This window comes from Cyrtonyx montezumae, unplaced genomic scaffold (assembly GCF_038088225.1).
Source record: "Cyrtonyx montezumae isolate F1298 unplaced genomic scaffold, pur_monq_1.0 scaffold_5, whole genome shotgun sequence".
Classification (NCBI taxonomy): Eukaryota; Metazoa; Chordata; class Aves; order Galliformes; family Odontophoridae; genus Cyrtonyx; species Cyrtonyx montezumae.
Window position 1 is genome coordinate 18,445,640 of NW_027072056.1, and position 254,568 is coordinate 18,700,207.

Consider the following 254,568-nt stretch of genomic DNA (forward strand, 5'->3'; position numbering starts at 1 on the left):
AAATTTTTGTGGCAATCGCTTAAGAAGTGTAGTTAATAATTATTTTAATAAAATGCTTCTATTCTCACCAAAGTTTAGATCAGACCTGATGACAAAATAATTACTATTCCTTCTACATCTGACATTTAGAAATCTCACTGCTTTTCTTATAAAAGGCTCTAAAATACAAGCACCTATTATTTTTTTGTCACATAGAATGTAGCTAGCAGCTGAAACTTGCTGTTCCTTCCAGTTATCTAGACATCAATAACCCATGAATGTAACATTTATTCAGTAGTTAAACAGTCTCCCTGTGCAGTAACACCCACAGGAAGAAAATTCCAGGGGATTAAATCACTCACTGAGCCCAATCACATAATCTCCATGGGAGCAGTGATGTAACACCTTTTGGAAGGAGCAGTGCAGCCACATGAGAAAAGCTGTTGTAACCCCAAGAGGCCTAAAGGGAACATCGGTGCCCTGTTCTGTCTGCGAGCTGAGTGTGCTGCAATTGTTTGGCTTTCTTGATGAGGTCTTGCTGGTTCTTGGTTGGCTTCAGGGTGTGAGTTTATGCAGGCAGACTGCCCATCCGCTACAAGAATTGCAAGCCTTTGGATTGAGATTTATCTGATTTTTTGCTGTTGCTTTTAAAGAACAGAATCTCTCTCAAACCAACGTGTTTTATGTTTTCAACTAACTCCCATGAGCATAGATTCCTCTGGACATATTTTTTCCACCTAGTAAAAGCAATAGCTTGCAGAAGGTGGGAGAGGAGGGAGATGTGGGACCACTTGGAGCATGTGAAAAGCTAAAACCTATTTTCTAATACGTAAGAAGACAAGCAAGGAGTAGGATGAGACCCAGTTTTGCAAGCCATGATTTCTATTGAAAAAGGCAGCTCCTCGGGGATCCTGGATGCTGAGGGGACAGATGTCCTGAAAAGAAAAGGAATGGGAGCATGCAAAGCAGGGGAGGAGAACACGAGACAGAAGTATGAGTATGGCACAGTGCTGAAAAGAACAGCTCAGAGCCTTGAGACCTCAGGAATCTCACCTTAACACTGCTTTCTGGGCACTCCTGTTTTCCTAACAGCACTTTCATATCTGTGTTTTACTTAAAATTGTCGGTGAACATTATAGAAGCTCAGTCTGCTGTTGTTGAAGGTGAAGGATGCTTGAGATTCTCACTCCCTCACAAATTCCAGCACCTTTCTTCTGCTGCATTTACAATCGGTGAGGCTTTACTTCAATTCCAGTAAAGCTGGCCTAGAAGCTGACCTCTTACTTCTTTGGAACATCATTTTCCTTTTTTGCCACTTCTTGTCAATTTTAAAAGGAAGTCTGTCCTTTCCTGGACCCTACTCAATTTCTAAGTGGCTTTTTTGTACTATGAATTAGTTTTTAAAAGCAATGTTACTGTTTAAACTGATGCTCGTTCTTTGGATTACATTCACAATGCGTATGACTTAGGTTATTTAAATTAATATTTAAATTTAGTCACTTAATTCGTGCCCGGACTGAATTCTGTAGCATTTGCTTCCTGCATGGTGCAAGGAGGATGTCTAGCTGACACGAAAGCACTTAGCGGGGTGAGAAGGACCTGTTCAGAACTTCCTGTCTTCGTACAAACAGTTCTGCGTTAAACCAGAATCTGTTACTGACCTCGGGAAGAAGAAATCCCAGTCTAAAATAAAATGACAGAATAAATCATACCTAAAAAAGAATTAAAAAATGCGTCTCCTCTTAAAAAACCAGGCACCGTTTCGCTTGCCTAAAATGCAGGTGTCCCCCAGCCGCAGCCCGCCCGTCTCGTCCCCAGCCTGCCCAGCAGCACCCCGCCCCGACTCCCGGCCGGGGGGAGCCGAGCATCTTCGGGGTTAACCCCGACAAAGACGGGACCACAGCGGCCAGGCCCGCCCCGCTCCCTCGGAGCACGGCCGGAGCTCGGGGCGGGGATGCGGCCGCGCGGAGGAGCGGGGCGGCCCCGAGCAGCGGAGCTCCGCGGAGCGGCCTCCCCGCAGGGCGGGCGGGACTCGGGCGGGGCGGCGGCTGCGCGGGCGCGGAGAAGGCCGCTGCCGCCACCCCGCGCTCCCGCACACGCAGCCGGCGGCTCGGGGCGCCGGGCACGGAAGCGCCGGGACTTCCTCCGGGGGAGGCCGCTCCCCGCGGGGCGATGCGGGCCGCCTGGGTGCTGCTGGCGGGGCTGACCGCTCTGGCCGCCTATTATATCTACCTGCCGCTGCCCGGCACCGTGTCCGATTCGTGGAAGCTGATGCTGCTGGATGCCACCTTCCGAGCGGTGCAGCAGGCGGTAAGGAAACGCCGTCGGACCCGAGCGCCGCGGGTTGGGGGTGTCCGGCGGTGCCCGGCCTGCCCGGGAGGAGAGCTCGGTGCCGCGTCCCCCGGGCCGGGCAGGGGGCGAGGCCGTGCCCCAGGCTGCTCCTGGTTTTGTCCTCATCGGGGAATCGGGCGACCGTGCTTTGCTCAGCGCTGGCATCCAGCCGCCCTACTGCCTTTGTGATGGAGGTCTTCGGATGTTCTGCGGGCTGGTTTACAACCTGGGGGCTTTAGGTCAAAAGAATTAATGGCTTGTACTTGCATATGCTAACTAATGCCATAAGGAAAGAAGACACAGGGAGTCTTCTTCAAATGTCAAAATCAAGTGGCCTGTATTTGAAGCTGTATTAGTCAACAAAACCCTTCCAGAATAGCCGTTTTTGCTATAAGATACGTGATTGTTTTGTTGCCTTATGATCTTTCCCTCACTTTCTCTCACTATGTGTGCACTGGTATGAAAAAAGAGATCATGAACTTCTGATGATGGCTTCAGCTATAAGCTTGGTTTTCTGCCAACTGGTCTGATCTTTGACAAGGAATCACCAGCTGTGGTCATGCCTAATTTAGGGTACTATCTCTGCCTCTTTTTTCATAGCAGCATTTTTATTCATTATGTTGTCCCTAACACCTTCAACAACTTGCATGTTGAGAGCATCATCAGATTCAGAAGGGATGAATTCATGGGCAGAGGACTCATAAACGGATACCAGAAGGAGTAGGTGGGAAAGTATCTTCTATGTTCCTAACAGTAAGTGCGGAAGCAGGAGGACAGTGTCCAGGCTTGTATACTCTTCCTGAAAAGCTTCTCTGGCTGCCACTTTTCCAGACAGAGCTGGAACTAGATGTAGATCGAACTGTAGGTGTCCCTGTTGATCACAGGGGAGTTGGACTAGATGACCTTTAAACTCAAGTGATTATTTGATTCTCAATACACCACTCAGCTGAGCTACTGGAATAAAGTTTCTTGCTTATATACTCTCCCTTAAAGAAGTGATACCACTGTGACAGGAAATTATGTAGACAGAGCCTACAGTAGTATGAGTTTTCCATTAAAAAGCTGTGGCTTGACATGAACTTGCTTGTTCCGGTAACTACAATGACAACATGTGCCTTTACAGTGGAGCTAGAAGTTTAATAACTGGAAGAGCTACGATGGTCACAGTGTCCTGCCTGCAGAACACATGGCAACCTTTCATCCAGAAACACCCAAATCAAGTCCATAACCTCTAGCTGAAGGAGACCTATCTTTAGAAAATCATGTGACTAACTCTCTATATGTGTACTGCTGTTGGCTTACGTACACATTCTGTTCGTTTGTGGTTTGTGAGGCATAGCCAGATGAGTCCCCATGTCTCTGGTTGGAGGCCGGAGGCGATCCCATCCCTTCTGGGGGATCCTGGAGGTCATCCTCCCAGAGGAGCTGGCAGAACACAGCCTGCCCTGGTGGCAGCTGGAGCAAACTGAACAGCACTAAGGTGCCCACATCTGTCTCCATTTCTGTTAGGAAAAGGTGGTAATGTGTTAGACAGTTGTTCCCATCTGTGGCCTTGGAAATAGGATTATATATGGCAAGGAAAATGTATTAAATATCAGCCACAGGCAGCTTACAAAGCACAAGAAGGAACAAGTAGCTTATAGACAAAAGCATAAAGCAGCAGTGAGGCATTAGCGGTGCCCTGGACCACAGAACAGGTAAACTTTGGGGTTTTCTTTCCAGAGAGAGTGAAGTGAGGTGCTATCCAAGTGTTTAGAAATCTTTCCAGCACTGAGAGGTTGCACAAAGTCAGAAATAAGTGACTGCCATAAAGAATGAACTATGTGAACTGAAGCTAAGATTGTAGAAGTTAAGCCTGAGTACTTACTGTGTCAGACAGCTTTAGTATGTGTATATAAAATCAAGTGTATGTCCTTCTGTAGAGCTGAGCTTCCCTTTTCTTTGTCTATCTGAGGTTGAGACCAAATGATTTAACGATGCTCTGAATGTAACCATTGAACTTTCACCTGCTTCTGAATGTATTTCCAGCTTGCTATTTATTACTTTCCTTTGTAGGTTTGATAGCACTCAGAAGTACACTACTAAGTGGTTTTTGTTTTCAAACCTCCGAAGTACACTAAAATCCATTTTTTTCCAGAAGCATGAAACAAACTTTATGTGCTCTAAATGCAGTTGTTTCCCTATTCTGAAATAGATTTGTGCTGACTTTGACAATTGAGCGTGACAACTTCTTGTCAGGGATGATGTGCTTGTTTTCACACTCCCTTTATAAACACTACCAATAAAACATACTGAAACTGGCACTGCTGTTCAGTGTACTAATAATAAGGTGTTGCATTTCTGCATAGAGTTTTGTCCCAGGCAGTTAATGAAATTCCTTTACAGCCTGGGACTGGCTCAGTGCCCTGGATCACAGCAAAACCCTTCAAGCATTTATGTATTATCATGTGGCTAAAAATGCATAATGCTTATAGGGCAGTTTTCATCAACAGGTTTCAAAACATACTACAAAGAGGAGCCAGTGCCATTGTCATAATCTTACTTTGGGGGAAATGCAGATAGAGCACCTTATTTGAGGTCACTGAAAGTAGCAGTGGTTCAGAGCCCTGCTCCTGTGCTGTGTGTAGCATACTGTGCTGCCTTCATAACGAGATCAGAATCTTCAGCTTAATATTACTAAAGAATTGGTGCACAAGTGTTTAATTTAGAATGAGAGTAATGTCCTCAGCTGTCTCAAAATGGGACTTGGATGCAGTTTTAGAGAAAACTGCAGCATTACACAGAAGTTTTAGGTCCGAAAGGAACTGTAGTGTACATACGTGTGTATATGAGACTGTCAGAACTCAGCTTTACTGAAATTGCAACAGCAACAGAAAAGTACACGGGGTAACAGGGCTGAGCAATAAATTAAACTATGAGAATTGTTTTACACAGTATCTGTCAAGAAGTGCCTAAAGCAGCATTTCATAATTCTGCTGTTAACAGCAGGATTGATAGAGGCATTTCTCACTTCTTTTCATTACCATTCTCCCTTCTTGGAGGTAAAGAGAGCAGCATATGTTTATTAAATAAGCCCTTTGAACTAAGTTGTTTCTGAACAATGCTATCAAGGTACTTGCTATTCTGATGCACAGAAAGGAAGAAAGGATTGTTTATTCATTTATTTAGGAACTGGCACAGCTGTTTGGAAGGACAAGCAGGTTGGCACCCAGGCTGTCAGGCAGGCATATATGGAGGAAGTTAGACAGCTGTACAGGGAAGAAAAGCATCCTTGTACTTCTCATCAGCTGAGAAATGCCTTCATGCTGCTCTGCCACTTGCTTCTTTTTAGAATAAAATCTAGGGCATGGGACATCAGCATTCAGGAGTAGAGAAAACAGTAATTAGTTCCATCTAACATACCCACTCATATGTGGAGAGATGTAAATCATCGCTGTGGGCATCCAAGTAAGCTGATTTTTTTGCATGTAAGGACACAGTGTTGCAAGTCGGTGTACAGTAACCCTTCATGGCTGTTAGATGTAGCATGTGAGTAGAAACAGATACACCGCGAGTCCTGTTTGCTGTAGAGACAAAAGTTATTGGTTATCTAGTCCAAAAGCAGTTCATCGTGGATGAATAGGTGTAAACATGAAACTTTACAATGAAAAAATAATAGAGCTTCTCCTAGTCGATAAACGGTAAAAATGTCTTTTTGGTTCCTTTCCAATTCTGAAGGAAATTAGAGCACTTATCTTTGAGTCCTTGAGGACTCTTTGTATAACAGTTTTCAAAAGTACATGTTAGGTACTGTGCAGTAATGCACCTGTTCTAAGAAATGGCTCTGTAAAATGAAAGAAAATAGAGGTTAACCTTTAGAAGGGATAAACTTCCTGAAATGCAGTCAGACCGATATGTTCTGCACACAGTAAAATGGGGAAATGAGCCTGTTTATTTTTTCTGCTAGTCTCTCACAGTCTGCAGATTCTGTAGCTGGCATTTTGGACTGTAATGTTACAGCAGCGTGTTTTGCAAAATGATGCCTGAACTGAGGGTAATGTAATTCAGGAGCAGCAGCATCTTCTAAAGGTAGGAAATTATGTCTTAAGAGGTTCAGCCGCCCAGTGTCAGCATCGTTACTCGATGAGTCACACATGAGGCTTGGCTCAGCCCTGAGCAGTGTCTCATGTAAAAAGGCAAACAGCTCAGGCAAACTCCCAGTTCCTGATCTCAGCTAAGGTCAGAGCAGAACCTGGCATCTCACCACTGTGAAGGCAGTGAAGGAAGCAGCTGATGTATTCAGCTTGGCGCTCTGCCTTTGTGTGCCACCCGAATGCAACCTGTTGCAGTCATTTTAAGGCTAAAGGTCAGAGATTCGTGAAGCTGGATAGTTCACGTTGCCCTTAGGACAGTGTCACCCTGTGGAAGTCACAGGAAGGCAGGCAATCCTGATGTGCTGAGTGTTAAAGATTATTCTAAATTGGAAACAGAGGTAAAACTTTTCTTTTTTTTCTTTCTTTTTTTTTTTTTTTGTAAAGAGAGTACATAACTGATGCAGAGTACAAGTCTGTGAAAGAGGGGTAAGCGTAATCTCAGTGATTAATCCCTTTGGGATTCTTCATAAAGGGATCATAAAGAATCCCAAGAGACCCTGAGGAAGCACAGGAGGAATCCTACCAGTTTAGGGGCAGATACTGGTTATTAAAGGTGAGGTAACGGTGCCTTTCCTAAAAACTCTTCTCTGCTCTTTTTGTTTGTTTGCTTTAATCATAACCCTAACTCCTCCTTCACTTCTTGACAGTTTTCTCCTGCATCAAGTTACAACATCTCTCAGTATCTGGTACCCCTCATCAGAGAATTTATCAGAAATTATCATCAGGAGGAAGATGATGATCTTAAACAGCTTAGTCTTTAGGGAGTGTGTGGGTTGTCCCTTCCTCCTGAGCCTCGGTGAGAAGATATCCTGGTAAAAGAGAAGATGGTGGCTGTGGAGGTTACTTTCTCTTATTTGTTGGAGAGCTGGTGTGTATAAGCGAGTGTAAATCACACCACTACCAAAGCAGCCACAGGTCAGAGTGCCAACAACCCTGAAATGAAAAGCTGCTATCAGAACTGGGTGATGGATTGCCAGTAGGTGTGCTGCAATCTGTGCACAGTGGTTTACTGAACTGCACATAACACCAGCATGGTATTCATATTGGCCCTGCTCATCCTCCTGCTTGTGCAGGTCTGCTCTGTCCTGCTCTGTAGCAGCTGAGCTCGCTGGGTGCGTCAGCTCCATTAGTCATTCTCATGAAGCTTACCAGCCACATTTCATCAAGTTACCTGCTTAGACAATGAAAGTGTTTATATGGTTAGAATTTTGGGTGATCCTGTGTAGATCCAGGAGTTGGAGTCCCTTCCAACTCAAGATATTCTGTGATTCTATGACTCTGTGACTAAAACACAGCCCTAGATGAGATTTAGCCAACTGTTAAATACAAACATTTGCACAGAAGATATTACGGATATTTTCTTACATAAGAATTTTGTTTGTAGGAACTCTGGACAAGGCTAGCTCTTTGCCAGCAAAAAGCACAATCCCGACTGTTGTAAATAACCAAACGGACTGATTAGATACACTTTCAAAGAATGTGCTTGTAAGTGCTGGGCAGAGAAACCTGACAAGGTAAACATGAAAGAACTATTGCTGTTCCTTTTGTGCCTTGGTGTACGAGGCATCTCTTCCACGTTATTCGATTTATTTTTTGGTTCTTGGAAAGGGCAGTCTATTGCAGGGAAAAAGGCATGAAAGCATCTGATAAACCTGCAGAGGGCCATGGTGTTCTGTGGTTTAAATAAAACAGGGCAAAACACTTCTTGGTAAACAGCTGCAACTAGCCTTGAAAAGAAAACATTTCTGATTCCAGGGAACATGTGGTAATCATGTCTACAAAGAATGTGAATAATTAGCCTTTTGCAGCACAGTTGGCCTGAAAAAAACCCATAAAAGTGATTTTTTTGCCTGGCAGTATTTCCCAGTACTTACCTTCACTTGGAATCTCTGTAGGGCTCATGGAAGAGCATTTTGTTTGTGAATCAGTGGCAGCCCAATAAACTGAACGCCAAATTATTAAGTGTATTGCTTTTCAGATTACAAGCTTGAATGGTGTTTTCCTATGGAAATTTAAAGTAACAGTGTGAGAAAAGAAGGATCAGAGATTCTAAGATACAGTCTTGTGAAATCAACATTTCTGCCCACTGAGTGGATACTCGTGCTTTTTACTCCAGAGAAAAGACCTTAAGAATGCAGAAATGATAATCCATCCACAAAGCAGCAAACATGCCAAGATTTGGATTCTCACCAAACTATTTCAGCAGGCTAGCCTTACCACGAGCCAAGCAGGAAAAGAAAATAATTTCTATAAATCTCTGTTTTTGGAAGTGGATTCCTCTCTCCCCACTCATAGACCAGTCCATTGTACTTGGCTGTCAGAGACCCTTTTGGGAAAAATCTCAGTCTGTTGCTTTCCACAGAAAACTACCAGTGAAATGGGGGCTGTCTCAGGGTCTTTTGCACAGCATCTACTGAAAGCTGAGTCACATGCATTTGTTTGTTTACAATTCAACCAACCATAGTGGATTTAAAAGTAACAGGTAAGGACAATGACTATAGACCCAAGGGAGCAGATCCTTTTTGGTTGCTAGGAGGTTCCTCAAAATTTGCTTTTCCTCTGGAGGCTGTGTTGACAGCAGTGGTGTTCCTCTGTTAACTGTCCCTTCTCTTTGAGAAGACCTCCCTAACAGAAACACCAAGACATCGCAACTGTGGGAAATGGTAGTGCAGAAGGACAGTGAAGAAAACCGAAACAAGAAGCTGAAATCTCTCTCCATGTAAACACATAAGCCAGAAAGAGCCTGTAAAACCCTTACTTGGAAAATCACATCAATCACAAGGAATCTGAGTTGGCTTCCACTTAGTTTTTGTACAGGTTAAGCTACAGCAGCTATCCATTCTTTGCAATATTAATGTGGTTAAGACTGGTACCTGAATGACTCATCTCTCCCTTTCCCTGGAACTGGACTTCTTTGATTTATACTAGCAGGTTTGCACTGTACTGGTGACAACAGCAGAATTAAAACACAAAAGTAGTTACAGGTTGACAAGATATACGTGGAGAGCAGGTCTTGAGCACTTAGGCTGAAAGAGTGCCTTAGATCCCAGGATTATTTGTTCAGGGGAAAGTTAAAAAGAAAATCCTGGATTTTCAGAAGGGATAAAATCTGTCCTTCTACCCTAAGGGGACAGACAGGTGAGATCTTTCTTTATTTTCTTACCGTTTTACACACCCACACAGAAGTAACACACTTGAATCCCTGGGGAAGAAATGACAAATCTGCCCCAGCAATTCAGTAGCGCTTCAGATCCTTTCCAATTCAGCAGGCAAATACAGGACGAGCCAGTAAATAAGCACTGTATTCCTTTGAGGCTGTTCCTGTTTTCAGATGCCTTTGCAATCACTGAGAACTTAATTTGGAAATGGAAACACGCTTTGGGGTGGAATAAGAGAAATAGTTTGCATATTTCATACCTTACCACCACAAAAATGTTGTCTGTGTGGTATTGCCCTCTACTGGCACTTGCCTGAGGAGCTTTGCAAGCGCACCCATGGAATCTGCTGGTCAGTCAGGTTTGTCCTTTTGAACTTGGCATTCAGAAGGAAGAATGTCTTATTGCTAGGGTTTTGTTCTAATACAGCTTTAAAAGCATTACAGGTCTTGATAATCATTCATTTTGTGATGAATATTCTAAGAACTTATGTATGTTTTCATACAGAAGCTGCCTTTTAAAGATGGTTGCATCAATGCAGCATCATGATATGTTCTGAAGTAACAAATCTTTTTCTTTTTTTCTCCCTCAAAGTGTCACTTGGTTCACTACCTGAGGCTCAGTCATCACTTGATTGTTCTGAATTATTTGATTTGTACGTTCGACAAGCTGAAGTCTGTCTCTTCTGAACCCATTAACATAACGGATGTTGTTTTTGATGGTGTGGAAGTGAGAGTGTTTGAACCACCTGCAAAGCAAGATGAACCACTCAAGCGCAGTGTTGTTTACATCCATGGAGGTGGCTGGGCCTTGGCAAGTGCAAGTATGTGTCTGTTAGTAACTAAATAGGATTTTGGGCTGGCTTCCTCTTGGCAGGAGAAACAAAAGTCTGTTTTTCCTGCCAGGAGATAACAGTTTTGTAAAGATATACCTGAATTCAGTAGTAAGCATCTCTATTCTGGAGAACCAGATGTGAGGAACCAGGATAAAAATATGCAGTGGACACACTGGAAAAATATGTATCTTGTCAGGATGTAAACTGGATAAGAACCAAAAGATTAATTTTGTAACATCATGACAGGACAAATTGCACAATATACAAAGCAAACAATTACACAAAGAGTGGACTGAACAAAATCGCATGCAAGAGCATTGCTAATGGTTGGCTCCCAATAGCATGTATTTGGGAATTACTGCTGATTCCTGAAAACAGGCAGTGTGACCAAGGATATGGGTAGAATTGGGTTCCATACTCCCACCCTTATGGAATCTACTGTGATGATGAGCAGAACCTACCTTGAAAATTAACAGAATTGACTTTCTCTGATGTTTGTGGCTTATGAGTTAACTGTAGTAAGGTGTAGCTGTAGGCTATAAGCTAAGCTGGTCCTTCCATATCTCACAGCAGGAGAAAAGCCTCGGAAAAAGTAGGGGCCTGTGGTTCTCATGGCTGCACTGAGGCAAAGATCAAGAATGTGTAGGAGTCTTTGTCCTTCCCCATTTGCTTCTGAGACAACATGAAGGCCTTGCAACCCTGATGCATTCTGAAGCATACACAGACTCATCTGTAGAAGGGGAAAAAAAATCAGTGTGCTTTTCTGAAATGTTCTAAAACATGCAGAAGACTGTTCTGATTGCATTTAGACAATGAATGTATAAGCCACTTATGCCACGACTTAAGTGAGATTTAGAGTCCTAAATAACTTCAGAATCGGGTCTTCACCTTTGGAAATGGCAGTCTCTTTGTCCTGTAGCAATTTAAAAAATTTGCTCCCCCTCTCACAGAGAAACTGAGCTTTGAGATGGGTTTTCTTAGGCCTACATAAGATATGTTTGTTAGAGTCCTGCCCATATCATTTGTTCTGTAACAGTTCGCATAAGACTTGCTGTACAGAAGGTTTATATTAAATTACAGTGCTTTGTTTGGATGGCTGTAACTCAGCTATCCTCAAGTCCAAGATGCAGAGATTAATAGCACAAATGTTACAGCTAAATACTAAATTCTAAGACTAAATACTTTAGAAAACATTTAGTGTCACAGTATATTTTATGGTACCAGGAATCAGTGATTAAGTAATTGGAAAGGAATAAAATTAAGGAAAATCAGTCCACTGATAAACGGGATAGCCTTGATTAATCCTCTGTTAAATAAGTAGTTCACTTGATGTTAATAGGGCAGCTCATTTGAATCAGAGCAATACATGCTATAATAAAATGAACAAAAATCAGTGACTCACATGGTAATAATTATTTCTGAATGCAGTGGCCCCAGGCCACTGGGTACCTTGAATTTTGTCCTGTTGTGAGAACTGTGATAGGTGGCTGAGATGGCAAGCCCCAAGTCACCAAGTAACAGATGAGGGGAAAAAAACATCAGACTGCAGGACTTCTCACAGAGTGAACTGCGTTCCTTCTGCTAAAATATAAATCTGGAAATTAATCTGGTTTAAGCTGATTTCATTAACGTCTGTTTGTATTAAGTCTTTATGTTTCCTGAGAAGCCTTTCTGTTGGGGTTTTACCCGGCAGGTGCCTGAACACCACACAGTCCTTTGCTCATACTCTCTACCCAGTGGGATGAGGGAGAGAATTAAAAGAATAATATGAAAAGAAAAAGGTAGAACTCATGGGTTAAGATAAAGCTATTTACTAAGACAGATGAAAGGATAATAATTATTATATGTATATAAATATATATTTATAAATGTATATAACAAATGATGCATAAGCAATTGCTCATCAGTGATGGACCAATGCCCATCTGGGCCCCTGAGCAGCAGAGGAGAGGTGAACTCCAAACCATTCAAAACTCCTTCATCACATATAGTATGGAATGTCCCTTTGGCCAGTTTAAGTCAGCTGTCCTAATTCTGTTCCCTCCCAGCTCCTTGGGCCCTTTGCTGAGAATGGCCTTGGCTCCGTAGAGCACCATTAGATGCAACTATAAACATGAGTGTGTTATCAACATTGTTTATCCTCCTAGAACCAGAAATGTAGCATCATACCATGCACTCTGAAGGAAACAATTCCATCCCAGCAGAAACTAAGACACCTAGATATGGCTTTGTGAAATACTGCCATAAATGAACTTACGTGCACCTAACGCTATGTCCTTTTGTTCCAGGAACGAGCCTTTATAACAACCTCTGCAGAATCATGGCTGAATCTCTCAATGCTGTAGTTGTGTCAGTTGAGTGAGTAATCTAAAATTGATTACATAAATTCAAGGTATTAGAAATATGTAACGTAGTTCTTCTAGCTTTGCCCTTTTCCCTTGTTACTGACTTGTATACAAGGCTTTAAACTTGGACAATAATTGTCTACCAGTCTGATATTCCTTATAGAATAACAAATTAGAATGGAATCAAAAGTTCACTTGGATTTCTGTATATTTCAGAAGTCATTTCAGAGGGCAGAAATGTGGGAGAAGAGTAGAATTTTTAATCACTTGGACTAAACATTGAAATGCATATTTTATACATTTTAGTGCATCTCACAAATGTATCTGCAAGTAAGGAGTGCAACTAAAACCTGAGATCACTCAATTGAGTTACTTAAGTTATAATTCTGTTAATGCTTGTCAAACACAATTTTGTTATATACCCATAGGAAGGCTGAACCACAGCTCTCTGACTTCCTGTGGAGCAAAAGAGAATTTTTCATCCTTAACTGAAGATATATTATACATAAAAAACAATCATCTAAAGTCTGTCTAAAAACCACCATTTCTAAGGCACACTGAGCAAGTACCTGCAACCTAAAAATTAGCTACTCATTTTTTACTGCTCATTAACCAAAATACACAGTGAAGCATGGTGTTCTGCTGTTCTCTCAAGCACCCACTGTTGAAGTCATCTCAGTTAAGCCCTGTACTCTACTCAAGAGCAGGAGGCTGCTGGGGTGCTAGACAACAGAGAAGCAGCACTGCTTTTTTCACTAGCTGAACAATTACGAAGTAAACAAAGCTCTCAGCTAGCTAACTAAATTACTGAGATGACTCCAACCTGAGTGGTACTTTTCCCACCCTTACTGTCAACTCCAATATTTTCTTTTGCAAAACCAATCACTTGATATAACTACTCAAGGCTCTGACTCGCAGTTGATTACATATCAAGCTCTGTGATCTAATTACAATTTAATTATATGGAGTTGGTGCTAGTAATTCTCAATAGGTATTGTAGTGTACTTTACGAGTTTGGTTTTTTACTTGTTTATTATTAGAAAAATAAGTAAAAAAACAGACAAGTATCAATCATGGTATTGGAAGCTTCCTAGTTACTCATTTTCTGGTTTAAGGTGTTGTAATACTGGCTGTTTCTCAGTTGTTTTTCTTCCCTCCTTAGCCATTATATCTTTCAATCAAGGCATTTATCCTCAGTTAGTGAAGTCTGATTAGATTTTCTTCATTGGTTGAATTGCACATCTCAATTTCGTGATCTATACACATTACCTAGTTCTGCAAGGCCTAGTTTGCTCAGGCCCCTCTCATATTCCTTTGTAGCTGATGTAATATAGATTGTTTACTGAAAGCAGGGCAGATTTGATCTTTGAAACACTTCATTAAGCGTAAAATCTATTTTGCATATACTATATTTTATAGCTTAGATTACAAGGAAAACATATTGAACAAGGAAACAGTATTTTGTTTTGTTTCAGAAGTAATGCCAAGACCACTTTTTGCTTTCAGCTGAAAGACATCTCTGTAATGACATTAGTCATTTTGTCATGCTGACAATAGAAATACATCCTCAAAACATTATGAATCAGCTCTGCTGAGAATATGTAATGCCTGTTAAGGATAGGAAAACCGCAGCCAGAAAGATGTGCTTTGCACCATGAGGCCCAGTAACAACTCTTACATTTAAAATGATTCAGTAAACATGAACTGACTTCTCCTACACTGTTATTAAAGGACTGAGAAAATGCAGTAAACAGGTTTCAGCTGCTGCCTCTCCACCTGGATATTGCATGTATCCTGCTTCTGTCCTTGATAAAGGAGAATAATTATTGAGTCTGTTGGATTAGTGCAAGTCATAATTACTTCACTTCCTGGCTACTGTTCATTTCCTGGTACAGAGGTACATCAACATTCACCCTCTCCTGAGCATAGATAAACGTTTGGGAAACAGAACTACTGTTTGTCTCAGCTGAGTCTATTGGGCGTCACTCTTTCACAGCAGTTAAGGTGGGGAACAGACCAACAGGAATAACTCCCTTGCCAAGCATGTTTTTAGTATTAATTTATTTTTATAATGTATGATGAAATCCTCCATTGGGAAAGCGCTGCACAACATTATACCATCTTGGAGTTATTCATATCTAATAGGTCCTTATAAACCTTTTAGAGTAAGAGTGTTAATTATAAGGTAAAGGACTACACGCCTCATTTTTTTCCATGGTATTTATCCTAATAAAATAGTTATTTGCCACTAAGATGTACCCGATAGTATTTATTGATCATGAGAGAGAAGTATAATTAGCTAATAATCGTCTCTTACCTCCCTTCTTCTTTTGTAGATACAGGCTGGTACCAGAGGTGTGCTTCCCTGAGCAATTCCATGACGCTCTTCGTGCTACAAAGCATTTTTTGCAACCTGATGTCTTAGCTGAGTATTCAGTTGACCCAAATCGAATTGCAATTTCTGGTGATAGTGCAGGAGGAAATTTGGCTGCCGCTGTTTGTCAGCAGGTAACATCCAGTATCTGTTAATGTATTACACTATAACAATCCCTGATTCAGTGATGCATATAGTTTGACAGGTTCTTTGTGCTGCATCATCACAAGGTGATGTGCCAGCACCAGAGACAGAGTAGAAGCTCTTTCTATTGAAAGCCAGCATCTTGTCATGTTACAGAAGAAAAATGAGTCAATTGCACGAGTCAAGAAGCTTGCCATATCTTAGTGCAGTTATGAGTTCTTATGAGCCAAATTTTAAGCACAAGTAGCTAAGCGATTTCTTTTAACCCATTTTGCTGAGAAATTCTTTGTTTGCCTAAGTAGGTAACTAGCTACATTCATAACTTTTCCTTTACCTTTTCCAATTTTCCTTTACCTTTCCAATTTACCTTTTCCAATTTTCAAGTGCTTATCACAGAGAAATATGTTCTTATTTCCTCCAAATACAAACGAAGGACAACAAAGATATAATATATGAAGCTTTAAATTGTCTTCCTGCAGCATTTTACAATTAAGAAATTTTCTTTTGTGTACCTCTAGTTTAAACATAATCTGAGTTTAATCTACTAAAGACTTTAAAGGCTGCCTGGAGCAAATAATAGTATCATTCACGGTTGAGTGAAATATTACAATTTTTTTTGTATTGCCATTAACCATTGGTGATAAGAAGGTATATAGCCTGCTCAGGCAACTAATTATCATGACAACCTTGCTCAGACAACTAATTATCATGACAATCTTGCAGTATTGAATTAGTGAGGAAAAATTAGTAAGGCATTGAAAGTCTTTGTCTTGAGGACTGCTAAACAGGATAGAGCCCTGTTTGGAAACAGCATTCATAATTCATTTCCATGATGCTGTGTTCTTTTTAAATCAGTGATGTAAGACTGTTCAGCACAGGTTATATACACTAAGATTCTTCAGCCTGAAAGAGACAAAAGGAGATACAATACAGATTTATGTATCTTGGGCAGAAGGTGAAGCAAAAAAAGCATCTGCTGATTCTTCCACAAAAAGAATTTAGGGAGTACCAAAAGTATACTTTGTGGGCTCAAATCAAATGCAGGTGGAAGATTCTAGTCCAACACAGAGGTGCTTCTGCACGCAGTAAGCCTTTGCTAGAGAAAATCAACAGTTTGCAAAAGCTCAAAAAAAAAAATTAAGATACATTAATGGAAGAAAAATCCTTTAAAAACTATTAAACGTTTAGATAGCTCCTTTGACTCAGTAAGTCCCTCAATTGCAAATAGTTCAACTGGGAAAGTGTGTCAGAAGAAGAATCTAACTTTTTTTTTTTTTTTTAATATCTGCTACTGATTTCTGTTGGAAGCAGGATACTGGAACTGTCCTGAGTAATCATCGTTACAAGAATAGAAAAAGATCAGGCTGCTAGAATTTCAGACAAAACAAGAGCACTGTCTGCCAATGGAATTGCATAAGAACAGAATATTGCCTAAAAATTATCAAATGGTTGTTTGTGTGAAGTTCAAGGTTGATATTGTAATGTTTATGTTCTTTATAATCACAGTTCTATCCTGTTTTTCCCACAGCTTAGTAAAGATGAGCATTTGATCATCAGACCAAAACTGCAGGCATTAATTTACCCAGTCCTTCAGGCATTTGACTTCAATACACCTTCATATCAGCAGAATATGAATATGCCCGTTCTTCCTCGTTATGTCATGATTAACTACTGGATAGACTATTTCAATGGCAATTACGACTTGGCTCACTCACTGCTGATTAACAACCACACTGCTCTTGATGTACATCAAGCTCTGACTTTCAGAGGACGTCTGAATTGGACATCTCTACTGCCCTCATCATTCAAAAAGGACTACAAGCCTGTAGTGCAAACCACAGGCAATGCTGAAATAATCCAGGAGATACCAGCGCTGCTTGATGTGCGAGCAGTCCCACTGCTTGCAGAAAATGAGACTTTGCAGCTGCAGCCAAAGACTTACATCCTGACTTGTGAGAATGACGTCCTGAGAGATGACGGGGTGATGTATGCCAAGCGGCTGGAGAACGCCGGGGTGGAAGTCACACTCGATCACTTCGATGACTGCTTTCATGGTTGTATGATATTCACAATTTGGCCTACTGATTTCTCTGCAGGAATTCAGACCAGAAACAGCTATATAAAGTGGCTGGATGAAAACCTCTGAAGAGGAAGCTTCTCTAGAAGATGCTGTGCTCATCTCTGGTGTCTGTTCTTGCGTAAGAACAGTCAGTGAAAAAGTGCACTTTTCCAAATTATGATTTCATCCATTCAGTGCAACTGGGGGGAGGCTGCAGACCACAGACCATGAACTGTAGTGTTTGCCTGCTCAATTGGCCTTGCCCAGCTAAATATCGTGACGTATTTTTCAGACTTCAGGTTATTTTTTTTTCCTTTCTTGCCAGACATAAACAAATGTTGAGCGAGGAGATCAGCATTCCTGTCACATTCTTAACTAGCTAAAACTTTCAAGCTTTCTCTCAATTAGGCAAAAGGGCCACAGCTGTAGGTAGGGGCCAGTTAAAGCCAGGCATCTACATCTACATCCAAATATGTATAAAAAGGGAGAACTAATTTTCAACAGTGTTGAGCACTTGTTGATGGAGAAGAAAAGCATGAGCCCTCTCACTTTTGACAGCAGCGATGCACATTTGAATATCAGGAATGGATTTAGGTGTTGGCTTTTAGGCTCATAGAGAAATTGTTCTTAAATTAAAAATAATAAAAAGTGCTTTTCTAGGCAGTAAAGATTATGCTAAGCAAGTCTCTTGGCCAGAAACATAATTCAGCTTAGGAATTCGATCTTTATGGACTTTTAGTAGCTTATATTTTATAAAAGCACAGAACAAAATATATTTTCAATGTTTTAAATTAAAAAATAGTTATAGCATATATAGAAATACGAAGGATGAAATGTATAGCTGCAGAATCTAGGTTGGTTATGTGAGCTTCAAAGCCGACTACTTGGCTCATAGTATGACACTGACAGGTTTTAAAGCCTCAGTTTTGTGACCTCCTTACAGAAAATACTGAGTGTGCTAAAAATAACACTCATTGCTGTGTGGTTTGCACTAATGTTTGTAATTAACAGTATAAGTTTTTGTTTGTTGACTTTTTTTGTGCTAGTAGCATTTATTGTATTTCATGCTTCCCAGAAGGGGGGAAACGGCAAACAGAAGTGGGCTCTAATCTGTACTGGAGACTTAAATTGGAACTTTGCTGCTATACTTCTCTGTCTATTAGACCAAACCTGAAGTGCTAGGTATGATCTGTGTAGCACATCTCTACGGTTTGAACCTCTCTTTAATATTCAAAGATGCAGAATAGCAAGTGAAACCACTTACAACTGTGTCTGTCTTCCAGAATGTTTACTGCTTGCAAAAATGAAGGCTGTATCAAAACGTTGCTCCCGATGCATCTAGGCAGAGAATGGCTGTCCCGTGACTAAACGAGGGGATTAAATTCATTGTTGGCTTTAATGCTGACTTCCTGTAGGAACCCAGGAGAACAACTTAATCTCCTTGTTGCCTCACTTTCTTCCTCTGCGACACAGGGAGTAGTCATTTCCTACCTCACAAAGGAGTTGTGAAGCCGAATTCACAGACATTAGTGAAGCACAGGGATATGTCACAGAACAGCAGGCACTGAACAGACCCCTCAGCTTTTGACTGTCCATCACTCCTTAACAGCTGGCTGGGAGCGGTCTGCCCCACTGCGGGCAGCACTGCTGGACTGCCTGTCCTCCTAGGAAGGTAACTGATTTCTGTCCTGCTTTGTGTGAAAGACCAGGAGGCAAAGGGCTCTTGCTTGTTGGGAAATCAGAGCAAAAACAATTTCATGAGATTATTTCTGAAAAGATCTTTTACGGAACAAAAAAAACAGCAAACCTGGTAAATCAAGCTGCCTTCTGTAATTTAAAAGATATACAGAACAGTCTGCTTTCACTGATATATAACTTAAATAGGAGAATGGCTTTATGCAGTCACTGCTTCCTAAAAACACCAGGTTGTTATCGTTGCTGTGTGTATTAAGCTGCTAATGAGACAAGGCCTCAGTGTAGACTCAGTTACGCAGGCTGCACTAATTTCTGAGCATAGGTTCATGTGGAGGTCACAAGCCAAAGCTTTTCCAACAGTGGCCCAGATTCTTTTGTCAAATTAGATTGTTACAAGACTGGGTGGAATTAGAGCAACCAAGTGACAATTCAAATCAGAAGAAACTTTGGCCTGCTTATCCCCTTAACACTGTAGAAGAATTCAAACTATATATATATTTTTAAACAGATCTAAGTCATCTGTCTTCCCTTCCTCCCCCAAAGATACAACTTCAGTAGATATAATTTACACTTAAAAGAGATACCAAAGTTCTGTCCAGTCACAAAGACAAATTACTAAGCTTGAAAAGGAGACTGTACCAGTGTCCATTTCACTGTATGCAAACAGCTCCACTTACATGGCTTCAGACCATGACTTAGAGTCAAAGTAGATTTTTACACTGAGTTGTTACAATAAGGTTCTCCTGGCTTTCTCACTTGGAGGAAACCTATGTCAGAAGAGGTGTAATTTATATTAACTTAACAGACATTAAAAGATAGTTGCAGTACTGGAAAAAAAGTGGTTGATATTCTTACCAATTCTGTGGAAACTACGTTACCTGAGGGCTGGCTGTGGAGCCTTAGATCAGTGCCTGTTTAGAGCTAAGTTATAAATATCTGCTATGAAGTTATAATGTAATCACTACTGTATTTTTTTTAACTGAAATGGAGAGCTGGAATATATATTTCTGGAGTTGGTTGTATATTTCCTTCATGCACTGAAGCACATTAAGTCTTGGCACAAGAAGTGGTAGTAAGTGTGTAACTGGATTGAACGTATTTACTAAGTCATCACTGGTTTGACGTGACATCCAAGATGGCAGCACAGCTTGGATGAGATGATGCAGTGTTAACTAGTTCTGTCAGAGTACCCTGACTACTTTTATCATGCAGCTGTATGGCGAAGCACATAATGGCTGCAATAATGCATTGTCTTTCCTATTGCATACAAAAAGAGGTTAAGTTACAGCTGTAAAAAAACCTTTTGTTATGTAGATGCACAGAACACTTGATTAAAATTCAGCATAAACCTTGAAGCGTTAGTTGCATTCTCACCTTTCCTCCTGCTTTGTTCTCCCATGCAGGCAGTCGTAGAGTTGAAAGTTCAGCATTACTTCCAGCTGAACTGCTGCACAGTCACCTAAGCAGAGCACTAACAGCATTTTTACAGAGGTCTGGTGCCTGTGAGGAAGAGAGTTATGTCAATGCCTGTTAGAAAAGCTTTATTTGTTCATGTGGTGCTTTATTTTTTTTAACAATCCTTATCTGAAAAGAGTCTTACAGTCTCCTGAAGCGTTTTCATGGGTGTAAGTAGCACCTTCATTCCTCTAGTTTCACAAAGCAGTTTAGGGCACCTTGCATGATTTAGGATCAGATGCATAAATACTTCTAACACTATTTCTCAAATTTAGTGAAAAGTCTGACTTCTAAAAGAAGTTACTTAATAAATCTGACTCGTTATCTTTTCATTAAACAAGCATGGGTAACTAATTTCTGAAGATGATTTTTTCTCCCCCCTCCTACAGTTAACAGTGTAGATTTTAAAGACAAAGCCTGCATGACAAGAACCTATAGTCACTGGAATCTTACATCATGGATGTGGGAGCTGTATTAGCAGACCCCCAGCGGTTTTGGCCAATATTCACAGAAGCAAATGAAGTTTTTGTTTGTCCAGCTTAGAACTTCTTAAAGAATGGGAGTTGAGCATTTCTCAGAACCCAAACCAAAATGAAAATGTGTAATGGTGGATAAAAATAACTAATGATATAAATTTCCCAACCTTCATGAAAATCATAGCAAAACTGCATCCCCAGCCAAAGCAGAAAGGCCACCGTGGGTGTGAAGTCCTACAAACTAAAAAGACATTACTTACTTCTAAGATAATGTTTTGTAGTGGTTGGGCCTCTATTTTTTAATGAGGTGCAGCATGGGTATATTTCTCATCTCTGAATAAACTTTATGAGAAAGTTTTTCAAATGAAGCTGTTAGATTGACCTGCCGTGCCTCTCAAGCTGCTCTGATCTGTAAGCTGGTGTGTTTAGTTCTCTTATTTATCATGTTCAGAGACCCAAAGTGCAACATACCTGATGTAAATGTGTTCAGTAATGTACGTGTGTTTATTTGCTTCTTTCCCTGTGCAGGGCAGAGATCTTCTAAGATCTTGTTAGTAAGCGCGATTCAAACGTGCTATGAAATGAAGAACAAATAAAGTGAAATGTATCTGCTGGTTTTCTCTAGACCACTGCTTTTTCTTTCTTCTTCATGTGCAACACTTCTCATTTCAGTTTCCACTTAGGAGAGGTCAGTGAGAGTTCCTGCCCAAAATGGTCAGTTCAAACCAGGGCAGTTGTTTACAGAGCAGGAAGCCTTGCCTGTGTGTCCGTGGGCTGTGAGCATGACCTTCTCTTCCTTGATATCTGTCAAACAGTGAATGCTGACTACATCTGCTTGCGTTGGATAAGGCACAACACCTGCCCTAGTGCTGTTGCTCTCTCCTTCAGGATAGGTAGCTGAGCTGCTGTTCCTCATTTTGCTCTACAGACACATTTTATGTGCTAATAGTTTATATGTTTGAAGTCAGTTTTATCCAGTGTACGTCCTGGTTCCATTTTCATACCTATTTACCTTCACCTCGCACTGAGAAGCCTCCTTGGAGTAGGACCACACATTATTTTCTTCATCTCCAGGAACAGCATGTGTTTTCTGCTTGGTCTTATTATTACTATTAGTTTTCTGGCTGCATATAAACAAGCCAACACTAAATATTTCCATCACAACAATTTTTTAAGGGAGAAATTATTCTAAAGCACAGCAGTCCGTATTATAGGACAACCTAGGGATGCAGGAGAGGCAGAGCTCCATAAGGGGGCAATGTACCGAGAGATTTAAGCCACCAGTAACGGTTGGTGTAAATGGTCCCTCCCACAAGCACTGTGTAGGTGCGGTATGCCCGGTGCAATTGAGACGCGGCATTCAGAGCGTGGCAGAGAGAGAAAGAAAAAGATTTTTTGCTATTAACCCAGAACTTCTTTGCAGTTGAAATAATAATCTGAGGTTTTGAATTTGCATACAGTACTTCACACAACAGCCAGCAGAGGGAGCGTTTAAAACAAACACGTGAAAACGTGCAGCACGTTTTGAAAACGGGAAACGCAGCGTTACAGCGGGAGCTGCACCAAGACTTGTGGCAGCCCTGAGTCAGAACTGACACACGGACGGGGCACAAAGTTCACGCTAATCTCAGCTTGCTCTGAGGTTTCTTTCAGAAAAAACAAAAACAAACCAGTGCCATTGTTCTGTTGGAGCCTGATTTACTTTCAGAGCTTGGCACATCATGAGGAATTTTTCAGCTCTCGTTGCTATTAATTCAAGCCCCAGTAAGGGTGTGTGCAGCCACCTGGGTCTCATGTTTGCTGTCTGTAGGTGCCCATGTGTGTTCTGATCCTGCAGAACCAAAGAGGTGGGTGCACCAAGGGGGGAGAGGCTGCCTCACTGCTCCAAGGATAGAGCCGCCTGGTTGTGTTGCGCTGCAGTTTCAGGGCCTTAGTTGCCTTCACATGCAATGATATAAGCATGGGTGCATGGAAAGAAGGCATAGCAGCGTCTCCCAAACCTATAGAAAGAGGTGAGTGGCCCTGGAAATAGTTGCATTTCAACCCCCAAAGGTAACCTAGGGAAACTTCTCTTCCCTGAGACCAGTGAGACAGCTGACTACAAGTACAAGAGCCTTTCCAAGAGTCCCACAACCAAAGTGGCCCATGGCAGCCAGCATCACCTGGTGCTGTCAGCAGTGGGGCTTGGAGTCACACAGGCAGGGCAACCTGTACAGAAAGACCCTCTCTGGGCACTGACCCAGCCCCGCTGTGTGCTGACCAACTCTGCAGAGCAGTGAAAGTCAGTGACAGAGTTACAAAGGTGAATGTGGCCATGCAAGCACATGGCTCACCCTGAGCAACGCAGCCCCTGGTGAAACAGAGGCTTCCAGACAGCACCTATCTTTAAGCAGGCTCTAAAGAAGCACTTATTATAAAAGTATTCATTTATACATGCATGTAAGAGTAATAAACCTAGAACCACTTTCTTAAGGATTATAGACTGACTCATGGTTTATAACACTCCTCTTACCCCAAATAAGGTGAGGCTGTTGGCATGAATTTGGCCTCACCTCACCCATTTCAGTGAGTGCCATCAGCCTGGTTTCTCAGGCTGGTAATCTTCTTACCTGACTGCATTTCCAAGGGAGTTTCTGAGTTTGAGCAAGAACTGAAAGACATAGCATCTTGAGGCAGATGCACGTTCATACTTATATCAGCCCCCCATCCCAGTTTTTGGGGCCTGCCAAGTGTACATTCTAATTGTAACTTACTTCTTGGTGTCGCTCTGAAATACATCTTCATCCTCAGCATAGGCCTCTCTGCTCTCTTCTGCCTGCTCAGAACAGTATCAGCTGAACTGCGTAGAGCAGGGAACCTGCTATTTGCATGTTAACCCACCAAAGCAAACTCAGCTGCATGCTTTTCCTCCTAATACTTCCTCAGCAGGCTTGTTTACTTGCTCTGTAACCAGCGAAGGGCAGCTTGGTTAACTTAACTCCAATCTGTCGCTCTACTTGCAGGTGTCCACCTCAGCCTGACCCTGTGTGATTCTATATCCAGAGCTGGCAGGAAAACCAGCTGGCTTTCAAAGCAAGTCAGGACACAGAAATCATTAAAAGTTAATACCAGTACCAGGATTGGTAATGAAATTTCTGTTTTCCAGATGAAAAACAAGTTAAGGTAAAAGGTGCTTTTCCTGTTAATGCTTAACCCCTTCTGTGAACAGCATCGCTGTCGGTCTCGGGATCCTGGGGACTGTCACTGTGGGATAAGATTTAAAAATCAACATCAGAAGCAACAGTGGGAGTGAGCTGAGCTGAGCTGAGCTGAGCTCTCCCACCAGCAGCACTGGGCCTGGTGCAGAGGGATGCTGAGGATGTTTATCACAGGTTGGAGAGGAGAATTCCACCTCCCAATATCACTGTTTCTCAGCAGCACTTGTGCAAGTGCCAAATCTCTGTGAGCTCTGAGGCGGATCTGTGAGGGTGTTGGCTTGCTCTCTGCTGGATCTGCGAGCTGAGGCTGGTTCAGGAGCAGTTCTTGCACTCCACTGCTTGTGCCCACTTGGGCCCCTCCTCACATGGGACAGCTCACCTCAGTGTCAGCAGTCTGCTTGAGCAAGGTTTTAATGCATAAATACATATTTGTCAGCTGCCAGGTTCCTGATTCCTGCTGTTTTCCTCCTCGACTGTTCGCAAAGCACTGAAAGTGCTCCAAGGTTAGCAGCGCTGGAAGCCCTCTGAAAATACCCTGCTCCTCACAGCAGCTGGGGAGACTTCACTAATTTATAAGGAAGAAATTAGGTGACCAAATTCTCAGCACATTGAGACCTTAGCTACAGCCTGCTGCAGCCAAGAGAAAGCCTGTTTTCTTTAGGAGCTGTGGGTCTGCAGCTGATGGCTGTCCCCAGCTGCAGGGCAGGTGGGGGCCTGTGGTCTCCTCAGCTTTGTCGTGGTGAGGGCACAGCAGAAACACGAGGAACTCAGGCAGGCTTCTGCCTGCATATGGATAATTACCTCACTAATCTGCCTGTGAAGGAGACTCTGGCACCAGCACAAGGAGATCGGTACTTAGAACAATAAAACCAGAGAGGGATTTTACCATAACCCTTCCCAGCAGGCAAAACTGCAGCGCAGGCAGGTATGTTCGAAGCAGTCTGACCTGGTGTTTTCCCAGAGACCAATAAACCAATCAGGAAAACTCAGAAGAACACAGGGCTCTTATTTGCTCAGCCCTATTTCTAGGCTTGCTTCCCTGAAATGCTCATATAGAGACAAGCCCTCAGTGAAGGAGGAGTGCTTTGCAGGTGACACGAGGCTTGTGGCCATGCATGGGGAGCTGGCCACGTGCATGCACATCCAGCCATGCAGCCAGGCCCTCCTGGAGCCGCATTTCTCCTCCAGATTAAGAGCAAATCATAGAATCATAGGATCACAGAATGTTCTGGGTTGAAAAGGACATCAAAGATCAACCAGTTTCAACCCTCCTGCCGTGGGCAGGGTCGCCAACCACTGGAGCAGGCTGCCCAGAGCCACATCCAGCCTTGCTTTGAATGCCTCCAGGGATGGGGCATCCACAGCCTCTCTGGGCAACCTGTTCCTGTGCATCACCACCCTCTGAGTGAAAAACTTCCTCCTAACATCTAACCTAAATCTCCCCTGTCTTAGTTTAAAACCATTCTCCCTTGTCATGTCACAATCAACCCATGTAAATGGTCGTCCCCTCTCCTGTTGATATGTTCCCTTCAAGTACTGGAAGGCCACAATGAGGCCTTCTCTTCTCCAAGCTAAACAAGCCCAGTTCCCTCAACCTTTCTTCACAGGAGAGATGCTCCAGCCCTCTGATCATTTTAGTGGCCCTCTTCTGGACCCATTCTAAGAGCAAATAAACCTTGGGAAATTGTATCAGCTCAGGCAAGTTTTGTTTCCAATGAGTGAAGAAAGCTTCATTTACATTTTTGCTCTCATCTATATTGATCAATAATCATTAAGTGAAATGAGTCCAGCAGGGCAAAGTCGCCAGGCTTATCCAACCCTTTACACTTCTCACCCAGACTAACAGAAACAGGTGAAGTTTTGCAATCCAACAGCATGCAGTCCAAGATATCACCACTCCTGGCAGACAAAAAGTTGTCTTTTTTCCAGCTTGATCTGTTTTACTGTAGCAGAGATGCTGGTCTTCCTGTCTGTCACCACACAGTGAGGCATAGCATGTCACCGCTGAGCTGGGCTTATCTAGATTCCTCTTTGTTCTCTCTTCCCCACGTACCTTAGACATCTGTTTTCTGTGGAACTCCTCCTTGCACAGCTAGAGAGAAGGTTTAAGCTTAAGGTGAGCAGAACTTCTGTCAGGTCTCTGCAATGAAGAAGTAGCAACTCTCTCCTGCAGTAGTGTTTCTATCAGAGATCGAGAGATGTCTTTCAAAAGTGTTTTGCATGCAACTTACATGACTCATGTATATTCTCGCCATAAGGAAGGCCATGCAGCTTAGTGTTACGAGCATCAGGTGCTTTTGGATACTCACTGGCAAAGCCAGTAACCTGACATTGCAGGGTTAATATCATCTCAGCCTTATTTTATCTTTACTGTTTTTCTCCTCAGACTTTATCACAGGGAAATAACCACAGGAATTTGGCAGCTGCATTCAACACTGGTGCATTCCTGGCTTTTCAACTTACTGTAACTACACGCTGAGTCAGAATTTTGCTTATTTATGATGGTCAATTTTATCCTGGGAATGAAGAGCAAAGGAAGTTTGTCTTCCATCTAAGTTTGCTCCTTGAAGGACAACACCAGTGTGTCTTACAAGCACATGCTCCCCACACAGGTGCCTTTGTGTGTGGTAGGATGGGTCCACTCGGATCTGCTGAGCTTCACCTGGGAGGATTGGGGAAGGGCCCCAGCATTCAGCCTTGGCATGCACTGCCAGCCTTGCTCATTGCCTCACCCCAAGCACTTTTCATCTCACTAAAGACTTCATTTGTACACAATAATTTCCAAGGTGTGCCATGCCAAGTATAACACTGTCTGGGTACCCACAAGCATTTTGAAGCTCGACTATTGTTTGCTCTCCAACTCAAGTTGAGACTCTGTTTACCAACAGGTTTTGCAATATGGTGACATCTTCCTTTTATTTTCTTACACAATTAGGTGCACAACTTGCTCATCCCAATTATTTTAGTCTTTTGAGAAAAATAAAATCCATAGATGAAATCTAATAGCACAGGTAGATCTGCAAGGATTAACAATATGAAGGAGAACGTTGTCAAGCATATAATGATATTTTGTGGTATGTTTGCTGCAGCTAATGCTTTTAATTGCATTTTCCAGTTTAATTCTAGTAGCCAAAGGCTCAATGCACAAGGCAAATAAAAGACAGGATAATTGGTATGCCCAAGTGCCTCTTTTCAACATAAATCAGGCAGACAGCAAATATGAATTGAGCATGGAGATCACTCTGTTGCAGTTTAATTCTCTTGAGATTTTGCCAAAATTAATTTCACACAGCAGGATGAAAAAACAAGCTTGGGAAGTGCATCCTGAGTGTCAAGAGTGTGAGAAAGGAGGAATGGGAATCAGGCCGAGCCATCTTGCTGGGTGTACTTTTCTATTCCCAACACTGGTCAGAACTCACTGGGGAGTTTGCATTACAATGCTTCTTCTTTGATTACAGGTGAAATTGGTGTGAGGTTTTTGAACCAAAGGCCTTCCTACAAACCCAACAGCAGCAACAGATTTGCTCATCTGCACTCAGCTGTTTTCTTAGGACATCAGCCCTGCATCTCCTGCAGAAGTGAACCATCACACAATTTCCACTGTTACTGTACATCCAGTGCTGTTCTGTACATACCCAGGTACTGCAAGGTAACAATTTGGAGTGTTAACTCTCTATGGCTAAGATTATCTTTATGGATTTAAACATACCTATGCATTACCACAGCTTTGTTTCTAAACCCATCCAAGCTGCAAGGTGAAAAAAAGATACATATTTTTCCTTGAGCCTCGGTGGTTTTTTTTTCCTCCTACCAGATCTGCACTTAGAACCAGAGTAAATAACTTTGAAACTGCTAAGGTTCATGGAGACAGAGCAATTTGCTCATCTACCTGAGTCCTGTGTATGAAGATAGAATAACTGTTTACCAACACAGCAAAGCTTCCAGAGTTACTTTGGGGAAAGCCTGATTCCTCAGAGCTCTGCACTGCAGCAGCTGCAGCACAGCTGGTCACCTTTTCTGCTGGCATTATCTCACGCGCTTCTATTAATTCTGAGAGAGTTTCACCTTCAGTGCTGGTAGACAGCTGACCCTATCATCTGTGCATCATATTTGGAGTTCCAAAAACCTGGAGGCTGTTCAGCAGGTTTTTAAGCATTTTTGCTGACCATAAAGAAAACCTGTCTGTATTTGGCTCCTCCACAGACTATCTGGCCATCCAGCCTAACAAGTGGTGTTGTCAGTCACATCCAGTGTTGGAAAGCCACACTGTTTAGTAGTGTTTCCAGGCTGTCAGCCATAAAACAAGCTTGTTCCTGTGAATTTGGCTATTAACCGGAATAAGGGCAGGATTGAATCCAACGCATGGTCCCAAAGATACTTGCACACATTTCAAACCCCCAAATCATCAGCTGGACAACAAAACTTTTGTGGAAATTCCAGGCAGGGAGAAAACCCCCAAATGAATTATCTGTTCCATGCGTGTGTAATGCTGGCACAGGGTAAAGACAGGCAGTTCAAAGGGAAACAGTGGGAGAGACACAGCAGTCCCCTGTCAGCATCAACGAGCCCTTCTTTTGACAGTGCTTCTCCGACCAGCTCCCCAAGGGGGTGATGCTAATCCTAATCAGAGACACCCCAAGCTGGGCGTGTCTCTGAGCACAAAGCACACCTCTGCATTGCTTCTGTCACTTTGCAGGGGCTGTCTGTGTCGCTGCGTCCTTCTGCATGTCCCTGCTGATGCCTTGAGCAGACATCTTTACTCACTCATACATTTAGCTTACAATTTTCAATTCCAATTTGCGTTACCATGAGCTCTATTTTACAGTAAAAAGCTGGTGTTGTAAGGGATGAAATCCAGCTGTTCCATGTTTATCCAGTATCAGTGATTTCACAACACTTGGTGTAAAAGTTACGACTCGATTTTTTCAGCTGCCAGGAGCACAGCCCGAGCACCAGGCTGTGTTCCCTCTGCTCAGAGCACTCACAGCACGGAGCAGAGTTGCAGGGAAGTGCATTGCCATGACTGGGAATAAAAGCTTCAGACATAAATATTTTGCTTTCGGAAAAGTGGATCTCACAGGCAGATAACGCATACCTTAAAAATGCTCCTCATGGCATACAAATGTTCATTTCCTGGAAACATTCAGCTGTGCTGATGACCCAGCGAGGCACAATGCTGACCACCAGCTGACCTTTCACTGCTGCTGTCTGCGTCAGGATAAAGCACAGATACTTCTTCAGCTACACAAAACTGGTGACACTGCTACATTAATATGGTGCCTTAAGCAGAACCCAACCTATGGCCTTTATCTCGAGATAATGCTTTCTTGTATTTGACATTTCTGTCCAGAAAGCACATCTCCAGATCCAGATCACCTGGCACTTAAACCCTGCTCACTTCTCTTACCTTCACCAGACTCGTGCTCTGCAGTAACTGCTGAGACCTCACCAAAGAGCAGAAGCTAGGGAGAAACTAAGCTTGGACATGGTGCTTTCTATCTGCGTGAATGTGAGAAAAAAAGATAAAAGTGAGTGCAATAGATATTGCAAAGACAGCTAAGTCTACAGGTCAGTGTAAGCCCATGCTGAACATACATCAAGTCTCTGCACCAGCAAAGTAACCTGATGGCAATTTTTGAGAGCTGTGTGCTTACCAAACACTGAGCTGCCTTTATCTGAAATGTATTGTCTGTTTCAAGAAACTTAAATACCAGATGTCTTATGTGCACAACAGCTGGTTCAACTACATAAATACTCCATCAGGGCTGAATATCATCCAGGGTATGTAAAGCACATTAAGCAAAACTTTGCTAAATGCAGCAAAACTCGGGGTTACTGTACTACTGTATACAGGCATTCAGATACATGTATGTTTTTAACGGTAGTGTGCATTCATCCATACACATTCACACCTATGCACACATGGAGGCTTGAAGTCTGGAGCAGTGCATGTGCAAGCGTTACCTGATTAGTCAAGGTATTAAGTAATCTGATTCTCACAACATCTCTTAGTTTGCCAAAGCATCAGTAATTCAGTCTTAAAACTCAGTTCTCGCAAAGTGCTCTTCAGGCGTGAATTATTCATAAATCTGCCTGTGGGGGAGAGGGGTGCTGAGATCATTTCTGCCTGGTGGTCCCCTGGCAGAGACACACTGTGGTAGCAAGGCTGAATGGTGTGACTGAAGTGAGAGAAAACCACCCAGGAAGGAGCCCACGGTGGTACTCAGGAGTGAGGAGCTTGCAGATCTGTCCCCAGAGCATGCACCTGGATGTCGTTTGCTGTCTAAAGAAACAACAGCATTCACTGGAATGACTTTTTATCTTTCCATGCATTCAATCATGAGAAGTGACAGGAGCTGTAGGGCTTGAGAATCTCCACCCACATGACATCTTACACACCTGGGCTGTCCCTAAGGAGGGAAGGGACAGGCACACACTTGAGTGGAGGTAGAGCACTGCTAATCTACATCAGGACTTGCATCAGGGCTCCTATCTGCCTTGGTCCTGCTCTGTAAAGAGCCTGAATTCTGCAGCAGGCAAAGAGACACTCGTTTGGTGTGAGCTCCACCAGATGAAAACCCATTGCAACTCAGCTCAGGAACTGCACTGGGAGTTGAAACAGTTCTTTCAAAACAAGCACAGTGCCGAATCTCCAGGCAGGAAGCCATGCTTGAAAGAGGATTTTATTAACGATGTGCTCTCATCTGCCTTTTCCTCTTACCAAAATTTCCCTGCTTGTCAGTTTATATCTCCCGCTGCCATAGCTCCCCTCCGGGTTCAGCTCTCAGCTCCTGCCCTACTCTCTGAGCACGTTTATATGTTGAATGCTTTGCAGAAAACTTCAAAGGACTGCATTGTCCTGCTCATCGATTGTAAGCATGTTATCTGCAATCTGCTGACCCCGCCCGGCTATTGTGCTCCCTTGGGAATAAAACACATTATTTATTTGGAATAAGAGCATGTTACACTTATAACAAGATAAGCACACAAAAACACCCTAGAAATTAGAAACGTCATCTTCCTCTTCACAGCGTTCAAGCTACGAATACAAGAACTTGTACAATATATGCATTCATATGCTGAAGGTGTATATGCAGGATCCATCTGATTTGCCAAACCTGTATACCTCAGTTTTGAGGACTACACGTGCAAATCCCAAATAATTTGACTGCTGCTGAACGTGGGCACGGTGTAAAGCTGAGATTTTGGCAGCTGCCAAAGGATGCTCTGCACGTTATCACAGCCTCAGATGACCCTGAAGAAAACTTCTGAGTGAGGAAAGAGGCTATGCCTGGAAAAAACAAACAAACAGGCTATGAGTGGAATATTTATAAAACATTTCTAGCTTCTGCTCTCTGGATATCTTGAGAGATGAGGCTGCTTGAAAGTAGGTTCTGTAGGCAGGCTGCAATAAAGGGTGCTCAAAATGTGCATCCATTACTTCTGGGTGGTTTATCAGTTTTGAATGATTCAAAATTAAAACCAGTACCCTTTCCTTGTCAGCAATGGTAGCTGTGTCGTAAAAAGACACAGTGAGGAAAAGGAAATACAATTGTGTGGAGATCTGTAGAGTACACTGGGGGCCTCCACTCCCAGCAAGGGTCCCAGGTGTGACCTCTCTTCTTCGGCAATCCCAAAGGAAGAACCCTGATCTTCATATCTAGATCTGTAAGGACAACTCATTGTCTTCTGCTATCCTGTAATTTAAATAGCGCATGTAGAGCCATCAGCAGCCAGCAGAAGCAGTTGGCAAACATATTGTGCTGTATAGTTGTCCCACTGTTCAAATTAATATAATTACACGCCCAGTTCTCCTATTTCAGTTGTAACAGTGAAAACAGTGAACTTGGTGATAACAGTGAGTTCAAAGGCTCTGTTTCCTAGTTGAGGAGCTGAGCTCTTGTCTCAAAAGAGCAATTTAAAATTCATAGCCCGCTCTCGGCATTCACACTTCAGCCACAAAGTGCACTTACCCAGCTCCGCTTTCCACCTTTCCCTCCAAAATGTGTTATGGGGAAGATAGGGCTGTATATCCCTAAATAAGGCAAATGTCCTTTATACAGCTGAGCACTGGCATGTAGTAACATCAGTGTGGTTTAAATACGGCTCAAAATTGCTGGTTGAGAAGCTGTGGTGGAAGGAGGCGCGTGAATTTCTTCGCTCAGCACTTCTTTCATGAAAAGGGAGCTGAGGAGCCTTGGATGAAGGCTCCTTGTGCAGCCCTGTACCACCTCACCTTTATATGCATCACATAAACTCTTGGTGCTACCCCGCTATAAGCGTACTGTGGGAACTGAAGAAGACTGCAGACACCTTCCCAAAGGTGCTGTCCTGGTGCCTGGCTGCTGAAACAAAACATGGGTGTATCAGGTTTGTATTTATTACTTCCTTTCCTGAGAAGCACTACTAACATGGAAACTGCTAGTAACAACACAAAAGCAAAACTGAAACAGAAAAAACAATCCTCAAGAAATGTTCTTGTAAATAGTAGCCCTTTCCCATAAATAGCCGTTGCCTTCCAAAATTAATTTCATTATGGATACTCATTAAGCAGATCTTCCCCTCCAACTGTTTGGGCTGCATGAAAGCACAGGCTCCCCTCCTCTCCTTGAGCTCTTTCTCAAGCCAGTGTCTCCTTGCTGGCTCACAAGTGTCCAGCTCTTGGCTGTGTTAATGAACCAGTTTGCACCAGAGCTGATCCAAAGCCCATAGCAAGAGCACAGGGCCGGGTGCTGTGTGCTTCACCGTGGCTTCACCCATTTGCAGCCTCCTCACTGCTGAGCTGAGCCCCACCACAGCCTTACACCAGCACACCTTTGGGGCTTGTCAGCTCTTGCCAGTGTCAGCTTCGAGCTGTGCTTCTCCAGATCCATCTCTGTATGTCCACGAACCTTTAAAAGGACACAAATGTCCTCTGCAGCCCTCTCCGTGGCAATCTCATCTACAGAATCTGCCAACACAAGTTTTCAATGCTCATCTGGAAATAGCTCTGAAATGGTTTTACTATTGCAGAACATTTTACAGGGAAGTCTGGATCCCTTTAATATGAGTTGATGGTTGAACCTCCAGGACATGCCTTTGCTGCATTTCCAATCTTTCCTCCTCCACCACAAAAGTTCAGCAAACTTTTCCTCTCACAATCTAAGATCCTTGATCAACTGTAGGAGATGGGGTTTAAAGAAGGTCAAGTTTATCTATATGAGTCATCACAAGATCACGTCCACACACAGAAAAACTGTTCTAAGCGTCTCCTCCCATGTTTTGCTGCACTGTGCAGCCTGTCATGCTCTCAGCTGTGCCCCAGCAGTCTGGTGTCTCTGCTGCAAAACAGGTCCCATAAAACAGAGTCAGTACAAACTTTTTATAAGTGCTTTTTCACCTTCTTCTGTGATCTACCTTTGCATTGTGGCCCAAGTTGTCCTCCTGGTCAGCTCCAGCACAACATGGGAGGGAATGGCCAGGCACTGCCTCCGCCCCAGCTCCAAAGGAAGTGAAGTAAAAGAAGCAACTCCACGGTGGTCCAAGGGGCTTACAAGGCTTGCCTGGCTCCTCTGCAGAGGTGAGGGCAGTGGAGACTTTCAAGGCCTCCCCACCCTACCCACTGCAGGACTCTTACACACACCCTATGCATTACCTCTTGCAGCCTTTCCCTCTTGTCAAATGATCCCGTCATCCTTCCCAGTCCAGAAATCCTGCCTATGCTGAATTCCAGTTAAAGTGAGACCCAACAACTCTACCATCCACTTGGAAACACCATATGAAATGATGTGGAACCCTAAACACTGTGCACTCAGGTCTGAGAAGAAATACGAGTCTTCAACAGACTCAAAGCATCTTTGTGAAGGCCCTTTCTAACTGTTGACAGTTTATGTTTTGTTTTCAAATGGACTGTATTTGCATTACCTGAATAACCTTCCAGTTAATAAGTTACCTACTCTGAGTGACCAGAATTGTAGTTAACCTGCTGATAATGTTGATATTCTGGCAAACAAGAGTAGTGGCTGAACAAAGTCAAACACAGGTTGGGAATGTTTTGCTTTGCTGAGAGAAGTCTCCGTGGTTTGCTTGTGTATTAATTCACATCTCAACTAATGAGAAAAAAAAAACACAAAAAAAACAAGTATTATGAGTTATTCAAAATGAAGTACTGGGCTGTGTGTAGCAAACACACAGCTCTGAAGCAGACTGTTAAAAATACTTTGTTTTCTACCTTAGGAATTTAGGAATTAGCTGTTCATTATCGGGAATCTTTCTGAACATCCTTCCTGAGTAAATAAGGAAATCCTTCTTTAAAGAGGATGAAGAAGTGTTTGTTATACTTCTTCATTCCCAGACACTCAAGTTCTCGTCTCAAACACTGATGCCAGCTTGAGTTTAACTTGGAAAAATTGAGCATGGAAAAGTGAAAACCTTAATCCTGAGAGTAAACACACTGCAGCTCAGTGAAGTACGCAGAAGTTTACTTTTAGTTAAATATTGCTATACTTCTGTTTGTCAGATAACTGTTATGCAACTCTGGAGTAGAAATGGTGAAAATAAAAGCATGCTAAGCCAGGAGACAACTCCCCTTCCAGTGCTCCCTCCTGCCCTTTCTGTGTTTCAGTGAGTGATAGCCCAGCCATGTGCAGCAGTAATTCAGCTTCCCCTCCCTTTCTGCACCATCCTGCACTTCACCACTACACCCTGCCCTGTCCCTGACCTCTGAAGGTTCCCTCTAAAGCTCTGGGAGCTCTTGTCCAGCACAGGCCAACCTGCATCGTCCCTGAGCTCTCACAGCCCCAAATTCACAGGCGGTAACCTGGGAAGAACTGCATCTGGGATGGGGCAGATAGCAACACACAGAAGGACGTCAAAGAGTATTTCCTGAGGGATCTCTATACCCCACTCCCATAGGTCCTCCATGTCCCAGGGCTAAAGAGCTGGAACATCCATGGCCAGGTTTCCTTCATGTCATTGCTTCTCTTTGAGCTATGCATCATGAAAGACTGAACAGATCAAACTTTCTAGCTAGTGGCATGAAGTCTCTCAGTAGATATAAAACAAGTGGTATAAGAATATTTGTACCTTAATGAGTATCTAGATCAGAATAGGTAGCATTCAGCAACCAGCCAGTGCCTGCTTCCCCTGAAGAAAGCAGCCACCAAGCAGCCCAGCACCTCTGTGGCAGTGAAGTGGTCATTTCCTCAGAGTGAAAACAAACCAAAGAGAATACCCACAGCAATCAGTACCACCACGTGTGACAGATCCTCTTCCTACACATGCAGAGTTGTTGGCAGTGCAAAATACAAACAGGGCTATTCCCTGCGCTCATTAGCACGTCTTCAAAATGGTTGTGCTGATACTAGCACAGAACCAAATCCACATGTACTCAGGATGGATCTGTCCTGGCAGGAAACTAGCCAGGCAGAGCCAGACAGGCACGTGACAGATGCTTCATCATGAAGAAGCCTCTGAAAAAGTCCTTTCTTTGCATAGAGATCTAGCATCTTAAAGGGAAATATTTGCCTTTTATTTTCAAGGGAGGTTAAAGGCACTAATATGTGATGAAGATAATCAAAGTTCATGCTTCAAGGCTTAACCTGATCTCTCAGTAGGACTTTGCTATGTGCAAAGGACAGTTCCCCTTTCTGAAACACAACAGAGGCAGCTCAGTGTGTAATGGCTTTCCCGCCAGCTACCTCCAGAGCTGAGGCTGCAATTAGCCTGTTTTACTGCTTTCACTTAGTTCATGTAATGCAGAGACGGGCTTACCCATGGCTGCAACATGCTTTTTGCTCTCCCAGGCCTTGGCAGCACCTAATGCTTTGCAGCCCAGCTGTGTAACAGCAGCCACTGCATGACACCGAGGGGTCTGCTCCTGCAGGAGGTCCACCTCTGTGGTCTCAAGGGACAATAGGAAAGTATGTTCTTATAGCACTAAACATGGATATAAATGTTACTGACATTTCAGTTATTCCAAATGAAGTTTTTAGATTTACAAGGAGAATGAGATTTACAAAAATCTCATTCTGAGACAGACAAAAATTTTGAAATGCACGACTGTGGCCCCAGACCACAGCTTGCAATTTGTGTGCATTTTGGGGATGCTAGCCCACTGTTGTTGTGTAATGCCATAGGTAAAGAGGGCATTACCCTGATGAATTCATCCTCATTCCATTCTGCGACAGTGCAAGTGATGATTAACTCATGAATCTGCAGTGGTTCACAGCAAAACATGAGGTCTAAACCTGGCACAGGGATCAGGAAGGAACCACAGGAGCCAAGATGTGACCTGTCCCACACGTGCAAATGAGGGGACCACAGTGCAAGGTTAATTCTGCGCTGCCCAGCATGGACCATGACTTGTGCCATTTGATGCCTGTGATGAAAAGCACAGCCTCATTTGCTGCTAGGCAGAGAAACCAGTGTTGAGAACTGCTGCTTACCCAAAAGTCACCTCCACTTTCCCAGCCTTGGAAAATGAGCACAGGCTTGCTGTGCTGGGGCTCGTGGGATGACAGCGCTGATAACAATAACTTGGGAAAGTACAGAAAGAAATACACACTAACCTCTGTCCTGCTCTGGAGACATCACTGCTGGAAAGGAGTGGTTGGTTCCCAGGCATCATGGCTCCAGGGCCAGGTGCTTCCCTGCCAGGCCAGTAACACAGCTCCCGAGTCTGTAGCACAGATTAAGGCTTATCCCTAGTTAAAGGCTTCCCTGGGCAAGCTTTAATTGGATGGAAGACCCAGGAAGGATCAGAGGTTTTGCTAGCGAGCTGCTTCCATTCAGGGCTATGCACAGAAGAGAAATTATTCGTTTAAAAAGGTGCTGACAGCATTCCTTCCAAGTGGTGTCACGACCGTGAGGTTTTGCTGCAGTAGAATTTCATCAAAACAGTAATTTTATACTCTCAGAACCTCTGAAACAAAGTATTTTCAGTGTAAGTTTACATCTGTCAAAGACAAAAGTTGACTGCGGGAAGATAAGCACTGAAAATAGCAGAGATTCCCTACAAGAAAGACACTGGGGTGCTGAAGTGTGTCCAGAGGGCAGCGGGGCTGCAGGGCTCTGAGCACAGCACCTGTAGGGAGCAGCTCAGGAATGGGGTGCTTCGGTCTGGAGCAGAGGAAGCTCAGGGGGGACATCGTGGCTCTGTACTGCTCCCTGAGAGGAGGCTGTGGTGAGGTGGGGGTCGGCCTCTGCTCACAGGTAACAGTGATAGGATGAGAAGAGATGGCCTCAAGCTGTGCCAGGGGAGGTTCAGGATTTTAGAAACCATTGCTTCTGATAAAGAGCGGTGGTGCACTGCCACAGCTGCGCAGGGAGTGGTGGAGTCACCGTCCCTGGAGGTGCTCAGAGCCGTGGGGATGTGGCACTGAGGGATGCGGGCAGTGGGCATGGGGGCACGCGGTGGCGATGGACCTGGGGATGCGAGAGATCTCCAACATTAATGACTCCTGGTTCTCTACGTGAAGCAGCAGCGTCCAGCAGATGTTTTCACTTTTGCTTCTTCAGCGCTTTCGTTCATTTTGAATGTAAACACCGCAAGAAAAGTTTTGCTTCCGTCAATTGCGGGCTGCGGACGGAAAGCGGCACAGCCCCTCAAAGCGGCCCGGGCTCCTCCTCCACGTTAGCACAGCACTTTCCAATCGACTCCGGGCGCAGCAGCAGCACCAAGCAAGGCGGGACGAAGGCCGTTTTTTACGAGCGTTTCTCTCGGACCACCTCCATCCCGCGCGTTCCGGCTCCGGGAGCGTTACCGCGGGGCGGGAGCGCGCAGGGGGCGGTCCGGCCCCCACCTCACCCCCCCTTATAAAGACCGCGGAGCCGTTCCACGCGGCCCCGCCGTCACGATGGTGCCCGCGGGTGGGCCGAGCCCCGTGTACACGTGCGGGGCCGTGCTGCTGGCCGCCGTGCTGCTGCAGTCCGTCTGCGTGGCCGTCACCTACATCTACTTCACCAACGAGCTGCAGCAGGTGGGAGCCGCGGGGGCGGGGAGCTTTTGCTTTTTGCTTCTCTGTTTGCTTGTTTTTCCTAACAGTTACGTTTTTCTTGTTCTTTGCTCTTGCACGGAGCTTGCAAACGCGCGTCACGTGCAGAGCTGCGGCCGCTGCCCCCTCTCCCCACCAGATATCCCGCAGACAATGGGAACACGCCCTACAAAAGTTTGGGGGGGGCGGCGCCTTTAAGAGCCTCCTGCAGCATCGGTAGGGCCGGCGGTCGCAGCCCGCGCTGCGTTCCTCGCGTTGAGCCGTATCCCCATCCCGCCCGCCCCGTCCTGCACGGCTCGATGTGTTCCCCGGGAGGGAGCCGGCACGTACACGCGTGCTGTCCCCAGAGGAACCCTGGACGCGCACCTGGTGCACAACCTCCGTGTGGAAGGCTTACCTGGAGCACGGGCTGCTACCCCTCCTCCATGCTGTGCACGTGGAATAAAGCTCTGCAGATGCGTTATGACTCGGTCTGCCTGTTTGTCTTGTTCCTAAGTCTGGCCTTCCTGCACCTTCCCCAGGCTCCTGAGGCTGTGGATATTGTTATTGCTAGCCAGTAATGTATGACAGTGGCTTTTCCCTCCGCAGCCACCTGAGCGCTCGGATGCACGCATTAAACACTTTAGCTATGGAAGGAAGTGAGGGGCTGTGAGCACAATGAAGTTCACGGTGCCTTAGGATGTGGGCTGCGGAGAAAACAGCCGCGTTTCCTTGTTTTGAAAACGGTCCTGGGGCAGGAGGGGACAGCAGGGTGCTCGTACAGGATGCGTCCTCGCATTCTGCTGCAGTTACGCCCCTTCTGGGCAGTTCTTGCAAACACCTCCTTGCTTTCTCCGCCCCTGAGGCAAAGAGCAGCCCTGCCGTGCTGAGGTTGGGTGCCCTGAGGATTTCCAAGTGGAGGGAAAATGGCGTTGCGGTGACAGAGAGGTGCTGGGGGGTCAGAAGAGGTGATGGAGACGCAGAGGTGCAGTGCTTTTTGCCTGCGGGTGGGAGGGAGAAGCCTGGAGCTGAGCATTACCCCATCTGGTGTGAGAACAACAGCAGTACTCCATCTGCACACGTTGTTTCTTCTTTAAACTCATCCAACTAGAGCAGTGTGGCTAAATCCATCAGAGCCCTTAGCTCTGAGGGCTTCTTTTCCTTAAAATTACACGATTTAAACTGTTTCAGGTGACTTTTTGAAACAATACTGACTTTAAAATACCGCTGCATTCCTCAGCAATGACCCAGGAACCTTCCCCAGTGGTCGTGGGGGGAGGGGGCACTTTCTCAGCACTGCCTGCAGAGCACAGAGGTGTTCCAGGGGTCAGGATAAGCTCAGCTGAGTGCTGCTGCAGCCTGGAGGGGCTGAGCAAGGCAATAGGAATTGCAGGGGAATTTTCCTAAGCCTGGTGGAAGGGGGACACTTCCTGAGTGTGAGGCAGGGCTGACCTTGTGTTGCTTTCAGGCCTTAAAGGGCACTGAAACCACTGCACACTGAATAAACGCCTCTGTGTAGCACACTAAGCAGAACTTTTTAACAGAAGAAAACTGGCATTTAAACTGGACAAGAAGTCCAGGTGAATGCATGCTGACACGAGGCTCTAGAGCTGATGCAGGATGCAGCTGTGCAGGATGTGGGTGTGCAGCAGGTGCTTACACTGAGCAGCAGTGGCAGCTGGTGCCTGACCTCACCCCTGCATGGGCAGAGCTCTGCTCCAAATGGGGCTCCTCCTGCAGGGTGCCCCAGAAATCAGCACTTTTTCTACTCTTTCCTCTTTATCAAGAGGATTCAGTTACCCTCTGTAACTGGAGGGTACAGACATAAGCCCGTGCCGCAAGCAGTCAATGTTATATTTTTATTTGGACCCAGATGTTATCTCTGTTGTCTGAACTTTGTTCTGGCCTTTAGGTCAAACACAGACCCTGGGCAGGATATGGGCAGCATGCATGACAGATAACCCTGAGAGAAAGCCTGGGTTGTAAGTGGCACTGGCTATAAAAACAGGATGGAAAATGCCTTTATTGTTTGGTACTTGATTTCATCCTCAATAATCTGAAAAGAAAAATCCCATGTGCAAAAGGAACGCTTTGAATGCAGGACTACAGAAAGTGAGAAATTCGCAACATTAATCTGAGTATTGAATTTTCACCAAGTTTGTCTGAGCGCTGGATGCTCACATAAATCCTGGTCACCCAGATACTTTACATCCATGGAGATTATACAAATGTATTTCTGTGTATTAGCTATCTCATCATAATTAAATGAATATGTAAACTCAAGCTTAGTTACTCATTCTGTCTCTATAATCGTAACTTGTACCATACTAGCAAATATTGGTAAGAAGGGGAAGTGTGTTCCTGCACATAGAGAGCTCAGTGGCATAGCCCAGCTGGAGGGCTGTGAGGAGACCCCAGGTGACAAATGGTGGCTGTTCTCCTGCTGCAGCTCCGGGACACGTACTCCAAGAGTGGCACTGCTTGTCTGACTGGGGAGGAGCTGGGAGACTTCATGCAGAACTTGGATGTGATGGAAAGCAAAGACAGACTGACTGACCCCTGCTGGCAAGTGAAGTGGCACCTGGGAAAGTTAATTAAAAAGGTATTTGGGAAATGATGTGCTGGAGTGGCAGTGGAGCTTGGTGCTGGTAGAATTTAGATCCTAAAGCGTGTAAGGAATGCTAATAGCAGGATGAAGTGGGAAATGAAAATGAGCCTGGCTGAAAAATCAGAAAGGCTGAAATTGAACCATTTTCAGATTCCCTTCTCCAGCACGTGAGGAGCTCCTCTCGTGTATTAAGTACTCGCTTCAGGCTGAAGCTTACCTGTGTGCAAATCTTGCATCCCAGAATGGATCCTCTGTTTGCATTCTGAAATCTTGGCTCCTTTGGGGGAAGTTCTGCCAGTGAAGTCCCTGAAACCCAGCAAGAGCAAAACATCGTGTTCGCAGATCTAACCTGTCCAGCAGCTCCTGCTTGCTTGCAAAAAGCTCACCTGGATGCTGCTAAAGGTTGAATGGGTGGATGAATGGGTAGTGAGAAATGTGTCAGAGCAGAGCAGGCAGCTGGCTGCAACCCAGGAGCAGTGTCTGTCAGCCAGTATAAATCGTCCCAGAGCATCAGTAGGGCCACAGGTAACCAGCAGCCAGCAAATGGAAAGGAGGGAGCTGCACAAAGTAAGGTATGCTGGGTTTAAAGCTTAGGTAGGTGGGGGTATTAAATGAAACGTCATTTCCCAGAGCCAGGATCCCACAGATGTGCAGTGAATGGAAGCTGGTCCTTGTTCACCATCTCTTCTTATTTAAGAAAAGTACTAGGGTCTGATTTTGCAAGAGACTTAAACCCATATGTCTGAGCTCTCTCTTGAAAACAATTTCCCCAGGGGTTAGCTGCATAAAAGATACAAAATGCTTCATTACGACAAATTAATAGGCTTTTTTTCATTAGCTTGTTGATCAAATTCAGAATAGCATGCGTTTGTGAGTGGGAGAAGGAGAGTTTTTTCTGCATCTTTCTGCTGACAAGCTAACCAGTTTTCTCCATGTTTGTTGGCAGATGATGTCAAGAATCCTTCAGGAAAACATGTCTGCAATCAACGGTACTGTACTAATTTTATTAATCGTGGTGGTGTCTGAAATGGGTAGTGACTTGAGTAATTCTGTGAAACTCAGAAAACAGGGACTTGGGTGTGGTGTGCTTACGCAAGGTGTGGTGCTTACCTGCTCGGGAGGGCAGATTTCCAGGAGCCAGAAGCATGGCCCAAGGGGCAGTGAGGTGCCTGGGTGGGGGACGAGCTGCGCTGTGGCTGTGTTGGTTGACAAACCAACAGTGTTCGGTCTGTGATTCAGCCAGTTAAAAAACCTAAAGCCAGACAGCACAGCCACATTCAGCAGGGGGACTGACACGTCTTCTTATGTCCCTGCTTCTCATTGGTGACCCTGTTTCTCGTCCCCACGTAGGTGACAGGACTCAGGCACTGCCGCGCAGGGATGAGCCGCCGCAGGGCCCCACGCTCAGGATAGCAGCACACCTGACAGGCAGCAGCAAGAGGAGCTCCTCGTCCCCGCACAGTAAGGGACAGCCTTCACACAGAGGTCACAGAGCTGCTCTCTCCCTTGTAGCTGCAGTTAACATAGTCTTTTTTATGCTCTCATGGAGTTAATAGCTGGGAAGACATCACGAGTCTCCTTGTCCTGCACTGTGTTTTTCAGCTCACTGCAGGTGGAGACTGCTCACAAGTAGTGAGGGCCCTAAGGGCCAACCTTGGTGCTCTTCAACATCTTCATCAGCTGAGAAGGCCAACTGTATGCTGGGCTGCCAGCAGGGAGAAGGAGGGAGTTGTCCCCTCTGCTCTGCACTCCTGAGGCCCCATCTAGACTGCTTGGGTCCAGGCCTTGGGGCCCCCAGCATAAGAAGGATGTGGAGCTGTCAGAGCGAGTGCAGAGGTGGGACACGAAGATGATCAGGGGGCTGGAGCGCCTCGCTTATGAAGAAAGTCTGGGGGAGATGGGCTTGTTCAGCTTGGAGAAGAGCGACCCTGCCCAAGGCAGGGAGTTGGAATTAGATGATTTTTGATATCCCCTCCACACTAGCCATCCTGTGATTCTCACGAGATGGGAAGAAAGCTTGTTCTCTTTGGTACCTTGCTGACTTCTCCTTGGGAACATTCATTAGGTAAAACACAAATCCTCTTCCTAATGTTAAGCTTTCCTCTTCTCTTTCCTTTGATTTCCTTCTGTTGCGAGCCCCAGCTGCTATGGAGACAGACCTATTAGAGCCATGGCAAGGAGATGTGACATTCAGGCCCTGATAATGAAAGTCTTGGTGGGGTTTCATCAGCTCGGAGGGTACCAGCCACAAATTGATGTTCTAACTTTGTTACCAAGTAACAACACGTTGGCTTTTCTCATTTGAGAGCACACAAAAATAAAAAATAGTTTGTGTGAATTCTCACATAGCACATAGCTTAATTGTGGGCTTTCTAATTGTTTTGAGAGATGGAGCTAACAAACTGCTCTGGGAAGGGCAGGTTTCCTTACCTGGCTGCTCACAGCAGGTGCCATGAAAGCTTTTAACTTCACATCTCTCTTCTTTCCCAAGCAGGTTACTTGTCCCACAGAGGCATTGGGCAGAAAATCCACAGCTGGGAGTCGTCGAGGAGAGGCCACTCCTTCCTCTACAATGTGGAGCTGTGGAACGGTGAGCTGGTGGTGCCCCAGACAGGCTTCTATTACATCTACTCACAGACTTACTTTCGCTTCCGCGAAAATGAGAACGAGGACTCGGGTTTGTTGGAACGAGTAAGGAATCCCAAGCAGCTCGTCCAGTACATTTACAGACTGACAAATTACCCAGACCCCATTCTGCTCATGAAAAGCGCAAGAACAAGCTGCTGGTCCAAAAAGGCTGAGTATGGACTTTACTCCATCTACCAGGGCGGGGTGTTCCAGCTGAAAAGGGAGGACAGGATTTTTGTCTCAGTCAGTAACAGTGACATAGTTGACATGGACAAGGAAGCAAGCTTTTTTGGAGCCTTTATGATTGGTTAAAAGACAAAAACCATGCTCTGGAGGAAGCAAAGCCGGGACCAACGCCAAATTCTGTAAAGCAGGATACAAAGCACATAGCAAAGCCATAGCAAAACCAGGCTCCCCGTTTTCCACTTACTCCCTCACTGCCATGTCCAGGAAGGAGCCCGGCAGCAGGAGGTTGGCAATGCTTTGTGTGGCACGAGCTGGGGACGTGGGAGGTGGCCCAGTGCCCTGCTGTGTCCTGCAGGTACCATGGAGCTGCTCCGGGTGCTGATGGGGCTGGAGGAAAGCTCCACCTGTCATCTGTATCTCTCATGCAAGGTGCCCTCCTAGTCCCCAGTGGAATTATTCTGGAAGTTTTTGTTGGAACCCAAGTCCTACAAAAGGGAAGAGCCATCGGAAGCTCACACTGCACATCTTCATCTCATCTCCCCGAGCACTTAAGCACCTAATTAATTTTAAGTGCACACAGTCTGACTAAACCTGGCGTATTTACATGCTTGAAATTAAATATGTGCTTAAGCGATTTCCAGGATCATGGCTTGAGTAAGCACACTACTCTGTCTTAATCAGAATATCACACGTAAAAACAGCTGCTCAAAGGGCACAGGAGAGGTTTTGAAATCAATCAGTATTTTGGGATCAGCGCATTACGGCAGCGCCTATTTACCTAATTGCTGTACTGCAAAGATTTCACCGTGCCTCCAACAGCCTCTGTAATGCAGTTACACTTGTTGACAGCAAGTACTTGATGAAAAAAACCCGTGTTTTTCTCTAGATGCCGAATTCTATGAGACATTTGCCACAAATTGAGCATGACACAGTTATTCCATGCTTATTTCCACTGGCCTGGATTTTGTAAAGGTGAAAGGCAGAATGACAGCCTGATGACTAACGTTTTAGGGAAAACATATGCAATCTGTGCCTAACCAGCACTTACGGTTCAGATAATGCTGTTCTGATGCTTATTTTGTTTGTAGGAATGGTTGAGAAGTTCACAGTGCAGTGACAGAGCACTGGAACAGGCTGCACAGAGAGGTGGGGGAGTCTCCTCTGGAGACATTCAAGACCTGCTTGGACACCTACCTGTGCAACCTGGTCTGGGGAGCTGCTTTGGCAGGGGGGTTGGACTTGATCTCTAGAGGTCCCTTCCAACCCCTACAATTCTGTGATTCTGTTTTCATAACTTCTTTGACATTTAAACTGACCACTAATTCTACGAGCGGGACTGTGGTTGGATGTAAGTTGGATGGGCATAGATGAGCACATTTGCAGTGGTGTTCCTATAAATCCATCTACACCATGGATGTATTTTGCCAAGTTCAGGAAAAAACAGTGGGAAACAGAAGGTGAAAGCAGAAAACAAAAAGGAGGAAAAAGGTAGTTGCTTTGCAAATGCTACTTGTGGTCAACATAACATTGCCAGGAGAAAACCTGTTTGTCTGTTTTTTAAATATATTAAGGTTGCCGTGGGAACCTTCCCATTCACCTCCCATTGTGGTAATTAAATCAACTGTGCAGCCCTTGTGCACAGATAGATGTGCATTGCTCGTCTCCGCTTTGTCAACGAGAGGAACCAAAGGGGCACAAGGCCCAGTGCTCACCTTGGCTCCTATGGTTGGACACTTCAACAGCAGAGACCTTCAGCAGCACCTCCCGTTGTTTGTAGGACAAAGAAACACGGGTGTGAGCCTGAAACAACAAGTCAAACTTTAGCTTGCTGTTTTCAACTCTGCATCGCATGTACCGATTTCAGCGGTAATCAGATACGTGAATTTCTCTGTTGTTTACTAGAATACATGGCTTGGATCAAACTCAAATCTGTTTTGACATAGAACAGAAAACATACCTGAAGTTGTCTTCCCAATTTCAAGAGTTAATTAATTCAGAAAGGTTTTGTCTGACAGAGAAGGATGGGGAGAACAGAGCCATTCCTGACATAACTGGATGCTGCTGCATTGGAAAACTGACTTGTGGCCGCTTATCTTTTCTAACGGGCCAGAGCATTTTTTGGTTGGTTGTTTTTCTATCAGCTTAGCCTATGTTAAAAGATGTTTTTTAAAGTTATTTGAAAGAGATTTATTTGAACTGTGAAAAAGCATTTCCAGTGCTTCCTTAAGAGTCAGAAGCCCTCCATGTGGGTAAGAACCAGTCTGTAATGGAGCGGTTGTGGGCCGACTGAAGAGGATCTGTGGGGGCCTTCACATGCTTGCATCTGACATTAAGACAAACTATGACACTTTGTGCTTTATTCAGTGTTCTCTCTCTGGCTCCCACTATATAACACGATGGGGAATTCTTTGCTTAGGGAACTCTCCTGGGCATTATCTTTTTTAATCTAAATGTATCTGTTCGTGGGCCCTGCATGCAGAGCAGAGGATCAGACCAACTAATCGCATTTTATTTCTCAATAATCCAAAGGCACGCTTGCCAGATATTATCCTGGGGGGAGACTGTCAAGCGGTATCTGACAGGACATGGTTGAAGATTAATGGAAAGATGCATCAACTTCTGATTGTGTGTTTGCACCGAGTCATACTTCTCATCTCAGTTTATGGTGAATGTAGCAATTTTTTATATGTGGGTGTGGGTTGTGGGAAACATGTAAGTATTGTATTTTTTCTACATCTGTTTTCTATAAAATGTTTTTAGTAAATACTTTATTGAGCTTTGTGGTTATTGGCCTCCATAACAGCACCTCCGCCCTACAAATGCACCCCATATCACAGGGGTGCCCACAGGGGTAGAGGAGAAATCATCCCTTTTGTTGAAGACTGCTTTTATTTCAGCTCTCTTTTCTGGTGTTTCCATGGGAAAGAGAACTTAGCAGCTAACTGCCTGTTATTTTACCTTCCATTGCTTCATTACTGCTATTTTTCTGCTTCTCTTTGCCTCAGTAAATGTAGTTATTATTGCTTGCGGTGCAGCAAGATTCACTTGGCCAGGAAGGATCAGGATGCAACTAGATAAGAATCGTGGATCAGGCACTGGGTTTTTGAGATTTATAATAATTACACTTTTCATAGGACATGTACATTTTGGAGGCTAAGGAAAGACTGAGTGCGGTGATCAGAATAACACAGCTAACATATTGAGATGAAAACTTGCTCGTTGCTCCAAGATTCCTTGTTCCGTTCAGTTGCAGAAATAGAAGATGGATGAGGATTTGGGGTCTGACCCAATTTTCACAGACTGAACTTTTTTATGTATAGGTACCATGGACATTTGTAGCCGTGTCCCTTTCTCTCTGCCACAGCTTGTCTCGTTCCATTCATACTATCTCGACAGAAATTGCACGTTATGTTGCATGAACAAAAACCACTCATTCTCTGCTTGGCAGTACATCCATCCCTGTGAAGTGCTGGAGCACCACACCTCCAGTAACAGCACTGCCCTTCCTGCAGCACTGTAAGCCATACAGCCATCTCCATCAGCTGATGCTCCTTTGCCGTGCAGGTAGCAGCAGACAGAACATGTAGCACTTATGGAATGAGCAAACACTGAGCGAATCCAAGGTTCAAACTGCCCTTTAGAATTAATCATGTGATCACAACAGAATCCAAGGAGCAGATGCCTCTTCGAGGCACTTGCTTTTGTCTGACTGAATTCTTTAGCCTGGATAATCCTCAGTTGGTATAAAATCCTCCTTATTATCCCTTACAGAGGGCGAAGTGGTTTCAGGCAGGTTATTGCTCCCCATTTCACAAAGAAACCCAAGTACCATCAGGACAGCATGACCAAGAATGAACAAGTGCACAGTCCCATCCTGTGCGCTCTAGCACTAACACGAGTCATAGGGCAGTGCTGCAAGTAGTACAAACGTGTGAGTCAGGTGAGATCCCTCGACTACAAGGCTTCTGTTACAGAGCTGTTTGTCCTCTGGAACCAGAAAGTTGTCAGCTGCCTCCAGGAGCAAAGCCAGAATGGCCTTGTATCAAAACCTGAGATTGAACGTACAGTGACATTCCAAACAGGCAGGACACATCCCCTCCTACTCTCATACTGTTTAGTAAACCCTCTGTACTTCTGATGCAGAATAAACATAGCTGTGGCTGGGGAACCTTCTCTGCACTCGGTGGCCCAAGAGGAACATCCCCATGCTGAGTGTGACCTAATGACACATGGAGCCAAAGCACATTGAAGAGATGAGCCTAAAATGGACGGCTCCAAGTTAGTGCACTAGGGCACATCTTTGCTAACCCATTAACTAACAGCCTTTCAAAGTCAGCTTGCAGCTGTTAACCTCCATACAAACAGCTGTAAAGTCATTTCAGCACTCTGTGGTTCTTCTGCTGCTATTCCAATGGCACTGCTCACTGCTGATGGGTGCTAAACCATAACCTTTGAGAGCACTCATCAGCTGCTACCTCCTGCTCTTAAAATACAACGCTTATAATAAAAGTCAAAGCACCTCCTGCCCCTAGGTGTAATAAAAAGAAATGCTTTTCTGCAGATTGTAGGAGAAGCATCATTTTTAAATGGGAGATCTCCCCCTTGGAGTCTGTTTTGCATGGAAAGCCATAATAAATCTATATCCAAAGCCCTCAGATATTTCCATGACAACAAACCATAACATAAACTGGAATTAGACCCTTAATGGACGAAGAATGGAACATAGGAGAGATTTCAAAGCACCGTCAACAGAAACTCTACCTCCAGCACTCGGTACAGCTCTAACACTGCAGAAGGGATGCAGCAGTATATCAGAGTCCCCTGAAAGGTAAGTGTCCCCTGTAATGCTGTTTTGTTTTGCTTTGAAGTGCCAGCTCTGGCCGTTCATCTGGTTAGCGGATAAAACGGCGCATAAGATGTCCTCATCTTCTGCCTCTTCCTCTCATCGCAGCTATATTAGTGACTTCAGTCTTTCCTGTGCTTGGTAGGGCAACGTGAAGTACTGTTCCTGCAGCTGAGGGCAGGTAGGTGAGTGCATGGAGCCACCTTCTCCCACCACTGTCCTTCAGTGTGTGTGAAGCAGATGCAGGAACCCATCATCACACCAACTTGGGGGCACGTTTCACGAAAGAACAGGATTTGTCTGAAGGACTGAAGCTCTCCTCTCCCTACGAAAAGGGAAATGGCCATTTTTGATAAGATACAATTCAGCAAAAGCGGGAGGAATTTCACGAGAACAAAGGCTGCTCACTGCAAGGTCACATCCGCAGCCTCAGGCCGTCCTGTCAGCCAAACACCCAGCTCCTGCAGCTAATGCTGCTGCTCTGAGAGCGTATGGGGTTGCGAAGAATGAAGGCATTATTTAGGATATTGGGAACAATTTGGCAGCTTTCCACGAGCCTCGATGATCCTTACGGGTCCCTTCCAACTCAGGGTATTCTATACAGGGACAGCTGCTTGCTGCTCCATCGTACGATACATCGGCGTTTAAATTGGGTTGGACTCAACACTGTAAGATTGAAATAGATAGATTTTGGTGGCCTGCAGCCCACGATTCTTCTTCAGAAATAAGAAAAGCAGCCACAAAGGCAGCTGGATAAGCAAAGTGAGAGGCGTGGTAGGCTCTTCCTTTCCCCCCCCCCCCCCCCCCAAATGAATTGATTTGTGGTTATACTCCATAAAATTTAGCAGCCCTTGAGTAACTTGCTACGAAACTGTCTCACAGAGCAAGAGCAGGAACGACGAATACTGACTCCAAAGCGTGTCAGATTTAGGATACAGACAGGATGCTGGGGCTAATGCATCGCTGCGGGAAGTGCTGCAAAGTGCTCAGCTGCCGGCAGGCACGGCCAGAGCAGCGGGCACAGGAACTGTCGTGTCACCCCGCGCTCACACTCTGCTCTTCAGTGAAGCCTGGCAGTTGTGAAATAGCAACAGCAGATGGTGGGCACGCATATGTGAGCGTGCACGTGAAAAGCAGCACCAAGCTCTGTTTCCGAGCTGCATTAAGCCAGGGTGCACTCAGAGCACAGGTCGGGGGGGGGGGGGGGGGTGTCCCTGTGCTGCCCCTGAGCTCACCTTGAGCTGCTTCCCTCAGCCGGGGCTTGCGGGCACAGCATCAGCCCCAGTCTCGGAGGGATGCGGGATGCCGCAGCTGGGGAGCCCAGCGGCTCCGAGGGGTGTGTGCCTGCGGAGCGCGGGACCGCAGAGCCACGCTGAATGAGAACGGAACTGCGGCTGAATCAGAGAGAGCGGGCGACGGCTGCAGCTTCACCCAACCGCAGCCTTACCGTGCTCCCGCCAGCAAGCAAGGGCAGCGAAACGAGGGACGGCGACCACAGCCGTCGCTATCCCCGCGCGCCCGTCAGCCCGCGCATCTCGGAGCCCGAATCCGACACGCGTGGGCAGCGCCGCAGAGACCCGTCGCAAAAACTGCTCCGAGAGCGCACCCCATCGCCCTACACCGCCCCGACGGCGGCAAGCAGAAAACAAGCTCGTGGGGACGGAGCTCAGCGGCCAGCTCTGCACCGCGGCCGGGGAGTGGGAGCCCGCGGAGACCGTCCGGGCAGTGGAGCCGTCCCGCGTGGGGGTGGGGGGAGGGGCGGTGAGGAGCGGAGCGGAGCGTACGTCGGGTTAAACTCGCCGCAGAGCCGCTCCGCGCCCGCGGAGGCAGCGCCCACGCCCGCTGTGACGCGCTGCGGGACCGGCCCACGGCCCGGAGGGGGGGAGGGGGGAAAGGGGAGGGGGGCGGAGCGGGGCCGCATCCCTCCCCGCCTCCCGCACCTGCCCCCAGCCCCGGTCCGGGCACGGAGCGGCTCCGCGCGGGGATGCGCATCCCGCGGCGGCACGATGCGGGAGGGGAGCGCGGAGAACAGGACGGGCTCCGAGTCCCCGCTGCGCCTCTTCCCCGCGCCCGTGCTCACCGGCATCACCGTCGCCTGCGTCCTCCTCTTCGTCGTCGGGGTCGTCGGCAACCTGATGACCGTGCTGGTGGTGTCACGGTTCCGGGACATGAGGACCACCACCAACTTCTACCTGTCCAGCATGGCCTTCTCCGACCTGCTCATTTTCCTCTGCATGCCCCTGGACCTCTTCCGCCTCTGGCAGTACCGGCCCTGGAACTTCGGGGACCTCCTCTGCAAGCTCTTCCAGTTCATCAGCGAGAGCTGCACCTACTCCACCATCCTCAACATCACCGCGCTCAGCGTGGAGCGGTACGTCGCCATCTGCTTCCCCCTGCGAGCGAAGGTGATCATCACCAAGAGGAAGGTCAAGCTGGTCATCCTCATCCTCTGGGCCGTCTCCTTCATTAGCGCCGGCCCCATCTTCGTCCTGGTGGGCGTTGAGCACGAGAACGGCACCAACCCGCTGAGCACCAACGAGTGCCGCGCCACAGAGTACGCCATCCGCTCGGGGCTGCTCACCATCATGGTGTGGATCTCCAGCATCTTCTTTTTCCTGCCCGTGTTCTGCCTCACGGTGCTGTACAGCCTCATCGGGAGGAAGCTCTGGAGAAGGAAGAGGAAGAACATTGGTCCGAGCGCTGTCATCAGGGACAAGAACAACAAGCAGACTGTGAAGATGCTAGGTACGGCTGCCTGGGCTCTGTGTTTGCAAGTGTGTGTGCTTGTGTGTGCAAGAAAAGGGGCTGAGCACTGCCAGGTCACTGTCATTGCTTCTAAAGGAAAGCAATGATTTAAAACCCTTCCTACACAGGGCTCCGCTTTAAGGTATTCGCAGAACAACTCTCCTCTTTCCTTAGATTTATTTCTAACCGCTTGGTGCTGGGGACTCTAAAACAGTTAAGGAGATTTTAATAACAACCTCTGACAAAGACGAATACCACAGTTACAATCAGCTCTCGCCCTGGAGATTTTTAGAACATCTTTGGTTGTGGATACCAACGTTATTTACAGAGGATAGTTTATTTGATTTTCAAACTAACCTCTTCTAAACCCACAAAGTTAGCTGCAGAATAAGCGAGCAGAGTGTGATGTGCTTCGTCTCACAAACGAAAAGGTATTTTTAGCAGATTGGGGTAATTCAGCAGCACGGCAGAGTAAGACCACAGAAAGTGATCTTACTTCTGTATTAGAAAAGCATCAGCCTTTGCTGAACAGGCTCCTCTGGGGTCTGTAATCCCCTAAATTCCCACTGACTTCAGGGCAACAGGATGGAGACAACAGACACTATCAGTCCTGACTGTATATGTACAGCACCTGATGGCTTAAACAGCAGTTCCTGCTGGCACACAGGAACGTGTGTTTCAGCACAGGGATGCTGCCAGCTCCTGCCCAGCATGTGCTGGGAGCTGGCTGCACAGAGCCCAAAGTTGCTGCACAGCTCTGTGCCTGGCTGCTGAGCACCGCTGCGTGCTTTTGCTCCGGCAGAGCCCGGCGTCAGCTCCTGCAGATGGGATGCTTCAGGTGAAGGTGTCACAGCAAGGCAGAGGTGAAGGGATGATGAGCCCGATGGAGAGGTGGCAGCGTGCCCTAAGGGGCTTTGTTACTGTGTGGGAGCCTACCTGATCTCTTGTGTGTGCCCTGATTTATAACTACTACTACAGAGCAGCAAAAATGATCAAACCTGCAGCTTTCTCTGAGCCCTCTCAGCCACGTTTTATGATCAAGAGAATTAGTTCAGGTGGGTAAGCGTGACCTTGGAAGTAATTCTTCACTTACTCTTCTAGAGCTTCAGGATTATGGATCTCTATTTACAATAAGTAAATTGCCAGCACATACTACTGCCATGTTTATCTATCTGCATACTTACTTAACCGTAAGGAATGTCAGAACAGTAAGTGCTTATTTCTGCCCCAAAGCATTGCCGCCAGCACCATGGTACTTCAGACACCTTTTCTTCTTCTGCAAGGGCTGGGAACAGCAAGGCAGGGGTGAGCCTGTCCTCAGGCAGAGCCGGCGTTCTCTAGATGAAAACAGGCCAAGGCTGGGTAGAAAGAAAAGAAGTTAGTGAGGGCTCAATAGCAGCAGATGCTCAATGCAGTCTGCTGTCATCGCTTCCAGCATTCTGCCTGAGATGCAGCAGACACTTCCAGCAAGTCCTGGAACATTGACTAAATGGGATTAGCACCAATGCTTCTCTTAAGCTGCACAAAGGTTATATGCACTAGGACCACAATTAAATGCCCAAATGTATGGCCTGACTTTGAAAGGAGCTACCATGATCCATTCCTCTTGAAATCAATGCAATTCTGCACGAGTGAGGATCAAACTGCATCCTCAAGTCCCCAGCTAGGAGGGATATGCACACTTACCTGTAAAAATATTGGCTGTGCTCAATATTCTGCATAAAGTGACCACAGTGGTAGCATTCAACGCAGGGATTAAACTCCAGAGCATGCCTGTGAGCGATGGAAACTTTATGTGAACTTCCCAGGTGGAGAAACTGTGCAAAAAACCCCCCCAAGTGTTGGGCTCAAGAAAGAAAACTCTGAGTTTCAGCCGTATGCTGCAGCGTATGCCATAAGTTCCTGTAGCTTTCCTTCCCTTGGAGCAGTCATGTTCCACCACACAGGCAGCCAGGCAGGGAGCAACACTGCCCGATGTTACCCTGTAGGATGTGCCCTACAGATCCAGCTGTGTGCTGTTGGTTGTTTTTGTCTTTGGGCCTTTGTCTTTAAACCACCCTGCTTCCCAGTGACTAAACACCATTATATACCACAGTGTTCAGTCTATTGTGTTGTGTATAATTTGCCTTTGTAGGTGCAGACGGTGGATTGTAATTTCTGTCACTGCTCTGACTCTTTAACTCTGTTCTTTTATGGAAAAGATGATTTGATGGCTCAGTGCTACAGCAGAGTAGCTGTGCAGTATACAGGCAGGCTGCTTAGGTACAATCGATTTGTTGGAAGTATTGCTAATCTATCCTGCCAGAAAATGTACTTGAGAGAAACTTGAAAAGTTACGGGGCGCCTTTTCCCACTTGGAAATTAATTGGCTGAAAAGAGAGAATGCGATTTCATTTAAATCAGCCTTTCTTTTTTTTCTCCCTTCCTCGCAGTTAACACGCTTTCTTCTGCTGTTTTTATTTTAGTTGTGGTGGTATTTGCTTTCATACTCTGCTGGTTGCCTTTTCACGTAGGACGATATTTATTTTCCAAATCCTTTGAAGCTGGATCCTTGGAGATAGCAGTGATCAGCCAGTACTGCAACTTGGTGTCCTTTGTCCTCTTCTACCTGAGCGCGGCCATCAACCCCATCCTCTACAACATCATGTCCAAGAAGTACCGCGTCGCTGCCTGCCGGCTCTTCGGACTCAAAGCCCCGCCAAAGAAAAGACTTTCCAGCACCAAGCAGGACAGCTCGCGCGTGTGGACAGAGCCCGCCGCTGCCACATGACACGGGGTGCAGTGCCAGAGCATCACACCCAGCCGCTGTTACCGGAGAGCCATCACGGAGGGGACGTGGGGCAAGACACAAATCGACGAGGAAAGCTGTCCTTGTGGCGTCACCTGGATTTGCTGGGAGGTGTCACACGGGCAGCAAAAGATTTTTTAGAACCGCCTATACCTTGAGAATATAAAAGGAGACGCGTGGCTACAGCATTTGGCAACAATCAAGTGATGTTTGTCTGCTGCTTTTGTCCATCTGACATTTAAAGGGAGATTATAGAGACCGACTTCTGTTGTGGTGTGAGAGTGACAGGACAAGGGGGAGCGGCTTTAGACTGAAAGATGGCAGATTCGGGTTAGATGTTAGGAGGAAATTCTTTACTCAGTTTGGTGAGGCCCTGGCACTGCTGCACAGCTGTGGGCGCCCCATCCCTGGAGGTGCTCGAGGCCATGGATGGGCCCTGGGCAGCCTGAGCTGGTGGAGGCATCCAGCCTAGGCAGGGGTTGGGACCGGAAGGACCTTAGTGTCCCTTCCAACCCAAACCATTCTATGATCCTATGGCATGATTTTCTAACACAGGGGAGCCAGGCTTTCCCATTTCTAACAGGCAAACATAGCTCAGCTCACCTGAGAGCCCATGAGACTCCGGCAGCTGCTAAACACGAGCTGAGGATTTCCAGAGTTAACTTTAGTTTTGCTAAGAATTTTGCTAGCACAATACCAGACCCTAAAGACAGAAAATGCAATTTTGCCTTTTTGAAGCAGAAAACATAGAATTTGATACACGCTTTTCATAACCTCGATTTTTAAACACGAGTTCCAAAAAGAGAAATAAAAATGGGTAGTTTTTCAAACGTGCTCAAATTAATGACCCTCACATCACATGGGAATAGAAATAAAATATATCTCCAGTGAAGTGGCTCAAAACACGGCTGTACTAAAACATTTTGGGAACGTGTATCAGTGGGACAAGGACGGTGCTGCCTTCAGGACTGCAGTGATGCTGTGAGGTTGGGAATGCTGTCTCCCACAGTCACCTTTTTGTTTCTCCAGCTGTCCCTCCTGCACTTGTTCTGCTCAGCTTGACCGTGAGCCACTCACTGTACCTGAACCTGGGAGCTGTGGGCTGTCCTAGCACTGGTGCCTGTGTCTGCCACACCACAGCCCGAGGACAGTCTGCTCCTGTAAGACACCCTGGGTTGGGATCAGTGGGTCTGGAGCACCTCGTCCCCCCGCAGAGCCCATGCTGCAGCAGTGCTGGTTTGCTGCAGTGCCATAGTCACTTTTAGGATATTTTTAAATGGCGTGAGCCGAAATAGTGGTAGAAAATATACATTAAGACCCACAGGTACGCATGTTCTCATAGTTGATTCACAAAAATCTTCAATTCAATTGATTTTTGTAATTCAAGTATGCCATTAAAAACCAAATCAACACCAGAAAACCTTCCACACCTTATGCTAATCTGTATGCCTTATATCACATCTGTTGCCACTCATATACATAGATGTTGTGGTCCAGCTAATAGAGCTTGGGGGCGTGCATGTGAAATAGCAGCTTTTGTTTATTTGGTTCTCCTATTTATTACCAGCTGGTCCACAACTGCTCCTATGTAACAGATTGGTCACAGGATTCCTATTGCTTTTAGGCTCCCATTGCTGCCTGCGGGCCGCATTCTGTCTGTAATGTCTTTGCTGGTGGTGCTGCTCAGGTATAAGTGAAAAGAGAATTTAGCTCCTTCTGAACCTTCTTTGCCCATTGGTGGGGCTGCAGCCTGTCCCAGCAGGGGCAAACCACAGGAGCAGCAGCAGAAGGGAGCTGCAGAGGGTCAGCCTGGTGAGGCTCACCTCCTTGGAGCCCCTGCTGTGGGCTGAGCCCGTTAAAAGAGCAGCACCCGTGGCATCCTCTCCCCTTTTGTCTCTGACCACTTCTGCCTTTCTGTTCATTTTGTTTTCACTCGCTGCCTGCTGACAAGCAGATCTGGTGGCAGACATCATGCAACTCAGGGAAACAAGAAATCGAGGAGTCTTGAAAATATTGTGAAGATGTGAGCTCACGAATTACATGTCCGTGTAAACGAACCGATCGCGCACCTAACGTCACGTAAGCGTTTCGAGTTTCAGCTGTGTCTGTGGTATTAAATGTGAGCAGAAAAAGAAATAAAGTGCTGAGAGCCTCTGTAGAGCTGCGGGTGGGTGGTGAGGGAGGGGGCAGCTCGGCCATTCCCAGCAATTCCCTGCTGTCCTCAGGCCGCTCCTGCAGCCCCTCGTTTTCCTGGCATCACCTCCCCTCAAAGCCTTCTCTGAAAGAGCACAGTTCTCTCCCCAGCACAATTTTAACCTGAACGTGGCTTTTGGGGTCTGCTTTACCTGCAGTGAAGGCGGGAGCCTTGCAGGCGCTGTGCTGCTCAGGACAACCACCTGCAGCTGCTGATCCACCTGCTGCACTCCTGCGAACTCCCTCCTGTAGGAGCACACTGTGCCACCTCCAGCTGAAACAGGAAACCACAGAGGGGCTTTATGAATCAAGATGTCACTGTGTTCTCACTGCCCTGCGAGTAAGGAACCCACATAGGAAGTAACTGGAGGCTCACTCATTGAGCAGCTCCAGTTTTAAGAGCTTTTCCAACTCTACATTTCATATCGCAGCTTTGCAGATAAACATAACCTGCATCTTATTTATTGGTCACGCCTTAAATTGCTGATAAAATAGGTCAAAAGCACTTTACCAGAAAGCTCCATTCATTTTAGAAAAGTACCTTTGATGGAAGCACCCACAGGTAGAAAATCACATCCTATTGTATTGCTTGCCAGAAATAAGATACTCTGGACAAGCAGCACTTATGTGTCAAATCTGGAGCTGCTAGATGCTCAGAATGACACATGACATCACCTAAGCACTATTTAAAGCAGCAGCTTCACCTAAACACCCTGAAAGCCAGCGTGGGGCAGCAGCTGGTGCCCCAGACCCACTGCAGCACAGTGACAGCGCTGTGCCACGCTGCCTTCCAGCTCAGCTGTGTTCCTCACTGGGCACCCAGCTGCAGGTCTGAGCCCACAGCATGGCTGCCAGGAGGGAAGAGGGTGAGCAGAACAGCTTCTGGGCCAGGCCCTGCCTGAGCATCCCTGGCTTAACCCCAAGATACCAACAGCACTTCAGCTCTCGGCAGTGGTTTCACCTAGGAAGCCATTTGGCAGGAGGAGAGCTTGCAACCCTGGTGTTGGCATCTCACAGAAAGAAAAACTATCTATCTGTGCTATGGAGGAATGAATGCAATGTTTGCACGGCATTAGGGCTGAATTTCTCCATTCACATGCTCACAACATTTCTCCCTCCCGACTGCTTGCTCTGGTTTATTTGTAGAGAATAATGGCTTTTGTGTGACTGAAATTGAGAGACGAGCGAATGAAATCACCAAATGACATCCACTCAGCACATCGACCCAAGAAGGCATTTCTTACCGTGCTAGTAAACCTAAAAATAGGTTTGACTGCATGCCTTGCCACCCATGCTGGCAATTAGTATAACAAATGTAACTACTCCAGCTAATAACAGCATCCAGCCAGCCAACCTGCTGTGCCTGGAAGCCCCTCCTGAATCCTTCTGTTTGCTTTTTATTTCACCCAGCAAAGATCATGTGTGTTTGAGAGCACAGTTGTCAGGGGCAGGAACAGAAGCCATCGGTTACATCTTATTAAACGCACTACCAATAGAACTGCCTTTTCCAGGGATCTCAGCTGGCTTTCTCCTCAGATGTAAAAATATTGAAACAAGATGCCCCCGCCTCCCCCTCTGCTTACCTGTGGGTCTGAGAGGAATAGATGACATTTATGTCTTCACTCCCAGGCTGGTGAATATCAAGGATGGAGAATTTCAGTGAATCGTAATACATCACGAATTCTGCAAGCGCTGTAATTCCAGAAAAGGATTTGCACAGGAAATGTAATTCATACAGAAGATGTCTGCAGCAGGCCAGGCCGGGCCGGGCAGGAATGCTCTGCAGGGCGGACACGGCCTCCAGGTCCTGCTCCTCTGCACTGAGCTCACAGCAGCAGCTGGAGCCAAAAGCACAGCACACGTCCCTCAGGGAGCAAATACAAACCTCCCTCCATTGGAAAGCTCCGACTGTTCTCCACCTGCAGACTCTCACCCAAGCGTGGCAAACCCGGCGTGCTTCACGCCGGGGAGCAGTTCAGGTAACAAAGTGGTGGTTATTAGTCCATAGGCAGCATTAGAAGATCTTGTGAAAGAGATTGTTTTGGCAAGCACTGTTAGAACAAACAAAAAAGCTGAGGAAAAAAGGGGAAAATAAACACGTTTCCATAGGAGAAACACTCATGTTGCAAATTGCAGTAATTAAGCAAGTAGAAATGCTGTATTTATGCAGTGATTTGAAGAAGAAAAGCTGTGTGAAAAACAAACACTGGTATGCTTGCCAAGAATAAGGTATACAGCTAGATTAATGATGTGTGGTGAGCAACTGAACTGAGCCTACATAATCAGCGAGTAACTGAAAACTGGTATTCCAAGTGTTTAGCTCCAAAGAGACAAACCCAGCAGCAATAAAAGACCTCAGAAACTCATCCCAAAGATTAACTCCACCAAAGTGTTCCCAGTACAAACCAGAAGCATCCCAGGTTCAGTCTGGGCTTCCCAGTTCAGCTGCAGTAACGCTGCTGATGGAGCACAAAGGGGCCAGGCACGGACTGCAAGCACAAAGAAAACCCCTGGTGATATCAGAAAGAATTAAAACATTTATTGGGCATAAATATATTACATATACACTACAGATACAGTTAAGTCTTACATACATAGTGTAGTATTTGCAAAATCTATACATTAAAATTGATATGGCAGTTTTAATACAATGCATATGAAATAGTCTAAAATTTACAATACGAGAAAACTTATGATTATTTATTTTTTTTTAAGTCGAAAAGCTTGGAATGTACGTTCCCATAGTGAGGTAAAAACTTTGTTTTCATTTTTCAATTTAATGAACTGTGCAAGGATAAGGTTCATACACATTCAGTTAGGGCACTTCTCAATCTGAATACTGAACTACCGTAGCCAACGAACAGGGTTAGAAAACATTTCAAGTTCGTAAGGAAAAAGGCAGAACAATATAAAATATAAAATCCCTCTCCGTCCCGAAGGGCTGTGAATGTTTAGTGTTTCATTCTACCTTTTGTGTCCATCGTTGCTTTGAGAGCACAGAGCTCTCGGATGCTATTGGCTCGGAGCAGCACAAGGCCGCACGGGGAAGCCAAGGCATCAGCAAGCTGCACTGATGGAAACCCACACACAAATGGTTTATGACCCACAATGTTCTTCTTTTTTTTTTGTTATGAATCCCAGTCAGATCGCTATGGCAGAAGATACAAGTTAAAATCACGCCTAATGCACCTCACCAGGGGCTGTGGCACTCCTGGAGAGCACCTCGACCCAGGGCTGGGCACGGCTGCGAGGCGCCCAGCTGCAGCCTCACAGATCTCCTTTATCCACACTCCCACTCTCTGCTTTTGCTCTCATTATATCTCAAACTTTCATCACTGATCAAACAATACCCAGGTTTATTTTTAAAATATATAGATTAAAGCAGCTGTTTGAGGCGGCAGGTTTGGATTTCATAGCAATGCTGCTGAAATAATGCTCCAAAAATAACAGTGAGAGTCCCTCCCAATGGTCAGGCTCCCAGGTTAGTGGGATCCTCATCACTTTTTTTTTTTTTTTTTACACACTCTTTCCCCCCCCTCCATTGACAACAGCTCCACGTGCTTTGCTCACGGAAAAAAAAAACCAAAAAAAAAAAACAGATGCAAGGTCACAAAGTTCCGTATCACAAATAAATTTAAATAAGATGTACATAAATTTGACAAGCCACGACTTTGGCAAAAATAAAAAATATATATATATATATTTAGCTCAATGCCATTAGTTCGCAAGGCTAAATTAAACTAATTATAGTCAATAACAAAATACAGAAGGTCTCTAATATTTGCTACATCTAGAGAGGCACACTGAACAGTTCGTTATCTCAGCACTCGTTTTCCAGAGATGATTATGTTTTTGGATACATGTAAACGTTGGAATCACTGATAATGGTTTGGTTTCTTTTTTGGCATTCAATGTACTAGATGCTCCCATCTTCAAAAATGCAAGAAAATGTCAGAAGATTAATAATAACTAGGAATGCTGCCAGGTAAAAAGTTGACTTAAAGGACAACAGTATAAAACAGACAAAAATGTAACATGCTGCAGGGGGGCGGGGAGGGGAATTAGTACATAAGTACACTTTTATTTTTTATTTTTTTATTCTTTTTTTTTTTTTTACAATAAATAAAAGATTGCACTGTAATTGGTATTTAAAGTACTGTATGCAGTATATAGTATAAATAAACCTACAACAAAAATAATGTTGTTTTTTCCCCCATTACTTTGGTTAAGGGAATATTATGCTAGTACATGAATCTGAATCCTAGACAATGGAGACAGAGCACAAAATAGCTAGGACAAAAGCAAAACCGAGTAGCAAAAATATACAGAACCAATAGGTGGGGAAATACACTGTGTCTGTTGCACCCTTTTGGAATCTATTTGCACCTCCAGCTCACTTATGTCCCTGAGGTACTCGCACAATGTTGACTTAATATAAATAATCCAATGACTCAAGAGTTAAAAATCTATCTCGGTGGATTAAGATGTGTGCCAGGGAAGAGGAAGGCAGGAGGAGAGGGAAGGCTGCTCTACGAGCAAGGACTATACCTGTGTAGGACTCCAGACCCAGTTCTGCAATGTACCAAGTATTTCCATTAGCCCTGTGTTAAGAACAACATAGGCACCCACTTAAGGGACTTAAAATAAACAGATCCCAATTCTGATAGCTCCAAGAAAGTTCTATAAAATCGATACCCCTCCAAAAACAAAAAGATCAACTGACAGTGAAGTCTGCTTACATTTAGTGTAAATCTCACCTAAATCAGTAGAGACAGTAAGCTATCACCAGCTCTTATATAAATCAGACTGAACGTAATAGAATAATATCTACTATTAGATTAGGAATAGTTACATACAGTGACAAACAGACAAGTTAAAGCAGCTTTTAAATAGCTGAACATGGGAATAGCTAACTATTGCACAATGCCCTCTTACTTAAAATTACTGCAAGAAATCAAAATGGTAAAAAAAATAATCTATAATGCTTCATAATTTATATGCAGTTTGGTTACTTGATTTCTTATATAGGCAGTTTATAGTGTTGTAACTGTAAAAATAGCAAGTTTTTTAGGCTGCAGGATATTGTTCCAATTTAAATGCACTGAACGGTTAAAATAACAATTTACTTTTTATCTTGAAAAAACATGGGGCGAATGGAGTGAATAATTCATAGGCAACATTGCTAATACTGTTCAATGGAAACCTGGTACTGTTGACTAACACTGCACTCTAATCTTACTGCTATACATATTTGTGACTAACGTTCAGGAGGAAAAGAAGAAACACAGAAGTGACTTGATTAAAATTTCCTAAATAATAACATATAATAGGAGACTGTGTAAGAACTTCAGTGAAAAAAAAATACAACAAACCAAACCACGATGACAAGGCAAATTGGTGACAGTTTTGAAACTGTGAAGGGAACAATCTTGCTTTTAGTATCTGGTTTGCTTGTTTCTCCAGTTTGACCACTTCCTAGTTCTGAATTTCAAAAAGGTGCATCAAAACACTGATTTATCTTTCTTCAAGCTAGAACTGTAAAAACAAGAGAAGTATATAAAATGTATGGTAGAACAAAAGGATTTCAAGAAGGAATATCTGAATAAATGTGTGGATTATAATGCGTAGCATTAGTTAAACTTGTATCTCAAACTTCCATTGAATTCTCTACTTCATAAAGAAGTATTGTAATATACAGGCGAATATAATTGACAAACTTGCAAAGCCAAGTACAATGAGGGCTGCAAACTGTTCATCAGTAGGAATCATGCTCTTTATCTTCGGGTCGTCTATGCTTCCCGTTTCTCCCGCGAGCATGATCTCATTTTGCTGAAGCATAAAGGCAACGGATGGGCTGAAAGGTCCACTAAGTTCCTGTGAGGTATCTGAGCACCGGCGGCACACACAGACGCGAAACCGATAGTCCGTGTTGACTTGAAGGCCTGAGATTTGGAATGTGGTCTCATCTCCCTTGTACACCTACAAGAGAAAAGGGTCAAACGTAACACGCAGAAGGAAGTCCACTTTTTGTTTTGTTCATAGCATGAGGGTAACTTTCAGAAGCATCCTATGAAATATTTGTTGAGCGAAGACTGGAGTGTAAATAGCCCACTCTAATAGGGCTTCAAAAGGACTTTGCGTTCCACATAAAGCCACGGGTAGCGACAAAGTGGAATGCAGCAAGGATTTGGGCCTGGAAGGTAGGTCAGGTGTGGCAGGGCCTCAAGGGAAGGCCCTCCTTAGGTTGAGGCAAACACAGCGGCCTGCAGACGCTGAGAGATGCCCAGCTACAGCAAGTCTCTGTACGCAGCGCTCAGCAGACTGAGCACTCGCTAGGGTAGGCAAGACCAGACAAGATGCCACACACAAGAGGTGCACATCTCTCGTGGGCGTGATAAGCAGCACAAATGTATTTCTGTACTGTTAAGGCGTGACTATACGTCCAACACGTCTCAGGAATGAGGAGTGTACGTAGCCCCAAAACGAAGAAAATCTGCAAACTAAGGTTATTGCAAGACATTCACTGCACAGTCAGGAAATCAGAAACAAGCATTATTTTAACGTTCTCTCTTCACACTTCTCTCAAGAGTCAGCAATTATGCCAGAAACTGCACTCTCTGAATTCTGGAAATAATAAAATCTTAGTAAGATATAAAAAGCTCCTCTTGGTTGCATTGCTTTTGGTTCTTCAATAACCCAAATCCGCCATGTGTTTGCGCTAATTGAATGGAGGTAACATATGACTCACAGCATGAATCACAATGTGAGAAAGAGAATTAACCGAACCGCTAAGGGACCGTTCCACGACTTAAATGGAAAGAGACCACTGGAAACATTTATGAACTCCAAAAACAACCAACCCGTCAATGATTTATATAAGGCAGGGCTGTCGGAATCAAAAGCAATGTGTCACAGAGTGCTTGTACCTCCTGGAAGAGAAACCTGAACTTCAGATGCACATTCCTTTGCTCATTTAACTCCTCGCAGCGGGAGGGGAGGAGAGCGCATCTCTGCCTCCTGAGAGGCAGCTCAGCTCTGGCTGAGAGCAGTGGAAGGAGTGAAATTAAAGCTCAGCTGACAAATCACTTCCTGGGTGTAACCCCAGAGAAAGGAGAAAAGATAAATACAATCAAAATAGGAGATTGGTAGCTCAGCTAAACATCACCTTAAGGACGCAACCTCCCTGCCCATGCTTACTCCCGAGAGTCATCCCTCAGTCAGGAAGGCAGCCTGATTGCTTAAGAAGAAACGGGACAAAAGATTAAAGTTTTCCTTACATTCATTTTCTCCCCTCTAAAACTTTCACAGTTTTTCCAAGTACAGATTGAATGACGGTGACTGAGTTTTCAGACTAAGCACAGCTCTGCTAACACTGCTGCCTTGGAACAAAGCCACTGAAAAGCAAGCCATTAAGTTGCAGCAGTTCATCACTGAAAATAAAAAAACAATTACCAGCCCACAGACATAAAGTGAAGGCTGAAACACCTGTTTGCAAAGCACACCTCTCACCATGGCAGTGCCTGCATCTATCTTCCAACAGCAATGCCATTTCCAGTAGCACCAGTTGTGGTAACTGTCCTCCACCTGCTCCATCATCAATGCCACATCTTGTAAAGACCATTTAGGATTCTTCTATTTCAGGGACACATCTCACTCCCTTCTCATTACACTCTGAGATGTCATGACCCAAGGCATCTATCCTACAGCAAAGCTACAAGCAATGTGTATTTTTGGGTAACGTTGTCACCCATTTCAAAATGGATAATCACAGACCTCTGCCACCAATATCACCACTTCTAAACCAAAACAAAAGCAAAATCCAAATGATTTTAATAGAAAATTAACCACCCAAACTTCATACATTACATTTCATCTATGCTAAAGAGAGGATACATGCAACCTGTCTTTGCACTGAAAACAACCGGTTCACTGTTGCTGTTACTTGCTCTGCTGGGGTGGTGAACACTGGTGTGACTGAAGGCAGCTACGGTTAGCTAATCAAAGCCCTACATCTTCATTACAGCCTAATAGAGATGGCCACTCAAGGCAACAGCTCTTTGAAAAAAGCCAGACAGACCAATGAGAGAACAGTGTATCGCTAAAGAAAGTCTGAACAGCAGTGAGAAGTACACTAAATATGTGAGTGAATACTCCATGATGATAAAGACAACATTTCCCGTGCCAGAGCTAGGAAGGTGGCAGCAATTGCTCTGCTGTTGGTGCTCTGAGGATGAGTTAGCACCACTGGAGCTTTGTCCCTTCTCAGCAGCAGGCAAACAATCCTTGGGCTTAAATACCATCCACTTCTGAGAGCAGCCTGAGCCCTCCACATCTGGCTGCAGGAGCACCCTCAGGGCCCCGTGGCTGCAGTCGCTGCCTGCTGTGCTGCCTCTGCTCCATTTGCCCACCTTGGTTTCTGCAGGAGCGCAGGAAGGCAAGGATGCCCTCAGCACAAAGCACACACTTGGCTGTAAGCAGTTAGACTTTGTGAACAGGCTTCACATACACAACAGCAAAAAAAACAAAACAAACCCGATAACTAGGCATAAAGCTTTTGCATTTCCTAAACAAATATTAAACCAAATACAACTGTATAAAATAAGACATATTTAAATGTAGCACAGTATGCTTCGGTGGCCAACAAGTTAAAGAATCCATCCAATTTATCCCTTTCACTCCTAGAAATAGCTTTTCTGTTTAGGCACCTGAGAATATAATAAAAACATGATGAGTTTTTTGGCTTGCTCCCTCAGTGAAAATATCATCAGAAGTAATAAACCGCCGCCAAAACTCCTTTTGGCATTTGATACTACTGATCAAAACAGGCAGCTCAGAGAATTCCTGTAGGCAAGTATTTCTCAGTTTCACAGATGTCATTATATAATTCCCCAAAGCTTCAATCTTTTCTCAGTAATAAAAAAAAACAAAACGTTGGCCACAACTGCTCCATAAGCAACACACCAGCAAGTGTAAGATGACCACACCTGGCTGTTGTGTTCCATTGCAATGCATTTCACAATGAAAAAATCCTACTTTGTACGGTCAAAGAGAGGGAGGCAGGTTTCAACCCATTTATCAACACGCCCACATGACAACTTTAATTTTTTCTACGTCATCTGACAGATTTCTCTTTAAGGAACTGCCTGAGTAATTTCTCCAAACTCAATCTGCATCACTGACTCCACTGCTGAGATGGTTATAAACCCGTGGTAATTGTGTGCACAGTCTTGTCTCCCCTCAACAAAGCAAAGCAGAGACCCTCGTTCCAGACAACCTTCCAGGAGGTGGGATGCACTTGAAATCTCTTAACTAAAATACATTATTTATTCTGTGTCGCTGCACAGAACTGGCATCAGGAAGCTGAGCACTAAGAACGACACCCTGAGCTTCTCCTGCAAGCCAGCACAACCTCCCAGCCCCTCACGCTAACTCAGGAGTACACCTATGGAAAGCTGGAGACAATTCTGACACAATGGAATACAAACTTCTAACTGAATCAACTCTGTTCGGTAAAACTGCAGGAGACAGAAACACAAACCTCAGCCAGCAGCTCCTGGAGTTTGCAGTGGTTTCCTTCCTCAGTTGTAAACAAGGAAGATCTGATTTCCTTAAAGGGAACTGCAATGCCCTATGGCATTGCTATTTGATGTACCCAAATAGATAAAAGGTACAAAGGGACCAAAAGGAACACATCACTCAGGAAATAGGGAATATTTACATTTTTAACGTGCTTTAAGGTAGCCAAATTACTATCTGTTCAGCTCCTGCACATGAAATTCTCCTGACAGTACTCAGTAGAGAAATATTTGCAATGTGCTTACCCAGAAGAGGGCAGGAACTGCTACAGCCCCAGGCCAAAAGCAATGGCATTTAGGCACTTTCATATAACCCTTGCTAGGTCAAACGGAGGAGAAGCGTGGTTGGTGGGATGCAGAGAGCTCCATGGGGCTACAGGCAGAGGGAGGCAGCTCAGGGGAGATTATCTAGAGAGAAATTGCAGCTTTACCCAAAAGCATGTCAGTGGCAAAAGCTGCAGCAGGGGAAAGTGAAACTGCTTTAGCATTTCCTATTTTATATGTGAACGGAAATTATTATTTCATGTAGTTTCAATGCTTTTCTACAACACAAATGAAGCACAAGTACAATACAGTGGGTTCCTCCTAGGTATTCTTAGCTCTCTCAAGAGCATCCCTTCCATAAATGAAATTAATGCAGAAGAACATTGCATTCTGCATCTTCTGAAGGGCTTCAGAGCAAACAACTGGATCAAGATCTGTAACATAAAATTATTCCAGAAACAGTAATCGAGTGTCTCAACCTCAGCTTGGGTGATGAGCTGTAGGAGCTTCCTATCGAGTCCAAGCAGATGCTATGGTTGACACCACTGCACTGTGTGCACAACTGCTCCCCAAGCAGTCATGTTTTCAAATGTCAGGCACAACTGCCATGAAAAAGTTCCAGCTCAGTTTTCTCGATGACAGGATCCTTCTTTTCAAAGAAATTATTTGAATGAGAAGACACAGATCCGCTATGTCAAACACATTCTTGTCATAAAACACAATCGCACTAGTTTAAAATACATAAGAACAGTATGAATGCAAAGCCAGTATTGCAAGAGGCATACTGACATTTTCCTACTATGTCTGTTGAAATAACAACATCTTTGTAAAATTTCCTGGGGGAACAGACATATATCAAACAGTCTCACATCTCATAACAAAAAATAGATTCATGTATATCATCATCTTGATTTCCATTCTGCACAGCCACTGTTACAGATGGTAATGCTTTGTAAATGCTTCAGAGTTTAATTGGTTTGTTCTACTCAAGGAGATACCTGCACATGAACTCACACTCATCAGCTTTTACTCATTACAATGCTGAAACAACAATTTGGGAATTGAGATAAGATGGAGACTTCTTTTTTCAGCTGTTAGCTACATTGAACTCAAGTAAACAAACAGGAAGCAGACACAGAGATGCAGCTCAGTGGATTTTTAACACATTTTCCTAGTTAAATCTTTTTAAAGTCTTAGCTTAAATAGTTGCCTTTAAATTGCCACAAATAAAGCTCTCTGACTGTGGGCAGGATTACACACTTGTAACAGTGAAAAGCCTTTATGTGTTCATTACTTCAAATACTTCAATTTTCACGTAATTTCTGGAGTGAATTTTTCTTCTGTGAAACCCTTCTCACCTATGTTTGATCTGGTGTAAAACACATCACAGAACACAAGAGCCATAACTGCATCCTAGAGGATGAATGAAAATGAATGAGACTGAGGATGAGCAGCCCTAAACATGAAATGAAGTGCTGCACAGCTGCTCAACAGCTCAACAAAGCTATTCACAGTATTTATGTATTTTATATATATTTTTCATACCACCATTTCTTGACTGCAAAGATTTAAGCCATCATCAAACTTAAAAGGAACATGGAGCCACGCTCAGTTCTCCCCAAACATGACCACAGTGTAGTAAGCACTGCAGCTCCCTAAAGCTGCACACAGAGATTATGCTGAGCCTATTCTGTCAATTGAGCAACAGCAGAATGGGTCCATGTAATCCACTTAACATGGACATTAAGAAGCCACCAGAGTAAACAAAGGTCATATTAACAACACAGAGACAATAATGTTTCCCCAAAACGAACAGGTTTATGAATCTTCAGCACCCACATGAATTATCCTGCATTTAGGTTTAAGTTATTTTAGATAATTCATTAAAATTTGCAGTACCACTTGAAAATAGACTGAAGTAGAGGTATAGTTGCAAAGAAACTAACACCTTACTTGTACTTCTAAGAATTTAATCTGATTGGGTCACATGAATGCATATGACAATGAAAGAAAAGATGGGGAGAAGGCAGGGCACAGATGAAGCGCACTGTAAACAGCAAAGCTAGAGGTGTGAAAGGTGAAAAAAAAAGATTTAGCTATGATTGAGCTCCATTTCAGAAGCGCTGGGGACACATCCATTTGTGATCTGTAATCAATACAGACAAATGAAGAAGGATCAACCATATTTTGGGTACAATAAAGCCCACAACTCCTGCAGGGCACTAGATATGCAGCAGTATGCATGAATGATGCATACTCATGCATCTAAATCCCAGGCAAGAATGGGAAGGCTGAACAAACCAATTCAAAGTTGTCTGAGCAAAATCTGTGATACAAGGTCTGGAAAGCTACCCTGAGAATCCAGGAGCTGATCTAGTGCATCAGGAAGATAACCCACCTAGTTCGTCCCCTCTTCGGACAACTAGGGCCAACCAGTTCAGAAGTAAACATGGATGGACAGGATGGTAACTTCCTTAAGGTTAGCTCAGTTGGAAATAGTAACCAACTCTGGAGAAAGCATAAATCGCTCCACTGAAATAACAATGTTCTATATATTCCCCTGGGGTGAAAACAACCTACTACAGCTCTTGATTTTGACTCAGACTCTACCAAAGCTCACCTGACACATCACCATGGGGTGTAATTCAATACAGGGAAAGAAACAACACAGAATGTTCCAAAACATTTCCACTGTATCATCAACTGAGCACTATAACCGAGGCCATTCTCCTACCTGCTTATATTCCGACTCTCTTCCAACCAGTACTTGCAGAACATAACCAACAGGATCTCCCTTCATGGGTGGGACCATTTCCCAGGTAATTTCACAGGCATTTCCTTCCAACTGCGTTACCCGAGGAGCTGTAATAAAAATGAATATGCTGGCATTTAATATAAGGTCTGCATTGAAATGTCACTTTTATTTAATAAAACGCTTACGAAATAAGAACATTTTCAAAAGAGAACTTCAGGACATGACAGGATTTAACAGCACAATCTGTATCATATTTATGTGGCCAAAAATCAAATTACCATCACAAGGAGATGAAAGTAAAACTGGGACTGGATTTATAAGTCTCTCAAAAGTCCAATTCATTTCAAGATGGTCTTGCCTGATTTAAGCTGTTCTAGATTCTTGTAGAACAGTAACACTGAGACAGAAAATTGAGTGAAATTCAGAGATGATTAACATGATCCTAATAAGTTTATTGTAGAACGAAAGTGAGCTGTTAGAGGTACCTCTCATCTGTCATCCATGAACCCCTATTTAGGGGGAGTGGATATGATGAAAACTTTGAACTTTTAATATCTCATTGCAATGTCATGCACTGAACTTTCCAAAGCAGAAAGCCAACTCACAAATTACATTGGTATTAATAAAAGCATCAGTTTCATGAAGTACTGAGCAAACACTGCAGCAGTGGAGATGTCTGCGTATTCCTCCCGTGCTCAAAGGCAGCTGGTTATGTGGCATCGAAAGAGAGCACTGTATCAAACATTTCATTCAGGAAAATGAGAGGAGGAATGTCAGAAGAGAAATTAAATAATCCGATATTATAGATTCATTCAAGCCTGGGAAGCAAACGTACAAGGATTATTTTAAATACTTGGACTCAAAGTAATTCCGAGCCTGGAACTGTGATGATCAGACCTGGTATTCTTATAGGGCTTAGACTGCAAGTCTAAGAAATTAATTCATTATCTGCTAAAATGCCCTCTCTGTGAACAGATCTCTCACCAGCAGAAAGCCACAAGATGCCCTACAATGCCTGACAGCGTTGCTCACAGGAAAGCTGAGCATGTGTATGTATAGAAATCAGCATCTGCCACTGGAAGGGATCAAAACAGCCACGACAGCCATCAGGCTCTGCCACTGCACTCATCAGGCAGAACAAGAAAGCACCTGACCAAAACGTGAAACTGGGAGAAATGCTGGTGGTTGAGCACTTTACCAAGTGGTTAATGAGTGCACGTGCAAAGACATGAGCTTGTTAAAGGAGATACAGATTCCCAAGCCATGAAAACAGATAACAGGAGATTATCAAGGAAACAACTGCTGCTGTGGCTGCACACATTACATGAATTTTAGACTAATTTGCCACCACCCAAGAGGAACACATGAATCATATGCAGACCCAGATGTAATCAATATCCATTTGCTTCTCTCCGTACATCTGCTTGTGTTGAGGGACTGCTAACAGATGCCTCCATCACAGCTGACAACAACGGTCTCAATTATTTTCCTCCCTCCTTCCACTCTGTCACATTTAGATTTTTCTCTGACACACACCTGCCATTATTTTAGGGTCAGCATTACTGAGTAATTAGGACGCTTTGCAGGAGAATAAACATGCACTTCTGATGGAGAATAAAGTTCACGATGCATATTTCTTTGTATAGCATGGAAAGGAATCAACACATTTATGTTGGCTAACCGCCTCAACAGATCTCTTCTCCCCATAGCATCACCTTCTCGCAGCAGTATTCCCTAACACAGCTTTCGTTGTGCCCTTTCTTCTGTTACAGCCAGTGTTTTGCCAAAACAAAATCCTAAGTGTAATCTGAACTTAGTAAAATGGATTTCTATCCATCAGAATGGCAACGTGACTGCAGCTGCCTTTACCCAGGTGGTGCAGCTACGAGTGATGGCAGCAGTAACTGTGGCTCAGCACATCCTAGCGAGCCTGCTTCATCCTGCATGAGCTTCCTTTGCTGGGTGGGATCCTCACGAATGAAGACTTCAGCATAGTGAAGCCAGACTGCTGATGCTCTCCCTGCACTTGAGGGCACAGTCCTTCCTGAGAGCAACTCAGAGCAGCCAGTCTACAGACCAGAGGCACTGCAGCCCGCCTGTGTTTTTCCCACTCTAAATCTTGAATGGCATCAAAATCACCAAAGCCAGATTTCAAATAGAGCGGAACAAATGATACCTCTCTGGCAGACTAAGCAGTGTTATTTCTCATAGGAAGCAGTACTGCTTGACATATGAGTGCAAGCTCACAGGAAAAGAAGGTCAGCACGGCATCTGATTTCAGCTCATCTGACAACAAATACATCAAATCCGCTCCCTTCATAATATTTCTTCTTGGAAGAAGGAGCAGAATTACTTAGGGCAGAATTCACACATTATAAAGCTTTATTTAATTAGCCCTTTTGTTCTTCTAGCAGAACACATGCTAAGCGAGGTAACGAATCTGATGTTTTACACAAGTGAAATATTGTTATTAATTTCATAAATTAAAGGAAAAATAAACTCTGAACTGCTTAGCTGATCATCACCTACGCAGCTTGAAACAGCACACAGCTTTACTAACACTGAAGTTGGTATGTACACATACATAGTGCACCTGTTATTTCCTCCTCACATCATTCAGAAAACTCAGTAACAGTTGCTGCATAACAACACTGGCAGGTATAACATTTATGTTATTTATCTGAACATTTTGGTGATAACTTCTCTTTCCACCATCATGTCATTTAACTATTCACAGACACAGAGAAAAGACACATTTTTTTGCATTACTGCATACCTATGTTAATATTTACAAACTGACTGCACTTATCAAAAACTTAAGTAATTATGTTACTTATAAGAAGAAATGCTACATACCTTTGATTGCAGGTGGGACTGACTTAGTTGTGCAGAAGGTACATATTTCTGAGAAGGGTCCCTCCCCAGCATCATTGACAGCCTGTATTCTGAATGAGTAACAGGTGGACTCTGTCAGCCTTTGTACCTTGTACGTATGACTTGGTCCCCTGTAAATTGGAATAAACCTGGAAACAATGAAAATGGGAAAACAGCGTTACATGGGAACATTTCAGTCTACTACATTTATCAGTTCAACACACAGATGTGAACACTGGCAGAACACACTTTGCAAAGCATTGAACGAACACTGTCCCTTCTGCAACTAATACTTATCTTGCAAAACAATTACATGAATTATCCAGAAATACTTCTGTCAATGCACTTCTTGCTACCTAGTAATCAAAATGGGTTCAAATCACATTCTGCTACAATGCACTGAGTGCACTGCTAGTACAAGAAGTATGTTAAGAATAGGATCAATCTGGGTTTTTTACTGCTTGATTCAGACTTCATTCACACACCGAGACCCACAGATGAGATCCTACTAGCATCTGTGCCATCTTTATCCAGAGTAACTATTTAAATCAGAACACAAGGACTGTATTCAATGTATTAGACACTTCTCAGCTCTGAGGGCTTTATGGCCTCAAGTCAGCCCAACAGCAGAGACAGAGAGAGATTCAGAGAGCATGCATCATGGAACATGAGTGAAATGGAAGAGAGAAAGCATGGTTACAGGGAGGGGGACACTGAGGATTGAAAGAAGATAGGGCCTTAGGGGTGGTGGGGACATCTGTAATGACAAAGGTCTGCTTGAAAGCATGCTGAGAAGAAGAAAAAGACATGACAAACATATGACTACCAAAATATTCCCATTGACAAGACCCAATGTCAACACACACAATCATGTCCAACAATATAATGCAGAATAAAATCAACTGAAAGTAAAAAAAGAGGAAAATAAGTACAGATTGTAAGAGAGAATCCGACTTCCATACTCAATTGCTCTGTGCAGATAAATGCATTATTCAATGTATTATTCAAATACTTGAGCTATTTCAGCTAATTTGAAATCCCCAGGAAGCCAACGAAGTGATGTGTTTTTGACCTCCTGATCTAGATGCTAGCTCTACTCTGGGTAATAACTCCTGATCCTCAAATTCAAATTCAAATTCAAATCCAATTCAGCAGCATCTTCCTTTGAAATAGACTGGTTGCTTTTATTTTATTTTATTTTTTATTTTCTCCTCAGCCAGAGTAGCATCTAAATGCCTTTTGCAACATCTTTGGCACCTCTAATGAATGTGGCAATGCGTAGATTAAATGTTAAATCTGTGAGCCTTTAGATTTATCTGAGTTAATGGATATCTAAGCAGAAGCCCAAGAAAATTGTTTGCAAAATGATAGCTTAAAGTTAAACGTGTGACACTGGCACAGGCTGCCCAGGGGGGCTGTGTAGTCTCCTTCTCTGGAGATATTCAAGACCCACCTGGACACCTACCTGCATGAGCTGCTGTAGGGAACCTGCTTTGGCAGGGGATGATTTATCCACTCAATGATTTCCTGAGGTCCCTTCCAACCACTATGATTCTATGATCCCTTTGGGTTTGTGTGAGTTACACAGTACAACCAATCTGAGCATTTCAAAGAAACTGGATCTGCCATTAGCTCTCAGAGACAGAAATTCATTCAGATTATATTACGATTGAAACCCACACAAGTATAAAGATCAAAAGTCATCTGTAATAAAAGAAATGTTCTGGTAATTTAAATTGCTGAAAACGTACTTTGAGGACTGAAGTGACTCGCTACCTCCAGCAAGTCCTAGAGAACCCCTCACCCTGATTAAAAATCAAAGAGCAGTGCTCCTGAGTTCTTAAGGGCACATTTTACAGCTGGTATCCAAAGATAGACTTTTTCCAACCTTAGGCTTCTGCAGCTTTAAGCACTTTATGCTTGCTATCCTGCCTTTCTGAGGCTCACATCAACAGCAACGGAAAGCTGCAAAAGACAACAGATCTGCACTCATGTAAGGTGTCCTGGGGCTCTCTGCATGATGAGCAAGCCCCTTATTCAGGCCAGCAGTACTTAGGGCACGCAGAGGCTCTGACCGAAGGGCAACAGCAAAAAAAGCAGCAATGCGGCGTTTCAGATGACTGCACTTCTTGTGGAGCTAGGTAAGGATAGGAGGCTAAATATACTTTACAGCTAACAGTTCTGCACACAGTCTGGACTTATAATGCACTTGCTAGACGTACTTATAGAGTGAATACCAATGAATGCTAGCTTTAAAATTACAGCTTTGCCTTTTGAACACAAGCAAGGTTTCATAATGCTGACAAAGAGATCTGGCAAGGTACTTCTGCTCTTCCTATCATTTGGGAATCGGAATTATATTCCCATCCAGTTTCCATCTCTACCCCTTTTTACTTCCATCTCTCTAGCTCAAGAACTACTTGTAACAAAAGCAAAAAGCATCAGGGAAAAGCCTGCATCCACATTGAGCACGCAGGACCGCAATGAAAGCGCACTTCTATCACTGGGTTTCAACCACCTTTGAAGAAAGATGGCTTCCAATTTTGGAAGAAGAAAGGCTGACTAACAAGTCAATCAAACTTAATTGCTGTTAGGCTTTACCATGACAATAATGTTTGGGGAACGTAAAACGTGATGTAAGAAATACAATGCAGATGAAACATTATAACTCTAAAACACCATATATACATCAACATATAACAATAGCAGTATTTTTCTCATGACCAACACAGCTACTTTATACTTCTCCGGAGTTATTTCTGTTATTTAAAAAGATAGTACAGTTCCCATTTGAGGGAGATGGACATAGAACTGGAGCAATACACCCTCTGATCTGTTTTCAGACTCCCACATCTTCTGCTGAAGGACTGCAATGACCTTAAAGCTGAATCAATCCATGCTGTCATTACTGCAATGCCTGCATGTGTTAACAACTGTCTAAAGACAACAATTTGTCCACATGATCACATGTCCATATTATTGAAAGTAGATTTTTAAAATCTAAAGATACCATTAAACACACTTTTAGAGTTCCACACCTTTGCCTTCTTGCAAAGACATGATTCACGTGCTTCATCCGAGACCTGTTCCACAGCTTTTGTTAAGAACAAGCCAGGTTGGAGCTCATCTGCAAGAAGTTCATGTCTAATGAACCGACAGGGCTGAAAGATGAACTGGATTTGAGAACTGATAGACACAGCGCAGCCTTTTACTGGATTTGTTCCCTGGCTGCTCCAACACTATGTCAAAGCAGTTATACTGGTAAAACTGTATGGGGACACCTGTGACTGAAACAACCCAAAAGCGTTTCTATTCCTGCACAGGAATGTCCTTAAAGAAACGTTTTGCACTTTGGTTCCTATCTCTTCTGACACAATCCCCTTTCAAGACAAAACTGAAACATACTTGAGGGCATCTCAGACCAGACATGGTCATTCCCTAACCTCTGTCTGCACGGACCATTCATGTGAATCCTCATCTATGCTGACAGAACCAATACATTTTTGTTACTAAGAGGTTTGCCCCAGCCCAATTTGAAAGGTAATGCGCTGCACATCGTGCCCTGATATTTCATGTGAGAAAGGATGTGGGCTACCCACACTTCTAGTGTAGTTTTGTTATTGTTTATATATATATATATACACATATAAAATTTTAATTAAAATGAACCTGTAGGGTCAGCATTTAACATGATGCAATATTGCCTCTCCCCTCCACTAAGTTAACAGCACAAACTGAAATCCATCTCGAGGGAGCACCACATCCTCCCGAGAATCTCACTCCCACTTGAGTGATCCGAATTCACTTTCCCAGACATTCTCATGTCAGTCACGGATTATTCATTTACTTACACAGTCTGGAAAAGAGAGAACACAACGTCCTAGAATGATTGCTTGGGAGACACCACTGCTGTTAGCTTTTCATCAATACCTTCTTATTCACCACGAAGATCTTCTTGGAAATGTTTTACATGTCAGAGCTTTTTTTGGCTTCCTCCACTTCAGTCACTTTCAGTCAAGCAGAGGACTATGAACATACTTGCTGCTCAACCTTCATTCATTAGTGCTGAGCACATTTTAATCAGCAGGTTACCTTTCAAAGTCTCTCACTTTGTTTATATTTTAGTAATGCAATTGTCTTTGCAACAATTAAATTTGAAAGAAAATGTAACACGCAGCGCTAAGACAGACAGCAATCTGGAGCCTAGTACAAGGGCTACAAGAGAACGATTCTGCCTCCCACAGAACTGTGGTGATCTGACACACTTTTATGTGGATAAATCATTAATCCACCCCAGGTATGACCTGGTGACCTGGGGCTTTTGTTCATTGTGCCTGGACAGCTGCACGGTTAGAAAGCAAAGCTCATGAATTTCACCAATCAACACAACTTTTAAAGTTGTTACTGCATTGTGCCTGTTATCTGCTCAATTATAACCCCCACTGACTGCTTTTACACTGTTCCTCTATTTTCTCCGAAGAACATTATCAAACACTCACTGATTTATGCCATTTTCTTTCCCAGTTAGCAGTTCTCTACACTATGCAGTAACACCCTGGAAAGCAAAGCTTCCAAACAAAAATATGTAATTCCCCCCCTAACACAGGGAACACTCAGTTCTTGAGAGGAAAAAAGCCAGGCAGTCCCACTGCTGCCACAGCCCTGGGTGCCCTACCTTGAGGACTGGACCAGGCACACTGGACTCTCTGATCTGAAGATCTGTTTTCTAGAAGATACCTTTAGGAAACCTTATCACATAGGCTTGCTCATGACATGTTTAGAAACCAAGCTCCTCACAATGGCAGCCGTGTAGCTTCTGTTAACAGCCATAACAACAGGAGATGATATTTCTTTGCTTGTACTTAAAAAAGCAAAACAAACTGGAGAAGAAAAAGGCAGAAGAAGTGCTAGAAGTTAAATGGAGAGAGTTTTGTTTTCTTTGCCTAATTACTTAGCATGTCTAGCCTGTGGGTAAGGAGCACTTGCAGCTAAATTGCTTTTTAGTTTGCTTCTCTGAGATCATCCTTTCACCTGCTGCCAAATTCAAGCACATAATCCGTATTTACCATGGTCACCTGTCAGATTTCCAGAATTATGGAGAACGAAGATGCCTTAACACACAGAATCTCCCACCTAGCAAGAAAATGTAATTTTTTGGAAGGATGAGTTACCATCTTTCCCCTTGAAGTTCATGCTGCTGAGGGCAGCTGGGATTTATGGCCTACCACGTTGTACGAGCAGCATACAGAGAGCATGGGAGGCCTGAACCAAAGACCCAGCCATGTAGCAGCCTCAGGATTGTACTCTTCCCAATGGATTACCAGAGAGGAAAAAGCTACAGATGCTTTGTGTTTGCTTCCCTTCTGTCCCCTTTCAGACTGCAGAACTGTGTAATCATTCAGACTTTCTGGGAGCTGACAAAGAGAAGCTGCACATAGAGTACATTAATTCTATTGTTTACAGCAGACGTAGATCAGGCATGTAATAAAGAAGACAACTGAGCACCTTGAAAATCATCTTCAAGGATGAACAAGAGATGGAGAAAAGGTTCTAATTCTGAATGATTCCCAAGGGAAAAAATAAACAGTAATATCTCAACATTGCTGGGCATATTCAGGAGGAATGGAAGGAAGGATCAGCAAAGTGCTCACTGTGATTCTCGCGTGCAACCACATCAGAGGCCAAGGAACAGAAAGACAGGACAATACTGAGCACAACAATGTGAATTTAGAGCATTTTGGTGAAGGATTTGGGGGTATTTACATAGAGCATCCAACTCCCTGCCAGAAGTCAAGAAGAAGCAGATGACTGAGCAGCTACTGATGCTATGGTTTGCAACGTCAGTGTGTTAAAAGCTAACAGAAGATATAAACAGTAGTAGGCTTAATAATGCTAAAACCAAAACAGAACGGAACACCATTCAAGCAGTAGCAAATTAATGCTCCTATAGTCACACGCATCTTTATCTCTCTTGTGCAGCAGCTTTATTAATACGGCAGCATCTAACAGTTTCTGTGAACCTTAAAATGAATCTCATTCAGCACAGCATGTGCAGAGCTATCCACGGCCGTGACAGCCTCAGTCATTTGGTTTTGGCAAAGCTTGCTAAGGGAGCAAGGCATCCTTCCTGCTTTCCAGCTTCAGCAAAACAAAGCTGGCACCTGAAGATGGACAAGTGGCCCCAGTGTAAGCAGAACCCCATGACCACACTGGGTACTAAACAGTCACTGCTGTCAATTTCCCACCAAACTTATTGAAAAGCATCCCACTCTGTGTCTTGTGAGGACTCATAAGATCATATAACATATCCCAAACCTTTAAGATGTTTTTCTTATACCTCACTGTCTCCAAAAGATATCAAATTACCACTTTTTTTTTTTTAATGAATGGTATGCCCTTAAATGGAAAATACCTATAATTTAACAAAGCACTTTGGACTAGTATATGTACATAAACAAAATTTTACAAGCTACTGAAGAGTAATAGCACTACAGTCATACACTGCCCAGTGGCACATGGTCCTAACTTGCTTATTCAGCAAATAAGCACAACAAAAGTAATTACTGTGCAGAACACCAGAAAATACCACCTAACAATCCACTTATAGAAGCAGACATCTTAAGAATAGCTAATGATCCTTCACTGATATTTTAAAAGAATATCTTCAAGCTGCTTCTCATCCAACCACCCAGTGATTCTCTTAAAATATAATTACACATGTTTTTCTTTATATGCCTGCACACATATAGAAAAATCACAGACCTGATCTCGAATGCAAGATAATATTTATCTAAAAGAAACACAAGCAATGCAATGAATGATCCACAACCAATGTATCTAACAATTCTCTCTTTTGGACTAGACATCAGAAGGATTTTACGACACTAATTACCTGTAGAACAACTGAAGGCTAATTAACAGATAATTAACTAATAATACAGAAAAAAGAGTATTCAGAAGCATTACTGTAATTACGTCCATTTGTGTCAGTGGGAGAAGAAAAATGCACCGCGTTCTGGAAAAGGGTGCTGCCTGATTAACATGATTTTCTTGATGATGTTACAGCAGTTAGGAATGCTAGTTTATTTAAAAAACACTGACATTTTATCATTCTCTTTACGTAAAGGTCAACTGCTTCCAATTAACGTTCCCATGTGTTGTGCTTTCTAGAAACAGATTTTTCATCTCCAATTAATGCTACACATAATTGAAAGGACAGGAGAGATTAATTTGATCTGCCTAGATGTCACACACCGAGGTGCTAACGGCAGATAAGGCAGGTGCATTTCTGATACGTGCACCTTTTCAAGCCCTTGCATTAATCAGTGTCAGGAGATTTCCAAGTATTTTGTTTCACAGCCCTTGCAATCAATGAGACCTTTAGTCTGCAACAACTGGCCTGCTGGCTCATTACAGCATGGAAAAGTTAAAAACAATTCCTAATGACCAAGGCACACTCAAGAGCACTGGCTGGCTATCAGTGCACAGCAGCAGAAGAGAATCTCTACAAAAAGGCTATCTGAACGACTAGGGTCAGAAACAGACTCCATGGTGATTCTTGTTTTTAAAAATAATTTGGTCATCTATGTATTTCTGTTGGTGAAAATGCTTTGATATTACTTTAAAGTTATCTCACATTTCAAAACTCAGTAAGGAACGCTGCAACAGACAAACAGCATGCAGATTCACCAGAGAGGAAATTGCAATATTAAATTGAGGGATATCAATCAGATAAAAGTAATTTCAGATGTCCCAGAGAAGATATTAACTATAACTTCTGAAAGATGGAGGACATGACAGAGACCAGCCCTATGGCTCTATTATCCATGCCCTGCCCAGAGTTGGATGCCATCTCCTCTTCAAGCAGAGAGGACACCATGGCACCTTCCAACAACAATCCTTTCAAGCCACAGAAGATACCAAATCATCCTTCTGTCCCATTTGACATCACAGTTCACCTGCATTAGTCTGTCAAAGCACTGCACAATGAAAGATGCCCATGCTCAAGGGACTGTATTCCAGTGGTTTTCACATGCATACAACGAAACAATCAGCATAGATGAGTGATTGCACTGCATCTCTGGGAGCCCATGTGTGCTATGACTCAAATTCAGGGCTTAGAAGACATAACAGAGTAACAAGAGTGAGGAGCAGCAAACCCTCTTAATTAATAGCTCCTAAGAGATCATTTGAAGAAGGAAGCCTGTGCAAAACCAAACAGTGATTCTAGAAACAGCCTCGGTTCTCTGCTGCCAGGTAACATAACTCATTTCATTCCTACAAGGAAACTTACTCCTCCAGGTTTGGAACAATTTGCAGTTCATGCACTGCTACATGAAAGCATACAAAAGCAGGCTGCTGGATGTTTCTTTACAGCTACTTTGATCACATGCTGCTGCAGGTGATGGGCTCCTGACAAGCATCACAGCACTCCAGAGAAACTGTTTCATCAGTCAGACTTTCAGACTTTTGGGTATTTATATTCATTGGACACCTTTCAGTATTAACACAGGGGACCATGTATGAACTCTGTATCAGTATAGTTGAAACAATGGGAGGTATTTAGGCATAATTCATGGTGGTTTTATTACTCAGAATTAGAGCTTTTGGGCCAGATATTCAGCTGGCACAAACTCAGCACAGCTCTATTTATATTAAAAGAATCATGGTAATTTACACCAAATTATGATCTGTACTGAAGGTCCCTATGGATTTTCTACTTTATACACCAGTTATTTCACCCAATTAAACTCACGGAGAGTGTTTCTTAGTAAATAATGAACCATTTGTGATATTTAATCATTGACAAGATCTTTGGAGCTATTCTGTCAAACCTTCCAAAACAAAGTTGTTTGTGAAAAGCTTCTTCCTGGACTATTTAATGCCCATTTCTGTGTTTCTTACATACTGAAAGTTCTTATGGCTTTGAGGACAACTTTGGAAGTGAAACACAGTAGATAAGCTCTTCTGAATTCTTATTTCATAATTACTGTGTTGCTACTAAGTTGATGCCAAGTCCATTTTTTCCAAATGATCCAAAATCCCAAGCAACGTACTACTCAAAAAGCCTTTATCTGCCCCGTTTTTGCTCTTCCTAGACCTCTGACTTTATCACCAGCTCTTTTACTAATATGCATTCCACACTGAGTGTAATATCTTCGCTTTGCATACCCCAAAGGGAAAACTGCTGCGACCATAAAACTTGGCAATAACTTTTACTGGCAAAGGAGACAGTAGTTTGCTAAAATTTCACAGTACAGCAATGGCTACAGTTCTCCAATAACTGACAGCTTTGTTATGAATTTTGCTTCATTAGACTACAGGCACAGAATCCCTATTAAAACAACTTTTTGCATGTTTATAGTATCAAGTAACCATGAAAACAATGTTTCTCCTACTGTGATTCACAACTACTTTATCATGAGCCAGAATTCATTTTTCATTAACACAAGACGAATCAGATCTCTTACCTTTTATTTCTGTCTTCGATCTGTAAGATGTAGACCATGTCATCAGTAGCATGAAGCTTGGAACTGCTATCGCCCCATTTCAGCTTCAGGCTCTGAGGACCTGCTGCAGCACACTCCAGCCGAGGAGGTAAGGGTGGTAATGGCCTGGTTTTTGCTTTAATAAAGTGGCTAAATGGTCCAGCTCCAATTTCATTGACAGCCTGGATCCTGATCCTAAAATGAACAAAAGGTGAAAGTTAAATAAAGTGTTTTCTCGAGGTTCTTGGTGTAGAAAAGTCTCAAGTGCAGCAGGGAAGATATGAAAAACGCAGTAAGACAGAGGCAGAAAGAACTACCTAAGCAATCTCAGAAGCTGATGGCAGTCAGCATGGGCATAACTGCCAGGCAACCTTTCTCCATACTGGTAAATATCTTTTATGACCTAAGAGCAGCATTATTTGTGTGTGTGCAGCACATCCCAAAGCATGCTGTTGGTGCACACCAAAGTCTACTTGGAAGAGCTAACCATAGAACATTCGAACCACAACCCCCCTGCGGAGTTTAATCTGGTGTAGTTATCTTAGTTTCTACTGCTCTGTCCCTCTCTTGTCTGTCTGCACTTCAGTTTAATAATTTGCACAATCAGAATCTGCTATTGGAACAAGTGAAGAGTGGTAGTCTCCCACTATGGTAATGTCAACAGCAATATCAAAACAAAAAAATATGAAATACGCATTTGGAAAGAGCTCTGAGGACTTATTAGATGTGAAATTCTGTGTAAATAGTAATATTGGTACAGATGAGCCCTTATGCTTTCAAAAGGTTTCTAAATCAAAGAGAGAATTAGAGAAAAGAAGCCGGACAAACTACAGTTTTAGACAGTACATCAACTTTAGATCACTGGACAGATGCCATTTACTTTGGAAATTCTGTGTGCTGCAACCCAGTATTTTCTCATGGGAAAGGACTCTCTGCAAGATGTATTGCTTCTCCTCAAAAGTGTCAGCCACCGAGAAGCCAGGAACCCCCTGGGAAGGTGGTAGGGCAGAAGGGAAGAGAGCAGAATCTGGTACGCCATTACACAGTTTGCTTCAGAGAAAGAGAAGATAAATAGAAATATCTTTGGTTGGCATAGCTATTTACTTTTATTAAAGTATATAAAGTGATTAAGTTTGCATATGCAATACATGAGAAATTATTTTGCTTTGAAAAGCAAGTCTCTAGCTCTACCATAAGAAAAAGATTATGTAGCATTAAAGAGAAAGTGAAAAGAATCCTCCAGAGAATGAGTCCCAATTAAAAAAACAAACCATATTTTCTGCAATTTCAAAACAAACAAACAAAAAGGTTAAATGATTAATGAACATACTGCAAATGAATAGAGCCTCATCTATTAATTAGGCATTTGAAATAATTTTGCAGTGTTTACGTGGCCATGTGGTTAAGCCTTTGCTTATTGATCAGGCCATTCACCAGGGCAAAGCATCCCTTGGCTGTCTAAGTATGGAAAGAGTTGCATTTTCCTTTTAGTCCTCCTTTCAGTCTCAGGAAATAGGTCCTGACCCTCTATGATGCTATACAGAGATGACTTCCTCCTCCAGGAATAAAATGGCAGGAAAATGGCGTACTGTGAGTCTGCTCTTCAACTGCTGCACACAAGTAGTTGCAGGAAAAAGAACAAAGACTTCTCTAGTATCTTCAGAAGTGTAGTTAATATACAGACATGGAACTTACTTCATATGACGTTACTGGCTTACTTTGGGTCAAGAAGTCATTACGTTAATATTTAATAGTCTTTCTGGCAAAAAAAAAAAGGGCAAAATTTGCCTGAATTTTCATTGAATTCTGGCAAGTCACCTGTTAGTATACACACAAAAGCAGTACCAACGTGCCAAAAGACAGACTGCTTACACCAACACGCTCTGCTTTAGTTTGTATTAGCTACCATTACCTCACCTGTCCTCTAGCATCACTACTAACTCTCTTTCCCAGCAGCAGTTATCACATCTGAAAACAAGGAGTGACTGAAATGAAGCTCTCTCAAATTTCACACCACACACCTCACTCACGAGCTGGCAACGTGTTTTTACCACGTGTGCACAAGCGTACAGCTCCACTCACTGATCCTCCCTTTGCACAGGGTAAAAACGTGCCTCTTCTCTTACTTGTGTGGCTCCTGGTGGCCCTGGATCCACTGTCTGACACACACAAATAGGCACCCACTCACCCACCCACCCTTCTGACACAGGAACACAGTGAGACCAATGACAAAATAAAGTAAGAGCATCTGATGGATGATGATAAAGGGAAAGCAATAACTGATTTATTTCCTTCAGCCAGGGCTGGATGTGGTCAGCCTGTTTCTACTGATTATGCTACCATAAAAATTAGTTGTAAATTCTCACTCTGGGGGCCTCAACTCTATACATTCACTCCCATATTTCCCCACTGCATCTTCTAAACAGTAAAAATAAATACATCAAACTAAGTAAATTCAGAAACCATTAAAGGACCTTTAACAGACCATTATAGGATTCTTGATCTGAGAAAATAAACAGGCTAAAGACGAGGTTATTTTCATCTTGGTCAGAAAATGCCTCGTATAGTATTCCAACAAACTCGAAAATCATTTCTGAATTAATCTTACAGAATCTGACATGTGAACAGTTTCATCCACCAGTTCCCATAAGCAGAATGCCACCAGTTGCAATACATGCATGTGTAAAGACCTGCAGATTTGAAACACCACCGACTTCACAAAAGAGAGGAGATGCAGCTTGGTCCCCTCCTGCCATCAGCCTGAATGTAAACGACAGCAATCTTAGCAGCCAGCCCCACAGGTCCCTCACACTGCACTCTTCTGGAGATGGAGCAAGACTTAACTTTATTCTTCAAAGCACAGACTTTGTTTTATAACTCACTGTGGCACTGCTAACTTGAGCATCCACGCGCATTCTTCTCTTTGCACGCTGGAAGATCTTTCCTGTGATATTAAAAATGTCTGGAATTTGTATTCCTAAACCAAATTATAAATACGTGTTGCTATTAAAATTTAATGGGGCTTATCTGTCTCTGTAAACTATGTACCTTCAGAGCAAAAGAAGCCTTCTTAAAAATAATCTCAAGTTGTTTTGCAGTGAAGTGTCCTAACAGCACTGCACAATTAACTATGCAAAATGTACAGCAAAGCCTGGGAACAGAGTGTAACAGAAAATTGACATTTCTGTTACTGTCAAATGCTTATTTATTGTGGAGTATTTATTTACTCACTTATAGTTAGATCAGTTCACAGAAAACCAGTCCTACATTTATTATGCTGTAATCACATCTTCCAGAGCTCCAAGGATACGTTAATAACACGGAAAGGCTGCAGAACACAGACACGTTCCTGCAGCTGGCCAGCTTACAGCAGTGCCATGTACAGATTGCTTTTGGGAGGAACCTGCTTATTACAAAAGCAGTGCTGGTGCCTGGTACCAGATGAGCCCTCGTGAAACCAGCCCTAGCCTATCCACTAGCTGCATGGCAGAGGCATGCCCCAGTTCCTCACGCTTTGAGTATATCTTAGGATGCAAATCCTCCTTGTGTCAGACTGATAGGATCCTCCACCAAGACAGAGAAGCCATCAAACTAGCCAGCTTCAAGCGACCTCTGCACTTATTTGAGTCACATCAGATGGATGCAGCAGAGCAACGCCAGAGCCAAGGCAACAAGCCCAATGGGGCAGACACACGTGGGCCTACTGCCTGAATTACACTGCTACTCCAAACTATGCTCCTTTCGGATTTTTTTGCTTTATTGGATTCAAAATAATCAAGATTTGCTTTTCAAGTTCAGTGTTCCCAGAAACAAAATATTGACAATGGAATTCCAGTGCAATCACGCATACATGCCCTTGGCTACCTTCAGATTCTGTTGAAACTTTGTCAAGAGATTTCATAGCCTCAAAACCAGTAGTGTTGAGCTTGTTTAAGAAAAACACAGCCTGGAAGAAAACACATTCACTGCTTTTAGAAACAGCAGGGGATAAACACTTGAGAGAGAAAAGAGTTAAGTTAAACAAAGCTGACATGAAAAGAAAAACTACTGGTGAAGAAACATAGGGAATGAGATCAGTGAAGTTCTGAACACCACTGACTAAAGCAGGGAGGGCTGAAATCCCCAACACAACATCTTTCAGAAAGCAGCCTGAAAAACTCGTTGAAAGAAAATATGTGGTGTCAATAAAGAGCAAAAATACTTTGACATATATATTCCAGTTACCACAGAAGTCCTTTTGTGTTATAGATGATGCTGCATAACGTGCAATTGGATTTGTGCCTTGTCTTCCCTGGCAGACATCAGATGTAAGTATTGGGGCGGTCTATCTCTTGTTTTATTAAAAAAAATTAAGAGCTTCCATATAGAATTACTTCTGGTTAGTCACCTACTGCCTTGTGCTTTTCATAACTTTTCTTTTTTTGTAGGAACTCAAGTCTTACAACAATATTTAGAACAATTGTGGAGTTAATGCTCACGCTTCAGCATTTTCATTTGGATCAGAGACAGCCAGACTCCCAGACTACAAACAAGTAATTTAATACAGTGGGGTTGTTTTTTTTTGGTTTTTTTTACAAATTAAAGAAACAAGAATGCAAAAAATAAAACAATCCAGTATGATCTTAGCGCAACAATATTTTTATGGCAGCACGACTAAGAGCTTCAGGGACTGCATCCTGATTAGAAAGCAGAGTAATGTCCCGCCCATCACTTCATTCTGTACCTCCATTTTCAGGCTTTGGAGACAAGGGTGGTTTCCAAAACAAAGCTGTAGACAATCAGGAACCAGCTAAAGAAAGAAGGACAAAGACCTCTGGTGATGAATGCTCAAAGCTGTTCTGACTCCTGATTGAACATATGAGGAAAAACAAGGCAGTACAAGATGTACTATCAAAGACAATGCCTAAAGATGCTGCACAGCTGGGTATCCAGTCGATAAGCAAACTGTTCAGCTTCTTACTACCTGCATTATGTTTTCAACTGGTCTTCAGAAAGTTGAGTTCTTTGGTCTGGCTTAGAGTAAAATCCATGAGCACCAGTGCAGAGAGTGAGAGACGTGGGAGAACATGGAGGTGCACAGGGGTCAGAAGCACGACAACAGCAACCAGAACTGGTTCAAACTGTTGTGCAGCTTTGCTCACATGCTGTATTTTCACAAACACCCACAGCTTGCCTAGGTCAGGGTATAGGCTAGAAGAGGTTGCTCCTCTTACCCTCTCTTTTTACTCTACCCCCTTACAAGGTCAAAAAATATGGATAGTTTTTACTAAGACCAGTTTTCCCAGTCAGGGATGATGCAACAATACATTGCTGGCACAGAAGTGGGGTCATTACGAGGAGGGAATGGGAAGCTTCATGCTGCCATAAATACAACTGAGGATGAGAAAATGCTTGCACTTCATTTCTGCCTCTGTCACAAAGGATCACAGTTAGAAACCGCTGAAGAACTGCAGACAGCAATGGTGCAGTTGCAGTTCCTGGACTGATAGGATTCAGATTGCCAGAGGAATTATTTTTTAAAAATAAATCCACATTTTTCTCGTGCTATGACATGTTTTTAAAACCCAGATGTTGTAGGCAAAGATCAGGAAACATTACGTTAGGTACCATAAGTAATGCAACTGTGCTTCTTCCTTAGGTAGCTTCCAGTATGCAATTTTGTGTATTTGCTACAAGGTCTCCTTCTTGAACACATGGTAAAATTTGAGAACAGAAGTTTTTATATGAACCCTATAAGATCTGTAGGACTGTAGCACAAAGAAACATTACAGCAGTCCTGTGTGGTATTTCATTTTACTGCTCTGCAATCAGATTTCAGGCTTTATTAGATCAGTACTTGAACCAGAATTCCTCTCATCACGTCTTCTGTAGTAGTGCCATTCATTGCCTGCATAGAACCTTTTTTAGATTTTAATTTTAGTTAACACTGGGGAAAAAAACCCACAAACTTAAGCATTAAACTAATAATGACATTTTTGCAATGTCACTTAGAAATTTAGAATGTGAACTGTTATCAAGAAATTGTTTTGAACTCAGATTATCTTTTAATTAGTTTCCATGTACCAGTAAGAAAAACAGTAAGAGCTACATAAATAGAAGTCAACTGTGTGCAAATTCATTAACAGAGATCAATATATTTAATGATAAACCCTTTAAAAGTAGTGCTAAGAATTTGGAGAGTTAAAAAAAAAAAGAGAGAGAGAGAGAAGTTTCACTTCAATTTCAGTTTTCTATAATTTCTGGAATTGTTTTACCTACCTGTGTCCTTACTGTAGCACAGCAACTTGAGAAGAAGGAGAAGTCAGAGTCAGCAGTAGGAGAAAAAGAAGAAAGAGGAAGGTGGGGAAATGCAGTATTTGAACCTGAATTACTGTAATTTGTTCCATAAAGCAGTTTCTGCAGATTTCTAGGCTCACTCATTTTTTCAGTCCCTCTACATGCCATAAACGTTTCCTCTGTAAAATTAAACCATATGATCTCATCCTGAACATATACTAAGCAAAAAAGTTGTGCTCACCGGTATGAGGTTTCTGGAAGCAAATCGTGAATAACGTAACTCGTAACGTTTCCTACGGGAATGCTGATGTCACCAAGGTCAATATTGTATGAAGTAATCTCAGCTCCATTATTGCATGGCTCTTCCCAGTTCAATGCAAGGCACACAGAGGGTGAGAGCTGACTGGCATCCACATGCTCATCCTCCAGCACATAGAGGGTAGAGACTGCGTCGGGTACAGACGCGGGGATCCTGCAGGTTACCAGTTCACTGTAGGGTCCAGCTCCTGCCTGGTTAACAGCCTGTGTGGCAAAATAACATTGCACAGAATAAACATTCTCTTTCATGCACCTACAAAGTTTTTAATCATAAATTGTGCAGCCTGAAACAGCTCTATGGATTCCTCAGAGAATACGCATCGCTGGCTCTCTCTGAAAGATTGTTTATACCCTCTACCTGGATTAATTACCTGGTAATTAATATCTTCCTTAGTTACTCAGGAGTGTCACTCATGAAAACTGGAGAATACTTGTCTATTTCTTAACAGTTATTGAATCAAACTTAACAGTAACCATTTCATCAGGAGCAAACTTGGTTTGGTAAGAGATAATGTCAGAATCAGCGTGCTGCCAGCGACATCACAGCGCCCAGCAAACTGGTGACCTGAAATGAGCAAGTTGCTCTTCATATACACCTCAATTTCTGCAGTGTGGAACATTTAGGAGATTAGAGAGAACATAAGGAGCATTTGACTGCACATTACACAGGTTCCTAATTCAGACAATGAACAGTTAACTGGATGTTAAAAGTTCCATATATTAAGTTAAATATTCTTAAAATAAGAATATACAAGCTCAGCACGGCACTAAGCCTCTGCCTCAGATTTCCCCAGAAGTCACAGGTCACTAGTGAGCAACCACCAAAGTACATAGCTCAGTATTTTCCACAAGAGTTTAGGCCAAACAATTACCAAGCTTCTCATCTCAGTTCACAGATCTAGGACCCCAGAAGAAAGTAAGATTCAAAACCCAGCCCTTTTCTCCTTGTAAATTAGAGGCTGATGCCTTTGAAAGTTTGACATTGCAGGTTGGTACAGGCCTGCTCTACTACTGATTGACTCAGTCAGTGCTATGTGCTGTGTATACTGCACTGTTACCTTCTTGCTCCCAGTGCAAAGAATCACAGAAGCATTCAGGCTGGAGGGGACCTCAGGACACACCTCCTACAACCTGCTATTCAAACCAGGCTCAAAGCTGAGTGGCAGGTTGCATGTGCCTTTATCCAGCTGGAGAAGGTACAGCCCTCCAGAAACAGCTTTTGGTGTTTCAAAGTATTGTGCCCACTCATACTTTCTTAGCATCTAGGGAAGTGAGCCAATTCTCCAAACAGATGGCAATTAATGTGGAAAGCCTGTGCTTACAACCTTGCCAATAGGACTATGATGGCAAAGGAAGGACGTGTCAAACAGTTGTTTGGTTCTTTGCCTATGCGAGGCTATAGCAACTATTTTCTTCCTACTATGCATAGTACAAATACAGAGACATGCTCTGTTTTTCCAGGAGGTGTTTTATTCAATTGAAAAAGCAGATAATAAAGTTAGATTTGTCAGCCCTTAAAAAGCCCTTCAAAACAAATCCTGCTCGAGGGACATCTTCTACTGAGCGAAGCGCTCCTAGAACTGTTAAAAGTGTGCCTTGTTTTGTGGTCTGCCTCTAAACCAGTGTTTGGCAATCTGTATCTTGCTCCAAGCAGTTTATTTTTACTGGTGCTTTTTACTGCTTTATTAGACAACCTCATCATCATAACTGATGGGAATTTCATTCTTCTTTGCTTCCTAGATGCTTCCCCCCGCCTAAATGACATATTTCTCTCTGCAGATGCCACAATTGTTTTCAGGAATATTCATTACAGGAAAAAAAAGTTGAGCAACAGTAAAGACAAATTGTCTGCCTTCAAGATATATATGCCTAATTCCTCAATTCTCTCTTTTTATTGGGTTACTGTAGATTGAGACAGCAGCATTGTGTGTTTATTAGAATAGAAGACTGAATAAAATAGTCTGGAAAATCTTCATTTTGAAAAATATTGAAATATTTTTTGCTAAAAGCTGCTAAGAGGCATGAAAAATAACTATTATTCTCAGCATTAAAAAAAAAAAGAAATTTCGAACACAGTTCAACTCTCCATTGTTTTTCATGTAATTGCTTAAATGTTCCAGCATATCTTACATCATGGTTTCTCAGACTTGCTCCTCCATATAACACAGACCGTCTACAGGATGAAGCCCTCTAGAAAGCAATGCATGGGTCACTGATGGCTTTCCATAGCATCTCTTAGTGCTACTGAGCATTTCATTTCACTTCCATCTATGGAAGAAATTACACTGACCTTGACAAAACTGAAGTGGATGTGTGCAACATTTCTGTGGCAAAAACGTAATGTTAATGTTTAATTGAAATCAAAGACCCCATACAGCTGTCTGTTTCCATTTCTATCATCAAAATATCTTTGAGTTCCCTGCCATTCATCACAGAACTGCCCTCACGGTTACCTCCCTGCCCACTGGGTTCGGAATACCTTCCTTCTTGACCAAACCTTTGGGCTCAGACTTCCAGGCCAACCATACATGTTTCATACAACAACTTATTCCAGTGCTGCCAGAGCATGGTATATGACAGCTACGACAAAGATATTAAGCACAACCAAACGTACTTGGAGGTGTGGGGCCCTTGCTCTTTGGCTGTTGGCCAACTGCTCAAAAGCTACTTCGTAAAAACTAGTCCATGTCCTGTTAAAAAAAAAGAAGCTAAGAAGGCAACATTCAACAGAAGTGTGTTGTCCCTGATCAAAGGAAAGGCCCTGGGTGGTCCACCTCCTGCCAGCTGGGTGGTGACATGAAGCCTTGGCTGGATTTGCTGGTGATATTCTGTCTTGCCATACCAATAGATCTTGTGGAACAGAATCTCATGCAAAATTATTTTTACTTTTATTTCACTTACTTTGCATTCCACTTATTTTACAGTAGACATAAAGGAGAAAAGAGCAGACATAACCTTGCAGATATAAGAGAAAATGGTAAAGATGAGGACTCGCCTTTTGGCAGCTACAACCATCTATGCGCATAAGAATCCACTCAGCTGCTTTATTTGATAAATTAAACAGATGTTGGAGTTTATTGTTTAAGCTAGGGGAATCTTCAACATCCACTTGGGAGGTAAATGTTTACATATCATTACTACATTTTTTTCTTTTTTAAAACATTCTCATTTTGTTTTACTATCAGAGCACAAGGTAGCTGTTATAAGTATCATTCACCGAAAATTAAGAACATTAGACATGCAAGCTACAAGTTATTCCAAAAAGCTTCAACTTATTCCAACTCCTTGTTGGAATAACTTGTCTCTCACTTGAACAGCGTAGAATCAAAACCATATTACAACAGCCTGCATTATTCAAGACAAATGAACACTGCTTCTGACTTTCAAAACATCTCACCTCCTAGTGTCTACTTAGAAAAAACAAAAACAAAATACAGCAGAAGGTAACCATGATTACACCTGAGATAGCAATGCATGTAGAAGCATGCAACCTCCATACCTGTAGCCTACAGCAATACTGTGCTGCTGCCGACAGCTCTCTTATTTCAAAACAGGTATCTGTGCCATTGTATGCAAGTTGTAGAGATTCCTCATCTTCTCCCCACTCTAATCTGTATTCAGAGATGTCAGCACCAGAACATTCAGGACTCTGCAACACAAATTTTTATTCAATTCAGAAATGAGCGTGGCACATCTTTGTGCTTCACCGGGTAAAGAAGAAACTACCTGAAAAAGCCCTTTTACTTTGAAATCAATTACACTACTATTGTAAATTAAAATGCACTGAATTAGCGTTCCCCTAGTAGGTTATTGAGACAGGCTAATTCTGCACAAAATCTACCTGAAAGAAATACACAGAAGTGAGAGCATATGCAGTTACTTCACTTTTCATCACAACACTCACTAATAAATTGGCTCTCCACTGGCTTGGCAGAAGCACAGTGTGGAGAATGCAAAAAACCATCAATCTAGTCAATCAAAACATCTCTGGAAGAGATGGCCTTCAAGCTTGAAGCAGTTCTTCATATTACTGAGAAAAAAATCGACCTCAACAAGCATGGCAGCTCATCTGAGGTTTTCAGTGCAAGTCAGCTGTCAAGCTAATGCACAAAGCATGGGACAGGGAAGGTGGACCTGGGTACATTAACATCCACACAAAAACTTGTGAACATCAGTAATTTCCTTCTCAGCAGGGATATCCACCTGTGGAAGGCAATGGCAAGATACATAGCTGAACAGCTGCTGGGTGTTCAGAAGAAGTCCGTGGTGAATTACAGCTCAGAATTACACTTCTCCACAGCACACTTCATATGACAACATCTTTCCTGTCTGCCTTAATTATATAACAGTATTTTTAATGGCACCAATCGACACTTCTGTGTTTCAGCTAATACTTATTTAAAGAATCCAAAGTCTAAGACGGTGAAGCACGGAGAAGGAATGCACACAGGCTAAAATAAAAGCAAATATTTAGGGAAGAGACGAGTAATTTTTGAAGAAGAGCTAAATTGTAAGCATTTGTGCTGAGTTCATCTCATATCAGAGACTCCAGCTTCATTCAAAATCAAATATTTGCCTTCACAATTTTCCCCTGGACATTCTGACATGACACAAGCCTACAGAGTGCACTTCAGGCAGACCAACACTACCATGTGACACCAGTGAAAGATATCCTGAGCCTGAATGCTGGTCCAGATGGCTCACGATCAATTTTATGCAATTCTTTAAAAAGAAGATTGCTTTTGATAATAGAAGAGTTTCTGCAGACAATTTTATTGCAAAACTTATTCTAAACCAGTTAAAATCTCTTAAGCTGGTTCTCAAGTGTGCAGCAGCAACGTTAGTTTGGAGAAGGAAAACAGAAATTTAACAACAAGTACACATGACCTACCTCCCAGCTTATAAGTACACACGTGTCAGAAAGGAAGGACAGGGAAGGTGCTCTGCACTGGCCAGGTGGTCCTGCTGCCGTGGTGATTTCTGTGGCTTCTGAATACGGCCCGTACTAGAGAGGAACAAGGTATTTGCACGTCAACTCATAAACATATGGTATTCCCACATCTATACCATAGCCTGACTTCCTTGCATGGCTCTAAGGAGCAGTAGAACAACAGACTGGAGGTGAAATCCAGCTTCTTATGTATAAAATGTCTGCCACACAAATGCAAAAGGAGGGCATACAATGGAGCTGCAGTCTGCGTGTATAGCAGCAGCATGTCACCAAGTGCCACTGCACCCAGCGGTCGTGGAGGCCTCTGTGGGCAGCTCAGTCAACTGCTCAAAGCTTTTGAGCCTTTGGTAAAAGAATCAGCAAAAGAAAAGACAAATTTCAACAGCCAGGAAAGCTGGCAAAAGCCAGCAGTGCGAGCATGGAAGAGTGGTGGAAACAGTCTCTGGAGCCACGTGAGTGGGATAACACATTTTGTTCAGTACATCCCCAAGGTAATTAGAAACCATTCTCCAGAACAAAGGAACGTAACATATCAGCAATTAGAGGAAAAATACTGAAACTTAATATTTTGGAATGGAATACTAATAAGTATGGAAAAATGAGCCACTCTGAAGGCTGAACAACATGAAAATTTTTGTTCCAGGCAACCTCTCAACAGGCACCTGTCAGAATCTCTGCTAGCAAGGAAGGCTAACACTGCTTTGTCTGAATTACAAGGAATGTACACTACAAAAAAATCTCATGTATTTACTCTGGCTGTTCCTTTACATTACAGGATGAAGAAAGGCCATTCTGAATGTTCTTAGGAAGGCGTTATCTTACAAGGAAATGACAAATAACCAAACAAGTTTTCCTCAGAGTATATCAATACCTGAGAGAAATTCATTGTTTTTATACAGTTAAGATTTGAAATAGAAGAAAAGATCAGTAGAATAAGAGTAAAGAGATACACACTTGTAAGCAGATAAGACTGTTAGCAGGGATGTTGTGTGTTTTGGGATAGCCAAGCCATGTAAATAACTGAAATCTTATTTTAAAAGAGCTAGATTCAAAACCAAAACTCTACTTCAAAAGTTCTTTTAAGCACTTCCCACTTCATTTTCTCCTGACCACCTCACCTTTGTCTTTCTGATCATCAGCACTAACACAATCACTGTCCAGAACTGCTCCCTCTGACTGTCAGCACTAATACACAGTTCTGGACGGTCATTTACATCTCTGGCAATATATGATCTCCAGTGAGAAAAAGCCAAAGTGTGGTCCAGCAAACTGCACATACCCCACCATCGTTCAGAGCTCTCACTCTGAACCGATATGTTGCTCCTGGGAGAAGGTTGCTGACTGTGCACTCCAGATCAGGACCATGGTACACTTCAGAGACAACTTCTTCTGGTTCCATCATTTCTACGCTGTACTCTGAGATGGGACAGCCGCTTTCTGACGTAGGGGCATCTAAAAAGTAAACATGTCATTCATTAATAACATAAGAGCATATGCCAGGAAGATTTTTTCTTTCACGTACCGCTGTTTTATCACACACACACAATATATGGGTACGCATTATCAGCAACGATTTTCATCTTTGATAGATGCCTTACCTGTAATATCTCCACCACACATGCGATCAGTATAAATTAATTACTCGTAACCCTAAACATTCACCAGGTCACACTGCCACGTGGAACATCAGCAGCTCCTCCCAGAGCCATGACCTTACAACGTGGGAACCTGTGTTTGCTACCAGAAGATGCCCAGCTACTTTTTAATCAGAATAAAGTAGTTCCTCTTCTAAAGACCTGTTATTTGCCCCTGCGCAGAGTGGGATGGAGTATGCTTCTGGGTCAGAAACAATTTAGGAGGCACATGATATGGGGTCTGCCAGACCTCATCTTGGCTGCTTGGCTTTTGTTGGACACAGGGTAGTGAGGGTCACATACACTCCAAAACTACTACTTACACATGGGATTTCAAGCAAAGCCTCACTTACACCTAATAAGAGTACAAACAACTTCCATTCTCATGCTTCATTAGTCACACTGCTAACATTTGTGAGATTCTAAATCTGTGTACAGTGATCTAAACCCTGTGCTTCACTCGGGATGACAGCTGTTTGTGAAAGTGAATTTGTTTCCCGTGTCTGTGTTTGGTTTGCCATAGGGACCTTTTCCACCATGAAAGCAATGTATTCAACTGACACGCTTCAGTGGCTCACCCCATTGTAGCTGAACTTCTCTGTGCTTCGGCTTCCCTAAAACTCTCGGTGGCCGGCACTGACCTGGTGCAACGCTTAGCGTACGGACAGGTAAACTTTCAGAACACTGGAAGAGAAAAAGAGCTTAGGTTAGCTCTGTGGTACTTTTAGCACCTGCAAAGCAAGCCATGAATAGAAAGTGATTAAAAAAAACAACTACTTTCTAGAACAACTATGTCTAAAAATTTATATAACTTACAAAGGATAGGAAATCCTATCAAGCACGTTTCTTACAAATGCAACTAGCAGAGTTCTTCCATTAGCCTACTCAAAAATGTAGCACAGGAACTATACTAGCTGATTCTGCAGGGCTCTTCATTTTAATTTTCCTTGTTTCTAAAATAGTATCAAAACCCTAATGTACTCAACTATATAAAAAAAAAAAATCAAAGCACTAAGAATGAAAGTGTAGGCACTAAAACAATTTTAAACTAAAGAAGGGAATGATGGGAATCAGTGGCTGAAAAGGGAACCTAAAATTTTCATGAACTCATCCACATGAAAGCTGCTTATCCCTACAGCCACTAACATTGGTCAGTACAGGTTCATGCAGATGAGCATCTGTGGCATTTCTCAAGCAGTGGTCAGACCAGACAAACACTGTGCTCTCTTCTAGATTAAGTGTAAATATCTACAGATTGGTTCTGAGGAAAGCAAACCACATTAAATTGCATTTTGACTAAAAATCATCAGATAGATGCAGAAATCTTCCAAAATTTAGCAGCTTGCAGTAAAAAATTAACTTCAACCAGTGTAGCTTTATTCTGCTACGGGGAAAATATTATCCTGCTTTTAAAAGCAGAAATCATTTACCATATATAACAGATAAACCTCCAAAAAACAACAAAAATGAATAGTCCTTACTGTTAAATAATACTTACCTGACTGTGTCCACCAGTGCTGATACAGCATGCCCGGAGCTTGTACAAAGTGCCTGGTTTCAAGTGAGTACAGGTATATTCTGTAGCTGATCCACTATATGCCACTTCCCATTGATTTGCTAGAAAATCAGACGTATCCAAGGTCAGAAAAGCACAAGTGCAACAAGTTAACTGATGTCAAAAAGAACATCCTAACATCCTTAACATGGTTTTCCACGTGATTTTTTTCCTGAAGTCATTAATTTTAATATTGCTATGAATATTACTCGTGCTTTAAGACATATATATAAACCTGGACACATAAACACATACAAATAAACAGAAAAAAAATACATGCGAATATACTTATTTCTAAAACATATTTAATATAAAATAAAACAGTAGCTTCAAGCCCTACAACCTAAAATGCCACTTGTCTTGGAGAAAAAGAGCAAAATTTCTTTACCATACTCAAAATGGATTGAAATTAAAACTTGCTTCAGGTTTACCTTCCGGACTTCCTTGAGAAATCTCTAAGAGATACTTCAGGATTTCTGAACCACCGTTATCTTGTGGAGGATCTGGTAAAATAAATAAATAAATAAATGAAATAAAATAAAATAAAAAACAAAAAAACAAAACCAACCAGGTATGTTGTTAGTAAATCGAGATATAACAAAAAAGATTACAGAATCTTTTTCTGAATCTGCTCCTTCTTGTCCACAAGCCACCTCTCCCAACACTACCCACACCAAGTAATTTATAGCAGAAGTGGACAGTAGAATTTAGCTTCCAGAATGAGTCAGAATAAGGTGGCTGGCTAACATTTTATAAAGATGTCACAAATAAAACACACAGAGCACTGATGAAAAAAAGCACTGAGGAAGATGCAATATGGATGTCTGAGCCATTAATAAAGGTAGCAGCTGAAATGAGAAGCAGCATCCATCTGCAATGAGGCAAAAAGCCTGAATGTGCACTTGATTAAAAGTCCAAGTTCATGAGCTAAAAACAGTCAACAATTTTGATTCTTAAATAATAACTGCTTTTACACATCTTCCAAAATACTGACACAATTAAGCTGTGGTGTTTTCCAAATACACACAACGCTGTGTACTGAGAAGCAGTACGAAATACACGTTGCAATATGTATTAACAGAACTTTGTCTGAATTCAACACTCACCATTATGACTGCAACAAAAATCCCACATGACAAACCAAACTGGCTTACCCCACTTCACGCTAAAGCCATGAGATGTTATCGGCCCTTTAATGATGGGTCTGGTTGGAGGTCCCGGCCTGTCGGGGCTTGTTGTGCAGACCAAAACTTCACTTGGAGAACTTTTTCCTTCCACATTAGAAGCAAACAGCTGAAAAAAAAAAAAAAAGGTAACAAATTTACAAATTTAGTGTTATTTCCTGTGACAGATCTGCACAGGATAGGTATCCCTAAGGAAAACAGTGTATCTCATTCCAAAATAGAATGTGGGAAGTTAATAATAGATGATTGTCAGCATCATTTCCCCAGAAACCACGCTGGTTTTCTAACCTCTTCACCAGCAACAGATGACAGTGAGTTTAAGGTAACAGCATTACTACTTCTCTTTGGTAGCTTGAAGTTATTTACCCACACGAGATGAAGATAATAACTATACATGCTGCTATTGCTTTGGAGATATTTCAAACCATTATTTAAAACAAATTATTTCAGAGTATCAGTAAGTAGTAATTAAAAACGTAGAGTAGCATGACAGGCAACCAAGTGATGTGTAATCTACAGTCTTGGTGCAGGATGTGCACCAAGTCAACTTTCTCAGATGAAAATCCTTTGTTTCTTCCCAAGAACACCTTCTGGTGACGTCAGTGAGAATGCTGCTAAGGGAAGACATGGGGAGCTGGCCAGGAGATAGAGGAGATCAGGATCATACAAGAAACCCCAAGTGGCCTAATGCAGTGTGGCTGCTGAGAGCTGCATTAGCTCACACAAATCTCTGGGACATAAATCTGCTGCCAAGGAAGTGAGTAATAAAATATTTATTGTAATTGCTAATAGTAAATATAAGCTAGCAGGAACTTTTCCACTTGGAGAGCTCTTCTATTCTCACAAATGGCCATTTCTATCCCCTTCACCTAAAAGAGGCATCTAGAGAAAACAATTTGTAATTTTTAAGGCCAAAAAAGTAAATTGAGCTTCTCCAACCCACATTTGCTTGCTTTAAAGAAGTCACCAAAGCCAGTATCAGTTTGGTGTTTCTCACTGAATTCACCTGGCTCTTAATTTTCTGCACAGGGAAATTTTATCCTTTTTGTTTGCTAAACTAAAAAGTCAGTTACAAAAGTTTCACCCACTGTGGACGACTCTATTGACCTGCTACTCTCCTCAACCCCACTTCTTTATTTCTTATTGCCACCTTTTCTAATTATTTAATCATCTCTTGGTTCTTCAATTTAAGACATCACAAACACCATATAGATGACATGGACAAACAGATCTAGGGGATCAGTTTCAGATATAAATGTAACCCAACCTACTTTAAGTTATAAGCTCCTTTATTTATACTGCTGAAGTCTCCACTAACCCAGCGGGAACTGAAAATTCATTTTAAACTGATTTTTCAACAGGGATCTTCAGCACTTCTGAGCCCCTGCTTCCCCAGCCTCAAGACTCTCACCTGCTTGCTAGATGTTGAAATGAAACTTTGCTTCCAAGTCACTGATAAAATGACTGAATATACACCAGCAGTGTTTTTTGGGGAACCTCACTAGAAACAGTTACTGAACTGCATAAATTAAGTTCCTCCCCACTCTCTGTTTCACTATTACTTAGAGTCCCCTAATAGTCAACCATCTGTTTTTTTGGACAGCACAGAATCAGCTAGATGGCCCTCACTGCTAGTTTTACAACACTCCTGTGAAATGGGTTAATGGAATTAATGCGTTAGTATAAAATAACCCCTATGTCAAGGGGTGAATTTGGATTTGATGGCTCAGCTTTGTTGCTGGCAAGAAGGGTCCCCACAACACCTGGAGAAAAAACAACCAGTGCAGAAAATGCTATGAAGTGACAAAAAGAAGATTCACCCTGAATTTATACTGCGTGCTTCTTCTGAGGTTCTTCACAGTACAGGCTTGCTCCTCTCCAGTGTACTTTGGGTGAAACACGCTATCCTAGAGAAACAGGCAAAAATAAACACATTTCCAGTAAGTGCCCTTTGTATTAGTGTACAGCTAGAAAAGCATTTCAGAGAGGCTTTGCAATCAGGGTTTTATTTTGTTTGCCTTTTTTAGGCTACTGGGTCACAGTAACATTCTCTCTAGAAGGATGGTGCAACCGATCTGAATAATATAATTTGGCTGTAAAATAAGTGCAAGAGCAGTAGTAGCAGTTAATCACATATAATAGAAATAAAAGTGACAGATGATGATAGAAAGCAAGCACACTCCTTGGCAGTCATCAGAACACAGAGGACTATTTAAGGTCAAACTGCCCTATAGGTTCTGGTCTCCTTTGAAGCTTTGCAAAGGAGCCATGCATGACAGCAGACAATTTTTTCCTAAGAATTTTAGCTAATTCTGAAGCTTAGGATTCCAAATTCTGCTGTGGAGCTGAACAAATCACACATCCATGTCCTGCCAAGTACTGCATACTCTTAAAAGGCATTCTATTAAAATACTTCTTTCTGTTACATAATGTTTTACAAGTCCTCACATAACCTTTGTTTGGAACGGCCCTCCAAAATGGCAATCCATAATATTCTCAATAAACTTGGACTAATAAATGGAAACTCAATTTGAGCCACTCAGTACACTCTGTAGCAACACAGCACTTACATTATCTTCTTCCTGAATTTCCAGGGTGTAAGAAATCACTTCTTCTGGCGTGCATCCTTCTACTTTATTCCACTGCAATGCAACCCACGTAACACCAGCTCGAACAAGCCTTGGTGCAGAGGGAGTCTGAGGAATATTACCTGCAGTGTAGCAAACCACCTCCTGGCTGTACCCACTGTACAGGAAAAGAGAAAGATGGAAAGGAATATTTAAACAGAAATCCACAAAAAACTTCACTGTATTCACATACATGTTTTGTATTTTCAAAAAAATTAGATACTGTTAATATTGCCCGAGTGGAAAAAAAATGAGCACACAAAGTTAAGAAAAAGTCAAAACTATGAACAGAAATAAATGCAGGATTATCACAGAATCATGTGCACTCACAGTCATTTTTATGAATTTCATTGCAGTAACATTGGGAAAAATACCTGATTGCCTCAAAAATATTAACTTACTATTAACTGTGAAGTAAATCTAATTTAACAAAGAGGAATTAAAACATAGCAAATAAAGCCCAACTTCTAAACTTTCAGATTTGAATTTGAGATGTAGTTTCCATCTCTAACAAACTTGGAATACAGCTTCTATTTACACTCTAGCTCTGAAAGACAAGTGTTTCAGCAAATCCAGTCTCAATACTTCAGACACCTCCTCCAAAGAAAGTAGGGAAAACGTATCCATTCGCAACCACACATGCTCAGCATCACACAGGAGCTGCCTAGTGCACAGGTACGTTCCTCCTCTCCAGGTTGGCTTTGCTCCTTTCTAATCTTCCCTATCCAAATTTCTTTGCATTTAGAGAACAAGACTGCTCGTTTCCACAGCTCAGGCTGCAATCAGACAGAATAGCTGCAGCAGCAGAGATGCATGCTCTCACCTTGTCTAAATCCCAGCACATGATGCCTTGAAATGCAACAGGCAGTTGTGTTTAACAAGTGTGGGAACAGTCATCATAAGACCCAAGCAGGCTATACTATGTACAATGGAAATTTGAGAATGGCATTTAAAGCAGCTAGATTTTGGTGGCTCTTAAGGAGCACAAAACATCAAAGCTCTCAACTGAGTGCAATTTTCAAATCTGTTTCTAAAGCACAATGTATTTTGTCAGTTCATCACAGGAATGCAGTGCACATGAAGAAGCCACGTCTCCTTTCCTGACTCTTCTTTCACAAGAGCAACACAAACACTGAAATGTTCTTACAGTTCAAAAACAATCCACCAATAGCCAACATCTGAACAAAAAGAAAAAAACATCTCAGATGATAAATCCACAAGCATTAGAGCCAACACCATCTTAAAATATGAAGTGTTAGATGACATGACCATGCCATAATTTTGAGTGCTGTCTATAAAAAACAAGCCACGTGCTGTCAGTGCTTATCTCATAGATTAACACATGGCAGCTGACCACGAGTACACTTCTTTGCAAACTCGTGAGAAAAAAGGAGAGTATAACAAAAAAAAAAGGGGGGGGGGGGGGGGGGGAAGGGGGGAGAGTTGAAGAAAGTCTGAAAATATTTTAAAAATCTGGCAAAGAAAAGAGATTCCCAAACTGTGAACTTTGCAGGGACATCATTATCGAGCAGCAGCACCCTTCTTTTTACACTTAGCAGCTCCAGCTCACATCTCTCTGCAGTTCAAGGACTACTTAAACAGGAAGGATGAACTTGAAAGAAACTAGTGAGGGGCCCTGCAAACATCAACAGTCCCAACACATCTAAAAGGGAAAACACCAGAAAACAGATACTGTAACTTCTTAAAGTTACATATTGCTAGGAGGTCCATGTTTTGGAAGAGAAGGACAACAAAACAATCTCCCTCAGCAAAGCACATCATTATAGACCAGCTGTTCATATTTCCTTCTTGTAGTAATTATTGGATCCTGTTTAGTTAAGCAGGACAATGCACAAGTATACAAAAGCACTGGGTGTTTAGCTTCTTCACAGCTCAACCTTTCCTTGTCTGGTCTCTTTTCCATGAGTAGATAAGCATCTAGTCTCTGCAGCACCATGTTTCTTGGGTATGTGCTGTGCAGTGCCTCCCCAAGAGACCCCTGAGGGCTGGAATAAGCCTGATTTCTCACCACTTTCAATTGAGCATCTGCTCGCAGGCAGAGAGAAGCCCCTGGGTGTGCCCATCCCTTCTGGGGCCAGCCCTGCCAGTCCCGAAGAAGAAAGGGACTGTACTGCTGAAAAAAGACAGAGGAGCTTTGCTGTAAAATAGGAAAATAAATACATCAAGATTCCTTTCAAAATCTGTAACTCAACTTCCTCTCGCTTGTTTTTCTTGGTTCACAAAGGTCCCTAGGGGGAATTTCACATAACAGATGTATTCTTTTTGTATACGAAACAGACCACAAAACACTATTTAACACCTCAGAAGAAGTCTCTGCCTTGGCCAATCTCATGGCACTGAGGGCTCAGGGCAGCTCCCTGGGAGGCAAACGACCCCACCAGGGAAGATGTGATGTAAACCGAAGTGTTAATAATGGACCAAACATCAGATGTTTAACTCAAAATCACAAGGAGGGGAAAAAACAAAAACAAAACAAAGCAGAAGTCTGCCTTTACGATTTCGTTGCAAGTTAAACTCTTAAACAATCACTTTTCCTCCAAGCAGCTTGCATCCTGGGCTACCTTACCTAGTACCGATGTCATTCTGAGCTGCTAGTCGGAAGGTGTAACCCAAAGCTGGACACAGCTTAGTCAGCTTGCAATGCTTCTGGCTTCCAAAGTAGCATTCTCTGAAACCACTGTTCCTTTTTCCCTAGAAAGAGAACAACTTGTAATCAGACAGCTGTGAAACAAAACTGGGCGTTTCTTACTCTAAGAACTGTTAAATGGTATTAGAGTTTGATGCTTTCATACAAGCAGTGAGCAAACAGAACTCTGTAAAACAGCCACTGGCAGCACTGCTACATCACCTAAGTGAATACGTTTACATGCAGCCCGCTGTCAGACCCCTCCTCCTTCCAGGTTCTTATCTTCATGAGATGTATTTACAGATTTTGTCACCATAACTGAAATGCAATTTATCCCATTCCTTAGCCCTGAAGTACGCGAGCTGGGTGTGAAACTCAACTCAGGAGCCCTGCAACCAATATTCCTGCACACCAGATTCCACAGGCCGTTCAGGAACACTTCATCCCACCAGAGGGCTCTCGCTGCCCATTGTCAGCATGCTGTGCTCCAGCTGCTCCACAGGACGGACACAGCCTCCGCCCCACAGAACCCAGCGCAGGGATTTACCCATCACAGAGCAACTTGTCAAACATCAGGAAGGGGACTGGAATGCTCAGTTCCATATAGAGAACGCCTACCGGAGGTAATACATTTTGAAGGATTTTAACATCAAAACTTAAATGCAAAATCAGAGGATGACAACATTACAAAGGCCCCAAAAAGCATTTGAGAAGCAGATCACGCCCGTGAGCTCAAAGTGGTGCATGAGATGGCTCATGTCTGCAGCTTTGGATGGAAGAGCCCTTCTACGACACTGAGTATTTCAGGCACTCGTCCCTGCACCTTTTAATTTTGGACAATTACCAATAGAGGTGCCCCTCACTGCAGTTAATATTCAAACAGCCCAACCTCCTTGGGTCTGTCCCTCCTCCCAAGCACCGCTCTTCTCCCACAGTCAGTGTATCACTTCATCATTAAAGTCTCCCAAAACGCCCAAGTGGGACATGCTCATTCTCCAGCCCTTATCCATTCCCACCTCCTTTCACTCAGATTGAAGTACAGAAGCAAGAGCTCCGCAAAACACTTGTAGTAAATCTCCAAGATGTGTCTGCCAAACTAGAAACAACCACACAGACCTCCAGCACTGCACAGTATGGAGGCACTGAAGGGCAAATAACCATAACTTACTTTTATTTACCCAGTGCTATTCTACGCCTGTATTAGAGCTTCATTTTACTGATGCTCTCCTTTAACTTCACCCACCTGCACAGCTCAACTAAATCCAGGAGTGGAACTGGAAGAAAATGGTGAATTCTAAAACCAAAGCCTCTCATAAGTGAGAATGCTTCTTTCCATTCCAAAATCCCTGAGTATACAGTTATGTGATAAAAGTTCTTTTCAACAAAAGGAGAGCTCTCATTATTTCCCAGCTCAGTGGTAACCTGTTCAATACCCCGACTACACAAAACCCAATTACTAATCTTATGTTTCAGTAAAATAACCATTAATCAGGGCAGGACTAATAAGAACGGGGCTTTTTTTCCCTTATGCAAACATCCTCTTGTAGATTCTGAGGCTTTTGATTAATTTTTCTTTGATGGTTTAAAATCACCCCAACTTCGCTGTTTTCAAAGCAATTGAAAACATTTAATCTCTTTTTATTTCATGCTTAAGGATGTGGGGTTTTTTTTCCACCTCTTCCCGATGCTTTTTCTCCAAGAGAAGTAAAGTGACCAAATGCTAAGCATGTGATTAATAAGTGCAGCAATGGCTGGCTGAAAAGGGAAGCCATGGAAAGCCTCACCTGCAGCACAATGCCTGAACTGAGAGCAACGGACCATGGAAATTCCACTTTGTCAATCTGGTGGGTTAAAACTCAACTTTAATATTTGGTAACCTTTGTAATCTTCAACTCCATCACAATACAGATTCTGATACTGTATATATCTTTCTTCTGGATCTGGTATTGTACATTCCCCAAGACTCACTCAGAGACTGACTGGTATTCAAGTTACTCAGACCGGCTGGTATTTCGGCTTCTATTGGCACTAATTGGATAGGCTGGCCGATATTTCTAATTATTCTGGCATTAATAGCCTGGAAATAGTCTCTCTGCTCCTTCCCTCCCAAGATTTATGAAAGCTCTAATGCTGGCATAATTATGGACAAGCACAACTGGCAGGCTGGTACTGGCTGCCACCCAAGAGCCTTGCAGCTTTCCCAGAATCCTTCCTCTATTCTTTGTATACTCAGCATCCAACTTCTAATCCTCTAAATAATGTTTCATAAGTTGCTTAAAATACACTGTATCGTTTCCTCAAATATTTCTAATCCACAAATTTCAGAGGGAGATTTCATCGTTTCCTCAAATATTTCTAATCCACAAATTTCAGAGGGAGAGCAGCCACTGTCTGACTTCCCCAGTCCTGCTTTCTCCAGCCCACACCGTGCTGGCATCAGGGCCCGACCAAGGAAACAGAGGAAATTCAGCTCCACAGATCCATTAGATTTTCGCAGTACTACAACACAACACAGTAACAGAGATCTTAAAAGGTTCACCTGCTGTCTCGGCTCTGTTTGAAGCTCATGCTCACTTAAGATGGTGCTGAAGTTTCTTGTGGAGATAGGGTTGATGGAGATGATAAGAGATTTTTAAGCAGGTTTTGTTGGCTACTGACTCTGCAGAAGACACTGTCAGAAGGGACGAGCCAATGCAGAAGAATAGATGCAGGAGCAGAGCACAGCCCTTCCCAAGCCCTCACTGCAAAGGCCTTGAAGGCAAGCTGCCAGCATCAGACCTGCAAGCAGGAGGGCATGGTGGCAATCTGTTCCAGGCCACGGCAGTGTAACTGCTGCATGTGGTTCATGCTGGCAATAAAAATCATCGGACTGATATTCAATCTGACACCAGGCTGTGACACAGACTGTCAGTGGTGATTATAAGTGCACCCAAATATCTCTGCAGAGCATTTATTGAGCAGGCACTGCCACAAGTGGCTGAATTTGTAGATACAAACACTGAGAAAGCAGAACAGGACTTACAAAACATCCCAACCCAGCTTTTATGTATATAAAAAGCAAATGGTTTTACCCAAACATCTCCTCTTGCATATCTACTAGCAGTGACACAGGCACATAACAGATCTATAGGGCAGGAAGGCAAACGCACATCCAGAAGCCCAAGCATGACAGCAGAGATGTGCCTACCCCAGTCCTAGTGGACCACCACTGGGGTGCACAGACCACAGCGTCAGCTAGTACAAAGCACATCTCTCCTAGCTGGCCTCAAGACATTTAAGACTTTTTGACAGAACAAAATGATCTCCATCTATAGCCCTGAATGGGGTGGTGATAAACCTGTCTCTCTCTCGCACAAATTAAAACGCAATGCTTTCTGGACCAGAAATGTACACACTGCATGTCCTTGTCTCTGGCTCAGGAACAGTCCCAAGGACAATGAATAGGGTACTCTCACCATCCATATGCACAAGAGAAACATTTATTTACTACCACTTAATCACAGAATGAACATTTCACGTCTAATTAGTAACAAAGGCCTGATTCTTACAGCACTGCCAGGGGCACTTTCCAACGCAATTGCAGTTCACTAGGTTCGATGAACGCTGGTGTCTGGAGAAAGCATCAGCTCTACAGTGATGTTCAGCCACATACATTTTTAATGCAACTTATTTAACTTATCTTTTTTACCCTGACTGATGAATCTAGGCTCAAAGTCACCAAATGGCCACTTTAGGTTCTTAAGACAAAGGGAAGCGCTGAGGAGCCAGTTGTGTTTCCTCTAACCACTGCTTTATCGGTGTGCTGCCAGGGCCAATCTCTGCACTCAAAGTGTGGGCTCCTCCAGATCCCCTGAACTTCAAACTACTGGGGTAGAGGGGGCTGCTCCTAATGCCCCCAAAGTCAGTGGAAACTTCGCTACCAAGTACACAATTTGAGTGACAATACGCTGATTTTTTTGCTCTCTGTTAAGAATGAAGGTCCCACTCCTCTCTGCAGTTTTTCAAGCAGCTAAACCAGTTTATTAGCAAGGCTTTACAACAATAATTCAAAGATCTACACCAGAATGGAGAAAGGATTTGCCTTTTCTAAGTAATAGATAACAGCCCAAACAAACAACTTAATACAAACAGGGAGGAAAAAAGGTGAAACAGCACGATGAGCTTTGTCCACCCACTGCTTTATTTTCCAAGCTCTGCAGGTCAGGAAAAAACTGAGATCTGAACTGCAGCCATGCAGGCAGGGTAAGGTGCTGTCCTCCTGTTCCAACTTAGAGTTCACCTAACCCTAAGGCTGTAAAAGAACAGCATGCCTCTGCCATCGTTTTACAGCAAACATTTACTTTTTGAACAGGAAAGCAATGCCATCTATGATCCTGGCTGCATTTTAGATACTACAAACCACGGTCTGTCAGCCACGGGGAGACGTGAGGTCTGAGATGCATAACTCACTCTTGCCCTAGCCCTCATTATAGAGGGTCACATTTTCTATGCAGACTGCCATCTTAGGGTGTTTTGCTAACTTTGTTATTGGATAGGTTTCTTGTTCTCCACTCATGCAAAAACCCCCTTTGCTTTGCTGTTGCAATTTAATTTCCTTCCGATCACCGATTTTCCTGTGTTTATATTTTATCCTGTGCCCCACAGCTAATGAATGCTGCTCTCGCTGAGCTCTGGCAGAGCTTCTGCTGTTGCCTGGCAAGCATTCTCCTCTCCCTCCACGTATTTACTTCTTGATTTCACCAGAACACAGTGTGGCATTGTAACAAACCTGGGGCACTTGCTTAATCGAAATTTACGTGGCGCAGTGAGAGTACAACACTTTACAAATGACATGGGCTGCCATTCTTTCATCCGTGCTGGCCAGCTGTCCTCTGGGATCTCAGATTTCAGGACTGTTACTGAGAAAACAAGGTAATCAAAGTAGATGGACTAGGGCAAGCAGGATTCCTGCATTCTTTGCCACTGGCGCATACACTAGCCTAAAACAAGCTACTTTTGCCCTCTGAAAGAAAAAGAGGCATAATAAATCTTTCTAGTTATATTCTGAGTATTAAAAGGTTTAAAGGACAAGAGCACTTTCACATAAAAAAAACTACTAAGCATCATGTAAACAAAATTAACATCAAAAATACGTGCACTGTATTAATGTTCTGTAGTTAGTCCTTCTCCTCAGCAGATCTTCTTGCTCACTCCCTTTTCCTCTCCCACTCCTTCATTCCTCTGTGTTGTTATGTTCCCATGGCTTCCCAGTTAATGGAAGCTTTGCAAGAGATCAAAACTGCAGAATCCAGACATCACAGAAAGTATAATGGGATTATCCTGGCCTGTCCTTTTGGAGAAATGGTTTTTTTTATTTCCTTTCCCAGCCCTCACACTCCATTTTTTCCTTCTACACTGACAACCTTTCCCCTTCCATTATGCAGAAAGGCAGCCAGCCACACTGGAATTACTGTTTAATTTTAGTTCAGTGGGTTTCTCATCATGAAGGTCCCACTTGCTGTGATAGTGCACCCAGTAAATGTTTGCACAGTGAGTGGTTCCAAATGCCAAACATGTAGCAGATCGATCTGAGAACATGTTACTAGTGAAATGATGGAGAACTGCTCGTAACAGACTATTCCCTTCAGAATATTATTTTTAGAATATTAAAAACTCCAAGAGACGTTTCTCAGACTGAACAGCTACACACTCCTTCACACTCTTTGCTTCCTGACTCATCACATTTTATTTTTAATGTGTTGCTCAAGCCTTCTGTCACTAATACATTTTTCCTCCAAAGACGATAAGCACTGACTCATGCTTTCTGCAAAAATATGACTTGTGTAATGGCAAGGAGGCATAAAGGAATCAGGGGAAGGAGGGAGGACTTGGAACCAGAACCCACCTCCAGCAAGCAGCACTGCACATCTCTTGCTTTTGGCCCTCTCCTCAGTGCCATGCTGCTCACTAACACTGTAAGTTAGTTATCTTTGGGACAGCAAACTAGAATCTGTTTCTGTAAGAGTACTGTCACTGTGTAAAGGACACCATCGTGTTAAGCTTGAGTAATTTTCCACACGAAGGGCTGTATGACCATGTCCTGCTGCCTTTGAGACAGAAACAGTGTTTTTTCTTCTGCACTTATCATCCAGAAGGATGAGATCATAAAGATACCTCTTAGATACATCACAATGCAAGCAATTAAATAATAAGTAATGCTAATTAAAAAACTAAGCACATGAAGCAAGCAGTAAAACATTGAATTTCAAGAGCACAGAAGCAGTAAAGTGTCTCTGCATAAAACACACCAAATGATAAGCATTCCCCTCACTGCTCCCCTCACCCTCCAACTCTACCCTCTGGCATCAGGATTTCATTTTCCTACTTCTAGTTTCCCCTCTATTTAATTATTTCTCTTTACTCAGCAAATCCTTGTAAAGCCTAAGTGCCATTTATTTACCTATTTATTTCAACTGGTTGTTACTCACCTCATCCCACTCTAGAAGGTAGCTGGTGATTTTTGAGCCATTATCAATGGGCGCCTATGAACAAAAACAAGCAAAAGGTAGTTTTGGGAATAAGGGAACTACTTTCTCCCCCCAGGCATATGACTACAGTTTAAAATAAAAGTAAGGCACACAGCTTGGCAGCCTCTTAACAACTAATGAGAAGAATCTGGAATGTAATGAAACACATTCATTTTAAAAGTCAAGTCAGTGCATAGGGAGGGATTTGTCAAAAGTAGAGCAAGTTCATGTCCCTTACTGAAAAATGACTGTCTCACTTTCAGTTATGTTTTACAGTTATGTTGGCAAGCTGTGTTTTTCCTCTGTTTTTGTGGGTGCCCACTCTGACCCAAGCATTACCTACCTTCCATTGTAAGGTTAAGGAGCTTTTGGTCCTGTGCGAGGGCTTGGGTGGGAAGGGACACTCTGGTGCTGAGCTGTGAGTGGTGAAGCTTACTGGCTCTGAGCAGGATCCCCTTACTGAATTGTACATTGCATACACCCTGGAAACGGACGCATGGAAATGGGTTATACATTTGCTGACCAGGTTAGGAAGTACTGTTACCATCACCTTTTCTTTCCACCACAAGAAATTATTTATTTCCTTGTCTATTGTGTCATTTCACACACTGCAGAAATGCTCTTCAGAATACCACAAAACATGAACTGATGAGAAAATAAGGTGACCACGAATACTCTGTTCACATTTGACTCACACGTGCCATGTCCAGTGGTGGCAATTGCTGGCCACTCTCCATGAGTACAAGCTTCTGTGCAGCTGCAGTGTCAATATTTAGTGAGCTTTCTGAATTAAAACTAACAAACACAAAAATAGGGATAAACACAGCTCAAAAGCATTGCTCTGATGGAAGACAACTTGATTTCAGGCAAATCGTCTGTATCCCAACATAGGGGGGGGAGGGAGGGGAGAGGGTAACAGTTACAAAAATAACAAAGGAAAGCAAAGCACATCTGAACACCTTTATACATGATGAAAAATAAATGGTATTTTTCTCCTCCATATTTTCCATGAAGCAAAAGAAAGTGCAAACGTGAAGTCTTCTACTCAGAAAACATTCCAACCCTGACCAGACAATGACCTCCGGGCTGGCTGTAGCTATTGTGCACTTGAATGAGAAAGGGCAATTTCTAAATTTGTTTAGTGTAGATAAGAGTAATTTATGCACAATGGCCACCTACATAGAATCAAATCTTAGGGGGAAGTTCACAAGAACTGCTCTAGTGCTGTTTTATAGATCACCTGTTAGCAGTCAGCAGTGAAAACAAATGCAATTAATTAATTGCCTCTGCAGCTGGCAACTGGCCACACTGTGTGCATGTGTGTTGGGAACAGGCAGAGCTGAGAATCAAATACATAACTGGGAACACAGACATGTAAAGACAAAGCTTAAGGAGCACCTTCTGCAAGTCACTGAAAAGCTGTGCTGTTGGTTCAGTGTCCCTGTCACTAAATGCTCTGCTGCTGCTTCCTGCCTGGTGGAACATCAGCTCTCAGGAAAGAAAGTGAAGACAAACGAGGGTTGTGGAATTAGGTGGCACTGGAATTTCTGAAGGAGAAACCCTTCGTGTGATTAACGACTTCATTTTCACCTGCTTTAGCCATAAAGGAACCAAGAGGCTCTCACAAAGGAAAGTGCCATCATCTCTCTAACTACCAACACAGTAATATTTGAACCTACATCCTGCATTTCTGCAGAGAGAGAGAGGCTGCTTTACGTGCCCAGGGCCCAACACAGCACTTAGCAGTGTGAAAACAGAAGTCCTTGGAGATGCTGCCAAGGTTAAGCAGACCCAGAAAAATGTGCTGAGTAATGGCTGGTCACATACATTTCTTTACCTGGCAGATTTATTTCTTCATGGCTCTTAATACATAATGCAGTTTCAACGAACAAGAAAACTGTCATAGAAAGCAGTCTGCTTTTTCAGTGTTGGTTTCCTCCACTACAAACACATGCTGCTGCCTTTTAAGTCTGACTTTTACATTTGGCAGTCGCTCATTCTTTTTAAACAAAAGTTACAGCTAACTGTTCACAAATGATTTATAATTTGGCAAACATGCAGGAAAACACAGGGAACTGTAGGTAGGCAGAATGAATTGATTTGGAAGCTGGCCAAGATCTGGGGCAAACACCCCCAGGGCCCTTAGAAATTGTATGAGGTCTCAACATCACACTTGGTGGGGCTACAGCACTGCTTTCAAGGTTTGCTTTAAAAAACTATGCTCAACTGCTTACAGTAGGAAGCTCAGCAGTGTTCTACAACTCTCTCCTTGCTACCATCCCTCTGCTGCTGTGGCTGTGACTACAACCTAGCCAGGGAGCCTGAGCATTTCAGGCAAGGTTACTTACAGACTTGAGAGATACTTGAAAAGCCTTTTCCTTAAGGCATCAACAGAAAGTAATAACTTTGAAGAAAAAGAAGCTATAGTATCAGAGGAAGAAAGTCACATTTTGTTTGTTTTCTGTCCTTGCTCAGAAGTGCTTGTTCTTCAAAAGGTTAACAGTAGCAGTCTACAGTGGCCTGGATGAGAAAAAGCCAAAAACAGCCCTTGTCCAGACAAGGGGAAGGAAACAATAGACAGGAGCGAAAGGAACTTTTTAAAGGATGTTGAGCATAAGGGAGCAGGATGTGAATTTGAAGCCTTAATTCCCAAGTAAAGTCTTTAAAAAACACAGCGTGAGTAGATGGTGTTAAAAACAGCAGGGAGCAGAACTGAGAATGTGTTAATAACTGTGTGACAAACAACTTTAGAATCAAAGAAAAATACACTCTAAAAATATCAAGAGAAGCCAGAGTGAATCCACTTCTATGGAATAGATGCTGCAGTCAGTACAATTGGGAGATCTGCAATCAGATTTACTTCACGAAGCATGGAGTGTTTATACAAACAATCTTTGGGTTTTCTAGCACATCTGTGTTACAATAATTGTGAATACTTGTGGCCAAACACCACTTGCTTCAGTCAAATTTTGGAAAAGCTTGAGGTGTCCCATTTTTGTACATAAGCACTTCCAGGGCCATTAGATATACATACAGCAAGAGAAATGTAGATGCCTCCTCCCTCTTGCTTTAGCTACATCTCACAGTTGGGTTGGACTAAATTAACTTCTGCATGATTTACTCCCATGCAACTGATCAAACTATATTTAAGTGATGTTCATATTCCCACTGACTCACCTGACATGATAATCCGTTGCTGGCCTAAGGTCTTTCAGGTTGTATTCTAATTCTTCTCCACTGCAGAAAAAGGAAAAATAAACATCAATTAATTATGAAAAGCAGCATCACACTCAGCACAGCTATTGGTCTTCCAGTGACAAGCGACTCCTACATGCTATGAATTAAAAGAAGAAACAGAAATTCTACCACAGAACAATAGTAGTAAACAATACATGAATAATTTGTCAACCCACTTCATGTTCTTGAAAACTTTATAAAGCTCTGTATACGTAACAGAAGGTAGATATGATCCTCTTTTAAGTAACCTATTTATTTCAACACTATCCTTACATTTTGTTGACATTTAGATAAAGCTTAGTGTGTTTTTCAACCCTCCCAGGGCTGAGAGGGCAGAATCAGAATCAATACAGCATTACTTCTGTACTCCCTGCACATTTATTATTTCAAAATCCTTTTTAAAAGTGTGAGCCATCATCAGAAGGAAAAGTACTGTTTCTTGCACAACTTCCTCAGTATCATTGCTTTCATTTCCAGAACCACACTCTGCGAGGACCGTGCCAAGGAGATGTTTAATTAATATTCTAACATGATTGAAAGAGATTTGTATCTCTTTTAATAGCAAGAACTTTCAATAACATTAGAAGGACTAAGTTTCAGGTATTTTAGGGAGAAGAGTGAAAATTGTGCTGGTGTGTCAGTTAAATTTGAAATGAACATTCTTCTCCTTTGGGTTAGTTTGCTGGTAAACGAACGTTTGACTCTAGACACATATTGCTGATTTTCATAGAATCATTTGAGCTCAAAGAGACAAAGGCCATCTGGTCCAACTCCCCTGCAGTGCACAGAGACACACAGCTCCATCAGGTATCAGAGCCCCAGACAGCCTGACTTCAGGTGACCCCAGGGACTGGGCACCCATTCACCTCTCTGGGCTGGGCACCCATCTCGGGGCAACCCATGCCAGTACTTCACTATTTTCTGAAGATTACAGTGTGGGTAAGTAGTTAGATAGATAATAATTGTTTTCTGTAAGTGCTTGGCTTATTTGCAGTTTTATAAACATATGGGAAAGAAGAAAACTCTCTACCATAATGAAATATTCCATATAATTGGAAAAATATAGGGAGATGTCTCAAAAACATGGGAAGAAGATCAGCCAAAAAGCACGTGCCTGCTGAGCTGCCAGAAACTCAGAAAATATTAATTAAAAAAATTTTTTTTTAATATAGTCCAATCTCAGAAAATTCAGTTTTTCCCTTTTGAAAAGGGTGCACTTCTCAAAAAGAGAATGTATCCGACACATTGCAGGACCTTCTTTCGCCCCCAGTAACAGCAATCACTGTTGATCATAGCAGAGCACGGGCAGCATGCTCAGCTAATGGCTGCACACTGGCCAGCAGCAGGAGACACATTACTGTGAGCAGCTTTAAAACAGATGCACAACATTTCATAACCAGGAGAAAATGTGCAGCCATCAGAGCAGCAAGCACAAAAAGGATTTGAAAGCACCTTTTGCATTTTAAGAGCTCGACATAATGTATTAACATATGAAGATAACTCACAAACAGACAGTGTAAATATCAGAGAGGAGCAGGCAGCACCTCCCTGGTTAATGCTCTCGGTTTATATTACCCAAGGCAGCACATGAGCAGACCAGGAGGGATACCCTAAATTCACAGGATGTATAAAGAATGGAGATAGCTTGGTCTCGGGGCAAATTCCATGAACACTGTACCACCTGGACTCTATTTAGTGACATTTGTGAAGGATTAACTATTTCACAATAGCCAGGGTCCCATCTCAAAGTTTTCTATCCCAGACGTCATTAGTGAGGAAGAAAGAAAGGCATAACATCATCTGTACTTGATCACGAGCTGAGCTCAGAGGATCACTGACATTACAGACAGAAAAATCCCTCTGAATTTTTGCTTAAGGCTGCTAGGAGTCAAGTATTCAAGGTTTTTCTGCAGAGCAACACAGCACACTGAGCAGTGCTCTCCCTCCAATCAATCTATTGCAATTGGAAGGAACAGAAAACTCAAGTTTTTTATGTAGTGCAGTGTGCTGAGGAGTGGGAAGGAGAAAAGCAATGAGGAGCCTGGGACATGCATCCTGCCAGCCTGCTGCAGCAAGAGGGTCAGATGGGATGGAGAGAAAGAAAATGCACATGGCTGCAAACGTGCCTGCTTCATGCTACTGGGGGGCATGCCAAGATGCACTCTTGCAAGCAGAGAGAAGCTTTCTAATGAAAACACAAATTGAGAATAGCACAAGTATAAAAATGGTCTGTTACCTGTAAATAATCTTGTATTTTCCATCCCTCCCCTTATCTGATAAGGCAACCTCATAAGTACAGGTGTAAGGCAAACCATTGTTGTGTCTATCTGCGTTTAAAAGGCCGGCGGGAGGTGACCATGACAGTGAAACTGTTCTTGCCTGAACATTTGTTACCTATGAAAGAAACATCAATTTAAAATCACATCACAAATGAATTACTTTACAGAAAGACTGCAATGAGTACATCAGCTATCTTGGAAGGACAGCGCAGTATTTTTATGCATGTCTACTGAAAGAAGCCCAGAGATGATGCCCTGTAGCATCCAGCTCTCCAGTTCCCAGAATGAAAATGACAGCCTTTTCCCTTCTGTAGTGTCGAACGAAAAGATTTTCCTTTACAGACTATTTATTTTTATACTTTTTTTCCACACATCAGACTTCACTGGTTCCTTGGTTTGCCATTTTAATGGACCTAATGCAGAAAGCCAAGGGTTATTTCAGAAAGCGTAGGTTGAATACCTTACCCATACATAACGAGGAAACAGCATTAATTTGCCACGTAAGCAGGCTTCCACTGAAACAGCTCAGGTTCAAGTTTGGCTTCTGTGGGAATGGGTTGGAATGTTGGTTTCCAAGGCCTGCTTGTTTACAGATCTGCCTTCTGAGTGCCTTTACTCAATGTGGAGCATCCATCTCCTCACGTGAAAGGGCACTGCTTCCAGCTGAAAAGCACTCTGACTGAGTAGGAGTACTACAACAAGCAGATCCCTTCCAAGCAAGCCATAAATCTGTTTTTAACACGCTGACAAAGAGGTGTCACCATGATGTGCCTCATCTAAAGCTCGTGAAATTTAAGATTTTAATTTACAGCAGCACATTCAGTGTTGCCAGAAAAAAAAAAAAAAGGAAAATCTTTGAGGAATCTTATTTTGAAGAAAAAAATAATATATCTATATATATTAATTTGTCAAAGATAAAAATGAATATGCAAGTTCTTATTTGAATTTTCACTGAATTTCTTGCCCGTCATATCTTTCTGATGCTATGAAATCGATTCTTGCTTCAAAAACTTGGACTAATATATACTGATACCGGGTTGGACAGCTTACAAAAGTCCTGAATGCTTCAAAAAAGATGAGTAAGTGAAATATTCAATATCAGTTTGTACCTGAATTAAATTACAACCAAGGTATTTAGAGATAACTGCTCATATTTGCTATAACGTTTCCAGTAGGTCATAAATATACACTACTACTACACTAGCACAACCCATCAACACACAGTTTCTTTTATTATTATGGAAATATGCTTGCATAATTGTTTTTCAAAAATTCAGACAAACTTGGAGCTTGAAGCATGGTATCCTGCCAATGTTCTATTGAAGTGTTTTTCTCTGTGACTACCCACAGGGACACACGTATATATCTACTCTGCATATGGTGAAAAACTTTGGCCTTTCATGAACTGTAGCAATCTGTAAGAAGTTAAGTCTTTCCTATGTTTCTTAAAATAAGAGAAAGCACACTATGGACTAATCACGAGGAAAAGTCAGACTTATTCTGAAGCCAGCATGCCCACGTCTCCATGCTGAGGCTCAGCTCCCAAGCACAGTGCTGCTCCAGCTGCCACCATGGCACGCTGTTCTGCAGGGCTGCATGGCAGTGTTACTGGCACACTGACTGCTGATGGGCAGCCTGAAATACAAAGCTGAGCTGCACACAGCACCAGGGGAGTAAAGCAAGTGAGAATTTGCCTGTGTGATGAAGGCAAAAAAGGCAAACCCATACACTCCCTGGGTATATAGGGCAGCACAGCCCGTGCGTGCTCGAGCGAGCACTGGGAGTGGATTTATTTGCACAGGGAGAGATAAACCTATCTCCTGCTCACTGAGTAACAAGCTCACTATCGTGTCACGTTTACCAGCCAAGGGTGTATCTCCTCAGTATCTGATTTAATGCCAAAGCCACCACTTCACCAGGCAACTCCTACGTGAGCAGGAAACGCTTCGCTATGAGAAAGGGTAAGTTAAATAAACGGGCTTAGGGAATGCTGGAAGCAGCAAGCAGGCACTCGCAGGCCTCTCAGGAGCCCTAAGCCCCTTTTGTCTCGCTTACCCTGGGAAAAGATGCACCTCCCAGACAACAGCAAGCAGAACTGGAGCAGCACTTTCAGTGCTGCAGGGGACAGGACAGCTAAACTGCAGGCAAACACCTATTTACCATAGAAAACAGCTCCCGGACACTGCCCCACGAGGACACACCAGCACAGCACTTGGCTACAAGCTGGGCAGAAGCAGCACTGCTGCTGAGGCTCTGCATGCCCACCCCAAACCCGCAGCACCCAGAGCTGCCTCCTGGCTGAGCCACGACAAAGGGTTCTCCCATGAGGAGTTTTGTGTGTCTTGTGAAAAGCACGGTTAATTATTTCTGAAAAGTTCTCAGTTTACACAGTAAATGCGTGCTTTATATGCTATCAAAACTCGCTGGTGTAAATAATTATTTTCTAAAAGGCCCTGGGAAAGAATCCCAATTGCTGCACGGCTTTAATAAGGTTACAGGGCCGATGAATATCCACCCCTCCACTCTTTCAGGTAACAAACAATGTTTCTGTACAACTTTCATTATCTTTCAAATTCCGGGTTAGCATTCACAGGCATCGTGTGGTTTGGGGTTTTATTGTGTGTGTGAGAACTACACTGAAAGCTACATTCATTTACTCCCTCGAGGGCAGTGTTTGAAAGACATGGGGGTCAAATGGATGCATGGTTATTACGGGGGTGAGATTTTGCCTTTTGATGATGGGCCTAATCCTGCAATTTGAGGCAAAACCCCAATGATTAAATATAAGTTTAGGTGCAGAACAAGGCAACAGAGAGGGCTGCCCTTTGGGAAGCCAGACCCAACACTGCAGCCCTGGCCCTTTGCTCTGCTGAACACAGGTTCAGGTTTCCCTTCCCTCAGCCAGGTGTCTGCTGCAGAGAATGCCTGCTTGTCTGCTCCAGTGTGAATTAAAAATGTGAGACTGCAGTTTAAATAAAGGCATGGAACACTTTTAATTCTTTTGCTCTCAGTGGGATAAAACAATGGCAGAAGTTGCAGCTTGGTTGCAAATCCCTCAAACTTACAACAACGCTACTACTGAAAAAATGCTTTCTAGAATAAATGGATTATTTTAGAGGTGTGTTTACACTGTTCTCAGAAAGGTGTCTCATACAGAGACACCTGGACACCCAGTCAGATGGCTCAATGCCATCTCCTCCCATATATGCACAGGGCTCACTAGAAAATGTGTCCCAGCTGACTATTTATGCATAATGTGATGTATTTCTGTCACATATAACACTGACTACATGCACACAATCAATTACAGCGATTAATGGTGCACAGCACTCCTATGAGTTTAATTACTCATAAATGTCTAAATTACAGAGACAGTAGCAGACAATCCCCAATATTCTTTTGCTACGTGCCATTACCATTGAACTAGGAGGTCATGTTTGAGATTTATTTTAAAGATTCCTATTTTTGAAATAATTCAAGGAAAATTAGTGTTTGTCTGAAAGTAGTGTTGTACTGTTCCCTGCTTTAAGTGCTCTGGTTGCCATAAATCTCATTACAGAGAGCTCCACATCCTGCTAACCGCTCAGGTTGCTTCTCTTCTCACCTCTGCAGATATAAACGTGACACATCATGTTCTCCATGTCAAGCATTTTACAGAATTAAGAAGAGTCAGATATTCCTCCATACAGAACACTAGCTTGCTCCATATAATAAACTAGATTTTTTGCTAACTGTGCTTTTCTCTCTTCTGTTCTCTCCCAGAAACTCACCTAAAGTGACTGGATTCTATTTACACCCCCATAATGTCCTTTTTTTGGTTTTCCATTTGATGCACTCAGTTTGAAAAACATCACAAAGGTCTTACAGCCAGATTTCTTAACAACCTTACCTGATTGTGGTCACACCCAACATTACCGTTATTTACACAGGGATTTAATTTCCATCACAACTCGTGTGCTTTTATGGTTAAGACAAACACAGAATACAGCAATTACCATTGGACAATAGTATTAGCTTAATTTAATCACGATTACAGACAAATGGCTCAGGACAAATGAAATTAAAGTCAGAGGAAGGGGCCATGTAAAGCACAAGGCACTGGATTCCCCGTGACGCTGTCAGAAGCAGGAGCTCTCTGCAGACAGGCAGCTGGCACAACTCCTCCAAACACCCACGAATTTAAAGGATGCTTCACATTTACTCCCAATGACTATGATTCTAGTGCATCCCTGTAAAACGAATTAGATATGTATAGAAGACACAATCTATAAAGTCAAAACACTCAGAGATGTTCCCCTGTGAAATGACCACTGTGTTGTGACACCCCTACTCATCATATTTACTTTTTTTTCTTGGTATGGGGGTAATTCTGGAATTCTGGATCACGTACCTGTGGCTTCTCCATTCCAGAAAGAATGTCTTGAATCCTTTTTGTCTCCGAATCATATTCTGTAAAACAGAATGCAGACATAGGATGAAAAATAAATTACTGAAACATAACAAAAATGTCAGCTCTATCAAAGAGTCCTTTGGGAAGCTGTGAATAGGAGATCCAGGTTATCTATCACGAGCATCAGCTGTCTTGCTCTTGTAAAGTATGCAGGTATAGAACTTAGTGTTAAAAAAATATAACAGAGGAAAAGGAGAGAACAAAACTTGCAGTAAATGCATGTAATTTGGAAAAGTGGGATTACTTGTAGAAGTGTCCTCCATAGTTGTTACTAAGGGACTTGGTTTCATGAAGCAATACCACCCTACTTCCAAAGGCAATGGCCATGGAGGAGTCCCAGCTTTCTCCAGCTCCTGAGCCAGACTCTAAGTGCACACCACACTCCCACACCACTCATCTGCACCACTGCGGGGCAGGATGCAAAGTATTTCCCCCAGCTTAGATGAAACAATTAGGCACAGAAGATACCGCAAAAGTGATCATCTGAGCAGCGGAATCAGAATTTTCCCCCACCAATCCCCCAAAGAAGTCTCGAGGTAAGGCATCAGCTCAGAGTAATGAGGTGACAGAAAGCAGCTTTATTCCTTTTGGACCGCAGCACGGCGAAGTCGTGCTTTCCACTATGCTGTTCTCTAATGGAAAACTAGGAACACATATTTTCTTTCTTTCTTAAATGTTAAGGTAAAAAGTTTGCTAGCCAAAACAGAGGAATACATCTCTCCCACCCCTCCAAACGAAGCGCCTCTTTATAAAAAAGAAGAAGAATTCAACACAAGAAGCAAAAAAACCCAATACATTACTAAAGAAAAATGGCTAAGATTAGAACAACAGCTTTCCCAAATGATTCCCCCAAAACCTGACCTACTTCTTGCAGCCCAAGAATGTGTCTTTATTTTTGTCCATGACCTGCTTTTAAAAAGTACATCTTCTTTCTGAAATTTCCACCCGCTCGGCTGCCAGAAACAAACTGGCTCAGTGCTGGTGGCAAACCTCCAGTGTCAATGCCCAACTCTCCTACAAGAGTGCACCTCGCCTAGGTGCAGGCTGAGAGAGACAGATCTGCTGCTCTATGCGTTCCTGGACTCCTTTTGGTCTCAGCCACTTGGAAAGGAATGAAGTCGTCATAATTCAGAATAAGAGAAGGATAACGTGATTGTTTCTTTCCATAGCAGATAACGCTTTGAGCATATTATAAGTGTATGAACTGACAGGGTTTAGCCAGTCTAACATACATTGACTTGAAAACTATACAGATGGACTGAATTGCTTAGGAAAAGGTTGAGAAACTGATCCAACTGACAACATCACCAAAACTGTAGGGGCTCAGAGCTCAGGGTTCCTCTTAGTGGAACTGGCACAGAACTGAACGTTTGGATCCAGGCATGGAAACTGCTGAGATCCTGCAGGCTTATCTCAAAGGGATGCTAGTGAGAAGCAGCTTCTGCAGCTACAGAATGCAACAAAAATGCTGCTACTACTCTACTGAAAGTTTATGGTTATTATGTCACCCTTAATTACAGCCCCCAGAAGCTAAGCGTGAATCACTTTCAACCTTAAATCCCAAACATGTGGCCTGAATTTTTTTCCCTCTCTCTCCCTGCTAGCAAGGATGCTACCAGCGTCACACTAAGGAAGAGAAGAAAATAAACCCTGGAACTTCGAGAAATCTCACTTCCCTCTCCTGTAAAAGACAACTGCTTTGTGCAGTACTAAGTCCTCTGACCTTTGCAGGTCAGGGCTGAAGGTTCACACTGTTCCAAATACTGGAACTGACTTCAAGACCAAAGATTTGGATACACCCAGGAAATAAAGAATAATAATTACATTACATTAAAATCAAAGCACTACCTCGATCAAGCTTCTCAGCGTTGAGTCCTACCAGCAATTTTTTGGTATTGCCTCCCCAGGCAGGTAGTATGCTCGTAAGGTGGCTCTGAGAATCAGGCACACTGAAGCCCTGAGATATTAAGGGCATATGGGCATCTATAAGCACAGTGTATTTACGAGTAATAGGTAACACCATGTAGAAATAGTGCAAATGTGAAACTAAAGGCAGGAAGCAATAAATGCGCACATTAATGACATGCATTACAGCAGAGAATAGCTCAAGGTGCAAGGAGACCTCAGGATTTAGCCCAACCTCTGTCCCAAGGCTAGGAAAAGAACAGTGCAAATCTGCCCCCTTGAAAAAAACAAAACAGAAGGCACCAGTTTGGAGAGAGAAATAAGCTCACAACTGTCACTTTCTCCTAGCATCTTCAATACTTAGTTTCCCATTTCACAAACCTTAAAAATTCTCAGGCTTCTATGGATGGTTGATCTCCTTTCAGTAACGAACATAAATTATTCACAGTCTCCTGAGCCAGACTAAGCTAAGGAGAACGGGAGCAGTCCGGAATCCCCCCTCAGCAGGATGCTGCCTTACCTGGCAGCCCCTCTCACAGCACATCAGCATCAAGCTCAACAAGGAGCAGAAGTATTTTTTGAAGAGAGAATGAGAGAGAGGAAAAAGAAAAAACATCTCATGGGCTCTACACAGATAACAGAGCTGCTTGAAAGGCTTTTTTTTTTTTTTTTTCAGTAACACTAACAACCTCATGACTGCTGTTAACCAACGTGCACTGACTGCTCCCAGGTGAGCTCATGGGGTGCTTAGGGACAAAGACACTACAGGTGCAGTGGTGGAAAGGTGGAGAAGAACAGGAGAAGGAATAGGGAAGCCATGGTGTTAAAACACTCCTTTTTTCCTTTCCTTTTTTGACACTGGGAACAGTTCAGTCACGTCAAGGAAGAGCCCAACGAACACTTGAGGTCATTGTCCCGTTCTAACTTTTCCCCTCCACATCTGTTCCCTCCAACTGCCATGGCAAAATTCTTCATCCTAGGAGGAAGCTGGGGGTGGGGATAAATTCCTTGTGAGTGCTCATGGAGTCCTCCAAGGGAAGGCAAAGAAGCAGAGCTCTCGTGCAGTTCTCACTGTCTAACAGACATCAGAGCTGTCCCAAGATACAAAATGAGGTTCTCATCCCAGGCTGTGCGTTGTTTGGATGCAGTGGTTCAGGCTAACCACCCTCTCATAGCAGAGGAGCCAGCTGTAAGACCTGGAGCTCATCTCAGTTTGTGTTTTCATCAGCTCTTTTTTCAAAGTTTTGGGTCATCACCATAGCTTCGCAGATATAACCATGAGTAAATGTCCCTGACAAATATGGAATGCTCTCCCAGCAGCTGTTTGGTGCTAACAGGGTTTCAACACTAATTCTTGCTGAACTAAAGCCTTTCATTATATGCTTCTGTTAGCCTGCATCTATGTTCCTTTCTGCACGTACAGTACAAATATAATTTTCAGATCTTTCCAACAACACTTATGAAATCCAAGAACAGCTTTAAAATACAGAAAAAAAATATAATCTTTTCATTTCAAGGTAAGTTTGAAGTTTCCATGAATATTTTTCATGTTTGCGTGAACAGCAGCTGTGTATGTAAATGGTTTGAAATAGCTGCAAGCTCTAAACTAATTAACATTTTCCCATTGCAAATAAGAGATTTTAGGTTTGTTCTGCATTCTTTCCTCCACAGAAAGGAAGAGGTCCAGCTCAATACTTAGCTTCTGGCCACAGAAAGTATTTACTGTTTCAACAGCCTTTCCATTCCAAAGCAATGACATCAGCACCAGCACTGCACAAGCTTCCAGCCCAATTCTCAAGCAGAGCTCCACGCTCACAGATATGCCAGTCATAACACGACATGCTTTCTCAGAATTTGTTCCAGATTTATTGGGGCTGTGACCAGCTTTAATGCTAGGAGAGATCTTTTATCAGTCACGTACAGCACAACCTGTGAGCTGTAAGGAAACAAACTCTTCAGAACACACAGCACAACTCCCTTATGAACTGCCTGCCCACTCAGAGGTTAAGACATTTTTCTTTAGAACACATATAGACTTTTTATTTTTAGATGACTGTAGAAATATGCATTCAATTATGTATATCTTCTCACACAAGAACAAAACTAAAACTTCAGATGCCACACTGCAGCTTAGTCACAGAAATGAGGACTGGAGGGGATGCTGCATGGTCACTGTGCCCCTCATCCTGCACCAAAATATGACCACATCCCATACCTATCCTCACTCCAAAAGGTCTCTGCCTTTATTATTACTATTATTATTATTTAACTTCAGAAATAGCAATTAAAAAACACAACAAATATCCAACATAATCATGGCAATCTTACAGCAGTCCTAAACCAGCAATGTTTCTCACCATTAGGCAGACTGCCTCCTCAACATTCCCTGCCACAGTGTAATCCTTACTCCTTTCCTGCACACCCACTGCAGATGAGTTCACAGCATCACTTTCTCTGGTACAATCTTTCACATATTTGAAAATATTTTGCTTTTCAAATGAAGGAAACTCCTTTCTTTCACAACCGACTTGCTAGATGTTTCTTCTCACTGTCTACAGGGCAGCTTGACTTTTTTCCTTCAGAACTACCGTGCAGAACTGCTGCACAGAAAAGCCCAAATAAAAACTAAAATTCAGCTTTGAGAAGAACAGAAACATAGTACTTTGCTCTTGTTTTTTCTTTCAAAGCCACCTGAGTTCCGTTCACATCCTGTCATGTCCTCCTTCCCTCCCGCTTAACGCATTAGCACTGCCGAACCTACCAGAGCCTGACACGGACCATAATTTAGTGAGAAACAATCCTAATTCCATCTGTCAATTCCTTATTGGAAATGTTGAATGAAACGGCACCTAGGACAGATGCCTGCCTACTGTCATTTGATGCACCTTTCCAGCTTGTTCAGCTCAGGACAGGGCCTCAAATAAACAGCAAAGACACGTGCAAGCAGATTGGGTGTAACAGAGCAAACCCAGAGCCATGCTGAACACTCAGTGCCTTATGCCATTCTTCTCAGCACCACTTCCCCAATGGACACAGCTTGTGGAGTGAAAAAGAAGTCTTTATCTCCAAAACAGTCAATACAGTGCACTGAGGAAGATTGCCAGTGAAGCCTACAAGCATCAGAATAAGCTAGAGAACCCAAGTGCCCAACTTCAAGAAAAGATCCAACTGTTGAAATGATCTCATTCTTAAAAAAATAAATTGCTGTGAATGAGGATCTCAGAGTAGTCCTCCACTTCTAAGAGCCTTCCCTCTATTGCTATCTTAATCCTCCTGCTCAAATGCCTTACTTGAAGTCTAAAAGCGTGACCTTAAAAACCAAATCCTATATAGGAAGCATATACAATCAAGCTTCTCCTTAAATAACTGAAGGCATACAAAACTCCTGCATAAAACCCAGAAACCTATTCTCAGACCTAAGTAAATAAAATAAAATAAAATCCCTAGCTATCGGGATTTACTGAAACATATGCCTCAGCATCATTGAGATTTATGCATAAATTAAATGATGTACTTCAACGTTCTCTTGGTCACAGTCTGTGTCTCTTAACTTGATAGTCTTTTCACAACTGCTGTCAGTTTTCTACCGTCAATGGGGCAGTAGAAATAATTCCAACTAACCAGAGTTCAAATTCAGTTCATCTGGTTTATCCCTGTTTCATGTCTGCATTCTGCAACTTTAACCAAAGATATCTGCTATCACTTCAACAAGCATTGGATGTTTTCACATCAAGCAGATGTGGAAGCACTCAGCTGCACGTAACAAAGTCACATCCCTTAAAATTTGTTTTAAAACCAAATGTTAATTGCATTCAACCCTCCCAATATCTCCCAATATTGTTTTGATGTATATTTTCTCTAGGAAAGCAGCAAGGGAAATAAGATCAGCTGCACCTACAAGAGAAATGCTGGATGCAAGGGACAAATGGAGTGTAAGTGACATGCTGGGTTTGTTTTTCACTGCTTCTTTGTTGCTACTGCTGGGACACAGCAATAACAACTCCTACTTTGTTGGCTGAAGATCTGAGTGAATTCCTACTGCGAACACACAGTTGGTCCATTAGAAGGCAGAAAAGGGCTTTCTTAGGAAAATACAGCAACTGCCCAGTCTGTATCACATACATTTCACATCTTAAGGAAGTACTTTGTACATCTTACAAAGAAGATAACAGATGCAATGCACTTACATATGGCTGCAGCTGGCTGGTTTTGAAGGAACACCAAATAAAACAATGACATAACCCTCAGAAACAGAGAGCACAAGCTGAATCCACTGCAACGACAAACTTAACTCGCACATGGAACATCATCTCAGAAAACACTTTCCTACTTTTGACTTGTCTTAGCTTATCCTCTATGTCAAAACCATTGTGTTTTTATTTACATTAGGCAGCTTGTTTTCTGCTATTACACAACAGCGGCCTGACTGCTACATGGGCTTGAGAAGATGGCAATCTGCTGGTAAGTGTGGGCAGACTCCATTGGCTGCCACATTCAGTGGCCACCAGTTTTTTCTTCAGCGAAGCCATGGTGAAAAATGTCATAGGTGATTCACAAAAAAGCAGCTAGCCAAGAACAGTCATTTAATATTCTGCTGATTTTATTAGCAGAATTTAAGTGCTACAGGCTGCAATTCCAAAGCACTCCCCTAAGCTGTGCTGGCATAGGCAGAACTCGGGCATTCACATATGCAATACAGGTGAAGACTCCTCATGCTGGCAAGTTCTCCCGCATGACACCTATTATTGAGGTTGAACAAAGCATCTTTGCAGCTAAAAATCCAAATATCTGCAGGTGGAGCAGCTGAGAGATGCAGGACACTTGCATGCTGTTCAAGGAGGGGATGAAGCACTGCTGCACAGTTCCCTGCTGAATAGCCACCAGAGGAACAGCAGCTCAGTGCAGTTTATCTCTGGTCAGATCATACAGGCAGGCTTGGAAAATATTTTTTTTCAAAATTACACAGTCAATGCTTTCTAATTAATAAGTGCTTTTAATCAGTCATTGTCCCTTCTTGCACCTTGCTCAACTTGTCTGATGACCAAACTGCTATGAGTTTATCAGTGTTCCTTCGCTCTAAACACACATTATCTCTCTTCTTTCATGACTGTCTTCCTTTCCTGTATCACTTTTGATTTGACTGGAGTTGTAGGAGTTCCTTTTATTTGCTACATCTTCACAAAACACTCTTCTACCTATTCTTCTAGGAGTTTGTAAGCAGACCACTTGCAGTTGCCACTAATGCCTTTCATGGGAGGCCACGAGAAAACTTCCTGATTTGACACACAGAATGAAAAGCCCTCTCCCCATTCTGCAGCTCCTGACTCACAGCTTCTGGGCCAGAATCTGATGTTTCATTTCAGCTGCAAGCCCTGCCAGCAAATGGTAATCTTTTTTCTAGACACAATGAAGTTCTTCAAACGTCTCGTGATTTTCTATGACAGCTGGAATGCGTGGCATCGCCTTAGCCCTAATTCCATTCATTTATCCGCGTACTGTTCCATGCCCTCCCTCACTCAGCTCTACTTCCTGTCACTTCAGCCCATGACTGCCTGTCTGTCTTGCCTTCATCGGTATTCAGAGCCACGGTGCACCAGGCAGGGCAGTCCAGGCAGCCCTCCAAGTCTGAGGAACTGAGCGGTCATTCAAAGGCAGAAGTAACTTCTGCCCAGAGCAACACGTCACTACTATTATTACTCCAGGTGGCCACAAACACGGTCAAAAAAGCTCTACAGGATCCCCCAGTCCAGGGGAGGAGGAGGTGAGTGCTGACTGTGCCACCGAAGTACTGATGCTCCTAAACTGTGGCTCTAGAGGAGGCCCTGCTGCTCTGAGCTGGGAAGTGACATTATCTGGAACTTACAGACCCAAGATTTCCTCTCGGATATAAAAGGTTCCCTTCAGTCACAGCAACAGACATCTCAGCAGCTGGGCAACGTAAAGTCAGAAAGTCACAGACATGAGCACAAGAGGCAGTCGTGCCACTTTGCTTTCTGCTGAGTTCTGCATTGATGGGAAGCACAAACTTGACAGCACAAAAAAAGCACTCATCCTTTCACAGGCTGATCACATCAGCACATCGGAAATACTGTTCTCTGAAAGACTGTCCTCAATGCCAGGAGACAACGGTATCTGTATTGCACCTACAATAAAACTTGCTTTTCTGAATCTTCAAAAGTTCAACCATACAAAAAATGGCCAACAAACGCTTTTGGTAATCTGCCCATGACACACAATAGTAGTATTTTCCTGATCAAACAAAAAAAACCCAACACATCAAAACAACCTGCAGATATGCATATCTGTGCAGGAAAGCAATCAGCACAGCTGAAGCGAACTCCCTAGGAGCTATAAAAGTGGTCTGCATTAAAGGGAGCTCCTGAGCCAAAATGAACAATCTCCTTGGCAATGCACTCTGTAAAGCCACCACTGCTACGACGAGAAGGCAGCACAACACCCTCCTAACACAAAGGCACACAGCTGCCATAAGAGCTGAGCAGACTTGAAGTCAATAACTGCAAGTCAAATTTTGCCTTCAGTCACAACTACTCAGCCTCCCTTGAATTAGAGAAGAAATGCCTTCTTCAGGTTTTGCTATGGGCAATGGAACAAGCTTTCAGATATAAGGTTTTCAGAATAACCTACTTTTTACTCTCATAATCAGAAAGAACTGTTCCCCTCTTATGAGAAGGTAAGCAGGCAAAAATTTCTCTAGAGAAAGACAAAAGCAGAAAATGGGCACTTCGACTGCATTTGATTTTGTCTTAATATTTACACTGAAGGAGAAATTCCATTTCGATGCACTATTAACAGTATCTGCATGTTTTTAAAAGATAGATCGCACAAGAGGGAAAAAAAAAGTCTTTGTATTTGAAGTACAATGAGTTTTTGTGGGACCTGCACTGGGATTTGTCACCATCAGCTGAGGTGAACAGTCACAGAGTCGTCAAGTTTTCTGAAAGAATCCCATCCCATCTTTTCAGCTACATTATTGAACTGCTCTTCCAGATCAGAGCTGATGTAGTCAGACTGCAGGAACTTCATGGGACATCCATCAGAGTGACGCAAGATGAGAAACTGTTTCATTGTTTTAATTCCATTGAGCTCAGCTACTATTCCTCAGAGATGGGGAAGACGAGGAAATCCCACTGCCCTCTCCATCAACTCAAACACCTACAGATTGGCAGCAGAACAGGAGAAAGCTATCTTCCTCCCAGCAGAAGACAAACAACTTACTCAAACAATTCCAGCCTAAATGATTTTGCAGTCAGATCTGAATGATGACCCACAAATACGTGAATAGCATTGAACGAAGAACAAACATGACAAACATCCTCATTTCTGAAGCAGAAAACAGAGTGAATTTGCAAAGAAGCCAGTTGGTTTTATACAAATGCTGTATAAAAGCATCCAGCCTTGCAGCCTCTGGCTCTCTGACTGCTCCCCAGCTGTGCCCCATGGCCCCCACACAACATCCACACACACCACAGCACGAGGATCGTGTGCTCAGCTCAACCTTACTGTCTCCTTAACCTCCTCAACCTTAATGTCTAAATCCATTTCACTGGCAGGTGCAATACAAAAGCAAAATAGTAAATAAAAAGTCTGACATGGCATTATCAGTGTGCTCTCACATCTTGGATATGAAGAGTATACTCAAGAAAATCCTTTAAAAATCTCTGGTCCCTACATGTATCCCATTAAATACAATAATCAAGTAGGAAGAAATGTCTGTGCAATTAGAGCTGAGATGAAGACGAAATAAAAATCTCAGATAGTTCAACGTCCACTTGTACCATAGTGAATCTTTCCAAATATTTAAAACATTCCTCAGAAATATCCACCTGATTACGGATCACTGGGAAGGCTTCAGCAAAGCAGTAAGAATTTCAGCTTGATCTGGATTTCATTGCTGAGATGCGACTCAGACAAAAGTCACATGGACTACAGTAAATCAAAGCAGCTGCTTCTAAAGCACAGCTCCTTGCAGAGGAAAAAAAAAAACACAAAAAAAACAGAGCCCCAAGGTTCAGGATGAAGCCTTCCATAATAAACCATGGAGAAAATGGAATGAGTGCTTCATAATACAAGAAAACTCATCCACTTTTTAATTGCAATACTCAAAACTTTGGACGTCAAATTCCATCCGTTCTCAGAAAAGGAATCTCACTGATAGGTAAACAAATCCCATTAACTTCAGTGGGACATGAAATTTCAACTCGTTAGCTCTGTAAATCCAGATGAATATACAAACAGACATTGTTCAGAACATCTGGGCATACAAATAGGGATTGTTCATTAAATTATTAGGTGTTTTTATTTTTTGTACTCCTGAGAGAGGAAACGTTCTACCTCTTCACTATAAATACCCTCTCCCTCCTGGCTCTATGTCCCAGATATTTCCAAATAAGGGAAATCTGTTTCCCTTCCTTTGTCGGTGGTCCACATTATCTCCTACTAACTGGTGAGAATACACTGTTTATCCTGCTCTGAATCTCTGAGACCTCTGTGTAACTTCTCTCTCCAGCACAGGGATTTAGTCACTGAGCATTTAAACAGGATGAAAACGTCTTGATATGCATTTTTTTTTCCTTTTAGTTGGATATCTATAAATTACGTAAACTCCAAGGAAAAAATCTCAGACTCAGATTTCAGTCTTCTGGATTTGACTGTCGGCGGCAGCAGAAGCTGCAAATTCTTGAGATAATATGAAGATCCTTTGGGGGAAGAGGTTGTGCCTTGCGTCATCCAGCACCAACTTCCTGATAAATCATGGAGCAGATAGCTTATCCTGCTCCCCTCGGCCAGAGATCGTGTTGGAAATATGAGATGAGGGAGGGATGAAAGCAGATGGGACAAATAACAGGAGTGACTAGAAGGGTCAATCAGAATTGTGAAAAACAATAAACGGTTTAAGTAATCAGCGAGGTTAAATGAGAGCCCTGGATCCAGTTTTTCCCTCCTTTACAGTGTTGTGCTATACTTCCCCAGACTTTGAGCTGCGCTTCTATCAGGATAGCTTGTTTAAAATTAGGTCTATTTTCTCCAAGCTTCTCTGATGAGACTGTAAATGTAAGCAGAGGTACAGTGACCCACCTAGCTCTGCCTCAGAGCTGTGGAAGCCCCGGAGGCCAACTCAGAGCAGCTTACAGCTACGCCAGATCAAGATGTCCACAGCTACCAAGTGTTCTGTTTCTATTTTCAGTTACAACAAGCTTAGATTAAACCACGTTTAAACAGATTTATGTTCACCTTAAAGAGTAGTGAGATTCAAGATGAGACAGCTTGAAGTTATATAAAGAAGCAACACTCCTATTCAGACAATGAAGAGAAGCTCCTATCAACAACTTCTGTTGCTTACATTGTGAAGCTGGTCCTTTCATCTTCTCAGATAAGTGCATAAAAATAGAGTGTGAGTATCTCCTCTTTCCTGCACCCTAATTGCAGGAGTCTGAGCTAATGAAGCATGAAACAGCTTTCCTGCCAGAACAAAGTGTGCTCTGCCATTCACACTTCCCCTAAACTTTGGTTTTGTTCCTGCAGTATGGGTATGGTAGGAAGACACCTCCATGCTCCCAGCAGCCCACATGCAGACAAACTTCCAAAGGCTTGTAAATTCCTGGAAATTATTTTGCACGCAATGGACTTCCAAGAAAGAGCTGGTCAGAGGAAGACACGCTATCTGGAACAACCCATAGGCAGCCCAAAGGAAGACACTGCTGGTTTTGGAACTGGGCAAAGCAATGAAGGAGTATGTGAGCACAGACTTGACCTCCGGTATCACTGGTCTCCTTTGGATGTTTCATTTTAACCTTTCTCCATGAAAACCTCATGATTTAAGTCAAATGTCAAGGAAGAAGAGGAAACCCAGGCTTTTCTCCTTCAAAACACAGTGTCTTTCTCAGTCAAACTGGATAAATGTCTCAGCAATTCTTTTTGCTAAAGAAAAGCCACAAATTAAGCCTGGTCTGGATAAATTCTTGCATGCACACAGATTGACATAAACGTGGGAATGTACTTTCCTTGAACTCCACTTAATGTCAACTTTTCTAGTACATTCATCAGTCCATATGAACTTGCTTAAGTGGACAGTTTGTGTGATTACTTCTTGAAGCATTTTTTTGGTGTACAATCTGTGTGGCCCAGCAAATGGAGCTGGCTGGTACACTCAACCATTTCACTTTCTGCCTGTACAAACAACTTCACTCCCTATTAATTGGACCAAAAAAAAGAAAAGAAAGATAAAGAATGTTTAAGAGGTACCCATGTATGCAAATAAATCCAAACAAGAATGTAAGTTCTGTAATTATGTGGGAGGTAAGGTAGAGGTACAAGAATATCACAGTGGAAATTCCCTGGTGTCACAAATTAACTGGTTTCTCAAGTTCAGACAAGTGCTCTAATTAACACATGTTTATTTCCTCTCACTTACTAAAACTTAAACCAGCACACACACAACACACTGTATGTTTCTAATTATATAGGAATCTAAACAATTTGGTCAAGTAATATTATTTACTGAAACTATAAAAACCCAGCAAGAACAGTAATACCACTAAGATTTCATATGTAATGCTGATCTGTACTCACAAGATTCCAAATGTCTCCATTTCCAGTAAATACTATGCTTCATACTCTGTTACTCTGTAAAATGCTAAAACTCACAAACGTACTCCAGTCTTTGGGATATTTTTTTTCCATGCTACTAATGTCTGTAATGTCATTATGCCTGTTTTTGATAGTTTGTTTTCAGGAGACAATCTTGTTAAATCTGCTTATTTTAAACAATCTGGTACATTTAAGGAACACGGGAAAGCAGCACTTACATAAGGGTATTTTTTTAATGTCTGCAAAAGAATCACTTATGACAAATTTTGTCTGCAGAATATTTCTGTATCGGTTTAATAAAGGTCCTCATGGAATTACTGATGGGTTGGAAGGGACCTTAACCCCCACCCAGTTCCAACCCCTTGCTGTGGGCAGGGACACCCCCCACCAGATCAGGTTGCTCAAAGCCCCATCCAACCTGGCCTTGGGAACCTCCACAGCTTCTGGAGGCAACCTGCGCAAGTACCCAGCCACCCACAGAGTGAAGAATTTCTTCCTTGTATCCAATCTCAATCTACCCTCTTTTCATTTAAAACTGTTACTCCTTGTCCTATCACTACACTCCCTGCTCCTGGCTACAATCGTCAATTCTTGGCTAAGAGAAGGTAAACATTACATACATTGCCACAGTGTTTCTCAACTTGAGTGCTTACAAGACCAAAAGTAAAGAAACTAGGCTTTCCAAACTGCAGAGCACACAGAGATAGACACACAGTCCAATGGGTTTGCAAAGCAGATTCGAGACTAGAATGGAAAAGAATTGGCACCATACAGAATGAGTAAGTAGAGGAACTTTGCCTGGTTCCTGTCTGCACTGAATCACATCTCCATTTCCCTTTAACTCGCAGGCTCCAGATTCATCAAAGTTGGTACAATTGAAGAAAAACAAAAAGAAAAGAACACCCACTTTCTAAATGTATTTAAATGTTACAAACGAGAGGAAGAACAGGACAGGGTTGAACCAAGGAAGCATCAGCTCTGTTTCCTGTGTTGTCATTCATTCACTCAGTATTACATCCTAGCAGCTTGCTGATAGCAGTTCTTGCTAGCACCCGCCCAGCCTAACGATACCTGCTAGCTTTATTCACGTCAGCAGCTCAGCAGTCAGACTGCCTGAGAAATGTCTAGCAGCAATGCAGGCAGGTATCCACAGTGCTTCTGGATATCTTAGCTTCTTGGAACTTCAGAGAGAGTTAAATATATACACATATATCCGATACGTAGGGAAGAAACTTTCTATTAGCAAATGGGCAAGAGCACTATAAGAATACTTGAAAGTACTTCTGTGCCCACAGCACTTGCACACGCACACAGAGATTCTCAAATGAGTAGATCCTTCCATGACCAAGGAGTGAACCACAGAATGCATGAGAAGGAAGTGACTCAGACTGCAATTCATAAAGGACAGCTTGAATGGGACCGGATTTCCGCTTACAGCTCTTTTTACATGGCAAGGCTCCTCTGGAAAAAAAAAAAAAAAAAACCAACAAAAACCAACCAGCTGATCACTCCACTCCCATTCAAACTGTAAAGCAGCCCTGCTGTAAAGCTACAGAATGGACTTCAAATCAGAACCCCTACAGCTGACCTACAAGTACTCTGCCTGCACAAGACACCGTCCATCCTACCACAACAACACAAGGTCAGCTGCTAACTTTGTGATTATAGGCCATTGGTTTTCTTTTCTTTTTTAATCTTACAATGGCAGGTTTCTAGCACCCAGCAAAAGCCAGAAATCTTTATTTACAACTCTGCCTCCCAAAAGAAATATACAATGCTGTCACTGAAAAAGGCCAGAGGAAGCATACATCATTTACATACTCCAGAATCATTTACTTACTCAATTTTAGCACTACTGATGATACTATCACCCCATTGCTTCCAAAAGTGCTGGAAAAAAAACCCATTCTTTTAATATCTGCAGGAAGCAAATTATTGACACAAGGCAAAATGTTCCTTGAGTGCTTACTCATGAGCCCAGAATAAGCAATTCACATGTATTATTCCATCACAATATGTTAACTTAAATATCTCATGCCCTGAGATCTGGAAAAAGTAGAGTTGTCTTTGCATGGTGTAATGAACATTTTCTTCACTGTTGTTCTCACAGCACTGTGAAATAGCCTCACTGTAGCTGAGGTCCCTCAGGGCTGCAGCCCCTCTGTGGTGGTTCTGCAGCTGACCCATGTTAGTCTGGCACCTAGGACCTGCAAGCTTCTGCTCCAGCAGCACACAGGGATCCTACAGCTCCTTGCTGCCCAAGCCACGAGCTGGCACCGGGGTGCTCTGACACCCAAGCCACCATAAGCCTGCCAGCTGCTAGTCCACACACACACCAGCCCAATGTGAATCAATACGCTATAAAACACAGCCAACTCTCAGTTAAATACGGTTAAAGGAACCTATCCCCTTCAGTTCTCCCTCGCCTTACTCCAAATTTTCAACCCTGCCCAGGGCAGATGGGCTGGAATTTGGTGATCTTCAGGGCTCCTTCCAACCCAAACCACTCGACAACTCTAAGTTTTACTCTAAATTCATACATTCCTGTGTGCCTCTCAAGAGGTTTTTGTAAGCCTGGCTTTCCAACTCAAGACTCTTATTCTTTATATATGATGTACCTTTTATAGTTTTTCCAGGGTACTCTGCAATTTTGGAAGCAACAATACAGCGTCATCAAATTTTTAACTAGTGGAAGACTTGAATCTACACACACAGAGCTAAGCTGAAGCACTTTTCATACTTGCTACTTAAAACATTATTTTTCTCAGTTATTCTGAACACACTGTCATCTCAACAGTACAAATCAAAATTATCAGCTACTTCAAGGCTGCTTTTAGCTCTCAACCCCAATTACCCATAAGGCCACAAGTCAGGTGTTGATAAATCCCCAAATAAATCAAGAAGAAATGCAGAAGATAAATAAGGAGTAGCAGAGATGGTTAGAAGCTTATAGGGACAGTTTTGTTCAGCAGAAGCCAATACAAAGCCTCAGTGATCACCTTCCTGCAGATAGGGATTTGATTTAGTAGTTGGGTAGGGATAGTGATAGGAGGATGGTTGGACTAGATGATCTTATAGGTCCTTTCCAACCTTATGAACCTATGAACCTATATTTGCCTATTAGTATGCACGTATGAAAACACCAATAGACTGAGGTGGGAAAGCTCAAGTCTTGAGTCATTTTTCTTTATGAAAGAATGATTCCTACTGAGAACAAAATGGATGAAAGTTATTATTTATTAAAACAAATTACTGAGCTAAACTAAGGTGGAACTGGCTACGTGCAGCATGGCTTGTGGTAAGCTAGACACTGTATTAGATGAATGACCTAATGTTTTACCACAGACTTGCAATATTTTGATGATAAGCTTCAAAAAAAAAAAAAGTTTAAGAAAATGATTTCAGAAGTAGCCACATCTAGCTACAAATTTCAATTGCTAAGATTAAGCAATTACTTGTCACGTTTCTTCTGTTTCAAATAACTGGTATTTCTAGCAAGGCTTCACATGAACTTGTTTTTTCAGCAGTTATCTCAGAACGTTTAATAAGTTCACTACATTCACCCAGAAGGGCAAAGTAGTACTAGCTAGCAGTCTGGTCTTGGTTAGAGCTCAGTTATACCCAAGTTTTTAGTGAAATGTTAAGATGCCTAATTGAAGAGTGAAAACAAAACCAAGAACTTGCTTGCAAAATGCATTTCTCCTAGCAGATAGAAAGAGAATGATGCTGCAGCTACCAGGGAATATTCATGAAAGATAGGAGGCAATGGGTTCGGCTTACAAAATAAATACAGTATAGCAAACTCAATGTTTGTATTTAAGTTCACACTGTATTAACACTGCCTTTACGTGTGGGTGGTAGTGTTTCTTGGCATAGTTACTAGGTCCATATACAGGCGGTCATAAGCTGGAAAGGTGCAATAAAATGGCATTTAAAATAAATAAAACTGCCTTTACCATGCGGCTCTTGTTCGTTAGACTTTGGGCTGCTTCTTGCTCTGCGCTCTGGTTTCTTCACTCCTGGTGCCCCCCCACCACTTCCACTGCTTGCTCCATTGTGGCTCTTTGCATAACCATTATATACAGTTGTGCAGTTGCCTATATGGCTTTTGTAGATGGATGAAGGAGGACTGTTCAGACGGTTCTGGCGATCAATCTGCCTGTCCTTGAGTTTTTTGTGCTGTGGTTTGCTGTACTGATCTTCCCTGGTAATATAGCTGGACATCCCATATAGTGGTATGATTTCTGAAACAAAAGAATTCATTCACATTAACTCAGAATAAGATCAACACCAAACAAATTCCTCATCACCTCCAAATGAAATCCTAGATTTTTCCTGAGATTACCCCTGCAACATATCTTCTTTTTTTTTCTTTTAAGCAAGTTTTTCTGCAGGATTGATGGTTCCAGCATCATATTAAGTGTATTCATTTGCTGTTTGAGATTTCACGACTGTCTGGATGAAGGTGTATGTACAAAAGAAAAAATACAGTACTCCTACAGTACAAATACTCCTTTTCAGTCTGGGGCCCAAACATCAAATCCAACTAGACAAATAGTTTGAAAAAAGCCTTCATAAATTCATTACGCATTCTAACAGATTCTTCCCCATTTTTGTTTCTACTACAAGCCCTTGGACAGTTGAGAAATGGTAGACTAATATTCATCTATATAATACTCCAGTACTCAACACTTCAATTATTTTAGTGTCACAGGTGTAGGTCATTTTAGTGAAGCAACTGAAGATTTTTTATTTTATTTTTTAATTTCTGGATTCTTCTTAAGTTGAACCAGCCTCTTGGTATGTCCAGGCTATAGAACTATTCAGTAACTACTTAACCAGCAGCTGAAAGCCCCTGTGTTTACTTAACATACTCCAATGTTTGCATGCAACATATTGTTAAGCTATCTGACAAACTGCACTGTTCTCTTTTCAAGAGAAACATTCCTCACCTACTTATCTGATGAGCTGTTGCGGCCTACTGGTGTCCCGTACTTTCCATTTCCTCACCCCAGGATAAGGAAACTAAATGTCAGCTGTAAAGTCCATTCCTCGTTAGGAGATTGCCAACAGAAACTTCAAAGAGAAGCATCACTAGACACCACCTTCTGTCTCCTCTTTCCCTCTTCCTTACTTCTGGTGATACGACTCAGAAGTATTCTTTAATGTGTGTTAAGTTCAGGCATTTTGGGAGTAAAATCATGAATCCTGACCTGAATTCCCTGTTAAGTATTTTGAGTACCTTTGCTGATTATTTATTTGAGTTACACAGAGACCTCTCTCCAGGATGGAACAGACACAACAGTGCATAGTTCAGACAGCAATATTCTCTCTTCACTTCTTTTATGGAAATTACTTACTTATGACCTGATTTGGGTTACCATGTTGCTCTTTGGTACCAGGCAGTGCTCTTCAGCAACTCTGCTGCCCAGTCTCAACCAGAATAACAAACCGAAAATGCCTGTTATTTCTTGGAAAACCTCTGTGTTTCTGAGCTTCTGAGGGACAGAAAGCACACTGCTGCCAACAGGAAGCGGTGTTCAGCTTTTCCCACTGGAAATATCTGTGGCAAGTCTTGTTCAGATCTAGCCCTCCTTATCCATCCCCATTCCCAAGCCAGTATTTTGTCTTTTGGTTTTCTGTACAATGCTGTATCACGACAATGAAGAACGATCAGCACAACTCACAGCCCTGGCTTGGAACACAGGATTAGAATTTCCCTCACTCTGTATTGATGAATTAAGCTAAAATTGGGTTTGCGTCTATAACCTAGGGTTGCATCATAGAGTTGTCCCGTGCCGTTGCACTCCAACATGCTGACAATCTCTTGCTAAACAAAAGAGACTCCATCTGTGTTCTCTAATTCATTTGCCACTCTTCATTTCACTGACCCTTATCACCTACAGAACACCTGAATAGGTGAGAAATGCCAGCACTCTCCTCCAACTCACCTTGTTCTCCGTATAGTGTAGGTGGAAGATGATGCTGTGGGAAAAACTGTGGTGGCATGTCCCCAGGCCCAGTGACAGGAGGATAAAAAGCCGTATGGGAGTTGTGGATGAAATGAGGATGGTGCGTCAGGTACGGAGGTAAGTGATGGGTCGGAGAGATGGCCGAAGGGTAGCTGGGAGGGTAACACTCTGGAGACTGTGGGGTGACCACCACCCTCCGGACACCGGTGTTGTCTTCTATCACCTGCAAGGGAAGGCAGGGACAGGGGCACATCATGCAGCATCTGAACTGAACATGGTTTTAAAACAGCACTGTTTACAGTTTGTTATCCCATTAAGAAATGGCTGGTCCTTAGGCGTAAACATAAACATATTTCTAAAATTAATATCAGCATGGGTAAACATCGTGGTGATGTGGCTTTTCTTGGAGATTCAGATAGCCACACTCATCACTGAGAGATTAACTACTGCCAGCGATAACTGTGTGGGTAAGAGACAAAACAAGTACCCTGTATTTATAGAGAAAAGCAATTAAGAAAGGAACAGAAAGCACCAGAATAAGAGTACTCATTAAGACCAATCTTACCTTCTGCATATAAAATTTCTACCACTGATTTTGACAGTGCTATTTGAGTGAGTACAGAGTTAGTAACAGCTGGAAATTAACTGGCATTGCTATTGTGTGTGCACAGAGTCCTGTCAGCTTCAGGAACCTGCAGCACTGACATCCTTCTTCAAAAGAATTGCTCTGTTCACAGCAGGTATCTCTATCTGTTAAAAGCAAAACATAGGGCAGCAGCTTTCTAATGCTACAGTGCTGATCTGTATGTCCATGCAAATCAGCTCTCAAATATGCATACCTTGGCCCCAAAGATCAGAGTCAAAGCATGTAAAAACAGATGCAGAAAGGTGGAAATGTGCTTAGGCTGAAAAAAAAAATGGTTTTCAGCTTACAGCTCTGGAAAAAGTATAATTCTGTAGAACAGTCAGCCAGCCCAATTTCAGTCCAGACTTATGAGCCAAGCTATTCTTGAAGCTTACTCAAAAAACTTAAAAATACAACTGAACAATTAATATTGCTTTAATTCTGAATGCACTGATGGGAATGCATCATGGTAAGGTGTTTGGCAGACGAGCTCTGGAAAATTTTAGATGCCTGCCATAACATACAGCCATTCTCAGCTGTCTGCTACTAACTGAAGACATTTATGCCCTATCAGCATCAGCAGAAGAAATCTTAAAGAAATCATGACACAAACACACAACTATTCCTGCTGCAGGGGGACAAGCCTTGTCACACACAGCAATGCTCCAGCAAGCACAAGCCCACAACTCACGCATCATCTGAGCAACTTACACAGGGTATAATCCAACCAGCATTAGCTGACCCAATTCTTATCTCTCGCTACTTGTCCCCTCAGGTTATGTGAATTATGCCTGTAAGCTATGGGCTGACACCACAGACAAGGACATGGATGAGCTGGCTTCCTTACAGAAGAAAGTTTTCTATAGAAAGTAATTCAGTCACTTGTAACTGATGTTTTACATTAAGAGATGTGTTGCTTGCTATGCTGAATAACCAGAATAGGAATTGTTTAGCTTAAAGTACTTTTCCTAAAGTCTAATTTTACAACCTAAGCTAGCAATTTGTCATCTGCTAGCTTTTTTGCAGCCTGACTGCTGCACTCTCAGGCCTCCAATCTCTGCTGTCAGACTATCTGCTATCTAACCCCCACATCCCTCATCCCTGTATCAGGTCTGAGATTTGCTCTGAAATTTGGAGGAAAGCCTTTTTCCAGTTAGTATAACTGAAAGCCAGAATGACTTATTTAAGGCTATACATGAAAACGGTGAGACTTAACTCTTGGATTTCTATTATTACTTAACTGAGACAGCAAGTTCCTACATTTTGACATGCAAAGTGTTCATCCTGGCTTTCACCAGGCTAAGCCACAGAGACAATTTCAGAGTCCTGATGGGTTCAAGACCTTATCCATGTACCTACATCAGATGACATCTGGATTCCGTGCTCTAGATGAAAGAGAAATATGTTAAAAAACAGATTTATACAGAGAGTTTGTTCTCCGTAGCAGCACCTCGTGTAAACCAGTACTAAAATTATTATGATTTCTCTTCATGAACTATCTTCTAGAGAGCAGGGAGGAAGCCTCCAAGTCCTTTTGATGGCCTTTTTGATGAAATTCTACTGCTGCTGAAACTGCAGAATATTAGCAATGTGAGAACAGCCAGAGATCAGGGGATGAGCCAGCCTTCCAAATGACTTTCATTGAGAAGTTAGGCGACTTATATCTTTAGTTTCCACTAGGCCACAAATGCTTACAGCATTCCTGTTACTTCATATGCATGTGTTCCAAATGAAGGCAGAAACACGGGATCTTCCAAAAAGTTGCTTTATTTCCTTGCCCTACAGGACAGTTCCTTCTTAAGCTAGGATTTATAGATAGATATATAAATTTTGGAAACTGAAGACAATCCTTAAATACAATATTCTGTCCTTAGCTGATCACAAAGTTGGCACTGTATTAGGTTTTACAGGCATTGGCTAAGTAAAAAAAGCCAGGACTGGTTGAGACTGCAGACGCCTCCAGATTTATACAACCTGCAGTTTAATAAACTGTAGCATCTTTCTGGGAAATGACTTTTTCAACCTATCGAAGACAGGGTAAATTAGCTTTGATAAATAAATAGTAAAATAGCATAACTTAGCAGAGGGGTTAAATTTTGCTAATTAAAGAAGAATCTGCAACTCTCCATATCTGCTTGAAACTGCATGCCATGAAGGCCATGAACTCAACAGGAAAGCAGTTTCTATTAAATGACCTCCCATTCAGTGCTGGAACTCTAATATCTGTTCTAGTTACAACCATAAAATCAAAAGTAATTGTCATTATTAATTTTAGTGGATTATATTTACAGAAAAACAGTTCTGGTTGTTCAGCACCTAGAGCTAAATTTGCTTTCATTCACGTTTTTCAAGCAGCTATTAGTTAAATTGTTTTCTGCTATTATTTTTTGTGCTTGCTGGTATAACTGGCATGCCACTTCGCTAACTGTATTATTATTGCATAGTTCCATGTGGTTATCTTAAGAAGATTAATTAGTAAGTGAGGTGCATGATCGTTCAGGAGAGTTTGAATAAACATTACTCATACACAATAAAATTGCTGCCTTCATTGGTTGCCATGCTTGGAGAACAGCATTTTTTTTAAATGTTGTTTTGCATTAAATATAGTATTGTGGCAACAAAAACTCAATCTGAGATAATTCACATACTCACACATCACTACTCTATGCTCTCTATTTTTCTTCACTGAAACTAATACTTCACCTGCAGGAAAACGTGACAGACTTGTTCTTTTTGTACAGGTAAGCAGTACCTGGATTTTTTAAGTTTTACTGAAGGAATACAATCATTGTCATATTCTGTAACACATGTCTACTGTATAGACACGATATCAAGGACTATATTTATATTCCATTTCAAAATCCTGCTCCTACTTCACTTAAATCTAACGTGCAAGATTCAGCAAGGATAGGATAGCTGGAGCGTGGCCACTGGGTGGACCATGACCAGTACTTGTGGAATTTCATAAACTAATTTGAAACTTCATTCATAAATCAATCTGTACCAGAAAACAGTACAGAATGAGCTCATCTTCAAGGAACTTGGATGTTAGCATTTTATTTATTCGCTTCATTTTTTTAAGGATGCCAATCCAAGCTCACGCCAGTCCCGACAAGTTCAGCATTGCTATCTTTGTCATCCACTGCAAACAAACACCAGTATTACATTCACACCTTAGAAGATAGTCGCAAGAACATCCCTAATGCTGGCAGAAATATTAGGATATTTGAAACCTAGCACGATACGGATCTTCAGGGCCAGTGCTCGTGGACTGCAAAGGCTCAGAATGTTATGGCTTGCTCTGTGTGAGACCTGGAGAGCCTTCCTGGTGTTCAGTGTTAGGGAGGATCATCCTGCTAAAGGATGACTTGATTGGTTGCAGCCCACAGAATACAAAGAAGAGCTCTGTGAGCAGTAAGCCCCACAGAAACAGAGTCTGCGGCTAAAAACTTGCGCTAGACAAATTCAATTTGGAAGAGAACACCTCCCAGCATAGAGAACTTACCCAGAAACAAAACCCTGAGGATGTGTTGGATTTTCCACCACTTTAAACGTTATTTAAAGATTTCCCTCTTTCTAGAGGTTACCACTTATTTCCATCAAAGCCTGCGTGCGTTCGCTGCGTAGCAAAGCGCGGGGCCACGGCTGAGCGCGCGGTGCGGCCCACACGGCCCCGCACTGCCTGCTGCCCAGGGACGGCTCAGCAGCACCATGCGTGCCTCGTGCTCCAGCCACCCCACCAGGCCCTTGGCCTTAAAATAGCCACGGCACAGATTGCGTATCAACAACTCTGTAAATAAAAGCAACGCGGAGGTTCAGGCCAAACTTTCATGTCCAACTACGTATGAGTAATTCCTCAAACTCAGTGAAATTACTCCAGATTTACTTCAGCGAGAGCAGCCTTCGGCCAACAGCCCTAAGCAAACAAGTTCATGGTCATGCTTTTCCGTATCTCCATTCTTCAGATTCTCATCAGAACAGCCCAAATCCTTTCCCTTGCCATTCTAAATTTAAGTTGCACTCTTACTGATTACCAGAAAACAGACTTTCTAACTTGAAGTCAATAAAGCACAAGCAAGAGCAAATTAGGCAGGGGCATTTATTACAATCAGAACTCATTTGATTACCATGCACTTTCAACTCCTACTATGAAGCAATCTGAAAGGAAAAGGGTTGATGTCCATGGAGCAGTACACATATTGTGCTGCTGAAAAGCACTGCATACACAGTTTTTCCCTAAAACTTTATAGCTTATTTCCAGTTACTCGGAAAATTTTCTTCAGAAGAGTTTCTGAGGTTTAAGAAACCAAGAACGTCTTGAGCAGGATTATTAAGCTGATCCACAAAAAGCAGACAAGAAGAACCAGGTTCGAACAAAGTTACAACTCTAAGACTTTGATCACTTGGTTTGGCAAAGCATTTCAGCTATAGCCAGCCCATACCTCAGTCCAGGAAATGAGATATAAAAGCAGTTTAATAACAAAATGGCATTAAAGTTATTTGAAAGGAAGAGCAAACGCATCTCAACACCCACCCTGTCCCTCCTGTACTTGCTCCTAGTTTTCAGTCTGGACTTTTTAAGAGACAGGCAGCTAACAACAGCCTCCGTACTTGGGGCATGTTTCCATTCTGTTGAGAAGTTAAAATACCACAGAGTGATTGCAGTATTTTGTGGGATTTAAGCATGACGCCATCCACAATTTTTCAGAATTAGACAAGCTCACATTTCCTGGGGAGGGAGGAGGGATTCCAGGACATCATACATTTTCGACTTAACAAGAAGTCAAAATGCGTGCAAAGTCTTTGTTTAATCCATCGGTGAGATCCAAAACACTTTGTATGCTTTTAGTAAAACTTTCAGTCTAGTACACATCTCAGTGAAATGAATACAATTAATCTGAAGATTATATCATTTGCTGTTACTCCATCTCTAATGAACTTTCTTTTTCTTTTTTTTTTAACTATAGAAAGCCTCTAATCTTTGCAGGAGACGGAAGGAAAATTAAACAATCAGGTGATCAAAGTTCTTATTCACATAAAAAATCCAGAGCTACTCAAGAGTTTAAAAATCTAAGAGCTTTGTAAGAAAGCTTTTTCCGCTTTTTTTTCCTCTGTAAATACAGAATAGATAACTCTATCACAACCTTCTTAAAAACAAAAGCAAACTTTCAGTTCAAGTTTCTGCAGGGATGACACTGAGGACCAAAAGCGTATTTTATAGCTCCTTCCTCCACTTCCATCAATCTCCTGTTCCTCCAAACTGCCACCCCTAGAGCTTAACATCACCCACCAATGGAGACAGGTAAAGAAGTTGCACACATAGGCTCAACCAATATGCACAGCTTTTGCTAGTGTTAAAAAAAATGGGTGTAGGTTGCATACAGTGTGTGAAGATGCACACATGCTCACATGTGCAAATGCATGTATGCGTTGCCAATTAAGATGAATACAAAAAGACATTACAATTTTCATTTTCATTCATATTTCTAAACTACACTTAAGCCAAGAAGAATTCTGTATGTGATCAATGCTATTGCTTCTATATACATATTAACTCTTCCAGAAGCATACCTGTGAGATATAACCAGGAGGCACATGAATAGGGGGAATGGATCCATTGGGTGACATCATGGGAACCTCTGCTGGTCCTAAAAGAAAGGGAAAAAGAAGATTTTTTTCAGTTGAAAGAAATTGCACAATTGCTTAGAAAAGGTTAAATATAGCTTTATTTTAGAAGCCTACAATAACAAAATGAGCAAATCCAGTAATTCCTGGTGTATGGAAAATGCCTTACGCCATCATCCTGAAAATAAGATCATTGTTCGATGACTTTAACATATATTCTGCTGAAATAATATTTTCATCATAAAACAGCTGAAACACAGGCTTTATATTACCCACTGATCAACTTATACAGCATTAAGCAGTAACACAATATGTCCTTTAGCAGCCCACAATTCCTGTACTGAAATCTGGTTAAGTTATTCTTGTCAAAGACATGGAGGTGCAGAACAAAGCAGAAACTGTGCAGCCTGGAACTCGGCAGCTCCCAAGGAAAGCGTCCAACTGTACCAAAAAAATCACATGTGCGAAAAGCTATCTATTTAAGAATGCACAAAGACCAAATTCATTATCTCAGCTATTCAGACTAACCTTGGAATGCAGTTGTACAAGCAAGAAGCTTATGGTTTCCACTCTGAAATCCAGCCCTCAGCATGCCAGTTCCATTTTGAGGCACTGAGTACAAGTATAACAAAGCAAGTGCCATAATCATTTGACTTTTGCAAACACAGCCTCACAGCTACAAGAAAGCATCTAGATAAAATGGAAATAGTTGACTTTGTTGCTCATTGATTTAGCTATTAAAACCAGACACATCACACATAGCAGTCAATAAAATGAACTCCTCAAACAACAGACAGATGTTTGCAATGAGAGTTTACTATTTTGAAAAGAATAATGTAATGACTTCCCTAGTACGTAGGCTAATGTTCATTTTAATCTGCTCCTCTAGAATTTGCCATGGGCTGGGAATTCATGGCCAAAATCTGGAGAAGAGCTCAGAGAGCTCCGTGCTTTGTTGCTGCCAATTGAATTTTAGCTTAGACCGTTACCACAAGAGATCACTTCAACCTCCTCTGACGGAGGAGGCACCCAGCACCTCCAAACCACGTCCCATTCCAGGAAAGGAAGCCAAGTGTCAGAACACGTGCCATAAAGGGGTGGAACAGCAGCTCATCAGCTCAGCACTGTCTGCCCCAAACGTTTGGGCAAATCTGGTGAAACATCCAGCAGTGGAACGAGCCACAGCTTGTCATCCAACAGCAGCAAGGAAACGGTCACAAGTCCACACTGACCCGTACAGAATCCATTCTCTATCCACATATGGTTTTTACCAGTCACATCTACATCTGAAAGATGATAATTTATCAAGTGCATTAAACTTGTGAAAACTCCTGAAGTTTTAGTGTTTATTATTTCAGAAGTCATTTTAAGCTCTGCTGCTCCTCACAATGCTCCATACCCAACTACACAGGGAACCTCACCTGTACTATAGCCCCACTTGGAAAAATGGCTTTAGCACTCGTCTAGCACAGATGTTTTTCCCCCACCTCACTTTATAGCCCTATTAATGTCCTTTGTCTCCCCTAATAAAGCTCCCACAGCCAACAGGTTTAACGTGAATGGAAAAATGTAACAGTATGAGTAGCAAGCAATGGCTGGGGGGGTGAAGCTGTCGGTTAAATGGTTCTGTTTAAAGCCATCACAAAATATGAAGTGACAATTGGTTCACAGGGAGCTTTTCAGAAGTATTATTTGAGTAAATGCATTTTTCCTATTAAAAGAACAAATCTTTGCCTATGTCTTCTGAGGAATAAGTTTTCATGCTTTTCTCTGGTTACACAGCACCGAGTTGGGCAGCACAGCAGCACTGGGCTGGGGGGAGCAGAAGCCACACGTGATTACCGAGAGCTATTGGGTTCTTCAGGGTGCAGTGTCAGAATAGGTGGAAGGAATAATTAGCACCGTCATGCAGCTCACTTCAAATGTTACTATACGTGAATGATGCTAAAGAGAATAAAGCCTTCATTTTTAATCTGTTTCACCACAATCCTCCCTACTCACAGTCGCTGTGGCCCTAGCCAGTCTCTCTCAAAACTATATACTCTGCCTGGAAATGCACTTGAAAATGGAGCAGCTCTGGAGTTTCTACGCATAGATCAGCTAAGTGCTAAATGACAGCTGAGGATCGCTCAACTCAGCACGGCCATCATCTGTCCCACAAAGCCCTTGCCAATTGCTCATATGGAGCAGCAATAGACTGGCAGGAAGAAATCAAACTCCCACACTGAGACTGTTGACTGCAACACTTCCATTCCAATAATAAAAAGATTGGGTTTTATCATCAAAACACACACTGCACAGGATGATTCCTAACCTTGCGCACAGCCCACAAACTGTTAAAGTCATCTGGGTAGCAGGTTTTAAAGGAATGACAGCCCCATGATTTGCGGCGAGGTTTTGTTTCCAGTGCTTTGATTTCCAGGCGAGCCAAATGACTTTAGCATACATTATTTCATCTCTCTCGTCAACGGTATCAAAACAGTTTCTAGTGGCAGTGAGTAACACACGGCCCCAGAATTACTGAAGACCATTCTTGCAGAGAAACCACTCCCTACTCAGAACTAAAACAAAATCAGATCTTTTTCTGAGGAAGTTTATATATCTTTGACTTAAATCTAATATTTTAACTGTTAAAAAAAAAGTAAGTACTTAGAAAAGGATGCTCCTCCGTTACTTATATCCATGGGAAGGATGAAAGGAGTTTCCCCCAGTGTGTTTTAAACCTTTGAAGCTCACAGTTCAACAATAAATTTAATCTACACGAGAAAGAGTCATCCTGCTCTGCCCTGGATGCTGCCTGCTGCAACGAGCTCGCCTTAATATGTTTTGAACCTGTTAACAAATGAAGGCCATCCCTTGGGTTCATCACAAAACTGAGCCAGAAGAGATTTGGCCACTGCTGCTCACAAAGCCAGAGGCCAAATTCCACCACGAGCTCCAGCACCATAAATACTGAGCGCCTCCAGCAGCTTCTGGAGAGCTGCCCCAAAGCTGCCCCAAAATGCAGGTGCAAGGAACCCACTGCCCTGAGAGCACTAAGACTTTGTGCTTCCAACACGTCCATTATCAAGGAAGCAGAAGGAGAGCAGCTCCTTACCCTTCTGCAATCACAGCACAACCCACTGCAGGAATTTCTGCCCCAAGGTTTTCAACGCAGACTAGAACCTCCGTTTCAGGCTGCAGCACTAGCAAAATTCTTGTATAAAAGCAGCTTTGAAATCAGTACGTTGTTTGTATGGTCTTCAGTGACCTTTTTATGCATGCATTAATTAGTTTTCTGCTATTAATTACAGAAGCCCCAGTCTGGCACACTGGTTCCTCTGGATGGAGCAATGCATCTTGCCTGTTTCTTTCTTTGTGCAGAGACCCATGAGGCAGCAAGGTCATTGCACTGTGCTGTTTTCCCTTCCCAGCTGCTCCACAAATGCAGTGCTTTTCTCTCCCTGTTTACTAAATCCTTTCCACTGCAGAATAATTTCCAAACAGTCCCAACCCGTGGCCATATGCTTTGCTGCACATCTGCACTGCCCGTGTTGCAGAGCTCGCTCCTACGAGCCAAGTCCCTCCTGGCTTCAGGGTGAAGTTCACCAGTGAACAAGAACTCTCCGGTCTGTTAATTGCTCAGTGGGTCTCAGCCATTTCCAGTGAGCACTCAGTGACTTAGGATTCCACCTGTAACACCTGCAGGAGAAGAGATGTGGTGATTCTGGCAGAAGCTTCCTTTGAAATTGAAGAATCCTCTATGTTTTAATACCACGAACCTACTGCAGGGAGCAGAGTGGAAAATGAATGCCACCCCAAGCAAATGCCCTGTGCTTTACACAGCGTAACAGTCACAATTAATTCATGGAAATGTTGCTGCTCCCTCAGCTTGCTGCAGTGGCTCTCAGTGCTGTGACTGCACGAGTGCATCTCAGGAAGTAAATCTATTGAGCAAGAGCTGTGACCGAACGAAACGGGAAGATCGTTTAAGGGCAAATTGGCCTGCTCTGCTAAAGCAAATGACCCAGGCCTCGCTGCCCTTGGCGGGGACCCAGGGGTTTGCATTTTCACATGGACAAGCAGCTGTTCCGGAACAATTTCCTCAATGAAACAAGCACAAACAAGCTGCCTTTCTCTTCTGGGTGCACACGGCCTCTCTTTGTACTTCGTTGTGCTCGCAGCAGCTTATGTGCCACATGGAGTGAGGCACGGAGCACCCACATCCCAAGGACTGCCTGTCTGTCCCATGCCCCACAGCCACACCTCCTGCGATCAGGGCAGCACAGGACCCACAGTTACTGCTGTTCCAGACCGGAATACTTTGTTCCTACACGACTACAAACCTGTAGATTGAGACAGCTCTGCATGAAGAAGGAGCAGCTTTTACAAGACAAAGTGCCTGAGGGGACAACACGACAGCTGTTCAGAAACCTTTGGAGAGGTTTGGTATGTCAGAAGAATCCCAGCTATGCTGCATTCACCCTGCAGAAGTGGGGCTGTGGAAGGCACAGGAATAATGCCATTAGTATTACCCAGGGTTAGCAAAAGCACCCAGCACTCAGCCATCCCCACGGGGCAGCACGTCCATGCAGGTGGCTGCAGAGTTTTGCACTGCCTATGGGTCTCTATCCTTAAGGCAACCTCACTTACACCTAAGGATGTGAATAAAAGGATGCCTAGCACTCACTTGTAGAAGTCCTCAGCAGGCTGCCTCAGCTGCTAGCCAACGCTCCCTGACTAGCAGCACGAAGAGGGAATCTCAGACCTAAGGACACAGACACCCCATGCTCCAGTTTGTAGGAAAACAGCACTGAATTGCAGGATCAGCACAGTGCTGCCTGCGGTGTGCACCTCTGTCTCCCAGATGTGGTATTCTTGTAGACTTTTTAAGGGCAAATAAATTTTGGAGTTGAAGTTTCTTTTTCTTTTCTTAAATAGAAGTGGAATATTTTACTGCCTTATCTGAATAAACAATTTTGATTCTTTTTCTCCAATAAACCTTTTCTGCTGGTTGGTTCAACAGTCGCTACTGCAGAAACACTTGCAAAGAGTATGTTGCAATACTTCAAGCACTGAAAATAAGCATACTCCCATGGCAATTCACCAGATGGGTTACAGATTGTAAATCAGAAACGTCTAGACTAAAGCACAAGAGACAAACATCTGTCTAAAATCAGTTAGCTTGAATGGCAAATACTGTTAAATAAGTTAGGGCTACTCTGGAAACAAAAAAGAAACAACTATGTTGAAAACATCTGAAATCAATCTATTAGCATCCAAGCCACAAGACAAGAACCTGGAGCTACAGAGACTTTCATTATGTGACGAATACAACGATGGGGAAGCGACCATTACTGGATGAGAGCAGTGTGATTCTTACATCAACATGAACAGATCTTCTGTTTATATCCTGCACAGCACCACTGATACCAACAAGAATTATTTATTTCCAGAAAGACAACCACCAAGTCACAAGAGCACGATAAAGGGTGGGTGTTGAACTGTGGACATTGTTATCCCCTTGCAGATGGCTTTTCAGCACATTCTAATGATGTATATGCTTTTTGGGGGTGCACACCTTGGCTTGCTGACATGCTCACAAAGTGGCACTCGATGGTAGAAAGTTTTGCTCTTTGTCACGTGTTTTTATACAAAGGTTCAAGAATCAGCTTAGAGTGCAACTTTCATTAAAAGTAACAATAATCACACAACATCAGTTTTCTGCATCAGGAAAAGAAAACACTCCGATTATTCAAAATATAATTATTACATTCCCATGGCAACACCAAAGCGATGGTACAATCAGCCACAGATCCAAGCCCAAGCCAACAACGCTATGCATTATGTTCTCTTCCACCTGCCCTTAACGAGGCAGCAATTAGGGGATGGCTATTCTCTGCCTGTCCACCCACAGTGAGAAATATCACGCAGCCTAAAAGCCGACGTCAACCTTCCATCCATCAGCCCACCCAGCGCTGAGGGAACAGCACTGGCACCAAACATGACAGCACTGACGAGTCTTGTTCCCAACAGCTTTGGATTCTGGATTTTGGTGAATTATTTAAAACACTATATTTGAACACCCTCATTGAAATACAGCAATTAACATCTGGCTGTCATAAACATGCCTTCTTTATTGCTTAGGAGAGTGGGGAGGGAACGAAAAGCATCAGCGCCTTTTGGTGATGGATGTGGATCTCAGCATAGGTGTAAACAGCAGCCGAGTGAGCATCCCCAGTACAGCAGCCTGTGTTCTCCAAGGACTCGGCCATGGAGCTCTCTGCAAGGAACCCTGATTTGCAAACATCTATCATCCCATTTGTGCAGTCCATTCACTGGTGTGTCTGCACATCCAGACACACGTGACACAGGACATGGGATCGTTTGGTAAGAGTTGCTACTGCTATTTAACCCTTTCCACTTTAAGGTAAATAGAAGTTTCTTAACATAAAGTGCTTACAGGTATTTTATACTCTGGTATCCCATAGTGAACGCAATCACCAGAGCCATTCACAGGTATTTTACAGAACTGCACACCATATCATCAGCATCTCATCATAATCACTCGGACGTGGTTCATTTCTCCTTTCAAGTTTTCTCTCTGTGAACAGCTGACAATGGCTTATGTTAATACTGACCAGAGAACGCACTGTAGCAGGAGGAACAGGGAACTCCTGCACAAGAAAAATCCTTCCTTTCTCTCCTCCATGCTGAAGTCCAGCAATAAATACTTTCTTGTTACTCCTCTGATTGCAGCAGCGGGTGTGCGCTGAGTTCTGCTCAGAAACTTGCAGAGTTTGTGATTTTTCATTTAATTTTAAGTCACAATTTTGGCTTCCAGCAACTCTTAGCACCAGTTTTTCTTTCCATACAAAAAGCTCTGGCATTGCAAAAGTGCTGGTGAAGCACTGCAAAAGCAAAAATAGATGAGCAGTGCACTTAAAGGAATTATAATCCACATTTATCTAGGTTAGATATAAATACAGTTAGGGAATGGGAAAGTTTTCCTTGAGTGAGGGCAGGGAACGAGGGTGAAATTTCACTTTAGCCACCCCAGCCCCTGCAGGTCCTATTCCAACTTTCAGATCAATCCAACAAAATCACATCATGCCTGTCAACAAATTATCTGCGCAATCCAATGGAATATTGCCTGGATAAAGTTGAGCTCATATAAATCCTCTAACACTGGATGAGCTCGCCCAGGTAATAGAGCAGTTTGTGCAAATCCTGCCATAGAATCATGCAATGCTACAGTAACTTTTCCAGCACAGAAGTACCTTCGCAAACTACAACAGGAGGTTTAGAAGATGAGAATTCATTTCACAGGCTTAGAAAAGAAGTTATAACCAACCTGTTAGTGACAAGAAACAAATTTCTTTTTCAAAACAACCTGAGTAGCGTGTTAAAAATGTACATTAACATTTTTTTGTGCAAGCTGCAAGTAGGAACATCAACGGGTTCCTGTAAAAACAAACAACAATTTACATCCAAAAACACGGCAACAAGCGGTCAAAACCTTGTCCCTTCTCTTCAGCTTCCTTCCCCTTGAGCCCCTGCGCTGAGGACAACGCTCTCATCCTCTCCACGAAGGTTCCCTGTGATGGCAGAAGGCTGAGAGCGGCATTTCTCTGCTGGCATCTGAAGGCTGCAGCACAAGAGGGCCCATTCAGCCGCACAGAGCCGGGCTGGCAGGACGAGAGGTCCGCCCAGGCCGCGTGGCCACCGCTCAGCGATCAGCAAACAGCGCGGCACGGCTAGGGCCAGGCCCAACAGCAATGCCTTTGTGCCACAGTTTGATGGGCCCTGAGAAAAGCTTGCTCTCTCCACACAGTATTAGATCTAGATCCAAAAAAGCATTAAAAAGCTACCAAACCCCCCCCCCCCACACACAGAGGAAATTCCACTGAATTATACCAAAGTGTATCTTCAGTAGCTTAAACTTTCGGACTGTGTTACACATCTCTGTGGACGCTCATCTGCTTTCTAAGACTACGACTTTATGAATGACTCTAAAGCAAGAGAAATCATCAAGCAGACTTAAAATTGCTACTGTTTTTCCGAGTTAATGTATTAAGAACTAAAATACCAATCACACAACGTCCCAACCCTTGGGTTTGGGAGCTTTCCCAAATGACACCCACTTGTCCAGCAAGCCAGTAAGATGCTGGGACATCCCAGGCAGAGGGAGCAGGGCATGGGGCTTCATCCTCCCAGGCGGCCAATGGCAGTCATCAGCCTGACAAGACTGCATGGGAACATCAGTGCTGGAATTCACTAACACACCTTAACAGACAGACCCAAAACTTCCATATGATTCACCAACAATCTGCTTCAAATACACAGCATCTAATCCCCTAACTACAAAACTATGTGAGAAAAGCACTATTTGGACATCGCAGGGTGTGACAAAGCACACTCCTCAACTCACTGCACTATGGGCCCAAGCCTGACGCTCGTCCCCATGCATGTAACAGCTGGGCAGGAGGTGGCTTCTAGGCTTTGTGGTTTGGGTGTTGTTGGGTTTTGTTTCTTTTGTTGTTGTTTTGGTTTGGCAAGGTGGGAAGATTAAAACGACGAGATTAATATCAGGAGAGGTTTTTCTGCCATGCTGTATCTCAGTTCAAGAATAGCAACTGGGCTTGACACACTTTGTCCTGCAGCCAGTGTCACAGGAGCTCAGAGTTCTCCTTCCTCTCAAGTATCTGAATCTCCAAGTTTCTTCCTCCTTCTACCTGAGTGACACTAAGCCTGTTTTTACTACCAGGCCACAGCCTGCTGGAACTATGAGCCCGCTCCTGCTCTGCAGTCCATTCTACGTGAACTGAGCTGTCCAAAGTCCAAAGGCGTTGAGCAAATCAAGAGTTAGCTCTAATGAACTCCCCGACATGCTCATTCAACAAGTAGGAGCAAGCTCCTCCTCCGAAGCTTTAGAAGGCACTGTGCAAGGGAAAGGGGAAGCAGGAGCCCTTCAACTAATGGGGTTTTTTATTTGTCTCCTGATTTCCAAGGTACAGCCCTCCACCTACATGCTGGGAACATCAGCAGGGCTTCAGGAACACGAAGCGAGCACTTTCTCATGTATGCATGGAAAAAAGCCTATATTTATACTGCAATAAGATACCACTCACCGTAAGCCTAAACTGAAGCCCAACCATAGGGCCCTCTCTAAAGGAGGAGAGCTGGGCTCTCTTTAAACATGAAATGCAACCAAATTATACCACAAAAACCCATGGAAAATTATTTAGACCATTCACATGAATAAAACATCCCACTTCTGCCAAGTTTTGTTCAAGCTGACTTCAGCTTTCTGCTTAAACATACCTCAGGCTATACTGACATCATTTGTAGCAGAGGCAGCATTTTATTTAAACTGAAATCTGAGGCTGTTGGGTAGATTACCAACTAGAGGGCTGATTTTTCATCTACAGAATCTTGAGTGACCTGACTTCAAAGGCTGGATTTTGACTTACTAAGCCAACGGGAAACAAACACCTTTAATCTCCACACTGACATTAAACTCGAACACAAAACAGTTCTGGGAAAAGCCCTCTATTATCACACAACTAGATGGAAATGGAGGAAAGGTGGTAAAAACTTGAGCAAGTCTGTATGAATAACCTGGCTCATAGGCAAGGATACTAGTTCCTCTCTTCCTGATATCTTTTTCCATTCCGTTTTACTCAGCTTTTTAAAAAATATTAAGTTAAACTGGGCACTGAGCCTAGATTAACATATCTGAACACTAAGAATTTATTCTAGGACAAATCTGGGCATTTAGATGCATATGCAAACACCTAAATTATCTGACATCTGCACCTAGGTGCTACTGTACTTTGGGTAAGAAAGAATCTTTGCACATGAAAGAAAGCTGGCAGCATTAAGCAACCTTTTCTGGCCCTGGAAATGCTCAGTTATTAGACTCTGAAACCTCATTTCTAGCACAAGGTTCAAAACTGTCTGTTCCTTATTTCTGCAAATATATTGGAATCCCAGACATCATGTGCCTGGTTAACAGAATACATCAAGTTCAACAGCTTTCTGCCCCATTTCCATATCAGCAGTTTTAAAAACTACTCATAAACCCAAAATATATTATACTTTCCAAACGAAGAGAGAGAGCAGAGGAGGAAACAATATCTTTTACCATTCAAATATCACCAGCAAACAGTGTGTTGCCCAGGCACACCTATGTGACTATCTACCAAGATGACAGGCTCTGGGTTTAAAGGCAGAAGATGCTTAACAGTGAACAACAGGAAAACAACATTCAAAGCAGGAAAGGTATCTTAAATTGTTTGAAATTTCTAAACAAAGTTTACTTGGAGGAATTCCAATACAGAATTTAAGACAGCACATACCTTCATTCAGGCACCGGAAGGGAAGTGATCTAAAGAAAGGTTGCAGGCAGCACAACCCAGACTTACAAAACATACCCACAAGGAATAACACACCACCACGTTTCTTTTTAAAAAAGAAAATCACCCCCATTCTTTTGCAAAGGAACATCAAGCTCCCTGCTGAATAAACTAAGGGAGCCCCATTACTCCTAGCATGCTAAGTGAACCCGTCCAACTACTCACACAAATACATACAATGAGTTTGATCCAGCAAGATGCAGCCCACATGCTTCCCTCACACAGGAATGCTGTAAGAGACATCCCAACAGCCAGGTTTACCAATACAAGATGCAACTATAGATTAAATTAACTGAAAATAAGGGTATTTTCTTTAGAAAAGCATGTGATGCTTGCTGAAAGCTTCATAAACCTTCACCAAATTCATCCACCTCAGTGATGCGCAGCAGCAAGAGCTTGTGTGACATCATGACAGGAATTTCATCCTGGGTAGATGTCAGAATTCCAATTCCATCTTATTAAGTTCAGCTTGAGAACAAGAAACAAAACACAATGCTTCTATGTGGAAACACTGAGAAAATATTACCAAATGGAATTGTTGAATATTTATGGACAGGAATAGATCAGCTGTAACTGGAATGGAAAACCACCTACACTCTGACCCCGGCCTCCTGAACAGCCAGCTGGGAGTGGTGATGTATACCTTCAGAAAGGTCTGCAAGGAAACGCAGCCCAACGTTCAACTACAAATCATGCCTTTGTGCAGATGCACAACACGAAGGAAAATCCATTACTACAGAGAATACTGAGGATACAAAGCAGACAGAATCAGACCTTAGAGACGTGCAGCAACGCAGTGAGAGGTAGCAGACAATTGCTACACTGGAAACTGTGATCAAATGTAAGAGAAAACATTTCCTTTTTTTCTATGAGGGCAACCAAACGCTGTTTGCAGGCTGTGGGATATGCTGCCCTGAAGAAGTCCCCAGGCAACCTGCTCCATGCAGCCCAGCTTCAGGGAGAGGGCAGGGCTACAGCCTTTGAAGATCCATCTAGCCCAAACTACTGATTTTGTGGTTCAGTTGTGCAGAAAAAATCATTTCATTGTAATGCTGAACATAAGCACTGGAAGCATTATTTATCGAGTCTTCTTAAAAGCAGAAACATTAAATAAAACAAAAACAAAGATATTTAGAGAGTGTGAAATGCATCTAATTAACCGACAGACAGAGAACGTTCACACAACACCTGATTTCTGCTCACTTCTGTTAATGGCTGCACTTCAAGGCAGCAGTTTCTCATGAACCCACCAAGCATGAAAAGCACACAAGGAGCATCAGGTAGAAAACACCTGGAAGTTTTCTCTGCCACAATTTATTTCAACGCTTATTAATATTGTGTTCATTATTTATTCAAAAAGATAAATCCATAAAAATACCAAGCAGGTCCTGTAAAAAACATTGAGAAGTTTCATTTTTGGAAGCTTAATCCCGTTACCTATTCTTTTTTTATTCTCTTATGTAAGCAACAGCGAGGGGAAAGCAGCTTTCCTCCTGAAAGCGCTGTTGTTAAATACTCTATGTCATTAACAAGAGCTCATAAAGCCGGCATGTCACTGTTGATATGATCAAACGCCACACAACTTAATGAAGTCCATTGGATAAAAATTACCTGATCTGCATTCATCTTCGAACACTGAAACTGTTCTCGCTTTATTAAATTTTAAGGCTATCATTAGGAAAGCCTATTAAGAAGGAGGTTTTTAAGCTCTTTCTTACCCCAACTGTATAGCTAGACACTTGGTACCACTGCTACTCATGATCAGCATTAAAATCACTATAATCAGATAATTTTGGTGCTTTAGTGAGCCATGCTCTACCATCTGGGGACTGACCATGCTGGGGTAAATCAGACCCAATTTGACTGATGCTGAGGGAATTTGTTTTATGGAACTACTGAAGCTAATCTTGCCAGTCACATTCTGCTACGTGGCATCTGAAAGTATGCTTTTTGCACAACCAGAGAAACATGACTTCACCAAAAGGAACAGGGAATGGACTCAGAAGCCTGGAGGGTTTGATATTGGGCGTTACTCCATCTGTAAACCAACCAATTTGAGCCTGACCTAAATGGCATCTGTCAGATCACTCCTTCACATAAAAGAGGTATTTATCGATGCCCAAGTTTCTTAATGCTTGGGAGTGCTTCCAACACAAGCAACACAAATTCAACCAAGAGGAATAACACGTTCGTTACTCTCAATTTAATTAACGTCTGTGATAACATTGTAAACGTCGAGAGTCACAGCAGATAGCTGCAAATACAGGAGATGAGGGGCTCAGGAAGCAGCCAGGGACGATGCACTGCTCACACTGAGCACCTTCTGTTGGGAAGGGCTGCCCAGCCCCAGCTCCACCAGGCAGCAAACACAGCAGCCCGTGGCTGCAGAGGGGCCATGTGCACACTGCATGTGAGCACAGTGAATCTTAACTAGGGCAGCGGTTGGTGAATAAACGAGGCATTCAGACTGCCAGCCACACCGGGAACTCACCGTGTTCTCAAGTAGCAAGAAGAAACACAGCAACCTGAGTCAGCTCCACGCAGAGCTCGGCTGCCCCGCGGCACAGCCCTCAGGAGCCAGCTGAGGGCCTGCTGCCCTCTCCTCCTTTTGCTTTTAGGGGTTACCTGGTCACATGGATAACCAACAGGACTACTTCAGAAAAACAAACTAAATCAGCCCCCCAGCAGTAACTGTAGCAAATTTATCCTCAACTTCCTTCCCCTTCCAATAGATCTACTGTTTCGTTTCAAAGTTTCTCTTTCCAACCCTTACATAAAGATACACGTATATTTAAAAAACCCTCCAACGGAAATAAATCCTCCAAGGAGGTATCTGAGGAAAAAGACACTTCTGCAAACACAAAAAGCAGCGAGCAGCTTGACGCTGCTCCTCTCTTTCCTTCACACAGCACCAAAGAACACCCAAACTCTTTTTTCATATGAGAAAGTGATTTAAGGCTAAACCACTGCCTGCAACTCTTCTGCATTAAATCACTGTTAGTATGTAAAAGGAGAGAATTAACAGTCAGACACTTTTTCAAGATAACTATTTACTTTTGCAGTAACGCACACTGGAGAGAAAACTACCTACGCATTCTGAAAAGGGGACTCAAGTCCCTTGTATTCAAAAACTCATCTTGCTTATTAATTGTTCCCTTTGGAGCGAGCAAAGCTTTTAGTTGTCTCAAAGCTATTAACGATGACAGCTGTGCATTAAACAAATTCAATATTCAGCTGCCCCATCCCAACGCCCTTCAAGAGCTCTGCAGAATATTTACCAAGCTCCTTTTCCCTTTTGCAAATAAAAGGGTGTTTCGAAGTTTATTTCTAAAAGCCAGCTCATTTCTGATTTCACTACAGGTTTTACGCAAATAACCACGAGAGGGATGTAAGCATGGAGGGAATTTGTGCAGAAAACAACGCTCGGCATACTCAGTTCCTAGGAACCGTATTCCATCAGTGTTTAGAATTCCTGGAATTCCTGAGCACCATCATTTCAGCATCAGGGCAACAGTAACTAAAACTCCAATTAGGGTTGTCTAAAAACTCCTGCAGGAATAACGACCTAGAAAACTGCCACATGCAAAACCGTCATGAAATAAGGACTGTCTGAAAGGCTTCCAAATCCACAGATCCCCATTTCACAGCAAAACAACAAAGAACATTATGTGGAAAGCTCTCGTCTATTAACCAAAGCTTAAATGTGCATCACTCCCCACATTTGCTACTAATTCTGTGGAAGAACTGCATTTACCTTGCTTTCTGCTGTGAGCGGACCCATCTGGAAGCAGAAATAAACGTGCCCTGCATTTTTCTTGTCCACTCGTGTCCTTGCTCTGGCAGAGCATTAGGTCTAACCATCCACCAGCTGCACCGTTTTTATATTTTTTTCTTTTTATTTATTTAATACAAACTTCAGCCATTTCAGAACTGCTCCCAGACAGGAGCAAGGTGGCCCTGGCACCTTTTTGGCCACGTCCCCTGATGAAGCGCAGAGCCACACTGCACCAAGGAGGAGGGCTCCATAAACACACACAAGCTGTTCTAAGATGTATCGCATCATATTTTATGCTTTATTACTTACAGGAAGCACCGCTTAATGGAAGAGAAAAAACTGGAAGGGAATTCAGGAGCCTGGAGCTGGATTTGTTATATCCCTGGGCTGGCAAGAATTCTGATCACACTGCATCTAATGCACAACATGCTGCAAGTGTCCTTGGCATTGGGCAGCTTCAGATATCCAACCCAGCAGGCCAGCATCCTTGCTACTTGCATACCAGATGCAGGATCATTACACGCACTGTCCCAAACCAAAGATGCCATGACAGGAGCTGATGCTGCATGCAGGATTACCTAGCCAACACGTAAAAGCAGTAAGCCTGTGATCTAGGCAGGTGTTTCTGGGTCGTATGCTGCTAAAGCAGCCAGAAGCTAAAAATTGCACTTGAAGTACCACAAGGCAGGTCAGCTTGTTAATGATCAGTCTGAATTTCAGTAGTGTGAATCTAACAGTTCATTCAAGTCAAATGCAAGTCAAGATAGAAGGGTTTCCCACATAAACAACCCCTGTAAAGCTTTTACTTGGGTAAATAATGGCTACCAAAACCTTGGGCTTCACCACTCAGCAGCAGTGGGAATCCCCCACAGGCACCATAAACGACTTGGCACAAGCCTAAGCCAGCAAGGGATTTTTATTCTTTAATGCGTACAATGATTAGGGACTATTACACTGAAATCCTAATGAGTGTCACATATACACACACACACACACAAGTGCACAGTATATGAAGAAAATTATCTCACTGAAAGACTGCAGAAAACAGAGCTCAAAGCTGAAAATCTCCTGAAGGAAAAGAAAACTCAAAGGTGCAAACTAAACCACAAATGTTAAGCAAATGCCTGGTGCACGAGGCCGGACCTGACAGAATGGCAGTTTTCCTTCAGTGTAAACCACGGCCTTCCATTCGTAACACCTGAGTTAACCTGTACCCACACAACCCAAGTGTCCACACTGTACCCTGAGCTGAGGGCACAGAGATGCGGGTGGATGGCAACCAGCTCCAAGAAACACACCACAGCCACACAAACCAACACCACGGAGCTTCTGGAATGTAATTGCAGAGATGCATTTAAGGAATCGCACATCATTAATACTATGAAACACTGGACAAATAGTAATACTAAATGAGAGAAATGCTGCAGTCAAGTTTCCTTCAATTTTAATACTACAGATAATCTCATTACCACGTTACGCGCTCCAAGTCAAACTACTCTGTCAAGTTATTGCTTAAATTGCTGCATTAAGGGAACAGGCACCAAATTTTGCAGGATAATAAAGTAAAATCTGAGTTTCCTAGTTCTTATCTGTATTTATTAAAAACACTTTCCTTCAGGTTTCATTCTCAAATCATTATTTGAAAACAGATAAAGCCTGAGTTGAATAACTATGGGTCAGACTGAAACTAAACATGAGGAGCAGACCAAGCCCTTGCAAGTGTTGAAGAAGCACATGCAAGAAATAGTGCTTTCAAAGAAGAAGAGAACCTTCAATTCAAGCTCCTGCAGACTCTGATGGTAGGAATGCAACCAGCTATCTTGGCAACCTGCACACTAAATAGTGTGGATAATAATGAGTGGAGCACTCACCTCACCTACAGCCAGGCTACAGGAGGGGACAGCATACCCAGGCTGCCTCCAGTGATGGGAGATGCTCAAAATCTTGGGTAATTCCCCATGCCAACAGCGGAATTAGAAGCCGAAGTGCCTCATGGTTCTCTAAGCTTCCTGAAAGCCACAGGATTTCTCACATTCCTCACATTTCCTACCTTCTGGTCTCCCAATTTCTTTCCCATAAATACACTTCCCGTACTGTTTTTAGCAGCAGCTCTCAGTAGGCTAACAGAAAAACAGGATTTTAAAGTTATTTGCCTTGCTGTGTTTGTTCTAAAGACAGAGAGTCAAAATATCTGAGAAATCCATCCAAAAATAAATAAAAAAAAACCACACCAAAAATATGAAAAATTGAGCAACTTTATCTCATTGGTCAACTGGAAAAAACATGACTTCAGTGATGCTGGAAGAGAAATTATCTTCTCCACTTCTTTGTGTTCAGATAGAAATATTTTCTGTCTTTAAAAAGCAACTGTGACCACACTCTGCTACTCAGTATCTTGCATTTCAACAAGTGGGGCTGTTTGTTATTTTAACCAAGCAGAAATAAACCCAAACACTCTTTCTGAAGACAGGGCCCCTTCCCCACAGCTCCTGCCCCGCTCTCTGCTCCCTTTCCTCTTGCTCCAAAGGTCAATGATCCCCTCAGGCAACATTTGTCCCAATCCCATTTAATACATTTTGTTGGTCTCTATCATACTGCAGTTTAATTGTAGACAAGTTACTGCAACCACAGGTGCTCCCACCGAGAAATTAAACACTGCATAACACAATGATGTATGTAGGTGGTTAAAGAAGTGGATCTGCACCACCCAGCTCCTTTTGCTGTAACACTGATTTTCCCCACATGCAATAAAAAGCGACGGCTGTGCTCTCAGGGAGGACCTGGGAGAGGCACAGTGAATGATGAACCCTTTGTTTAACAACCGAGAGAGAAACCACGAAAGGAGGGCTTTTGTTTAGAACTGTTTGGCACACGTTGGGAAGCTCAGACATTTGCGCTCACAAAGCGCTATTAGCAAGAAGCGATCACGAAGCAGAACCATTCCCTTCTAAGTTGTTCAAGTTTCCCAGCTGACGGATGAAGTTAAGTCACAGCATAACTATTTCACCCTACGAAACACCGCGTCCATCCGGGAGGGAGCACCTATAGGGCCACCGATGCACACACAGATGTGGGCGGTGTGGGGGAGGGCGGTGGCAGCCGGCCCCACGCATCTGGTGCTGTGGGAAGCGCCGTGCTGGGCCCGTGTCAAAGTGCCTGTGTTAGCGAGGAGCACAGCTGCTCTGTGTCAGCTAAGCTGTGTTGCAACACTGCACCCAGTGACTCCGCGCAGAACTATGCCCTGCTGCTCATGCTCAGCTGTAATGCTGATTATCAAGGGAGATGCCACAGTGCTTTAAAATTAAAAAAAAAAAAAAAGAAAGAGTTGAATGCAGCTGTCTCTGCCTTAAGGAATGTCAGATGAAATTGTTTCTCCCTCTGCCATGGAGGTGTTTTTCACTGCAAATCTGAAAGTGTTCCGGCGCTAGGGCAGCTGCCCACTGGCAAAACACAAAGTGCCAAGCATTTGTGCAGCTCAAACTGGGAGCAGCCTGCACTGAGCACAGACAGGGCCACGAGGTTACCACCACCACGTGCTTCAGCTCAAGCCCTGGGTAAAGGAAAATATCCTAACCTGTGAGAAATCCCCACCTGAGAACAAATCAGTGCTTGGGCACTAACAACCTTAGAGGAACACCTGGGTGCTGCAGGATACCATTTTTGTTCACTACCTTCTCAACACACCTCATTGTGCCACCCTCCCCTCACAGGAGTCATTCAGAACAAGAAATGCAGAGCCCCAAGCCTACTGTGATGGTAACTGTGTGATAACATCTTACACCAGGTGGCAGGTGCACCGCAGCTTCCCCTTGAGATACCTGAATGTGGAATTTGTGTCCATTTTCCCCACGGAGCTCAGTTTTCATCCTCTGTAAAGGTGAGCAAAGCAGAGCACAGAGAGGCTTTGTGGCCTGCAGGGAGCCGTGCACTGTCCACAGCCTCTGCAGCTCTTCTGCAGCACTGCTGCATCTGCTTGCAGCCATGGAGGGAGGCCACACATCCATCCGCTTCCAAAAGACACACGGGCCCAGCAGGACAATGTCAAGCTCTCAGGAGGTATAGAGATGTAAAAAGGGGGAAGGGGAAAGAATTAATTTTTTAATTAAATAACTTCTGTTTGGGTGCACATTTTTCACTCAGCACCATAACTCAAGGCTGAACAGAGATATCTAACAAACAAAATTTCACTCTTACGCATGTGAGGGAAGCACTTGAGCAAAACTTCACATGCACATAGATGGTCCGTGTGTTTATACTTCAGGCAGTTGTCCTTCTGCCTGCACGCAAGACCACGGACCCGTGCAGCATGCTCAGCAGCACCCAGCCCTGCAGCACACACACGTGGCTGTGCAGGTGCAGGCACAAGGACATATCACCACCTGCACAGCAGTCCCACAGTGCAGCTGGAACCATTTTGGGTTGCACCACACTGCTGTGAAGATGCTGTCATCTTCCTGTTCCGCAGGAACTGCTTCACATGGAGAATCTGCTCACACAGTATCACACTTCCAAACATCTGTTTGTGTTGCAATGGGAACTCCAAGCAGGATGCTTTAAGGCAAGCAAGGGCTGCACACAGAACCAATCCCAGCATCAGACTGAGCCATTACATTTCAACAGACGAAGGGCTTACCAGATAAGAGGTAGATCAAGTCCACTTGCGTACAATAAATCCATGTCTTTCCTAAAATGAACTCACTGGCAACTGCTTCTTCAAAGCCAAGATGTGTGTGGTGGCCTCAGATCCACCTCTTCTCAACACTACTTCTCAACAGACTTAACTGCAGGCTGAAACCTGAAGCCCAGCTCAGCTACCCTGTACAGGCTTTATTACTCCCCCATATACAGCTCTATCAATCCATAAAATAATAATTTCTCCTTCAAGAAGTGGATATACCTAAGAAAAAGACAACTCCTCAGTACATCACAATTCTCCTATTTCAGCAATACAAGCTGCTGCTTGAATGTAGAGCACCCTGTAACAGATGTTTATCCCATCTCCACTCCACACACAAAAAGCAGAACCAAAGACAAACACTGCTCTTTAGATCCTTTAGCCATTAAGACATCAGATTTTATTAAGGTCTCCCACAGCAAGAGAGAACGGAGCATGAAGTTTATTTCCTGAACTTGTAAAATTAGAAACCTCAAAAGCATTTGGTAGAATCAGTTCTAATTTGTTCAAGACCTAAGTGTGCAATTGGTGATGTAAGGGCACAAGAGCCGTATGGATGACCTATTGTCAGCAACAGGAACATTCTGGAGAACTACTGAGAAGCAATTCTGCATCTCCACAAAGCAAGAGCTCAAGAGGATGATGCTGAGAACCATTTTACTTTGGTGAAAACTGTCTACTTCGAGAGGCGTGACCACATTTTTAGGGAAAGCAGTACACAGGAAGCTGCATTTCCCTGCAATTCCACCAATCTCATGGGTCCAATGATGTTACAAAGCAAAACCATGAAAATCCCCTCCAAAAACCCACAGCATCAGTACTATGGCATCCCAGAGGTCCTAAAATTTGGAGTTATTCCTAAGAACTGAATGTTGAACTTGAGCCACAGCGTACTGAAGAGTTCAGAGACAAGAAGTGTGCCATCCAAGAGGCCATTTTCATGCAGCAACTGGGCTGCTCTCAGCCACAGCTGAAACTAGTGTCAGGATTCAACTTAATGTGAAAAAAATGCTGCAGGTACAAAGAGTCACAGCTACTTCCCAGGCAGAGGGTGCACCAAAGCGACAAAACAAAACATACAAACTAAGCTGCATGCAAGTAATGAAGATGAAGAGCAGGACAAAGCATCGGTCCCTTTCTGAATTCAAAATTAGCTGTGCCATGCTCTCTTAGGTCCAAAAGGAGCTGTTATAATCCTGGTGTTTGGAGAGAAGAGCAAAACATACAATAGAAAGAGAGACTACAGCTTGTGAATTGAAATTGCTCTGAAATTAAGGAGGAATTCGATGCAACATTCTTTGGTGAAAGAACTCCTGTCTTGGAGCACAGAGGCTGAGGAGGAGCAGAGACTCCAGGCACAGCCTCTGGGTGCTCCTCAGAATTCACAGGTCTGTGACACAGCTGCTCAATTCTCCTTGAGAACAAATTAAACGGTTCCCAGATAAATCAAAGAAAAGGCACAGTTCTCCCAGCAGTTCTCCACGCACCCAATGGGATGGCTGCCTGCCTGCCACTTCCTTTGCTCAAGGTCCCCTTGGGCATATAACGTTTCCACTTCTTTCTGAAGTAGGATTCACAGCAGAATGAAGTCTGAGGTCACCTCGAGCGTAACTGAATTTATTTACCAGCAACGTTTCAGAAGCCCACAGTAAGAGGGCATGGCAAAGAACTCACAGAAAGGAGCTGCACACAGGAGGGCTAGGGCTGCTCAAGTGTGCAAGTAGCATCAGCGCACGCTTACACACATGCCTAAGATGAACAGGGCTCAACAAATAGCTCTCTTGCATTCATAGCAGGCAGCTCCTATTTCTAATGCACACTGTTTTCATACCAGGGTACAAAATTACTGACCTGGGTTGGTGAGCTAGTGCCACCGGAGTGGCAGCCACACTCCTCCCTGCTTCTTTCTCCTCCTCCTCTGCTCCCAAACTGTGGGTGATGTTCAGTGAGACTAAATAGTAGAAGTACTATTCACTTGGGCAGAGGATCAGCTTTCCCTTCCTCAGCAGGTTCACAGGTCAGCAAATAGCAGTCCAGCAAAGGAAGCAGCAGGAGATGGCTGAGGGGTGGGGACAGCATCATGAGGCTCCATCTGCCAGCAGCCACCCTCCATCATTTGGAGGTTGTGTGTTGCAGCTATTTCCTCAACCTCCAAAACAAGAGCTGCTTTTATCAGCTTGCTCTCCTCTACTTCCACAGAACAACAAGAAAGAGAACTGCTCTGCTGCAAGAGAAACCAAGAGCAGCACAGCTGCAAGGTGCAGCACTAGTTGAAAGCTTGGAAGATGTAGCAACGTGCAGCTAATGTGCAAAAAGAAAAGAATCAAAGGACTGAAAGGGTTTAAGAGTTTGAGTCTCGTTAGCAGAATGACACTGTATTGTTGGATGCCAGCAAATGAAATGAAAATAAGGAATAACAAATTTTTGGCATGATTCTCTATTGCCTCTTACCTTTGAAGCAAGTCATCTCTGGGGAGAACAGGCACAAAGGGCTGACAGGCTGCAAAAGCAGTGCAGTCCGGGCTCCCTCACCAACTCAGGATGCCTTTTTTGTGAGTGATGATTCAGAGCAAGAGCCTAACTACTGCCCTGAAACTCCCTCTGAAGTGGACAAATGCACACCACCAGCTATTGAGAAATTGCCATTTGCCCTCCCTGAAGTGAAACCCAGACTCCAGCCCTGCTCTGGCTGTGCTTCACAGGCATTCCTCATTAAGGAGAAGCATTCATCAGCTGTCCAAACATCAGCCCCACACACACCAACTCCAGTGCCTAGAGCTGCAGGGTGCTGAGCACTGAGCCTTGCAGACAGCGGTGGGGACACTGCCACTGCTTCAACATAAGCTTGCATTTCTTCCCAGCAGCACTACATGCCAGGGGCTGTAGGATCTAGTTAGTGCAAAAGGAAGGTTTTCAGCCTCTAGCTGCATTTGTATGTAGATCAGGATTACTGCCACCTTACTTCACCTCACTCATTTTAAGTTGCAAGAAGTTTCACGTACAAACATCTATACGTTTTCATGAACTGCAGTTCACAGCTCACTGTGCTTGGGCAGATAATGCTAACCATGCACAACCATCTTACAGCACAGTGAAAAAGACAACGCTCCAATCTGGATACTGAGAATGGTTACAGACGTACCTTCTGGCTCTACAAAAGTGGAAACAGAGGACAGAGCAGTAGCGAAGGAGCTTTGCAACCACACAGCTTGAGATTGGAAAATAGCTATACCTCTATTCCTAGCGTAGCAGCTGGCTCAAATAACTGGCTAATGTACTGAACCCATCCCACTGCACGCTCTCTTTTGTTTGTTTTGCTATGTATAGAGTGGAGATAGCTATGTGCATGAGCAGCACTTGGGAAACGCCCAGGATCTACTTGCTAAACAAACACAAATAAAGGAACAATTTTACACAATACAAAATAATTTGCCCAAATCTGGTGGTTGGGCATTCAGGGTGACCTTAAAACTGAAATTCAGTCCTATTCATTCAGTTTGCTGTGCTTGTCAGCAAAGTGCTAGATTCATCTTCAGGAAAATAAGGTCGGATTACACTAAAGCACACTTGGGATGCTTCCATATGTTCTGCATGACAAATATTTCTGTTCAATTGGAACTACTGTTACATTACTCCCATTTATAGCCACAATTATGTCTATCACTTCCACATGCCTCCCCACAAGTTCTTCTTTCAATTTAGTATCTCCCATATGTGAGATACAACTGCAAGCATCCAGAGACAGCTTTAAACTTGGAGTTTGATAGAAGTTCTGCTGCTGCTTATATGCTCATCAAAAGCAGCACACTAACATCTCCCAGAGTAACCAGATCTGGTCACCAGCTAAAACATCTCCACCCACACTCACAGCCTCAATTAAGGAGATGACTCTCCTAAGTGTTTATCATTACAATTAGCTTCCAAACAGCACCAGGTTAGCTGTTTAACATGGTATGTACAAACTCCATCACACAGTGGGCTACATCTGGGAACCAGAGTTAGCACTTCCCTACTAGCGAGAAACAAACCAGTCAGTTCTGATGGTTTTATTTAAAAGAATACTTAACTGCTGTATTAATTAATATGCTAGTTAAAACCACTTGAAGCAAGCACAGCCAATTCCCCACATGCAGGAAGGGGAGAATCCCTTTAATGAAGGAACTGAACCCACTCCCAAAAGGAATTTGGGAGGCAAGACTCTGGCTGGGAAGCTACCAGGAAACACTCAGTTCCTGTACTAAATAACATCACTGCTCAGAGAGGGACACCAGCTTGCATGCTCCAGAGCCAGCAGCAAGGCTGCACACTGCTTGGAGCTCCTGGAAGAAGCAAATCCTGGTACAACACATTACAGGGCTATCCCTTCTATTATTTTCTGCAGGCTCCAGGAAGTTCTTACGTTCAGAGTGAAACTGACAGCATCACGCAAAGCACAGAACAAGGTACATTGCTGCTTACTGCCACGCAGGCAGCCCGATGACCTTGCAGCAATAATGGGACTGTTAACACACGTGCTTGGTTTCCAGCTGACAGTTCCATCTCTGCTCCCACCTACCCCATTCAGACAGGGGAGTTACGTCAAGCAGCTCATAAGAAAAATGAATATCCCAAAAGAGAATTTCAGGAGAGGCTTAATTAAATAACTGATTATTCTTGGTGCTTAAGAAATAAATACATGCACATACACTTCCTTGTGACAATCTCCCAAGGGAAAATTTGTAAAATAAGCACAGTGTTTATTTAACTCAGAGACGCAATTAAGCCATTAAGAAGAGATCAAAGTAGGCATTATGCTAATTACTCCTTAATTGAACACATTCACAACAGTGACACACAAACTGAAGCACTAACAATAACCTTCCATGCTTATTGCTTCCTGACCTGGGAACACTGCAGAGCACACCCACATCTCACCAGCAGCACGTATCCAACACAAAGCTCATTTCCAAGTACCAGTCCAGAGCTGCTTTTCTTAAGGTCTTATCTACTGCTGTGGAGATACGTTACTAATTTAAGATCTTAACATGCTTAAGTTTACTTGTATAATTGCATAGAAGCTATTTTTATCTACTTCTCATGATATGGCATGTAACGCTAACAAGAATCCAATTACTCCTGCTCTGCACGTCTCGCTAAGTGCTGTGTTCTGATGGGACTGCAGCACGGGATGGAGCACAGAGGTTCCTGCATGCTGCAAGGCACCACACGTCAGCAGGGAGAAAGTCAATGACAAGTCTGGCAGGCCCAGGAAGGCAAACGTATAACCTGAGGAGCTCGTTCAGAGAAGAGCTTGGTAGCAACCTGCAGGCTCTCAAAGCACCAGTCAATTCCCAAACCTTTGCTGTCCTTAGCAAGGAGGTGGAGGGACAGGGTTCAGCACCCAGAGTTGAGGGGAAAACATCACAAAACCTGAGCTCCCTGCAGAAACAGGATTGCCAAGCACGACTCACACAGGGCTGTCTAGAAGTCTGCAAAATTACCCCAAGGGCTACAGTAGAACAGCCAAAACGCACAATTCATAACACTTTTTCCAGTCAACAACTATTGCATCTCCTATTTCCAAGGACAGGAGTAAACAAAGTAATTTTCTAATTGCCCTGGCAGCAGTGGTAGGCACCACCTGACAGGAAGCTGTCTGCTCCAGAGCATTAAAATAGAAAAGCAGCGGCCAAGGCACCCGTTGCCAAGAAAATTACAATATGATAGTCTTAATTATACTAATTGTGCTTCCTAGTATTGAGGCAGGATTAATATAGTATTTCTTATGCTAGATTTCATAAACACAATTGGTTTCAGCTTAACTCTTTATAATTGTATTTCACAGTTCCTTCAAACAATTAGCCAGCAATTATGTTCGCTCCATTTTGCAGATGACTGTTAAACATTCGAAATATCAGAGTCCCCCCTCAAGAGAGGCAAATCCCTCCTAACTTGTTGGGTAACCCAATGAGCCCTTGGTGAGCATCCTGCAAGCTCTGCTGCTCGCTGCTTCGCCTCGTCACCCAGGCAGGAGAGCAGCTTCCAGGGGACAGATCAGACCATAAGCAACTCACAGCTCATGTGGGGAGATGCACATCAGCTGTGTAATAAGGCATTGTCCATAGTTTACATATGTATTAAATATAAATCATATATCTATACACATATTTTTACATTACTTTTTGTAAATTCAACATTAGCTTCTGTTCCATACTTGGTCATGGAATGTCCCATGTCACTTTTGTGAAAGGAGCTGCCCGTTGTCAGATCTTGCTCTTTCCTGGATGCCTTCCTCCAATTTTGTCCTTTTCAGCAAGCTAAGAGTAGAATCTAAAGAGAGCTTATAAACAGGAGGGAGACAGACTCTTTACACGGTCTGATAGCAACAGGACAAGTGGGAACGGCTTTAAATGAAAAGAGGGGAGATTTAGGTTAGCTGTTAAGAGGAAATTCTTTACTCAGAGGGTGGTGAGGCCCTGGCACTCCTGCCCATAGCTGTGGGTGCCCCATCCCTGCAGGGACCCAGGGCCATGGATGGGCCCTGGGCAGCCCGAGCTGGTGGGGGGCAGCCATAGGGGACTGGGACTAGGTAGACTTTAAGGTCCTCTCCAACCCAATCCATTCAATGAATACATGAATCTACCTCTATGTGCAGAAACATTTATATGTCAGCAACATGATGGAGCTTGCTCTAAGGCTTTGCTCATCTGGAGTGGGAACTGGACTTCAGACTTCACTTGTTCCCCACTACTGCCCCACTCACCATCGGCTTTTCACAGAACTCAAAGCCTCTGGCACACACAATTGAGAATGACTGGCATTGTGTTCAGTCCCCTCTCCAGGCACAGCTCCAACACTTACAACAATTCGGCAAGAAATGTTCAAAAAATGTTATTATGAGATAGTATCTTCTGCCAAGATAAAACAACATCCAGCCTGTTACAACAAGGTCACCCCTAGCGACCCAGCCAAGCTGGCACCTGAAGAGACTGAACCCTAGCAGAGGTAAGGAGCTTCAAAACACAGGCATGTTTCTAAAAATAATAGGTTGAATTTTCACCAGTAACCTACAGCATAGCCTTCCTCCATGTCTACATCACTTGGCAGATGACACGGGTCAGTATGACAATGGCAGACAGTTTACACAGTTCCTTGCACTAAGCTTGTCTGGAAGCTCTCTAGATGCATCAAAAGCACATCAAATTTAAAATATAAATTCAAATTCTATTTTTGTTTTGTAAACATATTAATGACACCACTGAATGGTGACCTACGGCCTTCGAGGCTGCCTCAAGTTACAAAGCTTCAAACTGGATAGCATGGTTGAATGGGGCTTTTTTTCTTTGTTTTCCTCTTCTGGTTGGTCACTGTGAACTCAACTCAGCAATTCGTTTCTGCTAATGGCATCTATGCTTCAAACCTGTATTAGTGAAAATATTTTCTGTATCAAAAATAATTGATGTCACAGACAGAGTTTGAGACCTGCCAGTGACTGCGAGAAAGCAGAGGTGCTGAAGAAACAAAGAAACTGTTGAGGATACAATAATACATTTTGTATCTAAAAATAGGACTGGTTAGACTGGAAGAGCAAACGCTCTCCTACCCAGCAGTGTGATGAGGAGACCCAACAGCAGGATCAACAGCTCTATCACAGATAGCTTCCAACAACCTCCACAGATTTATCTTCTTGTGGTAGGCATAAGTACAACTGAAGATCCATTTTACATTCTTCACCATCAAGATATTTCACAGCCATTCAATTATCACTACTTGAGCTGTGATTTTTTTTAATTACGAATAAAAATCACCACAATGATAAAAGCCCAGAAAAGCTTCTGAGTACCAACATGCTTCATTCCACAACCCCAAGCCACATCTCCAACCTTAGCTTCACATTCATTTATGGATTACTTGCCTTGCTGCCACAAGCAGGGACACACCACCTTCAGCCTCAGGGAGGGAACACGACCAGGGAGGAATTCCCAAGGTGAAATATGTATATGGAAACTGCCACCATGTTTCTTTCACTTTCCCCCTCCATTTCTCAGATGGGAAACTCAAAGCAAGTCTGCATGTGAAGCCTACTGCTTAACGTCTCTTATCACGGGTTAACAGTGTGACAACGTGGAAGAAAACTGCTAACTTAGCCATTCTATAAATGCCATGAAAACGCCTGAAATTGGCATAGTGGATGGTCACGAGGGAACACATGAAGTTAATAAAAGCCATAAAACTGGCAAACTTGCTCTGTGGAGAATATAAAACGTCTTTCTTGCAAGAAATAATTCTCTAAAATACAGAAAGTGCACCATTAGCACCAGGAGAAGCAATGTTTTATAAAGCAGAAGGGTCTTCCAGCCTCAGACACTTGTATCTAAAGAACTCATTTGCCAAATATGTACCGTCAGTCCTCAGAAGTGAGAAGAATCCAGAGAAAACCATGATGGAACAGAGGTGATGCCTTCTGCGCTGGGAGAACCAACAAGGAGGGTTAATGTCTCCCTGCATTTGGATAACAAATCCTTGTTGAAGTGAGGTCAATGTCAGCTCCCACAACAGCTACTTCAGGTTTTGGCAAGAGCAGGCAGGACTCCAGTGTGCAGCATTCTCCTTGCAGCCTGTTAGGAGGAGTGTCACACCAAACACACAAGGACTTACCAGATCTCCCATCTGAGACAGATGGCACCTTAGCGAAGCCAGCACACCTGCATACCCACCAGCCTTGTTGGTGCTCAGCTCCCTGCTTCCTCTTCATTTATTTCCTCTCCAGATTACAAAACAGGGTAAGACTTTTCCAACCAAAGCATACAAATAAGGACTGCTGGTTGTAACAGCTCACAATGGCTTTCTCATGTAAATTGTAATGTTTAGCAATCTCTGCAAATCACGTAGCACCAGGAAGAATTTTTCACTGCATATACAAAACACAAACCAGAATCAAAAGGGCAAATAAAAAGGATAGGAAAGCAAACGTCCGTGAGGAGTAGCAGCGGAATTTAATGAGGTTGACAGAATCATTTCTTGACTCTTTTGGCGAACAAACATAACTGCTTCAGATTAAAAAGGCAGCTTATAATTGCTTTACTAACTTAAGAGCTGTAGCTGCACTAATGCACTTTAAAAAGGCTGAAAGCACTGAGTAATGTGTTTGCAATGTCTGTAGCCCGAGTAGACTGTGTGAAGAATGTGGATCTTGGATTTTAACATACTGACACCGTTGATTGGAATGTACTGGTCCTACAGCTGAAGGATTATTTACATGTGAGCAGGACCAACTCAGACAATGCAGCATTTCTGCAGAGCTGGATTTGTTTCTACCAACACAGACGCACAGATTCCCTATATTATATGGAGAAATCCACAGATATTGGAAGACATTTACATTTGTAATATATTTACAGAACTAGTCACACTTGAGCCCATCAGGCTGCGTATTTTAACACTTGTCTTTAAAGCCTGCTGACCTAATACCGCAGATAAACACATTCCCCAACAACAGCTTCCTAGGAACTCAAATCAAAAGAAGGAAAGCTCGCTACCATGACCCTCTGCCCTGCTGGCTCACGTGCTGCTCCGCTGCGAGGCGGGACACGCTGCCGGGATGTGCCTGCACGCCGGCAGGGTTGGATCCTGCAGCCCTCAGTGGCCTCCCGCTCGCAGAGGCCACGTCAGCAGGGCCGGCTCTGGTGCCAGGTCACATCCCAGCTGCCTGCAGCCGGCTCCCCCTGAGAGCCTCAGGTCGCTGTAGGGCTCCTGCGAGATGCTAGGAGCCTGTGAGAGCTTCAGAAGCATTCCCAGCTCCAGCAGCACTTCCATGCCTTTTGCTCATTGTGGTATGATTTGGGAAGGTTTAAGCCAAATCAAAGCTTTGTAAAAAGTTACTTTTTTTCTTTATCCCTCCTCTTCCCTCCTGTCTCTTATCAGAACTGTAAGACACAACAGCTACTGATTCGCTGTCTTCCATCAAAGGGATTTTCACAGGACTAGGCAATGTACACACCACATCTACTGCAGGCGCACCTTACTGGATTTAATCCACACATGTCTCCAAAATATCCCACTGATTATTCTTAGCTTCGCCACTTCATATCTGATAATGCCCAGATTATTCTCACAGTAAACAAAGCATCCTATTGTTTACTTTGGGCTTCTGGCACCGTTTCCTATGCTTTATTCTGGTGGGCTAAAAACAAAACCTACAAGATGAAAGAAGATCGGTGCTACAACCTTAAAAGGAAAAAATCCATTCTGATTAAGTTATCACCTCCTTCCTCCCTCTTCTCTTAGAGGATTTTCACATGAATTTCACCAAACTGTGGAAATGACACAAGGTGACCAAGTACTCAATGGCCAAAATTCGAAGAGCTGCTTTCAGAAGCTGATCCAACAGGTAGATGGATTCTCACAGCTCCCATGAAGCTCACCCATGTAAGACAGCCAGCTGCCTGAGGCTGCTGTGTGTCCCATCTCTTCTGGCTCCTTCCACCCCCAGGCTCAGGCCCTCTATCCCCAGCTCCCATGGGTATTCCCAGCCCTGCTCCCATCCTGCCCTCCTCTGCTCCGCCCAGTAACACCAGTTATCAGCCCATCCTTAGCTTACACAGTGGCCCATCTATTTTCAACTTTTTCCTTTCCTCCAAGAAACTGAGTCACTTCCTCATTTCCAATCTTGTACTGAAGGGAGAAGTAAAATACTTCTTTCTGTCCTTTGCTGAGACTATACCAGGCACTAACGACCTTATGTCATTTACATACACATTCCTCCTGTGTAAACCTACACCCCCTGAAGCTTGTTGGTATCATCCATTCCTTCACACTTTCACCAGAAATTCTTCTAATTTAAAACTTGTTAAAAAAAAAAAAAGGACATTTTTGTTTTAGCATTTGTTTTAGTGTTGCTTTTCATCATTTATTTGAAGAAACCCACCCACACAAATGGAGGGAATAATAATTCCAGTAAACCTTTCATTTGAGAAGCCGCTGCTGGATTTTTAGCATACTTCTTGCCTTCCCTCCAAGTCACTCACTTTTGGATCCACAAAAAAAGCAGCACTGCAGTTTAGTTCCCGCGTCCCTGGTTTCACAGGATAAGAACACAGAAGGGCCCTGGAGCACTTCAAGTTCAGCAAAACGCTTGGAAATTATCCATGGAAATGAGCATTGATATTAGTGAACTCTGCGTGCGTATCATCCTGCTTTCTTTTCAGAACCTAACCACTCCACACACACCACCCAAAGGCAACTTAGGTTAATGCCTTAACTGGATATTCATGCTTAAACACAGCTATAACCCCTCCTCACCACAGCGTATTCACATCTTATTCTGGAAAACACCACCAATCAGAAACCCACTCAATGCTGTGTCTTGTAGGGCCGTGCTGCAGGCCTGAGCAGTGCCAGGATGGAAGCACAGCCTCCTTTCCCTGGCACATATTTACTGTTTCTTCCCACATCACCTCTGTGCTTCCGTATTCCAAATCTAGAGCTGCTGAACTAAACAAAAAGTGGAGGTAAGTTTCAGGAATGCTCTGTTTTCAGCAACACTGTAACAGGAATTCAGTATGTTGAGAGCATGAAGGGGCCGCACTGCCCCACTGCTGCTGCTTCTGGAGGAAGCACCCTACTGCCTTGCTACCAGCATGCTCACAGGAGCTCTGCCATGTCTCTGTCAGCTCCCTGCTCCTCACTCACACAGACTGGAAGTTGATGGGACTGCTCCACATGGTAACCTTCCCATTGTTCTCCTGTTCCCCTGGGTCAGCAAGAGTTTGAGTCGTGATAAACTGCAGGACAATGGCATTTTGCTCCAAGTAAAGGACAGCAGGAACAGATTTTTCCTGGAGAGATACTGACAGACCAGTCTGGGGAAAAGGAAACCTGACAGCACCCAATCCTCAAAAGCACTTCTCTGAAAGACCAGATTTATTCTTTTTTTAAATGCCTCCTCTTGAGGAATGAGTCCCTCTTCACATTTCCATCTGCCCGAACTCCCGCCCCTGCTGCTGGTGACTGCTGAATACTCCCAGGAGGGACACAAACTACACGCAGGGGATAGATGTAAATTAGGCATCCCAGCTCACACACAGGGAAAGCAGAACAGGAAACGACACTGTAACACATGGAAAGTTTGATAACACATACAGACCGATGCCAGATTTACAGCACTTCAGAGGTGCAGTCCTTCAGGAGGTTGTTTTATATGACTGTATTATATAATCAGATGAAGCTCCAAGTTGGAAGCACATAGTTTAGCAGAAGAAATATTTCACAGTCGTACACAAGTTGCAACTTAAGCCTGAGAAGAATATCAGAATGTTCAGAACTTAAGCAGCATATCCAAGAACGCGCGTCAGCCTGCACTCAGTACAACAGCTCTACCAATAAGGAGATGATCTCACACCACAGATAAAAGTGCATTTTATCAGACTGCTGATGAGTACCAAACAAACCCCGTCTGCACAAGCGTGTTACAATGCAGAGAACACAGAATAAAGGGGTTTCAAGTTTTACTCATTTAACCATGTTGTCTGAATAACACTTAGAATGTGAAAAACAATTATAAACAAATACTGTCATAATTTATTTCTAATGGAAGAAATAATATACTAGCCAATATAAAAGCATTCATTTCAAAAAGAAGCAGCCAGCTTTATTACTCTGTTAATTGCCATGTGGACCAACTTCTCACCACACAGCACGCTGGCTATAAATCTCAATAAGTAATTCTAAATTGCTGCTATTATTGCTCATCAAGACTGAATAACCATGGATGGTGTTCAGAAGAGTTTTGTGACGTCTGTCGCTAAAAACTATTAATTTCTATTTCCACAGGGATGAAATTTCAAGCAACAAACACACCCAGATCTTAGGTACATCCGAACAGCTCATGGATATACACGTCCTGTTCTCCTGGGTAATCTTATCCTGAAAAACTTCTCCTGCTGATGCTGATGGTGTTTTTCGTTTCAAAAACAAATACTTAGAAAACTAAACAAATGAAAAAGTAATGTCACCACCTATTCATTTTGACAATTTTACATCTGGGGAACTCTAGAAACAGGGCTCTGCGTAGTGGTGACATTAGTAGGATTGCATCCCCAGTCTGCCAGAATTCAGCATTCATCTAAGCCTTGGAGGAACGATGTCAGCCTTCAGACAGACTGCCACTGCGTGCTGCTGCAGGGGCATGCTGAGGCATTCCTTCCCAATGTTCCCACATACCACAAGATGCTGTGAGACACAGGAATGTGCTGTGTAGGGCTGGAGCACACACAAAGGACACCACCAGGACCACCACAGTTGGAAATACACACTTATTTACTAGCTAGAAAATGATCATTGATCGACTATTAAATTTTCCCTATTATTACTTCTTAAGGAAGAGTTTTTGGATGACTAGTAGCACATAGAAATTGCAGCTTAATGACACACGAGCTGGGAAGGATGGGAAAAGCAACACCACCTACCTCGCTTCTCAAAAAGCACTGTCGTAAGCTCACAAAATATCATTGAAAACAGTACAACAAAGCTTGTTCTCTTTAGACTTTGATTTAACCTTCCTGTATTTACTGCAGACAGAGTTTTACCTAGGGAATTATCTGCCTCTCTTCCAAGCTGGCTTTGCTACTAGGTAGGAACCTCTTCTCATAGTACTTAATGCACAACCTGAAGGGTCTTTCATCACTTCTCCCATCAGACGCATTAAAAGATTTTGTGTGGTCCCTCTCATTAAATAAAATAAAAAGAGAAGCCGCATTTATCATACTTACACAATTTTAGAGAGAAGTAAAGGAGCAATCAGAAGACTGCTCACATGCCTTTATTTGGTACAGCATAATGAGCCAGCTCTGGTTATAAAGAAACAATCAAAAATTCTGCTCAAAACCAACGTGAATTCTCCAAGCACTCCGCCACATCTGTGCATCTCTATTCATCTTCTGTCACTCCTGATGCCCACACGAAAACAGTTTTTCCCTCTTATGTATTCATTTAATCATTACCAACTATAAATACAAGTCATTAACTCTCATTTGTATTTACTACTTGGTTATACAGAAACATAAATTGCAAACGCTGATAAATGACTAAAAGAAAATTCATGACTGATTTCTGAAACCCTGAAGTCCTCCAACAGATATGGTAGCCACATCTGTAACTTCTTGCTCATAAGCATTTCACTGTATTTTCAGAATTGCATACCGCATCTTCACAGAGCTTAGAGCATTAAATTTTGAGCATAACTTTTTTGTAACACAGTCAAACGCTCAACTGCATGTTCCAGTTCCCTCTTACCTTGAATGCACTGCAGGGTTCCATCCTCAGCCCTTATTGTAAAGGTTTCACCTGGATTCACTTGAACCAAAAAGACCTGCGAAAAGAAAACCACATTTGTTTCACTATAGCATTTGAACATGACGTTTCTTCAACCCAACAGTCATGCTCTCAGTGCTGCAGAATCCATATGTGGTGTAGGAGGAGAACAGGTCACAATCCCACACCCAGGGTACCAGAAGGGTCCAGGAACAAGAAGAGGTTTAAAACTTGCCTCCTCGCCTAAACTTCATGAACTGAAATAAAGATTTAACTCAGCTGTGTGCAGGTGAGAATTAGGGCTTCCGGCTCCTGCCAACTCCAGACAGACCGTTTAACATGGCTAAATGCTGACAGCAAAGGATGCTAACCTTTAGACCACTTCAGATTAGACTCCAGGATGAAGGATCCAGCCATACCATCGTTACAAGCCCATTGGAATAAAAGATTTTAATTAGGCAAAATCCACAGACAGACACAACTCAACAGCTGTGCACAAAACAAGGGCTCCCCACTGAACACATACTGAGCAAAGTCCTGCGCAAGCTGCACTTGTCTTTATTAACTTCCAGGCGTCTGAAGTCAGAATGTGGGTGGTCTGAAGGTTTACCATTTAAACCATATAGACTCATTTCTTTAATGAAGAGCTTCTCTGAAAGCAAACATCATTTATCCCATCCTCTTGCCTATGAAACAGTTATTCAAACATTTTCAACACAGTCCTGTTAATTATGCATTGCTAGAAAGTTATTAATACCTGAATTAATCTTGGCATACTTTGAAAAAGCATGCAGATCTACATCTTGTTGGGATACCTCTCAAAATTTACATCTCAGATTCATATTCTAGGACACCTGCGTGCAGACTTCAATCATCCAATCTGGGATGACAGAACTAGAATTAACGTTCTGTTTCTGAAATCCTTAACCTAAATGCATAGGGTAATTACTGCCTATGTGACCTTTTGAATTACAGTAATCCTACAGAAACCCATTACTGCAGTGACATTTTTAAAGCACAAGCTGGAAATTGGAGGACTGACATAGGAAGGCCATTATTTTGTCTGCAACAACAGCTCCTCAGAGAATGCTGAGAGAGGGCCCAGTTCAGCAGCCCAGCACAACAAATGGCTCAGCACAAATAGGTGGCCCAGAGACATCCCACCCCAACCTCCAAACCATCGACCTTTAAGCGATGACACTTTTCAGAGCTGTGTGGAAAACAGTTAATTGAATTAGTATGCAAGCATAGGAACTTGGCACCTCGTTCAGCATCAGCAAGGCCCAGCTGTGGATACTTCAGAGGAACGCAGAACGCAACCTGTTCTCAGGAGAATTTTCTTACTAAACCATCAAGAAAGTTAGTGCCCTGGCACTGCTGCCCTGAGAGCTGTGGGTGCCCCATCCCTGGAGGTGGTGGGCTCTGGGCAGCCCGGTGTTGTGTCCCACCCATGGCAGAGGCTGGGGCTGGGTGGGCTATAAGGTCCCTTCAGCACAAAATAATCAGGTAAGATGCTACATCTTCATGAGAAAGCAGTGACTCACAAGTGTACAGGGCACCAAAATGCTCCTCCTTGCACCTGTTTTTCTCCACGCTTCACACAGAGAGGCAGCAGCAAGCAGAGCCAATCTGCAAACAGGATCTTACCAACGCAAACCCAAAGAATGCAGGAGAAGAAACCAATAAAGCATTGAGAAATCAAGAGGTCAGGTGGCGTCAGAGAAGATGAGAGATCACTCCAAATGCTCTTCTAAATTCATTAACAACATTTTCTATCTACAAAAAGAAAATATATACGCAAAAAACGCATATCTGATTCAGATGGTCTCCAAGACATTAGTCTGTCATATGCAGCCCGACAGTAACAGGGTGCTTAAAAGCACTTATGTCTTCCCAGTACAACAGACTTCTGAGAACAAAATGAAGCAGTAACCCCAAATTTTGTTCCAAAGTTCACTGTGTCAGCTCAGCAGCACAAGCCCAGCCAGGTGACAGCTGACACATTCCTGCAAGGTGCAGGACAGACAGCCTCATTCCTCATGTGGACATAGTCTAATCTCCTTTATTCCACGTTTATGACCCTAAAAGGCAAGAGCAGGCACACACGAGCACTAAGTGCAGTGCCTTCTCAGGCAGTGAAAGCCAGTGGCACCAGGGCTTGGCACAAGCACCTTCTCAAGCAGGTGCCAGCAAAAAGCTCACTGTGCTACAGCAGAGACTGTACCAGATGAAAATGAACCTGCCCCAAAACCAGGGTGTTCTATTCTGTACAACAGGCACAGCCGCTGCCCCGTGACTTCACACTCCCAACTCCTTGCAGCACACAGCTCAGCACCTACAGGAAGCTGCTGAAATGCCTGCAGTAGAAGATGGATTGTAAATCCCAGAACCCCCACAGCAGCGACAAGTGGATTAGAAACAGAAACAGAGTAAGCAGCAGCTCTGGAAGGGACATGAAAGCATTCATTTCCACTACGGCTGACTGCATTAAAGTGTGGGAAACTTAGAAGAGGAAGAAAAGAAAAAAAGTGGGTGATATCAATGCCATTTTGGGTAGTACAGAGGAGGGAGATTACTGCCAGGCAGAGCCACCCTCAGCTCTGCCCTGTACAGATCTGCAGTACTTATTCCCAGAAGACAAAAACATTTGAGATGTTCCCATACAGTTGCCTTACATTACAGCAGGATCCCCTTCTGCAGCCCTCTCCATCTGACTGCTGGTAACAGCTAAGGGTATTAACAGCTTCAGTCTGCTCTTCTCTTAGCATTTAGGAACTGATCTTTTGAGGAAAATCTTCTGTCTCAGGCTCAGCACTCCGGAGCACAGCTCTGCGTGCAGTCCCAGTCACCAGCCAGAATCCGATCCCTTCCTACCACCAACTTCTACCGGGGACTGCAAGCACATCTTTGTAAAGCCTGCATCTATTTACGGGGTAATGCAAAGTATCTTTATTAAGGAAGCCATTCTTACATGGAATAAATCTGTTCCCACCTCACAAGTAATTGAGATAAGTCTATTTCAGTGATCATGTATCATTTAAAATCATGTTAATAGCCACTAATTAGTCCACTTGTTGCACGAATGTGAAGATGAAGCAAAGCTTTTATTTTAATTTCATACAGTTTTAGAACTACCTTTCTAAAAGGTGCAAACATCAACTAGAGCTTCAGGAATAGGACGAAAATAATAAAAAAAAAAGCAGCTGGCAGCACAATCAGAATATGAAGGCACATCCAGATCAGGGGCAAAAAAATCCTGAAGAAAATTTGTATTCCAGCTGAAAACATACAAAAAGAGAAGGAGAGGAGTCTTTCTTCATTTAAGATCTACAAATATGATCCAACAAACGTGTATGCAGAAGAACAACACTACTCAGAAGCATTCTGCTGAGTTGTATTTGTACATCACAGTGATTCTAACTGCAGTGAGTCAGCAGTTCTTCCTGCTGGAAACATTAGATGACAAGCTAGCTTACAGGCAACAGAGGCATCTGCCAAGCAAGGCTGCTGAATCACCACCACTGATGGGGAAATTCTGTTTGACTTGGAACCCCACCTCAACCCCTCCTCAGAATTCTCCCTTTGTTCTTTCAGTAATGCAAAAGGACCCACTGGACACTCCTTCCCAGTAAATGGTTTCCAGTAAGGAAGAAAGGGGGTATTTTTAAGGAACAATTATGCTCTCCAATACCAGTAAGACCATTCCCTCACTTTAGCACATCAATAATGGACCAATAATGGGTAAATAGAGCCATTACAAGCATTCTTTCTTTTCTCCTTCAGGTTGCAGCATAAACTTCTAAAAACAACACAGCAATGAAAAGCAGGTGCTGTTCTGAGAATCCAGAGAAGCAAACAGACTTAGAAGCTTACAAGAAAAGCAGAAGTCATTCTTCCTTCATGGTTGGCGTAGCTCAAAATACAACTTGGAGGGAGTAACAAATAATCAAGGGAACGAGAAGCCACAGAATGAAGTCTTAGACTGATTCACGAAGAAGAGTTTATTTTGTCCTGGTTAAAGCATTTTGACAACATGTCTCAAATAAGGAGAGAATCAAATTACTTGGGTTCTACCAAGGTTAACGCAGGACAACAGACCTGCAAAGCTGTCAACGTTCACCTTGAACCTGGAGGCCATACGATGACAAAGACAATGGTCTTTGTATCATTCTGCCTACCTCTGATCAAGCTCATTAGAGAATATATCCCAGAAAAAATACAAAAGCAACTATAAACATCAGAAATCCACTCAAAATTCAATTCTGCCACTAAGGTTTATAATGAAGCACAGGGCAATATATGCAGTTATTACACTTCGGCAAGCAAGGAATAGCAGACATCATAGAACACTAGTCTCCATTTCTCCTTTGAAACTCCTTTTCACAATCTAGCTACCCAAGCTCTTCAAGCTTATAAAAGCTCATCTCAAGTATCTTTAAGATGTCTGGACAATAGAATAAACAAAGCACAAGACTGACTCTCTGCAAAGCAAATTTACCTCCGTTATTTCTGACCCATTACTTAAATCCATGGTGCAAACCACCACAGTGAAATGCATGATACATTCAGCGCGTGGCTTTCAGAAGTCTTCCCAGGATAAGGGTGGATTTCTGCCTTCTGGGCAATAACCTGCTCTCCCCGGTACACGGAGAAGCCAACGCCTTTCTTCCCCATGTTCAAAATCCCTCAGAGCTCTGGAAACAGTTTATTTAAAGCAGTCACTTTCCACGAAGCTCACTGACCTGCTGCGATCCGTCGCCATTCACAATGTGAGGCATCATGGCTACCTCCCCGTTCAGCAGCGGGGGCAGCTCCAGCGGGATTTGGTCGGTCATCATCATTGTGACGTACATTCATGGAGAATTTTCCTCAACGGGCTTCCTGCAAGAGAAGCATCTATTAGAGACTCTGAAAAACCCTCTCACGCTTCCATAGATTTTGCCAGTAAATTCTTTTGTAATACCCATGGCTCAAAGTCAAACACTGTGATTTTCCTTCTAGGATGCTGTAACGGTGTGAACTGCCACCTATAACACAGAGCAGACTTTCACTTCACCATGATCCAAGTAAGAAGCTCATCAACGCGTTATCACACATCATCACCAGAACCATGGGGAGATGGCTTTGCAAAAACAAGTCCAAATTCGGCATTAGCAGCGCCATCACACTGGGTAATAAACCAACTCTTTGATGACTAAGATGACCTAATCCCATAATTTCTCCAGACTTCTGCACAAGAACCATGCTAACGAACCTCAGGGACCCACAGTTTCCTCAGTCTCTCACACCAAAGAATCCCTGAGTCCTCCCAGCAATTCCACATTCACAGCAAGCTCCAGGTACAAACACAATGTTTGGCACATTTCCCATCCTCACATTTTCCAATACTTGCAGTTTATCCCCTAATATTTTGGCTTTCATTACCTCAAAAATCACAGGTTTTAATTCTGAGAAAGATTCAAGCATAGAAGTTGAGGTTGTAGATTTAGGGTTCTCATGATGGATGGAGAAGGAAGCGTGGCAGTGCCCTGCGTGGGGTCGGTTCATTGGGTGGGCTTGGGTGGCTTTGTTGCTTGGTTTTAGATGGCAAATAAAAACACATGAGTTTCTGAATCGTTTCTTAGCTGGATGGGACTAGGAAAAGCACTGCAGAAGGATAACACAAAGCACCAGTGAGAGCATAAGAAAAAACTGTTTCAGAGGCTGATTCAATCTATTATTACTTGTACCGCTGACTGCTCTTGCTATACGCATTACACATCTACAGAGTTGTGTGCATATACTTATTCACATTATGAATAAGTAAGATGATTTTCAAAGAATGCAAGCTTCACACAAACTATTTTGAAACCATGGGAAATAATTCCCACCCCCCAATACATGACACATCCACCTATCCCAGCCTGAAAGCCTCAGGACTTCAAGAGTCATGCTATTTTATTTTCTTAAGGGAAAAAAAAACCAACAAAAAACCAACAAACCACAGACTAGCTTCAAGCTGCATATTTTCCTAGTAATATCTCCATTCCAGGCACAACCAATATGTTGACATTTATTTGCTATATGTCATTATTTAAAGTCTTACGGCTGCATTCCTTTAGCTTTATTAATGGTTTGTCACTATAGCCATGTCTGCACTTGCCTCGTTTTAGAGGGGAAAAGAAAGAAAACAGAAAAAGAAATAAAGAGAGCTTCCTTCATCTGTTGGGTCTGGCACAGCTCCACCAGTGGCAGTGCTGGCTGCAGCATCCAGCTGGCCACAGGCTTCTTTCTAGCAGCATCTCACTGAGAGGTACTGCAGGCAGAGCTGAATTAGACTGGGGTAGGATGTCTACTGCAGGACTGGCAGACTTCACACCAAAGCCAAGCATCCTGGAAGCTGCTTCACATGCTTTTTAGCTTTTCCTCTCATATGTTTGCCTGAAAACAGATTTATTTGCCACGCATTTACACCCCTCCTAAAAACCGGAGCTCCTGCTCCCTCAGATAACACAATTTCCTTCATATAGTGAAGTCAGAAGGCACATTTTCTCATACCCCTGTCCCCCCCGCCCCTAAATAAATTCAAGAACATCAGGGGAAGAAAACAGCAGGCAAGGGCTCCCAGCGCCAGTTCAGATTTCAGGATATGAGAACTCTTCCTTAGTTAAAATACGAACTGCCAAATACTAAGCCACAGCTTTCTTATTTTTTTTTTCCCCTTTCAGGTACTAACTCAAATTTGGGGTTTTGTCTAGAAAGCTGACTATATTTAAATTTAAAAAAGACATTTCCTGTGCGTCTACATTCCCCAGGTTTGGCTGGGGCTGAGCTCAGAAACGGCAGCGCTGGGGCAGAGGCGGCCATTCCCTGTCTGCTCCCTCCAGGAACATGGATGTCAGCCCATCCCGCAGCAGGAGCTGGGACAGCCACCCAGCTTCAGGGCTCTGTCCCCAATCCAAGCTCCAGTCCTTCTGATCCTCGCAAGTTACTGCTACAGACCTGATTTTCCAACACTACTGATCACCAAGATGACTCTGTTCCGTTAAATTAATTCAATATGTGAATTACTAATGTAAGAATTAGTTACACATGGCAACAGAAAAAAAAAAATGGAAAAAACACAGAAGAACAAAGTGTAACCATCTAAAACCAACTTCCATGTATGGTGAACTAGTGTGACCCAACACGTTCTGTCAGAAAGAGCCTGAAATTCCAGCAGCAGTTTGAACCACGCAAAGATAACCACTGCTAACCATTCCTAGAGGGTTTCTCCCATGTAATTAATTGATTAATGGGGATACAAGCCAAGGACATCCTCCTTTTAGTGCAGGGCTTACATGGGGCAGCTCCGGCCCATTGGGATGGGACATACAGCCCAGAAGAGTACAAAGGCATACATGTGGTGATACTGTTGACACAATGTGAAACAAGTATATGTCTTCAAAAGGAACGCTTTCCTCTCTTATCAGCCCAAGCGATGTGACAATTCCAACTGTGGTCCAGCCGTAGCATGGGTACAAGCAGGCAGGAGCTGCTTCACATGGTTTTGCCACAGCTGAAACAAGGAATTCCACATCACCCTGCTAAGATATCCAACAGCTCCATAAAGGGAAGGCTCAAATAATTCCAGAAGGAATCCCACATAAGGGAAGCGAAACACAGAATAAGAAAATCCTTTCACGTTTGCAGCCGTTACCTTCTGTAAAAAGAGGCATTTAGGGAACCAAGTGCTATTTGCCAGAAGTTTGTTTGTGGAACTGAGGAATCCTACCCAAGCCCGGTATGTCAAACCACAGCACCGCACAGTTGAAGAAAACGGTGCTCCTTCCAAAGAGACTTTGAACTGCATCCACAAGAGGAGAGGCAACCAGAAAAAACCTGCATGAATGCACCCATCTACACAGAACACATACACACACACACCAACTCGTTTATATGAGGACACATTCAGACACTAAGAACTCAAAGCAAGTACCTGCCCCACTGGGAAGGCTCCCAAAGGGAACGCTCCCAGTTTGCACCACTGTTAGTGCTGGGGCTCACGTGCAAGAGATAACAGAGCTTCCACATTGCCCGGTTTTCCCTTCCTGCACTTCATGCTGCTCATGTGGAAACATAAGCTTCGTTAAAGCATCCACAGCACCACTGTATTTCCATGGAAAAGCAGGGCAGTGCTGCGGTGAGCATAGCTGCCTCCAAGAGACTCCTGCCACGGCTTGCCACTCCAGTTCAGAAAAGAGCTCTAATTGTTCACACAGAAAAGCCTCTTGAGACATGAGCAGTACCTGGAGGTATGTGCACAGATGGTTGGTCAAGGCACAAACAGTCTGGAATTTGTCTTGTCTGATGGGTGTTCATTAGCTTTGTTAAATCACATCTGTCTGAAGAACCATTTAAATCTAAAAGCATTCTTTCCGTGTTTAATTGCTAGTACGGCAGATTAATTTGAAAGCGTCCAAACAGACAGGTTTATTTGTTACAGTTTTGGAGAAATACCTTTTTTTTTTTTTTTTTTTAATCTATAATGGCAGAGAAAAAAGGTTAGTGAGAAGGCCAGCCCCAGAGCTGGCTGGGGTGTGAGAGGCTGAGAGCAGCTGCCAGACACCACGTAGCTACCGCCCATCTCCAGGGCTGGGAAGCAAAAGCAACTGCTTCAAACTGTAATTCCTCAGTGGGTTTTCCCCTCTGGCTTGTTTTTGAGGCAATGACAATTTCATGCCCGTGATGCATCCCACCTTTGAAGACTAGAGTTACCAGAAGCATTCAATTCTGTAGGAGATGAAATTGATGGAGTCATTCCCTGTAGTAGGGTGAGATCACTAAAGCAGCTATCTAGATAGCTCTGCTATGATGAGTTTTACACTAGCCTGCAGTCCTTCCAGCCTGTCACCTGACATTACATTTCTCAAGATCTGGAGCTCTGATATTTTAGGAAGAGCCGTGTTGCAATCCCATCAGCCACATTCTCAGCAGGTCCATTTGTAATTTAGGAACAGCCAAACAGAAAGGGATCCCTGCTCAACCATGGTGTGAACTGGAATAACCCAATGGCCCTAAATGTTAAGCACCAGCCCATGAAGATGGCTCTAACACCCCCAGCCTGCCTGCAGTCCAGAAGCCCGAAGAAGGTACGGTACACAGGGTTGTTTCTGCCATTCTGTTTTCCACGTGGAACATATGTGCTTGTTCTGATTTGTCATAATTAATAGCAAGACAAGGCATGGCCAGCCAGCCTGTAATAAAATTACAACAAGAACAGAGGACCCAGAGATCAGGCTGGCATCAAAACTTCAAAGGCAGCTGAAAGGTGAGCATCAGGAATGAGATGAGGTCAGAAAGCATTATGCAGGAGCATCTTATTTCAGCAGGTGAGTACAACTAATCAACTGATAATAGCTCTGATGAAATACCAGAATCAAGCAAGCTGTTGCATAAAGCCATCTTTGACCAAAGGCAAACCAGCTTTCCCTGGTCTTCCAGGGGGGAATCTCATGAAAGTTTCCCAAAGGAAAGCTGCATGGGGCAGGAGGCCAGCATGCCCCAGAGACACTCACAGCCAGACAACGGCACTGAGGGCCAATGAAAAAAGCACAAAATGAAAGACATGTCCACAGATGCCATTCTTGTTTTAGCTACATCTGAACAGCAGCCACAAGAAAACAAACGGATCCAATGACTTCACAGCATTCTCACTTCTGCAAGTAGTACTGTTAAAGCAAACCAGCCTCCTGCCCTGACTCAGTTCTACAACTCAAAAACGTGATGGCTGCAGCTTGTGCTGCTGACTCAGCAGTAAACTACAAATAAGAATACTTGCATGCAACACACTCTCACGGTTCACATTTCTCTGTGCCTTCTCTCCAAGCTAAAAGGTAACAGCTAGTCCCATCTGTTACGTGTGCTGCTTTCCTTCTTCAAAAGCTTCACACATTTCTTTCCTCATCTCCCTCTGCAATCACAGCTGATTGGAACTCGTAAGCACACCAACAGTTTGCGGTTACCCCTCTCCCTGTGACTTCCCTAATTGCAATATTAAGAATTTACAAATTTGAACAAGTCAGCCAGCGCTCCCATCTGCCAAAACACCCACTATCTGCTGATAACCCTTTTTGGGTTCCCTGAACTCTACATGGCCTCATTTTTCCACCAAAAGCCATTTGTAAATGAAATTCACAACGTCACAAAACCCACTGAGTATGCTTAAACACTGTTTGAAGCGCATACCAAGTCAATCCAGGTTGAGGACAAACAATATCCTCCAGCCCTCACCTACACTTGTCTACAACTGGTGTCTCAATCCCACAGACTTCACAGAACCATTAACATTGAAAAGACCTCTAAAATCCCCAACCACAGCCCATACCCCCATGCCCACATCTCTCAGTGCCACATGCCTACAGCTCTGAACACCTCCAGGTGACTCCACCACTCCCTGGGCAGCTGTGCTAGCACACCACTGCTCTTTATCAGAAGAAATGTTTCCTAATATCCAACCTGAACAACTCCAGGAGCAACTTGAGGCCTCACTTCTTGTCCTGTTGCTGTTACCTGGAAGCAGAGGCTGACCCCCACCTTGCCACAGCCTCCTCTTAGGGAGCTATACAGATCCATAAGGTCTCTCCTTCAGAACGAACCACCCCATTCCCTCAGCTGCTCCCTGTAGGAGCTGTGCTCCTTCACAGCTTTGCTGTCCTTCGTAGGACACAGTTATGTCTTTAGGTGTGCTTATTAGTGGTACCCCTGAGTGCTCAGCTCCACAGGGTCAGGGTCCTGAAGCTGTGCACATGCCCAGGAACACACCAACCCCTATGCATGGTTCTTATGCAAAGGTGTGAGGCAGATAAGGAGTGTGCCTCACCTGTTAGCTTTCCTATATTTAATAACAAAAATATTAATCACAGCCCCAGCACGATAAGCATGGTGGGTTGGTGATAAACACCCCCCCCCTTCAACTTCACTATCTCCAAATAAAGCCCAAGGAATAGTATCACAAAGACCTTGGTTATCTCTTCCAGAAATCCTGTTCAGGGAAGAATCAACTGAAATCAATGGTGTTTTTTGTGTTTTTCTTCTCCCTACTAAACTACTAATTAAACCACGAAGAAGAAGAAAAAAAAATATTATCTATCATATCAATCTGCAGCACTTTGAAAAGCAAGCATACCAAACTGCATTTACAGCAAGGTTCCAGCACACCTTTATGCACTGCAAACGCTTTTGTTTTAGCCGATCTCTGCTAACCTGACTCCGGGCTGACGCCGTGCTGACAAAGTCACTCATTGTGCTCCGGTGGGAAACCCGGCGGCGTGCAGCTCCCACCCAGGGCTGCTGCCACAGACAGCCCTGCAGCACGGCCAGGGGAATGCCCACAGCAGCATGCTGGCGGGGCTGAACACCCCCTGACTGCACACGAAGCCCAGCACCCAAAGCCTACCACCCTACAGTGTCAGAAAGAGAGATGATGTCCAGCTTGGTTTCACCGCCCTCCAGTTTCATAGAATATCAACAGCAGAGCTGCAGACCAAAGCAGCTTTTAAATCAAGAGAATTGATTAAGGCAACACAGCTCACAGCTCCAAGTGCCAGCAGGGCACAGCAGCTCTCATTCCAGTGAGCCAAGCGCTGCAGCTCAAGTTCTCTGTGACGTGCTTCAAATGGGAAAACCCTCGATCCCTGTTACCTGCCTGAAATGGGACCAGAGTTGTAATGAGAGGACAGCCCTGAAACAAGAAGAGCCCATCTTCCAGCACACAGCACATCGCTGGCCAGACTCCTTGGAAATAACCCCGAAGGAGTGAATCTGCATGCAGCCTGTACAGTTTCTGGAGCTTTGCTCAAAACCCTACTTGCAATTGTGACCTTACTGCTATCAGCTCCAAAACAAGGAAAACATTACAACAGCTTGCTTGAGCTTGGGCTGAAAGGTAGGAAAATATTCAGGGAAGGAAAGGGAGGAAATGAAACAGAAAGAATGTGGACGCTTTTACAGCAGGTCTGCAGATGGGTACCCAGTGAGTTTCCTGCTGCTTTCTAAAAACTTGGAAGACGTAACCACAGCCAGCTAGGTCTTCACAAGCTATCCACTTAGGGTGTGACAGCATTAACCTGCAGGTCCCCATTAAAAACTAATCTTTCACATCTACAGAGACATGGAGGAAAGGCTGCTGCTCACCAGAGACACAGCCTTATGCACTGGGAGGAGTCACACAGCTTTGGAGAATGTCATACTGTAAAGATACAGAATAAATAAGGGGCCTCAAAGATAGCCACACAAAGTCCTTTGGGGAGTGCCTGAAGACAGATGTACAAGGCAATAATAAGAACCAGAAACTAAGATGAGTGAAGGTAAATTACTCCACAATGAAACTGTAATAATTGAATGCAAGCTTATTATTTAATCACAAAGGGAACGGTTGTGCTTTTGTGTTTCCCTAATAATGTACCCACACTCAGCTCCAGCAACATCGATTCAACCACTGAAAATAAGCTTTGCCTCTGCATCCTTCACATTACACAATTCTATTCAAGCAAAAAAATTCAATGGGTGAGAAGCAGAAAGCAAACTAACTTAAGCTTCGTGCAACACGCAACTCCCATTTCATTTTCACTCACTAACTTGAGGAAATTCATTTTCACAGCTGCACTCCAAACTCTGGAGGTACAAGAAGCTAGAGTCAATACTGAAATTAAGTTCAAAAAACCACACAAACTTTTTTGGTGGCTCACGTTTATCTGTCCACAGCACTTTGGCTTTCTGAAGGATGCATTAGGAAAAAACAGATACTTTCAAAAATATTACCTTAGTAGTTCAACCTGTAAGGAGACCTGAATCTCAAGAAGTGGACTTCAGCTTAGTTGGAATATGAGACTGGAGAAAATGACCTTATCTTAAAAAAAGAAGAGGCTTTGGAGGGGTGAGAAGGTATGAATAAGAGTTCACCCACCGAATCCCAACAAACAGGATGCTGTAAGCAGTGGAGAGCATTGCAGGGAAACCCTCTGCTGCCCAACAGGTGATCAGCAGCTCATCCCCCTGCTTATGCTCACTAAGGAAATTTCCTCACCCTTAATGAATTCTGATTAATGTTTTCCCAGCACCTCAGATGAAACTCTGAACATGGGATCTTTCCTCTTACCTTGTTTTGTGTCCCTAGGCATTGCTCTATCAGGTCCTGAAATCCAAATCACAGGCTGCTGGGCAGGCTTCCTCCCCATCCCATAGATGCCTTACTTCATCAAGCAGGTGCTCAGAGCATGCCAAACATAAGTGACTGTAGTCACTTATGCTACAGCGCTACAGCAAGAGAAGTTTATTGTCCAGTACAATTCTAAACAGTCAGAAGTTTGCTGTCTGAAATTCAGCGCCATTCTGAGTTGCTTTGCTCTCAGTGACCTCCCTGCTCAAGGAGGAGCAGAACAAGATTTATTACCATTTAAATGAGAAGGTCAACCTGCTACAGCTTTTGTCTTTAAAATGGAATTCCTGTAGCTGAAGGAAACATGAATGCTCTCATTTTCTTCTCTCTCATCCATATACATTAAGTCACGGAAGTCTCAGAAGAGTAATTGATCAAAAATAATGAATGAGATTCATTCTCATCTGAATTGGGCAGACTATAACACGGTTATTGTTAAGAATGCCTTGAATCAGTGAAGAAGGCTAATTTTGAACACTTCTTAAACAGACTAAATTAAGAGAAGTCATCTTGTTAGTAGCAATTTCCTTTTTTTTCTGACAGCAAGTTCAACCTTGTATTTATCAGGTACCAAGAAAGTACTTGGCTAATAATAAACAAAGAAAGTGTGAGCACAACCACCAACTGCTTTCTGTTTATAGCATGAATGCTGATCTAGCGTTAGGCTGTAAAAGGAGTAAGATTTCCTAAAGATTATCAGGAAAGTGATGGAAAGTACAGAAACCTGGTGGCATCCAACAGCAGAGTGGTACAGATGGGAGAAGGGCAGAAGGAGCAGACAAGCTGGCAGGATGGGAACCCACCCGCAGGAAGAGCCACCATGGGAAAAGCATGCTGTCTAACATGAAGGGCCAGTGATCAGATCTGATCTCCCGCAGAGATCTGCACTTGTCATCAAGTTGTTTACCCACCTGGAAATGGCTGAGGTAGAAATGAAGCAAGAGAGCTCCCCATTAGAACAATGGATGAAGTCTTCACTTGAGACCGTGTTATGTTTAGTTTGATGTGGCCGAACAAGGTCCAGACCACAAAGAAAATGTTTAGTAAGCCATAATAACCATAAAAAACATAAAATACCCATATCAGCAGTGAGAAGATAAAAATGCATAACAGAAGCAAGAAAATTCACTGCTCAATCCACACCTCAGCATTTAGAAGACTGTCAGCAGCACCGAAACAACTAACAGGTGGGCTCCAATTAGTACAAACACCAAGCCACCACTCCCCATACAACTGAGCTGATAGCTAATGTATAGTATTTCAACACTGTTAGAGGGCTTTAATTATGCTCAGCAATAAGAATGCACAGGATTACTAAAGAAAGAGGAGTTTTTGTTCTAGTCTTTTTTTTCTAGTTTTTGCTAGAAAGCCAAGTGATAAGGGACACACAAGAATAATCTCAACGTCTCACTCTCATTATCCTGGACCTAACCTGTTACAAAACCGTGCAGCCTCGCCATGTGCCTCCAGCCCCTGAGCCAGGCCTGCCTGCACAGCAAAGCCCTCCGCAGCGCTCACTTCAAAGCAGTGCGCGCCCGGGGAATTCGGCTCTTGCCACTGGCACATACCAAGGATTCCAAATCATCTGCACACCACTACGAAGATGTTCTCATCAATTTGGATTTCTGTTTTAACACGTTGCAGCCTTAAAAAATGCAATCTCAGCATGGTACGTTCCGTGTTGGTTTTGGAAGCCTTTTCTTGGGTGCTGAGGGCGGACAGAAAATGGGATAAGAAGTTCTGACAGACGGCGTAATCCTACTTCCAAAAATAAAGTCCAGCTGCATGCTCCAGAAAGAACTCCACATACCTACCAAGTCCTCTTCTCCTTTTATTACAAGGATGACAGCAGCAGGGGCATTTTGTTAATGCCTCTTGGCGACACTAGCTTTTTTCTGTAAGTTTTACCCAGGTGCTCAATGTATGTCCCTAACTGACATACATCCACATTTATTTTTGTTTTACTTAACCTAAAGGAAAAATGGAAACACTTGCGATTAGAAACAAAAACAACAAAGGGAAAAATGGTGGTAAACAATAAACCCGCATTGTGTTTAACAGCTGTAAAGCTTTGTTAGAAACAGCCATCCCCAGTGTATGCACCCACATTCAAGTGAATTCTATCTGAAGTTTACAGAAGGAAGCATACACAAACAGCCTTACAAAGGCATCCTGGTACCAGGAAACACTTCTCTGCTACTACCCTGGCACCCAACCTCATTGCTACAAGCAAACCTTGCAGCCCATGGGGAGCAGACACGGATTGTGTCTGCAGCACTAAACACAATTTAGCTTCACTAAAGGATTAACCAGATCACAAATTGCCAATTAATCTTGCTTTATGATTTAGGCTTGAATTCATTACAAACACAAAGGCAAAGCACGAGGCAGACTGGTGGAAATGAACTCAGAATGCTTTGCTCCAGCTACTCCTGTTCCTTCTCAGTAGCAACATTCTGAAGTTGTTGGGCTTTTTTTTCCCTGATCTGAGAGTTAATTGATGGACCTTATCAACAGTGAAAAACACAAATCACCAACTATTCCATATCAATCATACATGCCAGCACACAAATGCATAAAAGGTCCACATTCTTCATTTCTCCAAATTTTTCCCAGTTCTTCACTTAGCTGCAAACACTAGAAATTTCCAGACTTCTGCTGTAATGTCTAAGTTTCACTCCCCCTCTTCCATTTGGTGGATTTTCTGCCAATAACACTGTTGAAAAATAAATTCTTGTGGACAGGAAATATCCTGAGCAAAGGATATCCAGCTTCATGATGCTTCAAAAGCTACACATTCCTCCTTATCTGCCCTCGCACCAACAGCTCTGAGCAGCATGGGGCTCTGAGCAGGCCATGCTGCCCCAGTCTCATGGCCAGGTACACCAGCTGCTGCAGGGCTCCTCTGGTCCACACTAAGCACCAATCCTTGCAGCACAGCCCGACAAAGAAGCGAGCTGCTTCCTGAGCAACGCTGCTATCACAAGTACATCCTCCCCAACCCCTCCTGATAAGGTGCTTTAAGACGAGGGCTTCGAGCGTGATTTAACAGCCTAATCTCACATAGGTGGCTTGGCCTTTCAAGTGATCCCTTTGCTCGATTTCCTCAACAACGGCACTCCACAAAAGCAAACATCCTGGCTGTCTGGAGGGCCGGGTTCCAGCTGCAGCAGGCTCCCAGCGGGCAGGCAGCCCAGCGCAGGACGCAGCACTGCTCGGCACGCTGTCCGGCCTCTGGGATGGACCAGGAGCCATGAAGGAGGACCTGGTTGGAAAACAAAGCTGCCTGACAAGCCCTTAACAGCTTGTGCAGGCTTCTTGCTGTGCTCCCAGGTGCCCAACCTGCACTCCATGCCTGGCTCCTGTGCAATCACCCCACAGCCTCAAATCCACCTTCTTCATTGGGCTTTTGGGGTAATAGAGAGAGAAATACTCAGATTTCATGAAATCGCCTCAACTATATGGCATAGTTATTGGGTGATAGCCACGTTTTAACCTACTGCATAACTTTTCCTGTTTGATCAGCTTCAGGCCCCAGTAAAACAAAACTAAAATCAATGATTCACATTGATAGTGTTTTCTCAGCAGTTTGTTTCTTAACCAGCAGCAAATTAACCTCAAAATTCACTCACATTAAGATCAAGATCCATGCTTTCTAAGGGCCCCAAGTAGCTTGCTACCTGTGGTGAGGACCCACGGCATCAGGATGGAGGTAGATGATCTGTAAGGTCCCTCAAAATTTGAGCAAACTCTAGATGTGCAAGCATCAAAATCTGGCCTTAAGGTATACTACAAGAAGAACGATGAGATGTGGTAGGACTCCCTCTGCAAAAGAGTAAAAACCAACTAAATTGCATATTTACACACACAAACAGCTTCACTCCATTTAAAAAGTTTTAATTGTAAAGGGAAATCCAACCTGTTTACCTCTCATTCTGGCACCAGAGGTTACATGCACTCAGGCTGTGATCAGCAGTGCAATACAACTTCAGTGGCTTTCAATTCTCAACTCAATTGGCTTTGCCACGTTACTAGGCACAAGTTAGAACCTACTCAGCGCCTCACATCAATAACTGGTATTCAAATCCAAACAAATTGCACCTTAATCTGTTCACAAAGCAGAGTGAACACTTTGTGATAAAGTTCCATTTATTCCAGAGTGCTCAGTGCCTGGGGAGAAGTTCACTTCCAGAAATGCTGTACTCAAATACGTCACACTATTCCTCTTACACCCAGTGTCTCACAAGCACAGTTTGCAAAAATTAGCAACAGAGCCAACAGCATTGTCCACTCACCTCAGGACAGTTCTTGGATGAGGTATACTGGATTCCAGGCACAATCTCTGAAATCCCTTTGGTGCCTCCACCACCAACCACCCACAGCCACCAAAGGAGTCTGCCTGAGCATTTAGAAGCTGAAAGCAATCCATCCCCACGGGGGCAGAGCTTCTTCCAGCCATGGGCAGCAAGCTCTGACTAGACAGCAGGAGGGGAAGAGCTGACACACCTGCCCATGGGCACGCAGAGGGAGCAGCACCCACACTGCCAGCAGAAGTCTTGTCCTTAGGTGACACCAAGGCAATCTGCATGTGCCAAAACCATTGCACAATTAGCACGCTCTTAATTTTGTACCCTGAGAGGAGCTGAGTAAGTGCACTTAATCAACTGAAAATAAAGCGATGCAAAAGAAAGCAATCCATGTTACTAATTAGTTAAAAGATGTCAAATAGAAACAAAATGAAGTGTCTAATTACATCCTATCAGTTCAAGTGTACAACACAACGCAGGCCCATAAAAATATGCTACTTCCTATTTCAATCAAAACAATCCAATTAAACCCCACTGCTGAGTAATACTATGAGAAAAAAGGCTTTTTTCCAGTTATATAAGAAAACTAACACAGCCATTAAGATCTTTCCAGTGAAATCCTGTAAGATCATCACAGTCCACAGAAGAACCCATGCCTGATCAACAAACAGCAGCTTTAAAAGAGATCCTAGATCCACCAAACCAACTAAATGAATTCCTAAGGTTTATAGCTTCCTCCACATTACCTACTTTATGCAGTAAAATTCATTTGAAGACATTATATCAACAAAAGAGTTCTTGTTTCAGTTTCCCTCCACTGCTCACGTAAACTGGATACTCCCCTACATCTTCAGCTTCTACTCTCAAAGCAGCATCTCAGCTTCCAGGCATGATCATGAAGCCTGCTGACAAGCCAGTGTTGACAGGTATTAATTATTCAGGGGAAACTTTCTTCAAAAACCTCCATCCCCATTATTGCATTCCTTGTCTATCCAATGATTCTCCAGCACTGTGGGCTGGGAGTAATTTCATCCTTGTTTGTCTATGTTTCCTTAACTTCCACGTGGATCAGAAACTGATTTGTCCTTCCTCTCTTAGAAAGCAGCCTGCACCCAACAAAGTTCATTTTTAGGCACCTAAACGAGAATACCCACAAGGAATTCAACCAATGTTAAGCAGCACCTCCTGTAAAACTGTACCACCACCCGAACCTCAGTGCTTTGCATTTGGGTAGACTGAGTGGCAGGGAGGATGGGATGAGGGAAGAGAATACCATTCAATGCTCTCTTTAATAAAACTCTTGACTTGAGCCAAGTGTTTAGCTAAAATAACCAAGCACTGCTCTAGAATAGCTCAAGATAAGAACCAATCTGTCTGACATCATCAATCGTGAATGCGTAATCTAAACGAAAGCCATTGGAGATTATCAGAGTACTGACACTGGCATTTTAACAACTTAAAAAATATCACAGATTTAGGAACAAATATCCTGAAAACAATGAAACTTTGCTGATTTGCATCAGAGAAAAGGCTACCCCCATGCTTGCCAAATTTTTACTTTTATTACAGCCTGAACAATCACTCCTGCAGATAAGGAGCAGCAGGAAGGGCAGAGAAAGAGAAAAGGTACCAGAGCATTTCAGAGCTCAGAATACAAAACCACATTCTCCCAAATTCAGTTTCATAACATAACGGATGCTTCCAATGTCCATTTCTGACACGCTGGTTCAAGACTTAATGTGCTTGGCTTTTTTTCTTGAAGTATAAACAGCTGGCACTGCTTCGGTAACAAAAGCAAAGTGCTCAGAATCCTTCTATGTGCCCTGGAAATGGCAGCAGCACATTTTGTCACACCACTTGACAATTTTGTCCAAATATACTTCTCCTTACAAAAGCAGACCAATTGTTGGGAAAAAAAACAACACAACAGTTTCAGTATGAAATACCAAGCATGGTAGAATTCAGTCCTCATGCAGGGGAGCGTAAGCGTAATTGAATCTGCTGAGATCAGGACTTGTTTTCATTAGGAGTAAAGTAGATTCTGTGCTGGAGTATTTGTAAAGGCATGAATGGTGGCTTCGTGAAAATAAGAGAGGTTTGAAAGAATGAGCTTGCTCTGTCTGACGTCCAATTATTTACAATTCAGGATTTGGGAGAAGAATTGAGAGAGCCATATTTAGAAATGATTAAGAAACCTTAAGCTGCAGTCAATATGCATATTCCCATCAAACCATATTAGCAGAACACTACAAAATAGAATTAACCAAAAAGATGCTTGGAATTTTTTTTGTATTGTACAGCCCTTCCCCCACCCAACACCCAGGGCACCAGAGCTGCCTCATGCCCACTCCATATTTGAAAGGAGGCAAGCCACACAGTTGTATCAGATGGGTGAATCACCTCCACGAGCAAGTCAGCCCCAGCATCCTGCAGTGAAGGCCTGATGCAGCTCACTCTGCACAGCTGATGCCACTGACATCACCTCACTGGTTGGTGGGAGCAGGATGGCTGTGTGCCATTAGGGGGCATAACTTCCAGAGGAAGCAATCAACAAGCCATGGGGGATCCCACGGATAAGGAATTCAGAGATATGGACACACTCATCAATGCTGGTCCTGTCAAACAAATCCCAGCACACCCTCTGACAAGATTACATGTTGAGTGGGTACAGATAGCTGCATTAGGACGTGACTATTCTGCAGCCAGCTTCTGACTTAGTGCTGCCCAACACTGCTGAAAGCACAGGGGCAGATGGGACTCCTAGTGGGACCTTGCTCTAGGTCAGAGCAATCCTGCTCCAACTGCATCCCCATTAGTGCCACCCCCTGCTCTGTTCCCCTGGATGTAAGATGGGGTAATGAAATTCATCTGCTAGGTGCTCTGGTCTCTGCCAAGAGCAAAGCAACCATCACATTGGTTATTCACTCATGCTTAATTAACAATTTGCTAATTAAATTGACAGTCTGTCCTGGTCAGTAACTTTAATTAAAATACTCAGTTCATAGCATCTGGTGGTCCACATCAACAGCTAGAACCGTATCAATTTTTCCATGCAGACCTTCTTAAACCAGAGGATGTTGAGCATGGGTGGGACTGCAGGAACCAGGTCACCCAGCCGGGTGCATCCAGCTGTGCACATCCAGCTGCCATTAAAGTGATGGCATACAGCCCTGAGCACCCCAGGTCCCAGGGAGATGGCAGGGGGCTCAGCCACAGCTCTGAACCTGAGGTACCACTCCTGACCCCTTCCCCAGTACAGGGGACACCAAAGATGGTGACATCCACTAGAGCCGTGTGCTGGTGACAGAGGCTGAGGCTGTGCCAGCAGTGGCTTGCAGCCAGGACCTGCCACCATCTGGGAGTTTGCTGGGCATTTGAACAAGTCTTCAGCCCTGACGGATGGAAACAAGCTCCTGATTTATCCACATTAACATAAAGACAATTAAAACATTTTTCCCCAAGGAGCTAATAAATGAAAGCTCATCGTACAGTCATTACATTTATTATTAACACTGGCTCATTCAATGTAAAACCTGACTATTTGGAACAACAGCAATAACAACAAAGAAACAAAAACTCAGTTCGGTCACAGCAAGCAGTACCAGGAGCTGCAGAACTCCTGCCTGCTCCTCACCCCCAGAAGCATTAACTACTCACCCACAAAAGCTTTTCTGCTGAGAAAGGGAACACCAAAGGCCAATATTAAAGCAATTTCAGAGCAGCTACCAAGCAATTAGCTAGATAATACCTTTGCTACATGCTGATTTTTCTTCTCCCAGAGTACTGGTGCAAGCATAAGTCATCTGTTGTTTGTACAGCCTCTCCTGGCATTGCAGGTGATCCAGATTGGATTTCCTTCCCATATCACAGAAAATATTTCTGCTTTGGCAATGCAGATCCATTTGCTACTTTATTCCATATTTTTTTTTCTTTTTAAACCTTCACATTTCATTTTCTTCCAGAAAATATAAATGCAGACATTTTAGTCGTTAAATATTTCAAGTCCCATTTGCAAAAACACAGATCTCACTGCTCCCGATGCCTCCACAAACCACCCACTTACTTATTTTTGTGCCCCTACACTACCCCAGCAACTCAGGACACACCAAGACAAAGGTTTGCAATTCCAACACACACAAGGAAGGAAGAAGGGAACAGGCAGATGAGTTACAGAGAGGACAAAGGACTGAGATCCACTTGCAGAGACAACACTCTAACCGCCTGGAAGGATGGAGAAACTGAAAAACGCTTTACAGCAACTTTTGGAGTGTATCATCCTGTGTGACTGCACGACCAAGAAATGCCAAAAGGAAGCGAAACTGTTGATGTCTAACTTCAGCGCTGGGTATGTACAAATATTGCCTTTCCAGTAACACAGCAGCTCTCACACATCCACTGAAGCACCCTATTCAGAGGTGTACAAATCAAAACGTCGCCATCCTGTGTACTGCAGAGATTGCGGTCACACAAGCATCCCAAGGCCTTGGCTCCTGTGCTGTATCCAGAACCAAGAGGTGGCTGCTGCGCTATAGACCAAAGATCCCAGCAGTCATTCCCATAACTGTTTCCTAAAGCCACAGAGCAGGGCACAGGAGACCTGGATAAGAACGTGCAGCACTGTTAAGCAAGGGAGGAAGGACTGCAGATCAGACACTGCACACGTGAAACCCTGTAGATAGGAGAAAACTGAACTAGGCAATGAGACCACTCCTCCCCGCAGCAGGAGCTCCAGCTGCTGGGGTACAGATAGCCACTCAGAGATGGGCTTCAAATGAGGAACAAACTCGTGCTCTGAAAGTCACAGAGGATGTTTATCTTTTGTGCAATCATTAGAAGCAGCAGCAAACAATAAGCAATTATACAGACCCATTGGAGCAGCAAAAATAAATACGTGCAAAACAGAACTAAAGTTGATTTTAAGTTGACACACAAGAAGCACTGAGGCTGACTTTATGTAAGCGTAAGCATTCTTTTAACAACTCAGAACGCTTCTGTCCAACATTACACCAAACTCTGCTCTGTTAAAGACCATGACATCTGACTTTTTCCCTCCTCAGCCAAGTTCCCTGTTTATCACTTATGGTCAGCTATCAATACCAGAGCCCACGTGTTCCAAATCCAGTCAGAATTCAGCCCTGGACCACCACGAAGCAGAGCTGGAACGCATCATACAGCAGCAAAAACCTCCACAAGCCCCAAGCTGTCGTGCTGGTTTCTCTCCCTGGCAGGGGAACAACAGCTCAGCAGGGTACAGCACAGCGTGAGAATAATGCAGCAGTACCTGCATCCCTGGGGATAACTCCAGGGGATGGTTATGACTTCTGGGCAGAGGGTACCACCACCTCAACAACAGCTGATGTCATCCACTCCATTTTGCAGAGTTCATTCATGTGTAAATGCTTCAGTATTTAAAGCATATTTACAGAAAATAACTAATAGAAAACTAGTCGTGCTTTAATGAAGGCAAAGTGTTGTAGGAAAGTCAAAATAGATGGCCCAGGAGAAAGTCAGTGCTGTGCTGAGAGAAACGCCATGCTCTGCTGCTGATCCCAGCACCATCTGGCAGAATTACCTCTTTGGAAGAATCTGAAGAGAAATACAGCCCAGAAGAGCCACTGTGGCAGATTACAGATCCCAACAAGCGTTATTTGGGCGATAACAATGTATTTAACATGTTAAAATGGGTTAACGAACATCTCCCTAAGAGCTGCTAGCATTTTAGCTGCATAAATAAGCCCAGGCACATCCAATGGGGAGAGAATGAATACTGTCTCAGTAAGGATATCTCCAGAAGAGAACTTGCACCAATTCCTGCAGATGGACACAGGGCCCTCCAAGGTTTGTTCTCCCAAGCTGCAGTTGCTTGGCAGCCCAGCCCAGCCCAGAGCAGCCTACCTCCAGTTTATAACACCACGAGCTCAGAGGAGTGCATCATGAAAGAAGAGCAGGAGAAGGATTTCCTAGGTCTCAAAAGGGTCAGTATCTTTAAAAAAGGTAGTATATTAAAATTCATTTATTCTAATTAGGTGATGCATTTGCTCGCCATTAAGTTGCTTGTATCAAAAGCAACTCTTCTGTAAGATGACATTCCAAGACCAGAAGCTCACCAGAAGGAAACCTATTAAATACTCTCATTATCCACAAATGCTATCCTCTTTTTTTTTCCTCTGCTGCATTACTCCACATCGATAAATAAATAACAAGCAAAGAGCAACACCTGATACTTAATAACCACCAGCACGAGCATCAGCAAGCATAAGGTCACTTGTGTAATATGAAATGCCATTGGATAGGCATGCGCTTCCACAATCAATGTTACTTACAAAGTGGAATAGATTCTGGCAGCTAACTAACCTCACACTGAAAGAGAAACAGCAAGGTGATCCCGAAAGGCATCAGAACTCTCTTGCCAGGCTGCTTCTGGTACCGAGCTTCTAGAAAAATCATACCTGATTAAAGAATCGTGCAGAAACACACAGGGCAAAAGACACCGCGGAGATTTAGGTTGCAGCACGGAACATCCGCATTTTATTAGTGGGCAATCAGGGAGTAGGGAGCTGCCACAAAAACCAGAAGGGCCATACTGAGGCCCAGAGAGCCAGCTACAGACTGAGCAGGATGTGCTCAGCATTTTGCTAGCTTTGATGAATGGCACAAGGAAAGCTGTCCCCGGCATTCCAAGGATCTCTGAGGGCGGTGAGGGTCATCTTAAATTGTTGCTCACTGAAGTTTCTATTAACAGCCTCTTGAGAGCCATTTCTTTTTTTCTCTTTTCAAAACATTCCATATGAAGCATTTCTAGAGGCATGAAGTACATGTTTAAATATATACATACACAGGCATTCTATTATAAGAGTCCTGCGCAAGGACCTAATAATAGAAACATCCATAGTCACAGTTACAGGAGTTACATAGGAAGCACTCGAGGAATGTGATACACTAACTCAGCACCCAGCAGCCAAGCACACCTGGCACCTGCAGTCCCACAGAATGTGTGATTTCAGATAACATCAACCCAGCACAACAAACAAACAAACGACAGTGACTGCAGCTCCACTCAAACCCATTCTGGTCACTGCTGAGCTGCTCGCACAGGGCTATGAAGCAAACATACATAGTGGCATTAGCTGCAATGTTTATCTCTTCAAAAGCAAAAAGGAACACCGTCTTCATTCGGAACTGCTTTCGGATTCATACTACACACATAAGAGAGCACTATAAATAGCTTTCCTTCGATAAGCAGAGTGCCCCAGTGGTGACATCCAGCATGTCACCCCAGAAACGCACACAGCGAGTGCTCCTCCTTGGGTTGATACAGTAGTGGTGTGTTACCCACTGATGAACAACACAACTCACTGGCAAATAAAGGACGCCTCAGTTGAAGCACAGGAAGCACGCCACTCGAGAAGCAGCGTGTTTTAACCTCTGAGCTTTTTCTCTATGAAGCACAACACCTAGAGCTGTGGTAGCTGGCACCTCTGGGGCAGGCCCCTGGTTGGAGTGGACTCGAGCAGACACAGCACTTTTCTCCCCAACTTGCTCATCAGCTCCTCGCTTTCTCACCCAAAGCATGGCACAGATTTCACATCTGCAGCACAATTTCTGCAAGGCAACCGATCTCTCCAGCCCTGCTTCAGACTGTACAATAAATCAGGTTTAATTAGTTTGTGCTTGGTCTTTGTTTTTTGGTTTTTTTTTGGCCTGTCAGCTCTGCAATAAAAGAGGGGCAGACACATTCATTCTGCAGAGGTGCTCGGAATTAAAGCGGTGAAAACGTAATCATCCTATCCCAACTGGCAAATGTTTGAGGAGTTATCTGCTTTCCACCGCCCAGCATTCCTGCCTGTAGATGGCCTGTTACCGTTGTGTACCCATCGTCTCCTATTTCCACTGTGTTGTTCGAAGAACTTCCCTCTTCCCACATACCTTCCATCTCCAGGGACGGATCACACAGCGACACTAAACCTTGGCCATAAACAACGTTACTTTTGATATTCCCGTCCCTGAAGGATTCCCCACGGCCGCCGTTCAGCAGCGCAGAGCACATCACCTATGCACGAGGCAGCTCTGCAGCTGGTTTGCAGAACCCTGCCTCGCTGCTCTTTTGCACAGCTGAGATTTACACAGAGGTTTGTTGGCCGCCTCTGCTATTTATTTTATTTGCTGTGCACTGAAGTTGCAGTTGTTTAGAATAGCCTTCGATAACGTTCCACAAAAGCACCAGGACACTGAGTTACAGACTTGCTAGCTAGCACCGTGTTCCCAGCGCAGGGGCTGGGACTGCTCCCAGGGCAGCTGAACTGCCAGTCCTCACGCTCCCATTGCACGCCAGCCATCCCCACGTCTGCTCCTCCCAGAGCAGCTGCACTGAGAGCAGCACTGTAGAACATAATTTGCTTTATTAGCTGTATTCTGGTTCTGAAGCTTTCAGGTAACAACAGCTGCTTTGCAAGATTTAAGATCCTCATACCAACCCACAAACTTTGCTTTTGGACTAGCATTCACCAGGCTGAAGCTCCATGCTTTTCAGCTGTAGAGAACATCAGCTTGTTTAGATGCTAACTTTCTGAGAAACACAGAATTATTTGAGTTGAAAAGGACCCTTAAAGGCCACCTGGTCCAACCCCCCCTGCAAAGGAGGGAGCTGCTGCACCCACAGCTCCATCAGTGCTCAGAGCCCTGCCCAGCCTGACCACCGGCATCTCCAGGGACCAGGCACCCATCACATCTCTGGGCATCCTGCCCCAGCATTTCACCACCCCTGCTGTGCCCTTCATAGATTTCAGCCAGCTGTAGACCAACAATATGTAAAACCCCTTCATTGCTGCCCCAGCAGTGACCTCAAATCCCAAGCAGATGGGTCCCGATAGCTCACAAAGATTGTGATATGCATCGCCATCCACACAGACTTCTTCCTGTGCTACATTATGAGCATAAACTTGCTCAAGAAAACTTAACTGGGAAGAACAACTTCAGGCACCACTGGGGAATCTGGCATTGCTGTCCCAGCAGGGTCCCAGTACAACTACAAAGCACAACTGCCTTCAAACTAATGAGAGAGAACCACAGAGCACTGGAGATTAGGAGAACAGCACTAACAGCCCATTCCTGTGCGAGACCCTGCGTGACCCTGGGAACACAGCCAAGAATCATTTCTTATTGGTAGCACCAGTTGCACAGAGAAAAAGGCACAGGTGGGCAGAGGGACGAGACCATGAGCAGGGTGCTGTCCCGCAGGGGAGGAGGTTGGGGCTCCTGGGAGCATTCCCACAAGCACACACTGTGCTCCAGCAGCTCTCTATCAGCCAGGGAAGCATGTAAAAAAAGGCTGAGAAATCACAGTTTGGACATAAAACAGCACACCAGTCTGAAATCCCACTGCCCAGCACATTGTTAAGCTCAGGTCAGACTGGTTTGGCACCTTGGAGAGATGTATGCAGGAGCCCTGGGCTCTGCGGGCTGCGTGGTCAGAGCCAGCGTGGCCATGGGCACGGGTGTACCTGAGCACTGCTGCATGCAGCCAGCACCAAGCTGCAGAGGGAGAAAGAAAAACAACACTCACAGAGCAAGAAACTTGGACTTTTCCACTTCTCAATGTCCTCTCCGTGAAAGGGAATTTTAAGGAACGAAGTGAAGAAATGCAAACGAAATACAACATTACCAACGTGGAGAGCGGCAGCTCCCGCCTTTCTGCTACAAATAGCGATGGGTTAAATGCTTCGTTACACCGAGCCCCAACCGCACAGCCTCAGCCAAAGCCTTATTCAAACAGCGCATTTCTGAGAACTGGGACGGGGGGGAGGCACAGGGAGGGCTGCAGACGCGTCTCAGCCTAAGTTCAGCTTTTCAAAGACTTCTTCTCTTTTTTCCCCTCCCGTCTGCTGGTTCCATGCCATGTACAGAGGTGTCTGGCGAGCGACGCACCACGTTTCATGGGATCTTCCCTCCCCGGGCTGCTCGGCCAAGGGCAGACGGGCTCGGGAGCAGCAGCCGGGCTCTCTCCCCGCGCAGATCCCGGCTCCGCCGCTCCCCGGCTCCAGGCCCGGCCCGCGGGGTGGGGGCGAAGCCGCTTCGCCCCGCTCGCAGCGCAGCCCGGCGCCGACGTTCGGGCGGAGGCTCTGACAGCCGCTCCGGGCTCCCCCGCCCCGCACGGAGCCCGGCGAAACTTCTCCCCCGCGCCCAACCCCAGCACCGAGCGGGAGAAACTTTCCCCGACGGCAGCGGCCGCCGCCCCGCGAGGAACAAAAGAGCCGGGACGGGGCGGGCGGTGCGGCGCCCGCGGCTGCGAGCACAGAACGGAGCGACCCCGCCCGACCACCGGCCCCGGCAGCGCCGCGCTCACCTGCGGAGGGCTGTGCGGGCCGGGCCGGGCGCGGCTGCCGGCGGAGAGTCGCAGCTAGCTGGAGCGGGCGCCAGGAGAGCTTGGTGGGGATTCCGCCATGTCAGTGATGTCGGCACCACATGGGGCCCGCGGCCGGCCCACGCTACCGCGCACTCTGGAGTAGAGGCTCCCGCCGAAAAGCCGGCTGAGCGGGCGGCAGCACAGGGCCTCCCGCTCCGCTCCGCCCCGCCCCGGGGCGGCTCCCATCCCTCCGCCCCGTCCCCGTCCCCGTCCCCGTCCCCGTCCCCGGGCGCCGGGTGGGGGCGGGCGGTCCTGGAGGCGCGCGGGTTCCGGCCCTGCGGGTCCCGGCCCCTCCGCTCTGCTGCCCGCGGGCAGCCCCGCGTTTCTCGGGGATGAGGAAATCCCCCGGCACGCTGCAGTGACGCGGCCGCGAAGGGGAGATGGAGTCGTCCCCTTGTAGAGCGGAGCCACGGGGTGCCACGTCGGTAATTCACCTCTGAGCATTGCGTGGGTGCAGAGGGGGAATCGGAGTAAAGGTTTAATCTAGTTAGAACAGGGCATGGCCACTCGTCGTGTTATGGTATTACAGCTGAAGAAGACCTCAGAGACCCCCATCTGTGCCCACTGCCCGCATCCCCACGGCTCTGTGCACCTCCAGGGGCAGTGACTCCACCACTCCCTGGGCAGCTGTGACAGTGCACTATCGCTCTTTTATCAGAAGAAGCATTTTCTAATACCCCGAACTTCCCCTGCTGCAACTTAAGGCCGTCACCTCTCATCCTACTGCTCATCCCTCAGCCTCTCCCCATCAGCCTTGTGTTCCAGTCCCATCTCAGCTTTCCTACCCTTCTCCAGGTGCACAGTGACCCCATCTATTTCACGAGGGGCCGTTGGATTTGGCCAAGTCGTGGGATCATAGAATCACTTGAGCTGGAAGGAACCTTTAACTATCATCTAGCCCAGCCCCGCTGCGGTGAACACCTGCAGCTTGGTCAGGTTGCTCAGAGTCCCCCCACAGCTTGAGAGTGTCTCCAGGGATGGTGCATCTCCCCCTCTCTGAGCAACCTGTGCCAGTGTTTCACTAGTCCATGGTTTGCCTCTCCCAGAGGTTGACCTACATCACCCACCAGAGTCAAGTTTTCTTTCAGAAGCCCAGTGGGGTTTGATCAGCCTAGGAACATTTTCATCAGCTTCCAATAGAACAGCAACAAAAAAGTTTTGCTGTGGGTCTTCTTCATATTCTGCTTGTCACAAAAAAAATATCGCTAAAAAATATCAGTTTGGCATAGAAGTTCAGTACAAATGTTATACCCAGCTTGGCTGAGTGTTATATTAAGTGACCAAAGCACAGTGGGGAAAAAATAAAAAAATAAAAAAGTAAAAAAAATATTTAAGTTATCTGAAGTAGATAGTTCCTATGAAAATAGAAAATTAGCATTTTCCCATGGGAAAGATCTTTCAATGTAAAATGGCCAGCCAGCACCAAGTATTGTTCATTGTCAATTGCAAAAGCTTTCTGTAGTGGGTAAAATCTAAAAGCAGAAAAATGTTTTGTTTTATTAGTGACCCCAAACATGCAGACTTTTTGATGATCCTGGATTAAGTTACAGACTCAGATGAGATTAATTATTCACTAGGGTGGTAAAGGCTTGACTTGGTCCTGTGGGCTGCTTTGTGATGGAAAAGACGGAGAAAAAGGGAAAAGGGAGTTGGTTTAGAGAGAAAAGAAATCGCTGAGCTAAAAATTTGCTGAAAGATTGAAGGGAAGAGTAAACAAACCTGAAGATGGGAAAATGCACATAAATAAAGCAGAGGGTGGAAATGAAAACTCTGGGTTTGTATCTGTTCTATCAAATGGGCCAGAGGGAGGCTGGGTCTCTTCTGGAGAGTCACTACAGGCTCAGGATGATGTGGGGATGTTGGGTGAGCTGTCTCCTCACCTGCAGAAGCAGAGGTGCCCTCTGCCATCATTATGAGCAATGGTGGGTGGTGTACATTTCTCCGCAGTTTGTAAAGCATTTATAGTTCACACTTACTTCACTTTCATTTCACCATTGGAGCGTATGTCAAAGAGAAGCTCATCTGCCATAACCACACTGGATATATTTGAGAGAAAAAAAATAAAGTGCCCAGTTACTTGGTTTCTGTATGGTTTCCAGTCTTACCTAAACCTCCGGATTTGTCAGACATGACAAAGCAAGCTTAGCTAGGCCTGGAACAAATGCATACCTTTTCCCGAGAGCACTTTTTTTCTGCCGCTCCATTCTGATGAACTCAAAGACCAGCTATAGCCAACAGCAATTGTAGAATGGCTCAGTGGAAATTGGCCATGTGTCAAAGCACAAGGAAGAGGCAGGGAGGGGAGCAAGGACTGCTTTTCCTCAGAAAATTCCTACAAAAATAACAAATTAAACTCTTTCTTTAATGGCTTACTCCCCAAGTCAGCTGATCAAGGAAAAGCATCAGACGAGGAGGAAACACTTTGCCACTGAAAAAGGAAAGGAACTAGCTTAACATGGTGACACAGCAGGGATGGACAAATTATTCCGGAGAAAGCAATTGACCTGAACCATAATCCAAACAAATAAGGACCAAAGCCACAAACTTAACTTTTTTTTTTTTTTTTTTTTGGATGAGTCCTTGTTTTCCTGAGTCTATGCCTTCAATAATATGCATAGTTTTCTTTTCTCATGGTGAGATCTTCCTGCTTATTCAGGAAGTGAGTGGAGCCAGAAGGGCAGGAGCGCATCCCTGCCTGCACAGAGGGGCAGGATGAAGAGTGGCACCATGGCCTCAGCACATCCATTCCTGACACAGTTTTACCAGCACCGGGCTGACACCCCAAGTGTCTTTCAGGCAGGAATTGTTTAGCCATCACACACTAACAATTTAGGGACTGTTGACCAGTGCTGGATCCAAACCAATTCCATATTCTGTATTCTGCCATCATCCCCTTCAGCCATCCCCTCCTATTTGGTGAAAAATTCCAGAGAGGAGCCTGTGGAAACTCTGTGCATACAACCAGGATGTGGAATCTGAGATCAGACATCATTGTAAAGGCTGTGAAGACGGTCTTTATTCTCACAAGATGCTTTCCCTCAGCTTTCTGATGGGATCCGAGTTAAACTTTCACGATTTCAGCAAGCTGCGTTCTCTGTATTCCGGAGAGCAGGCCAAGATCTTGGCACCAGTGCTGTCCAACAGCACACAGAGAATGCTTTGATTGATTTATTTGCTGAGCACTGCTTTTTTTACCTGGGGAGCCCTGCCCACAGGCATTCTCAGTACCAAGCAACATGGGCGTGCACCATGAGCGAGTTTTCTCCTCAGCCACGTTATGGAGGTGCTGGGCAGCAGACTGACGGGCTGTGCTGCTCAACGTGGTGCATTCACAAGGCAGAGCTCCAGGTTCAGGCTTTCACTCTCGGGGCCAACAGAAACCTGAGTGGAGGAAAAGAAGCACAGCCAGCATGGAACAGCTTGCCTGGCCTGCAGCAGGCTCCCTGACCAGGCTGCACTCCCATTAAACTCCAGCCTGCACCCCTTTCCTAGGCTGGAAGGGGCAGAGTACAGAAACCAAACACTGGAGTGATCTCCCTAGGAAAAGGATGCCCCCCTCCCTCATGATCGAATAGCAAAGCAGAGACCATACAATCTATTTGCTCTTGTTAGTGAGTCTTTTTCCAAGCCCTTGCCCTAGTAAGTATCTGAAACCATTAAAATCAGAGCAATTGGAACAGATAGGTACCCAAAAGTTTCAGTACAGAAGTTTCTTGTCAGTGTTGCCTTCTCTCAGTCTTTAACCTGATAGAAGGAAAGCTGAATGCACAGTAGACCATACAGATAAAAACATACCGAGTCTCTTCAATCTTAGCAATTATTTATTTCAAGACAGTGCTGGTGGGAACTGGCCCAGGCGAGAAGATCTGGAGAAGCTCAGTGCGTAGGTTGGGACGGTCCCTTTTACTGTGGGGAGTCCAAAATTCTGCAGAACGCTTTTTTTTTTTTTTTTTTTAATAAGTAGGGCATGTAAATGTTAGCACGAAGCGGGATTTCTATCTGTGCTTCTCTATGTAGATGAAATGAATGCCAGTTATTCACTGAGCATATATTCATGCTTTCGAATTCGTGAACTGAGTTTGGTTAGGAGTTTGCATTCATGGTATTAGTCGATAGTTTTTTCCCTTTCTAGGGCACAGTATTTCACATGCTCGGTAATGCAGAAGTTAAGCCCCCAAATCTTTTTACTGGGATAAGATCAAAGGACTAATTGCTGTAAGAGTCTGAAATAAATGTTATCCGCCTTTTTATTGGGGTGTGTGGTAAGTTTGCTCTGCTCATCAGTCCGTGGTAAAACCAGTTGTCTACTGGATGTCCTTTTACTACATTTAACAGGCAAAGTCCTCAGCTTAGTGTTTCAGTCTCCCAGATTACTACTCTGCACTAAATGTGCCTTTGAGCTCTGTGAGAAGTCCCGGAAGTCCCAGTGACTTCAACTGGAGCTAGAAGGGGCCCACTGTACACCAGCACCTCTGTTCTAAAGATGCAACTTCTGGCACCACCAAAGAAGTTTTTTTGTCAGTGGTAGTATTCTGTTAGTTGTTCTCAAGCTTTACAAGCGTGATGGAAAGAAAATGTTCCTGTTGCCTTCAGTTCCATGAGAAGCGCCATTGTCTTCATAATTTTTCTGCTTGCAAGCTGAGGACTTACACAGTGCATTTTTTACATGTTTTTGTCTATGTTGGTTTTATACATTTAAATAAGCTCCCATCTGCCAAGTGCTTCACTGGCGCTGAACCAACCCAAGGAGCTTGCCATGAAGATTACACACCAGTCATGCTTATTCAAAACAATAACTTCTGACCACTGCACCAGAAGAAAATAGACTCATTTATTGTCTCATAACGGAGCATCTCTGCAATGCTGGCTCCATTTTGCCAACAAGAAAGATATTCTTTTGATATTTGACAAATACTTCAGTTGAATCTCCTTAACATTGTGCAGTCCTTTGGCTTTTTACGTTTGGTTTGGTTTTGTTTGTTGAAAGCTCTTGTTTCAGTTTGGTGTCTAAAGAAAACAAAGCAGTGCTGCTTGCATTGTTAAAGCCAAAAGCAGGGCCGCAGAAAAAATGTTCTTTTTGGAAGATTTTGTAGATTGGTATTCATGAAACAGCTGGAGATGAAACATACAATGCTAATCCTGTCCAGTTGCTCCTGGTCATGTTGCACGTTCAGGAAATTCATAATTAAATGGTTGTATCCCCAGTGTTTCCCCTGCAGCAGTCTTTGCAATTTATCTTCTTTCTTGTCATTAAAAAGTGAACAACAACAACAAAGACAAACCTACAAAGGAGGAAGTGGGGGAGAAAATACAAGCAGGAACAATTTTAAGTATGCTGAATAATTTCTCCCCACTGTAAAGAAAAATCATTTCTGCACACACCAGCAAACTTTTGCTGGTCCATTGCCCTTTTCTATCACAGTATTCTTCCTATTCTGTATCTCCTTCCTACTACCAGAATTTATTTTGCCGGTTACTTTTTTATTTTTCCCATGCCAGTTATGCACATGCCTTCCTGTAAAGGCAGCCACACCTGATAATTTAGAAATAAACACATGAGTAAGTAAACATTTATTTTTCTTGCTGAGTGGAAGCACTATGCAGGAGGTTTTAGTCCCAGTTCCTCCCAGGGTTTCTGATTAATTCCTAATTGGTTTCTGCTTTTTACTTTGACTTTTCCTTCTCTACTGCATTTTACAGACAGCGTTTTGTCAAAAACTAAAATTTAAAATCAATCAGGAAGGGTTTGTGTTCCCTTTATAACCTTTAAATAGCCTTATCTATTGTTAATTACATGCATATGATGCAATGCTGAGATTTTTGTCTGTAGAGCAATTGACAAGAAATGCTGCCAGTTTGGTATTAAACAGTTATCAGTGATTCAGCAGATTGGCTCTGAAATAGCCAAGCATTAAATGCAGATATTTTAAACAATTATTATTACTGATTTTCCCCAAAACTAATTATAAAAAAGCACCTGGCAAAAAACAAAAAGGAGAGTACTGAGATAATACTGTTGGTTACTGTTCAGGAGTTTCCAGAGCTGTAATGAGAAAACTGCCCTGGTGGCTCAGAAGGCTGGCTTTTCTGAGCCATAAAAGAAAAAATAGCAACACAGCAATTTCATAATGCGTAGAGTAAACACATAAATATCTTTAAAACAACAGAGGATTCATAAAACCCCCTGGTGCTGAAATGGCAGCTCAATCCCTGCTCACAGATCTCCATAAATCACAGCAAGACACTGGAGAGCAGCCCCGACCAGCTCCCACCCCCATCCCAGCACTGTCAGATCCAGAGGAGCTTCCTGCCTTGTGCTGCACTTGTGCTTCAGTGACAGGTTCCCTATTCTTTCAGGAGCTTGCTAAATGTATTTTTAGTCACAAATATAGCAAAAATACACATAGGGTCTTTTCTTTTTTTTTTTCTTTTTTTTCTTTTTTTTCTTTTTTTTCTTTTTTTTCTTTTTTTTCTTTTCTTTCTATCTAGCCAGCTGCGAGCATCTCCAGTTCCCTGGGTGACAGATGAGGGCTCATTGCTTTTGAATAGAGGTACCCATCCATACCCACATGCAAGTCCTCATGGAAATGCATGGTGATTTCAAAGCAAGACACAACTCCTCCAAATATTTATATGCATGTAAGGTGGCATGTCTCTGTGCACCAGGTGGGAGATCCTTATGAAAAATACATCACCACACTTCAGTGTATTATCTCAAAAATGCACTAGACAATGTGAGAAGATTTTTAGACTGCTCGCCATCAGTGACGTTTTTTTTCCTAGAAATTCCCCAGAGCAGCAAGGAAATGTATAAAATATTGCTTTGAAAAGTTTTAAAATGATTTACTAAGTTGCTAACGTTTCCAGACTTAAAACGTGATGCTTGAGATAGTGTGCCTGTTTCATGTTGATAAATAATGGAGTCTGGAATACAAATGTTCCGGTATGGCCTTGGAAAAATGCCTTCAGCTAACTGTGCCTCAGGCTAGAATAATTCTACAAAATCACTCTTATTTTACCATACCATTCTTTCTTTTAACTACAAGAAGAAGCCACTCTCATTGTGTTCTGTCATACACACAATCATGTCCAAATTTTACCCGCTTATAATTTTGTTTAAAATAAAATCAAGGTCTTGCAGAGTGGCCCACAGGTCGAGAAAACACTGTGTTGTTTTTGGCCAAGGTGGGAGCAAGCACTAAAAGAAGACAGCGTAGGCAACCAGCTCTTGTTTTCTTGTACACATTGTGGCAGACCACAGCTGTGCTCTGCAATGGAAAAGAGATTGTCTCTCATGTGAGTTGGCCCTGAGTCATTTGGGGGCCGATAGGTGGGAGGTGAACTTGTGTTTCTCTCGAAGGCCGACTGCAGAACCATTGCAGAGCTGGAGGTGTGATTGAGGCACGTTAAAATAAAAAAGCAAATGGATTCTTCCCAAGTTTCTGCTCCTGTTTCTCTTTCAAATTTTGAATATTAATATGATTCAAATAAGTCTTGAGGTGACAGAAAATCAAACAATAACATTTTGTTACCCACACGATGATTGTATGAGGCTTCATTGTTGGCATATACAAAAATTCTTTGTGATCTATAGAAAAATAGTTGTCAGGGAGGAAAGATGATATACAAATGCCAACCACTGCTGCTATAAATATTATTCCATATACAGTAAAGTGTAAATAAATATAATAAACATTTTGGGATGATTGAAGAACCTCTCACAGAGGTAAATATGCCCTTTCCCTGGTAGTAGATATCCCTAATACTTCTGTCATTGTCTCAACATGATAAGCTTCGTGTCAACCTGACACCTCGATGCATAGCCTGCTTCTGCTCTGGAACTCAGCATACAGTGGAGATGGAAGTGATGGACAAGGCCTGATCTGACACAAAGCCTGGCTGCTCCGAGTTAATCCATCAGAGTGTTTTAAGTAAACTGGAACTGGCAGAAAGACTTCAGATCAAGTGAACACTTGGTTTCGTATGGCATCACTTTTAATCCTTACCCGAAAAACACACTTACTGTCATTCCACCACTCCTTCCTTTTGTGTTCCTGCTCTCCTGTGACTGTAAAGCAGGGATTGCAGAATTCTCTATTGGGATTCACATACATGCCTCATGAAACTGTGCAACTCCTTGAAACCAACACTGAACTGACATAGCCCATTTCTCCTGATTGGCACCAATATCCTGTCAGATTAACCCCAAAATTCACCAGTCTTTCAGAGTGCAGTAGGTGCACGTATGTATTTGACTTTACCCATGGATCACCGTGCACAAAACTGATGGGTCTGCTGTTATGTGAGATGGTTCTGAGGGCACACTGCAGCATTCACAGCAACCAAGGGGTACATGCAGGACTGGGGGCCACGGCACAGATATCTGGAGAACCTAAAGCAGTCCTCCACAGGAGAGCTCCGAAGAGAAATGGTCATTTCAACAAATGCTTATGGTATTTTACTTTACATTTTTTTTCAAAGCAGTACATTTAAAAGGAGAGAAAGAGAGCTAGTTATTCTTTTTGGGGAAAGATTAAAGCTTCAGATAGTGCTCTGAATGTCATTCTATCTCATCCCTTTACAAGCTTGGACTTGATCCCCAAAATTGCTCATTTCCATTCATTGATTTGTAGCTCCGTTTTAGTAATCAAATAATACCATCCGAATATTTTAATACAACTCAGAGAATTTCAAAGAGAAAAGTTGAAATCATGTAATCAATGAAATCATGTAAATCATGTAATTATAAAAACATACTTACGTTGATCAGTGGATGGAGGAAAGATGTTTGAATTAAAAACATTGAACTGATACAAATGCTACGTAGTAAAGAGCCAACAAGCATTGCTAAAGAAGGTAAAAACACATGCTTTATTTTTCCTTTATTGAATTATCAATTAAATAATCGAGTGTTTTTACTTTCAAAGGTTTCCTTAATAAGCTGTGTTTCTGTATCCTGTAACTATGAACACGAGAATGCATGCTGCCCAAAGCACACACCACGTGGGAGAGCCTACGCAGACCAGGGAGATGGATGGGATTTTAAACCTGAGATGAAATGAAGTGTTCCTCTCCCATCTCCTTATTAATTATATTGGTGAAAACAAGCTGCTTAATGAAATGTTAAGATTTTGGAGGGTGAAAAATGCAAACCTAAATTTATCCCCCTTAACTCATAGACAGAAAACCTAAACCTGTGTTATTACTGCACTGTCTGGAATACGAATTGAGTTAGGCTGAGCTTTGTTGCCCAAATTGCAGCTCCAGCTGTAGCTTCAAATCCAGCCTTTGGCAGTAATTCAGACCTGAGACACAGCTTAAGTGTCTCCCTGCTGGTTCATCCCCTGCTGCTGCCCTCGCTGGATTTCACATCACTGCTGAGTCGGGCCAGGAGATCAGTCTGGCTGAAAAGGAGCATTCCCCAAAATGTTTGGTTTCATTGGTTTTTGTTTTTTCCTTCAACAAGATTATCTCCATGACAGATTTCAGGCAGCGCATGAAGAGGTGGAAGCGTAGAGCAAAACAGGCTGTATTATTTCCTCTCGCTATCTACTTCTGTGCAGCAGCAGTGTTCACCCTGCTGATGGAAGTGAAACCCCAGCTGGATACTAATCCTTACCTGCTCCCATGGATAACTGACTGCTGAGCACAAGCATTGCCTGCAGCACTGTATCCTGGGACATGGCCCAGTGGCTGCAGAACAAAGATCCCAACTTGCTGATAATTCTGTAGCACGGGGTTACGTTACCCATCTTGCCCACATCCTGAGTCATGTGTCTGCTGCCTCAGTTCCTCCTTTTTGTTTCCTGATGAGCACATGCATGCACTCACATGCATACGTGCACAAACCACACACTGCAGAGTTCAAGAAGGTTTCCTGCGTTGGAGGTTGGATTTGAGCAACCTTCATTCTACCTAAAGGAGTTTGCTGAGGCTGAAATGCTTCTGGATGCTGAGATGCAGCTGAAACAAAACTCTGCACTAGACATCTTGGTGGAAGCTAAGGAAGAAGCATCTGGTCAGAAGGGTCTACTTAGTTGTAGGTGTGTGATAAGAATAATGTTTCCTCTAGACACCAAACTGCATATAGCTCTGACTTCACTGTGTATATCCATCATTTAACTATGAGAGCTCCACTAGTTTCTCTGCTGCCTATTGGCCCTCTGCTCAACTTCTTTGTCCTGCGCAAATTCTCCATCCATCCATCCATCCATCCGTCCATCCATCCATCCATCTCTGCCTCTAAAATTTCCCTCTTAGATGAAGGGTCAGTCTAATTATATCGACAGAGTCAATGGTGCAGCTACTTTGTGCGAACTCTTGGGTGTTTGAGGGCCACGTTGCCTCAGTAACTGATGGCAGCACCAGCTGGGGACAGCAGGGTTACAGTTGCAACCCAGAAAGGATGGACAGGTGCTGATCCCAGTGCTGAGCCACTGCTTCTCATCACCTGCTGGGGAAGTTTAGTACTTCTCTCTCTTCTAGGTTGGTATTGCTCTTTCTCTCATGATCCTTATTACCAGGCCATTTTAGGGTAAGCAAATATATATTTTTTTGCTTCCCACTGTTTTCAGGAACAGTCATTTGCATTTACTTGCTTTTTCTTCACACTGAGATGTAAATATCCAGAATGCCCGCACAGATCTCAGTTCAGAATTGCTGCTTCTGGAAGGAAGCCAGGCACCTTCGCTTTGTACATGGCTTGCTTTCTTCTGCAAATAAACCTGGAACTAATTCCCCATCAGGTAATACCTTTGCAGGATTTTCAGAATGTGAAATGTCTGGTTAGATGAATACAGCACCTTCCCCAAACATTCCAAAATCTTCAAAAGGAGTATGAATGAAAAAAAATCACTGTCAACAGCCAACAGCTTACTTTGAAAGAAGCCCATGTGGAGTGATGGAAGTGTTTGGAAGGGAGACCTCCCAAGGGTGAAAAACGTTGCATAACTGCAGGGCCACTTTGGAATGACCTGCCTGTGCTTAAACTGCAGCTTCAGCTCTGTGTTGTGCACCAAGGTGTGCTCGTAGCCAATGTCAGTCAGAGCCAGAATGCCGACCCCTCAGGAACTGGTTTTGGTTTTTCTTTTATTTTTGGAACAAGTTCAGAACTGGTTGTGAACACAGAGCTTAAATTATAAATGACGGACAGCGATAGGGGACACGCTTGCTTCTTCAATAGACGTGTTCATCTGAGCTGTTGCCTTTATGCATTGCCCTGATGTAAGTCCTCCTTGATGTCCAGTGCTGATTTACTTATTTATGTATCTCAGAGGGCTTCAGGAAGTGTAGAATCTACAGGAAGTGTAGAATCTACAAGAATCTACAAGAGGTTCAAAAAGAATTTCTCCGTTTGCCTCATGATTAAGCACAAATAAGATTGTTATTCTTTTGGATGATGCGAGTACTCGATGCAGACTTGATCATGTTTTACTTCTTCTTTGGGATTCTTTGGGACTTCTGATTTCCCTGTGACATCCTCATTGCATACCTAACGAGCTTTCTTGGTGCACTCCCAAGGGCTTCAGCCACACTGCCCAGAGGACACAAAGTGGCTGTTGTGTATCGGAACAAACCTTCTGGGAGTCCCTTGGGCATGGAGGCTCTGGTGGCACACGACTCTGGCTCTGTTGGGGTGAGAGGTCCTTCTACCTATGCTGCTACCCAGACTTTTCTATCAGGGTTGTGCATATCCAGAGCAGAACACTTTGATGACATTCTACCTACTATGAGGAGCGACACATCCAAATCACTGACGCTGTTTAGACTCCCACTGACTTGTTTGGGTGTCCCAATACAAGGAAAATCTGCAAAGGCAGAAGGAGAGTTCCTCTTGACCTTCCGTTATCTGTAGACAGAGACATAGGTCCATAAACTCAGTGTTTAGTTAAAACATAACTGCTGGTACTGTTAAGTTTATAATGAGGAAAATGAGGCAGAGATCAAAAGATTTGCTTTTTGTGGGTTTAAATTTCTTTCCCATCTTTGCACTTTGGTCGTAAACACTGCAGTTCCCCCTCTGCCCTCCTGTTCCATATACTGCAGATTATGTTGGGAAATATTTTTAGAAAAGACATAAGTATACAGAAGGGAGTATTAGACTGTGACCTTATAGCTGCTTTGGAAGTTTTTGAAGGCTGCATGGAAAACATTCTCAGTATTTCCAAATTCTCAGAATAACGAGATTCATACATTGCTCTTCATTAATTTAAGTGTACTAATTGGCCACATGTATGTTTATTCCCTCTCTCTCATGCAGGCATGCACAGAGCAAAGCCAACATATATTCCAAGAGGCCCAAAACAGATAATGGATCCACAGTGCTGCCTCAATAGCTGCTGGCATGGAATGAAAAGTACACAGCAAAACAGGAAAAGGAAGGCTAAAACTGGATTAAACAGATTGCTGCATTCAGGAGTGTGCAGTCATCTGGGAACTTCATGAAAAAAGTTGAAAGAAAAAGTTAGAACTAACAACATACAGGCTTTCCTTGTATTCTTGAAAATCCCCCCTCACCATCTGTGTGGTAATACGCCTTTAACAAACTAGCACGCAGTATAGAACTTAGAAGATGTATAGAAATAACCTTTCATTCACTAACGTAAGCAAAATATCAGGTTATTCCTCATCACTGGAATTCAAATTAGGCTTGTACTGCTTGACTTGAGCTGCAAGGGAATGTCACGGATTCAAAAAGGAGCTTCTTTGTCTCGCTTAAAGGGCAAAAATATAATTTCTCAGGATAAGCACATGTTATCAATAGAAATTTATGCTGCATATATGTAAGACAATATGGCTTCAATTATCTGTAAGAAGAGGTGTACAAAAATCAAGGTGATTTAAGAACCTGACCTATCACCAGAGCTAGCTAGATCTCTCGCTATTTCTGTCATTTGAAGCCAAAGTCTTCCCCTGAATACTCTGATCTTCTTTAATCCTGATTTGGATTTGAGCTTGAACCCTAGCTCCCAGCATAAATCAAACCCAGATCTCCATGTGCACTTTCAGGGCAGTTGTGATAACACAACCTCTATAGATATCATCTGGCTTGCCCCCTGTAATGATTTCCAAGAGCTACAGCATGGAATGCTGCTACTTTCCTGACTGACTTCGCAGACACACACTCTCAGGTTAAGTGATCTAGCCAAATTCCTCCTCTCTCCCCCCTGGGAAAACAAACTAGCCTCTTTCACCACTGTTTTGGGTTTTTAGGTTTGGAAATGCAGAAAGTATCTTGGAATAAAGGCTCTGTTGGGACAATCCATCACGTCAGTAATGCAATGCTCTTCTCTCTTATCTTCCTCCCACTGGGCTCCTCCTGATCTTCAAGAAAGGGCAATCCATGCAGCATATAAAGGGAATATATATAGAAGTAGGGCAGGGGATCCCTGGTTACTATCATTTTCTTCTTTTTTATTTTATTTAAAGTGGTTCCAGGTTCCACTACCACAGAAACAAGATACTCCAGCTCTAAGGTGTAATATCATCTCTGTCTCTCTGGCAGTGGATGTTATGCTTTGTGCTCCACTGGAAACACAGGGGACCAAATCTGTTTTGTTTACAGACAGATTTGCCCTATCTTCCAGCAAGTTGCTCCTGTATGATGGGTTCTCAGCCATTGGTTCATAGGTCCCCCACTTTCCCCACCCCAGGAACACTTCAAGACTTGAAAGTCCAGAAGGAGGGCATTTCTCTTTGAGCTCTGCTCAAGCTGCAATCCTTGCACCCAGTGGAATGCAGGTGGTAGGCAGCAGTCTGTAATTACTTCAAGGACTGCAAATAGAAGAAAAAAGTACTCAAAGAGATGAAACACTGGTCCAAATGGAAGCAGAAGGAATTTAGCTGTTTACATGAATGGAGCTGGGATTACCCCTCTAGCCAAGTTGATAAGACCCTGAAGTTTATCTATACATTTACTCTTGTTTTCTGCCAGCAATAAACACTGTAAAAAGATAAAGAAGTATCAAAGAAGCTGACTGTGCTACAGGGATGTTTCTCCTAGCTTCAGGCCACAAGCTTATCTTGCACAAAGCAGTAAGTATGAAAGCTATTGTGCAAACAAGACACACCATTGCTCATTTTGTCATATCGCAGCTAATCATAACCCTTTCAAAATGCTGACCCAATAATATGGAAAGCACCACACTGTCATTACTAGAGGAGGTAGGCACTGCTAGACATTTAACCACTTAAACCACTGCAGCTGGGGCTTACATGCAGTGTTTATGGGACTTCACAGCCCATCTGCTCTTCAGAATGAAATCGATTTGTGACAGTATCTATTCTGAACATGAACTTTGACATAGCCTAGGGTCTGACTTATTTACTGTGCCGTATGTGCCACCGTCATTTTGATGCACTGTTTCTCAGTGCTTGGACAAAGGAGGAAGGCTTCACCATGCAGCCCTTCCCAAGCACTGCTGTCACCATCGTTAGCTCTGTGCTATTTTAGTGTAGGACTGTCAGAAAAAAAAACAGTGATGTTAAGGTGTTACTGGTCATACCTCTTTGTCCTACTGAGGACACACCATCACAGGGAGTCAGGGCCATTGCTTATGAGCTACTGTACAGGTGAAGTGCTCATTTATTTGAGGCTTTCTTCCAGCAGGGACACTCTGAAAGCCCATCATCTAGAAACCCTACAGAAGTTTGACCTCAGGGAATGATTTACCAGATGGAAATAATCTTTATGTGGAGAAATAAGAAAGATGAGGAAACTGCAGGGACTGGATCTGCCTTGTGCTGCAGGCTACTGCCCCCAGCAGAGAAGCAGCTGGGTAGGGAGGACAGAGAAGCAGCAGAGACTTCAGCCTATTTTCCTGACATGGCACAGGAGCCTGTTCATTGTTTTTGGACTCTTTTGTGAGGATGCTGACACAAACTTTTTTTTCCTTTTTCTCCTCCATAAAAAGGGATTTTGACAAGTAAGGTGCTTCAAGAACTTCCTCCATAACAAGAGTGGTAAAGCATACTTGGTTTGACTTCTGTTTGTCTCAAACACAGGAGGTACGAAGGCACCAGTATCACTCCCAGGCACACCCCAGGCTAGGAGGGCATTGGCTTTCCCCATGCTCGATGGCCCTGATGTGCTGCAGGGTTCATCAAACCCCATTTCCCTCCTTGCAGTGAAAAAATTCCCAGCTCCTACTGGACAACAGAATGGAAATTTTACCTCTTTGTTTCTCTAGTGAAAAGCTTTAATCCATCCCCCTGGTCATTTAATGGGATCAGAACCTTAAATACTACTGCAGGTTCAGAGCTGCTGCCATCATCTCCCATTCACACTGTGAGGTTCAGGATCTGGCCTGGGGAAGCCGGGATATTTTTCAGCTCTTGCACTGTTCTTCAGCCAGTCCCTGCCCTTGCTTTTGTGGCCACAGAGCCAGGCATCAGCCTGTAAATCAGCGCACTTCTGTCTTGCTGAGTCCGCTAGACAAACTCCCAGCAGAGGTGTGAACTTCCCCAATTAATCTTAATGAAGTGTTAACTTCAAAGCTGAGCTGCAGTCATTTATAGGTTAACAGAACCTTACAGAAAAAGCCTCCCAGCTTGACTCATTAGAAAATAGCTCCAAGGGGACGAGTTTGGTCAAATTTGGGGGTTATTCTGGGATCTGGAAGAAATCCCACTGCACTGACAGCCTTTGCTTGTGCACCACTTCCATTGCAGCTGCATTGTTGAGAGATCGAAGGGTCAGGCAGCCAGACTGGAAAAACTGTGCAGCGAATGTATGCTAAAAATATCACTGGAATTGAGCAGATGGAGCAAGATAAGGAAGCCAGGATAAAGGCTATAAGGAGCTGTGTAAGCTTATTGAGCCCAGTGATGACCTTGCTCCTGCTATCCTTTACCTCTCACCAACAAAGTGGCAGAGCCAGATTCAAGTCCTGAGCACAGATTTAATGACATATTTTCAGAAATCTCAGCTACCCAAATCATGACTTCAGGATGTAGATACATTACCCTGAAAAAACAGTAAGCACGTACTACAAATGGCTCTGGAGTTGCTTGCACAACTTTTACTCTCAGGTATTCCTGCAAGCAGAGAACAACATCCCTCGTTTTTAGCTGTCCAAGGCAATAGGAAAAGCTCCTCGACTGAAGCAGTTGCATGAATCTCTCTGATATATCCCCAAAAGGCAAAGCTGCTGTGCTGAGCAGATTGAGTTCTGGATACAAAACTGTAAAAGAGGAAGATCCTTCCTGCCACTTTATTACAGCTCCCTTGAAGTCTGACTCAACTGATCATTAATTGCCAGGACTTGCCCACATTTGCCTGTGTAAGCTTTTAAAAGATAAAAACGAGAAGAAAAACGTTAATTTTGTTATTCCTATTTAAAGGAGTTCAGAAGTAAGTGGTTATGTTGCCATGGATGCTGCTTTATTTACAATTGTTTTTCCCTCATTATAGTACTATTAGCTGACAGGGAACAGAAGTTCACTTCCAGCATTCTGGCTGTGAGCTCCCCTGCCCATGCAGTGCATACAGCAGGACACAGCAGCGCGGCCTTGGCCAGCAGACCTCGGTCAGATGATGCAGGCAGCCTGACCAGGCGAGCAATAATTCCTCCACACCCACGAGGCTTCAGAATACTTCCAAGCCAGCTCTGCTCCCCAGGGCTGGGAAGCAGCTATTAGCACAGTGCAAAGTCTCGCTGCTAGCACTGACAGCGCATTCTCCTTTCAGTGGGGTGGCAAACCAGAGAAGGCAGGCTGCTCATCTCAGCATGGTGGCAGCTGGTGGGGCAGCAGCAGAGCAGCTCAGTGCTGGGGGGGTGGGAGGTCCCAGTGCCTGCAGAAGGGATAGGAAGCAGTTATTTTAGCTCACATAGTTAAAGCTGACTGGGAAGAGCCACTCAGCAGCTCTAAGCACTGGATCAGTTGTTCTGACGCTGCTCAGTCATCAAACCATGTTTGTCAATGAGCTCTTTCCTAAATCTATTTTGCATTGGAATGGGAATGCCCATGGATGCTTACTACAGAGCACAAGCAGCACAGGCTGAGCTCCCCAGTGCCTCTCCTTGTCCCGTGGTGTTTTATTTCCACCAGGAGCACAACACTGAGCGCCAGTCCCCCTCCAGCACACGTGTTCAGGAAGAGCTGCCTGTGCTGCACAGGTTACAGTCATCCCTTAAGGACAAGCTCCAACACGAGCTAAGCATTCAGGAGCCCCAGCACAATTGTCTCATTTTCCACCAGTTCTGTATCCACCACGGAAGTCTGTGCCGTGCTGCATCCCCCAAAACTCACCTTGATCTACATATGGGAGCATGATGGAACAGCTGCACTTGAGCTTGGCTTGTCAGGTCTGCATTTTTTACTTTTAATTGCATACCCACTGTGCTCTTTATTTAGAAGACTTTATAGAAACCAAAAGCCAATTACCAGGAAAAAATAGTGATGCTACGTTTCACAGATCAATTATTAATATTTTAAACTTTGCCTTATTTCTTCTGTAAATGATCACCACTTACATGGTAACAGAAGAAAGGAACAAAACACCTCGTAACAGCAGCCCCACTGACCAGGGAAAATGCTGCCCTAAGTGCTCCCCAGCACATCTGCCAAGGCGGCACTAAGTAGGCTGCGTTGTTGCCCTTTTCTGCCTGAACTGCATCACAGAGCTTGCAAGAATTTAAACCAGACCAACAAACATATTCCTTTAGATACCCAGTCACTGAAACTTCTGGAAGCACGAGTTCTTGGGCATCCTTTGTCTCATGAAGAGATTCATTATCAATCAAAGAGAAGGGTACGAATGCATATGCTTGTTCCCACACTTCTGTATGCATATCTGGAATAACTAAAATATGATTACTTGGACCAAAAAAAGGTGACTGACTTAGTAGAGTAGAAGGAGTCTGCAGTGTCAAGTGACATGCAGAAGGTGAATAAGAGCTGATTGCTCACCCTGCATCGCATCAGAGACTAATGAGCGCAACATGAAGCTAGCAGATACCAGATTCAAGTCAAAGATGCTGTTCTTCACATTACCTATTACAGCATTAAGCCAGGGCCCACCCTCACAGTATTTAAGAAAAGTGTGCAGGACAGACGCAGGGATCAGAGCCAGCCTCACCCAGGAGTCTGGAGCAGAGCATAGTCTCATGGTGGTGTGGCAAATCCCAGGCCAAGAAGTCAATCTGACTTAACCTCCCATGGATGTGTTCCATGCTGCACTAAAACAGCAGAAGACATTACAGAATTTTAACGTGCAGCTCTGTGGAAGGGAGTCTGATCTGCTTGGTACACTGTATGTAATACATTAAAGGTTTTCAGCCTTCCCTGACACGGACTGAATTTTAACAGACTATGGAAAGTCAGCCTTAATGTGAATCATGGACTGTCATGTGAATCACTTCCTCTTGCATCTCCATCCCACTCTGGCAGGGATGACAATAACATTTGTGGAAAATTAATGATGGTTATATCATTAATTTGTTACACTGCTGAAAATAAGAGTACCAACACCAAACTATCCCTTCTCTCTCTGTGGACCATTAATGATATATTTACTGAGGTTGCTGAGACATGGGAACATGCAGTTCTGTACTTAATAACATGAGTCATTCACATGGAAATTCTCTATTCTGAAAGTTTATTACTTTAATTAAGAGCATTTAAAAAACTATACTTGCTTTATGCTTTTTTTGGTAGTATTTTTTGTTTTAAATATTACCTTTACAGTATTTCCATTTCTAAGAATCATAAATGGTAAGTGAAATAATGGCAGTTCTACTTGCAAATAAGGGGAAGTTTATTGGCCTAAATTCATAGGTCAGTATCCCACACCACATATCAAATTAAGCAAACAAGTCTTTTCTTTTTTCCTGCCGGTGCAGTACAGAACTCTGCTCTTAATTAAAAGCACAGTTGCCATAATGACAGTGCAGGATGCTGAGAGTTTTGCTGTATTATTAGGCTGGGTAAATAAAGTACATAGAAGGGGCTGAGGAAACGCCCAGGTTGTTGTGACACTCAGCAGAAATGGATGACAATCGTGACACTGTGTACCCCACCATGACAAGCTGTCTGCAAGAAAATGGGTTTGGCCCATCAAATCCAGCACTTCATCTCCGTTCTGAGAAGTCTCCCAGTTAGAATGGGAGCGGGGAGCAATGGGCTGCAAGTGACAAACTGCAGAGGCAGTAATGACAGGGAGACTGAAATGCGGTACAGAAGACGTAGCTGTGTTAGCAGGTCTGAGAGGAAGTGGCAAGGCGAGCAGCGGGATAGACGTGGACAGATCTGGACAGAAAGAGAGCTTCTACCCACAAGCTGGTTGGCAGCCAAAGTGAAAGTGTAGTTTGTGTCCTTGAACAGCCGTCCCATTACTTCACTGCGTTTTGGTTCCAACCTCACATCCTACTTCCATAGAAAAAGCATTGTGCCTCTACAGAAATTAAAACTCATGAAGCTACAGCTATGGATGAGCACGGACACGGAACTGCTCTCCTGCATCAGCTTCCTGTTGGCTTGCATACTGCCTTTCTTGACTCTTGCAGTTCCTGGAAGAACGCGGTAACATGCAGTCAGGACTTCTATCCAAGGCAGCTTTCAGCCCTCAGCTTGCTGCCACAGCTCCCTGTGCCAGGACACCTCAACTTATTTTCCTAATTCTGTGGCAGATTGTCTGAAATAAAAATTTGTGTGACGTTAGGCAACTGTTGTATATTAATAATTTATTATTTCATAATGGTTTCATGTTAACGACACTCTATTCTGAGACAGCTTTGCATGGCAAAGCGTAATGTAGATGTTAGTTAATAGATGGGGTGCTGTTCTGTGATGGCTATACAGTTTGTGAAGGTAAAGCTATGAAGTGAACTTCTCAGACATATTGTATCTTGCTCTGCACTCAATCTTGCTCTTTCTATCTACCAGTCCTCTTTAGTATTAAATCAAATCTTTCTGACATCAGTTTTATATACCTCAGTTCTGTGCCATTTCTTCTTTTCATAGAATCACTGAGGTTGGAAAAGACCTTGAAGATCATCTAGTCCAACCACCCACCTGCCACCAATGTTGCCCACCAAACCACGTCCCCAAGAACCACACCCCCACAGTTTTTGAACACCTCCAGGGATGGTGACTCCACCACTCCCTGGGCAGCTTTTTCCAGTGCATCACTGCTCTTTTGGAGAAGAAGTTTTCCGTTTTTCCTCCACCATTTCCAGTCCATCAACTCAATGTCTTCTTGAAAACTCAACAGAGAGTATGTCAGTTCCATAGCACTGCTCACCCAGCTCTCTTTTTCTTCTCTCCATTCAACTAAAGGTCAGACAGTGTGGAATCTTAGCTTTAGTCCTTTGTTCTCAGAATCCCATAACCCAGTGCTTCTTTGTCCAGAGCCATGCTCCAGTCAGGAACAAAATACATCTCTTCCTAAATCTCAAGCTCAGTTCTCCCAACTTGTAAAGCTGGAGATTTCCTGTGAATCATGGAATGGAGATCCCAAGCCCCAGCAAGAAAGTGTTTTTCTGACTGAAGCAGCGCTCCAAATAATCTGTATGGAGTCAGACCCAATAACTGGTAGCAGTCTGTAGAAGTAACCCTCAGTTTCCAGACATGATGGATGCAGGTCAAGTATCCCAAACCTGGGAGAGACTATTAGAAGCTCAGCTTGGCTTGCAGGCACCATCAGCAGGGCTGTCCAGAGCATGAATAACTGGAATTTGTATCAGGGTGATGCTGATGTAATGTGTACAGCTGGGACATCACACGAAAGACAAGGAAAAATAAGAAACAACACATTCATAAACACAGACACACACAGATTAGCGGGAAGTTTCACCTCAGGAAATCATTGTGGCTCTCTATTCCTGTCAGAAATGTGTCTGCAAATGTCACCCAGCAGCAATGCACCACCCCATGAGCAGCTCCAGAACACAGAGGCAACAAAAATGGTGGTGAGAAAGATGTTGCCAAATACTTTTGAAACAAGTCAGGGGTTGGATCCATTGGGAGAGAAATTACACAACAAAATAAACAACGTGCCAAGAAAACCAGGGCTGAGGGAGGAAGCTGCCTGTGCCAGTCCTGGTCACAAAGGAGAAGGCTACTCCTCTGGAGAGGACACTGAAGCTGGATTCACTATGTGCTTCCTCTGCTTGCTGACTTCCTTAACATCTCAGACAACTGCTTCTGTCCAATTTGGTGCTCAGACCTGAAGCTGAAGTCTTAACAGGTGTACACAGCATGGGAAATAATCTCTCTGCCCTCAAGAAGCCCTGCTTTCCTCTTAGACCCAACCCCATCCTTGAAGCAGTGCTCTGCTATCCATCTCTGCCATTTTTATTATTAACCAACAATCAGAGAAGGAAAATGATAGCTACAGGAAAACTGAGCTCCGTTCCCTGCTGTCTGAGCACCCCTTGCTGCTTGCTGAAACAAGAGGTTTGGGTTTGGTGGCACTTTGGGCTGCAGGGCACACCTTTAGGTAAATGCAGCAAACTGGAGAGTTTCTTCTGCTTGAAATGAGAGCCCACAGGGACCTACTGCTGCAAAACAGCCCTGGAGTTCAGCAGCTGGTGTCCTACAGGAGCTGGAGCAGGGGGTAATAATGAGCGACTCAACAGCAGTGTTACTCTGGTTATGCAGAGCAGAGGATGCAATGTTGTGCTGTCACAGTACAGTAAACTAATGCCAATCACGATCTGTCTGCATGTTCACAATTCTGTGTAGCTGTGATGAACACCAAAGGCTGTGCAGCCCATGCACAGCCCCACGTGCAATGGTTTAAGGCAAAGTCCACACTCCAAGGTGCACTTTCATGAAAGCACTGGTACGGAGCAGACGTCAGCAAGTAACTCTTTGCATCACTGCATGACTGCAGGGCAGACCTGGAGCGTTCACAGGTGGGTCTGCTCATTTCTGAGCCCGTTCAGCCTCAGCAGCTCTGCAGACATGGCCAGCCTGCCAATCGTGATGGCAACCACAGGTCTGTGAGGAAATGATGTCACAACAGTAACTGGAACACCTTCAGAAAAGCCTTCCATTAGGCAGGACTGAAAACCATTACCAGTGAGGGCTGAATTAGAAACAGTAGAAAGCTCTGTATGGCACTACAAATTGCCACAATATATGGGTTTAAAAAGTTCATCTGTTTGGTGGTGCCATGCGCTGCTCCAGGTGGACCAGGGGAGGACTTGGCTCAGCGGAGCACTCAGAGTTTTAACAGGTTAATACTGGCAAGTTTGTTTAATACACTGAGCTCAGTTCCTGTTGGCTAATGTTAATGTTGGCACAATTAGGCTGATGAAAACACTGTGCAGATGTCCTCTGGTGATCCAGTCCCTCCCCAATACTTGTAACTATCAGATAATAAACACTTTTTCCATGATTGTTCTGGTTGGTGATTCACAGTGGATTACTTCAACTAGTTCTTTGCTTCCCTTTGCAATGTGTCTGGGCTCCTTCCCTAATTCAGTGCTTTCTTCTCAGCCTCTATTGGCCAGCTGCAGTTTCTCTGGACTCCTTGCTGCTGCTGTTCACGGTGTGGGCTGAGCTTCTGCTGTCTGCCTGGCAGGATGAGGCCAAGCCTGTGCTCCCTGTGGGTTGTAGCATCGCGTGGTGGGGTCACCTCTCTACATTCACCTGACAGCAGGCTCTAGCATGGACTCAAAGGCCAGGATGGATGCTGGTTGCTCTGCCCGCCCCTCTAACTGCTCCCTTCTAGCTCAGTGCGAGTTTCTAGAGAATTCAGCACTTAGCAAAGGCCTCCATCTCTGGTGTGGAAAGTAGGCTGCAGAAGTTTTGGAAGAAGTTTCAGTCTCCTGGCTATATCTGAGTAGAAGAACATGAGTTTTGCAGCGTTCAGACAGCTCCTCATCCTGGGTGTGCTGTCTGCTCAGTGCTGAAGTCCCAGATTTCAGTCTGGACCTCTTATGGGAAGAAGATTCCCATGTATGGGCCAGATGAAGGTCACAGTGTTGGTATAATTGGATTGGGTCAGAACAGTGAAGGACTGTCCAAAGGAATCTCCCCGCAGCTCAGCTGAAGTGTCACCTGGTGGCAGTCCCTGGTGCCATTGGGAAGAAGCCCTTGATGTGTACTGCAGAAGCTGGGCTGCTCCCGTGGAGCTGACTTGTACTGTCAGCTGCTAGAGCATATTAAGTAAGCACTTTCCCAGTATTGCTCTTCCATGCAAGCCACTGCTCCAGTTGCCATAGGGATGGCTTGTGACTGCGGCTGGCGGGGATCTCAAGGCCATCTCTCTGGTGATGTGATGTCTGCTGTCAGTTAGTGAAAGCCCCCACTCATTTGCATTTCACAGCTACAGCGATGTTTATTGCCAGCATCGGAGCAGATGAAAAGAATGATTTGTTTTACTTTATTTTTTCTTGCAGGCTAGTTACTGCTGCATTTTATATTCTCCTTCGGTAGAAGTCAACATGAATCAAACCTAGAAACTCATCATCTGAGGCAAGGAACACAGTGCTGACCTTATCTCTGGTCCAAAGATGTCATCCAGATTTTCAAGAAACATAAAGCCTAAGGAACTGATCTGTGCGTGGTGGGTGGCAGTGGTCAACTGCACTCCTCAAAAGCTGTTCTCACAGAATGCTGTTAGTCATTGCTATGCAGCAGAAACGAGGAAAGCAGCCTTTCTTCCCCTGCATTGTTTTAGTTCACGAAAGCCTATGCTGACAGCATTGTTTCTTAATTAAAAAAGAGTTTTGAGCATGAGATGTGATAAATGTGAACCTCTAAAGAGAAATGAATCTCGTCTCCCAAGGATAATCCAAACTATGTGTGATTTGTGTTTCAGCAGAGAAATCTAGGGAATTTGTCCTTATTTATTAAGCAATACCATCTAGAGAAATGTAAATAGAATATCCCACTTTTCTATCCACTCTACCAACTCAGCAGTACCACATCTGACTCCGCAAGAACCACGTATCTTCACGAGGACATCTACTGTCTCCTCTTATTGCACTAGGATGGGAAACAGGCGGTTTTGCTCTCACAGCCTCAAGGAAGGAAGGAGTTTCCCACTGATTCCTCCTCCCCAGTTGTTAGCAAAGCAAAAATTCCTTATTCAGAGCTTCCCTGCACACTGGGAGGGACTGCCAGCCAGTTCACAAGGCTGGAAAATGAAAAGTCAGGGATCTGCTGTTTCATTGTGCAGTGATTTCTTCACAGTGTACAGGAAAGGAGAGTGGACACATATCCTTCTCCCCTGTGGCATCCCTCCAGCACTGATACTGTATGCATCGGGAATGTCAGTGCAGGAGAAAGTAATGGATCTTAATCATACCTCATCCAGGAAAGGCTGAATGAGTTTCATAGCTGAGTGGTTTAGCTGAGCTCTTCCTGAAGGAAGAGTGCAAATTTACATCTGCTTTCAATGAGTTTTATCTTCCACATGAGTATCTGAGGTGATGGAGAATACAATGTGAAACCGGACGAATGAATATTGCTTGTGATCTCTGGAACAGACTATTAGACATTTCAGATTAGTTCTCCAAATCAGTTTGGCAGAGAGGAGGGCTGCCTTCCATTGCCCACCCTGAGCATATTTCAGAAAGGCCAAGTCTAAACCACAGAACCAGCAGCGCTTCCTGTCTGCGTTACATCCAAACATTCAGCTTCCCACTGCCTTCCCTCATATTCTGGCCTCTGTGGGTAGGAAATGAAGGCATATTACTCTCTGTTCAGGCTTGCAGTTGAGCAAGACTGCAGGAAAAAGGCTGCAAAGAATATTTCACACACAGTCTACATATGACCACGGTCAGCACCGCCCTATCCCTCTTGCAAAAACTGTTGTTATCATTTCCTTGCTGGTCTTAATCCCTCTATTCCCAAAGTGTCTTTTTTTGCTTTCCTACTCCTTTGCTATCTTGACTTTTTCCTCTCCTACTCCTGCTCCACCCTCCTCCCCCCCTCGCCCTCCCAGCCTTTACCATGCCACCGCTTGTGGGGCTGAAAAGTCCTAATGGATAACGGAACAGGCAGGTCCTGCCAATAGGTGTGGAAGGCTGACAGGGAATAACTGATGCACAGATAACTGCAGACTCCTACCATGTCACAACAGCTGCACCACATGGCAGAGTCAAAAAACCAGCGCTGTACCAACAGGCTCCGACACAAACACTGCCAAGGCTGAATTGAAGTGCTTCAGAACTCCCACGCTATCAAAAGTGGGTTCTACTGACTGATTTAGAAAGACAGAAAGCTTTCAGGTTTGACAAATCTAACAGTTGTGTCTGGGAGAAATATCATAGTTTACTACAGAGCTCGAAACTTCACCAGATTGCGCTCCTGGTGCTGCCTGTGTGTGTTACACCCCGAAAACTGCGAGGCCCTTGTGAAGAGGAGACATACCATAGAGTAAACATTTGTATAGCGTGTGACTCACACCAAAACAAGGCTGTTCTGGCAATTACAGTCAGGAAAACATCCCAAACCCCCTTTGTCTTCAGAACCTCAGGATACCCAGTGTGGGTTCAGCACCCCACGCACGGCTGCTGACTGCAGGCTCTGGGCTGCTCCCTGAACCCACTTTGCACATTGTTTAAATAGAAAGCTTGGTAAAGGCATAGCAGCCTTCCATTGAGAGGCTCTGCATCTCTCTGAGAGGCAGATTTACATTTCTAACCCCACTGACCGTTGGCGTGATTGCTCTAAGTGCTCTCAGACAAACCTGGGGAGCTGCGGGGCTCAGTGCCTCCTGATCTCACAGGGCTCTGTTCAGCAGACATTCCCCAGCAGCTGGGAGGTTGGAGATACAGAATCCATTCTTTCCTTTCACGTTTGCCTACGGAGCTGTAAATGTCAAAGCCTTTCAAGTGCCCCTCAAACAAAACGAGTTAGTAAATCAGCAGAAGTGGCACCGCACACACTCATGCGGTGCATGTTAAGCTACTGTACTTCATTCACTTCTTTATGCCGTGGCTCCGTGAGAAAAGAGCTCGCCGAGGCGCCGAGATGCCTTAGTCATTTTGTTTGTTTTTTCACATGGCTACTGTTCTTGTTTTGTTTTTCTCCAAAAGCTGCATCAGATGTGCTTAGCATTCAACTCAACTAGATACATGGGATGAAAAGGCTATTTTCTCCTCACTGATGAAATATAATTGAACCCTCTTATAATGAACTCACATACCAAATAATGAAACTCCATTTGTGCCACCAGGGCTCTTTTCCGAACCCCTCGATTCCCATTCCCCAAAGGGAATGCTTTATGTGCACTTCCACCACTTTCACTGAGATCACAGCTTGGCACACCAGCTTCCCTCGAAAATGAAAGTTCTTCATTGTCTCTATATGAGAGAGAAACAAGTGTGTAAAAAGAAAATAAAAAGAGCAGGAGCAATTTAATTAGTAACCGGTGCTGTTTTCCAAAAGCCACAGCCTGGCTTTGCAGAAGAAACCATTTCTTTAGCGTGGAGATCTTTCCAATCCCCTCTTCCTCCTGTTTAATTTCCTGTACCGCCACAACCCGTGGGTTACCTTCAACCTGTGTCAAGTTAGTGACTGTGGATTCTCCAGGAAGCTGCCAGTTTTGGCACAGCCCTGCAATCTGTTCCCTTGAAAACTGTGAGGGCCTTGTTAAGCGTCAGCGGAGCGTACGGCAAACATTTGTGTTGTGTCTGTGTGACTCCTGCCCAGATAAAGCTGTCCCTTCGACTCAGATCTGGGGAGATGTCCCCAACCTCCTGTGTGGGTAACCCTCATGGATAAGCAGTGTACTTGGCCAGAAAGTCTCTACATGACCTCATGTGTGTATCTGGAGAATGTCAGGAGGGCTTGCTGAAGATAAGGAAGACTTGTCTGCAGACAGGGAAGATGTGGAAGGAAGGGTGGGCAACACTGCCTATACATGATGGATTTTGGGAAAAACACATTTGTCATACACTTGTCCACATCCAATTGCCCAAAGCCAGGGCTCCGCCCCAGGTGTTCTGCTACACAAAGAAGTCCAACCAACTGGAAAGACCTAGTTCTTAAATGAGTGATGTGCTTTGCCTGAGTTATTACCAACACACACAATTTAGGAACTCCAGAAAAAAAATAATAAAAAAGCTTAAACACAACCATAGCATCACTTCCAGCCCACTGGTTTCATCAGACTGAGCAAGGCATAACCCAGCAGCGAGCTGCTACCTGCTCAGCAGAGCCATAGGACTTCATCACAGGAATATTTTGGGAAAGACCCTTATATGCAAGCATAATCTGCTTTATTCTTACACAGGAAGGAAATGCTATGATTTCACGCACTGTATTTAAAATGAATGCCTTCAGCAGGGCCCCATGTTCACCTATTGGCCCTGAGCAGCCTCACCTGGGCCCTCAGCCACACCTGCCTTCGGGGCTCTATTTAAGCAGAGCCTAGTGCCCTCACTGTGTATCTGCTGGTTGTAGTTTTGTTGTTGACTCTCTATAGCTAGAGATCTCATGAAAAGATCTGCTTATGTGTATTGGAGTTTTTCTGCTCCAGACTTGGGTAGCTCTGGGTCTTGCTGTGTTCTGGGGCTGTTGTTGGCACTGGGGTCATACTCAAGTGCTGTGGGACTAAGGTAGCCCCTATGGTGGGCTTATCCCCAGTTCTTTCCACCTGGGAGCAGGTAGGCCCATAGGTGATCTATGATGGTATGTGACAAAGTCTAACTGACTTGTTTCTTGTCCTTTCTTTCAGGAATTGAAACAGCTACTTTTTTCCATGAACCAGAAGGTGAATTGCTTGGTTGAGGCATTCCCCTGATGCTGTGCTGTGCTACCCTTGCTGTTCCTGGAAGAAACATCTCTTCATCCATGCATGGGAGCTGACCTTGTCTCTCAAATTTCTTACTCTGGGGAAGGACATTAGTTTGAGTTCTTCGCAAGCAAAAAGTAAGGGACTGACCTCATTATTACATCTCCTATGCTGTGAGGTGGTCATTTTGGCACATATGCTTATATTTGCATCTTTGCTTTCACTCAAAGCACTGAGTCTGCTACTACTGGAACTTTTTCTTTGTTCTGAAAATTGTTAGCAAGTAACAAAGTATTTTCTGTAGGCATGGGCAGTATATTTTGGAGTTAATAAATAATTATAGTTCACAGAAAATTACCGGCCTATTTGTCCTACTAGCTGGAGCAGGTAGTTATGTGAATGAATCCTGGCTGCTCATTAAAATTGTACTATAGGTCTGGTTGGTGACAAGACGCATCTGTCAGGCTGAAGATGAAAGCAGGTGCACCTTTGTCAAAGCACTGTGTAGGCTGAGGACAGCTGTTGTCAGTCTGTCTATCTTAATCTAAGAATGAAATTGAGATGGAGGCAAAGACAGGTAATGAGCCTGGGAGCATAATGCTCCCTGCTGTAGTCTGAAAAGCAAATGGGTCCTTGGGTGTTACATCCCAAACACCTGGGACCACAGAGGGACAGCACTAGGAGATTCAAGTCCTGCCTAACTTGCTGGTATTGTTTTCTGACCTGCTGTCACTCTGGGTTTCAGATTAGAATGGTGCTGGTCAATTCCTTACTGATCTTCTCCTTTGGATGTTGTGAGAAGTTTCAGATGGCTAGTTTGCTACCAGCCTGGCTGAATGCATTCTGGTAGGTGATTTATTGCTTATGTCCAGGGAAGAAGCAATCTAGAGGACCTGGAGAGATTATGTAAATGGGAGAGATTAGAGATGGAAGATGGTGACAGTGCCTAGCAGCAAACTGTTGAGCAATGTTCTGGTGGAGTCTTTACCCAGGAGCTTCCTGGCTCCTGTTTTTACTGCAGATAAATAGAGCTTCATTAGAAATTGATGGCAACTAGTTGTGCTTCAGGCCAGAACAAGGCTGAGCCTCTCTGAATCTGTGGTAGTGAGGCCCATCAGCTGCTGATTGTCAGTCAGCAGCGAATTGATGTGTGGGGGTGAACAAATATTGCATGTCTTTCAAGATAAATTAGCTGATGTCCTGCAGCCTGGTTTCTGCGGCTGCTGGTGCCTGCAGACAAGCTCCTTGCAGAAGCATGGCCTCCCATGCTGAGGCAGGGGCTGGGAATTGGAGTGGCAGCTCTCACTGGCATTTCAAAGGAAATTACTTAGCACTGTAAGCAAGTGTAGTGAGTGAGGATGAAGGACTGTTGGTTATTGCTGTGATGAAGCTAATCCAGTCCTAAGCAAGATAAAGGGTTGCTTAGCAATGCTTTAGTGATGACTAGCAATGCTTTACTAGGCTTTTACTGTTTACTGAGACTTTAATACTGGCTCAGTGGGTTTTCAGTGGAATGTTCTTACTATTTCTGTAATGGTGTCTCCTCTTGAGAAGCTGTCACGCTCATCACATATAATGAACAGGCAGCAGTCAGTGAGCATTTGATGGCTGATCATATGTTGATTTTTGGCCTGACCTTGTTAAGATTCCATATCTCTACCTCCCCTTTCCCTAGGAGTTCTTAAATTAGCCACAGAGATTAGATTATTGAAGTGCTTTTCATACAAATGCCTCCTGGTCTGTTTATTTTTCCTAAACCACTCCTTGTCCACGTAGGAGCTCATTTCTAGTGCATAAAGGGGAGGTGTTGTGAGGAAGAGATGGCCTGAACCAGAGTCACATCTGAGAAAATTGTTATTGTCTTGTCAAAAGCCCTTTAACAGAGTAAGATGTGGATTGTTCCATTTAATATTTCTCACTAGAATACCTATTAGGACTCGTTAATGGAAGAAGCCTGCTGTGTAGTATATTCACATAATTTCCAGAAAATGATAGGGGCTTGAGGGCTGAGTGCTCTATTGAAGCTTTTAGTTATTCAGCCGAAAAATGTAAGCATGCACCGAAGAAGTGGCTCCTCCTCTTCTCTAATGAAGTATGAGTTGTGACTGCCATTGTAGAAGATATACTGTAATATATTTTTTTTTTTGGGGGGGGGAAGGCAAATGCATTAAGGATGACAAGTGCATCTGGATTCCCCCAGCTGTATCTCAACTTTGCAGTTGATAGTATCAGGGGAACCAGTAACAACATGGTAATCCCCAGCACAACATAGCTTGTGATTTAACTGTATCCAGAGCATACTGTGCAGCCAGGCACAGCCACACAGCTCCATTTCACTGCCTGGATGAGACCTGTGAGTCCCACCAGCCTGGTGGCTCAGCATACTTAGCACTGAACTGAACAAGGGTCCTGCAGCAGAGAGTGTGACCTTGGCTCCAGATGTGGGCCACAAGCTGGTGTGGCTGTGTAGACCTCCCAAGGAGCTGTGAGATCTTTCCCTCTGACTTGATGAGCTGTGCAGTTGGCTCAGCTGCCAACATTGCTCCTGGTGTAGGCAGTGCTCCATCATCCATTTGTCCCTGGAACAGATCACCTTGGGGGGGTTTGGTCAGGCACTGCAGAGCACAAAGTGAGCTCCAGCCTTTGGTGTTCCTGAAGGGGAAGTTAAGGCACTTTCTCCTGGGTTTCAATGAATAACACTAATGGGGACAGGAGAAATGGAAATGGACTTTGAAGCTGAAATCCATAATGCAGTTGTTCCCAAGGGTATTATTAATAGTGCCCCAAAATCCAGTTCATGAGCCTCTGACTCTGGCTGATATCTCTAGATATAAGCGTTGTCCCCTAGAAATCATGGCTAGGCTAGGCAGAAACAGCATAGATAAATGTCATGTGTGATCTCATCTCACTGCCATCAATTGGAGCCTAGAGCAAAGCTTAGGATTGGTGAGATCTCCATAAGAATCCCTCAGCCTCTGAGAACTGGGAAGCCCCCTCCCACTTTAAACAGAACTGCTTTAATAGTTAATGGTGTGACCTTGGTGTGTCAACACAGTCATTTCACTTCTCATTGTGAGTGTTTTAAGGTATTCATTTAATTATCTGTGGGAGTCCTTCATCACAGCTATTTCTGCATGTCTCCTTTTAGGGAGGTGCACAAAATCAATTATTTTTGATGTCTTCTCAGTATGTGTAGACTGATAAAGTGTAATACATTATAAGTATTCATTTTTCTGAGCACATCTCTTTCAGTGATCCTCAGTGGGTGCGTGTGTTTGATGCTGAGGATTTTTCAGAGGCTTTTCTACTACTCTGCTCCACCTGACTGCAGCCAGCCTGTAATGCTTATCACCTGAAGGTAGGACTAAAGCATACCTCCTGAGCCTATGGCTGTGAGAGGAGGGAAAACTATAGGAGAGACTTGCATGTTCACTGTGAAAATAAGCCTCCATCTGGGGAGCAAAGCGACAATGTCACACTCCATAAAACAAAAACAAACATAAGCTAGGTCTTCTGGTGTGAGCCTTCTCCTGGGAAATAAGCTGTGATAATCTGGGAGTTTGCACTTGGCAGAGGTGAGCAACAGGATTGTGTGCAGCTGTGCCAAACTCAAGCTCCATTTGGGGCCTGGGGCTTGTTTTTTCACTCTCTGTGCTCCCTGGAGATATAAAGAGATTTTGGCCTGGCATGGGGGTGGCAAAAAGCATTACTAAACCTTGTGTGTGAGAGCCAGGCAGCTCTGCGCATCTTGTTCAAGCTCAGTCTGTTGGGCTTGGGGTAGTGGTGGTGGGGGGGGGAGGAGTTAGGGATCCTCCCCAGTTTTTTAACAAGGAGCTGGGAGGAATGTGGAGGATGTGATATTTTCAAGAGAAAGGAGGTGAGGGAGGAATGCTCTCACAGTGTTCCCTTTTCACAGGCATCTCCTGCCTACAGAGTGAGGAACGAGCTTCAGAGCAGAGGATTAGATGTAGAAAGGGATTTTAATCCCACATAGGTAGGAAAAAAAAATTTGAATGTGATTACTTAAGCATTCTGATCAGGAGATGTGTGCTTTTTCCTGGAAGCCTGTTCAGACAACAGAAATTACAGTAACTGAGAGTTTTCAGAAGATGTGTGATATTGCCAGTGTAGAAATTTGAGTGTATACCCCTTGATTCAAAGGCACTTCAAGCATCAGCTTCATCAGATCCTTCTTTGTCAGCTGCTGTCTTCAAAGGAAGAGTATGTTTTAAGAAAACATGGTTATTACCTTTCTTTGATCTTTGCCTGTAAGACTTGTTTCTTTTTTGGTATTTCTTCTGTAGCATTCCCTATAGTTTGTAACACTCACTTATAGGTAACCAGAAACTAATCCAAGAACAAATAAGAACTGGTTTAAAAAAAATCATTTTTTTTATCATATCAGATGGCAACTTTTGTATAGCTGCAAAAGTAGGCAAACACTGTTTCCTTTCATGTAGATTGGCGTCAGCCTAAACTACCCTGAAGGCAAAAAGATCCTTACTGCTGACTGGTATTTGCAGGAAGGAGTTTGTCAATAATAAATCATAAGCAGGTGTCCTGGGCTGGAGAAGGGTAAGGGGACTTCAGTAATGCCTTTCTCTTGGTTATTAGTACCTGCATGGTAAGACTGATGTTTCATTTCCAAAGGGATTGAAAGAAAGACCTGAGAAATCACCTAAAGTGAACAGCCCAGGGCCACGAGGGTGGGCTGGGCAAGGCTGTAGTGCTGCTGCTGGTGCTGTCCTCCTGAAACAGTGAACAGGATTTTGGTGAGAGTAACATATCCAGTGCTAGATTTATTTTTCAAACAAAATAACTGTGCCTTGGTACTATAGCACTGATTAGATCCTGATTTCACCTGCTAAGGTGTCGTCATGGCTTTGAAGAGCTGCCAGCTGGGCAGTCTTGACTGGAGTTACCATAGCAAAATCTTCAGTAGATCTGCTGTCATATTAATCAGCACTGACTCACTTGTAGGCAATGATGGTTCAGTAAGGAAGTTTACTGAACACAAATAGAACAATACTCATAGCAAAAATACTCTGCTTGCTGCCCATGCAAGTAGTTTTGACTAGAAAACCAAGAGATGAAAAAAGTGGTGGTTAATTGAGACCACTGAAAATGGCATTACTGTTTCCAGAATTGAGTAATGCTGTTTACATGTGCTCCATATAGTATTCCATGGAGGTAAGAAACTAGTTGAATCATGAAAAGTGAAGTTGTAACGTACTTACGTAGGTCATTAGCTATCAGGGTTGCCAGACTTCCCTTGTCTGGGAGAGATAGTATCTTGGCTTGGACCATAGTTATTGTGGGCAGAAAGACTTCAGGAGGCTAGGTTGGCTGAAGCAACAAGGAACTTTCCATTTCTCATTAGGAGCTACTGGATGAAAAATGAGAGCAGCAGCAAAAGGAACTAAAGAGGGATGCTGACTCTGAACCACAGGCTGAAGAGTGGGGAGTAAAATAGGGGAAAGAACAGCAACAATTGTGTTGGTGATCTGGATAGACTGGATGAGTGAAGTGGTGGCTTGCTTTACAGAACAGACAAAGTTAAGACTGTTCAACTGCTGGTAACTACACTGAGATCAATGCTGTGAGATGCAAGAAATACTTTAACGTGGGTCTACAATATGCCCAGAAGGTAGAGGCTCCAATTTGTGGAAGTATCAAATGAAGGCTAAGTAGCTGGGACTCAGCTTGAATGTGAGTACTGGTCTTATATGCAAATATGAAGATTTTCACTTTAAAAAATAGTGAAATAAAAGCAAAGTAGTGAGATAGCTTTGAAATTGAAGGTGCTCACTGGGGCATGAACGTGACCAAGTGTTTGAATGCAGAAGTGAAGACTGTAGCTTCATCACTTCAAAACACTTGTTAAGTTGACCACCTTGAAATCTTGCTCCTGTATTTAAGCCTGGTAGTACTTTAACATGTGGACTTATGGCTGAAGGTGAAGGGGAAACAGTTCAGGAATGTAAAACACAGGTTTACAGCACAGTTGGAATTCACAGTCCATCCAGCTTGTAATAAATCTTGCTTATCATAAGTATTGCAGATACAGCACTTTAGTCAGCGTGAGTTCAGTGTCATCATCCAACACATCTGTGTGTGCTGGAGCATTGTGTTTAAATGGAGTCTTTTTGCTCCTACACCTCAGACCAAGCATCTCACCCTGTGTTGTAGTTCTACCATTACTTTCCTTTTGTGGTTGGATTTTTTTGTTGTCTTTTCTGCTTTGCATATATGCACAGTAAAAGTTTGAGGTCTTGGTAAAGTGGTTACCATCTATACTCAAATTACTGTGAAATCAAGACTCTGCTTAGGCTTAATAGCCAAACTTTTCTAGTTCTTGAGGACTATAATATATAATGTATATAGTGCTTTATAACCTTGTGTGCAACCTTTTACCTTCAAGAGGTGGGAGGGGATTAATCCATCTGTTCTGCATCTTTCAAACTGGAAGGAAACACAGGGATCTACAGCTGCTCTTCTGCTGGGTTACAGCTTTCCATCAAGATGGAGGCCTCTACCAAACACTATACCCAGAGTCCATGTCAGCTCCTACCAATTTTATTTGAAATTTCTTTCCATTTCACAGGTAAATTATTTAAAACTCACATTCTACAGAGTTTCCTTCAGTCACTGTCTTGTGAAGGCGTTAAGACTGATGTTAGGCTTGCACATTTCCACTATCCCTCACATGTTTTTGGGTTATCTTTCTGCTACAATTTTAAATTAACAGCTTCTTTTAAGTGTGCTGGAGGTTAACAGGATGTCAATACACAAACCAAACTTTCTTAATGCCAGCATAAAGCTTCTGTTATTCCTATTTGTCATGATGCCAAACTGAAAGGTGTTTCTGTTCATGCAGAATCCCACACCCAGATGGGTAAAATCAGTCAACGTTCTTCCAACAGTTACCAGGACTTTGGGTCAACCCTGGTTCCCTTCTGACCACTTGAGTGCAGAACAGTTTGACCCTTCTGGGTAATCTAGAATTCATATTTGGAAAAGCTCTTTGTAGAGCAAATTCACTGTTTTTTTTCTGGTGTTTATCGGGCAGATTAATATTGGTAAATATGGATAGGGTCATCTGGAAAGAAACAGGCGCTCTAGCTTTTGCCAACAAACCACTTACGCACATGCTTGGAGATAAGCACTCATACTAAGGTAAATGGAATTGCTCATTAGCTTGGTGTTGACTGTGTGTTTAGAGTTTCTGGATTTGGAGAGACTTATGAAACTCATTGTTTAATGAACGGAAATTAGGTCCTAATATGAGAATAGATTTTCATTAAATAAGATTAAAAACTACTAAAAGGCACAAGTCAGGATGAGAGAGGAAATAATCTAATTTGAATGGCCTCGAATGGTGTTCATAACTTCAAGAAGAACTTCAAGGAAAAAGTCCAGAATTCCCCTCCTGTCTTCTGACTGGCTCACTTTAAAACACTCAGACAGGTTGGCTTGATGCACTAGGGAGCTGTGCGTGGTGTCTGGATGGACCGTGCTGGAGAAGAAGGCAGGAAGGACTCTTCTCTTGCTGAGTTAGTCAAAATAAGAATTTGACTGGAGTGGTTTGTACCTTAGAGCAATGTTGCTCCCTAGGAAGCAGAGAGCAGATCTGGGTGCAGTGAGTGGTTATTTCACATCCGCCTCAATCGTGTTGGACCTTAAAGTATCCAAATTAAAGGGGTGCCAGCTGTTCACCTGGCCACGATGATGGGGAAAGGGGCCTGCTCTGCTCTGTGTGCAAAGGAGAATTTATATGGGGAGAGCTGTGACATTTGGCAAATGAGCGCATGCAATTTAAGGTTACCTGTAGGCTGCTGTTGCTCCTTCTGTGGGTGTTTTTATGGCTATTTAATTGTGTGTTGCTCAGAGCTAAATGAGCACAAGTTGAGTGAACAGCCACAGCAACGTGAGTGCTGCTGCCTCTGAGATAAAGGACTGTGTTTGAGAAACAAGTGCTTAGCTAACAATGCCTCGGCCCTCGTGCACTTCTTAGTCTGTATCGCTGATAAAAAGGGAAGAAATGGGCTAGTTCTTAAAAATAAACCCAGAAGTATTGAAGGACCTTTTCTATTCTTTTCCCAGGTTGCAAAAATAACATCCAGTAATGAAATGAAAACAAGCTGAATGGCTGCATTGAGCAGAGGAGGGCAGAGGTAGTCTCAGACAGCTGGAGCATGTCTGGGCCAGTGCTTTTCTCCCTGCTAGTTCAGTGCCACTCCAAGAATGCAGACAATGCTGGCTACGGCTGCTTCATATTTGATTTCCACACTTAAAATTGTGCTTGTTAAGTAAAACCCCATTGTCAGGCTGGCAGGCGGCCACGCTCCCTCCTCAGCCTTGCTTCTGAGCTTCTCTGGTTGGGTGCTCTGAGCCATCTAGCAAAGACCAGGTCTCGTTGTTCTGGTGCTGTCTGTAGCATCACAACAAAACCTTTGGGCCCTCATCAGTCTGCGTCTGTTTCCCTGTGGGGAAGAGATGGGATCTGGAGCAGCCTTTGCTGGGTGGGGTGTAGGCTGGGCTGGGAGAATTGGTGTCTGCCCTGTGAGGGGTGATGTTCCTGGGCTCCATGGGACCATTAGGTTGTTGTAGGACTTTGGCAGGGTCCATGGGTGGTGACAATGCAGAGCAGGCAGGGATATGCTACAGATTGGAAGCAGGGTGGTGGCTGTGCTTGTAACAAAGGATCGTTTCATGCCATCTGTGAAATACCAGGCAGGGCATGAAAATTATAAATATTAATAATGCTGAGGGGATTACTAAGTCCAACAGCTGTCCAGCCTTTCGTGCAGGCACTTCTGGCCCTTCCACCCCCTCAAGTTGGTGTCATGACTCCATGTGTGCTGTCACCTGGGCACTGCTATGTTGGTCTGATGGCAGTGAGGCAGGCAGGGCTGTGCCCCAGGGGGACAGCTGTGATGTGCTGGGGAGCAGTGCTGGCTGTGTTCTGACAGCAGGTTCTTCAACTGCCCCAGAGGAGCCTACTTCTGGACTGTAGTCATGGAAACTGCTGCATCAGTGGATTCAGGACTGGCTCCAAACAAAGGCTAAAGGGGGAAAAAAAACCCAAGGGACTACTGCAGGTGATGAAGGTGATGTTTCCTCAGCGGGGAGAGGTTTGGGTATATCTGGAGCAGCAGGGAGGCCTCCAGCTGCTGGGAGTGGAGGAGATGGATGCTGTGCTTCCCACGAGGAGCTGGGCTGGCTCTGCTCTGGGCTGCCCTAGTGCCTGTCCCTCTACCAACTCCTCCTGTGTTGTTCAGCTGCTGCTGCCAGGCTCTGCCCAGACATTTTCTGGGCTCTTACACCTCTTCTGCACAGGGAGTTGAGCTGTGGCTGCATAGTCTTCAACTCTCTGTGTTAATACCAGCACAGCATTCACAGCGGAAGAGCAGGAAGGCAACCTTCAGGTTCTGCTTATTTTAATAGCAAAAAGCAAACTGTATGACTTCTGTAAAGTTTCAATCAGCCCTCAAAATCAGAGGCCCTGACTAGATGCGCTGTGAGTTTGTCCTTTTGGTTGGAATGATGCTGGGATACTGAGAGTAAGAGAGGCCACGATGCTATATCATGATGTGGTTTGAACATGGAATGAGGTGTGTGGCTTCAGGGGAGATACTGGAGCATGGCTGTGGTGTGAGAACATCCAAAACCTGTCCTTCTGCATCCGTGCCACCCTCCTGGCAGTGGGTGCAACACCAGGGGAGCAACCCATCTTCCCCATCCCAACCCATGCTCATGTTGAAGTGTTCCAGCTGGAGCAGTCTCACCTGGAGCAGAAGATGTGCAGAACTTGGGTGCAGTCAGGTGTTTGTAGGGCCAGGTGGTACTGCTCAGTGTGCTGGCTAGTTCAGGCTGTGTGAGAAGCCTGCATATAGGGAAGGGAACAGGATCATGTAGCCATGGAGTTGGTCCCAGTGAGCAAGCACTTGCTGTATGGGCCCAGGAGAAGAGATGCAATGCTAACAGAAAGCTGCACTGAGGTGCCTGTGATGCTCAGCATGCCTGAGGGAAAGCTGCCCCCACTGAAATGGAGACAAAAGTGTTTTATCACTTCTGTGACCTTGAACTTTTAGGCTCAATATTCTTGTATTTCTTCGTTTCCAGCTTGGAAAAAGAAAAATACTGTTTTTTATACTCAGTCTCCTTTATGCTGTGTCCAAAAAGAGAAGTGAGGGTAAGGAAAACTTAGTAGATAAACTTTATGAATTTATTAATGAGAGATGTTGTTGCTTTCCCTGTGTAAAATAAAAAACAAAGTCAGTGAGATAACTTCTGACTGCCATACTGGAAAAATAAATGGGGACATTTGTATTTTAGCAGTTGTCATACAGCATGTAAGTACAGTGGGTGGCCTTACAAGTTTAAACTACGTGTTTTACTTCGAACAGAGTTCCTCATTATAAAACAGAAAATGTGATAGGAACTGGAAGAAGCACTGTGCTGCTGGGGTAGTTAATGTGCACCCTCTGGAAGCCCTGCACGGTGTATTTGATCCACAATATTAGCAGAAAAAGTGCTTTTCCTTTTGATCACACGGTCGACATTAACTCTGCTGTTCCCCTACTGCCTCCTGTGTGTGACGTTGTGCAGAATGACATCTGTGCCCATCAGCCCTAAGGATTAGGGTACCAGCAAGGACAGCTTTCAGAGGAAGAAAGCAGTTGTACATGAAGACTGATGACAGAGCAGGCCAATGAAAATGGCTTTGTGTTTCCATGTGCTGCTCCTGAGCTACCTTGGGGCACTTGAAAGAACATGGCCACCTGCAGTGGGGGACATCAGCAGAGCCACTGACTGCCAATGCTGGGCTTGGGGCTCTTGCCCTGACAATGCCAGGGAGTGGGGAAAAGCCTGATATGGAAGAGCCCAAAGGGAACCCCGTGCTGCACAGCAAGGTTATTTTAAGGTCTGCTTCACTCTGTCATCACTCCACACAAGCAACATATTTGTATTCAGTTATTCATCCAAAGTGCTGTCAAAGGCACAGCAGAGACTTGCTGTACTCACCAGGTCTCCATCAGGGCAGGGTATATTTCATCCCCGCCTTTATTTCAGAACTAATTCTGACTTGCACGAGTGTCTGTATTTTTTTTTTTATGAGCAGACATAAACAGGCAGACTTTCATTCATTTAAATGCACCAGCAGTGACTTGAGCTTCCAGTGAGTGATCTTTTTTACAGATTAAGCATCTTGGACCCACATGTATCTTAGCTCCTCATTTCAGGGTAGTGAATGGAAAGAAGAACTGAAGATGTGCTAAAAGCAAGAGTCTGTCTATGAGAACACAGAAAATAGCATGATCCGGGCTGTGACTTCTGGTGCAATGCAGCAGAGTATCGACACTGATCCAGGACCTTGAGCAATAGTGTCCTGCAGCTTGGTTTCCCTTCTGGCACACTAATTGCATTAGGATCTAGGTTTATTCATGGCTCTTTCCATTTGTGATTTAGGGAATTTGAAGAATACTGTTCTTGAGGCTGAGCCTGAAGTTATAATCTTGGCGTATCCATACCATAAATTTCCCGTGGATGAAAGCAGAAACATCTGGATTCATGAGTGGATGTTGGCTGGATCCATCAGGAAAAAAAGCTTTCAAGGGATCCTAGAGGGTTCTAGCCAGGATAAATAATACAACAAAATAAGAGTGCTTTTAAGAGTAATTGTAATACGAAAGCTGAATTATAAGATGAGGGCTAAGCCCTTTTCACAATCTGCTTTTCCAGCTAAGAGCCCTTCAATTTACACTTAGTGCACATGTGGCTCTCGGAACAAAGGAGAAATTGAAGAAGGATGAAAGCAGCACAGATTATTCAGCATTGCTGGGTTAGCTCCAGGCACATCGTTTAAAAGAGTAGATGATCAGTTTCCAGTTCGTTTTAAATCCTTTGGCAAAAATAATTTATTCTCCATCCCAAAGTTGGATGTGCTTAGAACTGTTTGTGTATTTTTTGTTTTTAAGAAGCTTTGCCATTTTGTTGTATTTCTTAAGGTGAGACTTATGAGAGGGCTCTGCAGGGGTCACCTGAATAGCGGGACTGCAGGCACAGGCTGACTGTGTATGTACCAAGGGGTCTATGTCTCATCTCTCAGCCTGAGGGAACCTCAGGGCTGAAGAAAGATGTAGGGAGGCTGGAGGTCCTGCCTGGCCAAGCTGGACATCAAACCCAAGCTTGGCAGCACCTAAAGTTGAACGAAGTGGTTGCAGCAGCTGTGCTCTGCAGACCTGCAGCCTCTTTGGTGAAAACCTTATCAGTGAGTCCTTCTCCCGCCCCTTCTTCTTGTTCTCATCTTCTCTGTACCAGCATCCAACTGGCTGAAGGGCTCCTGAGGAGCTGGTCTGTTGGTGCCACTCTTGTAGGTGTTTTTTCATGGAGAGTCTTTCAGTTGTTCTCTGCAGAGATGTCTCCTGTGGTGGTGTACTGTCAATAATTAATGCCCTCTGAAGATTGCCATGGGGCTTTAGGTGGTAGATGCACATTTGGGGCTGGGCAATACTCAAAGTGTGACTGTAAACACCAGTGATGCACAAATGACCATGTTTATACTGCCTTATGTTTCATACAAGCAATTAATTTCAATTGCACTGCTGTAAGGAGTGGGAGTTTGGCCTTAAAACCTCAACACATCTAGGAAAGCCATAAAAATTGTGTCCCAGTATTTCTTAGGATGCTTTTCTCAGCAGCCATTTGTTATTGTTATTTAATTTATTGTTGATATCTGTCGCTGCTGCTGCATATGGGCTGGCACCCATTGTTCAGAGCATTGTGTTCTGCTAGCATGATGTAGCATCATGACTGTCAAAGCAAAATAAGGAGGTGAATCTTCTCATAAATGTTATAAAATATTTGGCTCCAATCAGCTGCTATCACTGCTGCTGACCACGTTTGTTGTGGTATTCGTCCACTCATCATCAAGCTGGCTAAGGGGAGATCTGCTGAAACTGCAGGGTTCGTGGTAGGGAGCAAACAGCCTCAGAAGCTGAGGAATGAGAAAGGAAGCAGAGCTAAATTTAGAATCTCAGATAGGAAAATATCTCTATCTTCAGTCCTCTACATTTTTTCATTCTGCTCTGCACAAAGCACACCTTGGTTTGCCTGGCTGTTTGCAGATCACACTGACTTAAAGAAGGCTTTTGCTTGTGGAAAAAGGAGTCTTTGATGTCTTCAGTAAACAAACAGCAGTGTTAATAGATCTTCAGTTCTTGCTAGCAAGCTGCAAACAGCAATGTTTGAAGAAAAATAAACACCCCAAGGTTGATGGAAGGGTAGGAAGGGCATGAAGTACTGTTAGTGCTGTTGTCAAATCCTTGGTATGAGCACATCAGGAATGTCAGAAATGAAAAGGCTATGGAAAAGCTGTCGTTACTTTCCTTCTCCTCCTGGCTTAGAAGGAAAATAAACTGGTGTACGGTTTACCAGCCACACGGTGGGAATAATTGGCTATAAAACCCTGTGGCTAAATCATTACCACCCAAATCACAAGAATACTGCATGAGCACTGGGAGCTGCCTACAGGTCTTACCCTCCCACCACTGGGGTCTGGGGAGACGCCTCACTCTTCCTCCAGCCCCTTTCTGATCCAGCTCAGAGCTTCACTTTCTGGGAGCCCGGGGCCTCATCCCCAAATCCTGAGCCTCACTGGGGCAATGCAGCCAGCACTCCTGTGTGGAGGTGCAGGCGTGTGTCTGCTCGCACTAAGGATGGGAATTCCACAGCCTGTGGCTACCTGAACTTTTGCTCTCTGAGACTCGTTGTGCTCGTCTCGTTGCATCACGTATAACACAGCTTAGGAAATGCAGAAGCTTGGGAAATGAAACAAAGCAAAGAGCTAAATGGCTATCTCAGTCTTGCCAGCATAGCCCTGGGGTTGTTAATTTACACTTATACTGTTTTGATAATCCTGATTTGATTCAGAATGAGAAAGTTTGTGTTTTCTCTGTAAAGGGAAATTAAAAGTCAGCAGGTCATGACAGTAATCAATACACTAATATTTGCTGCAAATTAGAGCTAACCAAGAGCCTCCAGCAGCCTCTCACTTCAGTTTCATGTAATTCTATGCATTTATCTCTTTAAAAAGACTTCAGAGGAGCTAGGAAATAAGTAGTTCAGATGCAGCTGATTTTTTTTTAAGTCTCTGTAACATTGCTGACATCTTCTCTTTGATAAAGCTTTTTTCTGCCGCCAAAGCTCAGTTCCAAAAGGGACTGGCGACATTCTATCCAACAAACCAATGCTTATAAGAAGAAAAAAAAAAAAAAAAAAAAACCAGGAAAAAATAGCAAAAAATTCAGAAATAAAATGCTTATAATCCCAAAGGTAATAAATATTCCTCTGGCAACTCCATACAAGTTCTTTGCTGTCATTGTGAGCCTCTGCCTGCTGGATTCACAGCAAGGGAGGCAGGGATGTTTCCTAATAACAGTAGAGGCCTTAGATGTGGTGTGTGAGAACTGCTCACCTGGCCACATAGAGCACAATTCTATTTATCTTCAGATGTTCCTGAACTTACAGAAGTTATTACAGTCCATTCAACCAGGATATGCTTTAAATATCTATATCTATATCTATATCTATATCTATATATATATATAAGAAATGCTGCATTTCACTTTTAAACTCAGAAGTCCCATCCCCATATTTGGCCCCTTTGGAGCACTGCCATCAGCTGCCACCACATACCCTGGGGCATGTCCTTGCTTCTCCCACAGGAGCTGCAGTGGGACTTGGCCACTCTTTGGGAACATAGTGGTGGCTCCTCAGGTCACTGTGGTGTTTGTGTCCCCTCTGGGCAGTGGGGAAGGAGGAGTGACAGTTTTAGTGGTGATTTTACCACTGACCTTACTCCTCTAGCGATCCCATAACTCACCCCGTTGGGTGGGATTTGGCACCCAAATCTTTTTTGATTTATGGCATAGTGCAGTGGGCTGTGTGCAGTGTGTTCCTTCCAGCAGCACTGACCCTTTCTATCAAATAGTCTTCCACTTCTAGTTTAATTAAAACACAATTAGCAAAGCTTTCAATTCTGTTAAATATGCACAAGCTTCTACTGAATTAATATTAATCTGCGCTCAGTGTGCAAGTTGCCAACGTGACATGTGGAAAATTACATGTTATTGACTCAGGAATGTGACTTGGAGGATGACTTCATGTTCCTGAATGAACATATCAGCATGCCAGATGCGCTAGTGCCTGACCCCTTTAGAGGCTCCCAGAGATCACATGTAGCTTTAAAATGCAATTTCATGCACACAGAAAGAAGAAAGAGAGCCTAATGGCTTTGTTACTTAGCTCTCCATTTAATTTGGGTAGGGCAGTGTGAATGTCTTAATAACATGAAGCACAGCTCTGCTCCCTGTGCAGTAGCACCCTGATGCCTTTCTCGTGGCCAGAAGGGTCAGCTATCCACATTTGCTTGCTAGTAGCTTGAAGTTGTACTTGTTTCTTCGCTGGGGCTGTGTCACAGTGCAGCTGACACAAATTCAGCCCTTGCTTTGAGCCACTCACTTCATTATATCTGGGGGGAAAAGCAACAAGATGTGAGTTTAGAAGTACTGTTGTATTTATAAGTTAAAACATAAGGTGGCATTCAACCCTTCCTCTTCTCAGATGTCTTCTTTCTTCCCAGCCCGACAGCTCACTCCCAAACTCCTGCTGAAAAGCGTACCGAGAGCAACCCGGGTCTGTCTTTAATAAGAGTGTCCCCATAATGAATTATATAATGGCGTTTTGTACACTTGTGCTCTTCCTCTCCTCCCAGTGCATTCCACGCACCTACAGTCATGCTAATTGGCTCACGTAATGAACTTAAACGTGGCACAGATCTGTTGGCAGGGCGTTGCCAGACCTGGGAGCCAGGTTAGGAAAGCAGCCATTCGTGGATGTTTTGTTTGAAAAAAAGACTCTACGGATGTCACTGTATTGAGAATGGAGCAGAATCCATAACGGGAGCTGTAGTCTAAGGAGGCAAATGATTTTGCTTAAATAGCCCTTAGTGACCTCCCCTTGTAAGGCTAGAAACACCCATGTAAAGACATAAGCAATTATTAAACTCGAGAACTGAAGTAAATGTGGAGTTGAATCAGATTCTGCAAGCTGAGCTCATAGAAACTAACGCTATTCCATAACGTGTATTTTAGCAAAGAGCTGAACTTCCATTGCCAGGTGTCCTGAAAGGGAGGATCCCCTCGTTTTTAGGGTACTGTTGGTGCTGTGATTGGGAGCCAGGCAGGAGCTGCTTTCTTACTGCCAGTTTGGCACTGTTTGCACTGCACGGTGCTTAAACCCATGGCTGTATTGCGTTGGCTCTTACATAAAGCACAGTAATATCCCTGATCAACACTAGATGTTGCTATGCTGCTACTCATATAAGCTATACATTAGCCAGGCTTTTAAATGGTATTTACTGCAATTTCCTCTCCTGTTTCTGCTATTCATGCTGTTCTGGATGTTGATCTGCTACTTTAATTTACTTCTTTTTACTTTATTTTAATAATCCATTTTATTTCTGCAATATGAAGTCTATAGCCCACCTGAATGTACATCTGAAAACTTTATGAGCAACAGACTTTTGTAAGTGATAAAGTGAAGCGGCTCCTATATTTATGTCAAATATTTACTTAAACTCTGCTTCTGGATTTTTTGCAATCTGAGGGGAATGACATCGTTAACCGGACAGTTCTGGGAATGGACTGACAGCTGCAAGGCTGTGGAGGGAAGCTTGTTTATAAGGGGGGGGTGGAAATACTAAAAAACTGTTTAGCCCTGCTGGGTTTCAGCCTTTCTACTCCCACATGCCTGAGTGGGAGAAAGGACAAATCTTAGGACGTTGATTTCCCCATGGCAACAGAAAACGGAAATTACTTTAACCCCATCTAGTGACAGATGACTCATTGCTCAGCCTGCTGCTATTTTCCAAGCTCTAAAACAATACAGCTGCAAAGAAAAGGCCAGCCTATATTATCTCATAGGCTGAGCGCCGGGGCGCGTGGGAGAGGGCAATTCTCTGCTGCCTTTTTGTCAAAGAGAGGAAGAGCTGGAGCCTTTTGGTGATGGTTTCATGGCACAGCACAACCACAGCTCTATGTGCTGTCAGCAGGTGTCCCACGGCGTCCAACTCTTCGGTGGGGTGGCTTTAAATAATGCTCCTTCAGTGGTGTGCCACGGACTCTGCATGTGATGGATGAATTATTCATCCACAAACGCAGCCTTCTGAGGGTGCAGCAGGTATGAGCATGCAAAAAAGATATCTGATGGTGGAAATGTGTGCCTGTATTGCTCAGGAGGACATAACGAGATCCCACAGGTTGAGGCAGAAAGAGATAGGCAGATTGAAAGCTGAATTATGCTGGCAGAAGGGGTAATTGGGAAGCTGTTTTCTGAGCAAGGACAGTAGAACCATTATCACAACCAGACGAGGTGACACTGTGAAAGGAGCTGAAATGCAGCAGCTGGCTAAAGGGGCAAGCTGTGCCCAGGTCAGCCTTCACAGCTGCATTTGTCCCGTTACACTGTGCAACCATTGCATCAGAGCTGCTCTCAGCTCGCAGTGCACCAAATGGTTTTGTAAGGCATCTCCAGCACAGGGCTGCTCAGCACATCGGGACAAGAAAGGTGGCCCTGGAGCTGGATCAGGTCTGTGGGTTCCAGGGTTCTGCTTCTTTCCAGAAGCAGAATGTTGCAGGAGAGAGCCTTGCTGCACAGGTCGGCCTTCCCCACACCCCAGTAGGAATTTAGCAAGGCTCAGAAATGAGGCCAGTAAGGCTTACAGAGGCTCAGATGTGTTTTGCACTTTAAATACTCTCCCACTGATTCTGTTGAACGGAGAAGGTATTAATCATAGAAATCATAAATGGTTCAGTTTGGAAGGGACCTTAAAGCCCTTTCATTCCACTGCCCCTGCCCTGGGCAGACACTCCTCCAACTCAGTCATCCAACCTCATTACCCGAATTACTGATCTGCTGGCACTGCTTCGTTCAGTGCTGGGAAATCCAGAACTTGGCGAAGCTACACGTGACAGGCTGGCATCATCATGGGATACAGGACATGGTTCCTTCCTAGAAAAGACACGGAGAACTATTGGTGCAATAGCTGGTGCTTTATTCAGTTGTGTTATTTGTGTACTGGTTTGACTAGTATTTGGTTTGACAGCAAGCTTCCTAGCAGCACCAAATCAGGTCCATATGGGAAAAAAAGGTAATTTTGTTTGTAAAAGTGGCAAATTATACCCGGGCAGACTTCTGCTGCCAGCTGCACTGCCAGCACGTGCAAATAACAAGGACTGAGCCACCAGCAAGCAGCCTCCCTTGTCCAAAGGCCCCGACAGCTCAGAACTCTCTTCCTGAGTTATATTTCCCGTTATTCAGTGCTTGTGAGTGCAGAGCTCCCAATCCGGAAGGGCAGGGCAGGTCATTCCTGCTTCCCTGGCCACACACCCAGCCTGGCTGCCAGGAGCCATGTGGAGCTCTGTTTGCTCTGGTGCATCTGCCCACGTGGCATGCTGCATTCAGCTCTTTACAGCCGTCCCTAGAAACACTTCCTCCGTGTCTACCAGCTCACAAGCACTGCGGTGGCTTATGTAAACCACAGAGAAGTGCTGTGCGTGTCTGTTGGTAACTCTTCGCTCGCAACAGCAGGCTCTTGTGTTAGCAGCACCTGCAGTTTGACAGTTCTGCAGCATGTATAGCCCTGAAGCCTCACCCTTGAGTGAAAGCAGAAGAGCTGCTCTCCACCAGGCAGGCAGAAGTTTGGGTCTCAGGTCTCCATTTCCTTTTAGCAGAATGACTTTTCTTTGCCTCTGACAAAATGTTTTCATTTCCATTAACCCACAAGGGCTTGGCTGCTCCTGGTTCTCTGCCACGTTTGCTCTCCTCTGACAGACCTTACTCCTCCCAGTAAACCCCAGGAGTGGCTTCCCTCTGACTGCAGGATCCCAAAAGACCACCCCTTTCCTCTCCTCATTCAGGTAGAAAGTTCCTTCCTTGGTGTCTGATGCTCCCAAGCACATTGGAGTTTTCCAGTGTGCTAATTTCCAAGCTCTGCTAGCAGAGCTGCCAATAAAAACACCTTCTTTTAATCTCAATCCTATTTACCCCTACACCAGAGCAACAGAAACCAGCAGAGGCAGGCAGCTTTGCTGGCACAGCTGCAGGAAGGCTGTGAGTTCATCTTTCCAGGGAACTACAGATCCCAGAAGACAACTTGCCTGCTGACACTGAGATTTCCTCATTCCGAGGGAGCCCTCGTGGGAAGGATTTCAGGAGGAAGGACTGCACAGCCCTCAGCATTCTGTGTGCTGTTTCATGTGACTCAGCACGGTGCTCAGTCCTTAACAAGCATTACTGCCCCTAATTAAAACCAGTTCTTTTCCAGACTCTTACCGAGTGAAGTTGTGGATAGCGGCAGTGCCCCAGCCCGACCCCTCTGCACAGTGCTGTGATCTCCTGCAGTCATCTCTGCCATGTTGAGATGGGAAGGCAAAGGCGTTCCCTCAATGGCATCTTTGCAAAGCTCTGTTTCCAAAAGTGCTGATGCTCAGGGCAGGAGGATCCTCCTGCAAATCAGCAGGCAGAGTACATCCTGGCCAAGATTCCAGGTCCCATCCTGGCGTGTGCAGTGCAGAAAGTGTGGGATTGATTTCCAGCAAACCAAAGGAATTGGGTAATGAGCGGTGTTGTCTCTCCAGTGCTTTAAGAATGCAGTGGGACTTTGGTTCCAAGAGTGAAAAATCAGTCAGGCATTTCAAGACTGCCACGTTTTCCCTGTCTGAGGCTGGTTCTTGTGCTTGAATTCTAGCAAAGCTAATTTTAGTTGCTGAATTTGCCCCTAAAACCACAGGGATCTTTGATACCTCTTCCCTGAAAAGCAGCAATTTCAGCAAACATCATGGCCAACATTGAGCATGTATGGGAAATAATTAGCTAGCAGCCATGCACTTCCACTTCCTCTCATATTTATCATCAAAAGTCTGCCAGGACCAGATTTGCACCAGAAGTGATAGAGAAGAGGGAGAGGAGAACGTAAAGAAAAAGCCAAGCTACTCCATAAACATATTTGTGGAAGATTTGAAATAGCTGCATATTGTTGGATTTGTACTCAGAAATTTGTGAGAAAGTTCTTTCTCTCTGCCTTTAGAACAAAACCCAGCAGATGAACAAGCTGTCAGGGGCAGAGGAAAGGGTTTCGGAGCAGCACTGGGTGACGTGGGAAGCAGGAAGCACCGCTGCGAGCCACAGCAACGATGCTGGGCAGCTGGGTGCTGTGCCTCCTGTGACTGCTTCCCCCACTGCAGCCATTGGGCCATTGGGAGACCCCACGGATTTGGGAACAAGTTTCTTTTTGGCCAACGCCGATGCAAAAAGTACAAGTAAGTGCCGGTCCTTTGCGGAACGATCTGCCTGGAGGGATGCTGGAAGGAATGGCGTGACTCAAAGCAAATAGCAGCCCGTGTTGTCCCAGCTCCAAAACCTCGGGTGTGCTCAGCTGGAAGGTGCAGCCCCGTGTCACGAGCTGCCTCAGACCCAGCAGTGCATGCTGCTTGTTGGTGCGTGCATGGGGCTGTGCCCTGCACAGCTGGGCTGCTGAGCAACACACTGCAGCTCAGCTGCGTGTTCCTCCACGTACAGAGGGCAAAGCAGGGGGATTTGGCACCCCACATCTGCTCTCGTTTGGCGGTTTAATGTCTGACCCCCATAAGGCTGCATGCATCTGGCTGTTCTGTTTGCGTTCTGCATATATTTATGTATTGAATAATTTTCAGAAATCTGTGATGGGATGCTGCTTGCCAGCTGGACAGCACAAAATTCTGGTGAGATGCAAAAGTGCAGAGTGCTTTTCCTTCTACATTTTCCTCCATTAACAGAGGCTGGATTAGTTGGGTAAACAGGCGTTGCTGCACCCTTAGGTAAATACCAAGCAGCTCAGCACCACGATCCTGAGCTTCAGACAAACACCTGTGTCCAGGTATTTCCTTAAAAAAGACAGCTCACTCTGTGTCATCATATCCTGCGGGTACCTTTGCTGAACACGCTGCAGTCTTTGCAGTTTTCTGGGCAGAACTGCAGGGAGGTGGAAATGCCCTCCTGGTGTCCGTGCTGCTGACACCGAGGTGAGTCTGCACGGGAACAGCTGCGTGCACTCTGCCAGGGCATGCGTGTGGTCTTTGTTCTCCTTCAGTTCTGGGTTTCTATTTTCACTGTTTCTTCCTTCTTTGCAGTTAACATTCTGTGAAAAATCCTCTTTTAGTTGAGCTGTACAAAATGGCTGGGGCTCTGCAAAAACAGGAAAAAGAGGAATAGGGAGTGATGCAACAGTTTTTAGTGAAGTGCTTGAGCAAACTGGAAGCAGCATGCTGGCAAACTGGGACTGATGTCTGCTTTATTTTGCATTTAGAACTCTGGAGTGGCAACGCACTGCACTTGGACTTTTTGCATGTGTGCTTGCCAAAGAGTAAAATAACTTCTTTGAGACTAGCTTGATGCTTCCTCATGGACTTTCAGTACAGCTGAAAGAAAACAACATCTGTGCAGCTTGTTCCTGTTGGAGGTGGCATCCACCCCAGCCTGGGTTTTCCTCCCTCCTTGCTCTTTGAAGCAGCGATTGCTTTGCAGTATGGGATCAGCCTGCTGCTGCTGCTGGAGGATTTCTGCTCAGCTCAGTGCCACTGCGCCTCAGGAGTGCTCTGCTGAAGGGGACAGAGCTGCTCGGTGGCTCTCGGTGGTATTGCCCTGGGCTTGGTGCTGCAGCAGGGCCACAATTGTGGCATCCCTGAGCCCACTGCCCTTCCTCACGTCCTAATGAGGGTCTGGATCTGTCCATCTGTGAGCTTTATGTATGGAATGGAGGGCCTGGCTTTCAGGATATTCTTACTCAATGGGAGTGTGCTCAGGAGCAAAGTCTGTGGGCTGCTCAGCACCAGTCCCATCTCCCAGCACTGCACACACCTGCAGTGAGTCACCGTGAGCTGGGGCTGCTGGGGAGACACGACAACAAATCCTGTGCTGGAAGGTGCCCAGGAATCCTGGTGGAAGTGTGGGGATACAAAGTGCAACAGGGCAGTTTTCCAACAAGAAAACTTTGATCGAGAAAGTTTCAAAACAGGGCGGGGATAAAGAAAAAGGCAACAAAAGGAAAGCAGCTTCCTTGCTCGTGGCTGTGCCTGGGCAGCACGGCGTATGAATTCAGAGCGTTTGGGATGGGAAGTGACGTCCACGTGCAAGCAGTGTTTTTTGCATATGCTTAATTAAAGCAGAAGAAAAAGAAATGAATGGGGAAACATGTGTAGGGCCTGCTCCAGAGAGAGGAGAGCACACATACACTGGGTCACTGTTATGCAAGAAAAGAGAGAGATAAACCTGAT

The 254,568-nt window shown here is 43.7% G+C and overlaps 4 protein-coding genes across 7 annotated transcripts; 3 read left to right on the forward strand and 1 right to left on the reverse strand.

Moving 5' to 3' along the window:
• Positions 1–2,148: 2,148 nt before the first annotated feature.
• NCEH1 (neutral cholesterol ester hydrolase 1) lies at positions 2,149–17,480 on the forward strand. Its single transcript, XM_065747816.1, has 5 exons — positions 2,149–2,289; positions 10,193–10,421; positions 12,722–12,791; positions 15,115–15,286; positions 16,825–17,480. The coding sequence occupies exons 1-5, from the start codon at positions 2,152–2,154 to the stop codon at positions 17,440–17,442; spliced, it is 1,227 nt and encodes a 408-aa protein (XP_065603888.1). The 5' UTR covers positions 2,149–2,151; the 3' UTR covers positions 17,443–17,480.
• Positions 17,481–37,978: 20,498 nt separating this feature from the next.
• TNFSF10 (TNF superfamily member 10) lies at positions 37,979–43,804 on the forward strand. 3 transcript variants are annotated; one of them, XM_065747904.1, is made up of 5 exons: positions 37,979–38,136; positions 40,580–40,732; positions 41,685–41,727; positions 42,089–42,199; positions 43,230–43,804. In XM_065747904.1, the coding sequence occupies exons 1-5, from the start codon at positions 38,014–38,016 to the stop codon at positions 43,676–43,678; spliced, it is 879 nt and encodes a 292-aa protein (XP_065603976.1). In that variant the 5' UTR covers positions 37,979–38,013; the 3' UTR covers positions 43,679–43,804. The 3 variants fall into 3 exon arrangements, with proteins under 3 accessions (XP_065603976.1, XP_065603978.1, XP_065603979.1); XM_065747906.1 differs by having other exon boundaries at positions 43,233–43,804; XM_065747907.1 differs by lacking the exon at positions 37,979–38,136 and adding an exon at positions 39,861–40,505 and having other exon boundaries at positions 40,544–40,732.
• A 6,588-nt stretch (positions 43,805–50,392) lies between these two features.
• GHSR (growth hormone secretagogue receptor) lies at positions 50,393–53,910 on the forward strand. The gene is made up of 2 exons (XM_065748140.1): positions 50,393–51,140; positions 53,606–53,910. The coding sequence occupies exons 1-2, from the start codon at positions 50,402–50,404 to the stop codon at positions 53,908–53,910; spliced, it is 1,044 nt and encodes a 347-aa protein (XP_065604212.1). The 5' UTR covers positions 50,393–50,401.
• A 5,501-nt stretch (positions 53,911–59,411) lies between these two features.
• Positions 59,412–204,580, reverse strand: FNDC3B (fibronectin type III domain containing 3B). Of its 2 annotated transcripts, XM_065748462.1 has the most exons (26): positions 204,439–204,580; positions 181,355–181,493; positions 176,595–176,670; positions 143,423–143,499; positions 137,206–137,449; positions 135,211–135,498; positions 118,682–118,740; positions 114,249–114,406; positions 111,953–112,012; positions 109,119–109,257; positions 108,737–108,790; positions 102,210–102,334; positions 99,566–99,740; positions 98,816–98,902; positions 96,966–97,104; positions 96,243–96,314; positions 95,755–95,873; positions 94,835–94,940; positions 93,902–94,074; positions 92,563–92,676; positions 91,171–91,320; positions 87,595–87,875; positions 81,060–81,272; positions 71,572–71,738; positions 68,695–68,822; positions 59,412–62,100 (listed from the first exon to the last, which is right to left on the reverse strand). In XM_065748462.1, exons 2-26 carry the CDS (start codon positions 181,463–181,465, stop codon positions 61,789–61,791), a joined length of 3,627 nt encoding a protein of 1,208 aa, XP_065604534.1. In that variant the 5' UTR covers positions 181,466–181,493; positions 204,439–204,580; the 3' UTR covers positions 59,412–61,788. The 2 variants fall into 2 exon arrangements, with proteins under 2 accessions (XP_065604534.1, XP_065604535.1); XM_065748463.1 differs by lacking the exon at positions 204,439–204,580 and having other exon boundaries at positions 181,355–181,625.
• Between the last annotated feature and the right edge of the window lie 49,988 nt (positions 204,581–254,568).

Bases quoted from the DNA above. Each gene is read 5' to 3' on its own strand.
- TNFSF10 (XM_065747904.1), top strand. From the start codon at position 38,014: ATGGTGCCCGCGGGTGGGCCGAGCCCCGTGTACACGTGCGGGGCCGTG. The intron at 38,137-40,579 runs GTGGGAGCCGCG...CTCCTGCTGCAG, and splicing joins TCACCAACGAGCTGCAGCAG to CTCCGGGACACGTACTCCAA. The intron at 40,733-41,684 runs GTATTTGGGAAA...GTTTGTTGGCAG, and splicing joins TGGGAAAGTTAATTAAAAAG to ATGATGTCAAGAATCCTTCA.
- NCEH1 (XM_065747816.1), top strand. From the start codon at position 2,152: ATGCGGGCCGCCTGGGTGCTGCTGGCGGGGCTGACCGCTCTGGCCGCC. The intron at 2,290-10,192 runs GTAAGGAAACGC...TCTCCCTCAAAG, and splicing joins TCCGAGCGGTGCAGCAGGCG to TGTCACTTGGTTCACTACCT. The intron at 12,792-15,114 runs GTGAGTAATCTA...CTTCTTTTGTAG, and splicing joins GCTGTAGTTGTGTCAGTTGA to ATACAGGCTGGTACCAGAGG.
- FNDC3B (XM_065748462.1), bottom strand. From the start codon at position 181,465: ATGTACGTCACAATGATGATGACCGACCAAATCCCGCTGGAGCTGCCC. The intron at 109,258-111,952 runs GTGAGTCAGTGG...GTCCGTTTCCAG, and splicing joins GCAACGGATTATCATGTCAG to GGTGTATGCAATGTACAATT. The intron at 62,101-68,694 runs GTAGGAGAATGG...TTTCTCTTGTAG, and splicing joins GAGAGTCGGAATATAAGCAG to GTGTACAAGGGAGATGAGAC.
- GHSR (XM_065748140.1), top strand. From the start codon at position 50,402: ATGCGGGAGGGGAGCGCGGAGAACAGGACGGGCTCCGAGTCCCCGCTG. The intron at 51,141-53,605 runs GTACGGCTGCCT...TTTTTATTTTAG, and splicing joins GCAGACTGTGAAGATGCTAG to TTGTGGTGGTATTTGCTTTC.